We start from the raw sequence: 255,730 nt of genomic DNA, 5'->3' as shown, positions 1-255,730 counted from the left end.
TTGTAACATTATTGGGCAACACCAGGTGGCCCTATAACAGCTAGTCTTACAAGATCTGTTTAACTGACTATGTAGGCAGTTAGATCTTAGAGAAATACTTATTGTTTGGGGTACTTCTTTTCATCAGCTGGGTGTATCACCAGAAGAACTCTCTTAGGTGCACAGCTCCTGCTTACAAGATATACCCACACATGCAAACAAAAACGGTTACAGAGGGGCCCTTACCATCACCTAAGCTGCCCATGTGCTGGCCACACTCTGGAGACACCTTGGTGGATCACAAGAGGAGGAGAAATCATTAACAAGTCTTGTCCTGATATCGCCAGACAGGGGCAAACTTCCCACCAAGCCCTTGCTGCTATGGAGAGTGTGAGACTTTCCTTTAAACTCTCACTTTCCCTTTCTTTTGTATTTAGCCAACAGAGCAGATCCAGCTCAGGCTCATGTGAGCCAGTGAGAAACCAGGCAGAGATTCCGCATGCTGGAAAGTCAGCAAAGAGATTTCTGCATCAGAAAGAGGCTGCAACCAACCCTCTTCAAGGCCCTTGGGACAGCTGTAAGGCCAGATCCTTAACTGGTGTAAATCAAAGAGCCAATGGCTGCAATGGAGCTGGATTGATTAACACCAGCTGAGGAATTGTCCCACAGTTGTCCACCCACCCACCAGTGGAGATCCCCCAGGTTGGATGGGGGTAGTGCTTCCTGCTCCTCCATGGGATGCATCCCCCAATGGCAAGTGGGGTCAGACTGGCTGAGGAGGGGTGTAATTTACATGTTCCTGCACCAGCCACAATGAATCTGGCCTGACCTCCCCAAGCGCTGGCTACTCCTGCTCTTGCTGCAGGGCTCTGACTTTCAGCATGGCGCAGGCATAACATCTGCCAGAGGAAGCTCATGCCCTCCCGCTTGTGTGTATCTAGCCTCCCCCAGCTCAGACTCTCCCACACACACACACACTCCCGGCAGCAGTGGAGATGCACATCTTTGACATCCACTTTCCGCAGAAAGAACGTGGCTCGGAGACTTATTTTTCCACAATTCAGCCCATTCAAACATGCCAAGCGCTGGCCTGGCAATGGGCATCTGGCAAGGAGCCACTTGGTTGCCAAGGAATCCCGGATGCCTCCCAAACACAGAGGCTGTTACAAGGAGCTCAGCAGAGAACAAGGGCCTTAATTGGAGACTGCTGTTTTGACAGAGATCCAGGAGGAGACACAGAGCGACATGCTTCCCCCCTGGGCTCAGAGCAGCAGACAAGCCAGGCTACTGTGGCCATCAGTTTCCTCCGGAGCCACAATGCTAGTGACTGATCACGCTTTCCCCCATTGGGCTTTATGGGTATCCTGCACATGCCCTCTGGGCATCAGAAAGGCCTTTTTTTTTTTCCAGACACCCACCCCCTTTTTTAGATCCTGTGCCCCTGCTGGGGCTTTCTTAGGGCATTTTCATGGCAAAGGATGGTTTTGTCTTGAAAGATGGATGGCTGATCAGATAAAATGGTGTACCAAGTACAGGGCAAGTGTATGCTTTGTGTTTCACAAGCACACCCCCATACATGGGATGACTCGGGGGATTGGTAATAGAGCCTTCACCTAGCCCAGATTAGTAGTGACCAAAATTCACAGCCTAAAGGAAACGTGAATGGTCTTGGCCTAATTCATAATGGGCATCCAACCCACTGGCCCAGAGGGCTCCCTAGTTGACAGCCAAGGATCAAATAGGCCTGGAGACAACGTGCCCCTCACCCACAAAGCAGCAGTCCCTCTGTGATGGGGTGGAGCACTGCAGCATGGGAACAGCCAGCGCTGCTTCTGGAGACAGACGAAGAGCTCTTGTCTCCAGGAGTGTTCAGCCAGCGCCTTTCACCACCATTTATTTTAAATTGACTTTGAAAATATTGATCTGCTGATTTTTAAAGTCCACAGCAGCACAGTCTCTGCCCAGGCAGCTGGTATTGCAGACACTACTGCGGCTGCTCACTCGAGCACGGAGTGCCTTGAATCTTCCCTGTAGTTCCCATCTGCTAGGATTCAGATTAATGAGAGACAGGTGAGAATGGGAACCCCCTGTGTAAGGGCCAGCCCACAGAAAAACGAATGCCGGGGAGGAAGGCCAGGGTAAACCTCGGTTCCCCACAACCCCTAGGTCTCAGCAGATGTTTTGCTTCCTGCTGCATCCGTCCCCTCTGTACTCTGTATGATGAACTTTACCCTTGGTGGTGTCTGAACTCAGCTCCCTTTACCAAGGAGGGCTCCACCTCTCCTGGGTGAACATTGCTTAGCTAGCCCCTCTAACTCAGTGCTCTCTGACTCTACCAACTGCCTGTGAGCAGCCCAGGAACACTGGCAACACCTACCCAACTCCCAGCCTGCCCAGGAAACTGCAGCTGGAAGATATATCCCTTCTTTGCAGTGACAGGCAATCAATTACACATTGCCACATCTACGGTAAGGGTCGCTTACCATCCCCATCGGTTTGCACGGAGCTCAGCGCTGGGGCTGCCAACTCTCTGGATTTTGGCCCAGCAGTTCTGATTTTGATGAGGCCATTCAGCAAATTAGGCCAGCAAGACATTACAGGCCTGATTTTCAAGATTAGGTGCACGTAATTACTCATCCTACCCTGCCTGTCTAGCCTGTGTGCAAAATCACCGCAATTACCCAGCCCAATCTATACGCACTTTTCCGGTTACACAGCTGCCTGGCCACTTGCACACCTGCATATAAAAAGCTGGAGCGATTGGCTGAGTAGCTGTGTGCACCTCACTTTGATCGCCAGGCCCTAATACGTCCCTGGTTCCCTTTCAGCTCTGGCTCACCGTTAGCAGGGTAGGATGCCAAGTGGTCGCAACACTGCAATGTTGCTTGGTGACCTGGTGCCTTGTCGACAACCAGTCCCGCTGCTGAATCGCGATGCAATGACCCTGCATCATGACACAGCACACCGTGATGCTGCAATGGCAAGTGGTCACAATGCAGACGTCACGCTCACTCAGATTATTCCCCTGGAAGATTTCCCCTTGGCCTCTGTCCCTCTTTGCTGGAGGAGTCGTCTTGTGGCCTGTGCTAGTACATCTAAAATTGTCAGAGAGAGAGAGTACACACGCCTCCCCGGGCCCGCTCCAGGGGATTGCTTGCACTGTTGCATCTTGCATTATTGAGTGGAAACTGGAGCTATAACAGTCTCCTTGAAATTGCTCTGTCCTGGACACTGGGTTCATTATCAGTGACACTGAGTTATTCTACAGAACGCTCTCTCTGCCAGTTCCGCTCCAGATCCTAGCTGCCAGTAATGTGATTCTATCTCCTGCCTTCTTTCCCTCTGTCCCTGTACCCCCGCCCCTCCCGGCCTTTCACATACCCAGAGCTAGCAATGTCAGGATCATCAGGAGGTGCCCTTTCCTGGGGAGTTAATCACCCAGCGGGCAACAGACACGCATCCCAGGGGCAGTAAGCACTGCATGCCCCCATGCCTGATGAATGGCACAGTGTGATGATCTTTCCCATCAGAGGGATGTCTCCACTCTGCTAAATACCGCTACTGCTAGGAGTCCCTCTCAGCTGGGATTGATTAAGCCTCCCCAACAGCACTGATCTGATTTGGTCCTATAGGTAGAACCAAGTCATGCGAAGCAAACTGCTGTAGCCTTGGTAGTTTCAAGGGCACGGCTTGGTGACAACTGGATCCTGTCTACAGGGGCAAAACCAAACAGGACCATGACAACTGGGAGACTCCCAGCTGTACCATCGTAGCAGTAGTGTAGGTGGTTCCTTCTTCAGTGTGGGAAGTTGCATGGGTGAAGGCAGCTTGGTGCCCAAAAGGGGGCTCCAGAGGAGGCAGCAAAGGGAAGTCCCAAGGCAATGATCCTGAAGGGGTGTAGACCACAGAAAAGGAGAGGCAGGATGGTCCAGTGGTTAGAGCATTTGCTTGGGAGCAACTGCCAGCTTCAATTCCCTGCTTCGCCACAGACTGGCTGCGTGACCTTGGACAAGTCACTTAGACCCAGATTCTCCAATGAGAATCACCTTTGAGGATCTGAGCCTTAGCCTCTGAGCCTCAGTTCCCCATCTGGACAATGGGCATACTTGCACTACCCTACTTCCCTGGCGTGTGATGAGGATCACTCCATTGAAGAGTGCAATGTGCTCAGATCCGATGGGAGGAAAAGCAGTTCTCGTAGGTGTGGGTGAAGTGCCAGTCAGCACAGGGCTGGATCCTGAACTGGTGTAAGCCAGTGCAGTTCTGCTGATGGAGCTATGCTGATTTACACCAGCTGGGGATCTGGCCCTCAGTATCAAGACTAACTGGAGGTTATAAGATAAAGGTGTCCTCTCCCATCCTTAATATCAGCAGCCCAGTGAAACCCAGTGCCCAGCTACAAAGGAAAGCTTTGCTGTCAGACCAAACAGGGGAAATACATTTTAATTGTGATTAACTTAACGCCTTCTCACAATACCTAAGTACATGTCCATCTTTGGAAGCACTGTTTCACCCCATCATTGCCAGATACATTTAACATATACTGGCCCACTGCAAAAAGTCTACATAAAGAACACTGAGGTCACAGAGTTAAGCATTCAAACATCAGGAAATGCCAGAGCTACACAATTTTAACACTGCTCATTTGTGCACATCCTTATGATATAGCCTGTAATTAACATGATCATGTTATTTCCCAAATTCTTCCTGCGACCCCCGAGGGGAGCATGGTGTCTTGTAGTGGTTATTTTCCTCTTCTAGGCGTGCTCTAATGTCATTGTCATAATGGGCCAGTTTGTCTCTTTTGGTTTTATATGATAAATTGTCTCCCTGTAAGGACTATATTTCGGTAATGGATGGTGACCAAATTAACACTTATATTCAGTAGCATCCAGAGACCCCGATCAAGATCAGAGCCCCATTGTGTTAGGTGCTGCACATTCACGTGGTCCCGGACTTTCCAACAAATGGCAGAGCCTCTCTAATGGGCAGCAAAAGGGGTGTGCTGGTTAGCTATGGGCTAATTTATATGTTCACATCCCAGCATCCTTGCTTAGGTGCAATGACGAGGACAAGGCAGTTAACTGTGTAGCTAATTTAGCTGCTAACTTGGGTGACCTAGATCTGCCAGCGCATTTTTGCTCTCACTCTGTTGTCTATTAAATCCATAGGACATTGGGTAAGTACACTAGCTTTCCATGGAAAGGATTCAGACTCAGCACTGCAAGATACTCTCCACGGGGATCTAAGTTTGTAGACAACACAGAATCCCTCTCGCTCCCCCGCACTTTCCCTAATGGCAGGGTGGTCCAGGACCTTCCCCCCTCACATTTACCTCCATCCAAGGGCTTCTAATTGGCATGGTGGTGGGAGGGGCTGGGTCCCCTCTTTTGCCCCCTCTCCTTTTGACATCTGCCTGCTTCTCAACCAGCTCCTCTGCTGTGCTCCCACTTGGGGCAGCAGATGGGGTTTGCAACTCGGCATTGGAGCCAGCCAGGAGGGAGCTCATGCCAGCCCTTGCTCCATCCCAGCCTCTCCCCAGAAGCCACACGCATCAGACTTCACTAATTCCACCACCTTCCTGGGGCCCAACCCTCCCCTCACCGGCCCTCGGGGAAGCTCTGTGTCTCCAGCCTCCCAGCTCACTGCCATCACTCTCCTCTGAGCTCCTCCCGCTTTATCCCCATTGCCCCGATAGGATGGTGCCCAGGACCAAGTGTGGTGAGCGGCACCTGGTTCTGGGATGGGGCACCTGGGTGGAGCCAAACTGACTTCAGTGTTCCCCTGACAGCAGAGGCCCTAGTTGCCCTACACAGGCGATTAGAACCCACTAGGTTCCCTTCATGGTGCTTCCTGGATGATTTTCTGTTACAGGATAGAGGCCCAGTCCAGCATCCTCACAGCTCCAAAGCCTCCCGCTCCTGGTGGCAGCAATGACCATTTGGGCCAGGTTTCGGCTCCCTATGGATTTCAGCAGCAGGACTTTGCAGTGTGCAAGGAACGCGGGAGAGGGGCTAGAGTGGGAAAGGCAGCCGGAGCTCCCTGGGAGAGGTGGGGGAATGGGAAGAGAATAGGGTTGGAATATTCTAGTGTTTCCAGCACTCCCCCAGCAGCCTTGCCCGCCGGCCTTTCGCTGCTGCTTTTTAAAGCCAGCTTCCCCTGGGATGGCACAGCTAATTTAACCAGAGGTCAGTCTCTCTGGGTCAGGGCAGAGGAAGGATGCAAGTGGGACAATGTTCTATAAAAAGATCCTCGCTGCTGCTTTTTTGTAATTCCATATCGATTTTCCCTTGCATATCTGTACCGGTTCCGTGCAGTATGAGACGAGGGGGGATGGGAGATCTTGCCAGCACTGCCCCTGCTCCTGAAACACATCAAACCAGCCTTTGCCTCACCTGCATTACGCTAGCTAGTGAGAACTAGGATTTTACTAATCAGCTGAGCACACCCTCATTCAGATTGGCTGGGAGAAGAGCTGTGCGTGGAGGGTGAAGTCAGACTGTAGCAAGGCCCCTCCATACCCAGCATCAGATGCCGCCTCTGCCTCGGTTTCCCCTCTGTTTCAGTCATTCTCCTGCTGCAAGCACCCAGGACTGTCAAGTCACTGCAGTCACCCAGCCCACCAGCTAAATCCACTCCTTTGGGGATATAAGCCATAGAGTCCAGACACACGCAGGGCTTCTAATACTGTCCTTTCCCTGGGCTCAAGGCAGTCCCTTCAGCCACACCATGTTCCCACAGATGACAGCACCCCCGCACTAAGGGGCAGGATAGGGGGAGCCCATGCCCACCCATAGTGGTACACAGCCCTGAGCAACCAGGCAGTCAGTCCTCATAATACAAAATCACCCGGGCTTCTCCGCAGGGTCTCTGCCCCTGCACCTCCTAGCCCTGCTGCACTTGAGAGGGCACCAACTCTAAGACCTGCTCTCCTTAGAGTCTTCTAAATGCTCCCTCTAGGCTACGGGCTGCTCGTATTTTCCCAGCAGTCCTGGTCTTAGTCATCTGCCCTTATCTCCCTGGTCTCCCCTACCTGGCAGGTGGGCTAAGCCTGCCATAGGGGTAGCTGAGCCCCAACCCCCTTAGATGGCCAGCTCACCCTGTAACACCAACCTTACCCCAAAGGGCAGTGTCTTCTAGGAGACATTCGGGAGCCAAGCCCAAGGCAGCACTGGTCTTTGCTCTGTATTTTGGGATAACACTTGGTATTTTTAAATCCCTTGCCACTGAGCAACGCTGTTCACCAGGTGTCAGTTGCAGGCTCATTTATAGCTTGTAAGGGGGTCACAGGGTGGAGGGGCAGGGCAAGGAAAATGGAGGTGAGTGATGGGCAGACTGAAGCAAGGAACAGTATCGCAGAGGGCTAGCATACTGAAGGGATGATAGGTAAGGTGGCCCATGGCAGATGATCAATAATAATCCCTAGCACATTTTACCAGCAGATCTCAAAGTGCTCTACAAAGGAGGGCAGCATCATTATCCCCTATTTTACATATGGGGAAACTGAGGCACGGGGTTGTGAAGTGACTTGCCCATGGTCACTCAGCAGGCCAGTGGCAGAGCCAGCAACAGAACCTAGGTCTTCTGAGTCCCGCCCCACTGAGCTATCCACTAGACCACACTACCTCCAATGGGCAGAGAAAGGAAAATCAGCTTGGAATAACTGAAATAACAACTAAGGGGTGCTGCTTCCCTTCCTAGCCACACACCCCCCCCAATACTCCTTTGTCCATGTGTTCGCCCATTTAGATGATAAGCTTTTCATTCGGGGGTGGGAGGAGCCGCTCTTGTTCTACGCTTGTATGACCCACACTTACACGTGTGGCTCCCTGACCCACCCCAACCCCTGGTGGCTGGATATGGTTGCAGTTTAGGAGCCTGTTAACTGGCTTTGTGATAACACAGCTGGGTCTTTTAGCTCAGGCTGCAGTAAGGATTCTTGGCTGTAAATCCAGAGATGCACAGACCCACTCCAGGGCATTGTGTTAGGTTTGTAAATGCCTAGCCCGTTTTTGGACACTAGACTGTCTTGGCCGCGTAGGGCCATAAGGAGGAGTAAGTGCCCCCTTCCTTTGCCCCATGCTGGCCCCCTGGAAGCGGGTCTGGGCATGCAGAAGTAAGCAAGGTGAGTGGCCAGATTCATTGCGCTTTCAATATGTCATTCAACGAGCACTGATACAGCACGGAGCTACTCCACTGCGGGCCTCAATCAGCCTTGGGGCACTGAGAAGTCCAGTGATGGCCCATTAATGCACCCCCCTGGGGGCGGGGTAGCAGGACTGGAATCTAGCTCATTTGCCATGTCACCTTCAATTAAAAAAATATACTGAAAGCAGTGAAGCAATGTATCCTTCCACTCCAAAAAGCAATCCCTGCGAAAAGGTGAAGAGAAAACAGCAGGGAAAAGGCTCTGAGGCCCAGCTCCTCAAAAGGGCCTAACCAGTAGTGAGCTGGAGCCGGTTGTTAAATTTAGAAGCCCTTTCAGAACCGGTTGTTCCGCGAGGAAGAACCGGTTCTAAAAGGGCTTTTAAATTTAACAGCCGGACAAAAGTGGCGCCTTAGGCACCGACTCCGTGGGTGCTCCGGGGCTAGAGCACCCACGGGGAAAATTTGGTGGGTGCAGAGCCCCCACCGGCAGTTCCCCTCCCCGGCCTCAGCTCACCTCTGCTCTGCCTCCGCCCTTGAGTTACGCTCTGCCCCGCTCTGCTTCTCCGCCCCCCCGGCTTCCCGCAAATCAGCTGTTCACGCGGGAAGCCTGGGAGGGCTGAGAAGCAGGTGGCGGCTTCGTGCTCAGGCCCAGGGAGGCAGAGGTGCAGGTGAGCTCGGGGGGGGGGGGGGGTGAGGAGGGCCGCCCGTGCCGCAGCAGGTAACCCGGGGGTGCAGGGCAACCGATCCCAACCCCAGCTCACCTCCGCCTCCCTGGGCCTGAGCGCGAAGCTGCCGCTTGCTTCTCAGCCCTCCCTGGCTTCCCGCTGAACAGCTGATTCGCGGGAAACCGGGGGGCGGAGAAGCAGAGTAGGGTGGCGCGTTCAGGGGCAGAGGCGGAGGCGGAGCAGAGGTGAGCTGGGGCCGGGCGGGGAGCTGCCGGTGGGGGTTCTGCATCCACCAAATTTTCCCCGTGGGTGCTCCAGCCCCGGAGCACCCAGGGAGTCAGTGCCTAAGGCGCCACTTTTGATGTGATCAGGGTGGGGAGCAGTCGCTCCCCCTGCTCCCCCCCAAGCTACACTCCCCCACCCCTAGGAGCCAGAGGGACCTGCCGGATGCTTCCAGGGAGCCGCCCCAGGTAAGCGCCGCCGGGACTCCGCACTTCACCCCCTGGCAGGTCCCTCTGGCTCTTAGGGGCGGGGCGGACACCCACTATGGTGGCCCACGAGACCCTCCTGCCCGGTTCCAGGGTCAGTCAGGGGACAGGGGAGGAAGGTGGAGGGGGCAGGGGTCCTGGGGGGGAGGGGGAATCAAGGAACATGGGGGGTTGGATAGGGCAGGAGTCCCGGGGGGCAGGGCTGGGCAACGACCCCCTTTTGTGGTGAGGAGGGAATGGGTTGTTAAGATTTTAGCAGCTCATCACTGGGCCTAACTCCCACGGCAATCAGCAAATACCTAAACACCTTGGAGGCTCTGGCCCATAGATCCCCTCGCTCCACTGCTCATCTCTCTCTTTTAAGGTTCCCTGGACTATTTGACCTCTCGCTTGCTCCCCAAAAGCTCAGCCCCCTTTCAGCAGCAGCTTGGGACTCAAGAGCCCCATTCAATTCACTTCCTTTTGAGCAGCTCCCCAGCCAGCTTTTACACTCCCCCCCGGCTGAGGAGGCCCCACAATGGAGCTGAAAGCCCTCCTTGGGGAGGGGCCAGTTCAAGCTGCCCTGTGTCCTCCTTCTACCCATCCCACTCTGCCGTGGCACCTTCTGGTCCCCTCCCACGGAACATAATGGACCCAGGGGTCTCGGGATCTGTTGACCTCATCAGACAGGCCCAAGCAGGCAGTCGCAATGTGGCACTGAGCAACTGGTGGCTCTCCAGGGTTGGATGCTCTTGCAGAGCCAGGCCGGTGCTGAAGCAGTGTGGAAGGGGAGCATACTCACAGTGCCATCTCCTCCCCCACTTTTGGGGTGGCTTACATGAGGGCATAGTGCAATGATGCCTGTGTGAGCATTTTGCACCCTCCCCTCCCCAGGGGCATTCCTGCAGGGACTGACCACACTCTTTCTGGTCCTTGACCTGGCTGGGGAGGCAGCCCTGTCTCCCAGCTGTAGCAGGAGAAAAAGAGATTAATGATCCGACTCCTCCAGCCCCAGCCCCTGTCTTTAAAGCATTAAATGAGCAGCGACTGGTGTCTTTGGCGATCGTGGATCAGTGGGCAGGCTCCTGGACAAAGCACTGGGTGGGAATCAGGACAGATCTCCTAATGGAAAATGCAACATTCAGCACAGCCTGTACTGGGTCTGTCACTGCTCTGGTGTGCGGGGGGGAAGGGAGACAGCAGGATGGTTCTGATATGTAACAGAGCTCGGCCCTTGGGGCGCTAATTGTCCAATTTCAGATTTCCCCCCCTTTTTTAATAAGCTTTCACCAGTGAGAAGTGCTACCACCAGCAGAAGTGATTTTCCACTCACAGCTCCTGTCTCACACACACACCCACCGCATCCAACCAGCAACAGCGGCCTGAAATCATATTTCATGCATTAAGTTAATGTCTTACTGGAAGCAACCACAAATCTTACCCTGATGACGCAACACAGGCAGGGTTATTTTGGGGTGGATATCGGTTTGCTTATAAAATGGTCTGTCCTGGCAGGGCAGTCGCAGGAAGTGAACCTGTAGCTCTCGACATGTCCTCGATCAGATCCCGAGCAGCAGGGCAATTGGAAGTGTGAGAGGCTGCGCTCGTGGGCTGGCCGCTATCTTTGTTATTACCAGCACTCGCTGGCTGGTTCCATACACAGTGCTGGAGGTGGGTGCCTTGATGCATTGTGATAAACAGCATGTTCACAGTCACTGTAAGCACCCCAGCACCACAACCAGAGTTTCACAAGCAGTAAAGCCATCTGCAAAGTTTTGGTTTTGCCCACACGGCGGCACCGCGGGTTGAGGCGAGACCAAGTCTCTTTTCGCTGTGTAAGATCCTGCTGGCTGATCAGATTCTCTCTGGGCTGCCGCTGTCTGACACCAGAAACAGAAGGGCGCTGTCTTGGCTTGCGGCCATGTGCCTTTTCCGCCCTTGGGCGCTGAAGCTGTGGGGTGCTCACAATGGAGCGTTTTCCATTTCTTGTTTGACCTGAAGTGCATTTAGTGCCAGCAAGCGGTGTCTGACAGCCCCTAACCCTAGCACAGGGATGGCTTCCTCCCACGGCCCTGCCAGCTCTGCAATAGGCTGACCCCTGGTCACTCAGCCAGATCTGATCCCTGGTGAATTCCTCTACAGGCTGCTGGCAGCCAGGCGCCAGTTGGGGCAGCCCATGGACTGCTGTGATCAGGGCCGAGGGCCATACAGGTGCCTGGCAACCTGAAAATAGAGGAGATGCTTTGGTAGCAAAAACCCAGTGCTCTTTCTGTGCACCCCAAGGAGTTCAGCCCAGCTGTGGTGATGAATTCAGCCCAGTGGGCCTCCGCACTCCATGCAGGGGCCATCTCTAGGTCTGGCTGCGGAGTTCAGTCTCTATGGCCTATTCTGCCCTTGCTCTCTCTGCTGAGCCTGCCCAGTGAAAGGGTTCAGCTGGTGTCCATGGTGGCACCATTGCTCTGATGTCTCCCCGCTGCATGGTCCCAGTCGATGCAGCTCCTTGGATCACCCGCTCCCTCCAGCTGCCTCAAGTCACCACTGCTTCCTGGGACCTCACTGCGCTGGCTTCTAGGCTGCCTCCCATCCCTCCCACTGACTGATGCCAGTCCCCCAGAGCCCCTGATGGCAGTTCAAGCAAGCTGTGGGTACCCCAGGGAGACTACCAGTTCAGCTCTTAGAGGGGCAGTGGGAGTGGGGAAGAGATGGGTCTCAGCTTCTTATTCTGTCCCCTAGAATCCTGCCTGCTGGTTCTGTTACGAACTCTAAGAGCAGGGCAAGGTTACCCCGGCTTGGGGATGTGAGCATGTAATTAAAAGCTGTCTCATAATGCAGCCACACAAGGGGGCTGGATTAATGGCTGCGTGGGCAACCTGACTTTGGGCATTTCCTGACATCTGAGTGCTTGACTTTGCAACCAGTAACACTCTTTTCCCAGAGGTTGCTTTGGGTATTTGCCTTCCCCACAGGCCACACGCCAGCCAGGTGGCAATGACTCCTGGGCGCTGCAAAGCTGGGTTTACCAGTGCAGCCGACAGGGATTAACAGACTGAGCCTGTCAGTCTCCTGTTGCTTTTTCAGTGGCACCAGGCTGTGAAGGAGAGTTTGGCTCCTGCTCAGGAAGATTCCTGAGGCTGTTCTCAGTCGGGTGTGAGATATTTGTTTTCTTGTAATTTCTTGTTGGCTCTTCCCGTCCCCTTTCGGGGCTAGTCGTCCACTTGTTCCTTCACGGCCAGTCTAGTGGGAGGACCATCAGGGGACCATTGGCAACACCACACCTCCAGCATGGCAGTGCCCTGCACAAGCGACAGCTGGGTACTGGGCAATGCTCCTCCACCGGAGAGCGGTAGCTGGGCACCTCCTTTGCTAATGGGGCACCAGTGAGGTCCCAAGGAATTAGGGAGAAGGTCAGGGTGGCAACAGGGAGGGCCAGCGGTGGTGTAAATCGGCGTAGCTCCAAAGGAGTCAATAGAACTAAGGCGACTGGTGCCAGCTGGGATCCGGCCCTTCGAGCTCTGTATTGAAATGGTGGATCCCTTGCAGTTGGGTCAGTACGTCACACTGGGCCAGCTCTCACATCCTCCCGAGCCATCACGCGCTGGGTGCTCATTCACATCCCCCCTTCCCTCACCCAGCCCCCTCGCTCCCCCTTCTCATTTGTCTCAAACACCCACTGTTATCACTCCCGCCCCAACCCCCGACAGCACTAATGCCCCGCCACACCCACACCCCCAAGCAGGCAGGTGTGTGCACATCCAGAGCTGGGCCGAACAATGGCGCAAGGCAGCAGTGGGTGAGGGCTGCTTTAATCAGGTGCTTTTGGCATCGCCGTGCCCGGACCTCATTCAGCCACACTCCATGTGCGTCACATCGCATGGGATTATCTGCCATGCCACGCAGCGTGGGGACTGCCCTTCAAAACACAGGCCCTCTCTTTGCGGTCTGCCGTTCCCCTGGTGCCTCCGTTTCCTGCCTCAGCGCCGGACAATGAGCTTGGCCAAGCCAGGCAGAGCAGGAGCTACTGGGCCAGGGAGGGAGGGGCAGACAGAGAGATGACCCTCCGCGAGGGCCAGAGGCCGGCTCGATAGGACGTGACAGGGGATAACAACATCAAACCCCAGGTATCTCAGAGACATTCACAGTCCGTGCTGGGGCCAGGGCATCCCAGGCGGGAATGAGCCTGGAGAGTGGATCCCCCGCCATCACGCCAGCAGACGGACTCCTCCAGAGCAGGGCTTGGGCAGAACAGAGAGCAAGCAAGCAAGCGCTTGGGCCTGAATGGATGTGGAGTGGAAGCAGCCTGGCGGGGCAGAGCTGGGCAAGGAGTCTGAATCTGTCAGTGCCTTGTTTGGTCTCCCTGAAGGCTCTTTCTTTGCCCAAGGGCTCAGCCTCACTAGCTGGGATAACGAACCAGGATCTGGATCCTCCCACATTCTGCACCTCCCTTGACGGCTGTTAAGCTAGCAGAGACGCCCCCTCGCTTTCCTGCCAAGCCCCTGGGTCTTCCTTCCACTCCCCAGTGAGGCAGTGGGCTCCCTCACAAGTGAGACAGTCTGGACCAGCCCTCAGATGGCTGCAAACTGCACCCTGACCTGCCACACTGCCCTGCCTTGCTGGCCTCTCTGGCTGCTAGGTCATGATCCAAGGATCCTGCTCGAATCGGCCTCTGATCCCGTCGGTGGCAGCCAGAAGTTCCCTTATGTGCCCAGCAGGGGGAGCTTTCAGACTGTTCCTACCGTTTGGTTTAGTAGCCGATGTGCCCGCATAGCTGCGAGTGCTTTCTCGCCTGCTCCATCTCCAGGGGGGCGCTGGCTGTGCACTGCGCCTGGACTGCCTAATGAACACGGGGCCTCTTTAGTTCCCTTCAGTTGCAGGGAAGGGGCAAGCAGGGTTTCCAGGAGCAGAGGGGGTTACTCCTAGCAACGGGTGTGTGACAGACCTGCAAGACCTAGAGCTCTGGGCGAGGAGGTACTTCAGTCTCAGCCCCTATTTCCAGTTGCTCGCTCTAAAAACCTCTCCCTTGGCTAGCAAATTTCCATGTCCAGTCATCACACACAGGCCTCTTGAGATTTCCCAACCAGCACTATTACTTCCATGGCCATAGTGCCCACCAGCATTAACAGAGGTCAGGGCCGCATGGTGCCGGGCAAACCCAGAGTGAGAGACGCTCCTTGCCCCACAGCGCCCACAAGCCAAATAGACAAGAAGTGGGAAAACAGAAGGATTCTTATACCCATTTTACAGATGAGGCACTGAGGTCCTAAGGGATTAGGAGCTCAATTTTCAAGGGCTCAAACCCTGTCACAAAATAGCACACCTATATAGGTACCTATATGTAGCCAGCTTTCACTGAGAGACTCATGGGCAGCACCCACCATCCTAGGCACTTTTGAAAAGAACTTGCCCACACTCACAGAGAGGCTGTGGCAGAGCTGGGAATTGAACTCATAGCTTCTAAATCCCATCCCAGTTCTTCAGCCACAAAATCAGCCTCCCTCCCTGTGATAGGGGTTTACAGACCCCTCCCACCAAACCAGGGCAAGGAACAGAGCCATACTGGGCTAGGGAGGCCCACGTGCTCCCAGTGGAGGAACAGAATCACAGAAACGTAGGACTGGAAGAGACCTCGATAGGTCATCTAGTCCAATCCCCTGCACTGAGGCAGGACTAAGCACTATAGGCTAATAGTTTAAAACAGTGACTCTCAACATTTCCAGAATAGTGTACCCCTTTCAGGAATGGGATTTATCTTGCATACCCCCAAGTTTCACCTAACTTACACTACTTGCTTACAACATCAGACATAAAAATACAAAAGTGTCACAGGTTTCAGAGTAACAGCCGTGTTAGTCTGTATTCGCAAAAAGAAAAGGAGGACTTGTGGCACCTTAGAGACTAACCAATTTATTTGACCATGAGCTTTTGTGAGCTACAGCTCACTTCATCGGATGCATACCGTGGAAACTGCAGCAGACTTTATATACACACAGAGAATATGAAACAATCTGACTGACTTTCTCATTTTTACCATATAATTATAAAATAAATCAATTGGAATATAAATATTGTACTTACATTTCAGTGTATAGCAGATAGAGTAGTTATAAACGAGTCTTTGGGTGACATTTTAGTTTGCACTGACTTTGCTAGTGCTTTTTATGTAGCCTGTTGTAACACTAAGCAAATATCTAGAGGAGTTGATGTACCCCCGGAAGATCTCCAGGTACCCCTGGTTGAGAACCATTGGTTTAAAAGGACATTGGTAGCCCGAGAAAATGAAACATGGCTGAAGCTGGGATAGGAGGGGCTACAGAGTTGTTCAGGCTGCTGCAGCAGCAGGGAAGCAAATTTGCCCCCCACCTCCTTTGGGAGCAGAAAGCCCTAAATAGGCTGCTTTGAATGGGACCTTAACAGACCAAGTGGAGTTTTCTAAGCCAGCAACCACACCCCAAACAGAGAAGCTCCTGTCTGACTGGAAGTGACCCAGGGGAAAGTGTAACTTGGAGTAGATCAACAAAGTCTGGACCCTGTGACAAACCTCTAGAGCCCAGGTCAGACTCTGGATGGGCTCAGGTCCCCCTGTCTTGCTCCCATGTAGCAACAGAACCACAAGGGGAGCCCTCAGGAGGGACTGAAGCCTCCCGCATACAACTTGGCTGGGGCCCCCTCTGGGATGACTCGCCCAGCAGAAACTGAAAGGCCGCTGAAAGGCCACTGCATGATCGCGAGGCCAGCTGGGGGTGGGACTGTCCCGCTACACTCCCCGTTAAGAAGCCTCTTCACACTGCGTGTGTGCTCGGATAGCGATCGTGTCTGCTGGCATTCCTCCATGCTACTCTCATAACTTTACCATGAGATTTGCCATTGGTCTTTTTAAGCCCCAGCTCCTGGAGTCAGGTGACTCTATGAGAATCTCAGCTGCCCTCTTAAAAGGACATTTCTAGCCCTTGTGGTTGTGGAGGAAAGCTTGAAAATGTGACCCCTCAAGGCTCCAGCACCAGAAAGCCAATAAAAAGGCCCCAACATTTATGACACGATAAAAATCTGCCGATTTTGGGGCAGCTACCTCCTGACGTTCAAATAAGGGCAGCAGTTGGAGCACTGAATGCCAAAGGCAGCTAGTTTGAATGAAGACACTGAGTCTCATGCCAAGCACTCACCCCGTTCCACAGTAGAGTGGGACGTTCCCACCCACAGATGGAATACCCAGCGCATTCATTCCCACCCCGCCAGGGAGGTCCTTCTCAAGGCAGAGGCATCTTTGGGCACCCAACCATTACCTATGTATTTCAAAGATCCCTCGCTGCTCTCCGAGCTCCAGTTACCTATAGCTCTGGGCTAAGCAAAGGTTGGCTGGGTCCCTCGGGACTGTGCTAACGGCAGCTGCATGCAAGGGAGCTCCCAGGTTCAGTCCCTTGGGGCTCCCAAACTCACCATTCCACCACGGTGTGATCAGCCCAACTTGGGATGTTACAGACCCCGCTCAGCCAGCCCTGAGGGGGTGAGCATGGAGAGGAGGACACAGCCACCACTAGAGCGAGTGTGGGGTGGTTGCAGGACTGGAGGGGAAGTAGAGTATATGGAGACTAAGGAGTTATTTCCATGCATCCCACTCTGCTGCATTTCAGGGCAGCTGAATCTCTCTTCCCCACCCTCCACACACATAGTTATTGCCATCCTCCCCTCCTTACTCCCAACTCTCTCTGAATCTCTAAGGTACTGGAAGAGGGAAAGGCTAGTGGCCTGAACACAGGGCTGGTAGTCAGGTGTTCGAGTCACAGAGCCCCTCTGTGGCCAACTCACAGGGGCTCTGTGCCTCGGTTTCCTTTGTCTGTACAATGGGGACAGTGAGACTTACCTCCCTGGCCAGGGCTGGGGAGGAGAGGTAGCTGATCCTGCTGAAGTGCTTTGAAGGGCTATGCACCCTGATCCCCAGAGAAACCCTCCTCTCTCCTCTGTTCCTGCACAAGTAGAGGAGTGGAGATTCAGGGCTGGGAAGGAGCATCCCATGAGCCTCTTCCCTTTTCTCCCGGTCCCCACCGTCCCCACTCCCTGCTTCATGGCGCACCCTAAATCCCAGCAGTCAGAATGGCTGCCGCGCGGCTGTCTAACATTAGGAGCGTTAGCGAAGAAGCAGGCTAATGAAGTGCTGGTGGCTGAGTTTCCTGCTGCCTCATCTCTGAGGTGCCGTTAGGCACTGCCCAGGAGGAGAGGAGAAAGTAACACACTGAGGGAGAAGGCAGCAGGACAGAGACACTTATCACTGCCTCAGGAGGAACCCCGCTTCCCTCGCCCCATTCCAACAGGCCCTGGGTCCCATTCTACCAATGGCTCCTCAAGTCTCCAGGATGTTGCTCTCCATCCCAATGGGTCCTTGCAAGGCGTGAGGCCTGGGGGGCTCTGTTGCCCACCCTGGTGGGCCCCTGTGAGGTTGAGAAGCCCCCACAACTTCACTCCCTGTACTGAGGGGCCCCAGAAGACATGGGAAGGCTGACACAACCCTGCCTCTTCCTCAGGAGGCCCAGGGTCCTGTGCGCTGAAGGACACATAGGCTTGGACAGAAAGATGTTTCCTGTCGCCCTCAAGGTGTGTGTGAAGAGGGCCTTGGTGTCTCTCCGCCAGGCAGGCCAGAAGGGGAAGAAGCCATCTCCACCCCTCCTGCTCCAGCCCTGGCTGTTGGGGCCATGGCTGAGGTCTGGCAGTCCTGGGCAAGAGACAAGTCATTGCCATGGCAATCAGGGGCGTGTGCAGGTGGTGCAACCACCGAGGGACAGCCACCCTCCCGCGCTTCTTCCCAGTGACTTCTGGGAGACCACAGCTCAGCGCCAAGCCTGGCACCAGGAAGTTGATTGTTGTGGCCTTTGCTCTTTACACAACGTACATAACATGAAGGAATCAGATGGGCACCATGGGGGCCAAGTCACTATCTTTACTGAGCAGAGAGCACACACAAAGCCTAGCTACATGTGTACAGTACAGCACTGCAGAGCTCCTGGGGGCTTCTGGAACAAAGACAGTGAGGATCACGAGACGCCCCTCAGACCATTTATGAAGATACTACCCAACTCCTATATGATTGGAGCAGTGAACCCAGGTCGTTGGAACCAAGCCTGTCAGGAGTGAAAACACGCTATGGATATAGAGAATTAACGGCAAGTTCTATTGCCCATCCACCCAACACACAAAGAGCCAGTCCCTATATACAGCCAGTCCATCCAACCGCACATCCTTGCTCCTACCCAGCATGTCCATCTAGCTCCCAACTGCACCTCCCTCCTCCAGCCAGCCCACTTATCCTTGCCATCCCCCTTACAGCAGATCCCTCTGACTAGTGAGCACGTAGGAGAAACCCAGCTGGTGTTTATGCCTAACATCTGGGTAATTTTCCCCATAGTTCCCTGGACGCTCTGCTCCTGTGGCCTCACGTAACAGGTTCTCTTGGGACAAGAGCCTGTGCCCAGTGTCAAGCCTGAACCTTTCCTCTTACAGCCCCCGTTACTGACAGCGCTCTATACCCCTGCCGTGGCAGGCACACCTCGCACAGGCCTCCTTCTTAGCATGGCCTCAGCACATTGAGGTGGAAGGCCTGTGATTCTGGGTTATGAGTGTACCTGGCGAAAGAGGGTCAGGTCCCAGGAGGGATCTATATTGGTGGCTCACCAGTCACTCAGTAATGTAGGACCAGGGCTGGCAGCTGGGAGGCCAACAGCAGAGTCTCAGCACAGAGCCCTGGTCTCACAGCCTGTGAGCGAAGGCTCCAGTTGAAACAACGCCACCCGCTGTGCCATGCATGGCTAGTGAAAGTGGGTGCCCGGGCTCCTTGGGGACCAAAACCGTGAGCAATCCACTGTTTGCACGACCAGTCATAGAATATCAGGGTTGGAAGGGACCCCAGAAGGTCATCTAGTCCAACCCCCTGCTCAAAGCAGGACCAATTCCCAGTTAAATCATCCCAGCCAGGGCTTTGTCAAGCCTGACCTTAAAAACCTCTAAGGAAGGAGATTCTACCACCTCCCTAGGTAACGCATTCCAGTGTTTCACCACCCTCTTAGTGAAAAAGTTTTTCCTAATATCCAATCTAAACCTCCCCCACTGCAACTTGAGACCATTACTCCTCGTTCTGTCATCTGCTACCATTGAGAACAGTCTAGAGCCATCCTCTTTGGAACCCCCTTTCAGGTAGTTGAAAGCAGCTATCAAATCCCCCCTCATTCTTCTCTTCTGCAGGCTAAACAATCCCAGCTCCGTCAGCCTCTCCTTATAAGTCATGTGTTCTAGACCCCTAATCATTTTTGTTGCCCTTCGCTGGACTCTCTCCAATTTATCCACATCCTTCTTGTAGTGTGGGGCCCAAAACTGGACACAGTACTCCAGATGAGACCTCACCAATGTCAAATAGAGGGGAACGATCATGTCCCTCGATCTGCTCGCTATGCCCCTACTTATACATCCCAAAATGCCATTGGCCTTCTTGGCAACAAGGGCACACTGCTGACTCATATCCAGCTTCTCGTCCACTGTCACCCCTAGGTCCTTTTCCGCAGAACTGCTGCCTAGCCATTCGGTCCCTAGTCTGTAGCGGTGCATTGGGTTCTTCCGTCCTAAGTGCAGGACCCTGCACTTATCCTTATTGAACCTCATCAGATTTCTTTTGGCCCAATCCTCCAATTTGTCTAGGTCCTTCTGTATCCTATCCCTCCCCTCCAGCGTATCTACCACTCCTCCCAGTTTAGTATCATCCGCAAATTTGCTGAGAGTGCAATCCACACCATCCTCCAGATCATTTATGAAGATATTGAACAAAACCGGCCCCAGGACCGACCGTTTGGGCACTCCACTTGATACCGGCTGCCAACTAGACATGGAGCCATTGATCACTACCCGTTGAGTCCGACAATCTAGCCAGCTTTCTACCCACCTTATAGTGCATTCATCCAGCCCATACTTCCTTAACTTGCTGACAAGAATACTGTGGGAGACCATGTCAAAAGCTTTGCTAAAGTCAAGATACAATACATCCACTGCTTTCCCTTCATCCACAGAACCAGTAATCTCATCATAAAAGGCGATTAGATTAGTCAGGCATGACCTTCCCTTGGTGAATCCATGCTGGCTGTTCCTGATCACTTTCCTCTCATGCAAGTGCTTCAGGATTGATTCTTTGAGGACCTGCTCCATGATTTTTCCAGGGACTGAGGTGAGGCTGACTGGCCTGTAGTTCCCAGGATCCTCCTTCTTCCCTTTTTTAAAGATTGGCACTACATTAGCCTTTTTCCAGTCATCCGGGACTTCCCCGGTTCGCAACGAGTTTTCAAAGATAATGGCCAATGGCTCTGCAATCACAGCCGCCAATTCCTTCAGCACTCTCGGATGCAATGGATGTCGTGTCTCAGATCCTTGCACTTAGGCTTGGGAAAGCCAGTCTTAGCCTCCTCCTCATCCATCCTACCAAGTTAACTCCCTTTTGGCACACACACCCCTACCGTCTCTCTTCACCTTCTGGCTGGCCAATGGTTTCCTACCCATTTCCCTTCCCTTGCTAGCTAGCTGCTTGCTCCCCTGTCTGCATGGCAGGACTCTCCTCCCTGTTGTAAACTCTTTGCTGGTCTTGCCATCCTGGTTAAAAGGGAGGGCCTTGACTGGATTTCTCACCATTTCAAGTGGCACAACTGCCCGTGGTAGCTCTTCAGTCTCGTTTGCAAAAGATTGTGCTCACAGCCGTGAAATACCCATTTCTGCACAGAACACACAGCTCAGTCTGTGTCGAAACCCTGAGACCCATTGGATTGTTCCAGAGACAAACTGCCTTAAGAAACAGCGAAGACTGTAAAGATGTAGTAATTGCTTCTGCTCATTAAAAGCCTCATTAGAACACTGGGCTTATTAGAAAACCCAAATGCCTGAAAAGCCAAGAAATATCCAGCTAAGGGCCATTGCATAACATTGCTAAACCAAAGCTTGAAAAGTCTCGAAACTGAGAACTAAGTTTTCACAAACACCCTTAATCTGCCTGGCCCCTGCTATGCTCCAATCGCCCCTTTAGGGTGTGCTGCCCACATGATGTATACCAGTGCCTATGTCAGGTGTTTCAAATGTGTGTGTGCACTCTATCTGCCTAGCTTCTTACCAGCGCCCATCACCATGGGCTCTGAGCAAGTCCTCTGTGTGGGGCAGGTAAGGTGATTAGTGTGTTTTGGAGAAGGTGGTGCAGGCCTCTGTGGTCTGCAGCTAGAATCTGTACAATGGGTGGGATGATAGGGCTGGATCCAAAGACTATGCACTTCCGTGGGCTTTGGAGATCTGGCTAGATAGGGATGGGTTGGTCTCATGAACAGAGAAGGAAGGAGATTAAGGCCTTGTCTACACTACGGGGGTAAGCTGACCTAAGTTATGCAACTCCAGCTACGTAAACTGCGCTGGGTCGACAGGAGACACTCTCCTGTTGACTTACCTTATGCTTCTCGTTCCGGTAGAGTACTGGGGTCAATGGGAGAGTGATCTGCGGTTGATTTAGTGGGTCTTCACTAGATCGACCCCCCAGTGCAGCAGTCACTGCAGCTTCGATCCCCGGTAGGCGTAGACATGCCCTAAGTGTAACCCATGCTGGCAGAGCATGGCTCTTTGTCTTTCTCCCATGGCTGGTTTATGCATTTCCTGTTGCTTCCCCACTGATGAAGCCAATCCTTTCGCTGAAGCAATAGAAGTTCATTCTTTTAGTTCCAGAGGTCATAGAATATCAGGGTTGGAAGGGACCTCCGGAGGTCATCTAGTCCAACCCGCTGCTCAAAGCAGGGCCAATCCCCAATTTCTGCCCCGATCCCTAAATGGCCCCCTCAAGGATTGAACTCTCAACCCTGGGTTTAGCAGGCCAATGCTCAAACCACTGAGCTATCCTAGCTTGGAGCCCTGTGGCTAGCCCAGTGAGGCAGGAAGGAGCATTACATAAGCAAGCGGCTTCTACACACCACTTAGAGAGAGTAGGGACAGGTTGGGGATTGTGAAGAAAGGAGCCCACCCCACTCCTAAAATAGAAGGGGTTAAAAGCAGCCCTGGAAAGGGCTGTGGCTGGGGATGGCTGATTGGGGAAGCAGCCGCAGCTGGGCCATGCCCCAATCAGGCCCCAGCTGGCCTGTATAAAAAGGCTGTGAGCCAGCAGCCCAAGGAGTCTCTCTCTAGACAGACAGACAGACAGGGTACTGAGGGTGGTGCAGTGCTGGGGAAGAAGCAAGCTAAGCAGGGGCACTCCAGGCTGTAGGGTCTGGTCCAAGGCCCACAGAGGTACTGGGAGGCAAAAGAAGGCAGCAGGTCTGAACCTCCTTGCCTATGATGAGTGGCCTTTACACTGCAGCCTGCCCTAGGGAGTGGGGGCTTGGTGATGTCTGGCAGTAGCCCAGACTGAGGCAAGGTGGGGATAGTGGGTTGGGGGTTTCCCAGGAAGGGGAGACCCAGAGGCAGAGTGTGGGGGTACTGCCAGGGGGCAGAACCCCATAGAAAGGAGCACTGGGGTCTGTGAGGGACACAGGGCCCAGAGCTGTGGCAGATTCCCCAGCCTACAGAGGGACCTCTATGCTGGAAAAGAGCTAATCCCCAATGACCAGCAGGAGGCGCTGTAGGGGTGAGTTGCCATGCCTTTACAGGGATATATGCAGATAGGGAGATGTGAAAGTGTCGTCTGTTGGCAAGGCACATGGAGTTTTATAAGTGGTTTCATTGCACTGTGCTCATTTCCCTTGGGATTTACTGTGATGCACATATGGGGCACACATGAGAAGGGATGGCCCCAGCCCTGAGGAGCTCTCAGTCCAGGAACAGGAGAACAATCAGAGGGATTTTCTGTTCAGGTCTACTTAATTCACTAGAGGCAACAGGGCAGAAGTTGGTCTATTAGCGGGATTTCAAAGGGGAGAATGTAGGGGTCTCCCGAATGAGCTGGGGGAAGCGTCATAACATGCACATGGGGAAAAAGACAGAGGGCAATTGTGCTGAGAAGGGTCAAATAACCCACGCCTCAATCACAATTCAGTCCTGCTCTGGGATTCATGCTAGTTACTAAATTTCAGCAGGCTGGGGCAGGGACTTTCACTCCCCCTCTCCTCTGGGTGCAGTGCGACCCTGTGGGGAGGGGCCTCCTGGCTGCTAATCCAAGGAGCCAGCTCGGCTCTGCCACCTGCTTTTGTCCCCCAGGGAGGGTGGGAGCGAGAGCGTAGTGTGGGACAGCCTGGGGCCACATGTCTGTTGTCTGCTCTCTGATGCGTGGGAATCTCATTGCGGAGTAGTGCTTTCCAGCTCCACCGCGCGGCTTGGCAGGCAGAGGGAACAGGGCTAATTACCTTTGTCACCAGCTTCTCTCGCTATCTAAAGTGAGCAAGCAGCGTATAATCTGCCCTGTCAGACAGGAGCCCGTGTGGGGTGAGAAGCCTGCCTCCCCACACCCCCACATGCATCTATTCACCGGGCTGTCAGTGCCAAACGCCACTTGCTGACAACAAATATTATGCCAGGCAAGGAAGGGAAAAGCTGATTAGAGGAGGATGGGGCACTGTGATTCATGGGGGTAACTGGCAGCTGCAAGGCAGGACTGATAAAGAGCAGCTGGCTCCCTGTGGCAGCAGCCCATGCAGGGTGTGTATACACAGGGATCTCCCCTGGGTGCTGGCTCAGCACCCAGGGGATCCAGGCCTGCACATATAGGCACCTGACAGGGGCCCCTGAAAGCACAGAGAAAGGACTTCTGACCTCTCCCACTCCTTGGAAACCTATCTAGACAGTATCCCCCCAGCTCTTTGCACTGCTCATCAGCTGTCCCACCCTTCTGAAAAGCTGAGCTGTCTCTGCACTCCTTTATTGATCAGAGATGCAGTCTTGAATATTAGCTGCAACCAGGTGTCATTGCTTGCCTATTCCAAGACTCTTCTATCCAAGAGGGATGGGTAGATGGTTTCTTCCTCCTCATAAAAGAAGCTCAGACACCAAGAGCCTCAGATACCTACCCTCATAGCAGCTAGATAAAAAGATGGCAGGGGATAAACACCTGTAAAGGAAATGTGTTATGACTCCCAATGCTGTCCCCTACAGAGTATTATGCAGCACTGCGTAATTATCAAACGCTGTCTGTCTCTCCTCAACACCTCTCCTGCCAAGCGATCCCCGGCACTGCATCACAATGGCACACTCAGGAGATCAGGGTTACAATAAGAAAAGGAGTACTTGTGGCACCTTAGAGACTAACCAATTTATTGGAGCAGCAGTACCACCCCCTAGGGAGCCTTATGGAGCAGTCTCAACCCCACGAAGCACTGCCCAGCACACAGCACTGTCCCGTTGTGCTCTGTCTCCTCCCTGGCAGCCTGCCTGGGGAATTCTCCCCCTCCGGCGCTGGGTCTGGGACAGCTGTGTCTCCAGGAGGCCCACCCTTCACCAGTGTTAACTAGGGAATAGGGAGGGAGCTGCTGGAACAAGACAGCAGCCCGTCTCCCCGCATCTGGGGGCGTCTGATTTCTGACACCGTCACTTACGCCATTCTAAATCCGGCTCCTGGCTCTCATGGGGTGGGAGGATTTGCGTCAGTGGGTGACTGTTATAGCTGGGAGAGCGGCAAGGGGGGACTCCTGGAACGGGAACCAGCGGCTGCTTGAGTCACGCGTGGAGAAGGCTCCCGCTCAGGCCAGCAAGGAGTGTGCGCGATCAGTGCTGCCTGCAACATGATGGAAAGGGCAAGGGGCTCCATTCCCATTCACCCCAGCGGGTTTGCTCCATCCCCCACAAGGCCTGAGTTAGCTCCTTGTTCTCGAAGGGAGGCTGCCAGGCAGGAATGGGAAATGCTGCAGACTCTGCTTCGAGCTTCCATTCCCAGCTCACTCCTATGTCCCTCTCCTCCTGCTCACCTGGATCTCAGGCAGGCAACGTGAGGATGCAGCTCCTGGAAGTCCAGAGCTGCCTTAGAGAAGCATCGTTCTGGGTAGAGATTTCACCAATGTCCATCGGAATCCCTCTGATTGCAGAGCTCATGCTCACTGCTCTTAGGGACTGTCACAATTCGGGAGGAAGGGAATCCATTAGAAATAGCACTGAGAGCTCCCAAAATGGTCCCTTACAAAGGCTTCTGGGGATCCAGCTCACCTAAGCCTAGATCTGTCCCAGGGAGCCTCTTCAGGGGACTGTTCATGAATTCATCTTACTTTTCTGGGCATTGCCTTCAGTTCCATGTGGACACTTCAGACTCCCACTCTCCCATCACACCTCAGCTGGGGGTCCCCTCAGAACCTCATCCACGGCAATTGCAGCCAGATATCCACAAACCCAACTCAGCCCGGCCTCCTGCTTCCTGAAGAGCTTCCCACACAGAAGCACAGAAAGTTCAGGGCCCAGCAGGGACTTGACCTGGGGAGTCCTTGTGCTGCGTGTTGATCCCCAGATCCCGCATTCTGCAGGATTCAAGGTGAGGCACCACCCCTGCTGAGCTGGTTGAAACCATGGATTTAAAGGTGAGATGAGCTTGGAGAAGAACAGCATTGGCACTGGGGGAGGTTTGGGGCTTGGCTCAGTGTCTTTTTTTAACAGGGGCAGGCTAACTAAATGCCACTTGTCTGGTCATTGGGTATGGGGCCTAACAGTTTAAAATCCACATTCTAGCCTAGGTTGAGATGTGTGCCAGGATGCAGGCTGGCTCAGCCCTCTAGATCGAGTTAGCCTTGATCACATATAGCTTAACCCCATTGAGAACCTAGGTGTCCAGAACTCCAGATCACGTTAGCCTGGAACACACTCTGCTGAGGGTTTCAGTCAGGTGTCCTGTACCCGACTCCATTCAGTTGCTCCTGAAGACAATCCACACAGAGATATACACACTGGACTGGGAGTTGGAAAGCCTGGATTCTACCTGCCTGTACAACTGACTCTGTGAGTTTAGCCAAGTCACTTAATCTCTCTGTGCCTCCAGTTCCCACCTGTACAACAGGGATAATGAATCTGGAGTACTGTGTCCAGTTTTGGGCCCCACATTACAAGAAGGATGTGGATAAATTGGAGAGAGTCCAGCGAAGGGCAACAAAAATGATTAGGGGTCTGGAACACATGACTTATGAGGAGAGGCTGAGGGAGCTGGGATTGTTTAGCCTGCAGAAGAGAAGAATGAGGGGGGATTTGATAGCTGCTTTCAACTACCTGAAAGGGGGTTCCAAAGAGGATGGCTCTAGACTGTTCTCAATGGTAGCAGATGACAGAACGAGGAGTAATGGTCTCAAGTTGCAGTGGGGGAGGTTTAGATTGGATATTAGGAAAAACTTTTTCACTAAGAGGGTGGTGAAACACTGGAATGCGTTACCTAGGGAGGTGGTAGAATCTCCTTCCTTAGAGGTTTTTAAGGTCAGGCTTGACAAAGCCCTGGCTGGGATGATTTAACTGGGAATTGGTCCTGCTTCGAGCAGGGGGTTGGACTAGATGACCTTCAGGGGTCCTTTCCAACCCTGATATTCTATGATTCTATGATTCTATGATTCATACCCACCTTCCCGAAGTGCTAGTGAGAGCTAATCATTCGTATCAGAGCCCAGCTAACTCACAATGGAATAAGCAGAGTCTGTTCTAACCTCTGTCTTCAACCACTCAGAACTTTCTGAAACATTCACCTTTGGGCCTGACATTTTCCAGCCTGGGCTCTGTCCAAAGGTTACTTCTTTTTGGTGGGGGATGCAGGGAGAGGGAATGTTTTAGTAAAATTCTTTCAGCTGTTTTGTCTTAAGGGAAGGTTAGAGAAAGGAATTTGCTGTGGTGGTTGAAAATTCTGTCAATACTGTTTTTCAACAAAACATTATTCAAGAATAATCTTTGCTTTCCACCGAAAATTTTGATTTGTTTTGGGGGAAAAAAACCAAGGTCCCCAAAACCAAAATATTTTTATCTGAATATGTTTTCACAGTATCTCATGGGAGTTGTAGTTAGCTTGCTTCATGGCCTCATTCTCCTCTAGGGAGTGGGCTCCCTATTTGGACTACATCTCCTATGATGCACCAAGGCCAGGAATTCCCAGGATGCAACCACTTTTGGTCACCATAAGGGGAGACTGTAGTGCATCATGGGATATGTAGTGTGAGACCAGGGAGCTGGCCTCTTGAGGAGACTCAGAAGGCAGGAGGCATCTGAACTACAACTCCCATGAGGAGAGGCAGCACAGTTTCCAAATTGCTATTTTTCAGTTTTCGGTATAAGTATTTTGATATTTTAAATGTCATTTTCTGACCAGCTCTAGTCTTTTTCCATTGTAAAAAAACAAACAACCCCAAACCTTTTCATGGGTTTAATTTCAGAAAGGAAAGGGGAGAGCAAGATAGGGGAGCAGCTACATCTGGGGAAGTTACTGATAACCTACAGTAAATAAAATATCCTATTTTGTCCTCCTGTTTGCTTGCTTACCTCCGTCAGAATGCACTAGTCTCCTTGGCATATGTACACGTGTCAGTGGAACCCTCCCTCGTCTAATACATTTTGCCCTGAAAGTTAAGGTAGTAACAGATGTATCCTGCACGCTTGTCATTAGTTGTATTGGGCTTGTGCCTAGATGCCTCAGGCAGGCAGGGGCTGATTGTGCTAGGTGCTGTATCATCATAAGTGACAGTCCCTGACCCAAATAGTTTACAATCTAAAAGAGGCACAAGAGTTCTGAAATGGGTTACGACCTGTAGAGTTGGTGTATGAAAAACGCTACCAATCTATCAGTGGGATTTGCCCCATCACCTCACAATCTTCAACATATTTAGCCTCACAATGCCCCTATGTGGTAGGGATGCACGACTATCTCCATTCCACAGATAGGGATATCAAGATCCTGCAGGGATCCTATAGCAAAATCAGGAAGAACCGACGTCTCCTAAGTTATAGGCTAGCACCCTAATGACTGGAGTAGTCTTCTCTCTAAAGACCAAGCCCTTCAGAATCAACTTAGTTTTACATTAAGGGAAACAACCAAACACAAATAAAACTGCTGCGGCAGGTGTGTGGGTGTGCGTGTAACATGTCGCATCGGCTGTCTCGCAGAACAGCAGCTACCTCAGCGTCTTTGTCAGAAGTGTAACGGTGCAGAACAGAAAGCCAACCTGTAGCAGTTATGAAGCTATCCACAAACCGCAACCTATCTTAGGGGCAAATATGTACAATGGCACATTCGTGCACGCAGGAGATGTTGACACCATATTGTTTTCCCAATACCTATATACGGTTTATTGCATTTTCAATAAAGAAGTTATTATTGATATTACTAAGGCAAGTGGAGGTCTCACACAAGATCAGGGTTGCATTGTGCTGCCCAGACACATAGCAAGAAACAACCCCCAAAGTTTATGTTCTCATCCAGACAGACATCCCCCCCTTTTCCAGAGAGATGAAATCCCTACCCCAAAAAGCTTATACTCTAACTAGACAAAGGGAGCATTACTGTCCCCAGAGGGGGAACTGAGGCCCAGAGAGAATCAGTCACTTCCCCAAGATCACACAAGGAGGTGGTGAGAGATCCAGGTAATGAACTGCAGCTGAGTCCTACTCAGCTGTTGTAACCACCAGGCCATCTTTCCCTGCCAGTGAAGGGGTTGACAATCCAAGTGGTTGGGAGTCTTGGCATATTTTTTTCCTGCAGGCCTGTGCGAGCTCTTCAGAGCCACCAGGTCCTTTCTCAGGAGCTGTCACATGCTTATCCACCTCATTAATTTTACTGGACATGGTCTTAACTTTGTTTTCCAGCAGGACGGGAGCATTTGGCCAGAACAGAGTGCTTGCAGAAATAGGAGGGAGCCTATCCTAACCCGGCTAGCAGCCTCCTTTCCCCCCATCTAACAGGGCTTAGCTGGAGCCTCCGCATCTAATAGGGAAGATGATAATGAACACCAGGCAGATAGTGAGGTGCACTTTAAATGAGTCCAGTTTGGCCATTTTCTACTGTATTTTTCCTCATGCTATTTTGCCTCGTTGTGTTCCGCTCGAGAAAGGACGGAGAAGCAGATCTGCTCCCCACAGCTCCTCTAAACGCAGGATGCGGAGTGGTTAAGCCACTAGCTTAGAATTTAGGAGACCTGGGTTCAAATCCAACCTGTACCACGTGCCCTGTGTGACTTTGGCAAAGTCACTTGGCCTCCCTGGGCCTCAATTCCCCATCTGAGGATAATAAATCTGTCTTATCTATTTAGATTGTAAATTCTCTGGAGCAGGAACTGACTCGAATTATGAGCCTGTACAGCATCCAGTGCCACAGGGCAATGATTGAGGTTTGGCATTACCATACTATAACTAACTATGGACACAAACATTTAAAGAGCATTATTTAGGATGCAAAGTCAAGCACTGAAAGGTTTGAAAATGCCAGAATATACCATTGCCCATGCCACCTTAGTTCAGCCTCCCTTATGCATTATGATACAGTACTTAATTGCACGGTCACTTACTAGTTTTCATACAGGATCCCTGCCTCATTCAGTGCCCAGGGTGCAGCAGCTCTGAGGAAAGCTTGGCTGCTTTGAAGGTGGAAAGGAGACAACTGAGGAGATTGGAGATGGCTCCATCTTTCATGACTTACTCCAGATTCCACAAGGCACCAATTCCTGAATGGACTCAGATCCAAGCCCCATGTGAACGGATTCACCCCAGCTCAGGAGAACTTGTCTGAAGGAAGTCAGATGCTTTAATAAAATGGCAGGGTATGACCAACTCATCTGAGCGGCTAGTGCCCATCGGGGTCTTTTGTCTGGGAAGGGCAAGGGCGAATTTGTGTAGAAGAGAAAACAGAAGCAGAGTTAGAGGGCGGGGATCAGAAGTATTTACAAGAGCCAAAAGTTTAGATCTGGGAAACCCATCTTTAGGCATCTAAACACAAGGCCGGTCTTCAGACATACTGAGAACTCAACTCTAGTTGAGGCCAGCTGGAGCTCAGCACCCCAGAATGTTGGATGCTTGAACGTGGATGCAGGCAGGTAATTTCAGGTAGCCAGCAGAAACACGGGATGACACCTGCCTAAGTAAGACATTGTGTGCTGTGATGATTAATTGGTTGACAGAGGTTAAGGCCAGAAGGAACCATTAGATCATCTGGCCTGACCTCCTGTGTAACACAGCCCATACAATGTCACCCAGCCATTCCTGCAGTGGAGGGAATCGTTTTTCTCTGCTTTCTAAGAGCCTCTGTCAAGCCTGAAAGCTGATGGCCATATGGCGCTCCACATGTGCTAAGCAGCGAGACACAATAGAGATTGCTCGGGGAAAGGTAGGAGGAATTAAAACCAAGGGGGGAAAATTACCAGGCATCTGCTACAGGCCCTAGGGTCTGGAGAAGAGAGAGAATGACAGTGTCCAGATGCAGCTCTCAAGATACTTGAAACCAGTGTACCAAACACTCAAGCAGGATTTTAACCAGCCAGGTATCTGTTGGGTAACATGGGCAGCCAATCGTGCCTCGTGGGGGTCCTTATCTCACGAAGAGGACAACTTTATGATCCGGCAAGAGGCTCTGACAGAAAAGCATCCCTCCTGGACCGGCTGGTGGAAGATGGGAGACCCTCACGGCTCTAACAATAGCAGTTAAAGGCCCCTCTGCCATGCAACAAGCTCACATCATACAGCAGAGCAAGAGGATGCGTTTACTTGAAAGGCACTATAGCTCAGCGAATTAAGTGAGCAGGACATCATGGGAAGAGTGTCAGAATTAGACTCCATGAGTGTGGGACACTGATCCCTTAAAGGTGGCCACAGGTAACCGCATGCCTGAGCTTAGCTCCCCACAGGGAGCGGAGTTCATTCCTGCTGGGACATCTCTTGGGAGGGGGATGCCACTGCTGCACCAGAGCCAACCGGCCTTTGCACCACACAGAGCTCAGCACAAACAGATGGGCTCCCCGGCAGAGACCTTACTAAACATTCTCCTGCCTTCCTGGCGCTCTATCCAGTGATGAGCTGCCAAAATCTTAACAACGGGTTCCCTCCTCACCCCATGAGGGGGTCGTTGCCCACCCCCGCCCCCCGGGATTCCTGCCCCATCCAACCCCCCCGCGTTCCTTGATGCCCCCCCCAGGACCCCTGCCCCATCCACCCCTGTCCCCTGACTGCCCCCAGAAACGGGCAGGAGCGTCTCGTGGGCCACCATAGTGGGTGCCCAGCCCACCCCTAAGAGCCAGAGGCACTTGCCAGGGGGCGAGGTGGGGAGTCCTGGCGGTGCTTACCTAGGGCAGCTCCCAGGAAGCAGGCAGGTCCCTCCGGCTCCTAGGGGCGGGGGAGCGTAGCTGGGGGGGAGCAGGGGGAGCAGCCGCTCCCCACACTGATCACAGCAAAAAGTGGCACCTTAGGTGCCGACTCCCTTGATGCTCTGGGGCTAGAGCACCCACAGGGAAATTTGCTGAGTGCAGAGCCCCCACCAGCAGCTCCGCACCCTGTGCCCGGCCCCAGCTCACCTCCGCTCTGCTTCCCTGGGCCTGAGCGGGAAGCCGTGGCCTGCTTCTCAGCCTGCCCCAGCTTCCCATGCGAACAGCTGATTCACGTGAAGCCTGGGGGGGCGGAGAAGCAGAGCGGGGCGGCGCATTCAGGGGAGGAGGCAGAGGCAGAGCACAGGTGAGCTGGGGCCGGGGGTGGGGCAGGGAGCTGCCAGTGGGTGCTCTGCACCCACCAAATTTTCCCCTTGGGTGCTCCAGGGCTGGAGCACCCATGGAGTCGGCACCTAAGGCGCCACTTTTGTCCGGTTAAATTTAGAAGCCCTTTTTGAACCTGTTGTCCCTCGCGGAACAACCGGTTCTAAAAGGGCTTCTAAATTTAACAACCGGTTCTAGCGAACCGGCTCCAGCTCACCACTGGCTCTATCCCTGCATGGGGGAGAGCGGCCTGGAGTGATCCCTATGCCGCTACGAGCACCAGGACAGAGGCAATGCAGCTTGAGTCTCCCCTGTGGCAGGGGTTGCCCTACATCCCTGCTTGATGGAGCCCTTGGGGAGTTTTGAAGAATTGCCAGGGCACAGGAACACCCTGACCACACCCCTGACCTGCTGCCTTCCAAATTGGCCCTCTTCCAGCTCCACCCCCTGCCATAGGGGACTGTGACTGACAAAGGCAGCTGTGTGCTTGTGCCCAGAGATCCCTCACTCTGAGGTATCCCCCATGAGGGGGTTGTGGCCACAGAGCAACGCTGAACGGTGCCCAGAGCTGGGGTAGCAGCAGGGAGGAAGGTCACCAGGGAACACGGCTTGTACTGTACAACAGGAAGCGGAAGTGGCATTGTCCCATCAAAGCCCTTCCCTGCAAACACCCGCCAGGCATGAGATGATTAGGTGGCAGCTTTGCATTCCTAGGTGCTCAGCAAAACCTTTTCACAGCTCACTCACCAAACCGCTCATTGTAACAGAGCAGCTCTGAGCCTAGAGTCCTGTCCACCAAGGCGGGAACCCAAGAAAACCATGCTCCCCTTCTAGGTCTTCTTATGTGGCAGACAGAATTCCCAGAACTCCTTGGGATTTTAAAGGGGCATTGTCCAGTTTTCACCCAATACACGTTTACGATCAGCGAGACAGAGCTGTGCCTGCCGTAAGAACAGAGTGACTTAGCCCAGTGTCCTTAGCAGGGTCCCCCGTCAGCAACACAGTGAAGAAGCCCATTGTAAAAGGAAAGTTAGTTTGTAATGCCTCAAACGGGGAACTCTCCTGGCTCTATGGTGCTGTATTCTCCTTCCTCTGCCTGGCAGTCCATCCTGTCTGTTCTGCTTCACCTGCCTCGTCTTCCACACTACAGCGTCTGGAACAACGCACCAGGGCACTGTCCCCTCCAATGTCTCACACGCCCAGCCGCACTAGAGAAACCACAGGTGGCCGGCTGCCAGCTGGAGCAGCGCTCCTGAAACAGAGAGGGGCCACATGGGAGCAGCAGGGACTAGCGCAAACCTGAGGGCTCAAGGACAGGGAGGCAGATGGGCCTCCCCAAATTGATCCCCTGCCCCCAAATGCAATTGGGGGGCAGGGGCTAACACACACACACACACACACACACCAGGCAGCGAGTCCTTCTCCCTTAGGAAACCGAGACGGGGGAGCTCGGCAGTGTCCTGGGTAAATATCCTCCCCAGCCCCACTCTCTGGCAGAGCTAGAAAAAAAAAAAACATCAGGAAGGAGAAAAAGGCACTCCTGCCCTCACCTTACAGGGAGAACTTTTTCAGGGGTCCATGGCTCAGGGGAGTGGGAGAAATGGGCCAGATGGGTTGAGAGGCCTTCTCTGTGCCTAGGAGTCTGTGACTCCCGGACACCTGTCTGGGATAGCTCATGGCAGAGTCCTGGGAGGAGGGGGGCTGGGTTCCAAGACACTTCTTGCAGCTCCCCCCACTTGTGCCTGTCCCTCATCCCTGGCTGGGCTGTTGTTTCCAGCTGGCAACCTGCCCCATCTCCTGCTGTTCCAGGGCTCTGAGCCCTTCCTCTGTCTGCAGGGCCTTGGAGCTCCTGCAGCAGGGAGACTGGGCGACTGCATTTCCTGGCCTGAGAAATTCGCCTTTACCCCAGCGTGGGTGGACTGCAGACTCATCTTCTTCCCTTGCTCCAGCCCCAGGTCCTTCCCAGAGCCAGGAGGCAGGTGAAAGGGTGAGGCAGTGGAGGAAGAGGGGATGAGTCAGTGGCGAAAAGGAAGCAGGAGAGGCACAAAGAGCCTGAGGAAGGAGGGGAGTGGGAGAGTGATGGAGAAGAGAACCTGCTCCCTCCGGCCCACTCTTGGCTTCAATGACAGTCCCCTCTGGAGCCCGGGGGAACTCGGGAGCACGAGGCGTGATGCCTGCTACGCTGAGTGACAGGTCCCCTTGCCTTTCCCATCATGCTGCAGGCAGCACTGACTGCAAACCCTTCTGGCCAACCTGAGCGGGAGCCTTCTCCACGCATGACTCAAGCAGCAGCTGGTTCCCGTTCCAGGAGTCCCCCCTTGCCGCTCTCCCAGCTATAACAGTCACCCACTGACGCAAATCCTCCCACCCCATGAGAGCCAGGAGCCGGATTTAGAATGGCGTAAGTGACGGTGTCAGAAATCAGACGCCCCCAGATGCGGGGAGACGGGCTGCTGTCTCGCTCCGGCAGCTCCCTCCCCACTCCCTAGTTAACGCTGCGGGAGGGCGGCCCTCCTGGAGACACAGCCGTCCCGGACCCAGCGCCGGAGAGGGGAGAGTTCCCCAGGCAGGCTGCCAGGGAGGAGACTAGAGCATAACGGGACAGTGCTGTGTGCTGGGTGGTGCCAGGGGGTGCTTTGTGGGGTGGGAGACTGCTCCATAAGGCTCCCTAGGGGGCAGTACCGAGGCATGGTAACCCTGATCTCCTGGGTGCCACAGTGATGCAGCGCTAGGGAGCTGTACCTGTCCCCTGCGGGTGTGGCAGGGCTGGAGAGTGCTCTGCACATGGCACGGGCTGCGTTTTCCTTTCACACCTTTTTCTTTCAGTGCGTTTCCGGCGATCTGGAGAGGCCCATGCTGCAGAAGGCAGGATGATGTGAGTGAGGGTGCAGTGACCCCAGTCCCAAGCCCTCCTTTAAGAAGGTGTCTCACAGCCCCTTTCTCCCGCAGGGTTTTCCAGAACTACGGGCTGCTGGTCTGCACAGCCCAGCAGTCAGAGCAGCCGAGTGATAACAGGTTATTAAAGCTCTCTGAAGTGTCCCATTTCCCATTATTGTTCTGAGTGCAGAGTCATTACCATTTAATAACCACTAATCCCCTCATTACTAGTTATCTCCACTCACTAGCTACTCATTGCCAGTGCCCAACATTGTGCCCTCCCTCCTGCTGCTGGCAAACAGCTGTCCTGAGCCCCATGGAACAACTCCCTGGCTGAGCCAGCCGGGCTCAGTTCCCAGGCACAAGATCTGCAGAGCTATAGGACAGGGGGAAGAACCAAGTCTATGCACCAACCTCCCAGACTCGGTACTCCACCCCCACCGTTTCCTCCACCTACTGCTTCCCCCTCCTCCCAGTTTGTCTGTGTGCTGATCCCCAGCTGATGGCCTCAAATTTCCAGTTCTGATCTCTCCAGCTCCCTTGGCCATCGGCTCCCCACTCCCCTGCGTCTGATATTCCCAGATTGGGCATCCTCCACAAATCTGTGTGTGGTTGCATTTCACCTCCTCCTTGCACATCAAGGAACATATTAAGAGAAGGGTGTCATAGCACCCGACCCTAAGATTACCCCACCCAGCACTGCTTCCCTTCAAATGGTCTCCCCTTAATGGTCACTCCACTCCCTGCTCTTCAGCCAGTTGCCAGTACATGCAATGGTATTTTTATCTGCTTGGTATCGGTCCAATGTCCTAATGTTTATGATGTGGCACAAGAATGACTACCTGACTGAAATGCACATAGACTCTCTGCTCTGCATTCCCTTTATCTGCTCCATCAGTGATTACATTTAAGGAAGCTATTAGCCGGTTTGGCACAACCTCTTTCTAATAAACCCATGTTGCTCAGTGGCTATTAGAAACCTTTCTGCTAAATGTTTACATTATTGACTAGGCTTTTTTGGCTTGGGCTAGATGCTGGGCTAGTTGGCCCAGTTAATTTCCTAATATGGCCGCCTTCTGGCCTGGAAATTACATTGATCTCTTCCCTCTACCGCTCCCACCCCTTTCAATACCTCCTGCCCACATGATTTACTGCAGGTTATTTGCATTTCCATGCCAGAGGCTAGAGATTTCCTCCACTACATTCTTTAAAATCTCTCAGGTACCCGCTTCCAACCGGGCCTCCAGATTCACCGTGCTCCATCCAGATGTGCCCTGTCTCCTGCAGGTGTGGCAGTGACTGTTGTCTTTTCGTAACATGTGCTCAGTTACTGAAGTGATGAGGGCACCCGAGTACCTCGGTGAATGACATGTGGCATCGACAGTGCCTGTGAACTGTTGGCATGCAGAGCGAATAAAGGCTGTATCGCTGAAGATAGGTGTTCTCCTTTAGATCAGATTGCAGGGGCCTGTGTTACTGGAGCAGAGTTCTCATCCCATCTCCCCTTTGGGGTGTCAGTCACACAGTAACTTGTCAGTGACTTTTGCTCTGCCTGGGGACTCTCCATGCCCTGCCTCCTCCCCATGGTTATCTGAACTCCCTGGTTAGCCTTTTGAGCTGACAAGGGAATCCACTATCTATAAGGCTCCCTGCCCACTGCAGCCCTCCTCCTCTCCCATCTGCCACCTCCTCCCTCTTCCACTGCAGAATGTGTGTATCCAGCTTCCTTTGTTCTCTTTGTCTCACCGCCCCAGCATTGTCTCATTTGCCGTCCCCTGATTTTGTCTGCACCTTTGGTTGGCAGTGTCTCGCAGTTCCTTTCCATCCCCCCCACCCCCACCTCCCGCCTGTTTCCTACACAGTCCTTTCTTCCTTGCAGGCATGCGGGTTTTTTAATCTCCCTTGTATGTAACTTGTACTTAATTGTTAGGCTTCATGTATTGTCTTCTCAGAAACATTCTCCTCCTGGCACTTTGGCTTATTTTGTGCTGCCTATGCTTTTCTCCCTGATAACGAAGTTTGCTGGATGCAAACAGGTGTGTTCTGGGCCCGCTCTCTCAGCATTGAGTCATGGCAGTTGTTCCAAGGAAGTTATTGGGCCTGTTCTTAATCATTACAGTCCCCAGCGGAGATCAGACCACAATGTGGTAAGGACTGGACATACATACACTACATACCTAGACCCAAAGAGCTTCTAATCAAGATAGACAAGACAGGCACAGGGTAGGAGAAAGGGCAGTGTTGTTTCACTGATAGGGAGCTGAGCACAGAGAGACTCGGTGACTTGTCCAGGGGTCACACAGGGAGTCTGTGGTAGAGTCAGGAAGTGAACTCACATCTGCTGAGGGGCCACCCTGTGGTTTAGCTATAAGACAGGGCACAAGGGGCTTGTGAGGATCATCTGAGTAATCTTACTGTAATGGTTCCTCCCTCTCGGGTCCAGGGGGAGGCTGGATGTAGTCGGGGTGGCTTGACTTGCGGTCACAGAATGACCCACGCCAGGCTTCTAGCCTCCAATGGAGGACCCAGGATGAGGCCTGTCGGCTGGTGACTCCAGCCCCTAGTTGGAGTACCCAGCAAACGTCTGGGGTTTTAGGCCTCTTGTGTAATGGCACAGTCTCACCTACAGCCTCCTGGCTGGGCAAACAACAGTAATCTGTGGCTCCAGACCTCTGGGCAGGGCCGAGCAAGCAAACAGTCTACAGCCCTCAGCCTCCCAGCTGGGGCAAGCAACAACAGTCTGCTGCAGGCCTTCTGGCCTTGGGGGGGCACGGGGCCTAAGAGAAGCCCATGTCCCTGTCCCCCCCCCCCCCGGGGCTCCCCGCCCAGGTCAAGTGGAGGGTCTGGGGCTCCCCACAGCTGCCCAGGCTTCCGGCCTGGTCAGGGGGTGTGGCCTCAGGCGGAAGAGAAGGGGCAAGGGGCTGGGGCTTGTCCTGAAAAGTGGATGGGCCAGGCAGTCCGTAGCCCCCCCTCCAGTTCCGGCACCCCTGGCCTCAGAGAAATGTCTTGTCACATACACCTTGTGTATAGGTTGCAGAGCTGCTACTAGCAGGTCAGGCTTCTGTACCAGATATGGACTGGCCCCAGAGCTTCCTTCTCAAGGTAGATGCCCCAGATGTGTCTTCCATAAGACCCTTTAAAGGTCTAAATGAACTAGGTTTAGGATTTCTCCTCACATTTGGTTTGGAATGACAATGCAATCGCCTTTAATCATGAATCCATTTGACTTACTTAATTGTCCACGTACAGCAAAGTAACCTCTTGTCACTTCATCAGTGTCCTTTAGATTCTCTGTCTGAGAAGAAAGCTCCATAGCCAGTCCATACCTGGCACAGAAGCCTGGCCCGCAACCTACCATGTGCAAAGTGTATGTGACAGTTCTAGGATTCAGAAGTGGGACAAAGACAAAGTCCATGTGAGACAGCTTGGAGGAAAGCTGGGGGCAGGGGACAAGGTAGGAGGAAGAGTCTTATTTGTCACAGAATCCAGGCTCCATTCAGATGTAATCCACCCCCAGGGGAGAGTGAAACTCAGATTAGAGCAGTTTAGCACCACAGCAGAGAAAATCCTGTTACTGAACTGAGAAAAACTCACCAGCTTCCAGGGTTTTGAGCAAAACATCAAACTCAGGCCAAGTTTGTTGAGAATTTGTGACTCTTTGGAGGGAACTCGGGCCGAGTTCTGTGCAAAGTGCTCCCTACAGCTTCAGTGGGGAGGAGGTTTAGAGAAGAGCTTGAGCTAAAGTCTGGTTCAGGATCCAAACTTGGCTGAAACTTGTGGGGTGGGGTGGGACTAAGGTCGGGCGCATTGCTAATAGGCTGGTGTGAAATTAGGAATTTGGACTCTAACTCAGGCAAAGTTCAGTGGTTCCAGTAGAGTTTTGCATTGAGATTTGGATCGTTGGGAGGTGCCACATCCCCTGCCCAAAAACAAACATTTGACATCCCTCTACCCTGATGAACCAAAATCGCCAAGGCTGGCCCAAATCACACAAGTCCCTGGAAGAGCAGAAGCTTCTTCTGAACATCCCGAGTCTGCAGCAGGAAATCTAAGGAGAACAACAGGCCCTTGGGGTTTTCTGGCACTTTGTGCTTCTGCTTGGAAAACCTCTTTTCTTGGTGCATTCACCTTCCCATGGCTGGTCTTGGCTAAAGCCTGGAGGAAGGCACAGATTAAAACAGATGGGGAAAGAAGAACATGTTACCTAATGTTGGTAAAATGCACGGAGGCTTTGATTCAACTTCACACGGGGTAGGGCGTATGGCTACACTTGAATTATTAGTCATGTTTTAACAGGTGTGAACTCCATTATGACCTCTAATGTAGACTGGCCTTGACAGTTTATTCCTAGTCCTATTTAACCCTAGACCGCAGCAAAATGTGTGTCATGTAACAACTACCTGTGTAACTGCTACACTAGAATTTACAATCTGGTTAGTTAACACTTGACTAAAAATTCAAATGTAGACAAGCTGTTGGGCAAAGGTCAGGGCTGGCTCTTGTTTTATTCAAACCAACTGCCCGGCTTGAGTCCTAACATGACTCCTCATTTCTAACACTCTTCCTTGTGACACAAATAAGGGTGAGTAATGCCTGTTTATTCAGTAAATGTCCTCCTACCATTTGCTTTTTTTCAGTTCACATGAACTCCAGGGTCACACTTTTCTTTGTTGTTTCCCCCACCATTTGGATGAAGAAACTGTCTGCCACCAGGTCTAAGGGTATATCTACACTGCACTGTAAACCCAGACTCAGATTCAGGTTTGAACCCAACCCTCCCACACAACCATCCAGACACAAATCTGTCTGACTCAGGTCAGCAAGCACTCAGGACCTGGGTCCTAGGACAGATCCCTGGATATGGGTCTTCAACCAAGTCCTGCTGAGACTTGGGGTCCAAGCCCGGTCATTTTGCAGTGTGGATGCAGCACAATCTCCACACCCAAGTCAGCAGGTCTGTGTAATGCAGTATGGACATATTAGCATAGCTGTGCGACCCGGGTCCAGCAATTTTAAACCTAGGTTTACAATGAAGTATGGAGGCTCAAACCCAGGTTTAGGAATGCAGTCCACTAGCACAGGTTCCACAGACCCGGGTTTGCAGTGCAGTGGAGAAATAGCATAAGTGTTTCTGCAGTGTAAGGTTGTCATTTGTGTTTTCCCGCAGAACTCTAGCTACAATGATTGAAGTCATCTATTATTCTTTCATTTTTTGACATTCTTGATATTTGCTTCATAACTGCACAAGCTTCCCCTATTCCCTGCTTAGGGATTTGGAATAGTAATGTAATATCCCACACAAAATCTAGGCATTAATGTACTGTTGCAGATAAGAAATCAAGTGCTCAAAAGTCAGGAAATGCAAAGTTAAGGTTGAAAGCTCAAGATTAACTCAGGTCCTTGCTGCTAATGCCAGAAAAATAGATCTCTCTGTATGTCTCTGAAAATGATCTGTCAAGTAGCACAATACATAATGCAGCTTCCATCATCTTTATGCTGCACTTATCCCAGGACAAATTCTTCCCCAGTTCTTCATGGTGCATTAACGCTCCCAATATGCAACTGTGGTGATGCACAGGGGACAGAATATGCGCTGAAACGTGCTGGATATTTACATAGGCTGGCTGGGCAAAGGAAACACTTCATGAATTTTCAATAGGCTGTTCAACAGGGGGCTTGTTCCATCTGGACTCCCAAACATGAGAAGAGTTTGCTCTTCAGGGGTAGGCTGTCCTGTGGATGCATGCTACAGAGCAGTGACAGAACCTTGCAAAGCCCTTCTGCTCCCACGCTATTCCTGTGGGCACAGTATGGCACAGCGTTGGTGATAGCCAAGGGAATGAGGCTCTGCCCACAGTGGGGAGCCGAAGCAGCATGAAAGGATGATGCCACTCCCCAGGTTTGCACTGCTGGGTCGTGCTGGTGTCCAGCACTGCTGCGAATAGCAGGCAAGCTAATCTGACTCAGGCTGCCCTCTGCCAACTCTCTGCCAGCTCCATAGGAGGGGAGGCCAATGGTAATTGACAGCCTACTTGTTTTGATTGCTTCATCCGTTGTCAGGTCCCATAATAATGATTAAGGACCTTAACATTTAAAATGTGTGTGTGTTTAATGTTTATCCCTGTGTGTGAGAGAGATGGGAAAGCTCTTTACTAGTTCAAGTATTAAGTATAATAGAGATTTTTATCTCTGGTCCTGTTTTATTCTCTATTAGATTTCCTGCATCTCTCAAGCACCCAATAAAATGTTTGCTAAAGCGGTGCCGTGGTCTCTGCTCACTCAATAAACACAGCGCCCATACCATGCTCCTACTAAACCAAAACTGGCTCCAGAGGGACGGTGGCTTCCAGAGAGGGACAATCAGGGTCTGAGAGCACAGGGTATTCCTGGCAGTAGGACAATACTGGTGATCTTGGCTCAGGAGTAGGGGACAGGAGCTACGGAGGAGATGGCAGGAAGGAAGAGGACTGTGAGGAAGATACAGGACATGATTGGAGGCATCATTAGCGGCTGTGGGAGCCTTTCCATTGACTTCAGTGGGCTTTGGAGCTGGGCCTGAGTGAAGCTGGTGGGAGTCGATGCCAGGCCGCAGAAGCTGGCAGCACTCCTGGTGGGCAATTCCAAGCCAGGATTGCCTCATGCAGCAGGCCCAGGAACAGCGCATGCTTTGCTATCTTCATTTGCCTCAGAGGCTTCTCATGCTAAATATAATACCCTAAGGGGTTGGTTTTCCTTCTCCACCTGTAGCCTCAGCCTCTCAGCCTCCTCCTGCCAACCCTCCTCATCCCAATGTGTGTGTTGTTTCTGCATTTTCCACACATCCATGGAAACACTGGCACTCAGAGCCCCTCTTCATCTCCCACTGCAACTCAAGGAAGAACTCATTCTTTAGCATCCTCTTCTTTCTCAAGCTGCCCGGTGGCTGCTCTCTGCTGCCCTCCAGAGGCCTCTGTAGAGCTTGGGCAGCCATCTTGGGTATGGTCTTCCGAGAACCTCAGCATGCTTCTCCTCATTATCCAGCTTGGGGGGGCTGCCAGGCCTGGGAAAGAAAGAAAACAGCTGATGGGAAAGTATGTATGGGTGCCCCCTGTGTTCCAAACCTCACATGCATACCCCGTTCCCATCTACAGTACCTGCAGTAAGTAGGGGCATGCAACAGAACTAACATATCCACAGAGAGTATCTTCTCCCAGGGTAACAGAACTCTGTTGCAATTAGGAGTGGGAGGGAGGAGAAGGCAAAAATAATACTAGATAAAAAGATGGAGGATCATGGAGTCCAGGATTTGTGTGACACTATCATAATGTGTCACTGTCTGTGCGGGTAAACTGAGGCAGCTGTGGCCTCAACAGAGTCCAGCAGAGGCTTCCTCTGCTCCCCGGAACTGCTGTAAATCTACAGCGATCCTGTACTCCCAGGGCTTCTCCCTACCCGTAGTTCAGCATGCTGGCAGAGCTCTGAGTGTCCGCAGGCAGCTTCCCAGTTCTCTGGAGAGCCCACATTCAGCCTATGGTTTCAGCTGGTGCTTAAGGTCTGCAGTAGATCCTGTGCACTTCAGAAAGTCCACAGGGTGCAAAGCTGAGAAGAGGCAGCAGGAATTAAGATGTGGAGTGGGGGAGAATGTGGAACTGTGGGAAGCTGACTCACTGGGTGAGGAGTTGGGGACCATGTGGGACTCCCATGCCCCCGCAGTTCCCTGTTCCTGCAGGGGACTCCCATTACCCTGCAGAACTTAGGGGCATCACATGCCACCTCTTCCTTGCCTCTTATGTACATCAAAGGTTTCAAACTATAAAAAAAAAAAAAAAAAGGAAAATCCCATCCAGAAAACTTTACTGTGCTGGAGTCAAGCTTGAAAGCATGTATCAGTAACTGAAGGGTAAAAAAAAATACTTACAATGGGGTCATAAAAACCCAGAACAAAATCCAACATCCCTCAAACAAACCCAGGCAACAGAAATGCAGGAAGTTCAGAGTGAAAGTTAAACTTAAAAGAAAGCTTCATATTTAAAGGATGAAAAGGCACATTTAAAGCATGCAAACAACCTTAATTCTGCCCTTGCAGTATTACCCTGATTAAAGAGAACAGAAAGACATTCTGAGTCACCCTTATGAATCCATAATAAACAGTTTAAAGTAATCAGTGACTCCAGCCACTGGAATGATTTACTCTTAATTGTACAGTGGCTCTGCAAAACCCGACTGCCTTTATGTCCACAAAGATAAAAGAAGAAAAAAAGATGTAGTGTACAAATTCCCACTGAAACTAATAGCATACTGGAGGTCATCATTCATTAAGATTTCATGTACCAACCATTATACAAGCCTCAAGAAATGAAGCTATTTTTAATACGGATACTAAGCTCCTAGACCCAGATCACAATAGCTATAGCCCTTACAGAAAAAGAGCAAAGCGTGGTTATGAAACGCCACACTTACAGCTGATGCTATATGGCAGGTCTGCACAAGGGCAGCGTTTTCTTCACACTGAGTATTTCTGCAGCCGTCAACCACAAACTTCTTAATGCCCTTAGGAAAAAAGATGACTTGGGACCAGATCCAAAATAAACTGAAATCAATGGAAAAGCATTCAGTGATTTCAACAGGCTTTGGATGAGCTCCAAAAGGAAGATGGGAGGTTGCCAGGAGTAGAGTCCAATATACCTGCTTTTCCAAACTACATGCACCCGCTGGTGTAGAGCATCACAGCCCCATTGACTTCAGCTGAGCAACAAGTTAAAGCTCTTAGAAAATATCCTTGATCCAGAAATAGCAGTCTGACGCCACAGAGGCTTGAGCCTACCCAGCTGTATTTGTGTGAGTAATGGTTTGTAGAGCCGGGGTATGTCTACACAGCAAAGAAAAACCTGTGGGTGGCCTGTGCCAGTCAACTTGGGCTTGCGGGGTTGTTTCATTGCTGTGTAGAATTCTGGGCTAGGGTCTACACAGCAAAGAAACAGCCCCGCAGCCCGAGCCCTGCAAGCCTGAGTTAGCTGGCATGGGCCAGCCGCGGGTGTTTAGCTGCTGTGTAGACAGACCCTCATACTCTTTGTGTGAAACGAAGAAAGACCAACAGTTTGGAAACTGGTGCCACCCAAACAGCAGAATTAAACTTATCTGGGAGCGTTCACTGTGCAGCTTCATGCTTCCAAATGTTAGGGGCTCTCCAATGTAACCTCAGCTTTGAATTTCTAATGTATGAGGTATTTTTTTATAGAACTGTAACATTGCTTTAACACCCTTAACTTTTTAGTCACTGATGTGTGCTCTCGACCTGAACAAAGACTTATGCCTAGAGATATGATTACTAAGCAGTTATGCACCACTTTTTCATCCATAAGTCTCAAAGGACTTTATGAAGGAAGTCAGTCTCATTAGCTCCATTTTACAGAGGGGGAAACTGAGGCACTGCATGTGGCCTATGGGGTTTCCCTGGAGACTGACTACAAATTTAGGCTCTAGGCCATTGGTTTAGTTGCAGCTGTCGCTCTGCGGAAGGAACCAAAAAGCAGGGAGAAAGCGAGCAGAGGCAGTGTGAGTGTGGCCCTGGAAGGAAACCAAGAGAGACCTTCTTTTGGGCAGAGAACTCACTGAGAAGACAGGCTTGGATTTCTGACCAAGGAAATTGCCTCCTGTTTGTGTTTACTGTGTTCAGGGGAACAGGACTTTGTATACATTCATTGCAAATAAACAGGATTACACCAACAAAATGCCTGACTCACCTCATCCATTTCTCCTCCTAAAGGAAAGAACCCAGCAAGGCCCCGAACACGACTAACCACTTGGGCTTAAAGGGGTTAACAATGTTTTTGATACCACCAGTGACTTACAACCTCTTCCAGTCTTCCCTAAGAATGTCCTGATTAAACTGTACATTGGATCCTTCTCTATCAGCATTCTGGTCATGTGTCTTACCCTACCAGGTCCCTGCAATACCAACTAGGTAGTAATTGTCTTCATGCATGAGAAACTCGACTTCCTCCTGGTTATTTCCCTTGATTCTAGCATCAGCATCATCACATCTCAGACAGCTTTCACCCCCTTCTTTCTTAATCCTGGCTCAGCATTTCCTTTATTAGTCATAGGACTGCTCTTCCCTTTCACTTAGAGACCTAGTTCTATTCATTATATAATTGTATTCCCTTCTCACTGCTGAGTTTAAAGTCCTTCCAACCAGCCTTGCTAATCCCCCCCACCCAGCCACCCAAGGAGGATTGAAAGTGAAGAATCTATCAGTATAGTATGAAAACCAATGCTGCATGAATCCAAACCCTCCCATCTCCATGCCAGCTCCTAGAACACCATTTTATCACTAAGATCATCCCTCTTCCTTCTTCACTGGCCCTTGCTACAGGTGGGCTCATTGGAAAGATCACCTGGGACTTTCTTTCCTTCTGTTGCTGCCTAGACATTGTCCATGAGCCTTTGTTTTCTACATACTGGACTATGCTGCCATGGGAGCTTTACTGCACTGCCTTTCAGCTTTCCTTCATGGCCCTGCTCCGGGAGATCTGAACAGCAGTTGAATGCTCAATGACATTAGCACATTAGCATCCATTTCAAACAGAACCCAAGCTGCAAAGGAGGGGGATGATGGATCCATTAAATGCAGTATTTATTTCTTCACAGCCACAGCTGCAGATCCAAGAAAAAACTAAGCCAGCTCCGCCGCTAACGTCAATCAGCATAACTCCTCTGAAGGCAATGAAGCCATGCCGATTCACACCAGCCAAGGGTCTCAGGTGTGGAGTCTAAAATGTAATAGTCCTTCGGACACTGTCCACACCAGAACTTGTAACTGAGACTGGAGCCAGTTTGGCTGGTCTTACTCATTCCCAGCTCTCTGTGCAGTGAGACATCCGAGAATGCGCTGCTGCATGGGTTGTCGGTGCCACTCTCTGGGCTTGATCGATGGGAGATGGCTCAGGCCCTGTGGGCATGTTCTCTGGGCACTGTGTGCCTTGCTGAGGCAGGATGGAAAAGCAGCGCAGATTTTCCCACAATGCACTGACACAAAGGCAGAAGGGGAGGTGTGGATGCACTAACTCATCCACCGCATGGCTGGGCTGTGAAAAAGAAGCTGCTGTGTGGACATAACGCAGTGATGTTTAGCGGGGACAGGGGAGAGTGTTATGAATTGTTATAAAACCACAACTCTCCTTATTGTATAGACAGGGCCTGAAGTCAAGCCTCCAGCCCGGCAAGCAGAGATCGCATTGGCTGGCAGCTAGCATGAAAATGTCTTGCCTTTTCCAGAGCCTTTGTTCTACTTTAAGTGTATCCCAATGTTCCTTGTTTTCACGCACCGTCTCCTGTCTCCAGGCACAGCAGAGACGGAGCTGGAGGTGACGCTCGGGGCCACAGGAAAGGAATATTCCCAATGTCTCTCATTCTGGGTGCAGTGGAAAGCAACTGTCCTGCTACCTCCCAGCTCTAGTGCGAGCAGGGAGAGTGTTTCCTGAGCTCTGACGCTGTACTTACTGGAGGCAGTTTCATGGGGGCAAGGCACAAACCCAGAGAAAGATGGTACGTGCTGCCAAGGCATGAACGTGCAGGGAGATTTGCAAACCACGTGCTGCCCTTTTAGGATACCAGTTGCCTGCACTCATCCAGCACATGAGTCCAAATCAGAGACCCGATTGGGATTGTAGGGAAAATGGCACATGCCAATAATCTCCAGTTGCTACTGATCTTAGAGGAGCTCCAGGCTGCTCAGCCAGAACGTCGGGATGCCTCACTTGGGTACACAAGGCAGCAGGCTTGACTGCCATTTGGAAATGCAGCTGCACAAGGGAATAAGACTCTCCTAAGGCCCCGATGCAGACTAACTGGATCTTGGGCCCAGGATCATTGGGGCAAGTGGGACCAACTCATCCATTTGCACCTGGAGCAGATGGGCCAGGCCTTGGCTCCATGCCCCCTTACATGCTGGATGGAGCAGCTGAGACAGCATGCAGGGGTAATGATGTATTGTGATATAGCGAGGGGGATATAGAGGAGGAATTGGTGCCTCCCAGGAGCATCTTAGCATCCTGGGCAGGGCATTTTATGCAGCACCCCTTATTTGAGGCTGTGTCCGAAGGCACAACCTATCCCAGTTATTTTTTAAAGGCAACTACAGAAAGCCACAGCTAGACCTAATTCCATGCTAAAATTACTCCCAGAGGGACTAGAATGTTTGGACATAACAAGTATAAGGATATATGATGAGGCGGGCTATGTTGTTTGTTAGACTGGGAGCAAAGGTGTATAAACACTTAGAACAGGCAGTGAGCAAAGAGGAGAAGACATAGGAGGAGAAGACAGCAGATAAATAAGGCAGAAGGAAAGAGAGACAGGAAGGAGAATGGAAGCCTAGGGATGGGATAGACCAAAGTCTCCATCCCAGGAGCTGCTGAGCATCTGTGGCATCAGTGGACATTGAGGGTGCTCAGCTCATTGGATCAAGCCCAGGGGAGAGCCAGTCTCTGTCCATATTCAGGAGCAGAAATTATTTCAGACACCCCCACTCACTTAAATGGCAGCAACTGAGCAAGGCTCAGGGTCATCTTCTGGCTCGAGCCCTCTGCTAACAAATATCTGCCCCTGGGCTCCTGGGTTTAAGCTTGGCTTGGATGGGATCTTAGAGCGGGCTGTGTCTCCTAGGCAGGCTAGTGAGTGGGCAAGGGACAGGGCATCGATGGTGCAGACAGGCTGAGTGCAAAGCAGCTTTATGGCTCAGCACTTCCAGCACAGCCATCATTCAAACGACTGACCGTCTCCATGGGGAAGAACCATCAGGCTACATTCGGTGCACATGAAGGCATGTTGCTGAGAGAGAGGAAGCATTGCTGGATCAGAAGGGTTTAGTCTGAAGGCCTGTGGGGGACAACCTGGATTCTTCCCAGGGAGGCAGTAGCGAGACACAGCTTTGATCCCCCATCTCCGTCTCGGCTGGCTTGGTTTCGGGTCGGCGTGTGTCTGGCGATGGGAAATGGATCTTTGATTGACTGTAATTCCTCTCTCAGCTTCCGCTCCCCGTCTCCTGTTTTCATGTTAATTATAATTTTATGTTCCTGGTTCGGTTTCTTTTGTTCGTTTAATAACATTGGCTGCCCAGGAGAGGAGAAATAATGAATTTTTATAAAACACAGAACAGGGGCTGAGTGGGAACTCAGTTGAAAGGCCCTGGAGCTCTTACGCTAGCTTAATGCCCCACTCAACCTGGCTGAGCAGAGCATCCAACAAGCAGCAGAGGGGCTGGGTTCTTCAGGATACAGGGGAGGGGTGTTTGTGGGAGGTGTATCAGCTGCACGGGAGGAATATCAAAACCTTCCCTCTCCGGCTCAGGCTTGTTTGGCTTTGAAGATGGCTGTCAGCTTTCAAGGAATCTGAGATGGACCCACACCCAGCTGGACCCTGGTCTGAGGAGCGTTGCTCCTCCATGGCCAAGGAATCTAAACCTGGGGGTTTCTCCAAGGCCTAAAAGCTTCCTGGAACTGGGTGGGTCCTCTAATTTCAGGAGCCAGGGGAGTCCCCTCAGATGTTACCAGCTGCTGCTTCTGATTGTTGGCTTTTTCTCATGGTCATTTCTGAGCAGCACACTCTAAAGTGTCCTTAATTCTCCACACTGACCATCACTCCACAGCCTCTGTCCTGGTCCCAGGGCAGTTGTCAAGGGACAAAGGAGGGCATTGCTGGATTGGAAGTAGCTGATCATCCATCACTGTGGAGCAGACCCAGTGAGGGCAATCTACTGTCTGGAGGAGGAGTAGCATGGAGGACATTACTATTATTGTTGTTCAGCATAAGACGCATGAGAGGCCTCTAACATTCCCCACTCTCAGTCCTCCACCCTACTTCTTCTCCAGAAGGTAAGTTGCCCTCACTAGGTCTGCTCTTGTTTGCCCTGTCAAAGGGCTCTCTTTCTGTTTCTCGTTTTCCCTCCCTCTTGTCCCCTGAAGATCAGCTCTTAGAACAGAGAGATGGGCAGCTGAATGTTTAGTCCTGAGTTCAATGCAGAAGCTGGCGGTTGATGAGGACAATAGGGTGCGGGATGAGGACAGTGAAGTGCTGTCCTGCTGCAATGGAGGTGATTGTCCTATGAGGGATGGTGGAGGTGCTGGCAATGGGGTAATTACAGTAGAAGCGAATGTAAGCGAATTGTAAGTGAATGTGGTGACCAAAGAGAGCCAAAATGCTAGGGAAGATTACGATGATGTGATTTCTACTGCTCTGGTGAAGGTCACACAAGATGTGGGCTCTACTGCTGATAGACATCACTAGCAGACTATGAAGAGTGCGAATCAGACTGTCCTGATGAAAGTGGTTATAGTGATGGGGAAGCTAAGAATTAAGATGCCTGTGAATATTACAGAGGACAATATTGTGATGTCGTGAGGACAACCCCATCCTGATTCCAGGGCAGAACCACAAGAAAGTTCCACCCCAGAGACTCCATCACAGATTTTACACAGAGCACTGTCCAGACAGGACTCTGGAAGTTTAGTCAGTGCTATGTGGCTGTGCATGCAGTGTGGACACAATCAAAGCACTTCTACTTACATACCTCCCTACTGAGTTCTGGTGTCTTGATTTAAGGAATGGCCCAGTAACCTGGATGTGACCCTAAGAACCGCTCAGTGCCAACTGGCAGGGGGGTTACAAAAATATCCTGATCCTAGTATGTACCTTCTAGTTGACCAAAGATGTGAGGTCTTAAATGAAAACCAGGCTCATGCTGATCAGTAATAGCATTGTGAAGTGTATGTACAGATAAGTCAGGAGCTATACTGAAAATATGTTCCCAAAGTCTGTATCCAGGCAGAACTGACAAAAAGATGTGTATTCACCTGTCTCTTTGTTGACATGTAAATCAAGCATTGCAAGCCAACACAATGGAAGTCCCATTTATATAAAAACATAAGAATGGCCATATTAGGTCAGACCAAAAGTCCATCTAGCCCACTATCCTGTCTTGCAACAGTGGCCAATGCCAGGTGCTTCAGAGGGAATGAACAGAACAGGTAATCATCAAGTGATCCATCCCCTGCTTCTGGCAAACAAAGACTAGGGACACCATCCCTGCCCATCCTGGCTAATAGCCATTGATGGACGTATCCTCCATGAACTTATCTATTTCCTTTTTGAACCCTGTTATAGTCTTGGCCTTCACAACATCAAAGTCAACTGGAGGGTGGGAGGAGGAGTGAAATCAATAGAAAGGCAGCACACCAGAGAATAAGCCACAGAGGGTTATCCTATCTCTAGGTACAAAACATGAACTTTGTGGAATACAAGGATCTTTTATCCTGCACCTAAGAAGTGATGGGACAGTGCGGGATGACCACCTGCCCTGGCTGAAACATTGCAAAGGGCAAGTGAGGTTAGATAAACTTCTTTAGACAGAAAGTTAGTCTGTTCAGTTTAGTCTCTAGAAAATGTGCTATGACTTTGTTTTATATATATATCCCTCTTGTTCTCATTATCCTTACTCACTATCTCTTCAATCTCTGATAATAAACTTATCATTGTTTCCACTATAAATATAGCTCAGTGCTGTGGTATTAGACCAGGAGCTGAATCACTCAAGCTGGTGTGAGCTCTGGATCCGTGGGGACAGCAGAGCTGGTATTACTGTGGGTGTTCAGTGCAGAAGAGGCTGGATATCACAGGGGAAGCTTCGAAGGGGCCCGGGGACTGGGGTGCACCGAATGTTAACCTGCAAGGCAAAGTGAGGGCTGGCCTAGCCCAGTGGAGATGGTGTGGGTGGCTAACAGGCTGGTGGTGTCAGGGAGCTGACACCCAGTTAAGCATAAGCGAGGCTCCCTCTGGCTGGAGGCAGGGGTGACTCACAAGGTGAGATGGAGGTGAGGGTGGAAGTACAATATCAGGGCATTTTGATGAAGATTGTGACAAGTAACAATAACATCTCTCATACGCTATCAAGATATCAGCTCTTGCCTCTGCTCTGCCAGTGGGGCCAGCCTTCACCGCCCACTTGTTACATTTTCAAACAAGCACCTTCATGCTTTCTCCCAGGCTACCCCTCATGCTTGGGGGCAGCTCCCTGTAACCATCCACAAAGCCACCTTGTTGCCCTCCTTCAAATCCCTCCTCACAACTTTGCTTTGCTGTGATACCTACGAAAAACCTGACAACAGTTAGGCTGCTGGTGTGCTGAGACCACTGCCTGTCATCCTGACCGACGTTGCTTTATTGGTTTCTTGTGCTCCCTTAGCTGCCTGTATCTGTCTGTCATCTCTTGTAATAAACTCAGGTTGTAATCTTTTTGGGGCAGAGACTGTCTCCATGTTCTGTGTTTATACAGCATCTGGCAGAATGGGGTCCGGGCCCATAACTACGGCTCCTTGGTGCTGCTCCAATACAGACAATTAATAATAATTAGGGCCCTTTGATGAGTATGATTGTGATTGTGGTGATGAAGATGAGGCCCAGCTATGGAAATGATGGAAAGTGGAAGACTTATGATGAGGATGCCCCTAAGATCAGACTCAAATGCGCCACAATGCTGAAAAATTGGAGCAAGAGGCCAAAATCAATTACAGGAGATGCAGTGAGAACAAACATGACAGGCTTTATGTGGGGAGGAGTAAGATGCACACATAGAACAGGGGACTTAGCGGTGAGGCAGCTGGGCCGGCAGAAAACAGACAGGATGACAAATGGAAATGTCAAGAATGTGATGCTCTGCCAGAAAAGGCCAGGATGTTGGGGTGTCACAAGGAAGAGAAGCTCATTCCACTTAGCACTGGGCTCGCTGCCGTCAGGAGCCTGCGTTCAGTGGTTAGCTCCATGTTTGAGGAACTGGAAGCAGATCAGAGGAGAGTACGAAAAGTCAGAGAAGTGCATAGGAAATAGGTCTCCCGGGGCAAGGCTAAGAGAAAGTGGCACATTGAGCTGGCAAGAAACGAAGTGGAGCGGAGACATGAGAGCTGGCTACAAACACTTGAAAGGAATGATTGTCACCAGCTGAAGGCGGAACAAGACATAACCAGCTCAAAGGCCACTGGGAACGTTTAGGTTAAACAGCAAAAAAATCTTTCTGACTTTGAGATGAGTTCAGCCTGGAAACAATTTAAGTGGGGAGCCCACTCCAAAGGTGGCCCCAGCCTTGCAGTGGTACATGAGCAGAGGGAAGGGCAGTTGGCTCATCTGGATCTAGCATGGGGAGGTGCATTCAGCCAGCCCTGTGGGCCTGCACAGGATGTGAGGGACAGTGGTGGGAACATGTGCGGGACAGCGTGGGGACAGAGCTGGGTGATTTGGAGGGGTACAGGTGAAACATCCCCCAAACCACTGAAATTTAGGGAACATATAAGTATATGACCATCACTGCCCCTCAACAGGAACCCTCCAGGTCACAGTCACCCCCTTCACAGCCCCCAACAGTAACCTCCAGGTCACAGTCACCCCAGCGAGGTGACAAAACCAGGATTCCTATCACAGGGTGAGAGGCAGCGGTTGGTTTTGGCAGGATTCCTGGCTGTGGGTACAGGAAGGTTGAGGGACCAGGAAGGGAGAGAGCAAAGGGTGCGCCCATCCTTCCCAGTCCCGTCCTCAGCCAAGCAACAGCCCTTCCCTTTGCTCTCAAAATAAAACCAGGGCCTGAAACCTCAGCTGAGCCTCAGAGTTCTCCTTGTCCCTCCTAAGGGGGGAACAGGAACAAGTCCCTTCCTTCCCCCCATCCTGCACCCAATCACACCAGCTAGAGCAGCCCCAGAGCCTCAAATGGCTCCCTGGGGGCCATCATGCTGGCTGAACTCCAGCCAGACCCCCTCCTATCCTAGTAATACCCTGACATCAAGGAGCTGGAAGGGGGTGGCCAACTCCCTGGGGGAATCTTCAGTCACCCCCAGCAGCACAAAGGGGATTTAATGTCTGGGATTCATTATAATAAAGGGTGAAGTGGGAGCAAACAGCATTTACCCATCTGCTGTCTCCACTGCACCAGTCAGCACACCCCACATACCTGAAAGCCCCAGCTCCTTTCTCATCTATCTCCCATGGGCTGGATCCTACCTTATTTCTTTATTTTCCCTGTTCTTGTCTGCCATGCCCTCCTCCACCTGCTCTTACACCTTTCTCTGGCTTTTCTCCTTCTTTTCCGCTCTCCCCGCTCACCTCTCTCTGTGAAAGGGAAATGTAGCTCAAGGATTCCTGCCCAAGAGGCCTGATGCCTAGAGGGAAGGCAGGGTAGCAATGGGATAGGTCTGGGAGGGTGCAGGCCTGGTAGCACACTCAGCCAGTAGGGTTGTCAACCCTCAAGGATTGTCCTGGAGTCTCCATGTCAAGTGATGAAACCTCCAGGAATTCATCCAACCAGAATTGGTGACCTTATCAGCCAGTCTACCATCAATTCCACCAGCTCAGCCATTTTGTTGCAACTTAAAAAATTGAGGCAAATCTGTGTGTTTTGTAAAACCAGCAGGGGCTCTGGGATAGGTCCCCACACCAGGGATATTCCCAGCCACTCAGTCTCCCTACTCACATGGCATGCACAAATTACATAATGCCCTGATGCAGTCAACCCCAAGTGTTCAAAAATCATGAGATGCTTTAAATACAATACATCTGTGGGGAGGGGGTTGTTTATATTCTGAATCTTTAGGGTACACTTGGTTTATGTTTGTAGGCTTTTCTCTGCAACCATGAAGGCTGGAAACTTACTGCTCCGCGTGCCACAAAACCACCAGACAGTATGAGGAGCATAAGCAACCCACAGTGGTGTGGCTTATGGTTTTGTTTTAATATGGCTGGAATTGTCCAAAGCTGCATTCTAATTGGCTGGTTGGATCTTTCTTTGATGATGTCACAGCTGCGTGCCATCTCCCAATAATGTACAGCTGGGATCTCGTCAGTGGATGGCTGTACCTACATGTGAAATAAGAGGGGCAGGGCCGGGGGAGCTAAAGTATGTGGAGATAAAGATAGTACAGGCCTCCTAAGGCTTATTCCAAATTTCTCCTTTTACTAGGTACTATTTTTCACAGTGGAAGGGTATATATGTCGTTCCCCTACAAGCACATTCCCTGGCAGGACCAGGAGCCATTGGGTTTCCATCCTGGTGGTGGCTTCTGTTCTCCAAGCCTGTCCTAGGCCTGGTTTCCATGGGAACCCTGGCTGATAGCTGAGGAGCATACTGAGTTCCTTCCTTCTCTGTAGCCTGAGGAGACGCTGGGTTTTCATAGAGAGACTAAGGATGGAGGAGATAGGGGATGTGTTTCCCTTCACAGGGAGGAGGGTGTGAGAGCCCAGCTCTACAGGAGCTGCTGTTCTGCTGCTAAGGACTAAGGCAACAATCCTACAAGGGGGTCTGCATGCACAGATCCTTGTTCCCAGTGGGACTCTGTGTGGGCCCTTGTCAGACTGGGGCCACAGTGAGAAACAGAGAGTGATCATCCATGTCTCAGTGCTTGAGCCAACCTGGAGACTTTCACACTTTACGTCCTGTTTCCTGCTGGACAGAGGTGCATGGACATTTGTGTTGTTCTTATTGTAACAAATCCCAGGGCTTCCTGTTAGTTGCCCTACTGCCCCTTGTGTCTGCTCAGAACCTCACAATGACAGCAAGGGCAGGACTCAGATCCTCCTGCTCCCCAAGCTCCTATCACTTGAGTTAAAGGAGCATCTTCTTTCGGTGTTGAGCAGTATAGCGTGTAGGGTACACGGAGCAGTTCTGATTCCGTCCAGCACACGGCAGCCTGCGCAGGTGTGCACACTCACATAATTGGCAGCCGGCTCACTGTGGTATCATGAGAAAAGCCATTGTATCATGTCCCAGCACAACATCGCATAACAATGCTGACATAGTCATTTTATGGATGGGTCAGTGAGCTGAAGTTGGGGTGATCCTACTAAATTCAAAACAGGTGGCAACCTGCTGAGGCAAGAGGAAAGGAGAGAGACTAGATTTTGAGAGCATGTAAGTCAGTTGCCGGAGGAAATCCTCTTGGAGCTGAACTCTGGTGTTTGCTGCTGACCTGAGCAGGTTTGCAGAGATAACACTACTCCCAGAACAGAACTCCACAATCCTATCTCAGTGCTTTATTCCATGCTCCAGCCAGAGCTCAGGAATAATACAGACATTGGAGTTCCCTGCTCTCCCTGTCCCAGCCTGCCTGGGGGGCCTAGAAAGGCTACAAGCTGAATCTCTCCAGGGGATTGTTTCTTGGCCTATAGGTTCCCTTAGAAGCCATGCCCTGCAGCCACCCTGACACAGGGCCACCTAAAGGTCACAATTTGCTTTTCCCTTTAGTGGTAACTGACCCATCTTGGAGGTTCCCTTAGTGTGGGGCACTGTAATTCCACAGCTTGATAAACACACGGGGCCTGAGTCTGCTCTCACTGACAACCTTGTGAGCTCACAGGCCCCCAGGAGGAGAAGCAAGCCACTGAGCGAGGAGAGAGAAGTGAGTTTGGAAGTGGGCAGTGTGACCCAGTCATCCCCTCTCACACAGCCTCTGCTCCTTACTATTCCAGTTGGCCTGGTACGTAATGGCCTGAATCTGTTGTGCTGTAGCCCCTTTATGTGCTGTGTTGGCATAAAGGGGGTAGAAACGGCCGCTGGGGAATACTCCTATATAAGGGGGCTCCCTCGCCAGCAGTGGCATGACTCTAGGCTGTGCTGATATAGAGGCCAGGCCAGGGGTGGCTGGAGTGCATTGCACTCTGCCTCTTCCTGGCTTGCCACAGCTCCCAGGGGACCATGGGAAGAAGAGTGTACATTGGAACAGACCTGGGGCTACACTACTTTATACCAAGGGCCAGGCAAGCCCCCAGCTGGCCCCAGGGAGGTGCTAAGGACGCTTAAGGCTACCTTTGTTGTCACTTCCCACTCCACGGTTCCTGAGCTGAGTGTGGGAATGGTGCTGCATAGAGCCGGGCCTACGTCTTCCCCCAGTCTGTTTCCTCCAGCTCCTTTCTGGTGCTTGTCTCTTTTGCACTATTTACACCAAGGTTAGACTGGGGCTGTAGCCAGGGAGTGGGGGTGGGGAAGTGGCAGGACTCAAATCTCTGCCGATGATCCCCAACTCCATCCACAGCCTCTGAGCAGCTGGCTGTTTCTGTCAAAATTATCACTAGGGAACTAGCTAGCAACAATGAGTTTTAAATGGTCACCATTAGCCTTCAGAGTCAACATCCCATTGAGAAACAGAGGGTGGTGTACATCTTTGTGGGTCCATGGTTTCAGTCTCATTAAGAGAGTCCTGCGTCAGTTCAGGACAGAGGTTTGCTTTGAAACACTAAGGGCTAGAAATGTAATTACTTTTACATATAAACTTATATTCTGCAGAAACAGATGGAGGCGCCCCCAAGAGGGGCAGCACTACTGAATGCTGCCATGGCCCAGTTCCATCCTAGGTACTTACATTACATTACTGGGGTATTTAAGCACCTTGCAATGTTTTTATCCCCCTTGAGGTAGGGAATTGCTGGTAACCTCATTTTACAGCTGGGGAACTGAGGCACAGGGAGGCTAAGTGACTTGGCCAAGATCACCAAGGAAGCATGTGGCAGAGCAAGGACTTGAACTTAGATCTCCTAAAGCCGAAGCTAATGCCCTAACCACTGGCTCACCCTTCCTCTCTGAGCAGCCTGCTGTGCTTTGGTTCCCAGCAGCCTGCTATGCACTAGCTCTGGATCCAGAGCATATTGCTCTACACCAGCGTCATCCAGCCTCTACATTTATACTGACCTGTTCTCTTTTCCACCCTGTTCCAGCCATGTTCACAAGAGCGAAGAGACCTGAGAGCAGAATGCCTTGTGCAAACTCTGGCCGGGAAGATTTGATTAAAGCCAACAGCCGAGAGGCTCGGGGTAGAAATTGTTCCCATTTCCCCAGTAATCTGGAGGAGAGAAAGCAGCCTTGTTGAGCAGTCTGATTGCTGGGGCCTTTCAGTCACTCTGTCAGCCTAGAGCTGGGGGGAACTGAACTGACGTGTTCTTGCCTTCCGGAGGCCTGCAGTAAGGCTGTCAATCGTACTACTGGTGGCAAGCAAGGGAGAGGCGCCTTCAGCTCCAGTGGCAGACACAAGACTTCCCATAGGGGGAGGGGGGTGGTAGCCTTGAGTTCTGTCCCCCATGCTGCATATGCCTGGTATGGCTGGTGATCTTGGTGCCTATATAAGGCCAGGGACTCATTTACTACAATCAGTGTAAAGAAAGGTCAAAGTACTGCAGTGGTGAGCCCGTGCAGCAAAACAAACACAGGCAACATGGCAAGTAGCAGGTGTTTCCTGGCAGCCAGAAGGCACTATACAGGGTATAATGAAACACCTAGGTGCCTGATCCAAAGCCCAATGAAGTCACAGGAGGACTTTTCATGGAATTCAGCTCAGGGCTGAAAATAGTCCAATCAAATGGGTGGCTAGCAATAGAACAGTGACCTGTCAGGAGTGTAGCTTTGTTCTGCATCTGTACAACACTAAGCACAGCAGGGTTCTGGTCCATGACTGGGGTGCCCAGGAGGCACAATAATATAAATAATAATAGCAGCGTGGGGCTTCCTACCCCAGGGCACAGCTTCAAATGGCCAACCTAGGGCTTTCCTGACACTTCATTCTGTGGGATCCCCTCATCAGAGACCCATCTTCTAATGGAGCCACTGCACCTTGCAACACTCCACTCCTTGGTCCCCAATATCTCCCTGCCAATCCCATGTGAGCTCTATTGTCAGAGGCGGAAGGCACTGGCTAATGGTCCCATAAATCAGGGCATGGTCTCTTTGCTCAAGGCGAGCTCACAGGAAGGCGTGGCTGGCGTAACGGGACCCTGCTTTGTGGCAAAGCTGACGCAGGAGGGAGCAGGTAACTTATGTAAAGGGCGTAGGGTTAAAGCACAAGCCAATCAAAGCAAACAGCCCATGCAAACACTGTGAGCTGGAAGGAAACATCTGATCCAAATTCAAGCTAAAACGTTACAGACATATTCAGGTAAATATAGTGAAGAACAACTTGTGCCACAAGAATCGTGCCATACAAAGCATGATTGACACTTCCTCTGTAATGAAAATACATACAGGGTGTTCAATCACCCCCCGTCCAATCACTCCTATGTGGGATGCTGTAGTGAAGGCAAAGTCCCTCATTACTGGGTAGACACTGCAGGATGTTATCCCCACCATGTTCCTGGCCAGCACTTCAGAGCAACAGTAAGTGTGCTGTTCCCCCAGGCTTAATGTTAAGCCTGGTGCATGCTGGGGCAGCGAGGAGGGTGGCCATTGGTTAGCAGGCAGCATGGCATCATGTCCCATTGCTGAGGATTTATTTGCAGCCATAAAGGCTAGAATGTGTATGTGTTTTGCAGATGAAGGCTTAAAATTGCTGGAAGCATTGGGTCCACGCAAGAAGTGATAGGCCAGTGTATCGGCTCCAGTCTGACCCCATTCCCCAATGGCCGGTCCCCTCCGTGGCCAGGCCAGACCTCTGCTCTGTTGAAGGACAGGCATTATTTTGACCTGATCCCTGGGAAATGCTCAGAGAGGTCTGTGCATAGGGCCTGATCCAAAGCTCATGAGAGACTGCAGGACTCTGTCCGTTGACTTTAATGGGCTTTGGCTCAGGGTCTTGGTGCTTGTGTGAGTGACTGTCTCTGCACAAGAGTGTGGCTTTGAGGGTAATTCTGCCAGTGTCCCTGTCTGGAAATTGGAACATTTAGCAGTGTAACCTACTGCCTTCCATATCCGCCCCTCTGTGCCTGATCCACACAGGATAGGAATCTATTACAGCTCCTAGCTACAAGCCCTTCAATTCAAGGGGTATAGGCTTACGCCATTGAATCATAGAATCATAGCATCATAGAATATCAGGGTTGGAAGGGACCTCAGGAGGTCATCTAGTCCAACCCCCTGCTCAAAGCAGGACCAATCCCCAACTACATCATCCCAGCCAGGGCTTTGTCAAGCCTGACCTTAAAAATATCTAAGAAAGGAGATTCCACCACCTCCCTAGGTAACGCATTCCAGTGTTTCACCACCCTCCTAGTGAAAAAGTTTTTCCTAATATCCAACCTAAACCTCCCCCACTGCAACTTGAGACCATTACTCCTTGTTCTGTCATCTACCACTGAGAACAGTCTAGATCCAGTCTCGTGCTTGAGGGTTCTGGTTCACAGTTCACAAACAGCATGTGACAATCACTATAACTTTGGGTCCTGGTTACTTCAGAGTCTGTCTCCTCATGTGATGCCATGGCATTTGAGATCAACAATATCCTCCATCTAACAGCCCTCCCAGGACCAGATAGCCATGTGTTGGTGGCAGGGTGTTTTCAGAGCCTGGCCCTGGGCTCTGTAACTTGTTCTTTCTGCCTTGGCCTGACAAAGCCAGGATCTAATGATCTGCAGGGCTCACCTAGGATATAGGTAGAAGCTCTTGCCTGTGGGGATGTGTGGGTGAGTTTCCAGCTGCCCTTCTTCGTTAGCTAGGTTGCTTACTGGGACTAGGGCAGTATGTGTATGCTAGTGAAGTGATGTGGTTTTAATTACACATAGGTTGAGGGACTTGCTGATTGCAGAATTTTATACCCTGAAATAACTAATTGTATAGATGAGTGTGTTCCCGGAGGGAAGGGGGTGTGTGGAATACACCTGGCCTGTTCATTTTCCTGCACAAGCTTAAAATATCCTGAGCTACACAACCCACAGAATCTCCCAACACAGAATCCCAGCACCAGGGGCAGCCTTGGCTGTGCTCTGACCGGCCTCCACCCTCCCAGAACACACACACATACAGCTGCTCATACAAGTTAAATAACTCTTAATTCCATTTAGTTGCTTGACCGGTTCTATCCTCAGCATAATGTTTACACAGAAGGACAAACAAGATGCTGCATGGCCGGGCTACGATTCCACTCCAGTCAGCAGACGAGAGCTCTTCTGCAGGGCAGGGATGCTGCCGTTAAGAGCTGTAACCTAGCTAATCTCTCACTGCTTACATCCTGGGAAATGTTCCATTACACTGGACAGGGGGTCACAGAGACAAGGTAGGGATGAGGACAGGGAGTTGGGAATTGCCTGATCAGAACAGCTCATTGGGCCATCAGCCCTATAACCCTGGCTCTAATGCAGCCTTTGGGAAAGATAGTCTTGGGGTTAAAGCATTGGCACAGACCTTTGGAAAGCTGGGCTCAGCCCTGCCATAGACTCTCTGTGTTGATCCCAGGCAGGTCACTTAATCTCTCTGTCTCAGTACCCGCTCTGTGCAAGGGGGATAATAATGCTCCCTTTGCCTCTTTCCAGTCTAACTCTTCAGGGCCGGGAGCACTGTGTGCATGTACAGCACCCAATGTGCTGGGGCTCTGATCTTGGATGGCATCTCGGTGATGAACATGGGAATTTTCTGCAATCTTTTTATGGATGATATGCCTGGAAATGAATGACGTGACAGGATTGCTACTCTGTCAGTATAGAAGGGTTCAAATGCTGCTCTGGGGCAGACCAGGAGACATGAGGGACTGGTGTCATGGAACTGTCTGGAATGGTATGAATGGGGTGTTAAAGACTGGCTGAAAGCGACCCATATCAGTGAAGGATCCAGAAAGAGAAAGAGAACCCCAAGGACTGAACAACTGACACCTATAAATGGGAAATTCCCACAGGCTCAACGTGTGAACTGAGCCTGGGTCTGCAGGAGGGAGACAGTAGAGCAGAAGGTGACAGGAAGCTAGGATAAGCACTGGCCTTGACAGAGACACAGCCACTCTCACCTGGGACTGACACAGAGCGACAGAACGAAAATGGATTCTACAGCAGCTTGGCTGGGTGGAGTCCTGATGCTGGTGGCCAGTCTGAACTCTTACCCTTTGCTTCTCCATGCTCATGTAAGGACTTCCCGATGCTGGGTTCCAGTTGACTAATACACCCTATTCCATTGTGCAGTCTCTCATGAGCTGCCTGGTGTGCTGAAGCCCAGAGGCTCAGTCTCAGAGGTGTTGGACTCCTAACCTGAAGGAAGAGTGGGACCCCTGAAGAAGTACTGCAAAGAGACTGTTTAAAAGCTGGGGCGTAGCACAGATGCCTAGGCACTAATATAATACAAGTAAATAATATGACTACTACGCACTATAATTCTGTGCACCCCTGCAGTGCCTTTAGTTGGAGGATGTCAAAATGCTTCACAAACAACAAAGAATTCAGTGCTAAGTATTATCCCTGGTTTACAGACAAAGAGGTGAAGAGACTTATCCAGAACTTCACAGTCAATCTATGATGCCCCCAGTGCCTTGCACTAACCAGCAGTAATGCTCCCTTTATTTACAGTTTTGGTTCCCTTTTCCTTACGGCACTTTGCCTCCTCCTAAAGTGTACTTAATAACTATAATTAATAGGACTTATCACTCATGCAGCACTTTCATAGAATATCAGGGTTGGAAGGGATCTCAGGAGGTCATCTAGTCCAACCCCTGCTCAGAGCAGGACCAATCCCTAATATTTGCCCCAGCTCCCAAATAGCCCCCTCAAGCGTTGAACTCGCAACCCTGGGTTTAGCAGGCCAACACTCAAACCACTGAGCTATCCATCCTCCCCATCTCAAAATCACTGTACAAACATTTAGGTATACAATGTAAGAGTTATGAGCTACTTTTCAGCAGCCAGTGGGTCTTTATTCATGTATTTGACTGTCTTGGGTGAGTCCGGATGACTTGGAGGCTGTGATGGACTTGTCCTTTAGCCACTCAGGTATCATATAATGAAAGATCCAATATTTTGCCCCCCGCAACTCCCCGACTTTGTGGGTCTTGTGATAAACCAGTGGAGGCCAGAGAGCAATTGTGGCAGCTTTGTATTTGCACAGTCCAAGGGAGAGCCAATGTCTGGAACAAAGATCCAATGGATGGAAGTTGGAGCTTGATAAATTCAGACTGCAAATAAGGTCCACATTTTTAAAATTGAGGGTAATCAACCTCTGGGACAGATTGCCAAGGAATATGGCAGATGCTCCATCACTTGAAGTCTTTGAATCAAGGCTGGATAGCTCTTTACATGGTATGCTGTAGCTGAACCACAAGTTATTGACCTTGATACCAGGTGAAATTCTGTGGTCTGTGTAATGCAGGTCAGTCCACTACAGCCTTAAAATCCATGAAGTTATGGGACCAGAAAGAGAGACTGGGAAGTTAAGATGTTTGAAAGGGAAGGAACTCAGATTCTCAAGCAAAAGGGAAGGAACTCGGATTCTCAAGCAGACTTAATTGAAATGAAGAAACCTAGGCCTCACGTTGTTATCTTTAGTTTGTTAATATTTTACTTAGTCCATCCTAGCAAACGCCTGGTTACAACCTGCTCTTGTTAAAGTTGCAAAATAGTTTTCATTCTAACCCCCTATTTTAGTCACTTATGCTCTGAAAATTTCATTTTTTTTTTTTGGATTAAGTTTCTTTGAGCCCAAAGATTAATTGTTATCCAAGGCTTGAGCAAAAAATAAAAATAAAAATATAAATTCCACCACTTTTGAGTGTAAGGAGAATGAAACAAATTCACTTTCCCCCAAACTGTGCAAAAGTTTAATGATCATTTTTTTAACAGTACTAGAGCCAAAATGGCTGGGGATTGTGAATTGCAATTTGGCTGGGAAATAGACTTTATTGAAGAGCAGTGCACAGCTGCCTCCTGGAAGAAATTCATTTTGATTTGGTCAGCTTCTGGGTGTCTGGAAATCACATATTGAGCTTTCACGGTAGAGTTTTTTGACTGAACTCATTAAAGGCACAACAAAGAAAAGATGAGCTGTTGTGGTGAGGGATGATTAGACTATCAAATGTCTATTGCTGTGCAGCCCATCACAAGAAGTGAGGGTGAGGATGTTCTGTTTGGACTAACAGAGGGAAGATCCTCCTGGGGGAGATTGGAAAAGGAGATGTGTGTTTTGGCTTATTATTTATCGGACAATAGAACCAAGAAGCCCCATGGTGCTAGGTGGTGTGTAAGCCCAAAGTAATTCTGTCACAAAGAGTTTGCACTATGAATGGGCAAGACAGACACAGGGTGAGGGGGCAATAGAGCCCCAGAGACACTTCTCCAAGGTCAGACAGTAGGTTAGTGGTAGAGCTGGGAATCTGAACCCAGTGCTCTTTTCTACAAGGCCACAGCCACTAGGCCAGACCGACTCTCGCTTTGGGTAGGGAGTTAGGGTAATAGCGGATGGAAAGATCCTGCATAGGTGAGACATCTTGATTCCCCAGCTGGCTCAACCAGACCCAAGCTGCTCACCCTCCCTACCACAAAGCATAAGCTGTAAAGACCACACAGGAATTTCCACCTGGTGCGGGCACCCATGGTCCAGCCCCTCCAAGGCTGCAGGGTCAATGGCATGACATACAGCAATGCCTTAATTTTCCCTGTGCTAAGCACTCTTCCTGTGGGCAGAGACAGCAGGTACAGCAATCTCAGCCTGTTGCAAAGGAGACACCCACAAAACACTCTCACTCTGCTTCTTTCTTGTTATTTTTCCTTTGATCAAATCTAAATCTCTTTCGAGAGAGGTGTGAGGGCCACCATCTTGGCTGACACAGTGAGGAGTGAACCCGCGGCCGGGGAACCACTGGAGCTAAACGCATAAGTTGCTGTACTGGAGGAAAGGCTTTCCAGTCAGGGCTGTACCAGCCACTGCAGCTTGGGCACAGTGGGGACCAGGCACACGCTCCCCAGTGGTGTACAGAGCTCCAGGTTTTCCTTTGTGTATGGCAAACCGAATCAGCAGCATGTTTGAGGCAAACTTAGGCCAGCTCCACCTACTTTCAGGGCAGTTCCAAATACATTGCACAGATCTGCTTCCAACTTCCCCTGCTTAATTACCTCTCACTTGGAAACTCCTCCGCTTGCTCTCGCACAGGTAGGGAGGAGTTTGAGGCCCGTTGAAGGTCACTAGGGCAGCGACAGTACTTCAGAGTCATCTGCGCATGTCCCCTTCTCCTGCCATTAAAACTTGCCTCCCCCTCTGCCCCCGATCACAAGTAAGCAGTTTGGATTTAAGACCTTAAACATGGCCTGCGCATAGTCCCAGGCAGGAAGGTGGCTTTGCTGCGTTCACAAACAGTTGGCTGAGAAATAAAGGTTTGGGTGAGTGAAGCCTGCGTAGGGCTTGGGAGCAGCATGTGTGGTGTGTATTGCAGGTTTCAGAGCCGGTCCAGGGAACATGCTGGATGGTGGTGGGGAGGGAATGAGGGTTGTGTAGACGATTGGGGGTTGTGGAGGCGATCAGATAGCTATAAAGTGGAGATGCAAGGTGGTGGTATATCGTCAGCTGGAGAGCAGGCAGGTCTCTGGGTTGAGAGTGGGGTTGCACAACCCAGGTGGGGAGGAACGATGGTTAAGGTGCTTGAGTGGGACTCAGGTGCTCTGGGTTCAGTCCCCCACCCCACCTCTGACACAGACTCTCTGTGTGATCTTGGCCAAGTGACCTGAGGCTCGATTTCTATAAGTACCCAATCCACTTTAGGCCCCGAACCATGGGCCAGATTATCCAAAGCACTCAGCATCCTACAGCTCCTGTAGAGACACTCCTGGGCAGATTATCTCTGGAAAATCTGGCTGCCTCATTTGGTGCATAGATGGGAGCAGAACTCGTGGGGTTTCAGGTCCCCATCTGTGAAAGAGGAGTACAAATCCATTCTGTCTGTTTCCTTTATTTAGCTTGCAAAGTGTTCAGGACAGGGACTGTCTCTTATCATGTGTGTGCAGTGCTGAGCACACCCATGGACCTGAATCTCTACCTTGCAGCATTGTTGTAACCTGGGCATAGTGAGGGCATGACTCTGCTCTGAGTCAGCAGCATTTTACACTCACTTTTCACCAGTGAAAATGTCTGGGCAGGGTGCAAAGCAGTGGAGTGCATTTGTGTGGGAGTGAGGGGTTATGGAGCTGACAGGAGCTTCTGTGCATGGGGGGACTGGGATTTTCTAGCCTGCTGAAGAGCATGTGGGAAGTGTGTTTAGAAAGCGGAGTAGAGCAGCGATTTGCTGCCAAGAATTTAATTAGAGGCTCTCACAGAAAGGTCCCCCCCCTTTGTCTTCAATCAACCCCACATGCTAGGGGCATGTGAGCTCTCAGAGGAGCGGTCGAGGGACTTGTTTGCTTTCCCCATTTAAACCAAACCACTCTCTCATAGCCCCAGGGAAGTGGGTATGATCAGTTGGCAAACAAACTTCACTGAGTGCACTTACTGGAAATGTTTATATTTGGGTCCTGAAAAGTGGGCTGTTTACTGAGACTCCAGCCCAGTGTTTAACTTGTTATCGGAGATGGTGTGTGCATGGGGATGTGGAGGTGGGTAGAACAGCCCAGTTCCGTGGTCTTTCCTATTATCCTTTTCCGACACAGGAGAAAGAGGGCTGGTTATATAGGCCTGGTCTCAACACGCTTTTTGTCCCACTATAACTATTTCAGTTAGCGGGGTGATTTTTGTCACAGATATACAGTGTGGACAGTTCTACTGGTATAAGGGTGTCTGATCCTGGTACAATTTATTCCCCTTCCTCTGTAGGAATAAACTACACTGATACCAGGCTCCTCTATACATCTATAGCTGTCCACGCAAGGGGATCCGTCCTGATATTGCAATACTGGAATGGTTCAAGTACTACAGCTCTTTTATGGAGACAAGGCCTTAGTTAAGAGCCAGCATGAAGTCAAATTTCTTCAGAAAGAGAAATCTCCTGGTGCTTTAATCCAAGCCAGGCGTGCAGCACAAATAAGGAAACAAAGCAATAGGGGAATGGAGAGTAGTTTCCTCTACACAGCAGCAGCCCTGTCCATAGGAGATGGCTCTCTCTGTATCTGCTACTGAAAATGTTCCACCTCCTTCCCTGGAGGTCCAGAAAGCACTCCTCCAAGTACCAGCTACTAACCTCCAGGAGGGTGTTGCCTTATTTTGTTTGAGAAGCAGGGGAACTGAGACTGTTTTGGGTCCTGAAAGGAATGTACACTGTGCATATGACATGCATGTGTGCACCTGGGCTTGTACACGTTTGTGTCTCCAGGTGTGTTGTTGTTGGGGGGCGGGGGGGGCGCACCTGGGACTTCTGGTTCTAAAACGTGAGCCTTCGCTACTTGAGCTAAGAGACCCAGCTCAAGTCAAGGTTGGAATAGGTTCATCAACCTTGGTCCCAGTCAATGCTAGAGAGGGACGAACAGACATGCTGAGTGGCTGGGACACATGCGTGTACAGGTGGGTACCTGTGGGTTGATATGTGTATGTGCATGCATCTTATTAGCATGTGTATGTGGACCCTGTTAGGGCACCTTCCCCTCAGAACATTTTTATAGCACTTGGTGCCACCTCTGATGCATTCCAAAAGCAAAGATGAAATTTTGAGAGATACCGCACAAGCCACAAGGATGAGGCCTGTCTGGCAGGGCTGACGCAGAGCAGGGGTGAGCTCCAGCAGAGGCAGGCAACCACCCCAACCCACCTATCATGAGAGACCTCTGGCCACCACCGTTGGTCTGGGGAGCTGACTAGTGTGTGTGAAAGGATGACGGAGGCGTCAGTAGAGCAGGCTTCTACAGCGGGCTGGAGAATGTGTTTATGTGGGGTGTGTGTGTAACATTGACTGACCAAAGTGGGCAACTTCTCTACCTTTGCTCCTGCCCAAACTCTCTTGGCCCTCCCTCCTTAACCCTTGGACATGGGTTAAGGAGCATGATAGGCCGGGTTCATTTTCCCACTGGGGAGGAAAGGTTAGATCACTTCCTAGGGACAATTAGTCCCTCGGAGCTCTCATATAGGCTTGTGTGAGTGGGGATGGGGTGGGGGTTCTTGGCTCTCAGGGGCTGTTTCCTGTTGGCCTCAGTTTAGCCAGAGAGCTCCCCTCCCTGACACCCCCCTCCGTACCTATTTATCAACACACTGCAGAGCCAATTTACCAAACATATTTCCGTTAATTTGCTATGTGTGTTTTTCCATTGGATGCGTTCAGCAAATGTTAATGTGCAATAAAAGCAGGGGACGTGAATTGTGTTTACCTGCTCCGATGGAGTGGAAATGATATTGAGATCTTCCTCTGCCCCCTCACAGATGGCTCCAGAACTCATTCCAGCAGGGCACAGAAATCCACCCATGGCTTTACCAGTGACCATGTGGACTAAGAAAATCTGTGCTAGTGTCAAGACTAAGATGATGCCCTCTGTGAATTTATCAGCAGGAAAAAAACTGAACTGGATTTCTGTGCCCCCTGGAGTGGACTCTCGGTGTCCCTGGGAAGAAGAACCGGAGTTGGATTTCTATGCCCACGGGGTGGGTTCTGAGTGCCCCTGGGGAGAAAAACCGGAGTTGGATTTCTGTGCCCACGGGGTGGGCTCTGGGTGCCCGCGTGGAGAAGAACCAGAGTATGGTTTCTCTGCCCTCGGGGTGGGCACCGAATGCCCTCAGGAGAAGAACCAGAGTTGGATTTCTGTGCCAATGGGTTGGGTTCTGGGTGCCCCCGGGAAGAGGAACCGGAGCTGGATTTCTGTGCCCAGGGGGTGGGCTCTGGGTGCCCCCGGGAAGAGGAACCAGAGTTGGATTTCTATGCCCAGGGGGTGGGCTCTGGGTGCCCCTGGGGAGAGGAACCGGAGTTGGGTTTCTGTGCCCAGGGGGTGGGCTCTGGGTGCCCCTGGGGAGAGGAACCGGAGTTGGATTTCTATGCCCAGGGGGTGGGCTCTGGGTGCCCCTGGGGAGAAAACCCGGAGTTGGATTTCTGTGCCCAGGGGGTGGGTTCTGGGTGCCCCTGGGGAGAGGAACCAGAGTTGGATTTCTGTGCCCAGGGGGTGGGCTCTGGGTGCCCCTGGGGAGAGGAACTGGAGTTGGGTTTCTGTGCCCAGGGGTTTCAGAGGAACAGCCGTGTTAGTCTGTATTTGCAAAAAGAAAAGGAGTACTTGTAGCTCATGCTCAAATAAATTGGTTAGTCTCTAAGGTGCCACAAGTACTCCTTTTCTTTGTGCCCAGGGGGTGGGCTCTGGGTGCCCCTGGGGAGAGGAACCGGAGTTGGGTTTCTGTGCCCAGGGGGTGGGCTCTGGGTGCCCCTGGGGAGAGGAACCGGAGTTGGGTTTCTGTGCCCAGGGGGTGGGCTCTGGGTGCCCCTGGGGAGAGGACCCGGAGTTGGGTTTCTGTGCCCAGGGGGCGGGCACCGGGTCCATGCACGTCCGGCTCCGGCAGGCGGCTGCAATCCCCTCCGACGCCAGCAGCGAGCAGCAGCGGGCCGGGCGCCGCACGCGCGCACACACACACACACACACACAGGCGCGCGCGGCGGGGTGTGGGGAGCGCGCCGGAGCCTGGCATGCCCCAGTGTGGACGTGAGTCACTCCGCGGAGCCCCTCGCAGCAGCAGCAGCCGCCGCCGCCCGCCAGGCTCCCCCCACATGCCGGCTCCCCGCCGCTCCGGGGCTCAGTTGCCCGCCGCGCTTGCCCGGCTCCCCGCCGCCTGCGGCTGATGCTCGCTGCTCCCCAGCTGCTCCGAGCCTGCCCGTGTGGACCGTACAAAGCCCGCAGCCCGCGCCGCTGTCCGGGGGCTGCCTTGTCTGGGAGGAGCCCACGGCTACCAGGAAGGGACCATGTACGTAGACCCGGAGGCTGCCGGCAAAGGTAGGAGCCAGCCCGGCCCCTCCGGCGCGTCTGGGGCTGCCGCGGCCACCGGGCGTCTCCTGGGCCCGCCCGCGCTCTGCTCGCGCCCCTGAGCGCTGTACAGCGCCGAGCACCGGGACAGCGGCGCGACCCCCTGTTCGACCCCTGCTGCTGCTGCTGCCGCCCGAAGCGGGGCGACAGCTGCGCCCCCCTCTGTCTCCACGTTGGGCTTGACCGGGGGATGCCCCCCATCTTCCCTCGGGGTAGCCCTTTGGCTTTGGCAGGCAGCTGATTCTCGCCCCCAGCCGCGCTTGCCGCGCACCTGCTGCGCTCACCCAGGTGCTGCCCGCTGGGCGCTGCTGATGCTGCCCTTCCGGGACTGGGCGGGTGGGGACGGCGCGGCTGGGGGAGCGCAGGGCTCGGCTACTTAGTGGAACTTCGCTCCCCATTTCGGGGCACAGAGGAGAGCAGGGCACGGGCACAGAATGGGGCTCCAGCCGCCCCTCTCTCATGCCTTCTCCTCTTGGCTTCCTTCATTTCATCTCCTCTCTGCCCCTATTCCACCTCCTTCCCCTTCCCTCTCTGCCCCATCTCTCCTTCCTCCTCTGCCCCATCTCTCCTTCCTCCTCCTTCCCCTTCCCCCTCTGCCCCATTCCTCCTCCCCATTCCCCTCTGCCCCATCTCTCCTTCCTCTGCCCCTATTCCTCCTCTTCCTTCCTGTTCCCCCTCTGCTCCATCTCTACTTCCCCCTCTACCCCTATTCCTCCCCCTCCTTCCCTCTCTACCCCGATTCTGCATCCTTCCCCCATTCCTCCTCCGCCCCATGATCTCTCTCCTTCCTCCTTTGCCCCACTCCTTTTTACTGTTCCCCCTCTGCCCCATTCCGCTCCTTTCCCATTCCCTCTCTGCCCCATCTCTCCTTCCTCCTCTGCTCCTATTCCTCCTCCTCCTTCCCTCTCTGCCCCTATTCCACCTCTTCTGTTCCCTCTCTGCCCCATCTCTCCTTCCCCTCTTTGCCCCATTGCTTCCCATTCCCTTTGCCCCATCTCTCCTTCCCTCCATCATCCCATCTCCATCCCCTCTTTGCTCCCATCTTCTTCCCATTTCTCCTTTCCATTTCTTTCTTCTCTTTGAGGTTCTGCTCCCACTACCTCCTTCCTGTTCTCTGCTCACAATTTACTCTATCAGATCTCTACTCCTGTTCCTCTCTTTCCCCAGATCCCCTTTCTTTTCCTTTCCTTATTCTGCTTTTCCCTCTCTTCCACCCACGGAGTCGCCTACTTCTCCTTTCTCCGCTCCTTTCCTCTCCTTCCCCGCGGGGGTTGTGGGCTTTCTGGAGTTTCCCAGGCAGGAGTTACAGTAGTTTGGGGGGGAAGTCACCGCCGCTCATTTCAAATGAGTCATCACCCTGCAGAGCTGCCTGAGCAGTGGCACCTGCTATTCCTGGAAGAAATAAACACAACACAAGCAAAACATTCCCAAGTCCCGGAGCCAGTTTGAGAGCAGTCAGCCCACAGTGGGTGGGGGGGAGGAGAGCCTCTCCATCTGGCTGGCTCTGGGGGTCCTGCTTAGACACAGCTTCCTGGCCTCACCTGCTCCCTACCAGCCTCAGTCTTGCCCTCTGGGGATAGGGGCTTGGGGAGGCACTTTGGCTAGTGCTCTTTGCTGAGCTCATGCTTACAGGGAGCAGTTGGCCCACTATCCAGGAATCTGGGACACGCTGGTGTTGGGGGCAGGACTTACGGCTCTTGGCAGAAGGGTCTGTTGCCAATGCAAAAGAAGAGGGAAGGGGCATTGTCGAATGCAGTGTGGCTGACTGCGGCCTGGTGTTACCTGCAGGGTTTAGTTGCCAAGGTGGCTAGTAATGTTGGGTTCCCAGGGGCAGGAGGACAGGCTGTTTTCTTGAGATTTGGGGAGATCCAAGAGAGGGGTGGATTTGTCTTCAGGGGATTCTTCGGAACGTAGAGTCAAATTTTCAAGTAATCACGATTCTATTTGAAGTAGATACTCAGGCCTCAGCTAACTGGGCCTGTAGGAACTGGCAGACCCAGAACATGGGTCCATCTAGCCCAGTGTTCTGTATGTCAGTGGTTCTCAACCAGAGGTCTGGGGCCCCCTCGGTGGCCGGGAGCAGGTTTCAGGGTGTCCATCAAGCATGGCTGGCACTAGACTGTGTAGGGCCCAGGGCAGAAAGCTGAAGCCCCACCGTGCAGGACAATAGCCCTGGGCCCTGAGCTCTAGCACCCGGGGATAAAGCTGAAGCCTGAGCAGTTTATCTCCACGGTGACCCTTGTGGCGTGGGGCCCCAGGCACTTGCCCTGCTTCCTACTCCTTAATGCTTTTATATGGAGAAATCAGTTGTTGTCGCACAGGTGGACCCTGAAGTTTTTATAGCATGTTGGGGTGAGGGGGAAGCCTATCATTTTGAAATTTGCTGCCCTTCCGTTTTGTTGCCTGGCCACCAGTCTCATCCTGTGCAAGGATCAATGGGATATACCTAATCTACCTCTTCTGTGCCAGTCGTTATTTTCTATATCTTGATCATTCCCCTTCTTATTCAGCTCCTCTCCAAACTAAACAGTCCCAGTCTTTGCAATCTTCATGTGGAAGTTTCCTATGTCTCTGATCAGTCCTATCTCTGAAGCCCTATGTTTCTGCGCTGTCCCTTTGGAGACAGCGTCCCCAGCATGGCACACAGTATTCCATACGAGGATTCCATATTCTTTTGTTTTACACGCTGGCATTATAATAGTTTCAGTGTAAATCTCCATCACCTTCCTTGCGGACCCTAATGTGCTGTTTGCTTTTTCAACTCCCGCATACTAAGCAGAGGTCTCCATTGTACTGTCCGCAATGGTGTCCATGTCTTTCTCCTGAGCTGATAATTAAAGTCAAGCCCAGCAATGTGTGTGAGTAGTCCTTGCTGTGGGCCACTTCATTACTGCAGCCCCCTGTTCTGTCCTGGCCCCTTACCAGGAGATTGAGGCCCCAAATCTATTACATCCAGCACTCCACCTGCCTCTGCCCCACTGAGGAATCCCACTGATTGCCTCCAGATTAGGCAGCTTCAGCCTGAACTGCTCTACGTTTGACATCTGCCTTGCTGTGTGGGCAGCTCTCTCCCAGCCCCTGCGGTGAGCTGCCCTCACCACATTGTGTGGGTAACCCTCCCTGTACTCCTCCCCACACCACCAAATGTGTGTGACCCTAGTCCAACGCCCCCTTGCTGCACTAATGAGGCTCCCTCCCTGACCCCGTGGCATTTGGGTGTCCATGCACTAGTGCCCCCTAGTCCCAGCACACCCCTGCTCTGAGCCCCTCCTCCCAACATTCCGAACGGGCAAAGCCCCCTGTGCCCGACACAACCCCACCCTGAGACCCACTGTCACCATGATCCTGTCCCATTGCCTTCCACTGCACTAATGATCCTGCCTTGACCCCGGTTTTCCCCATGATTTATGGATGACTGTCTCATGCCCCACTGCTGGGCTAATGACTGCCTGAGCCCCATGTCATCCCAGTGTGCTCACCCGTACCTGCCTCTCCATGTCACAGGGACAGCCCCCTTGGTCCTTCTCCCATCCCCTCCTTGGGCTCTCACACGGAAGGGTGGATTTCTGGGATGTAAAGCTGCCACGCGGAATGGAATTGAATGTCTGCCTTAGAAAAGGGGGTTGGGGCGGGGGAGCCAGGTAGGGGCAATGATAAGGCAGCACAGATTTCCCCTCTCAGGCCCTGGACAAATATGGGTTATTTTGAGTGGGCTTGATCCTGCTAGGAGCAACTCCTGGGGGTGCTGAGCCCCCTCAGCTTCCACTGAAATCTGTGGGAGTTGAGGGCACCCAGCCCCTTGCAGGATCCAGCTCCGTGTGATGTCTGTTTCCATTGTGTGGCCTGGAAGCAGGCCAGACAGATACAGAAGCTATGACGGCAGGTGTGGCTTCCTCAGACACAAGTTCAGCCAGAGCGCCAAGAAACCTAGCTCTGCACGGGTTGGCAAGACAGGCCTTGCTGTATGGGGAGACCAGCATGAGCGGCAGTGGGTTGGTGGGGGACCTGGTTTAGTTTCTGTGCTGAAATCTCTAGTCTGAAAGCAATCACAAGGAGACTCCGTGAGCAGCCTTTGGAGGAGTGTGTCTTGAGGCAGGGACAACAGCAAGAACAGGAGCAGCAGCAGAGAAATAAATACTAATGCCTGCACAGAACCGTGGCCTCAGATCTCATTAGAGCTCACACATTACGCAAGGTGGGATTGGATTGGTATGTGGATGGGCCCCTCCCTGGACACTGGGTGTGAGTACTTGTATGGGAGATGTCCAGGAAACATAGAGGTGCTGCAGGAAATACTGTTGGTGACTCCGTAGATGCCACTTCCCCTCTGTTTGTACTTGTTCCAATGCCCCAGCATGGTGCTAGGGGGAACTTCGCTGCAGGTGGCATCATCTTCTGGCTGAAATATGATAAAACCAAGGTGCTGATCATGTGTGGTCATTAAAGATCCTATATCCTGATCACACTCCCCCGCAGGTTCTTACATCTTGCAAAAATCAATTCCTGTTCCGCTTTCAAATGGAAAGAGTATTACCCTTCATTTCCTGATGCAAAATTGTGTTATGTTGCTGTGTGCTGTTAAACTGCAGTTGCACCTCTCTCCAGAGGTGGCTGCATTTCAGTGGTGAAGGAAGCAATCAGCCTTGAGAGATTTGTGAAATGTAATTCATTATGACTTGTAAAATACTTTGGGACCTTTGGAGGAAAGGTGCTTTATAACCCAAGGTAGTGGTATTAATTATTACCTAACTGTAAACAATCCACAGTCTAGTTAAACAATGGGAGGAATTGGGAGCTGTTATTAAGGGAAATAGTCTAGGGTGAAAAGAGACATTACGGGTGTAATTCAAACCAAGAAAAAACTGAGGTGGTTTCCAAGGAGTTTTTCCAGAGGCCAAGAGTGGCAGAGAAGGCTCTTGCTCTGACTGATTGTGGCAAGGGATTGCGAGGAGGGAGCAGGGACATGGTCATGGTTTTGTGAGGTTTGGGGAATGGGTGATGCCACATATGACACCCAGCTGCCCAGGGGAGTTACACTTCCTGTAGCACATCTGAGGGCTTGATCTCTCTGAAAAAATGGATCAGCCTTAATGTCAAAGATGCTCTCCCTGCTACAGAGCAGGATTTCTTCCCCATGACCCTGTGAGTGAGATTTCTCCCCGCCCCCCGCCATCCATGTCCTCCCCTCCCATCTCTTCCTGCTCTGTCTCTTTCCATCTCAGCCCGTGGAGTGAGACTGCCCACCCCTGTCATGCCCTTCGGGTGTCTGGCAGCGTGAGAATGTCTGATGCCCCCAGCACTTCTGGGAGGGCAGGTGTGGGGGCAGTTTGATAGTGGCTGTCCCCCTTCACTGTGTGAGTAATGCCTGGGGGCCAGGGGATCAGCACCCCACATAGCAGAGCCTCCTGTGTTCCTGGGGCAGCCCTTTCCACTCTTCCTTTGGTGCCTCCGCTCCTCTGATCACCAGCTGCACTGACAGAGCCGAGCAGCCTGAGTGATGGCCCCTCACGATGTGGTGAATAAATAACCAAGCACCTGCTGTTTTCTCAGGGGAGCTCCTGGATCTGGGATAAAAAGGTCTGCGTGTTTGAGCAGCAGGTGTCGGGATGGCAGAGCAGGGGAGTGGAAGGGAAGGTGACTCCCGAGGGCTCGTGGTGCGGAGACAAAAGCGGGGCTGGTTAAAAATGAGATGAAATAACATCAGAAAGATTGTAGCCTGGGGCCCTGGTACAATAGCCCTGAACTTACATGAGCAGAACAGCTGGGAGGGGAGGGAAGGGGGGGCGCATGTATTGGGGAAAGTCACTGTCGGAGAAGCAGACACAGAGCGAGGAGCTCAACCAGCCCACAAGCCATTCTGCGCAGCACTCTCCATCCCCTCCTTGGGCTGGGGGGCTGGAGAGGCCAAAGAGCCATTTCCATGAAGAAGCCACCTTCGCTCCCCCCGGGCCTCCCTGTGCCACTCGGCTGACATGCGTCTGACCTCCTGCTACTCCGGGTTTGCCTCTCTGGCTCTGCTAGTGCCCCTCCATCCTGCCCCACATCACCACCCTGCTATTTCTGCCCCAGCTTTCCCCTCAGTCCTCTTGATCAAGGGCATCCTCTGTTATGTCAGGTCTGGCACTGCAGATACATTTACTTACATGTGCCTCTGCCAAAGCCCCAAAATCCAGCCCTACAGCATCCTCTGCTCTTCCGCTCCTGAGGTCCTTGCATCAGTTTGCCAATCCCCTCAATCCTGCCCTGTGTTATCCCTCTGCTGTTCCAGCTCTGGGCTCTCATATAGCTCTGCCAATGCCCCTCCATCCTGCCCTGGAGCACCACCCTGCTAGTCCAGTTCTGGGCCCCCTGCTTTGCCAGTGCCCCTCCATCCTGCCCTGGAGCACCACCCTGCTAGTCCAGTTCTGGGCCCCCTGCTTTGCCAATGCCCCTCCATCCTGCCCTGCAGCTCCCTCTTCATGCCACACCTGGGCCCCTCCAAAGCAGAGACCATACCACCTGTTGCCAGCTCCTGCAGCAGTGGTTTTCAGGCATATTAAATCAAGACCCTTGGTCTCATTTTTCTTGGGACCAAGGTCACATTTGAACCCAGATCTGCTGGGCTGAAAGGCCGATGTGTGAAACTGTTGCATCATGAGCTCCCTCCCTCCTCCCACTGGCCTCCTGCTGGCTTTTCTCTCTCTTCATCCCTCCCTTTCCCACCTACTAGCTGTAAAATTTCTCCTTTCCTGCTCTCAGGTGCTGGTGCCTCCCAGAATAGCTCCCATGCCAAGGGAGGGGTGGGGAGAGAGAGAGAGAGAGAGAGAGACCCACACACACACACACACCCCCTCACACACCCAGTGGTGAAGGTGAGATCAGGTTACTAAAATTAAACCTGCCTTGGCTGCAGCTGCAGGAAGTGGGGTTGGAGGCAAGGGGACCCTCAGACAGAAATACGCTCTAGCCAAGCCCAGTAACGGCACAGGCCAGCCCCAATTTTGTATCCAGTGAAAAATGGGGCAAGGTGGGAGGAGGGTGCCCCCTCCCCAGCCGGGAATGATAAGTGTGGAAGGAGCTTGGGGCTGATTTCCGTGATCTGATCTCGCAGTCTTCAGCCTGCCAGGGAGAGAGAGAAGGAAATGAAGACAGATGTAGATAATAATCACTGCCACCCCAAGCCCCCGGGGGCTCGGCTACAATATGTATTATGGATGAATTCAGCAGGGAGAAAGGCTTTCAAAGAGCAGACGGCAGGGCTGGCAATAAGGGACTGTGTTCAAAAGGCAGAGAGCTTGGGAAAGCATAGAGTGGGGTGGCTTGAAAAGCCACCAACTGGCTCAGCAGGGCATGGCCCGTTCCCGGAGGGGATGGGGGGGGCAGACTTAAAGCCGGTGCTGGGATACCTATGGGGTGGAAGCAAGCCCCTTCTGCCATTGGGGGTGGGGTCCTCACTTCCAAACAATGGGAGTCTCCAACACTCTCTTGACTTCCTCATAGGGCGAGTCCCTGCCCTGCCCAGCCTCCCCACTTCCCTCTTGGCTTCATAGATTTTAGGGCCAGAAGGGATCATTATGATCCCCTAATCTGACCTCCAGAATCAGTCAATTAAGTGTCACAGCTAAGGCTATAACCCACATGTCTGGCATTCACTTCCATGACAGATGTGGGGATAGAACCTAGGAGTCCTGATTTCTACTCGTGTGTGTGTGTGTGTGTGTGAGAGAGAGAGAGAAATGAGTGAGTGATATAAAGGAACTGGTGAGAAGATATGAACTTCCTGGAACCTACACACACACCTCCTCCAAGGGAGCTCTGGGTAGGGGCTGAACAGACTTTGGGACTAAAAGAGGCCATGTGCTGAGAGCAGCGGAGAGGATCAGTGGAGCGAAGGGGGCCTGGGAGAGTATTGCTGACTGGCTCCTTCCTTGACATCTCCAGTAATGCGAACTCACTCCTCCATGTTCAGCTCTCCTGGTCAGTCCGTTCTTCCTCTCTCTTCACGCCCATTGCCCAGACCTCCTTATCCATCTCTCCACCAGCCTCCCATGTCTTCTCTCCTTTCCTCTCATCCTGTCTCATCCACTTTTCCCCACCTATATCTGGTCCTTATGTCTCTCACTCCCCCCATCCTCCCTTCTGTCTTCCCCTTCCTACCTTTCCCCTTCCCCTGTCTATCCATCTTCCTACCACGCTCATCACCATGGTATCCAAGCACCTCTCTCCCCCTCTCTCATTCACGCCCCCTTCCCCCCAGTCCAATCTGTCATGTTTTCCTGGGACATCTGTGCGATTGGCTCGTTAGGGACATCAGGAAGCCAGACAGACCGGCACCCAGGTGAGATGGCCACTGATAATGCAGGATAAGAAGGAGGGAGACAGGAGGAGCGGGAGGGAGAGGTCACCTTGTGTGGAGTTAATGAGGTTTAAAAGGGAAGCGGCCAATCTCGCAAGAGGAGAGAAAGCGGGGGCGGCTGAGGTCGAGGGACTGAAACTGCCCTGCTTCTGCACCAGCTCAGGGATGGATGAATCTTTCCCTGAGGATATAGACAAGCTCTGAAGCTGTGGGGAAGTGTAGCAGGGTGGCTTGCCCTTTAAGGGCTGAAGGCCTGGGACCAGCCAGCCTTATTACTAAGGAGGCACACCTCAGCAGGGATCAGCTCATTCCCTATAAAGAGGATCAGGAAGCTACAAAGGGGGATGCGAAGGAAGGCCAGAGGTAAGTGACCTGATCTGTCTGGGAGCAATTAAGCTCTGGTGGAGGAACCTGGGGGACTTGGGGAGTGAAACCACAGGCAGGAAAGGCCTGGGAATGACCTGATGAGGTGATAAACGGAGGAACTTGGGAACTTCAGTTTGAGTGTTTGTTAATGTGATAAACCAGAACCTGAGAAGGGCTGTGAATGGATATAAAGGGTCTGTGAGTTATTGAAGAAGCCCCTTGAAGGGGGAAGCTGAAGCAGGGACCACTTACAGGGCTGCCCTGAGGCCACAAGGGGATACACAAGAGGTGGCCTGCCCAATAACAGGAGGACTGTAATAAAGGAGAGATGCTGGTAGTAGACCGGTCTTTATTTTACGTGATATGGGTCAGTAGCCACTGACTTCAGTAGCTACTGCTCCATGGTCCAAGGCTTCATTGTGGGTGGGCTGTGTGTTGCTGTCCATGCCCTTTAGCTGGGATTGGGCCCTGGGATGTTTGCCTAGATGTCCCATTAACCTCCTGCCCAGAGACTGCAGCTGGAAGTTGGTGCCTAAATTCTTTGACCATTGGCACCAGGTGATAGCAAGAAGCTGGTAGCTGGGTTTAGCAGATGCTTTATTCCTTTTGCCCTTGTCCATCTTTTCCTTCCCTGCCCGAAGCGGGTTCCTCTCTGGATCCTCCACACGTACCTTAGAGTGTATGTTTTATTCATAGCGCAGTCCCAGTTTCCCATTTGGCTGTCTGGGGACATTTCCCTTCCCCTCTCTGTGTCCTTGTGTCTGGGGGATTTTGGTGACATGCGTGACTGAGTGGTGGCAGTGTGGGAAAAGTGTCCCCCTCTTTCAAGTCCGCTTGTGCATGGCCAGTTTGGTCACATGTTGTCTTTCAGTGGTGTGGATGGAAGGTCGCTCCAGGTGGGCTGGTCCTGGGAGGAGTGAATTGGAATCATCAATGATTTAGATAATGGCATAGAGAGTACACTTAGAAAGTTTGCGGACAATACCAAGGTGGGAGGGGTTGCTTTGGAGGATAGGATTAAAATTCAAAATGATCTGGGCAAACTGGAGAAATGATCTGAAGTAAATAGAACGAAATTCAATAAGGACAAATGCAAAGTACTCCACTTAAAAGGAACAATCAGTTGCACACATACCAAATGGGAAATGACTGCCTAGGAAGGAGTACTGCGGAAAGGGATCTGGGGGTCATCGTGGACCATAAGCTAAATATGAGTCAACAGTGTAGCACTGTTGCAAAAATAGCGAACATCATTCTGGGATGTATTAGCAGGAGTGTTGTAAGCAAGACACGAGCAGTAATTCTTCTGCTCTACTCCACGCTGATTAGGCCTCAACTGGAGTATTGTGTCCAGCTCTGGGTGCCATGCTTCAGGAAAGATGTGGACAAATTGGAGAAAGTCCAGAGAAGGCAACAGAAATGATTAAAGGTCTAGAACACATGACCTATGAGGGAAGATTGAAAAAATTGGGTTTGTTTAGTCTGGAAAAGAGAAGACTGAGAGGGGACAAAACAGTTTTCAAGTACATAAAAGATTGTTATAAGGAGGAGGGAGAAGAATTGTTCTTAACCTCTGAGGATATGACAAGAAGCAATGGCCTTAAATTGCAGCAAGGGAGGTTTAGTTTGGACATGAGGAAAAACTTCCTAACTGTCAGGGCAGTTAAGCACTGGAATAAATTGTCTAGGGAGGTGGTGGAATCTCCATCATTGGAGATTTTTAAGAGCAGGTTAGACAAAACACCTGTCAGGGATGGTCTAGATAATACTTAGTCCTGCCATGAATGCAGGGGACTGGACTAGATAACCTCTAGAGAGCCCTTCCAGTCCTACGATTCTATGAGCAGGGGCAGGTTTGGAGATACCCATTAGGCTGGCTCTTTGCAGGGGAAGAAAGCCTCAAACATGGCACCAAGCCCTCCCTTTGGATGCCTTCAGTAGGTCTCCTGGCTTCCTATTGGCCAAGGTGGTGCAAGGGTTTGAGAGTCCCCTGTGGGAGATTTTGGTCAGCTTCTGCCAAACCTGTTGTGGAGAAAGCCAATGCTTTTCATGGCTCAGTGGGTGAGCGTCACCTGCCTCTGAGGAGTCCCTGAGACCCAGTTGGATGTTGCTGCTGATCCATTTGCTTCTGGCTGGGTCCTCAGGGATTCAGAACCTCATGCAGTGTCATTGTGACCTATTCATCATGAGTGAGATGGGCAACTGAGGAGTGAAGTTTATTTGAGCATCTGGCCTGGGCCAAGAACTAGCTGCAGGGTTCTCCCATAGCTGATCCAGCTCCCCAAGAGGTGGTAGCTATGTTGATGGAAGAATTCTCCTGTCGACCTAGTGCTGTCCAGCCTGGGGGTGAGGTTGGCATAGCCACGGCTCTCAGGGGTGTGGATTTTTCATGCCTCTGAGAGACGTTTCTATGGCAGTGTAAGCTCCCAGTGCAGACTAGCCCTGAGGTTATAACACCTCTGGGGAGGCTCGCATATGCTGGTTCAAATTGGACTCTCCAGAGGCCAACAGACAAAAGAAAGGACTTTTGGAAAAATAGCACAAGCTTTAACTCACTCGAGCCTTCGCTCTAGTTTCTGATCTACAGACTGATCCAAATGTGTAACCACAGGAAAAACCCAGCAGTGGGGTTTGAAGGACTGACCCATACCAGAGCCCTGGGTTGGAGCTAGGGGTGCCCTCTGGTAAGCTTTTTAGCATGTTTGTAGATTCTTTTATGGATGGTATGTGTTTTCTCTGTTATGCTTTTACCTTCAGAATAAATGTGCTTGCTTAGAAAGAGCTGTGTGGTCATTTAACTGCTGGCAATACACTGGCCATAGCTCATGTAGAGAGAGCAAAATGCAGATGCTTGCCTCTTTGGGCAGTCTGCCTTGCTGTGAACGTTACAGTGTAGGCAGGGAACTGTGCAGCCTTAACGCTCCTGGTCAGAAGGGAGTGCAACATGGATCTCTGCCCATGAGAGGTGACGGCTGGGAGCCAGAAACCTTTAAGTGCATTCCCTCAAGGGATGATGGAGGGGGAAAATACAGGTGCAGTTATCCTTAAAACTGTGACACACAGCAGCTCAGTCCTCTGCTGTTGGTGCTACTCTTGGATGCTCTCAAATGATTGTCATTGGGGATTTCAATAAGCATCTGCATATCAGCGCAGATGGGCTGGCACACACCTTCCTGGAAGCAATGGATTCTCTGGGCTTTACTCCAGGGTCTAGAAGAGCCGCTTGATCTCCAGCCGTGAGCTTGTATGGGTGAGTTCTGGATAGTTCAGATTCTCCGGTCATCTGAGTTGGGTGGTCCATCTATCCCCTCATCCATTCCAGTGCAGGGTCTGTTCCACACCCACGCCAGCACCACATCTAGTCTATTTCCCCGTGATCTTGGAGACTCCTGAGTGCGACAGGTTTCAGCTGGTGCTGGGGTAGATCTGACCCTCATCCCCTTCATGGTGGCACTGATAGATAGCCCTGGGTGGGGGTGCGTTCGACTCCTTGATTCATCCCTCTATCCTTGTTATTTCTTGGGCCTGGAAGCCACTGGGGCTAACTCCTGCCCTCCTGAAGATCACCCATATAAATAGTGTGTCGGGTGAATAAAATGCTTTTGAGATGAAACTCACCAGTGCCCACCTCCTTGCCTAGTCTAAGGGTCTATCTGCCATATTTAGCACCTCCAGCTCCCTGCTGCCTTGTACACCACTGGCCAGATGCTCTCCTCCATGGGTTTCCTGACTGTCTCTTTTCCTAGTTCCTCTCTTCTGTGTTACCATCGAAGGATCCTCTTCCTCCTCCCTCTCGGTACTGTTTCCCAGGAGTCTGCCATTCATCCACTTCCCTTTTCCCTTCAGCTCGCACCCCATCCTCTCTTGTCACCTCACAGACCACTCTCAGATTTATCTCTGCAGCCCTGTACTCTCTGCCTAGGCCACATCTCTCTGTCTCTCTCCATGGATGACCCACTAGTTCTTCAAACTAAAACTCTCCCATTTCTTCATCAGCACTGACCACTCCTCCCTCCTGCCCGTTGCTCAAGCCTGCACCCTCGGGAATATCGTTGACTCCTCCCTTTCTTTCTGTCCTCACATCCAGGCTTTCCCCAAACCATCTTCTGTCCGCACTGCACACTCCTCCTCTGTGTGCACCGCCCTCTGGAGGGGGTTGGTTTGGTGGGGGGGAGCCAGGTAGCAAGCGCCTTTATGTACCTGGTGACAGACTCACAGCTGTAGCATGTGCCCCTGGTGACTGCAGTTCCCTCTTATCAGGGCTCTCAGCGAGGCTCCCCCAGCCCCTGCTGCAGCCTCTTGGTTGTGAGCTATTATGAGTATTACTCCCACTCCAAACTCTTGACAAGGGCTGGCTCAGAGCGGTGGATTGATTAGAAGCTGCTACTGTTGGTTTTTAAAGGCCCTGGCTGTCCTCCTGACCTCCTGCTCTTGGAGTTTCAGTGACCATCCTGCTTTAAGAGATTCTGCCATCTTGTCTTGGGTCTTTTGTGGATTGTGCCCACGTGGGGGCGGGGCCTTGTGGGGAATAGGGGTGGGTATCTATACTGCATCTATGGGACCCGGGCTTGTGGGCTCAGTGTTTCCAAGCCTGTGCTTGAGCATCTGCACTGCACTATAAACCTGGGTTTGCAGTTGCTCGACCTGGGTCTCCCAACTGTGCTAACACATCCATACTGCCCTGTGAAGACTTTCTGACTCAGGCCTGTGGCTTGAGCTGCGTCCACACTGCAAAACGACAGAGCTTGCACCCGAGTCACAGTGGGACTCAAGCTCTGACTGACCCCATTAGCAGGGTCCTAGGACCTGGGTCTTGAGTGCTTGCTGACCCGTGTCAGGCTGGATGGATGGAAGTGGGGGTTTGGGCTCAAACCTGAGTAACAGCTTGGGTTTAGTGTTCAGTGTAGATAGGCCCAAGGTGTGCAACTTACTCCCCTGCCAGGGCTGCAGAGTGGGGACTGTGTGTCTTTTTCTGCGGTTGGGACATGGGGTAGGAGCTAGACTTTTATCTGAGGTAACGGGGTATGGATGGAGCCTATTTCTGGGACGGAGACCTGCGGCAGGGAGTGGGATATCAGGGTGAAAACTTGGCTTTTATCTGGATGGAGACACAGGCCCGGCCTCGATCTGAGTCGGAGCTGGACTCGGCCCTTTCCACAGGTGGGGCCATGGGGCACAGAGCAGGGTGGTCATTGGGGCTAGGAGAGGAGGGAAGCATGTGGCGTTGCTGGTGAGGGGTCACTGGTGGTGCACAGGGTGACCTGCTTGCTGTGTGTATAAGTCTGGGGGCCACTGAATTTGTGGGAGACTCGCCATGCGCAGGCCTCAGCCCTAGTTTTGTTGCTGTGAAATTTGTCACTGTTTGGGAAACTCCCTGCCAGTTTGGCGATCAGGACACTTAGCAGGTTCTGTAGAGAAAGAGAGCGACAGGAGATAAAGGGGCTGGGTGAGCTCATCAGAGCTAGCCCCCCTTCACCACGTCCTATTGCGCTTCCTGCTGGGAGAGGCTGAGACTAGGATACCTAGGAGCTCCCCATAGCGCAGTGTCCTAACCCCATTCCCTATAGCGCCCCCTGCTGGGAGAGGCCAGCACTGGGATTGGTTTCTCCCCTCATCTCCTCTCCTGTGACAGTCTGGAAGTGTGTCACTTTCTGCCCCTCTTTCCCTGTTACTCAGTCACCCTGGCTGTGTGTGAATAACGGAAGGCTCAGAAGAGAAGTGATTTCGGGTGGTGGTGCGGCTCTCTCCCCTCTCGAATGGCTCTAAACCGGAAGCAGCCCTGGGAGGCGTCCCGTTGCTGGAGGGCACTGGCTGCCCCTGAAACAGTGCTGAAATGGCAATGCCAGTGTGTGAAGCCATAATGCTGCCCAGTGGCATAAATGTGCTGCCCCCACAGCCAGCCGGGGCAGATGGAGGCTGCACCAAATGTTTAACGGCAGCTGGGCGAGCCAGCCAGGGAGCTGGGAGAATGATGGGTGGCAGGGGCCGCGCTTGCTGCATGGGTCACTGATTCCACACGCAGCTCCCCATGTCCACACTGGATCCGGCTCCCCCGCCAGGGCCGTACATGCTGCACCTGCAGGGGACAGAGAGAGTACAAGCCAAACAAGCTTCCCTGCTGGTTTCCAGCCTCCACGCTCGCCTGCATGCAGAGAGGGTAATAGCATACTGCAGCCAGGGAGAGATTCCATCCTGCACCCTGGCAGACCTCAGGGATTCCTCCCCCTTTGTTACTGGGGCATACCAACCTGGGGAGAGCACCCCTTCCTGCTTAGAGGGAGACAGAGTCCCTGCTGTCGGACCCGGGGAGCTCCTCTCCCCCCTGCACTAGCCATCGGGGTGGGGGCACCCCATGCTTGCTGTAGGGTCAGATCTCCTTGCACTCTTTCAGTAGAATATAGGTTCTCAAACTTTTGTACTGGTGACTTCTGTCACACAGCAAACCTCTGAGTGCAACTTCCCCCTTATAAATTAAAACCACATTTTTTATTGTTAACACTATTATAAATGCTGGAAGCAAAGCGGGGTTTGGGGGTGGAGGCTGATAGCCCACGACCCCCCCATGTAATAACTTTGTGAGCCCATGAAGGGTCACGACCCCCAGTTTGAGACCCTTGCAGTAGAGGGCATTGAGCCTTCAAGAGTCACACTGATTAGGTGAGGCCTTAAAGCCCAGCTGGATGTGCCCCCGCTCCCAGGCTGGTGGGTGGGTGAGAAAGGGAGTGAGCAGGGAGAGGGGTGAGTGGACAAATGTGTGTGAGCAAGCCGGTGGAATCCATTTGCACTGTTAGCTGTTTTCATCCAAGTCTGATCCTCTTTCTATTTAAGACCAAAGAAGCTATCACCCAGGGTAAGAGGAAAAGTCAGCAAAGATGATGTAGCTTCTGGCTTTCTCATTTACAGCTTAGCTGCTGGAAGAATCTCAGGTAAGCACCCAATACGCACCATCTTATTAGCCACACTGAGACTCTGGCTAGGATTGGACTAAAGTATTAAGTTTATCCAAGAAGAGGTTAAGTAGGAGGAATTGGTGGCCGGGGAATTCTCTGAGAGAACCAGCAGAATAGCCCTTCGCCACATACATTACAGATCCTAGCACAGAGAGTGTGGCAGGGAAAGAGGGGCCATGGCTGGGCTGTTTGTTGCATTCTGATTATTCTCGCTTGCAAGAATGGCCCCTTGTGGCCTGTTGTACCCAGGTGTAAATTTAGAGCAGTCCCAATGCTGCTCTAGCTTTTGTGGAGGGTAATGCAGGCTTGACCCCCCTCTGTTCCTGAGCGGAGCATAACTCATCTGGAAAGGAAAATCTAATGTCAAACCAGCATTTGGGGAATGGGAGGAGGCACAAATCCTGGACCTACAGGGCGGTAGGAAAGGGCCATAGCTCACAACTCAAGAGGGAAGGTGCCTCTAAAATATTGAAACAACTATCAGTCTAAATCTGAATTCAGAGCTGCCTTGTTCTTGGCCCTGCATATGCTGTTACAGGCACCGTTCTGGCTAACTGAACTGCACACACTCCTTGTTGCAAACAGATGGATCGTACAGCATTGGAAATCAGTGCCTGGGCTGCACAGACCTTGCTGGCACGGATGGTTAGAAGAGCTGGCCGGCCTCAGAAGAGCAACGCATCAAGTAGAGAGACTCTCGCGCTGTAGCAAGCTGATCCGGATCCAGGGTTCAGATCTCCCAAAGCTCAAGTGGGACTGGATTTTTGTTTGTTTTGCTTTGGGCCCAGTGCTCATAACCGTGCAGTCCTGGATTAGGTGAGCGCCGAGAGGTGTGGCCAGCTTCTGGATGTGCTCCACTGTCCCCTACTGCATGGAATCAGAACTGTTCCGTGTGTGACTCAGCCCTTATGTTATGCTGCAAACAACTATAGGAGAGTCTCCTTTAACTTGAGTGGGAGGGGCTTTGGGAGCAGGAGGGGCAGAGCTCTGTCTATGCTGTCATTGTGTGTACAATTCTAAGCCACCATGGAAGCGTAGTGAGAGCTGTGAAATCCTAGCTGGCCACAGCTTTTTTACAACAGTCTCAACTGTGTGTGTAACCCTTAAACCCTTGAGTCTGGCCATATTGTTACAGCCTTTAGTGACAGTGTAACCCATCCAACACAGCACTGACCCACAGAAAGGACTGTATATAACATTACCTAGCTCTTATCCAGCACATTTCATCGGTGGATCTCAAAGCACTTTACAAAGGACGGTCAGGATTGTTATCCCCATTTTACAGGGGGGGAAACTGAGGCACGGGGCAGGGAAAGTGGCATGCCCAAGGTCACCCAGCAGGCCAGTGGCAGAGCTGGGGATAGATCCAAGCTCACCTGAGTCCCAGTCCAGTGCTGCATGCTCTAGGCCAGTAGTTTTCAACCAGGGTCTGGTGCCCCCTGGGGGGCCATGAACAGGTTTCAGGGGGTCTGCCAAGCAGGGCCAGTGTTAGACTTGTTGGGACCCTGACCCCTGCCACCTGGGGCCGAAGTTGAAACCTGAGCAGCTTAGCTTTGCTGGTCCCACTGTGGTGTGGGGCCCTGGGCAATAGCCTTGCTTGCTGCTCCCTAACGCCGGCTCTGGCTTTTATATGCAGAAAGAAGCTGTGGCACAAGTTGGCCATGGAATTTTTATAACCTGTTGCAGCAGGGGGCTCAGAAAGAGAGAGGCTGAGAACCCCGGCTCTAGGCTGCACTGCCTGCACTTTATGTCCCAGGTGTATTGTACAGACAATATCAGACCTGGTGCAGTTATCTAGAACCAGATACATTAGTCAGGCGCTTATTTAAGTGCCTCGGTGAGAGCTGAGCTGTTTTGAAACCCTGGCCCCGCTTGTGGGTGCTGAGCCCTTGAAATCTGGCCTTGAGCTTTTGTGACTCTGGCGCCGTTGTCTGCAGAAGCTGCCTGCTTCCAAACCACACCTCTCACAGTCCTTGCACTCCTGAGTGTTAGGGATGGTGACATTGTTACCAGACAGTCTGTTACCTTCCTTCCCACTCTGTGCATGCTGCCTCAGGGTGTGTAAGGGAGTGGGGAGATTAAAGGGCAGCCCGTCCTTGGGGTGTGTGATCAAAGGGGAGGGGGAGCGACTGCCCTGCAAGGCCTAACGGGGAGAAGACCACCTGGCCTGGGATCTGTGAGTGAGGGGCTCCAGGGAGTTGGCCTGTGATCCAGGAAGGAGGGCAGAGGGCAGTGTGTGGTCAGTAGAGGCAGTTCCACACCTGGGAGTGGGTATAGGATGTCTGGGAGTGCAGTGGGGCAAGAGCCCTGCACAGAGTGAGCTCTGCTGATTGCAGACAGGGGTGGCTGGGATCCCGGGGGCGGGGGCCATGTCCATGTGGATGGGAAGGGCTCTGGGCATGTAGGGGGAGCATGTGTCTGGGCCGCATCGCCTCCTCTGGCTGCCCTTTAACGAGCACAGCAGTGCAGAATTGCTGCCTCTCTCCTGCAATCAGTGCTGCCCACTGCCAGCCCATCTGGGGGCTTGGCTGCCTGTTTGCCCCTGCTGCAAGGTACTTGCTCCTAGACCAGGCTCCTTCCTCATTTCCTCTGTGCCGCCCTTCCACCAATGCCCAGGTGCTTCTCCACAGGGGTGGAGAGTGAGGGCATCAATTCTTGACAGGTGGAAGCTGCTCATGGCCTCCTACCTTGGCTGAGCCCATCTCCTGGGGAGAGTAGCTATGGTAATCATGAGTCTACGCCAAGGCCCCTGCCAGCAGTGCTCTGAGTCCTGAGATCCCTTTGGCCCAGCAGAAACCGGAAGATACTGGATACTCATACCTAGGGATACTCATACCTGGATACTCATACCTAGGGCTAGTTCCCTCACTCCTCCCCAGGCACGCCTGTCTAACACCTGTGGGAGGTAGGGGGGTGGTGAGGAGAGTCCCTGGCTGGAGCACAGGAGTGGGCTTCTGCTCCTGCTTTGTCACTAAGTCAGTATGTGACCAGGACCTCCCTATGCCTCAGTTTCCCCATCCAGTTAAAGAGGGGTGCTACCACCGTAACAGAACGCCTGTCACCCAGCACTTCACAGTTGTCCCTGTGCTGCACCTTGTGTCCACCCGTTGTGTGGCTTCCCTGTGCCCGCGGGGGTACAGTGCTGCCCTTCCAAAAGCACAGGCGCCCGCACCGACCCCATCAAACGAGACTCTCCATTCTCTGGCAGCAGCATGGGGACTTGAACAGGTGGGGAATCAGTTCCACTTCCCTCCAGTAGGGGGTGGTGGTGCCAGCCAGCTTATTAGCCCATTTGCCTCTTTCCAAGGGTTGCTGTGAGGCTTAATCCACAATGCGCTTGGAGATCCCTGGTGGGAAGGTGCTACAGGCTAGCAAAGTGTTGCTGTACCCAAATAAAGGGGGTGCAGTGTGTGTGTTTGGGATCTACCCCCCGTGTCAGGTTGAGGGCAGCTGTCCCCATCCCAAGCCTTGCTACCCTGAAGAATTCATTCTGGGCAAAGCCTTGGGCAGCATGGCGTAGGAGACAATCCCATGCTGGTCTCTGGTTCTCTGCGGGCCTCTCTGAAGCCTAGCCCTCAGGTATTGCTGGGGCAGGTGCTCTCACCTCTCTCTCCCCCCCCAAGGACCTGGAGCTTTGGCTGAATCTGACTGAGTGTTTGCAATGGGGCCGTGCGCTAGGAACGAGGAGAGCGCTGTGGTAGGGCACAAACTGGGGGAGCTGGCTGCTTTCTCAGCTGTGGGCGGCTGTCATGCGGCTCACTTACTGCGTGGTGCTGGCTGTGGGAACGGCATTGGACACTGATTTTGCTGGGCTAGATGCTCCTCACCATTCCTGCCTGATTCTGGTGACGTCAAAGCTTCCTCCGGTGCCTCCAAGCGAAGGTGGCTGGGTCTGTTTCTCTGACTCAGCCCGGGCTCCCCAACCCCGCTAGCTGGCAGTGAAGGGACCAGGGCTGATCAGAGACTCAGCTGTGACCCCTGAGCCAGAGCAGCATTCTGAAAACCCTTCTGTGGTTTGCTTAAGTGAAAACTAAAAGGCACCACAGACCCGAGGAAGGGGGCTGGTTAGCGTGACGTCAGGCCTTCTCCTGATGGGTGGTGTGGCTGGATCACAAGGTGTCCTTGTGCTGTGCCGAGTATTCTCTCTGTGCCCTGTCCGCAGGAAAGGAGCATTGGCCCCAGCTGAAGCAGCTGGCCTGCATTATCTGAGCACCTCCCTGCTCCTCGCAGCTTGGCGAGTTCTGCAAGGGGGGTGGAGGGGGATCACAGGGCTGGTTTAACATGCCTGACTGGCTCATTAGCATCACTTGGGGGGTGCACACTCCTGAGGGGGAGGAGAGAGAGATGGGTGCGCATGGATGGAGAGGCAGATGCGTATGGGGTGGAGGGACAGGCAAATAGGGTGACAGCGCAGGATGCTTGTTGCAGAACAGTGGGGTGCAGAGGGGGGAGTGTTGATGGGAGCCCGGACGACAGAGCTGAGCCCTGGAGGTTTTGGGCAGCTGGGTGCAGGAGGTAGACAGAAAGGGCAGTCGCTGTTCCTTCTTCCTCCCCTCACCCCCACTTTTCTCCCAGTGCCCTTGACTGCTGTCCTGATCCTGTTTTCCTAGGCTCTGTCTATCACTTCTCTCTGCTCTCCCATGTCACTACACTGGTCCCTCCCTTGTTTGTTTTTCTCTTCCCTTCAATTTTCAAACCTGTCCTTCCTCCTCTGCTTGCTCCCTCTCATGATCCCTGTCATTCAGTCTTCACCTCCCGTCTGTCTGTCTGGGGTTTGATTCCACCCCCCACCCCAGGGAGGGCCCATTCTGGTGCTCCCGCCCTCTCCAGTCTACTTGATTGCGGGGTAAATGAGAAAGCCCTGTTCCAGCCCCAGGAGAACACCCCTCCTGGGCAGCCCCATGGGAAATCAGTCCCCTTGCGAGCCCCCCGCACACCCATTTGCTCGTAGGGCATGTGTGTGGTGCATCCCTGGTACAGCTGCCGTGTCCCCTTGGCTGCAAAACTGTGTTTGAAATTACCTGAGTGGGAAGGACAGACTGTCTGAAAGTGACACAAAGGGATGTGCAGGAGCTGATGCCAGGCTTCCTGTGGGCCTGCCAGTTGCCTCGTCATAGAATCATAGAATATCAGGGTGGGAAGGGACCTCAGGAGGTCATCTAGTCCAACCCCCTGCTCAAAGCAGGACCAATACCAATTTTTGCCCCAGTTCCCTAAATGGCCCCCTCAAGGATTGAACTCACAACCCTGGGTTTAGCAGGCCAGTGCTCAAACCACTGAGCTATCCCTCCCCCCCCAAGTCAGCTTGCCTCTCTTCCTGTTCCTTCCTCAACAGGCACAGGGGCCTTTGGGGTCACATGTGTTCCCTGCAAAATCCATTTCAGGGGCCAGCACCTGTGTTTGGGGTCACTGCCCTGCCTAGAATCCAAGGAGAGTCCTGCTGGGATTGGGCTGGGCTGGGCCAGCCTACTGCAGGGGTCATCACCCGGCCTGGCCTGGATCGCAGGGGCCTGGGGTGAGCCTCCCTTCAGTTCAGGCTCAAGGGAGTGCCAGTGCATAGCAGCTAATTAGCACAATGGCATGTGCTGTGGCTGCCAGCGGAAAGATCTCACTGCAGGCAAAATGGCCCAGGGGGTGGGTGGGGCCACCTTGTGTCCTGGGTGATGATTGCTCTGAGTGCGGCTGGTTAGAAATATTTCCTGATCTGGCTTGGCATATGTGTGTGTACATGAGTGTGTGTAAACTGCACTACTGCGTAGGTGTATTCCAGTGTACGTTGTGTGCATGCTATGTGTAGGGCTGGGTTAGGTGTGTCTATATGTGTTGCTTTGTGTAGGTGTAGGAGTTCACACTTACTCCTGGGGGAATTTTCTGCCACTGCGCATGCACAGAATTTATGTCCCCCGCAGATTTCTTTGCTTCCCCACAGAAAAATGACTTTCTGATGGGGAAGCAAAAGGAAGCCACAAGAGCAGTCATGCGACCCTCCCCAGCAGTATGTTTCAGGTGCCCAGGGAAGCCTGCAGAGAGGTAAATCACTGTGGGGCAGGGGGGTGGAACTGCGGAAGACCTGGCTGGTGTCTCCTCCCTGCGCTGGGATCAGCTGCTAGTCCAGGCTGGGCTGGAGAGGACAGGACTTCCCCCTCCCCTGCACGGCATCCAGGGCTGTGTCAGACCCACCCCCAGATTTATCCCCTGGCTGTAGGAAGCTCTGAAAACTCTCTCCTTCCCCCCCCCCCCCTCTTCCTGCACCCATAGCTCCTCAGCTGCAGGGGGAGGGATCCCTGTAGGAGGAGCTGCTCCCCCATCCGCCCAATCCCGTGTATCCAGACCCAATCTTATCCAGACTCTCCTGCTGAGCCTCACCCCCCTACAAAACCAGAACCCCCACCCCCAACAAGCCCCTATGCATCCGCACTAGGACCTCCCACTGAGCTGCCCGTACCCAGATTGCTCCACACACAACCCTCTCAACCCACACCTGGATTCCTCCTACACCAAGCCCCTCCACACTTGGATCCTGCCTCGCTGAGCCTGCCCACACCTGGTGCACCCCGTATGGAGGGGCAAAGCCCTGGGGTGTTTCTGGGGCAGGCGCTGTCCTTGAGCTGTGTCGGGGTTGGGTGGAGCCTCATCACTCAGTCCGTGTCCCAGTGGGGAGCTGCACAGTGATCTCCCACCTCTGTGCAGCCAGTGGCCTGTGCTCCCCAGTGCCATACTGGAGCCTCAAATGTTGTTTGTCAAAATTTGCAGAATTTTAAAATATTGTGCTCAGAATTTTTAATTTTGGGGGGCAATTTTTTTTTGCACAGAATGCCCTCAGGAGTAACACTGTATGGGTGTCTGTATGTACTGTGCCCAGCTGTGTGTATAGGTGAGTGTTGCTTTGGACAGCTGGAGATAGTGTAGCTTGCATGCTTGTGTGTGTTCATTGTGTGGGGGGATGTGGGTCTATATAGTGGTAGAAGAGCTTGTTCTGAGTGGGTGTGTACATATATAGGAATATGGAGGGGTGTTAGGTTGTGTAGCTACGTATATGTATCTCATAGATGTGTGTGAGGCTGTATATGAGTACTGTGTGTGTGTCTGTATTGTGTAAGATTGTGTTGCTTTAAGTGTGTATGTAAGGAGTGCCCTCTGTGTATAGGTGTACTATACTGGGGGGTGTAGGTTGTGTTGCGTGTCTGTTTATGGGTTTGTTTGGGTAGCTGCATGTGGGGCTGAGTGTCTTGTATGGGGGGGGTGTAATGACTCTGCTGTGCGTGGGTGTATTTGTGTTTTGGGGGGGCGTAAGGTTGTGTTGCTGTGTAATGAGTGTGCTGTGCTTGGGGGGCGTGTATTGGTTGGGGTGTTTATAAGCTGGCTATAAGTAAACACGGTGTGGCTGTGATCTCAGGGGACCTATGTGATCTGCAAACACCGTATTCTAATTTATTTATTTATTTTTTGGGTGGTTCACTAAAGTCAATAGACAGCGAGGGCAGGGTTGGCTCCCACTTCCCCAGGTGGATGGCAGTGTGTGGCAGCCGGGGACAAAGCCTGCTAGCAGCAGCTGTGTGTGTACAGAGTTTTGATCATCTTTTCAGAACCAGGTGCCCCACAGGAAGGGAATGTCTGGAAACCACCTGATGGCTGCCTTCTCTCACTCACGGGTCTTCCTCCTCTCCGCCTGCCCTGGTAACTCTTTGGAGGATGCAGACCTGAGGCCGGCTGGAGCCCAGCAGCAGCTGACCCAGCCTGCCATGGGTTGTCTCTAGGCAACACTCACTGGCTGAGAAGAAGGCAAGGCTGGAGGGGCCTCAGGTGCAGGGCACCACTGGGGTCACAAGGGCAGAAAGATCTCGCCTTGGACATCTGTGCTGCCAGGGCATGGACCGTTGCAGCCACCTTGGGATGTTGTGGGGAAACTTGTCCTCCCAGGGCTGTGAGCAGGATGCTGAGAGACCCCAGGACTGGCTTCTTCTTGAGCCAGTCGGGATTCGCTGCCCTGGAGTCAGTGGAGCTAAGCAGTGTTGCATCAGGAGAATCAGGCCTGGTGGCCTGTAAGGATTCAAAGACAGGGCGATGCACCAATCCCAGCATGTTAGCAGCTTGCCCTGTAGGTTCTCAATCAGGGGGTCACCAGCAGAGAGGGGGCAGGAGGAAGGCTCCTGTCGCCAGCCTTTTGGTAAAGGTGATTTGCTTAGTCACTTGTAATCCCATCTCACTTAGAACCCCGTCCCCCTGTGCCCCATAAGTCTCCACTGCACTGATTCCTAGGGCACCTTCTGCACAGCCCCCTGGACCCAACACTGCAGATAGCTGTCTGGCACCTCTCACCATGGTACCTAGGCCCACAGGATTCTGGGGCACACCAGCAGTGGATGGTGGCTGAGTAGATATATGATCAGGGTACTAAGAGCTGATGCACCTGAGCTCTGCCCTTCCAATATTTACTCTCTGTGGTGCTGCCTTGTTCCTCCAGCCTCACTGGCGAGACCTCACCAAAACGGTCCCCAGGCCTCCTGTGAACTAGTTGGAAACCTGCTCCCCGCTGAGCTTTCAGTAAGATTTCTCTGGAGCCGTCTGCGAGCCACTCTGCCTGCCAGTCCCCAAGCAGAGCTGAGCTGCGCTCGATCCATTTGCAGAACTGCTCCCCAGAAGCCCAGAGTTGGTGTGACCTCCATTTCAGCTTGCCTGACGCTAGCTCTTGCCTGCAGCTGCATCACCTTGGGCTGCGATCCTGTCATCTCTCATAAGCTTAGACAGGGTTAAGCCTGGTCAGTGCTTGGATGGGAGAGCCCCAGGGAAAACCCAAATGCGTGAGGAAGTGGTGCTGGTAATTCAGTAACTGGCATCCTTCCCCAGGAGTCAGCCCAGAGCCAGCGGTGCTGCTGTCTTTCCAATGAGATGTAACACTGAGGACTTAACCCTTTGTGGTCTTTAAAGAGTCCATGCCCTGCTGTAGTTTCACTCTGGCGTCTGGGCCGAATTCTGCAGAAGTTTCAGATCTGGAAGCTCTTCATTCTCTGTCTGAAAGATGGTTTTGTGCGATTATGTTCCACTCTGTAGGTGGCTGCATTCCGGCATTCCGTGAATGACCCCTGGATACAGGGTCTGTGAAATGTTTTGGGTGCTCTCAGGTGGTGATTGTTCCCTTCACCTTAGCAACAAACAGCTGGATAAGACAGCGAGGGGAAGATGCTGCCACCTCTGTGATGTTTTGTCTCCTTTCTCTGCAGGCAACTGGGATTTGTGAGTTGGGGTGAGGGAAGGAGACTTAATTCTTTGCATGATTTTGTGCATCTTTTCTACACACCCACCTCCTGAAGCCAGGCTCTGTTCCATAGGACAAATTGCTCATTAGCGACAAGGACCTGGAATTTGACAGGATGGCTCTGCAGATCATCTCTTTATCGATAGATTTGAGGTGGAGAGAACTGAAAACCCATCTCTGTGTGGGAGTATTTGCTGCACAAGGAGGCCTAGGAATAGGATCCCTTTGTGGCATCCCTGTGCACGACCAGTCCCAAGAGAACAGAGGCTGTCCAGGCTGCAGAGTGGCAGAGGCAGCCTAAGGATTTGAGGATCTGATGCACTTCTTGGAGACCCAAATGGAAGAGCCCCCAAGGAGGAGCAGGTCAATCCCTGCCTGTTGGGATATTAATTATCTGGGACACCCCTAAGATACTAACCAGAACGTCTGGCTTCAAATTCAGTTCCCTGGGAAAGGAATGAAGGGGCCAAGGTTCAATTCCTGCCTACTAACTGCCTCCATTCACCACCAAACATGAATCAGGGGTCCTGGCTCAGTCCCTGGCTGGGAGAGTCTGCAGCCAGGAAGTAGTGGTTGAGATAAGCCCCTGATGGGTAGCCTGCTTCCATACTCCTGGGGACAGGCACTCTGATTGGTGAATTCCCTGGGATAGTCACTGTGGGACGCAGATTCAATGCCCAGATGGTAAAGGACAGGAACCATCAGGCCTAGGTAAAGTCCCAAGACAGTAACCTAGGTGCAGTCTCCAGCGGGTAACTCTGCCCACACAGGGATAAAAACAGGGGCGCCTGGGATCAATCCTGGCGTGCAACCCCCATCTCCCTCAGCCTGCATGCTTCTGAACAGACACCTGACAGAACTTGGGGTACCTGGGGCAATGCCAGTGTGGAGAGCCCCCAGAATGCAAGCAGCACTGAGGGGATCTCAGCACTCAGCTAACCATTCCTTCTCTGCTCAGCAGGTGGAACTGGTATTTCAGAGCCAGGCTTGGTAACAGGAAGAGATCTGAGCACTGGAAATAGACAGGGTAGGGGAGGAAAGGGGTGGGGGAGACGGAAGCCCAGCAGCAAGGAGAGGAAAGAAGGAGAAGGGGGCCATGTGGGAGGCAGGAATAGGAAGCTTGTGTACACCCTGTGGGACGCGGTGTATTTGATGAAGAGAAATTCTCTCTAAAGGAAAGTGGGTGCATGTGTGTGCCTGGGGCGGGGGGGGAGGAGGGTGTCTGTCCCCAAGGGGTGGCAATGCAGTGGGGTAGGATCACCTACCTCTGAGCACCCGGAGAGCAGGGCAGAAGGACTGAGGGGAAGCTGCCAGGGGCGAGGTGCACTCAGAGCTGGGCTGAGTTACAAAGGAAAGCTTGCTGGCTTGTGGATGCGGGGCACTGCCTGAGCATACAGACACTGGGCAACTGGCGTGTGCCGTGGGGTTGTTAATATAGATATGGGGGGTGCCAGGGGGAGAGGGTCATAAGATTATTCGGTATGGAGAGCACCTAGAGGAGAGGGTGTTATAAGCCAGTCACTCTCATGCAGGGAGGTGACACGAGCAGGGGTGCTCAGATGGCAGGGATACATGAAGGGGGCTGGCCTGTTCTAGGCCCGGGGGTACAGAGGAGAAATAGGGGGGAAGAGATTTCCTTGTGCCCCTCAGGAAGGTGAGTGGAGAATCCACTGGCGGGCTGAGAGTCACTCGGGTGGGATGGGGGTAGAGACTCTTGGGGCAGGGGCAGGAGTGTGCAAGGAGTGTGTCCAGTGAAACCTTAATCCTGTTGTGCAACCCCCTGCTGCGTGGTCAGTCCCAGATAGGGTGACCAGATGTCCCGATTTTATAGCGACAGTCCTGATTTTTGAGGTTTTTTTCTTATATAGGCTCCTATTCCCCTGCACCCCCTGTCCCGGTTTTTCACATTTGCTGTCTGGTTACCCTAGTCCCAGCAGAGGGGAGACAAATGAGCTCCCACTGACAAACGTGCATCAGCAGAGGCAGCATGAGTGCTGGTTGCTCCGTCCAGCCCCGGCTTCGCTCGCCCGGCGTTTGACCGAGACGGCATAAACCATTCTGGCTTTCTCCCTCCGTCACCTTCAGGGCTTTCAAACATCAGGCAGGCTGGGGAGGAATGAAGACGTGAGCAGAGCTGCCTTGGCTTGCCCCGGGCTGATCTCTGGAGTGCTTCGGGCCTGAGCCCTTGCTGCTGTACATGGCCTTACGCTGATGAGCTGACACATGCCCTGATGTCCCTGTCACTCAAGCGCTCCTTGTACCTGCTGCCTCCTCTGGGACCTGCCATGGCTCAATGACCTGTAAATAGCTTCCAGCAAACTGCAGAGCCTGTGCAGTGGTAGGGAGAGGACAGCTGTCCCTTGTAAATGGATCTTAAGCGCTGCTCTCCCTGCAGTCGCCTCTCTCTGCTCCTTTAGGTGCCTGAGCAATGCATAGATATGGATGGATGGACAGACACATGCTTATGGAGGAGGGACGAATGGATAGTCATGGCCCCTCTGTGCCTCAGTTTCCCTTCTACCCTTTGTGCATCTGGTCTACCTAGTTCGTAAGCCCTGCGCGGTAGGGGCTGTCTCTTACTATGTGTTTATACAGCACCTAGAACCATGTGGCCCTGATCTCAGTTGGAGCCTAGACACTAGCATCATAAAAATAACTCTCAGCAGCACAGTGCCCCCTAGCCTCAGGTGGGTGCCTTGCTTCAGATCAGACTCATGCAGACGAGCGCCCCTTGCAGAATCGAACGCCCCCAATGCCTTAAGCCCGTGGGTTTTTGTCGGAGGTCTCCCATCCAAGCACTGACCAGGCCAAGCCCTGCATAGCATGAGGCTTGGCAAGCTGATCCTAATAATGAATAAATGAAAATAGTACTTAGGGCTTGGTAACACTTTGCCTCCACAGCTCTCCGTGCGCTATTAAATATTCTCTGGGCTGCATTTTGGAAACAGGCACTATGGATTCTGTGGCTTTTATTTTATATTAACCCCTCTGCCTTCTGACATGGTGGGATTTATGTGGGCAGATGTGGTGGTAAAAGCGGAACCAGTTTCACTGAGAGCTGCCCGGTTAGATGGTGGGTGCTAATTAGGGCTGAGGCAGGGGAAGCTAAGGGAGAGTACGCGAGGACAAGTGGCCTAGCACCTTGTCATGGGGAAGGGGTGTCATTGGTTTGGTTCTCTCTTGTTCTGGGGGACACGTGGATCAGATCTGCACAGATGGCAGCGTCTGTGTGGCGCCGCTCACACCTGGTGGCTTTGTGGAGGCTGAGGGGGAAGAGATAAGAGGCACCAGTGATCGCTCACTTCCTCCCGCATGCTGTGTTAAATAGGCTTAAATCACCTTTGTTAAATGCTATTACATGGTTTTAAAAGCAGATTTTATTGCCAAATCCAGGGCATTTGGATTCAAGGGAGGCAGCCCAGGACTCTTGCTCTAGGTTTATGACACTCTCTCTCTCGCTCTCTTGTCTCCATTTATCATAAAAGCCACTAGCCCTAATTAGCACCTTCCTCACACAGATGGGAAATCTGAGGCATGCAAAGTTACAGCCTGAGTGTTCCTATTCGCTGGGCTAAAGCCAGGCCCCTGATAAGTGGCCCAAAGACATTGAGCTCCCAATACCTTTCATTCAAATCAGAGTTGCAAGGGTTTCAGCACTTCTGAAAATCAGGTCATTTCTTTAGGAGACTAAACAGAGATTTAGGTGCATGACTTGAGCTGAAAAATGACACCTATAGGGCTCGTCCAAGGTCCCAGAGTGAGGCAGTGCCAGAGGCAGGATGAGAACCCAGGAATCCTGACTCCCTGCTATGCAATTGCTCCACTGTGTCACACTTCCAGTGGGGTTCTTGGCCCCCGTTCTACCGGACTGCACCGCATGTTAGCTGAGCCAGGGCTCTAGACCAGCGGTTCTCAAACTGTGGGTCAGGACCCCAAAGTGGGTCACGATCCTGTATTAATAGGGTTGCCAGGGTTCATGTTGCTGAGACCCGGGGCCCAAGTGCCCAAGCCTCAATGTCTGGGGCAGCAGAGCTTGGGCTTTGCCCCCCTCACACACCTGGGGTGGCAGGGCTCAGACTTCAGCTTCGACCCCACCCAGGGCAGCGGGGCTTGGTTGTGCTCAGGCTTCAGACTTTCTTTGTGGGGTCATGTAGTAATTTCTGTTGTCAGAAGGGAGTCGCGGTGCAATGAAATTTGAGAACCCCTGCTCTAGACTTATTCCAATCATCTTGAGACCCCGAGGTCCTTCCAGGTGCCAGACAACGCTGGTCCCGAGCGGCAGGCAGTGTCTAGCTCGGGTGGGCAAACTTTTTGGCCCAAGGGTCACATTGGGGTTGCAAAACGGTATAGATGGCCGGGTAGGGAAGGCTGTGTGTCCCCAAACAGCCTGGCCTCTGCCCCCTCCCACTTCCTGCCCCCTGACTGCCCCCCTCAGAACTCCCGACCCATCCAACCCCCTCTGCTTCTTGTCCACTAACCGGCCCCTGGGACCCCACCCCCATCCAACCCCCCTGCTCCCAGTGCCCTGACCTCTATACACATCCCTGCCTCCTGACAGGCCCCCCGGTACCCCACACCTATCCAACCCCCCCTGTTCCCTGTCCCCTGACCGCCCTCCCCCCGAACCTCCGCCCCATCCAACCGCCCCATGCTCCCTGTCCCCTGACTGCCCCTCGGGACCCTCCGCCCCTTATCCAACCCTCCGGCCCCGCCCTCGGTCCCCTTACCATGCCACTCGGAGCAGCATGTCTGGCAGCCGCGCCGCCCGGCCGGAGCGAGACACACTGCCGCGCTGCTTGGCAGGAGCTCGCAGCCCTGCCGCCCAGAGCGCTGCCCGCACGGCGGTGTGGCTGCAGGGGAGGGGCCAGGGGCTAGCCTCCCTGGCCGGGAGCTCAAGGGCCGGGCAGGACGGTCCCGCGGACCATAATTTGCCCATCTCTGGTCTAGCTGGTTTGGAATGTATACGTAGGGGCATTGCCAGCAGATCGAGGGACGTGATGGTTCCCCTCTATTCGACATTGGTGAGGCCTCATCTGGAGTACTGTGTCCAGTTTTGGGCCCCACACTACAAGAAGGATGTGGAAAAATTGGAAAACGTCCAGCGGAGGGCAACAAAAATGATTCGGGGACTGGAACGCATGACTTATGAGGAGAGGCTGAGGGAAGTGGGATTGTTTAGTCTGCGGAAGAGAAGAATGAGGGGGGATTTGATAGCTGCTTTCAACTACCTGAAAGGGGGTTCCAAAGAGGATGGCTCTAGACTGTTCTCCGTGGTAGCTGATGACAGAACGAGGAGTAATGGTCTCAAGTTGCAGTGGGGGAGGTTTAGGTTGGATATTAGGAAAAACGTTTTCACTAGGGGGGTGGTGAAACACTGGAATGCGTTGCCTAGGGAGGTGGTAGAATCTCCTTCCTCAGATATTTTTAAGGTCAGGCTTGACAAAGCCCTGGCTGGGATGATTTAACTGGCCCGCTTGCACCGCCGGCGCGTGCAGACGTGCAATGCACGCACACACCCCCACCTGTCCCGCTTGCACCACCGGCGCGTGCCGATGTGCAGTGCACGCGCCCACTCCCACCTGCCCCGCTTGCACCGCCGGTGCGTGCAGACGTGCAGTGCACGCGCCCACCCCCACCTGCCCCGCTTGCACCGCCGGTGCGTGCAGACGTGCAGTGCACGCGCACCCCCCCACCTGCCCCGCTTGCACCGCCGGTGCGTGCAGACGTGCAGTGCACGCGCCCACCCCCACCTGCCCCGCTTGCACCGCCGGTGCGTGCCGACGTGCAGTGCACGCGCCCACCCCCACCTGCCCCGCTTGCACCGCCGGTGCGTGCCGACGTGCAGTGCACGCGCCCACCCCCACCTGCCCCGCTTGCACCGCCGGTGCGTGCCGACGTGCAGTGCACACACCCACCCCCACCTGCCCCGCTTGCACCGCCGGTGCGTGCAGACGTGCAGTGCACGCGCACCCCCCCACCTGTCCCGCTTGCACCACCGGTGCGTGCAGACGTGCAGTGCACGCGCCCACCCCCACCTGCCCCGCTTGCACCGCCAGTGCGTGCCGACGTGCAGTGCACGCGCACCCCACACCTGCCCCGCTTGCACCGCCAGTGCGTGCAGACGTGCAGTGCACGCGCACCCCCCCACCTGCCCCGCTTGCACCGCCCGTGCGTGCAGACGTGCAGTGCACGCGCACGTGGGTACATGTCCCTGCAGCACAGCACAGCCATGCAGGGGCATTGCCTACAGGAACGTACGCACACACACACATGCACACACTCAAACATAAAACTACAGGCGCTTGTACGTGTTCACCCACACTTTGTCACAGACTCACGGACGCACCCGGCTATCTGAGTTCTGGCTTCTTGAGCACCTGTTCCCTGGCACCAAGATGGCAATTGAGATAAGGTCTTGTCTCCCCTCCCTAGATCTAAATGTCAGCAAAGGGCCTTCGGCTTTGAAATCTGCTTCCCCTGTTGATCTGACAGAGCTCAGGTCTGTTGACCTTCAAGGCACAGTGTAAAGACCATCTGTTTGTAGAGGTTTTTGCTGGAGGGGAGACGGTAGGGTGTAGCTGCCTAGAGCATGTTGCAGGGTGGCGTCTCTTTGGATTTAGTTTGACGTCGGGCAACTAATTTTGTATTGTTTAAGTAATGTATCTACATACATAAAAAAGTCCTTGTAAAGGGTAGAGTTTAATTCAACAAAAACAAGCACCTGTCCGCGCACACACCCGCATGCACAGTCATACACGCATGGGAAATGTTACTACAGGCAGCCACCCAGGCTCTTAGGCGTGCATTCACACATCCATACAAACAGTCACAGCCCTATACCTAGGGCCCTGCCAAATTCACAGCCATGAGAAACACATCATGGACCGTGAAATCTGGTCTCCCCCGGGAAATCTGGTCCTTTGTGAACTCTAACCTTATACTATACAGATTTCCCGGGGGAGACCAGTGTTTCTCAGACTGGGGGTCCTGACTCAAAAGGCAGTTGCGGGGAGTTGCAAGATTATTGTGGAGGCGGGGGGCACAGTACTGCCACCCTTACTTCAGCACTGACTTCACAGCTGGGTGGCTAGAGAGCAGCAGCTGCTGGCCAGCCACCCAGCTCTGAAGGCAGCCCCCCACCTGCAGCAGCGCAGAAGTAAGGGTGGCAATACTGTGACCCCCCTACAATAACCTTGCACCCCCCACAGCCCCTTTTTGGGTGAGGACCCCTACAGCTACATCATTGTGAAATTTCAGATTTAAATATCTGAAATCATGCAATTTATGATTTTTTAAAAATCTGATGACCCTGAAATTGACAAAAATAGACTGTGAATTTGGTAGGGCCCCAGCTACACCCAGGGTGGCATATGTGTATATTCGTGTTGTTTCAGCGTTGTCCCAGGCACTCTCACACCTGAGCCTGGTGCTGGGTGATATAATCCCCAAATCACTTGGTTACATCATCACCCCCACCACACATTTCTGTATTCCTCCAGCTCTCTAGCCTGGTGCATGCTGGATGAGTAAAGGCCGCTCTATGGGTGAGGAAGAGGAGGGACTCTGGGGACAGCGGGGGGTTGTGGAAGCACTGATGGGTGACGGGAAGAGCAGTGTCCCTCATTGTCTCTTGATTCCCCTTGCACAGTTCTATCTCTGCCTGTCTGAGCCCAGTGGCAGGGGACTGGCCAGGAATAGCCCTTCCCCAGGACATGAGCAGGTCAGAGGTGTGTGGAGTGGGACGGCAGTGAATAATGGTTCTATTCTGCGTCCAGGTGTGGCTGGAGGCCTGGGCAGGGGCTGTGGCCGCTCCAAATGCTTTTGTGCGGTGGGATTTATTTAGCAGAAGAGCTTTTCAAGTGTCTTTCGCACCCCACCCACTGGCTGATTCCTCAGGCACCTAATTTCAGCAGTTGTGACCCCCTCATTGGCTGTTGTGTCTGGGAAGGGAGAGCAGGGCTGTCAATCACAGGGGCCAGCTGGATTGAGAGGATGGAACATTCCACCACCCCTAGTGTGATCACCATGGAGACTAGCAGAAGAAGACTGTGCTTTGGGTGTAGCAAGTGGTTGACACTTCGTCACAGGTAGTGACCATAACCTTCAGCCCATGGTGTTCAGTGTGCATCAGTCATTGCTAAAGTTTGATTTAGTTGGGGATTGGTCCTGTTTTGAGCAGGGGATTGGACTAGATGACCTCCTGAGGTCCCTTCCAACCCTGATAGTCTATGATTCACCATCCAGGACTTCACCCAGGCCAAGGTACCCAGCATAGCTTCCAGCTCTAAGTCCTGGCTGGCCCCATGCTGCTCTGGCTTTCTCCAGCAGTTTGCTAGCTCCAGCAATGCACAAGGGAAGGCTGGGACAGAGGGTGTGGTTGTGCTTTCCACACCCAAGTTCAAGTGTAGGAAGCGTCTCACCCCCAAGGAGTGCATCAGCCCAGGGTGAAATTCATTCAGGGACCGTGAGGTCATATAGCGAGCCCTGGTCCTCCCTGCAGTGCCCACTTGCATCAGGTCAGTTGTCCGGCCTTGAGTTGCCATCGCGTAATCTCTTGCTCTAGGCAAATTGTGTTTCCATGGAGATGATGGCTCAGGATCTTAAGAACTCTGATAACTAGGCGATTGTCCCAGGTGGCTCCTGGCTTGAGATAGAGAAGGGGCATGACAGGGGGGTCAGCAGGATCCTGCAGCATTGAACTGCAACGACTGAAGGTGTGAGGAAGAAACCCATTGCCTGATTATTAACAACCCCAGAAAACACGGTAAAGGAGAACAAAAACCCAGGACACGCACCAGAGCTTAGGTTTCCTAAGTCAGTACCTTTAGTTCATGCAGCCAGAGAGTTTGCCATACTGAGCGCCTTCTCTGGACATTTTCCTTTATACTTTGGAGAGGGTTCCCATTATGCCCTACTCTTAAAGGAGCACTTGTTCCTTCGCAGGGCAAGCTCGTCTTGTCTTTCTCTGCAGGGTGGGCGGGTGGAATGGAAGTGCACCAAACAGCATTTAACAGCCCAAGAGAAGGAAAGGAAGGAGAACAGTGAATACTGTGATATGGGGTAAACTAAAAGGGATAGGCCCCTATTCCACATTTACTCTGTCTACACAAATGCATTAGATGTTCTGCATTAGTTTCCAGGAGGTGCCATTGAAGGGGCTGATGATTAGCTATAGATAATGGCATAGAACTTGGTTTCTCTTGGAGATACCATGTTGTATCATTACATCTTACAAAGCATTCCGAGTGCGGGGAAACCACGCAGACCCTGCTGATTTCCAAATGCCCACCCTCACAATGGCGCACAAATCCGGACCCTAGCTGCTGCTCTGTTAGTAGGGTTGCCAACCCCCCAGGACTGGCCTGGAGTCTCCCAGAATCGGCATCCATTTCCCAGTGACTATTGAAAGCAATCCGGGAGGTTTTAATAGGATATTTTAAGAAAATGACATTACGTCATGTTGGGGGGGGGAATCTCCCGGAATAGCTTCAGAGTTGGCAACCCTACCTGTTAGGTTCTTGCGGCTTCTGCAGTAGAAAGCAGGGAAGCCCAACGTATTTAATGGGTTCCTACCCAAGTCCTACACGCTGCTCTGTCCCAGCCCATGCTGCCCTAGCAGCTGCCGGGAGCGGAGGGACTCGTGTTGCCTGACCCCCAAGGCTGAACCCATGGGGGCCAGGGCATTCTCAGAGGAGGGCCCTAGCTTCCCAGGGGGACTGACAGAGTTCAGGACTGGCCAAGGTTGAGGCCCCTTGCAAGGAACAGCTCCCTGCTTTTCTGTTTGTAGAAAGGCGGGTGGACGGTCTAAGGCTTGTTCTGTCTCTTGAAGCAAACGAGGTGCAGGCTGTATTCGAAGGGCCCACAGCCCTGACTGCTCCTTAATGTCAGGCAGGGACGTGTCCCCTGCTCTGTGCTGTTGGAGTTTTGCAGTGCAGGATGATCTATGCAGCAGGCCTTTCTCCTGGGTCTGTCGTGGGCAGCATTAGGAGTTTTCTGTAGCGGGTGGCCCTCTCCTCGGCCCACCCCTTTCTCTCCTGTGCCTGGGAGATTCCTCTCCTCTTCTGCCCGTCCCCCATTGCTCGTTTGCACCAGGGGTGGCTTCTGAGGCCCTGGAGCTGCAAGGAGCCCCGAGGCAGCGCTTTGCGCATGTCCCGGCTGTGGTGGGCAGAGCCTGGCTGACACACTCTGTTACTCGCGAGTTTGCACAGGTGCGAAAGCTGCAAATTCACAGCTTTTCAACTGCAACCTAAAATATCAGAGTGGGGAGATGACTGGCAAATGAGGAGGAGGATTTAGAGGCCCAGTGCCAGGCAAACAGCATCTGTGAATCCCCCAGCGTTGAGACATAGCCCCACCCCCACTGCTGTATCCCAGCTCCTGAGGACCCCCAGCTCTGAAGCACAGCCCCAACCCCCAGGACCCCCCAGCGCTGAGACCTGTGAAGCTAAGTTGCTCAGGCTTCGTCTTCAGCCCCGGGTGCTGGAGCTCAGGGCCCCGGGCTGCAGTTCTGGGCCCTAGAGAGTCTAACGCCAGCCATGCTTGGTGGATCCCCTGAAATCTGCTTGCGTCCCCCCAGGAGACCCTGGACTCCTGGTTGAGAACCACTGCCTTGGGAGGTGTCAGACTCTTGGCTTCACAGAAATAGATACATTGCCTTCCTCTGCGGAAGGTCTCTCTGGTGGTAGCCATCCGCAGAGACTTTTAATTGCTAGACACTCCTAATGTTGGATTCCTTTGTCAGTAAGCAAGTATCTGCACTGATGGTCTTTGGGAGCGAGTGGGAACTGGGAACACTGGGGCTGATCATCCATCCATCCACAGTGTGAAGCAGCAGGATGTGGTGCACTGCAATTCAAGCCAATAAACGTTACTGGCAAGACAAAGGATCTGAGAATCACCAAATTTCTACACAGAGTTCAATATCAGCTCAAAATAGAGCCCTGCAGGGCTCCTGCGTCATATGTCCATTTGATATCGTCGTCCATTTCTAAGCCAGTGGCTGGTTGCCACACATTGGCAGTCTATTGCTGACGTCTCTTTGATGTCCCCCAGAATCAGACTCAGTTTTTCATCCTTGTGGCCTCGGGGAAGGTTGCTCCCTTTGTCCAGCAATCTTTCTGATATCTCTTTATCTTCGAAAAAGTGGAATAGAAAGTGCCATGCAGTTTCACTCTTCTCTGTCATAGCGATTACATATTTTCTTCCCTCGGTTTCCAGTGAATCATAGATCTCCTTGTTTCTAGTCCCACTTTGGGATTGCTGATTCTATAACCATGGAGGGCCCGCTGGTATTTTGCCCCTTTCTTTGTAGAAACTTAGTTGGCATAGAATGAAGTTTCCGGGTGTAGCTCTCTAACATTTTAGCTTCGTGAAGGCTTTGATCACTTCTTTCCCGGAACACAGTCTACATGTAGCATTCTGCGCATTTTAAATTCTCCCTGGGATTGTTTTTATTTGTGCGTCTTGCTGCCGGGATTATTTCAGATTGGGAGGCAGGCTACGTAGGTGTGGGGTGTGTTTGCTTGAGTTTCTGCATTTGATCGTCTACTGCTTTGTGATGGTAGGAGTGTGTGTTGCTTGGATTGGGATGGTAACAGAATACCAATCAGCTGAGGGGATTGCCCTAGTTCTGCTCTGTGCCGGTGTTGAGAGAGCGCCTGTATTTGCTCAGCACTGGCTGGTGAAACAGCAAAGGGCTGGGTTTCCTCCAGCTTTCTGCCCTGTTAGGGAAAGTCTGGACTCAGCCTTTGCCGCTGCAGGGCAGAATGAGTTAACATATACTGCCAAAGAGTTTCCAGGGTAGTCTTATCAGTGGGTTGTATTTACCTAGTGTTTTCTTTAGAGCGCAAAGCTTTTATAGCCAGACTGAAGCTCCCTGATGCATTCAGTATGAAGCCCAGAAATATATAATTTAGAATGTGCTCCATTTCCGTGGCTTTCAGATTAAATTGTAGCTTGTTTTGGATCTTTCTCTGAACAGTCAAGAGCTTGGCCCTCTTCTTGGTTGACCCAGAGAGCCCACGGGTTGTGGTAGGTTTGTACAAAGCAAGAGATTCTTTGGGAAGCCATCTGGGGAGGAGGAGAGTTTGACCAGGTCACTTGCTCAGAGCAGGCATGTCAGAGCAGATCCACAGCTGGAGGAAACGGATGTCAATGGAGCGATGATGATTTACACTAGCCAAGGATCGGGCCCTGAGTTAGTTAGTGAGAATCTGGGGACTGCTCCAGCTTGGTAGGTCGTTGATGTGTATCTTGAGAAAAGTAGGGCTGAGGTTCCATCCATTCCTTGCTCACCTTTATTGCTTGAAGGCCTCTGTCTGTAGCACTGATTCCCCTGGGGTAAAGGTGCCGGGCAGTGGGGAATGTCATCGCAGAATTCCCCTGTTCCAGTCGAGCGGTGCTTCATGCCCGCTCTGCGTATGCTCTCTCCCCTGGTCTCAGCGACAACACGTGGTGCTGGGCGACGGGGAATCAAATGTGGCGCCACATGTCTGTGTTTCCCCTCCGGCTGGTGGACTAGTGCAGAGATTGAACTCAGTCATTCGTTTTGTAGCAGTTTGCGGTTCAGTCCTGGGTGCCAAGGTGAACCAAAAGCCCATCAAGCAGATGACAAATATCTTTCTGCTTCTATATTTTCCTTCCATGATTGTTAATAAGTGTCTGCGAGGCAAAGATGAGTTTGAGGGCTCGTTTCTCAGGCAGGGCACCGGTTGGTCTCTCGTGTGTTAAGCTGTCACTGCTCAGTTGTTGCATTATTCTTTTATTGAGGAAGCAACACAGTAGCTTGCTGGTAACGCAGATGACCCCTTGGTTGTGGATCTTCCTGCTGTGTGTTTTATTATATATATTATTGTAATGCTCAGGGGCCCCACCTGAGATGAGGAACCCACAATGCTAGGGGTTCTACAAGCATGGAGTAAGAAGCAGGCCCTGTCGTGGAGAGCTCCTAGTATAAGCAGACAAAACAAGGTCTGTTGTCTCCATTTTACAGATGGGAATCTGAAGCCTGGAAGTGAATTGCTGGAGGTTGCACAGAGAATCTGTGGCACAGCCAGGAACTGAGCCTCATTTCCTGGTCTAGTGCTTTTAAATACAAGACCATTCTGGCCTCAGAACTTAGGGGAATGTCCCAGGGAAGCATTAGGTGAAACAACTTGAATGGGGTTTTCTGGGTGTTGGGTTTTAACAGCACGTGGAATACGTTCTCTCACAGTTGCCAAACCCCAAGTCAAACAATTATGAGTTGGCTCCCCCAAAAATCATGAAATAAAAAAAAAGTGGGGACCTTTTTCCTTTGCCTTCTGGGTTCTGAACTTTTAGGTCACACTTAGGTCATATCTTCAAGCTTTTCTCCACAACTACCAAGGCTAGAAACTTACTTATATTTTTAAACAGAAGCTGAGATTCTCACTTAATCACATGTCTCCAAGAGCTGGGGCTTTAAGAAAAACATCAAATACTGTGAGACTCTACAAAATTGTGAGTACAGGCAATGCTGCATAATCTAGGCCTCCTCTCTCCTTCAGCCTGAGTTTCTGAAGGTCCCTGGAGCGTTATGGGGCTCTCTGGGGGGTTGAATGACATTACTGTTTTCTCTGAGCTTGTTGTTTTGTTCTTGAGTAAGTTTGCCAGCCTGAATTCCTCTCCAGATCTGCCCAGCCTGCATGGTGAGGTTGCCTTCCTTTGCGCTGGGCATAGTCTCCCTAGGCCTGGCAGATGGAATTGGTGTCTACTGCCATTTGATTTTGTAACAGCTGCTCTGCCCTGTGCTGGTGGGAGCCTTGGTTTGCGGTTCCACGGGGAGTTGAGAGGTGCAGAGCACTTGCTGGGACCCAAGCGCATGCCATACTCGTGCACCTATGCAACATGTCCTGGTGCCCACCTCTGCAGAGCACACATACGGAAGCATGGGCGTTGAGAAGAAGATGCAAACAGAGACATGCTAGTACCTGTGGAGGAACACTGAATTGCCAAGAGAGGGCATGCGAGGGGGGAGGGGTGTCTGGAGGTGGATATGCAATTGTGTATGAGGACCTGGAGAGGGGGGTGCAAGTGTGCTTTGTGTAGACCTGTAACGATTACCTGCATTTGCATCATGCACCCACAGAAAAACATGTATGCCAGCACTTCATCATAGAATATCAGGGTTGGAAGGGACCCCAGGAGGTCACCTAGTCCAACCCCCTGCTCAAAGCAGGACCAATCCCCAATTTTTTTTGCCGAATTTCCCTAAATGGCCCCGTCAAGGATTGAACTCACAATCCTGGGTTTCGCAGGCCAGTGCTCAAACCACTGAGCAGAGCAGCGTGTGATTGTGCGTGCGTGTTTGTGTGTGCGTATGATTGTGTGCGGGCGCGGGATGCAGCGCGGGATTGTGCCTGGGTGTGTTTGTGCACGCATATGATTGTGTGTGGGCGCAGGATTGTGTGTGTGCGTATGGTTTTGTGTGTGTGCGGGTGTGGGATTGTGTGTGTGCGTATGGTTTTGTGTGTGTGTGGGTGCAGGATTGTGTGTGTGCGTATGGTTTTGTGTGTGTGTGGGCGCAGGATTGTGTGTGCGCGTATGGTTTTGTGTGTGTGCGGGTGTGGGATTGTGTGTGTGCGTATGGTTTTGTGTGTGTGCGGGTGTGGGATTGTGTGTGTGCGTATGGTTTTGTGTGTGTGCGGGTGTGGGATTGTGTGCATGTTCATGTGCACATGATTGTGTGTTTTGCTCCTCGAGAGAATGGGGAGGTTTACATGAAGGGAGACTCCAGGGCCCTCTGTGTGTGCATGCAAAGAGGTGTGCAGTGGTGCCAGGGTATGCAGGCAGGGGCATTGGAGCCATCCTTATAATGGGGGTGCTGAAAGCCATTGAACAAAACTGTAAACCGTGCATATGATGGAAACCCCATCTTCGGTTGTTATTACTGCTTCAAGCCAGGGGCTGCTGCCGTGCCCCCAGTACCCCTGTGCACAGGGCCGTGAGGGCGTGGAAGGGAGTCCCCGGTGGCAGAGCGACTCCCGAAGGGTGTCACCAGGTTGTGGGGCGCCTTGCGAAGCTGGTGCTGAGTCTTTGTGGTGCTAACGAGGCAGGTGATCCAGTCGTCAATAACAAACAGTCAAAATGGAATTATATTCCATCAGAAAACCAAATCACGTGGAATACTGATGAGAGAGCTACCGACCAATAATGGCTCCGCTCCCACTGCTCAGCTCCCGGCCGCTGCCCTCCCTCCTCCATGCCTTCCACTCGCTCTTCAGCGCTAGCTCCCTCTCCCTGCTTCTCGGGATGAAAGTGTGGCCTGCTAAGGGAGCTCCAGGAGGCTACCTGGTAGTCTGTGCTGCAGGGATCTGCGCATGGAGAAGGGGGCCTCTGGAGGAGGCCTGGGCACAAGGATCTCGACTGGAGGTGACGCCCCCAAATCCTGTTTAATTCCAGAGGCATGTGGGCACCTCATGCCTTTGGCTCCCCCTTGTTGAAAAGGGGAAGCCCAAGGTCCATTTCACGCTGAGCAGCGAGAGGCAGCTTCCCCTTCACTCTTACACTGCTCAGGCGTCACCTTGGGCCACCCCAAAGACGAGATCCCGGTTTCCCATTGAAAGGGGCTAGAGTGCTTTGGAACTGTGTGGGACAGCAGCCAGTGCAGGCTTCTGGGGAGCCACAGGGTCTGGAGTCTGGATGATGGGGCAGCTAACTCAGGCCTTGGGGGAACCAGGTCTGGAGCCTGAATGATGGAACCAGGTAGCTCAGGCCTTGGGAGAACCAGCAGGTCTGCGAGTGGGACAGGTGCTGCCCACTGCACCTCCGCCATTTGTGGCTAAAAATTGAGCCTACTTTCCTTAAAGGGCTAGGTGGGTTCTCATGAGTTCAGGTGACCCCCCTCGGCTCCCTGATGCATTGCAGATGCTCATTGTCCCAGTGCAAGGTTGCCGTGGAAGCTGGCATCCCCCCACTACCCTGTTCCACCCTGCTGTTTCCTGGGGCAGAGATGATGGAGTAGGAAGGAGGTTCGGACCGTGTACAGTGCGAGCATCCTAGTGAGTGACCAGCCGCTCATGGAAGGAGACGGAGGCCTCAGCCCTACTGCTCTTGTCATCTGTCAAGGTGGGTGTGGAGCCAGAGAGGGGCTGACATTATGATTCATTTCCCCTGATTGATCGGGCACAGGGCCCTGTCAGAGCCAACTAACCTAAATTACATCAGACGACCGCCACACAATCCGGTAGCCAGGCGAGTGGGGTCTCTCCGGGCCGCGGGACTCGCTGTCTCTCTCACGTGCACCCAGCGCTGTCTGCACCAGCAGATAAAAGAGATTTATGGCAGATTGGAGAAGGAAGGGGCAGGGAGAACAAACGAGCACTGTATATATCATGTGTACTCGTCTCTGTCCTCGCGCGTGCTGCCTCCAGCCAGAAGCAATTATCAGCCGCCAGAAAAAGCCCGGGCTGGTGAGAGGAGCAGCTTGGTAAATGAATCATGGCATCCATCGGAGGCGCAACTCCTGCTCTGCTAACAAACCTGGCTCTGGCAAGGGAGCCCCGGGATCTGGCAAAGGAAAAGGGACTGCAAGCTGTTGGAGAGGCACCTAGATATGTGCCCCATGGGAGAGCCACACGGACCTGCCCCCCATCTCCTACCTGCACCTCCTGGGAGAGCCACACGGACCTGCCCCCCATCTCCAGCCTGCACCTCCTGGGAGAGCCACACGGACCTGCCCCCCATCTCCAGCCTGCACCTCCTGGGAGAGCCACACGGACCTGCCCCCCATCTCCAGCCTGCACCTCCTGGGAGAGCCACACGGACCTGCCACCCATCTCCAGCCTGCACCTCCTGGGAGAGCCACACGGACCTGCCCCCCATCTCCTACCTGCACCTCCTGGGAGAGCCACACGGACCTGCCACCCATCTCCTACCTGCACCTCCTGGGAGAGCCACACGGACCTGCCACCCATCTCCTACCTGCACCTCCTGGGAGAGCCACACGGACCTGCCACCCATCTCCTACCTGCACCTCCTGGGAGAGCCACACGGACCTGCCACCCATCTCCAGCCTGCACCTCCTGGGAGAGCCACACGGACCTGCCACCTGCCCTTTACTCCCACCACCTTGCCATCCTTCCTCCTCTCTTAGTTTGATCCAGATTCAAAGAAATGATCAAGAGCTAGAGCTGACCCTGGGCTTCAAGGTTCAGATGTGGATGCACAGCCCTGCATAACAAACAAACAAACTGCCCCAGGTCTCTTAAGGGACCTGCAGATGTCAGCTGGGATTGACATTCACCTCTGGAAACCACAGTCTCTGGCTGGGCTTGACTGCTGGCTCGTCAGCACCCCGAGCACAGGCCTCGCCCACTAGAGGAGAGCTTCTTCGGCTGTGAGGACGACGTAGCTGCTGAGCCTGTCAACTAGAGTACTACGGGCAGTGTCCCTTTAACGTTTCCCTCTCCCGGTGGGGTTGTCCAACATATACATCTCTTCTCCCCCTCGCGTTCTGTCTCGGTCTCCTCACTCAGCCCCGCCGCCTCGCTCTCTCTTTGCTGTCTTCTCTGTCTCCGGCTGCCGTGGTGTTTTGTGGCCCTGTGCTTTAGGGCTGCAGTAGTTACAGTTTGTCTTGTCACAAGGCTGAGTGAGCAGCAGAGCCGGGGCGTCTTCCGTCTGCTAACAGTCGTCTTCTGGCTCACCACTCCGTGTCACCCTCGGCCCTCGCTCTTCCAGATGTTCCCCTCTCTCAACTCCCGCCACCACCTCTCGATGGCTTTGCTGACCGTCAGGGGTCCCAGTCGGTGCCTGTTCCCTGGCCATCCCTTTCGTGAGGGCTGCATCACCCAGGGACCAGCTGTTCCCAGTGCACCCGGCATGTCATGGCACGCGTAACTCTGATCACCACCAAGAGCTTTGCTCCATTTGCAGCCTGTGGCTCTATTTATGCCCAGAAGGGGGAGCACTCACCTGGCTGGGAGTGGGGGGCACTGACAGCATGGGGTTCAGCCCTGAGAGTAAGAAGGATGGGACTGTCTCCCCGGTACCATCGCGGGGAGCTCTCACCTGGGGAAAGTCGCGGGGTGGTCACGGTAATGGGCAGCCAGCGGGGCTTCACCCTGAAAAGCCATAGGGCTGAATTCAGTCCTAGAGTGAAGCAATGCTAATCCCATTGCAGCTGATGGGGCTGTGCCAGGGTGGAGGTTGCCCTGTAGCCTTTTCGAGTTTGTTTGGGTCTCTCCCTTTCACCTAGCCTGCCACCTGGTCCTCCCTCTGAGCCTGCCCCTGCGTTCCCCCTGCACCTTCCTTTGTCTCTCCATCGCCTCTCTCTGTCTCCTGCGTGCCCCCTTTTTCTGTGGCAGCCCCTCACCTCCCTTCTCCTACTCTGACCCCCACCCGCTCCAGCTGCTTGTGATGGGCTGGGGCAGCCCTGGAATTGCACTGGGGTGAGCAGTGGATGTTGAGAAGGGTGGGGAGATGCTGTAGGGTGATGGATCCATACCTGGCACCATTAGCCCCTGTCTCTCTCCCTGCTTAGCCTCGGGCCCCACCCCGCTCTCCCTAGATGGTGAGCGAGGTTCATTGGGCTGGGTTTCTGGCATGTGTGTTGCCTAGTGGCAGGCTCCGTCTCACTCCAGCTCTCTCCTGCTTTCCTCCCAATGGGAGCTGGGCCTCCTGCTAAGAGCCAGTGTCTGTGTTCTCGTGGGCCATCCTTGGAAGTGGCCTCTCAGTCTTGGTCACCTGGCCGGCAGCGGTGACTTGGTCCTGGTCACCTGGCCGGCCACTGCTCAGCCGTGGTGGTGGAGGGGGGCTCTGGCCACCTCCAAGTTGTCTGCAGTTTCCTCGGGGCTCCAGTTACCCCAGGCTGGCTCTAGTCCGGCCCCATGGCCCCTGTTGTTGCTCAGTGGAATGGTGTCCCTGCAGCTAGAAGGGAAGTAGTCTCAGCACAGGGGATGTGGCACCAGGAGCCACGAGCACAGCCTCTGCCCTACGTGGCCCTTTAGAGCCCCAACACCATGCAGGCCTGGGAGCCGTCAGAGTCTATAGGGTCGGGGGCCTTCCCAGGGGCAAGGGCAGGCAGGATTCTCCAGGGAGATGCTGCCCTGACTCCCTCCTGTCTGCCCATTTATCCCCAGTGTGTCCCTTCACCCTCCCCCCGCCCTGTGCCAGGCAGGGCTGAGCCGGCCCCTGGCACTTCCCAGCTTCCCCCTGCCCCGGGATCTGTTCTGTTCCCTTAGGGCAGAGTGGCCTGCAGGCTGCTGCCTGCCCCACAGGCTCCCTTGTCCTCCTGTGCTTTTATTCAGCCTCTCAGTGCTGCTACTCCTTTCTCCATTCGTTACACAGCTTCTCCCCTCCCCTCCGCCCCCCCAGGGAAACACAGACCAGGGCATCTCTCCCAGGTTGCACTGGGGGTCAGCCCCGTGGGCTGGGCACTGGCAGCCTCTCTGGCTAATTAACAAGTGCTAATTGCCTGGAAAAATTCATTTAGAACCAGCCTGAAAACTGCAGCTGAAACTTCGCCTCTGTCGAGTGCGATGAACATGTGAAAGTAGAACAGCGCTGAACGGGGGTGGGCTCTGGGCAGAGCTGCTGGGCTCAGCCTGGGGACCAGATGTGCCCACATTGGGGCCCAAGGGTTAGGTGGCAGGATGGCCAAGTGGTTAAGGCAGTTGGCTGGCATTTAGAAAACCCGGGTTCAATTCCCAGCTCAGCTACAGACTCCCTGTGCATGCTGCTGTATCGCGCTGTTCCTCAGTGGGAGTACTAGCCCTGCCTTACCTCACTGACATGGCCTTACTGTCTGAGGGCGCTAAGTGACCAGGGTAACGAGGGCCAGAGAAATGCCTGAAACTGGACTACTGCTGTTGGCTTGCCCTGCCGAGTAATCTGCCTTTGGGGGTGAGGGTGTGGTCTGGGGGCCCTCAGCTGTCCAAGGAAGGTGGGAGCTAGTGGCTGGATTATAGCACAGTGAGAAGGCACTCCTGAGCCACGTCCTCACTCAGTGCCTCAGTTTCCCCATCTGGGAAAGGGGGGTGGTAATGCTTTAGCAAGCCCATAGCCACTGCTGGTTTTACAGTGGTCACTGCAGCACGTACCAAACCCACTGAGAGCACTGTGCGGGAAGAACCCTGCCCCTCTAGCTCTTAAACACACAAGTTAAAGGAGAATCCCTGTTGGATGACAGCAGTCTAGAGTCTATGACACAAAGCTGAGCAGCTCCAATTGCACCGGCTTGCTTCGTACTCGCCACCTGGTTTGCCTTGGCTGGCGCCTGTAAAGTGCTAAGCAGGGATGTTAGTGAGAGGCTGAAGTCCACCAATGGAACGCTTAAGCCAGTGCTCTCAGTCTTCCCTTCCCGTAGTGCTCCCTGGGAGTGGTGTCCCGCGTGGATCAGGCGGGGTCTTTGTGGGCAGAAAGAGGTTGGCCTGATCCTGCTCCCGTGGGAATTCAGCTCTGGAAAGAGTGGGTCCTGCATTGGGGTGGACAGAACCCAGGTCCTTCCCCCACTCTTGGCTCTGATGACACCTTGGCCCCATCCCAGTCCTGGGCAGCCCTTGGCAAGGTCCTTGCTTTAGAACCTTCGTGTTCTTTGTGCCCGATTTGATTTCTCTGCTAATGAGCATCCTGCCGCAGCCTCCTTAACCCCGTTTGGAGCTGCCAGTGTGGTCAGGGGGTGAGGATGCAGAGGGGAGATGGGCTGGGACCAATAAGCAGGGCCAGCAAGCAGCCTGCTGCTCCTGCAGGTTGGGATGGTGAGGCACACACTCCTAATGCTAACAATGAATGCTAGGGGAACGCCAAGCAGCCTGCGGGGGAGAGGGCCCTGCCCAGGGTAGGCCACGATCATCCCAGGGCTGGCTGGGAGCGGACTCCAGTTGCGGCTCCCATTCCCTGTCACATGTGCTGGGGCTCGAGGTGGGGTCAGCCTTGTTGCTGGGGGAGCCTATGGGGTCCAAGGGTAAGGTGCCAATACCGGGCTGTGGGATCAGAGGCAGGCAATGCATCCAGGCCAAGTACCCTTAACAGTTCTCGGTCAGGAACGAATCGGGATGTGACACAGCACTGCTTGGGGGAGATCAGAAGCAGGTTCCTTGGGCAGGGAGAGCAGGAGCCCTGCTGTGGGGAGGGGAACTTAGCACACACCGATGTGATACTGAGCTGCGGGAGTGCCATCATACATGCCCCCCATACTGTGCAGGAGCAAGCCTGCTGTGCCCCGTCCCTCTGGCATGCGGGGCGGGGCCCATGCTCCCCTATCAGCACGGCCATGTGCATTGTGCCGATGGCAGGGGCGTCAGAGACTGATTTGAAATGTGTGGCATAGGGGAACGTTTGTGTTTCCCAGTGTGTGAGTGTGAGCACAGGCCGTGTGTTAGCATGAATGAATGTGGAGAGGGGGAGGAAGTTAATGTGGGGGAGCATTAAGGGGGGGGTGTATGTGTGAGGGAGAGAGCGAGAGAACATGAACACGTTCCCTTCCTTAGTCACTAGGGTATAAGAGCCATGAAATTAACAAGCCGAGAACAGCAATAATCTGTTCCATCATGCCAAACTAATTCCTGCCCCCCCCCCCCGAACTGTTAAACACATCACAGACAAGTGAAGGATCTGCTTGACACAACTCTTCCTGCCTGACAGCATGATTTCAGGGGTGTCGCATCTCTTCGTTCCAATCCGTGTCCTCAGCAAGGCAGCCCGGTCCCAGCCATGCTTTGTGTGTTGTATGTGGCGGCTGGCTGCGGAGGGAGGCAGGAGAGGAATTAATTTGCTACTTTGCGTCGTAATTTAGCACTTAGGATGTAAATCATGGTGCTTTGGCCTCTGGGGTCAGTTGCCTGAGTGTCATGTGTAAAGTGTTATGGAGCCATCTTGCCCTCGCCCCACCCTACCTCACCCGAGCTCTGTTCTGCCCATTCATCAGGAAACCAGTGTCGGTGCTCTCGCTACCCTGGCTGACTTCTGCCAGCGAATACCTGGCTGCTGCTGCTCCAAGTTCTCCAGTCCCCAGCCTAGGGGAATGAGCGGCTCCTCGCTCAATGGGAAGAGCTGGTGGCACCTCACCTGAGATCACGTCCCGTTGTGCTAGGCACTGTACAGACACACACTGAGACTCAGTCCCTGCCCCCAAGAATTCAGGCCCAAATCACAAGTATTTTGATTCCTAAATCCCATGGGAGTTAGGCAGCAAATACCTTTGAGGATCTGAGCCTCATAGTCTAAATAGGACCAAAGGAAATATAATTATCCCCAGGTTACAGATGGAGCACAGAGACATGAAGTGACTTGCCAAGACCTGAACCCACAGCTTCTGATCCCCAATGCCTTGTCCGTGAGGTCAGCCTTGCTCTGTACGCAGCTGAGCAGCTAGATTGGTTCACTCTTTGTGCTGAGGGGTAGAGGATAATTCCATCGGCTGGGGCACATCCACTTATGACCTGCTTTGCCTTTGTGTGCCTCAGTTTCCTTCTTCATAAAATGGGCGTAAGGATCCCTCCCTTGTAAAGTACTAATCAGAGCTGGAAACATCTATGGTGTGGAACAGAAATGCCAGGTGCTGTCCTTCCCCCACTGGCCAGTGACTGTGCGTCCAGCCATCAAGGGACTGGACTTCATCTATTTCAGCACCACGATCAGAGCCAAGGCCTTGAACCATTATTAAAGTCAATGGAAAGACTCCCTTTGACTTCAGTGAGCTTAGGATCAGGCCCCCGCTGAGTCATGCAGTCTGAACGGCCCTCAGAGCCATGAAGAGCTCTCCTGGGCAGTGAGGTTATTTAACCGTGGCCATAGTGTTGGGGGCGCTTTATGGACAAATAATTCGGGGAGGTCCCTGCCCAGAAGAGCTTGCAGTCGAAGTGAGGCAGGGATTTGGGTCTGAGTGGGTGAGGTAACCGGGGGCAGTAGGGAGGAGCCCCAGTTCCTCTAATCCCCAGAGTGAGGGCACTTGAGCCCCTGCTCCCTAGAGCCAGCCCCAGCTCAGAGACTCCTGGCGGCCCTGTGGGGGGCTAGCACCACTGGGGCTCCCCTATCCCAGCACCGCGGGAGGCACAAGCCCCAGCCCACCACCCCCATTCACTGCGGCTTCTTCAAGCCCATTCCCGAGCGCAGCTGGGCAGCCATGGAAGACGAAGTCCTGGAGGTCGTACAGAAGCCGCAGCTGCTCAGCCCGCCTGGCCCGTGCCACCTGGGCAAAGCGTGAGGCCAGTGGCTGCAGGGCTGAGTGCAGGTTCCATTCACCCACAGCTAAAGGAGCCCTTAGCTCAAGTGACAGGGGCACGTGTTTTCATTGCTGAAGAGACCAAGTCAATCCCCACCACTGGCCGGGGTGTGTATGGAGTGGGCTGCTGCTGGCTACATGCACAGGGGACCTCTCCTGGTGGTGGTGGTATTTACAGTGAGGTACTGACTGCAGATCTTAGCCATCTGGGCCCCACTGTGCTAGGCACTGGACCAGCGTACGGTCCATTTCTGAAGCCTGGTCCTGCAAATCTAGCTCAGACTAGCAGCTATTACAAGAAGGCCCATTGACTTCAGTGTGGCTCCACGCGGGAGCAAGGATTACTTATGTGAGCAAGGGTCTGTGGATCAGGGTTTTATAAGGTTCTCCTCAAAGTACCTTATAGCTGAAACGTGTCACGCTTGGTCTGAGCCTGGAGATCAGTGATTCTGGCAAATTTCAAGGAAAACTGTTCAGACAGCTGTGAGTTAGCAGCGTGCAGAAAACAAGCCCTTCTCAACAATCGCCCGGAATCTTTTCTGTGCTCGGGCGGTTTGGATTTCAGACGTCAAGTGTGGCGTGGCTGTCATCCAGGACGTGCTTTGCCTCCTCACATGAAGATATTTGATTTGAGTCCTGCGCGTGTTCATAACGCACGTTTGCTGTCCCTCTTTCTGTGTTAAGCGCTAGCCCAAGTGCGAAGCTCTGAACAGCTGCTGAGGTTGCGTTTGAGGTCGCAATTCGAGTTCAGCCTTGCAAAACTGGCAGGAAAAAGGACCGGCCCAGGCACACACCTACTAGCCAGGCTTTAAGGTAACTGTGTGGCCAACGCTGAGTCCAGAAGCCTGGGGCGCTCCCCGAGGGCTGGCCTGTAACTGGGCTGTGTCGTCCACTGAAGGGGCAGGGCAAGAATCCAACAAATTCTGAGCCACAGTCTGGGGCTTGTATCCCCTCGCTCCAGCGTGGATGTGTGCTAGGCCCTCTGCTGCCTCAGCTAACTTCTCTCCTGCCCTGGTTAGTGGGTTGGGTGGGGGTGGGTCCACCCACTCCCCTCCCCTCTCCGCCCACCTGAGTGGGAAGGAGAGCCGCTGTCCTGTGGTGGCTGTTCTGCCCCACTAGCCCATAGGCAGCCTCAATGCTGCTGGAAGCCCACCAAGGGGAGAAAGTGGTCACTGCAGGTGAGTGCAGCAGGGATCATGGTTTAACCTGAATCCATGTGTGCTTCTGATCCTGCCTGTGAAAGGGGGCTTATGATCTTTCCCTTCAGCCCCACCCTTTGTCTCTTGTCTGTTGAGATTGGATGCTCACTGTGTGTCTGTACAGCACCGAGCGCAGAAGAGCCCTGATCTTGTTTGGGACCCCTAGGACCTACCCTGTCACTGGGAGGAGGCAGATGCAGCCAGCCCAAATTATTAGACTGCTATAAAAATCAAGAGCTGGATTCCCAATTAACTCCATGGTTGGTTGGTTTGTCCTTTGCTTTTGGAGCTCTCCGGGGAAAGGGAGCACTCCACTCCCTCGAACCATGAGATTCACAGCCAAGCCTGCAGGGTCAGACCAGCTGCGCTGTCCCGTGGCATCAGCCCAGCTCACTGTGATTCATGACTCGCTTGAATTGTGAACAGCACAAAAATGTCCGCTGCAAAATTCACTCCACAGCCCTGTTAACTCCTGCCAGGCTGCTCCGGTCTCCCAGGATAACCAGGGGACACGGGTGACTTGTCTGTGGCAGGCTTTAAGGCTCGGAAAAGGAATCACATTGCCCATCTATATCCATGCTGAGGAGCTTGAACCTTTGATTCCCAAGCAAGCTCCTCTCCAGCGCCCTTTTACTGCAACTGGTAACCCTCCTTAATGTGTCACTTCCACAACAGTGGTGCCACATGAAAGTTGATGGTATGGCTTGTAGGGAAGGTGCTACTCTGGAAGTCAGGAGATCAGAGTTAATGCCCTGCTCTGCCACTGACTACTTGGGTCACCCTGGGCATGTTGCTTCATCTCTCTGGACCTCCGTTCCCCAGGTGTAAAACAAGGATAAGGCTTGTCTCATTAGACTGTAAACACTTTGGGGCAACAGCGCCTGGCACAACGGAGCCCTGCTCTCGGTTGGGAGCTTCTGGGTGCGCTGTAACACAAATAGTTATTCCAAAGATCTTGGCATGAATCAATCTCAGCACTCATAGAAAGTCCCAGGTTGTCACAGCCTGCTAGGAGCAAGCAGGCCCATTTGTGCTGGAAATGGCCCACCTTGATTATCATTCACATTGTAAGGAGAGTGATCACTTTAGATAAGCTATGGGGGGAGGAGAGAAAACCTTTTGTAGTGATAAACACCCATTTTTTCATGGTTTGTGTGTATAAAAACATCTTCTGTATTTTCCACTGAATGCATCCGATGAAGTGAGCTGTAGCTCACGAAAGCTTATGCTCAAATAAATTGGTTAGTCTCTAAGGTGCCACAAGTCCTCCTTTTCTTTTGAGACCAGGGCTGAGGTCAGGTAGCTGGTGGGCGTTGTCGATGCGCATGGTCGGGGAGCAGCTGGGCTCTGTCGGGAGGTCAGGGAGGGGTAGTTGTCTGAAGGGCAAGCCAGCTTTCGAAGTCCAGGGTGTAGACAAGTTCAGCAGCAGGGATCTCAGTCCGCCAGAGGATGACAATGGCTGGATAGGCAAGGTGCAGGGTCAGCGTAGGTAGTAGGCAGGGACAGGCTGACCCTGAATCCAGCCAGGGTATGGGCAAATCAGAAGCGTGGGTTGGGTAGCAGGAGCGTGTTCTCAGTGGGTCTGGGCAGCGACAGGCCTTGTTGTTCAGACAAGGGGTGGGGCCGGAACTGGAAGCTGTCGACTAAGTGGTGTCCAATCAGCAGTCTGCTGCTAGTCACCTGATCCCTCTGAGTAGGCGGGTGTAGTCTTTGGTGGTGGGGTATTAACGATGGTTCCCTTGTGTGACCTTGGGGCGCGGTGGCATGGAGGGTAAGGCTCTCGCTCGGCAACCCCGCAGGCCAGTGGTGCCTGATGCAAGAGAAGAGCCAATAACTGCTTGCTTGAAAGCACAGTGCTGCGCCTGCCTGATCTTAGCAGGCTGGGAGCGATCAGCGTGTTGTGGCTGGGGACCTAGGGGTGACCTATGACAGCATGTCACCGAAAACCTCAGGGAGGGCGGCTGACTGATGGAAAAAGCCAAGACTCCTTCACTTTGGTGGGTAGCCCATGAGATTTTGGATGGAAAGGATCTTGGCTTGATTTCTTCTTGGAACAGCTTCTTCCTAAGCAGGGACAATCCTTCATTTGAGCTTTGCTGCTTGGATCCCTTTCTGCAGTGAACAGATCTTGCCTTTTATTTTAATTTTCTCTTGCCAGAATGCACTTAGGGTGAAACTGGCCCATGCAAGGGCTAGACATCACTTAAATCCTGCTTAAACCCCCGAGCAGAAGGCTCAATGTCCCCTTCATTCCTCAGCTGAGTTGGGTTTGTAGTGTTGTTATTTATGTATTTATTATTAGTTTATTGTTATGGCTTTTGGCTGATCCAGCTCTTTGCTGTGGAGAAAGGCTCAGAAGCAAGCTGACAACTTTCCAAACCCTTTACCTCTCCAGTCCAGCTTCTCTCCTCTTCCTTCTCAACCCAGAGGTGACGTTATTATGTTTTGTTTGGAAAAGTGGGAAGAAATACCCAGCCTGACTGTTTAAGGAGGGGACATTCCAGTCCCCGCAGGTTCCTTTTCACGTTGGGGTCAGGATATTGCTCGAGATGCAGGATCTTTCCTCCTTCTCTTGCTCATGAAATATAAAGTGGGTCGAATTGATACAAGCAAGTGACATTGCGTTGAACAAAGCTGTGATTGCAGAAGACAGAGGGATGTTGGAGTTCAAGGGAGGAAATTGAGGCCCGATCGCTGGCTGGTGTAAATAGCCCGTTGCTTCAGTACTGATCTACCGTGGCTAAGGATCTGGCCTGTTGGCTCTCTTGAAATGACATTGAGTCCCTTTGTATTTTTTAATCTCTGGGGGGATTCTGCATCAAGTGTGCTCGATTGATGAGTCAAAAAATGATTTTTTTCTGCCTGCCAGCCCTGCAGAGCTCAGCCCGGCCTCTGAGCGTCTTTGTGTTTCTAACATCAGTCAGAAGGACTCTGCAGTCAGAACTTCGCTGACAAATGCCTGATGCTTTGATGCTGGGCAAATGCAAAACAGATTGCAGCTTGCTGCTCCGTGACCCTGCTGACTGCAAGCTGAGGCCCTTGGTCCCATGTGCCTTAGCATGAAGACAATGGGACGATTTCCGTGGCATACGCATAAAGGTTTGCAGGTTCAGCACCAAAGGGACTAATCTAGCACCGACTGAACTCAATGGGAGTCTCTCCAGTGCTGTCAGTGGGCTGCGGGTCAGGCCCTTACCGGTAGCAAAAGCTCCTTTGTGTCAGTAAAGAGATGCACCTGGGCGTAAATTCTGTCCTCCCTTACACTGGTGTAAATGAGGAGTCACTCCGCTGAAGTCTGTGGGACACCTCCTGACTCACATGGGGGTGAGTGAGGGCAGGCTTCGGTCCCCAAGCATATGGTGAGGCTGGGATTAGCTAGGTTCTGGTTCTGATCTGAAAAGTGACTCATGGGCTCCCTGTGTCTCAGTGGTTTCTAGCTGCAATGCCCTTAGTTATCATCAGTGCATTGTCATTGAGGGGCTTACTCAGGGGTAAGTGACTGGGAACTAGGCTGGTCCTGCAGTGAGCTCCACGCGGACAGAGCCCTGCACCCACACGGTGCCCCTTTGAACTCGGTGGGTCTCCATGCAGCTGCAGGGATCCATCCCTGCCAAGCTCACTGCAGAATCAGGACCTTCGTTATCAGTTCTGCTGCTGTTGCACAAGGCATAATAGACTCCAGCTCCCTCTCCCTTGGCTTCACTGGCTTGGCTGGGCTAACAAAGCAGTAAGGACGTATTATCAGCCCTGACCCTGAATCCAGCCAGGGTGTGCGTCTGCAGAGTACAAAGGAACCCAGCTGACAGTCACGTTTCAGAGCAGAATCCCACACTAGTTTCCCAGAGCAACCTTACTTCCTCTTTCTTGCCGCAGGTCGTTCATCCCATCATCACACAACTGTCTTCAGGTCCCTTCCAGCCCTGTGTGTCTGTGACTCTCTGATTAACCCTGAGCTGAGAAATGTGGCACACAAATATTTTACCTTTTTAAATGCACTGGTGACTGTATTACTCATCTCCCTCTTACACAACGGCCACTCTTCGCCTTGGATCCATTCTCCTTTTGTTTTGTGCTTGGGGCTGGATTTATTGTACTGTATTTGTATGGCAGGCTGAGCCCTGTGGAAGGGGGAAGGACAGATGCTATAGAAACTGTGTTCTATTGCTGTTATGTGGTGTATTTGTTTAGCTTCAAGGGTGCCCAGAATGACACAGTCACGTGGTCCCTGCTCCAAGGAGCTGTCAATTGAAGTAGACAAAGAAAGATCAGACAATACAAACCCGCCACAAAATTCAGTGGGTGGCCAGAGAACAGATTGAATATGGAGTCAGGCGAGTTGATTCGGGAGGTGGGGTGTGGGGGTAGTGGTTTGAATTTGTCAAAATCTTCTGGTTGCATAAATCACAAGTGACAGGCAGGACGGGCTCAGAGCCCTGGGCTGCGATGGAGGCAGTCTGGGCTCAGATTCCCATTTCGTGAAACCAATGCAGACCCCGGTGTGGCTGTGCGGAGTCCAGTTCAAGTGGCTCTGTTCACTTCAGATGACGTTAACTGGGGACAGGTTTAAGCTAAACCACAATAAGCCACCTTGAAACTGAAATAAAGCATCTCCACCAGCCTAGCTGGACCTGGTTACAAATCACTTTAAAGTGCAACTTTCCCACGTAGACAAGGCCTCCGTTCCCCATCTGCACCATTGGGATGATAATCCTTCCTCCCAGCTACCCTGTGTCTTGTCTATTGAGATGGTAAAAGCTGAAGGGCAGGGGCTGTCTCTCACTGTGTGTCTGGGCAGTGCTGGCACACTGATCTGAGCTGGGGCGGGGCCTGTCTCACTGTGTCTGGGCAGCATCCGGTGCAACAGGGCCCTGACCTGCCCTAGGGCAAGGACTGTCCCTCACTGTATGTTTGTACAGCACCAAGCACAATGGAGCCTGATCTAGGCACTACCTTAATACAGATATAACTAATCCTCCTCTGGCTGGTGGATGATGGTCTCAAGCTGCAGTGGGGGAGGTTTAGATTGGATATTAGGAAAAACTTTTTCACTATGAGGGTGGTGAAACACTGGAATGCGTTACCTAGGGAGGTGGTAGAATCTCCTTCCTTGGAGGTTTTTAAGGTCAGGCTTGACAAAGCCCTGGCTGGGATGATTTAACTGGGAATTGGTCCTGCTTTGAGCAGGGGGTTGGACTAGATGACCTTCTGGGGTCCCTTCCAACCCTTATATTCTATGATTCTATGATTCTATGAACTCTATCAGGCTACCTGGGAAAGGGTGTCTGAAGGAGGGATTAGTAGGGTAGGGAGTTCCCAGCCATGCAGTATAATTTTATGGACAGGACCTGCTGTCTTGGATTCTGCGCTGTTTTCCAGTGGGGCTGGGTATATCAGCTGGACCATGCTCTGCTCTCTGGTACAACTGCCCCATGGTCTAGCGGGCAGAGCACTGGAATGAGACCCAAGAGAGCTGGGTTCTGTTCCCACCTCTTCCTTTGACCTGAGACAAGTCCCTTTGCCTCTCTTTCCCACTCTTTGGATCGTGAACTCTTTGGGGAGGAACAATCTCTCACTCTGGGGCCCTGATCTCAGAGGGGACTTCTAGGTGCTACCATAGGGATTTTCTTCTCTGTATTAGCTCACGTACATCATGTGATCATGTAGTGGAAAGAAGCCACTGAGGTGTTGAATTTCCTGACATGAGTGCGGCTCCAACCTCCGCACAGTGCTGATGCAGCCATCCATCCATGAGCAGCAAGGTGGGGACAATGACAAATTCAGACTGGAAATAGGATAAGGGTAATTAACCATTGGAACAGTTGCCCAAGGATCGGGGTGGATTCTCCATTGCTGGCAATGTTTCAGTCAAGACCGGATGTTTTTCCAACAGCCCTGCTCTAGGAATGTGGGAGCAGGTCTCTGGCCTGTGCTGTACAGGAGGTCAGACTAGATGATACACAATTGCCCCTTCTGGCCTTGGACTCTATGATCTCTTGATCAAATGAGCAGCACGTTGCTAGGCCCAGTGCCGCGGTGAATGGAATCACTCAACTCGCCTAATCCTCAGCTTCAGCATCCCACTCCGAAATCACTCCCGCTCAGCAGCCAGCCACTGTATGCTCCACGTGCGCTCTGAGTCCACACCATGACTAGAGCTCAGAGCCCTGCTGGCTCCCCCTTGGTCCAGAGCTCAGCTCCATTGTGCAGTGCCCCAGAGGGACATCGCCTCAGATCAGCACCATGGAGAGCGGCCGCTTTCTTCCCCAGCCCCATGGGGGCTGATCTCAGGGCTGTGCTGGCAGGTTGAGTTTGCTGAACATCCTTCTCAGCAGCTTATCTGGTTTCAGGTTATAAATGTTTGAAATTAAGGGCTGCTCCCAATTCCCTTCTAGGCAACAGTTGCTAAGTGTGTTTTACACAAAGACTTGTTATTACTGATGCAATCGAGGCGTTTTCCCTTTTTGCTCTTTCCCTGGCACGTGCTGGTGAGAGAGATGGCTAGGAGGTGCACAGGCCTGGTGCATCACTCTCCTAAAGAGCCCGATAATCTACCTGGTGCGCGGGGGGTCCATCATTACCTTCCACCACTTTGAAAAAGAAAACCTCTGTCCAGCTGCATCTCCCAGCCCAAGCCGTGTCGCCGGGGCAGCTACATGCTTAATAAATTCTTTGTTTCTCTGCTCTGCCCTGCCTCCCTATCCTCTCTGACAGCTTATCCCTCGGACCTACAGACGATTACATCTTCTGCTTGTCAATGCTGTGCACATGCCCCACACACCGGCGGGCGAGGGGAACACATGGCTGCGTCCCCTACTCCCCTCCCTCTTTTATTCCAGGTGGTGGCTGTCTTTGTGGTGAGTTTTGATTTCCATTAGGCCCTGCATCTGACTTGTGGGATTGTCTGCGGCCAGAAAAAGCACCCACTGATTCCAGCCAGAAGCACCATCAAACGCCTGCTTTTTTGGCTTGCTCTGCACTCACCTCCCTTGCCTGCATCGAATCTCGGCACCGCTTTTCTATTAGCGATTACTGTGCTCTTCCAGCTCTTCCCCTCCAGCCTGACGGGGCTGACAGTTTCATTGACGGCCTCTCGTTAGTGCCATTAAAATGCTCTTCTTTTTTTTCCCCAATGATATGCAGCGTATTTTGGCTTCTGATTTATGCCAGGTTCTCCAAGGTGGTCGTTTTCCTGTCCATTGAAGAGTTAGTGATGCAGAGATGAATTATGGAACTGCACGGCTGAGAGAGCAGAGTGAAAAGCAGCCGGGCAGATTAGCCACCAATATCAGTCAGCCTGACTTGAAAAGGGAGGGGGGATTATCTGCACGGCCTAATATAGTTCTCTGGACACACCAATTAAAAAGCAGAGCCTTGGAATATGGATCTGCTGAAGGAGATTAAAAGATTGGTAATGAAAGAAGAGCACCTGAGCTTCCGCTTCCTAGAGCCCGGCCGACATGCACAAAAGCAAAGCCTCTTTATCATGGGGCAGTTGGGATGAAGAGCATGTGCTCCAGCCAGCCCCAGCGCCGATGCTGCCTTGTCCCAGAAAGACAGATGCTCCCTGCCAGCAGAGCCGCACTGCCGGCTCTTCGATTTTGTTCAAAAATAAATCACATTTGCCAAATAAAATACAAGGGAAGAATACTAGATTATATGGCCGGATGTGAGGCAAGGGCGCCGTCCTGGCAAAGACTCTGTTGATCATTGTGAAGCAGAGAGAGATGCCCACCCATTTCTCCCTCCCTCCCACCCACCGTTACTGGATCACACTGGCTTTTCATCTGAAAGATACCAACCCAGAGAGGGACGCCAAATTGACGGGACTGAGGTCCCAGTGCTCTGCAGTGCTGGGATCTCACCGCACTCAGCAGACACTGATGAAGGGAGATGGGCTAAATCCTATTGAGCTCAAGGAGTGTCCTTGTATGGGGAAACTGAGACATAGAATGTGGGAGTGATTCGCTTATGGTCACACAATGACTCAGTGGCAGAGACAGGCCTAAAACAAAGATCTGTTCCCTAGTCCTGTATCTTCATCAGCATATCATCTTCCTTTCAGGGTCATTGGCAGTCAGTCTCTCTCTGTTCTTGGGTTCCAGGTACTGCTCCCTCTGCGGTAGGGAGCTGGTCTCTGTCTGTGCTGGGTCCTATGGAACTGCCTTCCTGCTTCTTCGGGCCTACAGGGCTGGTCTGCTGCTGCTCTGGGTCCTGAGGAACACATCTCCTGCTGTGTCAGAGACCCAGAACAACAGACCAGCTCTCTAGGCTCAGAAAAGCAGGAGACCTGTTCCTCTGGACTTGGCACAGCTGGCGCAAGTCCCTCCACCTTAGGGCTGGCAGGAAAACAGGAATTCCAGTTTGTGAAAAATGTCAGGGTTTCATTCTCCCTCAGGGTGAAACCAGGGACCTTTCTGAATTTTTCATGGAAAAACAAGAGAGAGATAGACCCAGAATAGCCAAGAGGCTGGCATTTGGGCACACAGCTGTGACACGGGAGACCTTCGACTCAGGCAGAGTAGGGGAAAATAGGGCTCCCACCTCCCTGCTGAGTGGCCGGACTCTGGCCTAGTAACTGTTCTTTGGTTCCTCTCGTGTGCATGTGTGTGTGTGTACACACACCAGTAATTCCATTCTGGGCCCGAGAAATTCCATCGTGGACCCGAGAACCCTTCCTGGTGAAAGCATTATCAGACATGGCCATTTCTGTGACAAGTCTGGGTTTAAACAAATGGGTGTTTTCTGATGCAAAAAGTTTCATCGCAAACTTCCCCACTGGCTGCCTCAACCTTTGTGCCTGTCCCTCCACCTGTAAGAGGGGGTGCCCCATGGCACAAAGGGGTGTGGAAGCGAGCTGGCCCTTCTGCCTCTAGCCTGCAGCCGCCTTGCCATGCAGCACTGTCGCCCAGGGTCGCAGAGAGCTCTGTGCGCAGCTCCTGGAGCTCTCAGCTCTGCTCCTCCTGGAACTTCTCCCTAGATTGATCCTCTTTGCTCTCCTTCCCTAGTCAGTCGTCTGTGGTACTGTCAGGGCATGCTCCCTGCGCAGGTTTCCCAAGGACAGCACACATCCTGCTGGATCAGGGGAGGCAGTGCTTCCACCTGGAAGCCTCTTTTAAAAACCCCCTCCCCCGGTCTTCTTGACTTTTGTTTTGTTAGTGTGTCTCTTTTCAAATGTCACCACGACCTGTGCGACAATGGCAGGGAGGGGAGGCGGTGCAGCAGCTGCCAGCGGCAGTAGGGGAACAGACGGGAGCCATTGTCTCCATTTAGTACCATAATCTGAGCCGTGTTTCAAAATCTCACAGAGGAGCTTGGCTTTTTCTCTTCTTTCTCCTGTCTCTTTGCTTCCCTTTGTCCTCCCCTTAAAACGCAGGCGGAACAGACATTGGGAATCAATTTGGGGGCATTCTGCCTCTGCCAAGCACTGGGCTGCTCTGGGAAGAGGGTGTCAGAATTGGCTCTTTCTGCCAGAGCTCCCTACACAGCCTGTGACTGGGCAGGCTGCGGCATCTGGCACACGGGCTGCAGGCTCCGTTTCTGAGCCACTTGGCTTTCGCGACAGCAACCAGGCACCAGAGGGACAAATGCCATTCTATCCCCTGGCCTGGGGCATGTGATGAGGTATGGTGGGTTGGTGCCAGTAGGTGACACTCTTTCCGCTGTTGGCTTGGGTTTCTCTGCCAGTACGGCGGGACAGGGGGCTGCAACAGTGGCTAGAGGTTGGGAAACTTCCCTCTTGTGCCAGCTGGGGGGCACTCTGAGAGCTCTGGGGGAGAGGGGCCTCCCACCTGAAAGGCTGAGGACTGGAGCCGTGTTAGCAGCAGGGAGAGCTCTAGTGGGGTGGCCGTGAGTCTGGGCTGTAGTGCAAAAGGGAAAGCGTTTCTGCAGGACTGAGACTGGGGATTAATTCATCATGTTTATTATGGTAGGGCCTAAGGGCCAATCAAAAGTGGGGCCCTGTTGTGCTAGGTGCTGCACAAACCCAGAGTAGGAGAAGTACCCTGCCCTGAAAAGCTTAGAACACAATGTCTTTCTGGTACCTGCAGGGGACGCTCACAGTGGCTTTGGGAAGTTTGGGTTTGGGAAGTATCGCACAGCAGACCGCCACCGTGGTGGCCAACAGCAGGGATTGAACCAGCAATCTCCAGAGTTAAAAGCATGAGCTGGCCACGACTCCACGACTCCCTAGCAATGGCTGTAGCAGACTCGTATCCTCTGCAGATCAGGCACAGTGGGGGCCTGGAACACACACTGTGCGCTGGGTTATCCACTCAGCTGCTTGGGGTGAAGTCATCCCTTTGCCCACCTGTCGGGAATGGCAATGTCTCCATGGCACCAGCAGCGGGTGCCCTCAGCTGCTTGGGGTCATGGAGATGAGGGGACACAGCAAGGCCCAGGAGTTCCTGAGGCAGAACATGCCTTTCCTAACAGGCAGTTTGACATCTGTAGATACAAATTCTCTTCCCGGGGAAACGCAGGCTGAGAAATCTTTCTTCACAGCTCTGCAGCCTCTAATCAAAGCAGCCAAGCGTCTGTCTCTTCTTTATCCCATGGGGCCTGCGCTCATCCCTTCCCCTCACCCCATGGTTCATGAGAGTGGGGACAGATCCCTCGCTTGTGGCCTAAATGCAGCCTGTGTTGGAGGAGCTCCTTTAGCAGTTCAGTGCCTCGTGAGTAGCACCATGAATATCTGGTTGCCTCCTCCTCAGCTTTCATGTCTAGCACAGGCTTCGTGGAGGGCTGGGAGGGGGGGCTGGGCTGGGCTGGTGGAATAAAGAACCGCAGCCTCCCGTGAAGCAGGAGCAGAGGGGGAGGGCTCAGTACACAGTGGTGCTGGCAGCTGTGCAGGAGCCGGGCCGGTGTTGGGGAAGGAACACAATGTCTAGGTCCTGCACCCCAGGGAAGGCTGTGGTGGCTGTCACCCTCCAGGATGCAGGAAATCCCAGCCAGACCGTCCTCCTCATATGACGAGGGCAACAGCTCCAGGGGGAAGCACTTGCCATTGCTTTCTGAAGGCGCTGGATCAAGGGGCAGAGGTAGCACCTGAGGCTGGGATGGTCAAAGGAACCTAATGGATCCAGGCCTCTGACTCCTTAGGCTCCTCTGAGAATCCCAGCTCTGAAAGCAATGCCTTGTGAGCCGTGTGGTATCCTGCCCCAATGGCCCCCTGGAGCCCGTGCTCATCTCTTCCCCCAGCCCCCATGGGGCTGATCCTCTCCTGCAATAGTGCGAGTAGTGGGGCTACAGCAGATCCTTCGCCAGCCCATCCGTGGGCACAGTGGGCATCAAAGGGGACATCGGGTCCAGTTCTGCTCATACCAGAGAGAGACTTCAAGCCCCAGCTCCTGGAGTCAGGTGCACACATAAGAATCTCAGTCCCCAATGTGAGCCCTTGAAAATGTGCCCCATAATGGCATCAAATCCAGAATGCCAGTAAGGAGGGTCCCCCACCCCCACCTTCTTCTGTTTAAAGCTCAAATGGTTTTTAAGCTCATCTCTTGATTTTTGTGGGCCCGGCTCATGAGTTTAAAGCCCCAGGCAATGCTGGCTCGGCACCAGGCTTTTGTTGGCCAACCCCATCAACGATACAAACGCGTCTGCTCCTGACAATCCATGTCCCTTGCCCACTTCTGGTTAGATACCTTTAGTGTCCACCAGTTGGCGCTATGCCATACTGGCCCAGACAGTTTCTGTATCACCGTGCTGAGAGCCCCTGGGGGATAACCCTTCAATATGGGGTTGACTAGCTCCGTTGCCTCTAACTGGGCTGATGCACTAACCAGCTCCCAGGAGGCTAGAGTGGGTGCTAGAGCTGCATTAGCAAAACCTAACGGGGCTAGCGAGACCATGAAAGCAGCCGCTGAAGTGAGCTGTAGCTCTCAAAATCTCATGCTCAAATAAATTGGTTAGTCTCTAAGGTGCCACAGGTCCTCCTTTTCTTTTTGTTCTCTGCTAGCTACCCCCTGGAGACGGGAGTCCCCTCAGCAGGAGTGTGCAGTGGGGGGGTTGTCCCTCTCAGGGCAGGGGTTTCAGTTCCACAGGGGAAGCCAAGGACTGAAGGGCTGTGCTTGTGGCTCTCCCTGTCCCCATTAACCAGCGGCGTCTGCTGCAGTCATTCCTTGGGCTCCAGTCAAGCCATCAGCCTTTGTTACACTGTGTTCCGCCAGCTCTGGCAGCTACAGGGCTGCACCCGGTGCCAGGGATTTAGGAGCACGCTGCCAGCCCCACACAAGGGAGCACAAGGTCTCTGCTCCCCACCAGAAGGCTGAGACTGCTGTGGGCCATGGTCAGGGATCACCAGAAACCCCTCAGAGCATCCCCTCTCCCAGGGCACAGGGCTGGCAGTGGCTTAGGCGCTCTACTTGGTTACTTTTTCCTCTGGGATCTGTCCCTTAGAGATGGGCTCGTGCAATGGGATCTGGATTTGGAGCCAGGATCCGGATGTTCAGAGCCAGGGTGCGGGCTGGGCCCAGGGCAGGGTTCAGGGGAAGGCTCAGGGCACACCAGGGAGAGAAACTCAGCCCTCACTAGCTAAGCACATGCAGCAGTGGGATGGTCCAGGGCTCAAGGCACAGCAGGGAGTCAGGTTCGTGGTGAGCCAGGGCTGAGGGTGCAGAAGGTCTCAGATTCTGAGGCCTTCAGGGAGTCTGGGCTCAGAGCCCATCCGAGAGGGAGGCACAGAGGGAGTTGGGGCACACCCTGAAGTCCTGGCTAAGGGGAGTTGGGCCTAGGACCCTTCAAGGAGTCGGGCTCAGAGGGAGTCAGAGGCCAGGGAAGTGGGAGGGCTTTGGGCAGAGCAGGCAGTGCAGCGCTGAGAGGGGCGGCCAGGAGGGAGGCAGCTGCAGGCTGCCCCCAGGGCACAGTCCCTCTCGCTAAGCATTGCTGTTTTCCTTTTGACTGTTCAGCCCTGCTTGTGGGCTACTCGTTTATCTCAGTGATTTATTGTTCATTACCAAACCCCATTAAAAATTCAGGTTCCCCATGTGAGAGTATGAAAGAGCTTTTCTTCCCCATCCCTTCCCTCCCGCCTTCTGCCTTCCACTGTGCACCAGCCCAGCCAGGGGCTGCTTCTTCGTACAGCCCGGGGAGCAGAGCCTGCCTCCGAGAGTGCAAGAAATGGCATCCAGCTCCCCATGCGCTGCTCGAGGCCTGCACGCCCCATCTAGCCCTGCACGCCCTGCCCAACACCTGCACTCCTTTTCCAGCCCTGCATGGCCCATCCAGCCCCACAGGCCCTACCAGAGGCCCATGTGCCCCATCCAGCCCCGCAGGCCCTGCCTGAGACCTGCGTGCCCCATCCAGCCCCGCAGGCCCTGCTGGAGGCTCACACACGCCATCCAGCACCACACGCCCTGCCCAAGGCCTGCACGCCCCATCCAGCCCCACACACCCTGCCTGAGGCCCGTGAGCCCCATCTGGCCCGTGTGCCCCATCCAGCCCCCGCATTCCCTATCCAGCCCCGCAGGCCCTGCAAAAGACCTGCACGCCCCATCCAGTCCTGCATGCCCCATCCAGCCCTGCACGCCCCATCCAGCCCTGCACGCCATGCCTGAGGCCCACACGCCCCATCCAGCCCCCCACACCCTGCCCAAGGCCCCCACACCCAATCCAGCCCCACAGGCCCTGCCTAAGGCCCGCATGCTCTGTCTGAGGCCCACATGCCCCATCTAGCTTGGTCACAGGCTTACAGAGTGTTTGCAGAATATACAATCTTGGCCGGCTAAGCCAGACTGATTAGAAAGAGGGAAGGAGGAAAGGGATAGGAAAGAAGAAATAAGGTGGGGAAGGAAAAGGACCCATGGAGGGAAACAAAGTCTCATCCCACATGCGGTTTGGGATTCAGCCAGAGCTGGTGGAAGTGGTGATGTATTCTGTGTTGCTCCGTGTGGCCCGGTCTGGTCAGGACACGTCAGGATCAGGATGATGAAGGCCCAGGAGACAGTGGAGGTGGCAGCCAGGATGGTGCAGCTTGCTCCTGTTAGGCAATTTCCCCCTCAAACTCTCAGTCGCAGGGAGCGATGGATGGAGTGATCCATCCCCTCATTATTTTGTCCACTGCTTAGGCCTCGTTTCCGACACACCAGTGTCGCTTCATTGATTTCTGATTCCACACTTTTCTTGTTTACCAGACGCGATTTTCACACAGTCCTTGTTATGGCAGGGGGGCGTTTTGGACTCAGTCTGTCTATCTTTCCCCCCTTGCACCATTTCCCATCAATGATTGTGGTTACAGGTTATGGTGACATTTTATGAATTTTCACTCGCTTTTTACCGTGGAGCTCATAATTAGCATAAATGTATAAGCCCAACTGTCACCCCATTTAGCCCCACACACCCTGACCAAGGATGTGTCTTTATCCAACCCCTTCAGCACAATCAAACTGCAACCATACCCATTCCCCCCCCCCCCCCCCAGACCGCATCGTGTACAACTGGCCTATTACAGCCTGTCTGGCATCACCCTGTGGCCCCCACCCTCAGCATACCCTGCTCAGTGCCATCCCCCCATCCCCCTGTCCTGTCCTCTCAGGCCCACACCCTGCTTTCCCACCACGCCTTGGGTCCTTTCCTCCAGGCACATTGCCTCTTCTGAATTTGATTTCGGCTCTCCTCTACCGATAGTGTACTCCATGGACCAGTCTCAGCCCTGATCAAGCAGATTGCGTTCGCTTTAGTGGGTCACACCTGTTTATACAAGAGCTGCCCCTGGGTCCACACCAAATGAGATGTTTTACCTGCACTCCCTTCCTCCCTCGGGATGTAGGTGAGCATTACTGGATTGGCCTGGGGTTGGGAATAAAACTTGATGCTGCTAGAGACCATCTTCTCCAAAAGACTTGAGACAGCTTTGCAAAGGTTAGTAGATCTCAGTGTCTGTTTGCGCTCCAGATTGTCGCTCAATCATCTGCAGTTGGGAGGCTGTTGTCCTTTACGTGGGTGTGACTTCTCCTCCCATCTCCTGCCTCTGTCCAGAAGAGAGGAGGAGAGAAAGGATGAGATTAAACAGGACAGAAGGAGAAAGAAGCACCCAGAACATGATGGAAGGGGTGTGGGAGGTTGCTCTTCTGCAGAGGGTTATTAATAAAAGCTGCATCTGTGGTCTAGGAATAGCTCCTCTGTTGTGGTGACACAGCGACGGAGTCGTTAGTGTAATTCGCTGAGGTCCCAAGAGGCTGCCCCCTTGGGCCAGCACTGGAGAAGTGGTGACACATTGGCTTAGGGAGATCAGCACATACTAAAGGAAGCTCCAGGGAGAAGGCGGACGAGCTGTGGGCAGCTGTCCGTGTGTCATGGCCAATCCGGCACCGGGAGGGAGAATGAGATAACGTTGGGAGGGTGACAGCCAGCTCCCAGTGGAAGAATATTTACAAAGAGAAACATGCCAGCAGTCAACAGTGAATGCACTTCCGCCACCCAGCCGTGTGGGCCCAGGCTGCCCCAGCCCCCCTCCCGCCACCCAGCCGTGTGGGCCCAGGCTGCCCCAGGGCCCCTCCCGCCACCCAGCCGTGTGGGCCCAGGCTGCCCCAGCCCCGCTCCCGCCACCCAGCCGTGTGGGCCCAGGCTGCCCCAGAGCCCCTCCCGCCACCCAGCCGTGTGGGCCCAGGCTGCCCCAGCCCCGCTCCCGCCACCCAGCCGTGTGGGCCCAGGCTGCCCCAGCGCCACTCCCGCCACCCAGCCGTGTGGGCCCAGGCTGCCCCAGGGCCCCTCCCGCCACCCAGCCGTGTGGGCCCAGGCTGCCCCAGCGCCCCTCCCGCCACCCAGCCGTGTCGGCCCAGGCTGCCCCAGCCCCGCTCCTGCCACCCAGCCGTGTGGGCCCAGGCTGCCCCAGCCCCCCTCCCGCCACCCAGCCGTGTGGGCCCAGGCTGCCCCAGGGCCCCTCCCGCCACCCAGCCGTGTGGGCCCAGGCTGCCCCAGCGCCACTCCCGCCACCCAGCCGTGTGGGCCCAGGCTGCCCCAGCCCCGCTCCCGCCACCCAGCCGTGTGGGCCCAGGCTGCCCCAGGGCCCCTCCCGCCACCCAGCCGTGTGGGCCCAGGCTGCCCCAGCCCCGCTCCCGCCACCCAGCCGTGTGGGCCCAGGCTGCCCCAGCGCCACTCCCGCCACCCAGCCGTGTGGGCCCAGGCTGCCCCAGGGCCCCTCCCGCCACCCAGCCGTGTGGGCCCAGGCTGCCCCAGCGCCCCTCCCGCCACCCAGCCGTGTCGGCCCAGGCTGCCCCAGCCCCGCTCCTGCCACCCAGCCGTGTGGGCCTAGGCTGCCCCAGCCCCACTCCCGCCACCCAGCCGTGTGGGCCCAGGCTGCCCCAGCCCCGTCCCGCCACCCAGCCGTGTGGGCCCAGGCTGCCCCAGCCCCGCTCCCGCCACCCAGCCGTGTGGGCCCAGGCTGCCCCAGCCCCGCTCCCGCCACCCAGCCGTGTGGGCCCAGGCTGTCCCAGGGCCCTCCCGCCACCCAGCCGTGTGGGCCCAGGCTGCCCCAGCCCCGCTCCCGCCACCCAGCCGTGTGGGCCCAGGCTGCCCCAGCCCCGCTCCCGCCACCCAGCCGTGTGGGCCTAGGCTGTCCCAGGGCCCCTCCCGCCACCCAGCCGTGTGGGCCCAGGCTGCCCCAGCCCCGCTCCTGCCACCCAGCCGTGTGGGCCTAGGCTGTCCCAGCCCCGCTCCCGCCACCCAGCTGTGTGGGCCCAGGCTGCCCCAGCCCCGCTCCCGCCACCCAGCCGTTGGGCCCATTCCACGTGAGGTGACCTTACAGGGGAAGGCAGGAAGGACTGCGAGCCGAGGTCCTCCTGCGCCATGGGTTGGAGGCTGGCCATAGCCTGGCAGTTGACCTACGGATGTGCTGGGGCCGGGGGGAGTTCCCTGTACCCTGCCTGTAGCTGCAGGAGCTGATGAAAGGGAGAGATCTGGCATGGGTGCCCACTGAAAGTGGGACAGAGACGCAGCCAGGAGCTTCTCTTGCAGCCAGGAGTGACGAGAGCAAGAGACGCATCATTAGTCAGACAAAGAGCTGTAGCCTCCCCATGGGCCCCTGGAGCCTTTGGCAGCTCACGCAGTCTCAACAGCAACAAGCCAGGTGGGTTAGTGTTCCCGCCATGACAGCAGGGCAGCCCCTGGTGCACGGGGAATGAGCCTGTCTGGTGTCGGGCGGTGCTGCAGGGTGGGTGAACGCTTGGGTATGGGGGCATGGAGGGGCCACAGGGAGAGTTGGCCAGGCCGCACCAAGTGATCTCAGTTGCTGAGGCGGGTGTCAAGCCCTCAGAGCAGGCATTCCAGGCAGGTGCTGGGATCCTGCCAGTTCCACAGGAGCAGCTGTTTGTTTCACTGGGGCACCATCAGCAACCCCACTGCTGCATTCGCTTAGCTTGGCGAGTGCTGAACACGGCCCATGCGGTGGCTTCCCAGCGGGGAGCAGAGTTCTGGAGAGCAGCAGCTGGTGGACCTAGTGCCCTGCTTTCTCCCGTCCTCCGCGGGTTGAAGGCCAGAAGCATTTGGAAATCGTCTCGCCACCCTCTCCCCAGGTCTCCAAGCATGGTGCGGGTGGCAGGCATAGCTGGAGGCAGACTCGCTGCAGCAGTGCTGGGAGCTGGGGCTGGATGGTCTCTGCTGAACCATGTGCTCTGATGTACAGGTGCAGAAGCTGCGGGTGAGGGCAGACAGCCTGGTGGCCAGATGTTGTGTTCACCACTAGACAGCCGCTGAGCTGAGCTCAGACACGTCCTTACTGTATCTGCAGCCTCTGTGTGTGCTGGTCTCTAGGACAAAGACGGTTGCCCAAGCGTTTGAGGCCTCGCACTGTTGGAGACTTTAAACTAGCAGGAAACACAGTGATCCAGCTCTTTCTGCCCTGCCAGTCCTATCCCCACAGGGCTAACAGTGCTTGGCATAGCTGCCCAGCCTTCCCTGCTGGAGCTGGGCTTGCCGATGCCTCCACTTCCTAGAGTGACAGGTTCAAGCCCTGCCGGGGGTAATGCAGCTTTTCACTGGTCGATGAACTAATGACACCTAAGGTTGCTTCTGCTCTGCACTGAAGAGCCCATGGCCTGATTTTGCAAGAGTTGGGCCTCACCCTGGTATCCTTGGAGAAAGCCTCTCTCTGGCCCCTGTTCAAGTAGTGCTCTCTAGCTGTAGGGTCTGAGCACCTCATGACTTTCACTGGATTGATCCTCCCCGTCAGGCAGGGCTGTGCTATCATCCTCATTTCACAACTGGGAAACTGAGGCACAGCGAGGGGCAGAGACTTGCCTGTGGTCACGCAGGCAGCCTACAACATGGCAGGGAACTGACTCCAGGTCTCCCAAAGCAAAGGCTGGTGCTCTAACCACTGGGTCAGCCTTCCTCTCCTGTGCGGAGGAGTGGGTATACACCAGCACTGTTGGTGTCGACGCTGTAAACCAGGTGGGCCTGGAGCTGCTGAGAGCCGTTCCTTTGTCTCCAGGGGCTTTGTGCCAGGTCCTTTGTGGCGACTCTGTAGCCACGTAAAGCAGAAGAGCAGTGTTTATTTTCAGCGCCGCCCCACAAGACCCAGGCCCAGGCCTCTGCTTCTTGATGCTCTGCATCCCACTCCACAGAGGCATCCCTGCTGTGCTGGTGAGGCTGGAGGAGAAGGAATCAGGTGGAAGCCCGGGGGGTGTCTGTTGTGCTCCATCATAGCAGGGGGCACAGTTCGGGTGATCACAATTATGCTCTGGCACATGAGGGCTGATAACCCTTAACTTGTCATTGGCATGCAGGGGCAGCCCCAGTCACTGCCACAGCTGCTCTGAGACAGAGAAACGGCTGATCCCTGGGTGAATTTCATTAAACTATTTGCCTTGATAACAAGGGCAGCTGGTGAATGAATGATTAGTTATTATTTAATATTTATACTGCAATAGAGCCTAGAAACTGGGGGGAGGGGAGGAGGGGGTCTTGTTTGCCAGGCATTGTACAAACCCAGCATTATGATTGTGGTGCCAAGCAGTCCCGACCAAGATGGGGTCCTTGTTGTGCTAGGTGCTGTAGAAACACCTGCTGAAAGACAGTCAGTTCCTACCCCTCAGATCCTACAGTCTCAACAGAAAAAAAACAGGGCTAGAGAAACTGAAGCACAGTGACTCGTCCATGGTCACACAGCAGGTCCGGGGCAGAGCTGGGAATAAATTCGGCTCTCCTGACTCCCAGCCCCAGTGCCCTGTCAGCCAGGCCAGGGTGGCAACTGTCAGATCCGGCCCATAGGACGATTCCGTCCAGTCCCTGAATGCCTCTGCCCCCTCACCCCCTAGCAGATCTGCTCTACACCATGAGGGTCCTGCGCATGATGTGACCTCGCACACACCGTCCTCGTGAGGTCGCGCCGCATGGAGGACCCGGTGTATAGAGCACGTATTTCTGTGTGTGGCCTGCAAAGGTGCACGACGCAACTGCATCCAGCCCACGGCAGGGAAAATGTTTGAGCTCCCTGCATGCAGCTGCCCGTAGGAAGAGCCTGTCCCTGCTCCATAGCTCTGACGTGGACAAGCGAGTTCCACAAGCTGTTTCCAAGCTGTGTAAAGCAGGAGTGTTTCCTTCCACACCAATTGTATTCGTTCCCCCTGGGTTTCACAGCCTGCCCATCCGATGGGAGATGGTGCATGGGACCTTCTCATTGACGTTCTGAGCCCTCTCTCGCCCTTCCCCTTCCTCGTCTAAATAGCCCGAGGGAATCTGTCCTGCCTGGCTGGTGTGAGGGCTTTGCCCCAGCCCTGCTGCTAGCTTCCCCTGCCCCCAGCATAGGGGGCATGGCCAGAGTGCAGAGCTGTTCTCTGCTTCCCAGCGGCCCTCATACATTGAAGCAGCCTTGAGGTTGCTGTAATTTGCACTGGCAAGGGGCCAGCAGGGTCCTTGCACAGCCCCAGAATACAGGGAGCCAGATTCCCTGCTGGGGTAAACTGCCATATCTCCATGGACTCCAGTGGAGCTACACCAGTTTACGCCAGCTGAGGATCTTGGCCCAGCAGGAAAGTGGCTTAAAGCCATATTACATCCCCCCCAGCCCTGCCCCACTAAGCATCTGATCCTTAGCATTGGTGTTGTCTGTTCCTGTGAACCCCTCCTTGTGCCTGCACTCCCTCTCCCTGCCAGTCTCCTGCCCTCCCCTGTTCCTGCTCCCTGGTTCAGAGATGAGGTGCCCAGAACCAGGGGGACTCGCGCAGCTGCTTGCTGTAATGGCGTTCTCCTATTTGTGTATTTGCTCTCTTACGCCCTGGCCTCACGTTAACACTGCTCCTAGCACATTATTTGCTCCCCTACCCCCAACCGCCTCTGTGCATTCAGCAGCAGGCTCTACTGAGCCGTCTGCCGTGACACCTTGGGCTCTGTGCTGAGGGGTTATAACTAATTCCGAACCAGTCAGGGTGTGAGGAGTTTAAATCATTCCTTCCAAGGGGCATTTCTTTGCACTTGTCTAGCAGGAATTTGGCCGGCCGCACAGTTGTCCAATTACATTGTTCTGTTCATTCCCTTTGGATGGCCGTGCTGCCCTCCAAAGTCTGCTAACCGAAAGCATTCTGTGCCATCAGCAAGATTGGCTGCCTTAATATTCAACTCCTGTTCAAATCATTAATAAACCTCCTGGACACGGGTCCTCGTCCTGGTCCATGGGGCACCCTGCTCTGAATTCCTGCTCGCTATAGTGGTGGTGCATTGTGTGTGTGATGGCAGGGTAATACCATGACCTAGGTGGATCGTTAGCAGTGGGGATTGTCCCTGGGCTCTCTCCATCTTAAGGTGTGAGCCTCAACTGCTTGAGCTAAAACACCTGCCGACTGAGGCAGCTTAGCCTGCAGTGGGCTCATCAATCTCTGTGTCACAACCACTACCAGAAGAGGACAAAAGTGCCACACTTTGTGGGCCAGGGTAGGGCCTAGAGGGACCCCATTGTGCTAGCTGCTGCACAGACACAGAGTGAGAGACCATCCCTCTGAACAGAGGCATAGCGATGATCCCCATTGTACAGATGGGAAGCTTAGGCACAGAGAGATTGAGTGACTTGACCAAGGTCCCACAGGGAGTCTGTGGCAGAGCTGGGAAGTGAAAGCTGGTTTCCTGAGCCCTGTCTGGTGCCTTAACCACTAGACCAGCCTTCCTTGATGAGAACTGGCCATTTATTTTTCCTTTGGGGCCTGATCCACTGTGCAGTGACGTCAATGGGTGTCTTTCCATTAATGTAACAGGTCCTTATTTCTGACCTCAGCTTGCGTTAAATCCATGCTAGGTCTTTAAACTCTCACCCCTGGCCCCCTGAGCTTCCCAGCCATGTCCTGAACGTGAATGATGTTGCCACCTTCTCCTCCCTTCGGCACTGTCCTAGGAGGGTCCTGGCAGGTTACAGCTCCAGCAGCCAGGCTGCCTTGTCCGTAGCATACCACACTCAACTAGGTCCTTTACAATAATCACCAGTGCTTCCTGTTATCCCTGTGTGTTGTCCTTAGGCAGCGGAAAGTATATTCTTGGCCCCAGGAATTTCACCACAGACATTGATGAAAGGCCTGCAGATCTGTAATGTAATAATAACCTCCTCCCCCCTACCCCGAAGTAATAAATATCTCCCCGCCAGCTGAGCGCTAGGGGAGGGCGTCTGCCAGGGCTCAGCCACACCTGTGCAGAGGATGGGACTGATCCGTCCCTCCCCAGCCAGCAGCTGGAAGCTGAAGCTTGACAAACTCAGGTTAGACACATGCAGATTTTTAACCCGGGAGACTGGGGGTGGGTAGTGAATCATGGGAACAACTTGCCTTGGGACATGGGGCTCAAAGTCCTTAATGGAAAATGGGGGCATCTCTCTAGTTCAGCCAGGAGCTACGGGCTTGAGGTGGGAATTTCTGGTGAAACTCTCTGGCCTCTGTGATGCAGAGGTCAGATTCGATGGTCAGAACGAGCCCCAGAGGGAAGTGCACAGGTGCAGTGGAGGGCAGGTATGTGGGGCTGTAACAAGGCAGCCCACTCGTTTAAGTGCCAGGAGGCCCTGGGCCAGACAACACTGTTAATTAGCCCTGCCCTGCTACACCTGTGTTGGGTGTCGGACTCAGGAGGAAGCGGTAGAGAGTTGGCTGGAGAGGACAGCAGAGGCCTATGATGGGAAGCACAAGGCTGGCAGAGGATGGGAGACTCCAGGTCAGGATCTGGGAGTGGCTGCTCAGGAGAGGGCAGAGAATAACCCAGAGGAGCCCAGGAGGGGCTGAGGAGGGAGATGGAAAGGACCCAAGCAGAGTGAAAGCTGAACCCAGAGGGTGGGCAGAGGAGTGCCTGAATCACCGGAGAGAAGACAGACCCCTGGGGAAGCGGGGGCTGGGCTATGGTGGAGACTAAGGCAAAGACTTTGTGTTGTGTGTGTTGGGAAGTGATGCCCTGAGTGGGATGGACTTTTGTTCAGAGAAAAAAGACACCGCAGCAAGTCACCTCTGTGGCAAGAGGAGGCTGAAGATCACTGTGGGGAAACTGAGGCAGAGTGCAACAGTGCTGGGTCTTCCTGTGTGTGGGGCACTCCAGGATGGAGTCTTGGGACCGGGACATTGGTTGCAGTCAGGGGACAGGTGTAGCGAAGGGCAGGAATTTGTCCCTCTGCGGTTTTCAAACCTGGGTATCTCAGCAGGACTCCAGTCCAGCTCCTGCTTACACTCAGGCAACTCAGCCAGGCATCTGAGCCCCTAACAGACGCTGCTGATGGATGCTACCGATGCCCAGCTGTGGGATTCCAAGGCCACATTTGAAAATCAGCCCTGGCCCATCTGTACTAATTTTCCCCCTCTGTTTCCGGCACTGATGTGTAGGTCTCCAGTTGGTCCATGCCAGCATCACCCTTCACATCCTTATTTAGAGAGGGACCTGGGGCTGGCTGCTCTCCAGTGCACTGGGAGAGTGGCTGTTTTGAATGATAAATTACGCCTTTTTGTGAGCAGCTCAGTGACTTTGTTCCTCGGCTCCTTCCCAGCCCTGCAACAAACGCCAGCCGTCCCCGGTGATTTATGAATGGCACTCAGCTTATGGCTGTGGGGCGTTTCCCTTCGCAGGACCCACTTCTGAGTGCCAGGAAGAATGACCCCATTGGGCTGGAGTTTGTGCTGCTGTCCCTCTGCACAGCAGCGAGTCATTAAAGTGTCGCCTGGTGAACTCCCTGTGGCTGTTTTAAGAGACCCAAAAGTGTGGGGACAAAGCTGTCACCAGGGAAGATATTCGTCAGATTTTGTTTTAGGGCTCCAATCACTCAAAACCCAGCTTTACTTATAAACTCCAAGCCTTGCAGGAGGAAGACAGCTACTGACCTGACTTTCACTAGTGTCAAGTACCCCAGAGACCCTATTGGAGTCAATGCAGATAGATTAATAGATTTTACATCCAGAAAAGACCAGCTAGTCTGACTTCCTATGAGTCACAGACCATGGAACGTCCCCCAGTGATTCCAACTTCTGGCTCATAACCACTGGTTGAGCTGGAGTATGTCTTGTACCCAGTTTTGAGGTAAAGACTTTGAATAATGGAGAATCCCCCACCTCTCTCAGAAAGCTGAGCCAATGGTTCCCAACCCAGATTCCAGTGTGACTTAGTTTAGCCTCCGCGTCCACTGGCTTTGATGTCCAAATAAGGCCCAGAGCAATGAGATCTAGCTGTAACGCTGATGCTGCTGGTTTGGTGAGCCAGGGCAAGTCACTTCAATCTCTCTCTGCCTCTGGTTCCCCATCCGTAAAATGGGGAGAATAATTCTTGCCTGTGGGGCTGTGATGCTCATGTGGGATCTTTGGGGCGTGTTCTAGGAATGCAACGTCTGTTACTGGTCAGACGTTTCCTTCAGCTAAAGCTTCCCCCTCACCTTTGATGCGTTGGAAGAAACGTTTCTTGCAGAGGAAAGCTGGCAGCATTTGCAAAGCTGCGCAGCCCGTTGGCCCCCTGCCGTTTGCACCCGAGTCTCACCTGGGAGCGGAAAATACAACAGGGATACATATACAGAGAACATGAAAAAATGGGTGCCGCCACACCAACTCCAACAAAACCAATCAACCAAGGAGGGCTACCATCAGCAGGAGAAAAAAAAACAAAACTCCTGTAGTGACAATCAGGATGGCCAACTCCAAACAGTTGACAAGAAGGTGTGAGTAACAGTAGGGGGAAAGTTAGCATGGGGAAATAGTTTTTACTTTGTGTAATGACCCATCCACTCCCAGTCCTTATTCAAGCCTAATTTAATGGTGTCCAGTTTGCAAATTAATTCCAGTTCTGCAGTTTCCCACAGTTTTTGAAGTTTTTTTGTTGAAGAATTGCGACTTTTAGGTCTGTAATTGAGTGACCAGGGAGGTTGAAGTGTTCTCCGACTGGTTTTTGAATGTTATAATTCTTGACGTCTGATTTGTGTCCATTTATTCTTTTGCGTGGAGACTGTCCGGCTTGGCCAATGTACATGGCAGAGGGGCATTGCTGGCACATGATGGCATATATCACATTGGTAGATGTGCAGGTGAATGAGCCTCTGATAGTGTGACTGATGTGATTAGATCCTATGATGGTGTTCCTTGAATAGATATGTGGACAGAGTTGGCAATGGGCTTTGTGGCAAGGATTGGTTCCTGGGTTAGTGTTTTTGTTGTGTGGTGTGTGGTTGCTGGTGAGTATTTGCTTCAGGTTGAGGGGCTGTCTGTAAGTGAGACAGGATAGGCTCTAGATCCTTGACGATGTGCTGGAGACCTACTAACTGCTATACTTACCTACATTACACAAAGTAAAAACTATTTCCCCATGCTAACTTTCCCCCTACTGTTACTCACACCTTCTCGTCAACTGTTTGGAGTTGGCCATCCTGATTGTCACTACAGGAGTTTTTTTTTCTCCTGCTGATGGTAGCCCTCCTTGGTTGATTGGTTTTGTTGGAGTTGGTGTGGCGGCACCCATTTTTTCATGTTCTCTGTATATGTATCCCTGTTGTATTTTCCGCTGCATGCACCTGATGAAGTGGGCTTTAGCCCACGAAAGCTTATGCTCAAATAAATTGGTTAGTCTCTAAGGTGCCACAAGTACTCCTTTTCTTTTTGGTATGGAAAAGGTTGAGAATCTCTGTTCCAGGGGGTTGTAACTGCAAGGAAACAGAGTTCTCTTCTCTTCCCTGACAGGTTTCAGAGTAACAGCTGTGTTAGTCTGTATTCGCAAAAGGAAAAGGAGTACTTGTGGCACCTTAGAGACTAACCAATTTATTTGAGCATAAGCAGCTTATGCTCAAATAAATTGGTTAGTCTCTAAGGTGCCACAAGTATTCCTTCTCTTCCCTGAGGTTCCTATACCATGCTTATCGGCGTGTCCGAGGGAGTGCCTTCCAATCGGGCATTACCCAGCGTGACTAACCTGTCCCGTGTTTCTTCTCTCCCCGGGGCAGGAGTGTGCACAGGGGAGTGTCCTGTGTGGTGGGGTTTTTCCATGTGCTCGTTGCTCTGTATTTATGTCAGAGAAAGCAAAGGCAAAGAAACGCGCCTGGCACTTGGAGCAGAAGCTGCGGGAGGTTTGGGGTGGTCCTTAGTTCCTGGGGGAGTTCATTCCCTGGGCTGGGACTGGCCCCCAGGAAAGCTCTGTCTCCTGCACAGAGGAGCCCTACCTTGATTGGGGAGAGTTTGTTTGGCTTTGGAATTTGGCCAGGACCTGGAGGCTCTTCCCGGCATGTTTCTGTAGAGGAGCTTTAGTGACCGCAAGAGGCCGGGACACTGACCTTTACTCCTCCCGCCGATCTGATTTCACCATGGGGTAACTCCCCTGAGAAGTCCCTGTAGCTGCATCAATAATTGGTTTGGTCCAGTACCTCCAGCAACACAGATTCCCCTAGCACCGTGCTGGGACTTCAGCTCACAACAGACTCCAAGAGGAAAGTGTCACGTTCTGCATCGCCAGCCAGCAGCACTGCCTCCGGCAGCCCGCCACTGCTCCAGGGGCCTGTCTAGCCACACTCTGGCATCTGACTGTCTGAGGTGTCCTGATCAAGCATTGACCCAGCTCATCCCGGCTGTGCCTGGGAGAGCCAACCGGCCCGCCGTGCAAGATGTCATATCCCCTGGCTGTCTTTTCACCTGGCTGTGGAGGCGTGATGCAGCAGACAGACACAGGGGCGGGTGAGCGAACACCAGAGAGATGTGCGGTTGTGCAAGCGGAGAACACACTGAGATACAGCAGGAGCAGCCCGACTGCTCTGCATCCTCCTTGCAGACCTGCCTGGCGGGTGTCCTACCCCTGGTCCCTCCTCCATGAATGTGACTATCTGATTATGCGGCTCAGCCCTGGCCAGCTCTGGAATCTGGCATGCCCCTAGGAAACCTGCAGCATCCCAGGGTCTGACGACTTGCAGGGCGTCATGGCTCTGTTTTATTGAGATCATTCCCCTTTGTGTTCTCGCCATTGGGTCGGAGGAGGCAAGGTGACGTAAGGGCTAGTCTCAGGCTCTGTGTCTGATCTGAGGCTGGGAGGAATCTCTGTCCGTGTTCCTGCTGATCGTCCCCTATGGGAGCAGAGGGGGCTGTGCCAGTGACTGGCTCCCTCACCCCTGCCAAGCATGCTAAGCAAGCGCAGGCTTCCCCATCTTGCCACTGCCTTAGCAGACAAATTACACAGGGCGGCTCCTCTGCTGCCGGCAGCCCCGCTCCCTCTCGGGGCTGAGGAGTGTAGTTTGCAGCGTGGGTCTGCAGGTGGGTGGGAGCAGGGGAGCAGGAGCCTGGAGAATGGGGTGCTAGTGAGGGTGGAGCCCCCCACTCTGCGATGGCCCATGGGTGACCAACCCCATAGACACCCCCAGTCAGTGGGAGGCTCAGAGTCACCCTATATGACAAAGCCCGAGACAGAGCTCTGAGGTGGGTCTCATGGGATAGCCCGGAGCGGAGCTGATGTTTGGCTGGACCTCAAGAGCCAGCTCCTAAGAGTGGCATGCGTATGGCTCCCTGAATTATTGATAGACTATTATTACAGCGATTAATTATTCATGAGCATTGATTATTATTTAGACAGGACCCGACGTGTGCGTTACTAGGCCGCAGAATGACCTCCCTGAGAAAGTGCTCTGACCTCTCCCCTCTGTCACTCAGGGCGTCTGAACACAGGACAAGGCGTGGGCAAGGGGCTGCAGGGAGCAACCCTCAATGGGGGGGGGGGGTGAGGCTGGTATGTCTCCAGATGTGCTTGTGTGTCAAATCCTGTCTCCTGTAGTCAACCCAGAAGCCCAGCTCCTATCAACAGGAGCTTTCCTATATCGGCGCTCCGCGAGTCGGCCCTGCGAGGCTGGGACCGTCGGTTGGTATCATGGCCGGGGGGCTACACGTGTAACGCTCTCCGTTTCACACACCCGCACGCACAGAGATCTGTGGCCCCAGCCTGGCTCGCTAGCAGGCACCCAGCTGGGATTTGTGTGCGGTGCCACCTGGGTTTCTTGTTGTAGGACGTGGGCTCCCAGTTAGCGTGGATGCCCAGGTCTTTCTCGCTCTCTCTTGTCAGCATCGATCCTGTAGTGCTGGGGTGGCACCCTGCTGGGCCCAGGCAGCCTTTCCCCACGGTGGGAATGTCAATCACCCAATGCAGGAGGACCATCAAGAGGAGATCTGGAGTACAGGGCCCTTTGCTGTAAGGTCGCTGGCTCACACAGGCCCCCAGGTCTGGAGAGACTGAACAGCTCAGAGGATGTAGAATGGGGTGCAGAGCCTCCACCCCCAGGTCCCTGCTTCCAGTCAGGCCTACGCTTATAGCAGAGGGTCAGGGTTCCACTAAGGGCACTGTGGCAACTGGCCCTTCTGTTGGCAGAGACCCCCTCTGACATGGGTCAGGGATTCTGCCCTCCCCATCCCTGCTGGAGCTGGTCCTGCTCTGAGGCCAGGCTAGCTAGGGGGGCAGTCAGGGGCGTGTGCGTCGCTGGGGCCCATACTTGCCTGGGGGGAGAGAAATGTCTGACTTTGGGCCTGGGCGTCCTTCCAGCCTCTTCTCCCAGCCTCGCCTCCACTCGCAGACATTTCCTAAAGGGGAAGCAATAAGGGAGATAATAGAAGGGTTGAGGAGACAGGGAGAATCCGGCTTTCAGGCTTGAGTAAACAAAGGTGACTCATTCTCCAAAGCCAACGTTCAGGGAGAGCCCAGACAACACAGCCGAGTAATCAGGCCCATTTGCAATGAGACTGGAGTGATGCAGCGCAGATGCCGTGGCGGGCCTCCCCTGGGATGTATTGTCACTTAGGGGAATGCACCATGACCAGCAATGAAATTAATAGGACCGATTCCTGCCTGGTGTAAATCCACTGCACTAGAGGTGACTCACCTAGCAGCACAGGGTGTGCCAAATACCAGGCAGCAGAGCCTCTAGCCAGCTGTGCTGTGTCCAGCAGCGCTCAGTTCTACGTGCTTCCCCCCGAATGGACGGCTGCGCACTAACGTGCCCATAGCGGAGGGCTCTTCCTAGCACCAGGCCATTAGTGGAGAGCCTGGGTCTTGAAACATGAGGGATTGGGTTCCCAGCACTTGCTGTGGGGAGCTGGCTCTTCCTCCTCGTTTTCCAGCTGCTAAGTTACCATTTAAAAAGCTAACAATACATGAAATACTTCCTGAATGGGACTCTTCCATGTGAATAAGGGCAACAGTTGTATGATCATCAATGGGGGAAGGGAGGTGGAGCTAGGGGATGGCCAGTGGGAGGGGAGCAGGTTCGATTGATCTTTACTGGGTGGGGCAGTGCCCATGAGACTCGTTCAAGGATAGAATTTGACGTCTCTCACGATATATTTGTATCACAGTTGGTGTAACTGAGGAGATGCTTAATATTCATAAACATGTCTAATCCTTTTGGGAGTCTACTAAGCTCTTGTCCTTCCTGACATCTTGTGGCAAGGAGTTCCACAGGTTAATTACACTTTGTGTAGAAAGGTATTTACTTTTGTTAGCTTTAGATGTCTTGCCTTTTAACTGAATTGGATCTGCCCTTGTCAAGGCAAGTGAGAGCACCGACTTTATCTTGTCTGTATTCATCGTTTTATAGACCTCTGGCACGTCCTTTCTTATTCACCTCCTCTCTAAACCAAACAGTCCTAATCCTTGTAATCTCTATGCACATGGAAGTTTTTCTATGCATAGGATCATTTCCATTGTCCTTCTCTGGATCACTTCTATTTCTGCTATATCCTTTTTGAAGGGTCTAGATGCTGTATTGTTCGGTGATAGATGACTACGAATGAGGTGGGTAGATAGATCACCCAGAGCAGCACACAGTATTCCAGGTGAGGGCACATCACTGACCTACAGAACGGCATTAGAATAGCTGCATTTTCATACTCTATTTTTTCTTTATCCCTTTCCTGCCTAAAAATCTTGTTTGCAATTCTGCCTGCCTGCCACTGTGCACTGAGAGGTTCCTATTGAAACGGCTGTGATGGTACCTTTTTCCTGAGTGGTTATGGTTAATTTAGAGCTCATCATGGGGTAGGAGTAGTTCAGAATGTTCCTTCCAACATGCATTATCTTGCACTCATAGCCCGTTGCTTTGCCCTAATCTCCTAGATTCACTGAACCCTTCCTTCTGCTAGTATTCACTCAATTAAATCAGTGCCATGGCAGCTGCAAATTTTGCTGCTTCACTTTTCAGCCAGGCGTCCTACCAATGCATGGGACATTGAAGCACGACACCGTTAGCCATGTCAGAAAGGGAGCGTTGGTGCCTGACCTTTGCTTTCGGTCTTTAACCCAATTTCTAATCCAGGACAGTTTACCTCGCACCCTGTGATGACTTAATTTCCTTAAAACATCTCGTGATGTGCTTGGTCACAACTCTTTTGAAAGCCCATCAGCCATGCCTCCCTTATATACTAGTTCAGTTGTCCTCAACCTTTTCCACACTCTCCTTCTGTCTAGCCAGCCCCCTCCTGCTGTTTAGAAATATGGGAAGGGCAGGTTGACTACAACACCCTGTTACCTATTGATGACACACACACAGTCAGGCCCAGAATCTCTGCGTTAGTTAGTTGACTCCTTCAGAGAATTCCAGTAGATTGGAGAGGCACGTAATTCAAGCTGCCCAGGGATGAACTGCCCCATTGTACTTTGTCAGCCATGTCCCTGCAGGCTGGCACATTTTAGAAAATAAACAGATCAAATGACGGAGTGTTTCCTCACTATCATGCCTTGTATGCAATGCATGGTGTCTGGCTTGGAGATGGGCTATCCCACTTCAATGTGATCTACTCAGTGGACCGTACCTAGAGAGGAGGTTCGATATATCTTGTTACAATGTCTTGTGAGATCCACGAACAAGCAGGGCCCTTGGCTTGGCCTGACGCCTGACGCCTGACGTAGTCTGTGGTGCTGTATGTGGATGTGTGTAGCCGAGATTGGAAACTCTCTGGGCAGGGGCTGTTCTCAGGAAGTGTTTTTAGAGTGCCCATAACTCTGGGAGACTGATCTGGACTGGAATGCAGGTGCTGCCCAAATACACTAACTAATTGTGACCCGATGGCTCTGATATGCAAACTGCATTCTGTCTGGGTTAGGATGGACCAATTCTCATTGCTGGGCATTCCGTGTAGCACTGTGTCTGGGTGGCTCTTGCTGTTGGCTGTCCCATGCCGCTCCCTCTGTCTGGGCGAGGATGGGGGGATCTCGCTGTCGGGTGTCCTATGCTTCTGGATGCATGCCTGGGTAGGTGTTCGGTGTAACACCTTATTCCCTGAGGCCACAGCAGGATGGCCCTGAGGGTCTACCTTACCATCAGGTGTCAGAGTGGAATGGCCACCATACTGGGACATGGGCCAGGGTGCCAGATCAAGTGCTGCAAGGTGGGTGTGGGTCCATGTGCTCCCATGTGTGGCTGGTGACCTGTCCAGACTCTGATCAACCTCATGGCTGCTGCCATCCTCAGCACTCCGCCCGTGTTGCCTGTCCTTCTCCCCAAAGGCTGAGCTTTCTGCAGTAGCCGTGCCTGGGACCATCCTGCAGGGACTGTGCCGGGGGGGTTGGCTCAGGACAGACCAGCCCAGTGGGAGCTTTGTGTCCCTCCCTTGCCAGCCCTGTTCTGCCCGCTCTCCCCCTCGCCAAGGGGCCTGACCCTGTGCTTTCCTCTTGCCAGGAGTGCCCTCCCGCGATGTCCTCCTGGTCTCAGCCATCATCACCGTCAGCCTGAGCGTCACCATCGTCCTGTGCGGGATCTGCCAGTGGTGCCAGCACAAACTGGTAAGTGCCGTGACTCGGTGGCGGGGGCCCTGCTACCCTGCCTGGGTTAGGAACAGCTAGGGGGTAAGGCTGCCAGGTGGCACACAGTATACTCGCCGAGGTACGCCACTCGGGGCACGGCATGGGCAATCCACTCTGCAGCAGCGTCATCCACGACCGTGGGGAACGAGAGCAGTATGAGACACAGGGCAGGAAACCAGGGCAGTCAGGAGAGGAGCAGCCGCCCAGGGCCAGGGCTTGGCCAGAGAGGACCAGGGTCCGGCAGAGTCGCTGGTTTAAAGCAGAGAGGGAGTTTGAGGGAGCGTCTCCTGAATGAGGAGTGTCACGCCCCAGAGCAGAGACTCCACAGTCCCTGGCAATTCCTCACCTGTAATGGCGAGACCCCAACCCAGCCCCTCACCAGAGCACAAGGATTGGACCCCCCGGGTGGGACCCTCCCACCCCGGAGACCCCCTCTCCACCCGTGCTGACCAAAGGGCAATGTGGCTCTCCCCCAACCTCAGCTGCTGCAGCTTCCTTCACCTCTGAACCACATCTTAGAATATAGCACAGCCAGCAGGCCCCCTGCCCACCCCCCACAGAACGTGGGGCAGCCCCAAACTCAGAGCGGGCACCCCCAAATTCAGAGCAGTCACTAAGGGAGGGATCTCGCTGCTAGAAACCTGGGTACCGTGCAGTGCTGTTGCTGACATGGTTGGCTGGCTCGACCAAGTGCAACACCTGGCAGTTTCCTTTCTTTACATTTCTCTCTCTCTGTCCTTCTTCCCACCTTGGATCAAGCCATGGGTCTAGCAAGATCCTTCTCCCAGCTGTACCTGAATTCTTCAGAGGAAGGCCAGTCCTTCCCAGAATGCAGGGAGGAGGGATGGAAATACTTTCCTGGCCCATGCAATGGTGCGCTTGGGTTCTGAAACATGACAATGTGATCCCCTGCCTTAGCTGGTGTAGACATGTTCCCACTGATGGGAGTGATCATCTTCACACACACACACACATCCTGCAGAGAGGCCAGCAGTAGGGAAATCTACAGTCCCCCTGCCTGGAGGAGGCCAGAAGGGTCAGAGCACTGAGCAGGGACCAGCCCCGGCTCCTCTCAGGCCCCACTTTGCTCCACTGGGTTTTTCTTTAAAGACAGGGAAAGCAATTGAGACCAAAGGAAAGAGCCGAGCCTGGAGGTCAGGCTTCTCTGAGCCCCACACCACACTTACGTCCTGCACAAGGCCAGCGTGCGTGGGGGGTCGAAATTCCCCACCAGGCACACAGCTGATCAGGAGAAGATATTGGCCAGGCATCAGCGGAGCCCAGCTAGCCTGTCTTACGCTCCAGTGCAAACAGACTTTGGTCACACCTGCCGCACCCTGCGCTGGCTGGAGAGGCTAGGGTGACCAGGTGTCCGGTTTTCGACTGGAACACCTGGTCGAAAAGGGACCCGGCGGCTCTGGTCAGCACCTCTGGCCAGGCCGTTAAAAGTCTGGTTTGCGGTGCTGTGGCGCGAAGGCAGGCTAGTCCCTACCTGTCCTGGGGCACCGTGCTGCACCCCGGAAGCAGACAGGAGGTCTGGGTCCTGGGCCGGGGGTCACGGGGCTCCACGTGCTGCCCGAGCACCAGCTCTGCACTCCCATTGACCAGGAATCGCGGCCAATGGGAGCTGGGCGAGGGGGGCGGTGACTGCGAGCGAGAGCGGCATGTGGAGCCTCCTGCTCCCCACCCCACCCCCCGCCTAGGATCCAGACCTGCTGCCACTTCCAGGGCATGCACAGCCCCCTACGCTGCGCTGCTGACTGAGAGCCAACCAAGGTAAGCCTGCACCCCAACCCGGAGCCCCAACCCCCTGACCCATTCCTGAGCCGCCCCCAATCTGGAGCCCCCTCCTGCACCCCAGACAACTCATCCCTGGCCCCACCGCAGAGCCTGCGACCCCAGCCCAGACTTCTCACCTGCCCTGCACCACAACCCCCTGACCCAGCCCAGAGCTCCCTCCCACACCCTGAACCCCTCATCCCCGGCCCCACCCCAGAGCCCACACCCACTCCTGCACCCCAACCCCCTGCCTCAACCTGCAGCCCCCTCCCACACTCGAAATCCCTCCACCCCACCCCTCAGCCGGAGCCCCCTCCTCCACCCCAAACCCCTCATCGCCAGCCCCAGCCCAGAGTCTGCACCCCCAGCCAGAGCCCTCACCCCCTCCCAGAGCCCAACTCCCTGTCCCAGCCCAGAGCCCCCTCCCACACCCTGAACCCCTCATCCCCGGCTCCACCCCAGAGCCCGCACCCACTCCTGCACCCCAACCCCCTGCCTCAACCTGCAGCCCCCTCCCACACTCGAAATCCCTCAACCCCACCCCTCAGCCGGAGCCCCCTCCTCCACCCCAAACCCCTCATCGCCAGCCCCAGCCCAGAGTCTGCACCCCCAGCCAGAGCCCTCACCCCCTCCCAGAGCCCAACTCCCTGTCCCAGCCCAGAGCCCCCTCCCACACCCTGAACCCCTCATCCCCGGCCCCACCCCAGAGCCCACACCCACTCCTGCACCCCAACCCCCGCCTCAACCTGCAGCCCCCTCCCACACTCGAAATCCCTCAACCCCACCCCTCAGCCGGAGCCCCCTCCTCCACCCCAAACCCCTCATCGCCAGCCCCAGCCCAGAGTCTGCACCCCCAGCCAGAGCCCTCACCCCCTCCCAGAGCCCAACTCCCTGTCCCAGCCCAGAGCCCCCTCCCACACCCTGAACCCCTCATCCCCGGCCCCACCCCAGAGCCCACACCCACTCCTGCACCCCAACCCCCGCCTCAACCTGCAGCCCCCTCCCACACTCGAAATCCCTCAACCCCACCCCTCAGCCGGAGCCCCCTCCTCCACCCCAAACCCCTCATCGCCAGCCCCAGCCCAGAGTCTGCACCCCCAGCCAGAGCCCTCACCCCCTCCCAGAGCCCAACTCCCTGTCCCAGCCCAGAGCCCCCTCCCACACCCTGAACCCCTCATCCCCAGCCCCACCCCAGAGCCTGCACCCCCAGCCGGAGCCCTCACCCCCTCCCACACCCTAACCCTCTGCCCCAGCCCAGTGAAAGTGAGGAAGAGTGGGAGAAAGCGAGCCACCCGAGGAAGAGGGAATGTAGTGAGCGGGAATGAGGCCTCGGGGCAGTCTGGGGATGTATATATACCTGGGGTAGGGGGTGTCACCTCCTGAGTCCTGCAAAGTCTGATATGTGGCACCAGCAGCCAGCTGTTGGCTATGTGCTGCCTGCTGATGAAGTCAGGGCTCTCACCGGCTCAGGGCTTGGATCTGAAGAATCTAAGACTCTGCCCTCAGTTCACCCTAGCACTCACCTAATACCTCGCAGAGCCCCCTTCCCCTGAACAGTGTAGGAGGCGAGGTTGGGAGGTGCTATTTGGATAATTCGTACTCATGGGACTTTCTTCAGTTCCATGTGACAGCTGCTGAGAGCCACTGTGCCCCTGGTGGAGGATGGGCAGGTATCCTGGGGCAGAGTTAAGGTGATTGCCAGAAATGTAATCATGCAGTTCCTGAGTTTGGAAAGTTTTTAAAACACCTGTAACTTTCCCCTAATGTTATTTTACAGGGCACTTTATTCTCAGACTTAATTCTGGTCTAACAAAACTTAATCTCAGGGTATAAGATGTTTCATTTAGACACCAACCGATGCTGCTTTTTATGCCTCTTGAAACTGAAAACTATCAATGCTTGATTTTTCACCTTCCCATTTCTAAGAACACACTTGCCTGTCTGAGAAGTAGCAGCCTTTCCATTCACCAAGTAGCAGTTGTTTCCTTAATTTGGAATCTCAGCAAGATCCTTTACTTATTAATCCATTCAGATTGTTAATTCCATAGCAGAGAGACAAAATGTAACGGTCCGAACAGCAGCCCTCGCTTTCCCCAGCAGAAAGACAGTTGCTTGTTATGAAAATCAACCGCAGCCAAATAAATCTAATTGGGCTCATGGGGTGTTGGGGAACAGGAACAAACTGGGGTATGAGAGTGCGGGTTACAATGCTCCCTCTTCTGTAAACAAAACTGCACAAGCTTTGAATAAGGGGGGGTGCTGGGGGCACAGCATGAGGCACAAGAGGAGGAATTGGGGTACAGGGCAGAGGAGTTTAATTAGGGGTGCACAATGAGATGTAGACGGAGACACACTGGGGTATGCAGTGAGAGGCATAAAGGAAGTAATTTGGGGAGCACAGTGGGAGGTGTAAGGGGAGCCACTTAGGGCATTAGTTTAACAGGTAGAAGAGCAGTCAGTTGGGGTTCACAGGGGGAGGTGCCACCCCTGGGTGTGTGGGCAGGCTGGTGTCCAGGGCCCCTGGAGTCCCACCCCGCAGTGACAGTCGTGCAGCCCTGAGAGGCGTTTGCTGAGTAAGGCTCCGTGGTGGCGGCTGCAGTTTTTATTTTGCTCTTTTGGAGATGTGATAATTAAATGTTTGGGTGAAAATGTGTGTGCAGCATAAAGGGAAGTTTTCAAAATAAATATACATATTGGAGATGCACCGTAATGAGCTGGCCCCTCTCCTGCTCCGCCCTGGCTCTGCATTGGCATGAGCAGCCCGGGGGGAGGCAGGCTGCACGGCACTGCTGCATTATCCCCAAATGGTGGTAAAGAATGGACTTGCGGGCCCCCCCTCCCGCCCTGCATCCCCCACCCACCCCGGTCCCCCACAATGCCCTGTGGCCCCTTCCTACCCACAGTGCCCTGTGGCCCCCACCCACCCTAATTCCCCACAGTGCCCTTCTGGCCAGGATTCAGTAGCACGTTGTCTTTCGTTTCTTTCCTCCATGAAGCCTCTCTGTGCACGGCTGAGATTGGAAAGTGGGTCAAGTGCTCCGAAGGCGGCTATTTTTGATTCTTTTTCACTCTCCAAACAACAAACACTGCGCTAGAAATAATGTCACCTCCCCGTTCCGCCTGCCGGGGCCCGAGAGGGCGCGGCCGGGCACCGGGAACCATTAAAAAGCCATAGCACCTGTTCTTTAAAACTGGCGTTAAAAGGAGACAGCATCTGTCTTTCCAGAGGAATGTTCCTAGGAGCGTCTCCCTGCTGCACCTTCACACGCACAGACAGCTCTCCTTCCCCAGCCCTCCGGCAGGTATCAGCACGGCTCCTCCCCAGCTGCTATCTGCCAGCTTTCTGGCTCTGCCACCCCACTGCCCAGATCCAGGCTGTTTGGCTTCCTGTGATTTATGGCCGGGGGAAGCTGGCGTGTGGAATGTCGAGGAGGGCCGAGGATGTTTACATTCACAAACAAGGGAGTTAAGCAGCGATACTGCCATATTAATAAGTAAAGCCCTGTGGCCGGGAGCCAAATTAATAAACCAGGCAGCCTGGGAGGAAGTGAGATGAATCGAAGAGCTCCCCGTTCAGTGGTAACTGGGCCTGGGGCCAGGTTCAAAAACGCTTCAGCCAGCCGCACAAGAGAAACAAGGACTCGCTGGGAGGGGAAGGACAGCCCTGGCTGCTGCCTGGGCCCAGCTCTCCATGCTGCCTGAGGGTAACGAGAAGGGATAGAGAGCTAGCTGGCTGGCTCAGTGGGGTCAGGGAGCCGTGGAGTGCTCAGCTGCCTGGGGTGAAGGGTGGCTTCCTCCTCCTGAAGACTCTGCTGCTGTTCCCCCTCCCGACACCCTCCCTCCCTCAGAAGCGTCCTGTTCCCAGTACCCAGGCCAGCGCCCTGGAAGGTGACAGAGTTCTGTGACAGATCCGTGCCCAACCAGCACTGAGGACCGAGGGAGGAAACCTCGCCCAAGGTCACAGAGCCACAGCCCCTAGCCGGTGCCCTCGGTAGGCCGAAGATCCATGCCATGGTGAGGAGAGTCTCCTTGCACTCCCCAGCCGCCCACGTATCTACCTGTCTCTCATGAACCATTGTTACCCCCGTCTGCCAACCAGCCAGCCAGCCTCCTACCTGTCTGCCCTCCCTCACCCAGGCATCCAGCCCGCTCTGCTGAGAGAGCATTGCCTGGCCGGCAGCAAACAGAGCAGTGCCTCCCCTCCATCCAAGCCAGCGGAGATGCCAGAAGAGCTGGGCCAGCTCAGAAGTATCTCTGTGTTATAGCAGCAGCACCTGACCACTCGCTCTCCTCCCCTGCCTCGTCTACTCCAAGTCCTGTCTGGCGAAAGGGAAAGAGCCCTGGCAGGTCCACCAGCTTCTCCGGGGCTAAGGAAAGTTAATGCAGCCGCTGCTGCCATGTGCCACCTGTCGGGAGCCTCCCGTGGGGTCCAGGAGCAGCAGCTGATGAGGAGGGAAGGTCACAGCCGCCGCAGTCTGTCAGTCTGCACGCGCCGGGGAGCGCAGGCAGCACAGAATGCTAACAAGCGAGTCCGCTCTTCCAGCAGGCTAAATTTAGAAGCAAAAGCAAGAAGGTGAAACCCTCTCACCTCCTCCCCGAACGCAGCTGAAACATGCCCAGCCTGTCTGCAGCCAGCTGCCGGCTCACTCACTCCTGTAGTGCTGGCTTGTCAGGGAGGCTGGATCCAGAGACGCTGTGAGGGCCCCCCAGCCACTGGCTGTCTGGCTAGTCTAATCGCAGCATCAGGGCCAGGGGATCGCCCTCCTGGTTCATGGCATGGCCTATATTTTCATCCTGAGATTGTCTCAGGGACACTTGCCCTCCCAGGTGCAACAGCCCTGTGCAACGCCAGCCTTCCCGCCACAGAGCAGTGACCCGAGGAAATGTATTGAATGTGTTTCTAGCTTCATTTAATGCGACTGAATAAGGAGGACGAAGAGCAGCAGCATTACCCGATGGCCCATGCACAAATGCTCCCCAGATCGCAATTTTGGAACCTCTGGTATGACTTCTGTTCCATTTCCTGCAGCGCCCCCAGCTGGGAGAGGCTGGCACAGCAATAGCTGGGAGCTCCCCCACAGCCAGCACTCCGGTGTTGCTGTGTCCTCCAGGGGCTTGTGCCGGGTCTCCCTTTGCTCGCTGTGGCTGCTGAGCCAGTCCGAGCGCACCTGGCAGATACCCCAGGGTAGGGTAGCTAGCATGTGGTTGCCCTTCTGATTCAGCATGCCTTCAGGCTCCTCCATGCCCCAGAAGTGAAATCACAGCCCTCCACCCCCTGCCCAAGAGCTGGACACAGGTTGTGAGTTCCCTGCCTTCTTGAAGAGGCGCTGGGCGTGGAAAGGACTGGGCTCGGGGGCAGGACCTGAGGAAAGGGTTGGGATGAAGGGGAGGAAGGAGGCCCGGGAGGGTGGGGAATGGGGAGCCCTTCTCCCGTCCTGCTGGCCAAGTTTGGGAAATCAAATTCCAATCTTACCCTGTGACTTTGGCGGGACAGGTGCCAGGGAGCAGTGGCAGGAATTGGCCGTCACAGAGCGCCTCCGTTGCACTCCTGGCAAAGAACCCTCCACTTCACTTCCGCGTGGATTAGGCTGCTGACTCCTCCTGTTGGGCTTGTGGCAGCTGGGCACAAGGTGTGACCTGCCCATCTGGTAGTCAGCAGGCCAGGCCAGGATTACATGGGGATGCTAGCCAGAGAGAACCCCAGGGTCTGCCCCCGTCCAGCAGCCTGCCCAGAGCATCCCCTTTCAGTTCACTGCAGCCCAGTCCCACCTGCCCCTGTGGAGAGAGATGCTGGATGTTGCAGCAGAGCGTGCCCTTTGTGAGAGCCTGGGGTGTGAGCGCCCTCTCCCCCGCTGGTCAGTGCCCTGTCTGCAGCGTGCGGGCCTGCACTCCGGTAATGGGAGCCATTGCGCAAGGCTGCCTCGAGGGGAGGCATGAGGGTGGGGATCCAGGGGGGATTCCTGGGGATCCAGGCTCCTGACCTCAGAGATGCTCACCCCGCTCCACAATGCCCAGCTGCCCTCAGACCTTGGCAGATGGAGCAGTCACCTCTGTGGCCGAGGGAGCCAGGGGTTGGCCAGCTGGGCACTGTGTCTCCCCAGCCCAATGAGCCAGAGCCCCAGCGGACACATGGCAGTTGTTGGATCTGCACACGTTCGCACCAGCTGGGGGTGTGGCCCCGTCTCCCTGATACAGGGAGCAGGCTTGCCCAGCTCGAGTTTCCCAACAGAGCCAGCTATGTGGCTCGCCAGCACTGACCGGTGAGCACCTGTCCAGCTCCTGCCAGGGAGAAGCTACTGCTGCACAGACCAGCCTGTGCTGAAGCATTGGAGGAGTGAGCTGCTCCCCGCCCCTTACCGCAGCAGGTGGCTGACGGGGCCACCAGGCAGCTGCCTACTACCAGCCTGCCTGATGTGACAGGCCTGGCACTCTCACCCTCCCCATCGGTGCAAGCGGACCCTGCCGTGGCTGGCCTGATACTGCTGGCCTGGGAAAGGTAGACGGGGCCCTGCCTCACTCTGGCAGGGCAGGAAAGGCTCGGAGAACAGAGAGAGTTCAGAGAATGCAGGAGGAGGGGGAGAGGAGTGACACGGCTTCACCTCCAGCACAGGGATCTAGGTCCTTCATAGCCCGGCCTGTGGCCTGACATGACTGAAGGGCTGAGAAGGAGGAGGAGGGCATGGAACAAAGGGGCAGAGAATCGGACAAAGGGGAGACACCTCATTGCCTGGCCCTGGGGGAATGGTAGGCTCAGCCGAGCGATGTAATGGGTTGGGGAGATAACAAGTAGGCTCTAGGATTTGTTATTATCTCTGTGCTAGTAGCTCTTAGAGGCCCCCCACCAAGCTTGCTGGCCCATTGCCAGGCGCTGCACAGACACAGAGTCAGAGTCAGCCCCTGGCCTGAAGAGCTTACAGCCTGAATGGACCCTGGGAGCGTCACAATCACCTTTTACAGATGGGGCACTGAGGCCCAGACCCTCAAAGCTGTTTAGGCTTCTAACTCCCATGGGAGATGAAGTGACCTGCCCCACAGTCAGTCACACAGGGTGAAGAATTGAATCCAGATTTTCTGCTTCCCCATCCTGTGCCTTAAGCACAAGATCCAACTAGGTGGAGTCACAGCTGGTGAGCTGCAGCCGTCCCTGGGCCCAGCAGGGGGCACTCTGACTGTGGGCATTGACCATGCAGTGGGTGCAGGCCAGCCGTTCAGGTTCATCTCATCCCCATGCTGGTCTGCACTGGTGCCCTGCTCATCAGTGTCTGTGGAGGGGAGTTTTTTGCCCTTGACCAGGCACCGTGGCCCTGTGGTTATCCCACCCTTACTCAGTTTCCCTGTACCCTTGCCATTGAGGTGCCCACCCGTGATTGTCCCCAGCTGAACAGTTGCTTCACCCAGTCCCTGCTGTCTTATCTAAAAGCAGATGTGATGGGCAAAGGGGGGAGCAGGGCGAGGAAAGCGTGAAGGACAAAGTGGGTTAAGATAGAAAGGTGGCTAGATGCGTACTGAGGAAAGGGAAGCCAGCCCACAATGGCTGTCCCGCCATATCAGATAAAAGAGCTCCTCTCGGCCTGCCCATCAGCAGCAATGCTATGTGTCTCGCTCAGCTCAGGAAGTGTGCACGTCTGTCCTAGATTGGCACATAGGCCAGATTCAGCTGGAAGCAGATCCAGCTCCCATTGAATTCGGTGCAAGTTGCATCTCCTTTGACCTCCCCCAAAGACCCATCCCTTTGTAACCAAGGTAACCAGTTATCCCTTGTACCATCCACCCCAAATCACTTACATCTAACTCATGCTTCACTTCAGCTCTCAAGTATGAACAACAGCTAGACGTCTCTTGAAGTGCCCACTTCTAATCCTGCTGGGATGGTCATTAGGCTCCTTCATGGCTCTGTTCCCTTTTGCACCATCTCAGGGGCAGAGACCAGGATCTACCCCTATATTCTGCTACAGTCCTAAATGTGGTGTCAAGTTGGCACTGTACTTGGTTTTCAGCATTGCACTGGAAAGAACTGCTCCACTGGCTTGAGCTTGAAACCTCCTTGGATGGGAACATTTTGATGAATGGAGTTCACTGGAGGCCGTGCTGGCAGAGCCCCCACCCCCTTCACACCTGAGCAGTTCCGCTAATGGAGCCTGCGGACACTGCAGCCTGCTCTTGGCAGAGTCTGCGCCATTCTGGAACCTGTATCATTTAACGACAGAGCTTACGGGCGCCTGGAACGCAAGAGGTTCACAAAACAGTGTTTCCGCGTCCTGCAGGCCACTCCGGCTGTGTCTGTAACCTCCTCTAACCTGGACCTTTTGAACAATGGAGCTCAGAGATCTCATGAGCTGGGCCGGGGGTGTTTGCAGCCTTGTTGAACTGCAGCAGCTGGGCTGAGAGAGTGTGGCAGGCTTGGGAGCAGCTTAAACCCAAACTGGTTGGCTGATGAAGGTGACAAAGTCTCCAAGTTGTGCTGCTGGCAAAGACAGGAGCTCACCTGCTGAACCTTACGCTCTGCCAGCGGTTGTAGAGCTCTGGAGATGCTGAATTCAGCCTGATGTTGGCAAAAGTTATCAGCTCAGCTGGGTCTTGGCAAAGTTCTCCAAAGTTCAGACATTGGGGAAGTGCCCCAAGGGTCGGTCCTCGGGCCGGTTTTGTTCAGTATCTTCATAAATGATCTGGAGGATGGTGTGGATTGCACCCTCAGCAAGTTTGCAGGTGACACTAAACTGGGAGGAGAGGCAGATATGCTGGAGGGAAGGGATAGGATCCAGAGGGCCCTAGACAAATTAGAGGATTGGGCCAAAAGAAATCTGATGAGGTTCAACAAGGACAAGTGCAGAGTCCTGCACTTAGGACGGAAGACTCCCATGCACCGCTACAGACTAAGAACCGCATGGCTCGGCAGCAGTTCTGCAGAAAAGGACCTAGGGGTTACAGTGGACAAGAAGCTGGATATGTTGCCAAGAAGGCCAATGGCATTTTGGGCTGTATAAGTAGGGGCATTGCCAGCAGATCGAGGGACGTGATCGTTCCCCTCTATTCGACGTTGGTGAGGCCTCATCTGGAGTACTGTGTCCAGTTTTGGGCCCCACACTACAAGAAGGATGTGGAAAAATTGGAAAGAGTCCAGCGGAAGGCAACAAAAATGATTAGGGGACTGGAACACATGACTTATGAGGAGAGGCTGAGGGAACTGGGATTGTTTAGTCTGCGGAAGAGAAGAATGAGGGGGGATTTGATAGCTGCTTTCAACTACCTGAAAGGGGGTTCCAAAGAGGATGGCTCTAGACTGTTCTCAGTGGTAGCAGATGACAGAACAAGGAGTAATGGTCTCAAGTTTCAGTGGGGGAGGTTTAGGTTGGATATTAGGAAAAACTTTTTCACTAGGAGGGTGGTGAAACACTGGAATGCGTTACCTAGGGAGGTGGTGGAATCTCCTTCCTTAGAAGTTTTTAAGGTCAGGCTTGACAAAGCTCTGGCTGGGATGATTTAGTTGGGGATTCGTCCTGCTTTGAGCAGGGGGGTGGACTAGATGACCTCCTAAGGTCCCTTCTAACCCTGATATTCTGTGATTCTATGATTCTATGACATTTGCGGTGACTGGCTCCAAAGTTAACCACCTGGCCTTCTAAGGCATGTTCAAGGACATGTGCTGTTGTGGAGGGCTCTTGGAGTTTCTAGGCCAAGCCATTTCTGGGGAGGTGCCTTCCCAAAAGTAACTCAGGAGGAAAACATCTCCATTTGCACCTCTTATGGCTGTCTGAGTGACATCCAGAAATCTCTCCTCTGCCGGGAGACCACACAGGAGAAAGCAGAAGCAGAACTGCGGTGTTTCTGAGGGACACAGAGGGAGATCAAGGGCTGAGGCTTAGGATGGAGAAAGCAAACCACAACCTAGCTATGAAGTCCATAAATGAGCCCCTTTCCCCCCACCCCCCCACCCCCTGGGGCAGCATTTCTCATGGTGATTAACAGGCTGTTTGTGATCCTCCCCAGGCTTTTTCTTAATATGTGGGCAGATTACCCACAACTAACCGCAATGAACAATGCATGTGTGTGGCTGCCTGGAGAGCTCACAGGGACAGTGCAGGTGGGGTGAAAGGTCTAGGGGGAGTGAGCTGTCAGTCTGAGTCCATATTTCACATTGCTAGCCTACCCCTCCCCAGCCACAGAATCCCTTCCCCTACCCTGATCAGACTGGTCATTCTCCAACTCTCTGTTGTCCCCTCAATCCTGTCCTTCTTTCCAGATCCAAATTGCTGACTCCCCTGCCCACAAACACCCCAGCCTTATCCCACTGTCACCCCTGCCCTCAGTCCAGACCCAGATTCCTTCACACGCACATCTGCTGCTGTGCCACTCTCCATCGTCCCGCTCTGACCCAGATCCAAATTCTCTTCTACTGTTCGTCGCCACCTTGACCTAGATCCAAATTCTCTCCTGCCCCATCCTGCTCTATCTGTGTGCCTGGAGCCAGCTCCCTTCCTCCCCTCTCCCCCCGCTGCTGTCCTGTTTTCTCCCACCACTACATCCAGAGCTCCTGTTGGATCCAGAGCACCCCATATGTTTGTTGCTCTCTCTTGTCCCCTCTCCCCCTGCCCCCGGCCAAGCATATTTCATGCAGCTGAGGCTTAAAAATACCCCTGGTGGCCTCTCACTTTTCTTAGATGGCTTCCCCCTAGAGCTGTGAGGGGGGGCCCTTTACCTGCACCTGTGTGGGTTGGTGTCATCCACTAATTGTTTGCTAATCAGCATTAATTGTGCTCTTGTCTGCCCTGGAATCGCACAGCATGTTGTACCTGCCATCGGAAATCACTACCAAGTGGCCTTATTATCAAGCCCCAATTAGGAACAAATGCACATTTCATTATCTTGTGACATGGTTTTTTTTTTTCTGTGAACTTAATTAATTAAAGTTCAATTAATCCTAAAATTGCTGATCCTCCCCTGCTGCAGATGTGATGGGGCAGCGGAGAGGAAGGCCGGGTTTGGCTCTCTGTCTTGCGTTCATGAAGCAGAAGCAGTAGGGGGGCACAGGTCATCCAAACTAACTCCTTGGAAGTGCTCCATTGTGATGGCCAAGCAAGGAGCATTCTGGGGCATGCCTTTCCCATGATGCTTTCTGACTGTTTCAGATGTCTAGGGAAACACACCAGAAACGTTAAGAGTTTGACCAATTTCAGGATTTTTCCAAGCAAAACCAGGTGAGCAGCTGAAGTGAATGACAAACTGGAAGCCACAAAAGAGCAAAAACTAGGTCAGAACACACCTGACAATCTGGGACATGAGACTTAATCATGGCCTCATCCAACGAACGTCCCCCAAAATCCAGCACCCATCTTCAGCTGCACATTCCCCTCACCCTGCAGACAGTGGGCTGATAGAGATGGCAGCAGGGAAAGCTCTGGCTGGCCTCATGGGCAACCTGTTGGTTCAAGAATTAGTCACATTAAATAGACATTATTCAGGGTGGGGTGGGAGAGTTTGGGCACTTAAGTCACATGGTCTTGTTTCTTCTCCCTGATTAAATGACTGTTTTAAAACAGGTATCTGTCAGTGGGCGAGAGGATTGCTTTGTGTTTAGTGGACTTGACTAGGATGCTGGGGACCTGGGTTCAATTCTTGGCTCTAGCACAGATTCCTTGTGGGACCTTGGGAAAGTCACTTGGCTACCATCACATTAGCCAGGAAAGCGTTTATGTCATAACCAAAATGAGAGCCAGATGGATAGGGAGAAAACACTGATCTGCAGCAAATGAAACCTGTGAGTCTGATTACCGCTGGTACCTGTGGCTCACAGTGGGCAGACTGGCCTGAAAAAAATTAACAATCCCCAGACAATTCACAGGTTTTAGCACGAGCGAGCCTGTGTCCAAAAATTCAGTTGGAAACTTCTTGGCTCCGACCCCTTGACATATCTCCCTTCTTTTCCCATAGGGTAAACGTTATAAAAATTCCTTGGAGACGGTGGGGACCCCGGATTCCAGCCGAGGGCGCAGCGAAAAGAAAACCATCAAGTAGGTGCCACGGGACAGCGCGGGAAGGGATTAAAGCTTCAGGTGCTGCCCTGGAGCGTGGTGTCTGCTCCACGCAGCTTCCCAGAAGCTGGAAACTCCTGAACCCCAAACACCCCCACACACTGCCCCCTGTACACCCTGCCCCCACACAGCCATGACAATCCGCCAGCACCCGCAGGTCCCTACACACTGCCCCATTCACCCTGCCCCCACACAGCCTTAACACCCCACCAACACCCGCACATCCCCACACTCTGTGCTCCATAGACCCTACCGCCACACAGTATTGACAGTCCACCAACACCCACACATCCCCACAAACCGCGCCTGTACACACTGCCTCCACACAGCCACAACAATCCACCAACACCCGCACATCCCCACACACTGCACCCCATACACCGTGCCCCGACAGAGCTTTAACACCGCATCAACACCTGCACATCCCCACAGTCTATGCTCCGTACAAACTGTCCACACAGTCATGACAGTCCAATACGCGCACATCCCCACACCCTGCCCCCACACAGCCATGACAATCCACCAACACCTTCACATCCCCACACACTGCAACCCATACACCGTGCCCCGACAGAGCTTTAACACCTCATCAACACCTGCACATCCCCACAGTCTATGCTCCGTACAAACTGTCCCCACAGTCATGACAGTCCAATACGCGCACATCCCCACACCCTGCCCCCACACAGCCATGACAATCCACCAACACCCACACATCCCCGCACACTGTGCCCCATTCACCTTGCCCTCCCACAGCCTTAACACTCCACCAACACCCAAACATCCCCACACACTGTGCCCCATACACCCCACCCCCATACTGACTCCACACCCCTGCAACACCCACACATTCCCACACACTGTACCCCATACATCCTGCCCCTACACAGCCAAGACAATCCACCAACACCCACACCTCCCCATACTCCTTCAATGTCCACAAACACATCCATAGACCCGGAAACTCTGAACATCCCCACACCGTGATGCCTTCAAACATCCCCATGCCTCTGCACCCCACATTCCTGTTTCCCCAGACTACCCGATCACACCTCCCCCCACACTCCTGCACCCTCAGATACTCCCAAGCTCAGAGGCTCCACACACTTCTGCACCCCAAAATACTTCTTATAGCCCCACCCCCAAACACACCCCTGTGCCCCCAAACAAACCAGCTCACCACTGCACCCTCAAACTCTCTCACCCATTGCCCCCAGCACACACACCTCTCCAAAGGCACACAGCTGCCTAACCCCCAGATGCCCCCCCACCTCCTCCCCAGCTCAGACACCTCCCTGACACACACAGCCCCCCACACCAATCAGACACCAACCCCAGACTGCCCCACTGCCTCGTGTGCACCCGGCCACGACCTACAAACTGCTCTCCTCTGCCCCCAACACCACCCCCCATCTAAACATTCCAGTGCTGCACCTGCTCACCAGCCCTGAGCGAGAACAGAGCCTACCAAAGCCAGACCAAGGCTTCATGTCTCCCTGCCCTCCTCAGGCAGCAGGCAACCACCTCCTGGGAGCCCAGAGGACTGTCCCCAGGGCTGCGAGTCCTCAGAGCTGTCTCCTCAGGGTGGGCAAAGTCAGGGCCTCGGGTCCCTCATGCCAGGCTCGTAGCCATGGTGGCAGGGCTTGGCGAGGCTGTTAGGCCATCATGCTGCATCTTGCCCGCAGGGGATGCTGATCGCCAGCCGGGGTCTGCTATAAAAGACCAGGTCCTGCAGCAGCTAGTTCCCCTGGTTTTTCCTTCTTCCTGCATGGTCCATGCTCCCCAAAGGGCAGCCAGGGCACATGGAGGGGCAGGGATCCTAGCTGCTCTCCACATTGACAGCCATTGGGGTAACCAGTTGGATCTGGGCTCCCATGCCCACCCCATCCCGACCCCCCCGGACACCTCCTTCTGCAGCAGCCTGCTTGGCTTGGACCAATCACAATGAGATTTATCCTTCTCTATTCACATCTCAGCACACAGAAGTCCCCACTGCCCCACAGAGGGAGGGGAGACATCTCAGGGTCCCCTCTGCCCCACAGAGGAATGGGAAGGTGCCTCAGGGTCCCCTCTGACCCACAGAGGGGAGGGGAGGTGCCTCAGGGTCCCCTCTGCCCTACAGGGGTGGAGGACACCTCACGTTCTCTCTGTCTCATACCAAGCAGGGGCCCTGCTGTTCACTTGGCTGTCTCCATAATGTCTTGCCCCACTCTCAAGCTGAGGGTTTAAGCCCATGGTGCACTCTGGGGGGATATGGGCCACAGCCATGACCTTTCTCAGGGCTTCTCTTTGTTCAGAGGCCAAGGCAGCATCCAAAGACAGAGACGCCGATGGGGCAGTCCCTACACCCACTCCATAAAGGACGTGGGGCCGAGGGCTGTAATGTGTGACTGGGCTGTGCGGCAAGAGGGCTCCTAAGACGGGTGCACTTGGGTGGAGAAATGGTGTGAAGGGCTACTGATGGGCCTGGGGTGCTGTAACATCGTGCAATGGGGCAGTGCCCACCGGGGCAGTAAGATGGGCCTTCAGGGGAACTGGGCCCTGTGACTATGACTGGGCCCCAGGTGGCTCCTACCCACCCACGCCAGGACAGCGATATCGGTCAGCACTCTGCCTGTTCCCCCCATGCCCTGGAAACCTGGCGTCCCCTTCTGCGTGGCCTGCGCGGCTGGGGGGTGGTCAGCTGGCCGGGGTGGGGGCAGTCCTGGGAGGAGGGATGGGTGGATGACTGACCCATTTCAGCCTGGCGAGAGTCATTGTCGCGTCTATCGCTCTTCCAGGCTGAGCCTGTCGCCTTCCACTGCCTTCCTGAGGAGTGGCCACTTCCAGTGGGACTGTGGCTGCTCCCTCCTCTCACCAAGCCTATGTGGTGCCTTGTGGAGCTTACTCTCTTCACCCGCCGTGACCAGGGCTGCCCCTCCATGGACCGGCCAGTGGTGCAGTTATTGTGGCACTCTGGCTGGTGGATCAAGTGTGTGCGCACAAGGTCCCTGGGTGCATGGGATCTTCCCTACCATAGGCCCAAGGGTGGCAGCACCTGTCCTCATGTGGGCCAGGGGACCTTGGGCAACATGCCCCTTCACACAGTGCCCGCGTGGCGGCCCCATTGCGTGCTCCAGACCTGGCTGATGTCACCGACCCTGCTGATGAGTGAAGTGATGAGAGATGAGGTCCGTGGTGAGTCGCAGAGGAGTGGTGTGCGGGCTGCCCTCTGAGGAGAGGAGTCACTCAGGGGACAAAGAGCTAGCCTGAGACACGCCATCCTACACTGCAGACACTCACCCCATCCACTCCTCAGACACTCCACCCTCTCTCTCTGGGAGGGTCTGCCCACTCCCTAAGGGGTACGCCGCCCACTTGAGACTCTTCACCCTCTCTCCTCGGGACTCAAAAGCTGCCACTTCCCAGAAGCCTCGTGGGTCTCCCAGCACCAGTGACAAGAGACTCTCCAGACAGCTCAGCCTCCGATGCCCAACCAGCTGGCCCTGACTGAGGAAGAGAGCTGCAAATCAGAGGGCCTTTGTCTCTCCCTCTCTCCTCCATCCTCTCTTCTCTCTTTCTCTCCCCACCTCCCTCTTTTCCCTTCCCTGCCTCCCCTCCACTTTTTCTCTCCCTTTCCCCCTTCTTTCCACCGGGTTGTGAGCGAGCCTTGTGCTCTAAGGCAAAAGGCAGTGGCCCCTGGGGCACGTGCGGCCCCCTCTCCTCGGCCTTTCATCTCACTCTGTGTGTTCGGAGAGGCCGTTTCATGTCAGAACCGCAGGAGGACTGGAGGAATTAATGAGGGGAGGCGGGCTGAGTGCAGGCACGCAGCCTGTCGGGGACTTTTGAAGTCTCCGATGAATTTGCCGCAGTACCACTTGACTTCAAAGGTGCTGCTTGTTGGATCCCACGTACTCCAGGTCAAGCAACAGGAAGCCATTGGCGGCTCTCTGAAGTCAGGAGGCGATGGGTAGATACGGCTTGTCTCTGATCTGTCCGTGGCATGAAGTGACCTATTTAGAGTCTGAAATGTACAGCCAGACAGTCGCAGTGCACGCCCTGCTGAATCACGCTCCCTGGCTCCCGCTGCACCGTCAAGTGGGGACTGATCTTGTCCCGCAGGATGGGACAAGAGGGTTACCCTTAATATACGTTTTCTAGGAGAGGAGGGTCTCACATCTGGAGCAGAGTGTCATTAGCTCTGGATCCTGCAGGGAGGGATTACACATCTGGAGCAGGGTGTCAGTTGTGGATCCTGCAGGGAGAGGTCTCACATCTGGAGCAGGGTGTCATCTGTCCTGGATTCTTCAGGGAGGAGTTGCGCATCTGGAGCAGGTGTCAGTAGCTCTGGATTAGAGAGGGGCCCCACATCTGGAGCAGGGTGCTATTAGCTCTGGTTCTCCACCTCTGCTGTACTAAGATGAGTCCTGGTGATGGACAATGCCTATCTAGGTGGAAGACAAACAGGAAATAAGAACCCCCTGCTGGATTCATCTGCCATCCCTCTCAGGTTTTTAGTGGCTGGTTTCAAATATTAGTCCTGTGTGTCTCTCAAGTTGCTCCCCGGGTCCCTCTCCTCTCTCCAGCTGGAGTTTCTAGCAAATCTCGAAGTGATGGCAGAACAAGTCTGACTATATTCCTGGCCCATTGTCCCTCAGAGGCCAACCTCGGGAGATCCTGATGATCCTGATCCTGACCATCACCCTAGCTTGACTCCCAACTTTATCAAATGTTCTTAGAATCTTTCCATTCCCCAAATCCCACGTCCTCCCATGCCTCAGGAACTGGGCATTGAGTCCTGCCAGCTCATTTCCCCCTTGAATGAAGGTGACATTCCCCTCAGCATGCTGACCTCCAGTCTCTTGGAAGATGTCAGTCAGTCCCCAAGACTGTAGTGGATTCTGCCGCTGTCTCAATGCTAAGGGGACTACGTTTTGCACTGCCCCATTGCCAGTTCTAGTGATTATATTGTGAGTCTTGAGCAGCTGGGGTGTTTTCCTGATGACCCCAGCTCTCGGGCTCGCGAGTCTGTGAGCATCTCAGCTTCTGTGGTAACACCTGCAGTGCGTTCCCAGCCCAGTAATGGTTGCCAAGAAAGCTTGAGAGCGTGACTCCCTAACGCTCCCAAACCGCCTCCTTTTTAGGCCAATCGCATGCTTTTGGGGGCATGCCTCCTGATTTCTGAATGCCTGGAGCCATCAGTTCTGCCATCATCCGGGGGGCAGGGTGCTTGGGATGTAGTGAGAACTGCCCTGAAGCTGTTCCCAGGAACAGAGCAGGGAGCCTGGCGAGACATTACCAGGTTGCCGTGTCCAGCGGACTCTCCTTTAACCTGCACTCTGTCTCTCTCTCTCTCCTACCAGCTTCTGGAGGCTCCTGCTCCCGTCTTTCTGCTGCTCTTCCTCCCTTTGTCCCCAGTCCATCCTCCCTCCGTGTTTGCGTGGGTGTGTATGTGTGTGGCAGGCCAATGCCGCGACCGCTGTGGCTTTTTTTTCACAGGAGGAGATGGAGCTGCTCTCCTTTTTAACCTGGCTTCTTTCTGGTTTTGTGGGGGAGGGGGTTGATTTTTTTTTCTCCTTCCTCCCCTTGCAGGAATTCAGATTCTCTCTCTTGTATTTCCCTTTTCTTTCTCCCCTCTTCTCCGGCCGATGTAGTGATCTAGACAGAGACTTTTGGAATAACAATGACAACACAGTGCAGCAGAAATGGAGCTCCTACCCTCCCAAGGAGTTTATACTAAACATTTCACCTTACGCCCCATACGGTGATCCACGACTTTCCCTCAAGTGAGTCTCTCGTTACCTGGTTTGATCATGTGTAGTGAGTATATGCGCAACCCACCACCCACCCACCTACCCTCTCCTCCCCTTCACCCTCCTCCTCTTCCTCTTTGCTCCACCTCTTCTCCCCACACACTCCACCCCCATGGGCAGACAGCCATGGAGACGAGCAACCCCTCCTGCCCTTCCCGCCCCCCGCCTTTATCTCAGTGGTTCCCAACCACTGGCAAGGGCGCCAGTACTGGTATGCCAGGCCAGTTCCCTGGGCTCAGCCCCTCGCTCCCTTAGGCTCAAATCCAAGTCAGAGAGAGCGTTGCCAGGGACTTCAGTGGCCCTTCACAAGGCACCGCTGCATCAGGCTGCCCCCTTGTGGGGCTGGGCACAAGCTCCAGGGCGGGATAGAACACAGCCCACCAAATGGGAAGCAGCGGTGGGCACCGGCTGGCACAGCTGTGGCCTCGGGACCTCATCCAAAGCTCATGCCAGCCAATGGGAAGCTTGCCATTGACTTGGCGGAGGTTTGGCTCAGGCCCTTCGCCTGCTAGTCTGGAACAGCTGCCCCAATGGATTGGGAACCACTGCCCTAAGTGACTCGCTGAGAGAGGCTAGCGCCCCCACCCCGCTGCCCCAGGTCCCCTCTGCTCTCCCTCCCCCACCCCATGCCCCCTTCTCTGCAGCACAGGATGGGGTTGCGCGTTTGGGTCCCCCCTCAGCGTGTACTCTGCATTTGCACTGTGTGGTGGTGACTCTGGTGCTGGTAAGCTCTCACTAACATGGCTTTTCTCTCCCTCTGCCTGTACTGGTGCCTCTCCTAACAGTTTTCTCCATTGTTTAACCCCTCGTTGTCTATGGGATAACGTAACTTTGCTGCCATCACACACTCACACCGAGCCGGGGCCGCCTGTTGTTTTTTCTCTCCTCTCCCTGTTGCCGAAGGCTCCCCGTCAGCCCTTTCTTTTGCAGTGCTGATGTCTCTCTTTCTCTCTCTGTCTGTCTGTCTCTTGTCTGTCTGTCTGTCTCTCTCTTTCTTTCTCTCTCTCTTTCTCCCCCCACGTGTGGCCTCCTCCCCGCCACCCCCCCCGCGCCCATCCTGGTGGATCTGGCCCACCCCAGTGGCTCTCTGCTATCGGGCGCTAAGTTGGCCGCCTCTTCCGCTCCGGGGTTGGCGGGGGAGCGAGAAGGACGCCCGGGGGAGAAGCAGCAGCTCCGCGAGGACGGCATGAAGAGCAGCCTGTCTGCCCACAGCGAGCCCAGCAATGGGAAGGCGGGGAGAGGCCGATGGCACACGGTGCAGAGCCACCTAGCAGCAGGGAAGCTCAGCCTATCCAAGTGAGTGAGAGCGCTTCTCAGGCCCTTCCCGGCCCCATGAGGCACTGCAGCGTGGGGTCCAGCAGAGCATGGGGTTGGGTGAATATCCTGCTGTTTGAGTGGATTATCCCCCCCACTGGGGTCAGGCAGCGGGTACAGGAAAATTTGGGGTCATGTGAGAGGACTACCCCACCCCAGTGGAATCAGACAGGGCAGTCTGGAATGTCTGAGATGGCAGGAAACACTTGGCCACCCGATGGGGATTTAATGATGATGAGATGAGAATCCTCTTGATCCTTGGTGAAGTACTGTCATTATCTCCATTGCGGTAGCATCTGGGGGACCCCAGTCAGAACCCAGGGCCCCAGTGTGGAATCCCTGTCACTGGAGAACAGGTTTGACAACCACCTGTCAGCACTCACCTAGGTACACTTGGTCCTCCCTTAGCTAAGGAGGGATGGACTGGATGACCTCTCGAGGTCCCTTCCAGCCCTCTATTTCTGTGATTGTGCTAGGCACTGTGCGAACAGCAAAAGACAGTCTCTGCCCCAAAAAGCTTATAATCAAAGTAGAAGTCTAGAGACAACAGGTGGGTCTAGACAGGAGAGTCTGAAGGAGGACACCGAGGTGTCTTTGTGGATGACCACAGGGAGCTTCTCCCGTGCGTGAGGGAGAGAGCACGAAGGGGCCTGTCTGAACATTTAACAAGTGGGTGATGGAGGCTCTGGCAAAGCGGAAGGGGAGCCAACGGCTTGGCAGCATTGGATTGATGTTGGGTAGGATGGGGTAGGCCGGAGAGGACCTTGAAAGTGACAAGTCATTTGGGTTTGATGTGGTGGAGGAGGAGCCAGCAGAGCAGTGGAAAGAGAGGTGTGAGAACGTCAAAGCTACAAGCCTGGAAAATTATCTGTGTAGTGGTGTTTTGAACGGGAGATAAGTGGGGCAGGACTGCTTTTGTCAAGGCCAGAGAGGACAAGTTTGGTCAAGATGGGGTGGGCGTGGATGAGAGTATTAGAGGTGTGGATGGAAAAGGAAGGCTGGATCTTAGAGGTGATGTGCAGGAGAACGTGTAGACCCAGCCTAGATGTGAGGACCTACAGAAAGGGCTGAGGCAAAGATGACGCCTAGATTACAGACCTAGGCAACAGGAATGATGGTGGGGTTGTCCATAGCGATTGAGATAGGAGCGTGAGGAGAGGCCTTAGGGAGTGGGGTTTGGTGGCTGGGAATTAATTAATTTGATGTCCAAAAAGCAGGGCCCCGTCTCCATGTCACTATTGCTAGCTGACTGGTTCCCCCAGCTGGCAGAGCTGCATCCTCTGCGGTGGGGCAGCACCCCCTGAGCAGCCCTGTGGATGTGCTTGAGTCAGTTAATCTTGGGGATCCTGCCTGCTACATGGGCTTTCTATGGGTCTGGAAGGGAGATCGCCTGCCCAATGCTCAGTCTCTTGGAATCAAGGCTCTGCTGGGGATCAGTGCTAGAAGTGGGGGGAGACTTACAGGTACCAGGCAGGCCAGGGGTTATGCCTACATTTCTGCAAGTATCTGCGGGTAGGGGAAGTGAGCAAGGTAAGAGGCTGCTCAGCTGGCTTTCTACCCCTTCCATGCTTAGTACCAAGCCGGGGGGCTCTGGTAACTTACTAGTGGATTGCTCCAATGGGTGAACACTCCAATATGGAGTCATTGGTTTGTGTAGTGAAACAGCTAATGGATTGCCCCACTCTTGGGCCATCCCATTCCTACCCTTGGGGGCAGGACCATTCTTAGCCCCACCCCCATGGAGGGGGCTAACGGCAGTAGTGACTTCTTGGAGTCCATTCTATGTCCAGATTTGGCCTAACTTTTGCAATAAACTAAATTTTTGAGCCCCAAAATTTTGCTCCCTTAGTCTGATGTCAGAGGGGGACTTGGGGAAAATTTTGAAGTTTATCAGCGTTAGAAAAAAACAGTTTCTTTAGGACACTCGTAACTCAGTTTGGCTTAAAGGTCTTGGACCAGATTCTCAGCTGCTGTAAATTGGCATAACTCTGTTCATTTACATGGAGCTACACTGATTTACACCAGATTGAGGATCTGGCCCTAAATTTCTAATCTCTGTTGGTTAAATTGCCCGAGATCCAGGAAGGTACAGACTCCAATGGTGCAGTATTTAACTCAGATACTATGCTGTGCTGTAATTCACTGAATAACATGTATAATTCTACACCCTAACTAGAAATACAGCAAAGTAGTCTCTCGGAAGAACATATATAGATGTATGGCATGTTTTCACATATCATTGTGTTGAAATACATTCATTTAAAAAACACTAAGGAAATTCCCAGACAAAATGCTTTGTTAAGATGCCAGTAAGGTTTTAATAACATATTCAAATACGTCATTTAAAATTTTGTTAGAGTCTTATTGTTATAAAGAATAATTTGAAAGCCAGGAAACTGTAAGTTAATATTCAATTTACAAAAAAAGAAAAAAAAGAAAGAAACTGGAAATTCAGAGTTAAGGTTCCATAAATAACCTTAACTCTGTACCTGAACAACCTTCTGTATCCCCAAGACATCTTTCCAATGGCCCTTTCCATACATTTCCTATATGAGCTACATGCCCCTACTATAGAGACCCCTTTCTGATTTATGATATGCAAATTGCATTATCGCTGCATTGAAACAACATACCCAGCTACAATCCCTCCTCAAATCCATGCTCCTGGACTGTGTCAGGCAGAGCACCTGCCTTCTACCCATCTGATACAGAGTAAAGATCTCTCCTTCCCACCCACAAATGCCCACTGGAGCAAGACAGGACAACACTCACATCACACTTTCTATATATGGTCCCCAGACACATTACCTGTTCCAGAGAGGACTAGCTCAGGTGTTCAGATACCATGGGGGTGGGAGTAGTGATGGATGGGTGGATAGATGGAAGGATGGATATATGCATCTGAGGTGGGAATGATGTATGAGTGTGCATAAGGGTGGATAGATAGATAGATAGATAGATAGATTAGATAGATAGGGTGTAGCTAGCTAGCTAGCTAGCTTGATAGATAGATTAGATTAGATAGCAGGGTATAGCTAGCTAACTAGATAGATAGATTAGATTAGATAGCAGGGTGTACCTAGCTAACTAGATAGATAGATTAGATTAGATAGCAGGGTATAGCTAGCTAACTAGATAGATAGATTAGATTAGATAGCAGGGTGTAGCTAGCTAACTAGATAGATAGATTAGATTAGATAGCAGGGTGTAGCTAGCTAACTAGATAGATAGATAGATTTGACAAACTTTTGAAAATGACTTGAAGCACTTGGCACAGACACCAGTCTATGACATGTGGTTAGTGCATTTAAGAGTGGGAAATGAGGCAGAGTTAGGGTGTTTGAGAAAATTTAGCTCTGAATTTCTAGACTGTAATGCCTTTGCATTGTCATGAATTTCCCTTTGGCTTTGTCTTTACTGCTTTTTTAAATACGATGTCCCTGTTTTAAGAAGGTTTCTAGCAGAGGGAATTGATCTGCCTTACAGACCTGGTTGTATCTTAATGAAGTTCCTTTTGCTGGGGAGAAACACAGCCACTCCTGTAGCTGACACCTGCCCTTGTGATGGGGCTCTCCATTGCATTGTGTGTCTGGAGGAGGTCGACCTTCACTCGCTTGTGCCATAGGAATAGCTGTATCCAGGGGGCGGGAGTAGGTACTAGCAGACGCTAGAGTGCCAGGTGTGCTTGATGCCAGGTTCGTACAGTTCCCTCTGCATCAGAAGCGGCTACCATGTGTCAGTTACTGCTGATAGAAATTTATATATTCCACTGGCTCAGGGCCCAGAGCAGCCAATTTTAGTTTCCTGTGACTGAGAGGTTGTAAATTGGACTAATTTAGGATTTGATAGAAAACTGAAATGAGGTCACCGAGCATGGAAGCGAAGGCAGCGGCTGGGAAAGGCCCATCTCTGCGTCATACCAGGCAGCACAGGGGCCACGCTTGGGGACTCATCACCCAGATGGCATTGCTCCTTCCGAATCACGTTTGCCAAGGAACCCAAAAATATATGCCAAGCCAGAGGCAATGCCAGTTGGGTGACACACCTCTCCAGGGCACCTGGGTCTTTGAGGCGGGCTTTCTGCTTATTCAGGACTTCACTTTTTCTCTTTCCCTTTACTCTTTCTTGATCTCTCTCTTTCTCAATCTTTCTTTTTTCTCTCCCTCTCTCCTTTCTGCTCTCTGCGTGATGCACAAAGGCGCAGCTTCACCATTGTGTTTCAGCCATAATTACAGCCCAAACCCACATGGAAAGTAGACAAAGTTTTCCTGCTGCTGCCACGGTGGAAGCGATTCCCCCAGGGCCCGGCTGGTATGTGCCACGGAGGTGGCATCTGCCGCCACTGTGGCTGGGCTGTTCTTCCTTTGTACCCTTGGGAACCATGCAGGGTCTTAGGTTTGAAATGACCATCAGGGTGGATGGTGAATACCCTGGCCTCAGCCCAGCCGGCTGCTACAGGGACGTCTCAGCCGAAGGCATGACCTCATGGCAGCAGCAGAGCTGGGGGACAAAGAGGTTAGTTGGGTCCTGGCCACATGCTCCTCTGTTCAACCACAGGGTTAGCTACCTGCTTCATTGGCTGTCCAGCCGAGCGTCTAACTGGGTGCTCTGTATGCGTGCACAGCCATGTGCTCTGCCCTGTGCCCAGCCTTGTGCTCCAGGTGCATGCTCTCATGTGACAGCTGTACGCTCAGCGACGGGCTTTGTCAAATATCCAGGAACTGTGTGCTCAGCTGAAGGCTCCGACACGTCTTCAGCCAGGTGCGCCATTGCATTCCCAGTTGGAGCGCTAGCCACATGTTCCATTGTGTGCCCAGCTGTGTGCTCAGTTTTGTCTGCTCAGTTTTGTCTGGCTGTGCTCTACCATGTAGCTGGCTGTGTGTTTATCTGGGTGCTCTGCCATGTAGCTGGCCGTGTGTTTAATCTGGGTCTTCTGCTGTGTTTATCTGGGTGCTCTACCAGGAATCTGGCTGTGTTTATCTGAGTGCTCTACCATGTGCCTGGCTGCATGTTTAGCCGTGTGATCACCCATGGGTCTGGCTTCATGGTTAGTTAGTGTACATTGCATTGTCTTTCCACGTTCTCTGTCCTGGGTCAGCCCATGCGCTCCGTTTCTCATGCCCAGATGAGCCCCTGTCCCCACGTGGGCAGCTGGCTGTATTTTTCAGCCACCAGCCCTTTCCACCAGGGTTCAAACATTGCAAAGGCCAGATTGTGACCTGGCCGTTGTCCCTTTGGAGTCAGTGATGCAGCCCTGATTTACCCCGGCTGAGCATCTGACCCTTAAATGCAGAGCCATCCTGAAAGCTAAAAAACACAGATGCAAGAGACTAGCAGGCATCTTCCCCTTCTCTGCAGGGCAAAGGAAAGCTTGAGTCCAGGGGCTTTCACCTCATGGCTGGGCTTTGGGCTGTCTCCCGATTGGCACTGTGCCATAACCAGCATGTGGGGGCCGAGGAAGGGGCAGCCAGTCAGGAGAGAGAATACTGGGAAGTCATTGCCGCACGCATGCGCCAGGCCTGAGGTTGCCACTGTGCCCCAGGGAATGTGCACGGTACACTTGAAGGGCTTCTGTGGTTCTTGACCTCAGAATGTGGGTGGCTGGGAATGAGCCTTTTTCACGCCAGCTTGTCCTGAACTTCGCTGAGGAGCCTGGTCCTGGGACTTTGGAGAGCCCCCACCTCACAGTCCCTTTCAGGGACTAAGTGGCTGCCCAGTTGTAGCCAATGGGGAGAGGGGTGTTTCTCATGTGACAGGAAGCAACGCGGACACTGGGGGGTTCGCCTTCACGCAGCAGCCTAATTAGCTCAGAAAGGAGGTCGGCCAGCGTGCTGAGAAGGCGCAGGCTTCCTGCGAGCCGAGTGGGAAAGGAACGGGGACAGCAGTATCCCAAGCATCGGCTCATGGGCACGGACACGCCAAGCCCTCAAGGATCGGACAGAGTCTGGGCGACATGGCGTGGGGTGGACGGGAAGGCGAGATGGCCATGGGGCAGAGAGCTTGTGCCTCTGGGAAGGCAGAGACAGGGCCGAGACCTAGAGGGACAGCTTGCTGGTTCCGAAGGCCCCTGGCAGAGAGCGCACCACGCTGGGGCATCTTCTCTCTAACTCTCTTCTTTTGCTTCCTCCAATTTTGCCCCTTCACCTTCTTCTCCTTTCTTTCCTCTCCTTTGCCCTCCCCCTCCCTAAGTTTCGAGGACTCCACCATGTCCACAGCCACTACCCTTGAGTATATCCCCACCTCAGCAGGAGACCCGAAATGCCAGCGCCCACGCACACTGATGCGCCAGCAGAGCCTCCAGCAGCCGCTGAGCCAGCACCAGAAAAGCAACCACAGCCAGCCCACCACCAGCCAGAGCCTGGGGCACCTACAGTCTCACACCAGCTCCTCTTCCAGTGGCAGCAACCCCCGGGGCTACCGGAGCGGCCAGTCGCGGCAAGGAGTCTCGGCTGGCTCCAAGCACCGGACAGCTGGCGGCCGGAGCCGCTCCAACCCTGGGAGCTGGGACCACGTGGTGGGGCAGATTCGCAACCGAGGCTTGGATGTGAAGTCCTTCCTGTAAGTTCTCTCTCTTTTCTTCCCTCTCTCGTTTGTTTCACCTGCTCCTTCTTTGCCAGCCAGTGGCAGGAGCCCAATGCCATGCCAGCCACTGAATTGTCCTCTCTCGTGGGCAGCACCGCCAGCTCTTTCACTGCTCTGATCCTTATTTGCAAGTGGCAGAGGCATCCGTTACCCTGCGTAGATCTCTGTCCCCAATCCATGAGACACTGAGGAAGAGGGGGGCTCTCTCTCCTTCCTCTCCCTCCAAGTGTGTCTGGGGAAAGGTTCTCTCCCTCCCTCCCTCTCTGCTCCCATCAAATCTGGTCGCTTCCATTTAATGCCGTGGCTTTGCCCCACATATCCAGTAACATCTCAGACTAAAGCATCCTGTGAATTTGGCAGCCACAGCTGGAGAGGAACTCTTGGGGCCCAGCCCTCCTGGCTTAGGGAACCAGTAAGTCCCATCCACTTCCTTCTCCTGAAGCAGGAGAACAGGCCCGTTGAGTGTGTCTTAGCAGAGCTCCTCACTCCACAGCTGCCTCACTGTCTATAGAATGGGCTGAACCAAAATCCCGGATCAGACCCGGGAGAAAATGCCTGTGCGGTCCTGGATCCGTCCCTAGGTGCAGCTGCAGACAGCACACAGTCTTGCCTTTGGGAGAGGAGGGAGCCTGTCAGCTCAGGGACAGGAATTCTCTTCCTGCCATGGGGTGACTCTCTTGTACCAGTGGGAAACTGACATTCCCACCGCGAAGGAGGCAATTGCCTGTGCTTATCCTTGGGAGTGTCAGCCCGCAGATCCTCCACGGCCGTGATCCCTAAATGCAGTTGTGTGAGAGCAGCTAGAGGCGTTCGATCTCTCATCAGTTGTAAATGCATCTCCTATCAGTGATGGCTTTTACATTCCCAATGCCATGAACTAAGCTGAGTCCTTTGCTGTCATTATATCCCTGCTTATGACAATCGCACTTATCTTCTGGGCACGTGCCCCTCCCCTGCCAATACTTTCCCAAGGCACCCTGCTCTTTCGTTCACTCTTTACCCAGTGGGGCCCATATACAATGGGAACCACGTTGTAACTCCCACAGAATGTATTACATGTAGGGCCAGATCCTCAGCTGGCATAAACTGATGTAACGCCATTGAAGTGAATGGGCCAGATCCCCAGTTAGTGTAAGTCATGACTCAGTGATGGGTGGGAAGGATGGTCTGGTGGTTAAAACTCTGGACTGGGCTTCAGAAGACCTGGGCTCAACTCGGGTTCAGCTACAGGCTCCCTGCATGAGCACGGGCTGCTCACTTACTCTGCCCTGTGCCTCAGTTCCCCATCCGTGAAATGGGATGAAGCTTCCTGACCTCAGAGCAGTGTTCTGAGACTAAAACCCAGTAGTGAGTGGCGGTGTTCAGATGCCAGGTAACTACTTAGATGGGTAAGGAACCACTCTGACTGATGCCAGTTGAGGCTCTGACTCACGACAGGGAATCCATCCTGCCTAATCAAGGGCATGGAGTGTCAGGTGTAATTCACCCATGTAAAGCTCTTTCAGATCCTTGGATGGAAGATGCAAACTCACTACACCGGTGATGGTGATCAGCATCCTTGGGGTTAATTTGCTATTAATTCAGCCAATTTTGTGGCTGTTCACACCCAGCTCAGCACCAAGGCCCTTTTACCTCCTGGCCTTAGCCTTAAAGATTTTCATAGCAGGCTCCATTTGCCAGCTTCCTGATTTATAGATGAATCTCATTAGCCCTCCAGAGGATTATAGACCTCTCTGTTTGCACAGCTTCATTTGCTTATTCCAGCCTTAATTGGTTGAAAAAAGTACCCACAGAAAGAGAACGAGCTGAGCAGTTCTATTGCTTTTGCCCTTCGAGGAGTCACTGCCATTTAGTTCCATTACTTCCAAAAAACCATTAACTTTGTTTTTCATCTTGCTTACCATCAAACTCCCGCTCCTCAGCATTTTAATGCACATGCATTTATTAACCTCTGGAGGCCCACAGGAGGCTACACTAACGAGGCTGCATCATCCATGCAAAGCATCCTGGGATCTCAAGTGGGTGAAAACGCTCGCTCTTCTAGAGAGGGAGCTGAGCCTTTAAATAGCAAGGCAGGCATGCCAGTGCCCCCCCATCCCCCACACACACACGCATAAGCAGGAGGCTGGAGTTGAGTGGGTTATTCTGTAGATATGCAGAGCACAGAAATATCTGCCTAGTATTGCTTTTCCTTGCAAGCAGTTGCTGTGGTTGACATGGGGATGCGCTGCCCATGAGGGAAGCTGGTTGGTGTGATCAGGAATGGGAGAGGATGGAAGCTTGGGTAAATCGCTAGAAAGATGTGATCCAGGCTAGGAGAGCCCCAGCTTTACACCTTCAGGAAGGGGCGATCTCCAACTGCTTCCCAATGGGACCCAGCACTTCTAGCCCTCGAAGGGCCCAGAATAACAGACTTTAAATCTGTGGCATGTTCAGGTACATGAGTGCTAGTTTGGCTTCTTTCATGGCTCTCTCTGAGCCCTAAACAGTCAGGCTCATGACAGCTAAAGTACTTGGCTTTGCAGGCGGAGGAATACAAAATATAGTCCCAATAAAACAGTTTAAAAATCTCTAAAGCTTTCCTAAAACGTCCAGTATCTGTAGGAGACACAACAGCACGGTGTGCTGGGAAGGCTCTGCTGGAACTTGGTTGGGATGATGTGCGTGTCGCACCATGTGCAATGCAGCCGTCCCAGACTCACTGATAACATTTACATTCCACACCAGGCTAGCCTGCATTCCCTGTCTCTAGATGCAGAGATGAGTGTATGGTCAAGGTCTCTCTCTTTCTCTCTCACTCCATTTTGATCTGGGGAATCCTCACTCTCTCTCAGGGGTGCTGGAACAATTTGTGTAGAGGGGATGCTGAGAGCCATTGAACCAAACTGTAAACCCTGTGTATGATGGAAACCATGTCAAGTCAGGGGGTCTGGCAGCAGCCTTAGTTCCAGCACCTATGCATTCTCTCTCTGCTTCTTTTCTCTCTCATGTATGTCTGGAGCCAATTTCTCTCTCTCTCTAGTCCTTTCTCCTGTCAATTGCCGTGCATTTCTGAGATACAAATCACGCAGTAGAAGAAGCCCATTCAGACCTTCCCTAGCTTCTCCCCCTCTGTCTGAGCTCTGTCTCATCCCCTGCAACCATTCATAGCCCTACCCACTCAGTTTGGCCCCATGTGACCTCTCCTTCCCCCTCCCACCGTCTGGCCTTTGTCTCACCCCGTGACCTTTCTCAGTTCTTTCCTCCATTTGAGCTGCCTCCCATTCACCTAAGGAAACCTTTCTAGTTCAGTTAAGAAACAAAACACAGCAATGGCACTCAGGGAGTGTCACTCAGACAACAGGACCAGGGCCCAGGGGTATTTTTTGCCACTGTTTTCTGCACTCGGTGTCTCCTAATCCTCCCATAACAGACAATCATCTTTGCAGGGCCCTGCTCCACAGCTGCTGCCATGCTGTTGGCTGGTCCTGACTTCCGAGAAGCGCTTTGCCTAGGAAAGGAGTCAGATGGCACTAGGCCTCTGCCAATGCAAACCCACCCATGCTTCTGATGGCAGCAGCTGCAACAGGATCAGACCCCATTCATTCTGTCTAGTCCTCATTGCTTTGGCTGGTGCAGGCTCCCTGGCAGCTCAGCGTGCCACCCTTTGCATAGCTGGATAGACTTTAAGCCCATTCTAATCATCTAATCTGATCTCCTGCATAGCACAGGGCGGAGAACCTCACCTAGTGATTCCGGCATCCCAGCCCATAACCTGTGGTACAGCTAGAGCACAATCTAGCAATGTGGGGCTCCGTCCTGCCAGGTGCTGAACACCCTCAGTGCCTAATGACTTTGAGAGGGGAATTGAGGCCACCTGGTGAATCCCCTCAACCCCTTGTAGGACTGGGGCCGTAAGGTAACAGCAGTGATCCCTGGGCCATGGTCCCTCCCTCGTTTGGACATTCCACTTCCCCCAGAGTTTCAAAATGTCCCCTTTAAAGAGTTCCGCCCAGCTGGATCCCAGCAGATAGTGTCAGACTGAACCTGGGGGACAGCAGGCCGTTGGAGAGGGAAATGTTCTAAATGGAGATGGAGGAGTATCTGGGCTCCTTTTAGTCCAAACGAGGTGACACTGCCCTGGGGACCAAATGGACATTGTCCCAGCCTTGGGGAGGTTCCTGCATAGACCCTCTCTTCTACCTATTGCAGCAAGGAAGGGTGTACTCCCAGGACATTAATAATAATAACTCCATACACTTAGCATCTTCCAACCCACATTGTCAAAGTGCTCTACAGAAACCAGGCCTCCACTGATCAGATGGAAGACCCTTGGCATCGGTCAGTGAGGGAGCACAGGCTAGGGGTTAAAAGGAGGCAGGCGGACTGGGTTCTAACCCCAGCTCTGCTACTGACTCACACTGAGTATGGAACAAGAGGTGGCAGTTCCAGCTCGAGGAGACCTGTCCTTGCTAGCTCTGATCGAGCTAGTGCACTAAAAATGGACGTGTAGTGGTGGGAGGAGCTAGCTGCCCCAAGTACGAGTCCATGCAAGATGCTAGGCACACACGTGGCTGGCTAGTCCCTGCTACCGCGGCTACCCTCTATTTTTAGCACGCTAAGGCTAGTGGGGGTAGGTCTCCACGAGCCGGCATTTACGCCTCCAACTCCAGTGTAGACGTACCCAGTGTGACCTTGGGCACATGGCTGTGCTGTTCCATGCCTCAACGACCCGCTCTGTGAAGCAGGATGAAAACGCCTTTCTGTCCCGCTTTGCTGCTGGGAGGATTAAGGGCCGGGGTTGTCAAAGGAAGCGAAGGGAATTGAGCGACCAGCTTTCGGATCTTTGGGTTTTCTGAAAAGCCCAGCCTTATTCAAGCAGGCCAGTGTCATCCAAAGTGGGTGCCTAAAACTAGGCGCCAAAGCAGCCTGATTTTCAGAGGTACCGGTTCCTCTTGAAAACTGGTGGGATTTACAGGTGGTCGGCACGTCTGAAAATCAGGCTGCTTAGTGAGGGGACTAAAGGTGGATTCAGGTGTGTAGGGCCCCTAATTTGGGTCATTGTACCTGAATGAGATCATACTGCCAGCCACAGTGTGAGACAGAAATGTATGATGAGCCCCCTTTTGAGTGGGAAACTGAGGTGCCCAGAAGCTGAGGCCCAGATCCCCAGAGGTGTTTAGGTGCTTAACTCTCATGGGTTGCAGTGGGGATCTAGGCCTTAGCCACTTGCCCAAGGCCACCCTGGGACTTCAGATGGCCGGACTCCTACTCTATGCCTTAACCACAGCACAATGCTCCCTCGCCGATGAATAGCAAACCGTCTCTCGTGATCTGTAATACAGATGCATTTAGAATTGCGAGGAGAAAGAGGTGGCTGTTTCTACCTTGGCTCCTTCCCGAGTGTCGTGCTGTTTGTCCTGCTCTCTCCTGCTCCCATGCCCGGCCTTTCCTGCCTCGCACAATGATCATCTGATCTCAGACACAAGCCGTGCAGCGGCTTCAAATCCAATTACACAGCGCCCCTGCCCAGAGCGCCCCAGTACCTTTTGAAGCCAGCCGAGAGCGGTAAGTTCAGGGATGCGAAAGTGTCCGCAAGACTCTCTCGTCAGCCGTAATAAGTAGTGGCACGTGCGTGTCGGAGCGGCTGCATCACACTTCAGCATCAAAGGCACAGCTCTTGAACCCGGGTCATGACGCTATTTGTTGTCTCCACAACACATAGAATCATAGAATCATAGAATATCAGGGTTGGAAGGGACCCCAGAAGGTCATCTAGTCCAAACCCCTGCTCGAAGCAGGACCAATTCCCAGTTAAATCATCCCAGCCAGGGCTTTGTCAAGCCTGACCTTAAAAACCTCTAAGGAAGGAGATTCTACCACCTCCCTAGGTAACGCATTCCAGTGTTTCACCACCCTCTTAGTGAAAAAGTTTTTCCTAATATCCAATCTAAACCTCCCCCACTGCAGCTTGAGACCATTACTCCTCGTTCTGTCATCTGCTACCATTGAGAACAGTCTAGAGCCATCCTCTTTGGAACCCCCTTTCAGGTAGTTGAAAGCAGCTATCAAATCCCCCCTCATTCTTCTCTTCTGCAGGCTAAACAATCCCAGCTCCCTCAGCCTCTCCTCATAACTCATGTGTTCCAGCCCCCTAATCATTTTTGTTGCCCTTCGCTGGACTCTCTCCAATTTATCCACATCCTTCTTGAAGTGTGGGGCCCAAAACTGGACACAGTACTCCAGATGAGGCCTCACCAATGTCGAATAGAGGGGAACGATCACGTCCCTCGATCTGCTCGCTATGCCCCTACTTATACATCCCAAAATGCCATTGGCCTTCTTGGCAACAAGGGCACACTGCTGACTCATATCCAGCTTCTCGTCCACTGTCACCCCTAGGTCCTTTTCCGCAGAACTGCTGCCTAGCCATTCGGTCCCTAGTCTGAGCCCGGGGCCCGCAGAACCGCTGCCTGGCGATCAAGGTCAGAAAGACCTGCTCGCTCAGAATTGAAAAACCTTTGCGCTTCTACCAGGAGTGAGGTTTAATTTGGAGCTGACACTCTTTCCGAAGGTCCATGCTTCTGAGCAACCGGCTGTACTCTGCGGAGAACATTTCTATTCACTTAGCTCGGACTTCTTGAGCTGGGGAAACAACAGATCAATCCAGCCCTGGGAAATGCCTTCGACCACAGTAGAGCTAAAGCAGGGATGGCTTGGGCCCAATGTATGGCCCTTTCCCCTCACAGAAAACCTGCTCTTTAACACCTGCTCCCCAGAGGTTCCCCCATTTGGTACCAACTCTCCTTCAATTCTAGCTCCTACTACTCACTACCTCCCATGGCAATCTGCATACGACTAAGACCCTCCAGTATCCCCACCCTCTCACCCAACCTACCCATGCTACCAGGCCAATTTCTGTCCCAAGCATCCAGATCAGCTTGCATCGTAGTTAATTCTCCATACCTACCCTGATTCCACAGCAGCCTCCTATAATCATTCTCAAGTACCAGCTCCCCAATAGCTGCCTTATTCCAACTCCATCCATCTCCAGCACCAGCTCGCCCAGGGGCAGTAAAGCCAGCCTGCCTTCAGTAATCAACATTTCTGTGACCTTGTCTGCTAGAACCAACATCCCTGTACCCAACCACCCTGCATACCACTGTCCCCAATGGCAGCTCCCCAATGCAGAGCTGTCGTCAGGACCCATTCCTCACTACCATCTCTCCAGTACACACCTGCCTCAAATAGATTAGGTTAGATTAGATTAGATTACATTAGAGCTAGATAAGGGTAATTTCAAATACAGACAATGGGAATTTTCCCAAACTCTTCATTAAATAAATCTTCTCCTTTGGGCTGAGAAGTGAGAGAGAGAAATATCCCAGGACAGGGTAATTTTACAGAAAGCTGTCACCTGAAACGAATGTGCCTCACAAACCATATGACCATAGGCTTTACCATTCGGGATCAGACCATTGGGCTGTCTAGCGTGGTATCCTCCCTCTGCTGTGGCCAATATGTGATACTTCGGAAGAAGGTCCAAATCCAGGTGAAACTCCTCCTGAAGTCAATGGGAGATTTTCTGGAGTTGGCCAGGATGCATTTTGGCAAGTTGTGCAGTGGTTGCCAGTTCAACAGTAAAATACCAACTCACCTTCATCCACACACTAGCTGAGCTTTGGTCGTCAACAAGCCCCAGCTATCAAACCACCAAGGATTGCTCTCCACCGCATACCATTACTCCTCTCTTTCAGAACCAGGACACCTCCCATATCCATAGCAATCCTAGTTTAATGCCCATCCTTCCCATGTTACCCAGTCGCTCTTGCCTTCCACACCAACCTTCAGCCCCTATTCACCTGCCTTCACTTTCATCTTGTCTTCTCTGCTAACCTTCATTCCCTGCACAGTCACAACTCCCGGAAGAGAGGCCATCACCAATGGGAGGGGAACTGCCCCCAAGGCAGCCTGTCTGTTAAGATGCAGTCCACACTAGAAAGAGGTCTGAGACGCCCTGCATTAGATTGACAATCTTTTCTGGAGCTGATTCTCAAGTGTCCACTGGTGATGGATTCCCCACGAATAACGCAAGTGCCTCTTTCCTACTGAAAAGTGGCACCATGGCTGGTTGACTTTAGCCCTGGTCTCCATGGCCAGAAAGAAGTGCCAAGTGCATTTGCCACCTTACGGAGATTCTCTGTCCAACAATCTACTCTGTTATCTCCAACTGGGGAGCCTGTGGCTCTGTACTGCGGGTATCTATCCCAACCTTGAGTAGCCTCACACTCCGTCTCTAAGGTGCTGTTTTCCTCTGGGTTTTGTTTCTCATGCTTTGTTCTCCTCTCTCTTTCTCTTTCCTTTCTGCTTCCTGCTCTCCTCCTTTCCACGGCCGGCTCCCTCCTGTGCAGGGAAGGCCGGATGGTGGTGTTATCCCTGGTTCTGGGACTTTCGGAGCAGGACGACTTTGCCAATATACCTGATCTGCAAACCGCTGGGAACCAGCAGGCGCAGAACTCTCAGGGGGACAAGAGGTATGAGTAAGGGAGAGGGTGCTTCAGCAGGAGGAGAAGAGAGGGCACTGCCGAGGGTTGGAGGAGGCTGGTGGCAGCTCCCACTGCCAGGGAGAGCGGAAGGTTGGCGCAGCAGGAGGGGGGGAATGCCAAGTAGCCTGGGTGTTGGGCACAGTGCTGTTTCAAAGCCATGTGGCAGGCTCCCTCCTCTTTCCCTAGCACCTAGTCCTGGTGTTCGCGTCCCTGTTAGGGGGAGAGCTGGGGCTTGGGAATCACACCTTCCTCAGGCAGGAATGAATTGTCCTTGTCCTCCTTCCTCCCTTCCCTTCTGCCACCTCCCCTGCCCCATTCACCTCCATGTCTCATCCCCTTCCCTCTCTTCTGACAGGTGTCAGGGAGCAGGGTGGTGGCCACACCGATTCCCGCCTTTGAGCAGCCTCACCCTGCTTAGCTAAGGGCGATAGGAAGCAAAGACATGAAGAGAGGGGAGTTGAAAAGATCCAGGGGAGAGAGGGGAACAAGACCGATAGAATGGAGAGGGACAAGAGTGAGGACCTCAGGGAAATTTGTGGTCCACTGGGCTCATTAGTCAAGGCCATGGCAAGTCCCCCAGTCTCAGTTCCTTGGTGCATTATCAGGCAGTATTTGTTGTGGTCACTCAAGAAGAGCCATGTGCTTCAGCAGAGAGCTGGAGAATGACCTCCTGCCAGGAAGCTCCTGGTTTCATTCAATCCCCTGTACACCACATCCCGGAGAACCAAGACCTTCATGATTGGAATCCCAGCCCCATAAGTTAAGGAGAACTTTGCCATTGACTTCAGTGGGGCCAACATTCCACCCCGTGCATTTAACTTAACTCTGCAGTGTTGGCTGGCATAGGGCAGGGGGAGACAGTGAACTGCAGGGAGGGGAAAGAAGAGTCAGTGGAGAGGGACTCTACTACTCTCATGCTATTCTACGGAGAGACCCGACACAGTCACTGGTATTTGCACATTAAACCCAGGGAGGTAACAGCCGCCCGGTTGTTTGTTGCCAAATACAACTCCTGTGGTGGCACATGCCCCTGGGCTACTGTGCTGGCTGCTGAGCTGTGATCTGAGAAATACCTTTGTTTCCCAGGATCCCAGGGTTTCTTTCCGGCTACAGGGATGGCAGGATATTTTCTAGCATCTTTGGGGCTAAGGTTTCTCTTCCTCTCGCTGGCAGGCAGTTGCTTTCACCGCTCCTACTGCCACTCCCTGGCTTCCAGCAGCCTCTCCTCTCCTGGGCCCCCAGCTGGTTCCCGGGCAGTATGGAGACCGCTGGGGGGCCAGGACTGCAATGGGACAAAATGGAGGGCAGATTGGAGGCAGCCATCCCAGGCTCCCCCACAGACTCCAGGCTCCCACTTCCCCATCACCCCTTTCCTCAGGCTGTTCCAAGCCCTGTCCAATCCCCAGTAAGGCTCCAGGCTCTCTCCCCACAACCTCTCTCACTCCAGCCTCCTCCAGGTGAGCCCTGATTCCCTCCTGGTTCCCCTCCCCCAAGGCCCAGCTTCTGAAGTGGTGGGGCACTGCCCCATCTCCCCTCACTCCTGGGGAGGAGATTCCCCCCAATCAGTGCAAGAAACATCCCATGTGGGCAGATGTGCAAGCACCTTGGCAGCCATGAGTCAATGGTGGGGTGACTGGGTGTTTCAGGGCAGTGAGCTCCAGGGGGCTGAGTCTCTTTTTACTCTTAACCAGTGTAGCCCCCTGGACTGTTCCAGAGTCACCCCAGAGTCACCCCAGGGAAGGATGGGAAGCAGACCCTAGCCTTGGTCTGTGGGGAACTTTCATACCAGAGCTCTGTTTACACTGTCATCAGGGACTGATTACCGCTTGTGTAGACATAATCGCACTAACTCTGATCTAGCTAGCTCGGTATACATAGCAGTGAAGCTGCAGCAGCATGGACTGCAGCACTGGCTAGCCGTCTGCGCACATACCCACACTGGCTGGCCTTCAGGTGGCCAGCCCATGCTGCCGCAGCTTCACTGCTATTGGTAGCCCAGCTGGCTAGATCACAGCTAGCTCCGCTGTGTCTACGTGTGCTGCAGCTTAGATATACCCTGTGAGTTTTATGGATCATGCCTGTACTTCAGGGGCATCTGCACAGCCCTGCCTGAACTCCGCGAGTCCTGCCCTGGGACGCACAGGGCTCAGCAGTGAGTCTGGGGGTGGTGTCATGCTTTTTGGGCTGTTCCAAAGTCCTGGTCAGGAAAATGGGGAGAGACACTCTGCAGAATATATACCCTGATCTTTCCATTGCCAAAGCCACATGGCCAGCAAATCTGCCAGTGTCCTTTGGCCTTTCTGCTGTTGCCCAGCAGGGGCTGCTTCCCCTGCTAGCTGCCTGCTGTCCTCGCAGAGGCGAGGGTCGTGGGGGAGTGATGTGACAGCCACAAGCCCCCGTCTCTTGTGTGGTTTTGTGCCATCTCATTCCCCTGCTGGGATCAGGAGGGGAGGGGGCCTGGCTGACTGGAGGCAGAGGCCTCGAGCAGCTCCAAGTGCATGTTAAATTCCATCTCTAGCTGCGAGGAGGTGTGAAGAAAGAAGAAGCTGGTTCTACATGATCAGTGTGTTAATTAGCTGGCACCGTTCTCACCCGCACGCTATTTATACCTCGCTGTGGTTATATTTCAGTACATATTTTAGCACTTCCATTTTGATCATCTCATTGCACAGTCTGTCCCTATCTGATGCTGTAAGTGGGGGTGGGCTGAGCATGTTCAGCCGAGATCGCCTCAGCCCAGAGTGAGCATCCCCTGCTGGCACAGGTCCATTCTGTGCACACTGACCTAGGAGCTGATCTCCCACTGGGCACACAGCGTGCTCCAATCTGGAGAGAGCGCCCCCATTCTGTACCTTCCACCTTGGTCCTAGGAGAATCGCCCACCCTCCATGCTCCCCCTCCACGCCCTCCTAACCCCAGTCTCCTGTTCTCCCCATAACCCATCAGCCTGACATGGATCCTGGGCAAGATAATGGAGCAGCAGATACAGGACTAGAGTAATAAAGAATTAAAGGAGGGTAATATAATTAATGCCAGTCAACATAGGTTGATGGAAAATATAGCCTGATATCTTGATATCTTTATTTTAATGAGATTACAAGTTGGGTTGATAAAGGTAATAGTGTTGATGTAGTAGACTTAGAGTTCTGTAAGGCATTTGATTGGGTACCATATAACAGTTAGATTAAAAAACTGGAATGATATGAAATTAACATGGCACATATTCAGTGGATTAAAAGCTGGCTCACTAATAGGTCTCAAAATGTAACTGTTAATAACAAGCAAACAATATGCATTTTACTATGTAATGTAAATGTGTACAGCTAGGAAAAAAGGACATAGGCCACCCTTACAGGTTGTGGGATTCTATCCTGGGAAGCAGTGACTGTGAAAAAGATTTTGGGTCATGGTGAATAATCAGCTGAACATGAGCTCCCAGTGCGATGCTGTGCCCAGAAGGGCCCGTGTAATTCTTGGATGCATAAACAGGGGAATCTTGAGCAGAAGCAGAGAAGTTATTTGATCTCTACCTTTGGCACTCGCGTGGCTGCTGCTGGAATGCTGTGTCCAGTTCCGGTGGCCATAATTCAAGCAGGGTATTATCAATTAGAGAGGGTTCAGAGAAGAGCTATGAGAAAGATTAAAAGATTAGAAACTGTACCTTGCTTAACAAAGCGAAGGGTAAGGGGTGATTAGATCACAGTCTGTAAGTACCTATATGGGGAACAAATATTTAATAATGGGCTCTCCAGTCTAGCAGAGAAAAGTAGAACATGATCCAACAGCTGGAAGTTGAAGCTAGACAAATTGAGACTGGAACTAAGGCGTACATTTTTAAGAGTGAGGGTAATTAACCATTGGCATAATTTACCCAGGGTCATGGTGGATTCTCCAGCACTGACAATTTTTAAAGCAAGATGGGCTGTTTTTCTAAAAGCTCTAGGAATGGTTTGGGGGCAGTTCTAGGATCACACTGGCCTCTTCTGGCCTTGGAATTGATGACAATGATAGGCTCTATGTTCTCCCCACTTCCTTCCAGCCCCCAGCTCCTGCTCCCCCCACCCCTCACCTCTCTCCCTGTTCCCCCCATCCTTATCTCCTTTCCCCCTCACACTCCACCTTCCTCCCTGTTCCTCTACATCCTCCCAACCCCATCTATTGCTCTCCCCACAAGCTCCCCTGCCCCTCCAGTCTCGGTGGGATATAGGGGGATGTAGCTTGTGGGGGCCGGCGTGGTGGGAGGGGTGGGTGCTAAGGGCTCCTGAGGCTTGTGGGTCCACGGAAGACCCTGTCTCTCTTTCTCTCTTTGTTTCCCATTACCCCCCATCCCAGCACGCCTGTTCACAGTGGCCATGTGGTGTATCACATTGTAATGTCTCCTCCTTTCCCTTTTCTCTGCTTCTTCCTTCCAGCCCTGCTGCTGCTGCTGCTGCTCAGCCCTGTCCCCCCTGTCAGCCCTGGTGGCGCCAGTCCAGTGCCTAGTCCTGTCGGTGTGGTGGTTGCTTTTTGTTTACTAATCTCTCTGTGTGTCTCCTTCTCTCCCCTCACGCTTTCTTCCCATTTTCCCTTCCCTCAGGAGGCAGGCCAAGCCCTGTGGTGGAAGATGCTGCTCTTCCTTTGTCTCTCTCTCGCTCTCTCTCTTGCTGTCCTGTGAGCTCCGCCGGTGCTAACCGTTTCCCAGATAGCTTTGCAGCTGCGTCGATGCACTGGGGTTGACAAAATACCTCTGAATTGTTCACACCTCCAGCTATCAATCACACACTTTCGCTCTCTCTTTGTTTTTAACCTGACTTTACCTCTCCAGCTATTTCAGTCTCTTTCTTTATGTGTGTGTGTGTCACTCGGTCTGTGAGTGTATTGGCCTGTCTGGATCTCCGTGTGTGTCACTCTGCCTATGAGTGGATCACTGTATCTAGATCTGCCTGTCTTACGCTGTCTACGAGTGTATTGGTGCAGCTGGATCTTTGTGTGTGTCACTCAGTGTGTCAGTGCATCTAGATCTATGTGTGTGTGTCACTGTCTATGTCACTTTGTCTAGATCTGTGTATCTATCTGTGAGCTTATCAGTGTGCCTGGATCTAGGTATGTGAGAGAGACTGTGTGTGGATGCCACTGTCTAGAAGATTTAGGTGTGTGCTGCACTGTCTGTGAGTGTGTCAGTAGGTATCTGTGTCTGATTCTGTGTGTTTCTTTGAAGGTTTTGTTTGCTTTTGTTTTGTGTCTCTGCATGTGGGTCTGTGTGTATGTGTGTATCCCACGTGTCTCTGTGTGTATTTCCCTGCATGTTGGTGTCTCTACATGTCTCCCATTGCCTGTGTGTGTCTCTCTGTATGCCGGTGTCTCTCCTCTGTGCCTTTTCCAGTGTTCTGCCCCTGCGCCCTCATACCTTGGATCTCTCCTTCCTCCCAATCGTACGTGCATCATCTCCTCTTGCAGCATCTATGCTGGGGCTGCTGCCATCAAACCCCCCAGCACTGCTGTTCAGTGCACCTATCGACCCAGCTGCTGTCACAGAGAGGCCATTGAATTGCTAGACCAGGACGAGCATAGCCGGGACCTCCCATGTGTGTATGTGAATGAACACCAAGCCATGGGGGGCATGGATGTCCTGGGCCAGAGAGACGGCATCATCACCGTGGTCAGAACAATGGGGGAACCAGTGAAGGCCTCTCCTTAGTGTCTTAACAGGATAGGTTCATCCCTGCTAGGGTATCAGAGGAGGATCTGGCTTCCTGGATGTCTGGGGAAGATGTCCGGGCTGACCCAGCCCTGCTCCCTGTGCTATATGGTTCTACCCAGCTCACAAATAGGGACAAGAAAGGCCAGTGAACCCACATCTCCTGGGAAGGAGGAACAAGCCTCCAATTTGTGTGCTTTGTCCAGCTTCAGGGGCAGAAAATGGGAGAGCTGGGAATGGGGGTGGCCAGCAGGAGGAGAAACGTGGGGGAGATATTGGCAATCTAGCATCTTTACAGAGAGGTTCCTGCAGTAAGCACCTACTGAGATCAGACCTTTCCCAGGCATGGGCAGGGGAGGCATGGACAGGAGGGTGAGGCCCTGCTGACCTGCACTGAGCAAGGCCTGTCTGATGTGGGAGACGCTTCAGTCACTCTCCTAGTGGGGTGGTGAGTCCTGGCCATGCTGCTAAACTCCCATGGCAGGGTGCTGAGCAAAGGAGGCATAGCCAGGCAGCTTCCCCCAGCACTGTAAATGAGAGCCGCCAACACACCAGGAACTGCAATGGGATGTCACATGGGAGGCATGGGGCTGCCATGGCCTGGCTGCTGGGTTACAGGCCTTAGCGGGGCTGTCAGGATTTGTCTGGTGGGTTACAGGCCATAGCGGGGCTGCCAGGACTGGGCTGCCATGGAGTCACAGCTGCAGCGCGGTTGCCATGTTGCTGTCCTGCCCGCCCTGGGGGAGTTTGTCCCATCGCACTTGGCCTGCAGAGCTGACGTCCTGTAGCACCTGGCACTCGGGTTCCCCCAGGTGCTGTGCATGTGTCGGGGCTGGCAGACAACTCATCTGTCAGGAGAAAGCAAACAAAGGCAGCTGCCTCTCTGTGAGAGGGAGCGTGTGTGTTCACAGAGGTTAATGGGCCTGAGAGGCAGGGGAGGGTGTCAGTGGAAAGAAGCAGAAGCAATAGCTCTGCCTCCCTCCCAGTACAAGACAGGAGAGCCTGCAGTGCCAGTGGGTGATGCCCAGGCCCCCACTGAAGGGGTGGGAATTACTGGAGGCTGGGGAGACATGAGGGCCTCCATCTATAGGGCCAGAGCAAGATGGAGGCCAGGACAAAGGGGATCAGCACCAGGCTGAGGGCAATAGTGAACGAGATGGACGGGTGCCCATGTGAGGGGCATGCCTGGATCCATGGTTATGAGTCCAATGGGTGGGAGGTCTGAAGTGAACTCTCTTACGGCCAGGTGGGTGAGGAATCACCGAGGGGTGTGAGGGATACACAGGGATGTGTCAGGGGATCTTGGCATTAGGATACAGCTGTGATGGAGAGCAGCTCGGGCTGCATTGGCACGGCCTGACCCACGGCTCGGACATGGCACCCTGCCCCCTTCTCTTACATACTGCTCCTCTCTCCCAAGGTTGCCATCTGGAGGCAAGATGGTGAACACAGCCCCTATGCCCGGGCAGACCCAGCATGACGAGTCTGACCGCAAAACGGAGCCTCGCTCGTCCGTCTCGGACCTGGTGAACTCCCTGACCAGTGAGATGCTAATGGTGAGTGCAGGCCAGAACCCCTGTGCCTCTCACTTGGAGATACCCCGATCCTGTCTGAACTGCCCATGCCCAATGCTCCTGCTCCACTCCCTGTAGTGCCTCCTGCTGGGAGAAGCTGGGACTGGAGTAGCTGGGAGCTCCCCCACAGCCAGCGCTGCTACCTCATTTCTGCAGCCTAGCTACATCTCCACTCAAAACCAATCACTGTGGGTCCAGTGTGCCCTTGGCTGCAGGGCTCAGTGGGTGACACTGCAAAGAGCGCTCTGGGAACTTTAAGGCTCAGGGTTTGTTGTTGCCAGGTTGTTCTAGGTCCATGTCTCAGGGGCTGTTGCCAAGACATTGAAGGCTACCAAACCCTGCAGGGGTGATAGGCAGGTTGTTCTAGGCTCCTGCTTTGTTCTGAGCTGTTCTCAAAGTGTTCTAGACTTGCACTCTCTTTGGGGGCAAAGAGCAGGTTGTTCCAGATTCCTGCTTCATTCCGGGATCATGGAAATAGTTTAGACTCGTATTTTTTGGTGGGTGATGGGCAGATTGTTCTCAGCTCATGCTTCATCCAAGGGTCATTGCTGAGAAGTACTAGGCTCCCAGTTCCTTTGGGGGTGACGGGTAGGTCGTTCCAGGCTCACACTTGGTTGGGGGACCTCCACTGAGATGTGCCAAGCTGACGTTCCCTTCTGGGCTGGTGCTGGGCCACAGCTAAGCGGGGGTTCAGGCCAGCCTTTGTTCCCCAAACCCTGTGTATCCATTTCCCTGGAGTCAGCCCTGACAAGCCCTGCATTCAGGGAGCAGGCAGCACGGAGCTTGTCACTGGGCACCTCTGCCCAGCCACACGCCCAGTGATGGCAGGGGCGCCTGCAACAGGGTTGGCCAAGCTCATTCATCTCGTGGATAGCTCTCTGTTCCTTTACGAGGGCTGAGCAAACCCCAAATGGGGCCAGGGGCACCCCCTTGTCACAGAGTTGGGCAGTGTGTTGGATCAGTAACTGTGAAGCTCTCACTCTGCTCTTTGCTGACGGGAGGCCGGGATGCAGCTAAAGTGGCTGAGTGTGTTCTGGCACCTGCCCAGCGCAGATGAAATGAGTAAGAAAACCTCTGCCAGAGCTCTGTGCTGAATCCTTAAGGAGGCAGGACGGGAAAGAGAGAGCCACCAAGCCCAGGGTTCCCAAGCATCTCAGGGAGGCCAGGGGGAGCGCTGCACTAGAGCAAGCAGGAAGGGCAGAGGGTGCCCAGCCAAGAGAGGGAGGCACCACTCTGGATGGAGGATGATATATCTATTTATTGGGGCAGCAGTTGCTTTAGGGAGGGGTTTTATTTGCAGTCGCTATTGATGGAGCTAATGACATGCTGAGAACACTCAGTGTCAGGATTGCCCTTCCCATGCATTCAAAAATCATGAGACTGAGCCTATGCATTCAAAGATCATCCTCCCAGATCATGAGATTCGCTAAAGAAATCACAAGATTTCAAAAATACTGTATTTAGAGTTCTTTTCATTTCTTATCTGGCTTTGGAGTATTCAGGGGTCACGTTTTCAATCTTTTCTGTGCCATCAGGAGGGCAGGAAACTTGCTTTGTTTTTTAAATGAAAGATGAGAGTCTCATAGAAGCCCCTAATTCCAGGAACTGGGGCTTTGAGAAATATGACAAGAAACTCGCTAAAGTTTGCAACCTTGCGATTGGAGGAGTCACAAGCAACCCATGCGGACAGAGAAGTGAGACAAAGGGGCTGACCTTAGACATGTGGGCACAAAATAATGCCTCTTGGGAAGAGACCAACCGTTTGTGGGGGGAAGAATCTGGAGCAGGGATTTTCAGTGGGGAAGTTCCCTCTAAGCTGCACAGCCGGCTGATCACCCAGCAGGCTATCAAGTGCAGCGCACTTCAGGTGTCCCTCCCCTCACTGCCTCACTGCTCCTGCCCTCTGCCTTGGAGCCCCTAAACAGCTGCTCCCAGGAGCCTCTTGATTGCTGTGCAGAGTGGGGCGAGGAAAGGGGGCACTGATGTCAGGGTGTCACCCTCCCCCCACCACTGTATCCCGTCTCCACAGAGCGGGTGGGACACGACGGGGCTCCAGAGGGAGCTTGCTGGCAGCTGTTGCTGTGTCTGAACACGCAGGCTTCAGGCTGTTGAGTGCTGATCTACTTAAAGGGCAGCGGACGTAAAGGGGCAGCGTGTATCTCTCTTTGTCACACACACTGTGTGTTTCTCTGTCTCACACACACACACAGTGTCTCTGTCACAAATACACACTGTGTCTCTCTCTCTCTCATAGAATCATAGAATATCAGGGTTGGAAGGGACCTCAGGAGGTCATCTAGTCCAACCCCCTGCTCAAAGCAGGACCAATCCCTAACTAAATCATCCCAGCCAGGGCTTTGTCAAGCCTGACCTTAAAAACCTCTAAGGAAGGAGATTCCACCACCTCCCTAGGTAACCCATTCCAGTGTTTCACCACCCTCCTAGTGAAAAAGATTTTCCTAATATCCAACCTAAACCTCCCCCACTGCAACTTGAGACCATTACTCCTTGTTCTGTCATCTCCTACCACTGAGAACAGTCTAGATCCATCCTCTTTGGAACCCCCTTTCAGGTAGTTGAAAGCAGCTATCAAATCCCCCCTCATTCTTCTCTTCCACAGACTAAACAATCCCAGTTCCCTCAGCCTCTCCTCATAAGTCATGTGTTCCAGTCCCCTAATCATTTTTGTTGCCCTCCACTGGACTCTTTTCCACATCCTTCTTGTAGTGTGGGGTCCGAAACTGGACACAGTACTCCAGATGAGGCCTCACCAATGTCTAATAAAGGGGAACGATCACATCCCTCGATCTGCTGGCAATGCCCCTACTTATACATCCCAAAATGCCATTGGCCTTCTTGGCAACAAGGGCACACTGTTGACTCATATCCAGCTTCTCGTCCACTGTAACCCCTAGGTCCTTTTCTGCAGAACTGCTGCCTAGCCATGCGGTCCCTAGTCTGTAGCGGTGCATGGGATTCTTCCGTCCTAAGTGTAGGACTCTGCACTTGTCCTTGTTGAACCTCATCAGATTTCTTTTGGCCCAATCCTCTAATTTGTCTAGGGCCCTCTGTATCCTATCCCTCCCCTCCAGCGTATCTACCTCTCCTCCCAGTTTAGTGTCATCTGCAAACTTGCTGAGGGTGCAATCCACACCATCCTCCAGATCATTTATGAAGATACTGAACAAAACCAGCCCGAGGACCGACCCTTGGGGCACTCCACTTGATACCGGCTGCCAACTAGACATGGAACCATTGATCACTACCCGTTGAGCCCGACAATCTAGCCAACTTTCTATCCACCTTATAGTCCATTCATCCAGCCCATACTTCTTTAACTTGCTGGCAAGAATACCATGGGAGACCATGTCAAAAGCTTTGCTAAAGTCAAGGAACAACACGTCCACCGCTTTCCCCTCATCCACAGAGCCAGTTATCTTGTCATAGAAGGCAATTAGATTAGTCAAGCATGACTTGCCCTTGGTGAATCCATGCTGACTGTTCCTGATCACTTTCCTCTCCTCTGAGTGCTTCAGAATTGATTCCTTGAGGACCTGCTCCATGGTTTTTCCAGGGACTGAGGTGAGGCTGACTGGCCTGTAGTTCCCAGGATCCTCCTTCTTCCCTTTTTTAAAGATGGGCACTACATGAGCCTTTTTCCAGTCGTCCGGGACCTCCCCCAGTCCGCCATGAGTTTTCAAAGATAATGGGCAATGGCTCTGCAATCACATCCGCCAACTCCTTTAGCGCTCTCAGATGCAGTGCATTCGGCCCCATGGTCTTGTGCTCGTCCAGCTTTTCTAAATAGTCCCAAACCACTTCTTTCTCCACAGAGGGCTGGTCACCTCCTCCCCATGCTGTGCTGCCCAGTGCAGTAGTCTGGGACCTTGTTCGTGAAGACAGAGGCAAAAAAAGCATTGAGTACATTAGCTTTTTCCACATCCTCTGTCACTAGGTTGCCTCCCTCATTCAGTAAGGGGCCCACACTTTCCTTGACTTTCTTCTTGTTGCTAACATACCTGAAGAAACCCTTCTTGTTACTCTTAACATCTCTTGCTAGCTGCAACTCCAGGTGTGATTTGGCCTTCCTGATTTCACTCCTGCATGCCCAAGCAATATTTTTATACTCTTCCCTGGTCATTTGTCTAATCTTCCACTTCTTATAAGCTTCTTTTTTGTGTTTAAGATCAGCAAGGATTTCACTGTGAAGCCAAGCTGGTCGCCTGCCATATTTACTATTCTTTCTACACATGGGGATGGTTTGTCCCTGTAACCTCAATAAGGATTCTTGAAAATACAGCCAGCTCTCCTGGACTCCTTTCCCCTCATGTTATTCTCCCAGGGGATCCTGCCCATCAGTTCCCTGAGGTTGTCAAAGTCTGCTTTTCTAAAGTCCAGGGTCCATATTCTGCTGCTCTCCTTTCTTCCGTGTCAGGATCCTGAACTCGACCATCTCATGGTCACTGCCTCCCAGGTTCCCATCCACTTTTGCTTCCCCTACTAATTCTTCCCAGTTTGTGAGCAGCAGGTCAAGAAGAGCTCTGCCCCTAGTTGGTTCCTCCAGCACTTGCACCAGGAAATTGTCCCCTACCCTTTCCAAAAACTTCCTGGATTGTCTGTGCACCGCTGTATTGCTCTCCCAGCAGATATCAGGGTGATTGAAGTCTCCCATGAGAACCAGGGCCTGCGATCTAGTAACTTCCGTGAGTTGCCGGGAGAAAGCCTTATCCACCTCATCCCCCTGATCCGGTGGTCTATACAGACTCCCACCACGACATCACCCTTGTTGCTCACGCTTCTAAACTTTATCCAGAGACACTCAGGTTTTTCTGCAGTTTCATAGCGGAGCTCTGAGCAGTCATACTGCTCTCTTACATACAATGTAACTCCCCCACCTTTTCTGCCCTGCCTGTCCTTCCTGAACAGTTTATATCCATCCATGACAATACTCCAGTCATGTGAGTTATCCCACCAAGTCTCAGTTATTCCAGTCACATCATAATTCCTTGACTGTGCCAGGACTTCCAGTTCTCCCTGCTTGTTTCCAAGGCTTCTTGCATTTGCATATAGGCACTTGAGATAACTCGCTGACCGTCCTGCTTTCTTAGTATGAGGCAGGAGCCCTCCCCTTTCACGTTCTCCTGCTCGTGCTTCGTCCCGGTATCCCATGTCCCCACTTACCTCAGGGCTTTGGTCTCCTTCCCCCGGTGAACCTAGTTTAAAGCCCTCCTCACTAGGTTAGCCAGCCTGCTTGCGAAGATGCTCTTCCCTCTCTTCGTTAGGTGGAGCCCGTCTCTGCCTAGCACACCTTCTTCTTGGAACACCATCCCATGGTCAAAAAATCCAAAGTCTTCTCTCCGACACCACCTGCGTAGCCAGTCGTTGACTTCCACGATTCGACGGTCTCTACCCAGACCTTTTCCTTCTACGGGGAGGATGGACGAAAACACCACTTGCGCCTCAAATTCCTTTATCTTTCTTCCGAGTGCCACGTAGTCCGCAGTGATCCGCTCAAGGTCATTCTTGGCAGTATCATTGGTGCCCACGTGGAGAAGCAGGAAGGAGTAGTGATCCGAGGGCTTGATGAGGCTCGGCAGTCTCTCCGTCACATCTGTCACGGAGTGTGGGGGAGTCCAGGCCCTGCACCCCTCTTCCTGGGATCCACTGAGACTCTCAGCCAGCCAGTAAAACAGAAGGTTTATTGGACAACAGGAACACAGTCCACAACAGAGCTTGTGGGTACAACCAGGACCCCTCAATCACATCCTTCTGGGGGAGCAGGGAGCTTAGACCCCAGCCCTGGGGTTCCCTGTGTTCCTCCCCCCAGCCTCCAAACTGCCCACTCAACTCACCCCGCAGGTTCCCTGCTGCAGCCTCTGTTCACATTCCTGGGCAGAGGTGTCACCTCCCCCTCCCCCTCCTGGCTCAGGTGACAGGCTCTCAGGTCTCCCATCCCCAGGGCACATTCACAGGTCAACACTCCCCCCTCCCTGCTGAGTCACATCGTCACATCTCTCCCCCCTTCGAGACTGAACTGAGCGGGGTCACTGTGACCAGTGACCTGGGGAAGTTCGGGGCCCCCTCTCCGGGACAGCGCATCCGCTATCAGGTTGGCACTTCCCTTCACGTGGACCACGTCCATGTCGTAATCCTGCAGGAGCAGGCTCCATCTCAGGAGCTTGGCGTTGGCTCCTTTCATCTGGTGCAGCCAGGTCAGGGGCGAGTGGTCGGTGTACACGGTGAAGTGCCGCCCGAAGAGATAGGGCTCTAGTTTCTTGAGGGCCCACACCATGGCCAGGCACTCCTTCTCGATGGCCGCGTAGTGTTGCTCCCGGGGTAGCAACTTCTTGCTCAGGTACACGATGGGGTGTCTCTCCCCCTTTTCATCCTCCTGCATTAACACCGCCCCCAGTCCCGTGTCGGAGGCGTCGGTGAACACCACAAAGGCCTTGTCAAAGTCCGGGTTCGCCAGAACTGGGCCACTGACCAGAGCCTCCTTCAGCGCCCGGAAAGCCTCCTGGCACTGCTCGGTCCAGACCACCTTGTCTGGCTTCCCCTTCTTGCATAGCTCAGTGATGGGGGTGGCTATGGCGCTAAAGTGAGGCACAAATCTTCGGTAGTATCCTGCCATCCCAATAAAGGCTTGGACCTGCTTTTTGGTGTAGGGAGCGGGCCAGTCTCTGATCACCTCCACCTTGGCTGGTTCCGGCTTTAGGCGGCCGCTCCCCACCCGATGGCCCAGGTAAGACACTTCCGCCATCCCCACCTTGCACTTCTCCGCTTTTACAGTCAGCCCAGCCCCCTGGAGTCGGTCCAGCACTTGTCTAACCTGGGACACGTGGTCCTCCCAGGTCTGGCTAAAGACACAGATGTCATCAATATACGCCACGGCAAAACTCTCCATCCCCCTCAGGAGCTGGTCCACCAGGCGCTGGAAGGTGGCCGGCGCTCCCTTGAGGCCGAAAGGCAGGGTCAGGAACTCATAGAGCCCCAGAGGGGTGATAAAGGCCGATTTCAGCCGGGCCTCTGCATCCAGCGGCACTTGCCAGTAGCCCTTTGTAAGGTCCATGGTGGTAAGGTACCGAGCTCCTCCCAGCTTGTCTAGGAGCTCATCAGGCCTGGGCATGGGGTAGGCATCCGATACAGTGATGGCATTGAGCTTCCGATAGTCCACACAGAACCGGACCGACCCGTCCTTTTTGGGGACCAGCACCACCGGCGAGGCCCAAGGGCTGGCAGATGGCTGGATCACCCCCAAAGCCAGCATGTCCCGGACCTCTCTTTCCAGGTCCTGAGCAGTTTTCCCTGTGACTCGGAAGGGGGAGCATCTTATCGGCGGGTGCGACCCTGTCTGCACCCGGTGGACAGTCAGATTAGTGCGTCCAGGCTGGTTGGAAAATAGCTGTCGGTACGGATGCAGCACCTCCCTGACCTCAGCTTGCTGGGCAGGGGTTAGCTGATCCGAGAGGGGAATTGTTTCCAGGGGGGAACCAGCTCTGGTCCCAGGGAATAGATCTACTAAAGGGTCATCTCCCTGCTCTTCCCACTGTCCACACACGGCAAACACCACATTCCCCCTGGCATAATATGGCTTCATCATATTCACATGGTACACCCGGCGGTGGTGCGCCCGGTTCGACAGCTCCACCACATAGTTTACCTCATTGAGCTGCTTGACGACCTTGAAAGGGCCCTCCCAGGCGGCCTGTAGTTTGTTCTTTCTCACTGGGATGAGAACCATCACCGGATCCCCGGTGGCGTAGGCACGGGCCCTTGCCGTGCGGTCATACCAGACCTTCTGCTTCTTCTGGGCTCTGGCCAGATTCTCCCTGGCCAGGCCCATGAGTTCAGCAAGTCTCTCTCGGAAGATCAGGACATACTCCACCACTGACTCTCCATCGGGAGTGGCCTTCCCCTCCCACTCGTCTCTCATCAGGTCCAGGGGGCCCCTCACCCTCCTTCCATATAACAGTTCGAAAGGCGAAAATCCGGTAGACTCCTGTGGCACCTCCCTGTACGCGAACAGCAGGTGAGGTAAGTACTTGTCCCAATCCTGTGGGTGCTGGTTCATAAAGGTTTTCAGCATCATCTTTAGCGTCCCGTTAAACCTCTCCACCAGCCCGTTGGACTGGGGGTGATAAGCTGAGGCCCAGTCGTGCCGGACCCCACATTTCTCCCACAAGCACCGGAGCAGGGCCGACATGAAGTTGGAGCCTTGGTCTGTCAAGACTTCCTTGGGGAACCCCACTCGGCTGAAAATGGTCAGGAGCGCATCGGCCACGGTGTCTGCTTCAATGGAAGCTAAGGGCACTGCCTCGGGGTAGCGGGTGGCAAAATCTACCACCACCAGAATGTATTTCTTCCCCGACCGGGTCGTCCTGCTGAGAGGCCCCACGATGTCCATGGCCACCTTCTGGAAAGGCTCCTCTATGATGGGCAAAGGTCTCAAAGCCGCTTTCCCCTTGTCCCGGGCCTTCCCCACCCTCTGACAGGGGTCACAGGATCGGCAATACTGCCGGACCGTGGTAAAGACCCCGGGCCAGTAAAAGTTCTGTAGCAACCTCTGCCGGGTGCGCCGGATTCCCTGGTGCCCTGCGAGGGGGATGTCATGGGCCAGGGACAGGAGCTTGCGGCGATACTTCTGGGGGACCACCAGCTGCCTCCTGATCCCACAGGACTCCACTTCCCTTGTGGGAGCCCATTCTCGGTACAGGAACCCCTTCTCCCACAGGAACCTCTCCTGGCAGCCTCTCCTCATGGTCCGTACCACCCTGAGGTCGGCCAGGTCCCTGAGCTTCCGCAAGGAGGGATCTTTCCTCAACTCGGCCTGGAACTCAGCAGCTGGGGAAGGGATGGGGACCGGTTCCCCCTCAGTGGCCAGGTCTGAGGCCTCAGCCTCTCTGAGCCGTGCCCCTCGGCCCTCCCTTCCCACCAGGGTAGGGTCCTGCGCCTCCGGTGCGGTACCCTCCCCGAGGTCAGGGAGCAGTGGCCCTCGCCGGCTCTGGCTACGGGTCACAACCAGGGCGGTCTGGGGCTTGCTTGGCCAGTCCTCTAGGTCTCCCCCCATCAAAACTTCAGTGGGCAAATGGTGGTGTACCCCCACATCCTTGTGGCCCTCCTTGGCCCCCCATTTCAGGTGTACCCTTGCCACGGGCACCTTAAATGGGGTCCCACCCACCCCTGTCAGGGTCAGGTAGGTGTTGGGCACCACCCGATCTGGGGCCACCACCTCGGGCCGGGCCAGCGTCACCTCCGCACCCGTATCCCAGTATCCATTGACCTTCCTCCCATCCACCTCCAGGGGAACAAGGCACTCTCTCCGGAGGGACAGCCCCGCGCCCACCCTGTAAACTGAGCGCCCTGAGTCCAGAGCCTCCAGCCCTCTGGTGGAGCTGGCCTGGGGTACTCTTCCCTCCGGGGCAGGTGGTAAACTGGCAGCCCCCCTTGCCTGAGTCGTCTGCCCCTCGTCCAGCTGGGTCCCTACCCAGTTAACCCTGGGTAGGTTGGGTCTGCTCAGTTTGTCCCTGAGCCCAGGGCACTGGGACCGTACGTGGCCTCTCTGGCCACAGTGATAGCAGCTCAGGTCACGTTGGTCCCCTCGAGCGGGTCGGAGGGGCCCGACGCCAGGCGTTCCCCTTGGGAGGGGGTTCTCCCTATTTCCCCGCTGGGAGGCCCCCTGGTGACTCTCTCTCTGCATCGGGGGGGGCCTGTTCTTTTGGGACTCCTCCCGGCTACCCCCTGACCGACTGTTCACAAACTCGTCGGCCAGCTGCCCTGCGTGCTGGGGGTTCTCGAGCTTTTTGTCCACCAACCACAGCCTCAGGTCGGAAGGGCACTGTTCATACAGTTGCTCCAGTACGATTAGGTCAAGCAGGTCCTCTTTAGCTCGGGCCCCCGCTGTCCACTTGCGGGCATACCCCTGCATCCGGTTGGCCAGTTGTAGGTAGGTGACCTCAGGCGTTTTACGCTGACTCCGGAACCTTCTCCGGTACATCTCGGGGGTCAGCCCAAACTCACGGAGCAGGGCCTGTTTGAACAGTTCATAGTCCCCTGCCTCCGGCCCTGTCATCCGGCTGTACACCTCCACGGCTTTGGGGTCCAGTAAGGGGGTGAGAAACTGGAGCCTGTCTGCAGGGTCAACCCTGTGCAGCTCACAGGCATTCTCAAAGGCCGTCAGGAAGCTATCTATGTCCTCCCCCTCCTTACGCTGGGCCAGGAAGCACTTATCAAAGTTCCTTGCAGTCTTGGGTCCCCCCTCACTCACCACAGCCGGGGCCCCACTGCTCTTCAGCCTGGCCAGCTCCAGTTCGTGCTGTCTTTGTTTCTCCTTCTCCTCCTGCTCATGTTGACGTTGTTTCTCCTTCTCCTCCTGCTCATGTTGACGTTGTTTCTCCCTCTCCTCCTGCTCATGTTGACGTTGTTTCTCCTCATGTTGACGTTGTTTTTCATGATCCTCCAGCTCCCTCATTTTCATCTCCCTCTCCCATTCCAGCCGCCTCCGCTCCAGGGATGGGGAGCTCCGCCGGGAGGATCCCCTGCTGGGTGCTGGGGTCAGGGTGCCCTCGGTATTCGCTGGGCTTCCCCCAACCCCTCCCCCAGACATAGGTAGGAAGGGTCTCGGGATGTCCTCGGCAGCAGTCTGACCCCTCCCAGCCCGGTCAGGCCCCAGGGCCCACGCTGCGTCTGCCGGGCGGCTCCCCTCAGGGATAGGGATCGGGTCATCCAAGCGATCCCTCTCCTCCAACTGGGCAATCAGTTGTTCCTTGGTGGACCTCCCGATGCGCAGCCCCCTCTGCCTGCACAGCTCCACCAGGTCACTCTTAAGGCGTTTAGCGTACATCTCCCTGCTGGCCACTCGCAGGCCGGGCAGCTTCCCACGGTTTCCAGGAAAAGCCCTTAGTGTGCCAGTCCTTCTTGAGGTCATCACCTCTTTGCCAGGGTCGAGCTGCAGACTCCTCCGCCCCTGGGACTGCTCGCTGCAATCCCCCGGGGGACCCTGTTACTGCAAAAGTCTTTCTCTCTGGTCACACATTCCCAGGGGTTAACCGCCCCCCGAAACCGTCTCTGAATCTTCAGCACGCCTGGTCCCCGTCAATTCCCCTTCGTTTTACTGTTCCCCAGTCACTTACTGCAGGAAGCGCCGTTCACGGGGTGCAGTAGATCCCACCGCTGCCACCAGTTGTCACGGAGTGTGGGGGAGTCCAGGCCCTGCACCCCTCTTCCTGGGATCCACTGAGACTCTCAGCCAGCCAGTAAAACAGAAGGTTTATTGGACAACAGGAACACAGTCCACAACAGAGCTTGTGGGTACAACCAGGACCCCTCAATCACATCCTTCTGGGGGAGCAGGGAGCTTAGACCCCAGCCCTGGGGTTCCCTGTGTTCCTCCCCCCAGCCTCCAAACTGCCCACTCAACTCACCCCGCAGGTTCCCTGCTGCAGCCTCTGTTCACATTCCTGGGCAGAGGTGTCACCTCCCCCTCCCCCTCCTGGCTCAGGTGACAGGCTCTCAGGTCTCCCATCCCCAGGGCACATTCACAGGTCAACACTCCCCCCTCCCTGCTGAGTCACATCGTCACAACATCATAAATCCTAGCTCCTGGCAAGCAGCAGACTTCTCGGTTTTCTCGGTCGGGGCAGCAGATAGATGACTCAGTCCCCCTGAGGAGAGAGTCCCCAACCACCACCACCCGCATCCTTCTCTTGGGAGCGGCGGTCGTGGAACCCCCTTCCCGAGGACAGTGAATCTCATGCCTTCCAATCGGCGGAGTCTCCTTCTGTTTTCTTCCCTCAGATGTAATCATCTAGTCCACTCTCCGCATTAGTACCTGTGGAGAGAACACGAAAACGGTTGCTTACCTGTATCTGCGCTGCTGGTACATGGACGCTCCCCTTTCTTCTTCTGGGGGTCACATGCTGCCAAATTTCTTCACCGTCCTCCTGTCCCCGCTGCACAGCCTGCTCTGAATCTTCCGAACATTGTGCCCGTAGAAGCATAACCTGACGTCTGTCCAGGAAATCTTCAGTTTCTCTTATGCAACACAGGGTCGATACTTGTTTCTCCAGACCTTGAACCTTCTCTTCCAATATGGAGACCAGCTTGCACTTTGTATAGACAAAGTCGCTTCTGTCCTGTGGAAGAAAGGCAAACATGGAACATCCAGTGCAGGTCACAACAGCTGAACACTCCCCATCCAAATTACCTTCCTTCTACGAGCTTCCTCAGGAGTTGTAGAAACTACTCAGAGAAGCTGGCAAGATGTAAGCCTCAATGGCTCTCCCCGGGCGAACTCCCAGGCAAGCTCCCTCTGTTCGCCGCTCAGCTGGTTCGCAGCTGACAGGCTTTTTATAACAGTCAGGCCCACTCAAGGCTCACCTGGAACAAAGCACTCACACACACACAGTTTTCACACCCACCTCCCAACACATACTTGTATTATTGTTGTTGTAACTTGATACTTCTTTCAAAGCGTACTTGTGACACCTTAGAGACTAACAAATTTATCTGAGCATAAGCTTTTGTGAGCTACACGAAAGCTTATGCTCAAATAAATTAGTTAGTCTCTAAGGTGCCACAAGTCCTCCTTTTCTTTTTGCGGATACAGACTAACACGGCTGCTACTCTGAAACACTTTCAAAGTGTGTTGTTTTAGTGTTTTGACTGGTCTGTGCATTTCATAATTTTATTTCTCTTTTATGCTTAAATTTAATTCTTTGAGTACTAAGTTCTAAAATGCCTGACCTGTCCTGGCTAGAGTAATTATCCCTATGGTAACTTTTAAAATATATATATTATAGCTAGGTTTTTTGTTTCTACTGGTGGCGCGCATCTGCACATTACCTCGCTATGGTGCACATAACAAAATGCATTCCGCACATGGATGGAAAAAATTAGAGGGAACATTGGTGGGGAGCCTGGGGAGTGGCTGGGGATGGGGGGTGAGACAGGACACCTGCTTTAGGAGCTTGCAATGCCAAGTAGATTTCAGGGCATTCACGTCACTGAGCCAGCTGTGGGGAGACAACAGCTAGAACGCTGGGTGCTGCTCAGGGAACCTCCGTCCCGAGGCAGTGCTGAGCAGAGAGGAGCAATGGGGATTGCGGTGCAGGGCGAGAACAGGGCCTGATCCAAAAGCCACTGAAGTCACTCAGAGACTCAATGGAGTTTGGATCAGGCCCTAAGGGAGCTCAGGCCAACATTTCTCTATGCTGGCCCCTGATTTTGAGTGCCCAGTTAGAAACCTGGAGGCATCTAAAAATCAGTGACCATTTGTGAGAAATGGGGCCTAAATGATATAGCTTGGACACGAGTGGGCTAGAGGAGCGAGGCTCTGAATAGTCCATTGCAGAAGGGAAGGCAGCGTAACCAGAGAAAGGTAGGCTTGTGAGTAAGGCGCTGGCCTGGGTCTCCAGAGCTCTGCATTCAGTTCCTAGCTCTGCCAGAGACCTGGGTAACTCACTCAGTCTCTACGGGCCTCAGTTAAACATCTGCAAAACGGGGTGCGGGGTAGTGATCCTTCCTTTGTCTGTTGGGACTAGTTAGACTGTCAACAGTTTTGAGCCGGGACAGGGGGGTATATACAGCACCCGGCACAACGGGGCCCTGATCTCAGGCGGCACAAGGACTGTCTCTGGCTGTGTCCATGCAGCACCCGGCATAACGGGGCCCTGACCGCAGCCAGGCCAGGGTCTGTCTCTGGTTGTCTCTGTGCAGCACCTGGCATAACGGGGCCCTGATCGCAGCCATGGTTCAGTGGGGCTTTTCTGCCTTTGTTTAAGAGGGGAAAGGGTCAGAGAGAGGGGTCCACGCTGCCCTGCTCAGGAGGGAATTTGCACACAGTTGGCTCTTTCCCCCTGTGTGACCTTGGGCCGAGTGACCCTCTTGCTGGGGGCTAAAGAGAGATGGGCTCAAACCCAAGACCTGCCCTTGGGGGTGATCCTCACTGGGCCCTGATTCTGCACCATTCAAGCCCGTGGGAGCTTGGCCACGAGCATCAGTGGGCTCAGGATCAGGGCTGTAGTGATGGCACCAGCCCAGCGGGGCAGAGACGTTACCCCCACCGCACCCCCGGTGCCATCCCAAACTCACAAACTGTCTTGTCGATCCGGAGCTAGAAGAATGGCCTCTGCTTCTCCTCATGGACATTGTGGCATCATGTGGCGCCCCCTTGTGGCACATCTGGGAAGAGCGGTGTCAGTGACAAGCAGCTGCTCCCTGAACTGGGGCGCAGGGCAGAGATAAGAGCGGTGAGCCAGAAAGCAATCCTCATGCCCCTCCGCACTGCAGCATGAGAGTGAGACCCGCCCCACAGGCTGGGACCACCCATCCAGGGGATATGGGATGAGCATGCCTCTGCAGAGAGTGGGAAGGACAGACTGGCTGCTCCCCACCCCTAGCTGCATGGCCAGGGCTTGAGAGCCCAGGCTCCTTGGCCCAGGCAACCAGAACTGCTCCCTCCACTCTGCCGAGGAGACCCCAGCGCCTAGGCCTGGACCAGGCAGTGGGAGAGGAGGAGCTGGGAGCGTCCATCCTCCTGGATCAACGCACCACACCGTGAGGCTGAGACCCTGCTCCTTGCTTAGGTCCCGTGTGCGTGGAGTGAGGCCAGAGCTGCCCAGCTCAGAGCCAGGGGCCAATCCAGCACCCTTGTCTGGGCTATATTTGCCCTTTAAAACATCCCTGCTGAGATGTAAGCAGGTGGGGCACTCTGCTCGCCTGGGTCACTTAGCTGGGCCCACCGTGGGGTATGGCACATTACCACCTACTGCCGGGGGAGAGGCTCCAGCAGGCAGCCAGGGGCCTGGATCCCACCTCCCCCAAGCATGGGAGGCGCTAGGGAGGGTGCTTCCCACAGGCCAGTGCCACTGCTGGGGCCCTCAGTCACACAGTTCAGTCCAGCCACCGCTCCCGGGGCTCTGGGACCGGCAGCTCAGCTTCCGTGGCAGGCTTGGGCAGAGGGGGAGGAGCTCAGCTGCAGGGCAGGGAAGAGAGACCGTGTGGTCGAGGAAACGGATACGCTTCCCCTTAAAGGCTGGGGACCCTGGGGTGGGGACTGAACCCCGCAGGATGTGGGGGCATTACCTCCACACGCAGCAGAGACATGCAACTGGCCATAGCCCACAGACATACAGCAACGCACACACGCAAAGCACAGAGAGATACACACAGCACAGAGCCATGCTCTAGCCAGTCATCCGTCCCCCGCCACCCCCAAGCCAGGCTAATGCACACGGGGGCGCACATACACCCAGTGCAGGGACATTCACACCCAGAGCCTCCTGGCCTGGACACATACCCACAGGGTCACACGTGTCCTACCTGCCCACCCATACGCGCTGGCTGCCTACGTACCAGCCTGCCCGGGTGCACCAGTCCTGGGGGAGGCCTCTGGGCCCAGCAAGGAGCCCCTACTTGGTCCCCTAGTGTCTCCCCCTGCAGGAACTGGCTCACTCGTGTTAAACACACTGGTGGAGTCAGAGGCAGGAGCTAATGAACTGCTGGGCCACCGCCAAGCGCACCTGCCCTGTAGGAAGACGCACAGCCAGGCCATGGGCTGCCACCGAGTCACCCAAACCTCACAGGCTGTGGCAACCTGCATCTCCCACCCCCTACCCTGGCCCCACGCTCAGGCCAGCCCCTGCAGCATGGTACGGGGCAGGGCCCTCTGCCTGGGCACAGAGACACCTTGGACAATGTGTCCTGCTTTAGCAACCAGTGGCCTCTCTCCTCCTGTGCTCCCCATGCCCTGCCCTCCCCTGCCCCCCTCCACCGCACATGCCCTACTCCTCCTGTGCCTCCCTCCACTCCCCTACTTCTCCAGCCCCCTGCCCCTCCCCTCCCCTCCACGCCCTCCTGCCCTCCCCTCCTGCCCCTCAGCTCCCCTCCCCTACTCCTCCAGCCCTCTGCCCTTCCCCTCCACTCCCCTACTCCTCCAGCCCCCTGCCCCTCCACACTCTTCTGCCCCTCCCCTCCCCACGCTCCTGCCCTCCCCTACTCAGCCAGCCCCCTTCCCCTCCACGCCCTCCTTCCCTCCCACCCCGCTCCAGCCCCTCCCACGCTCCTCCTGCCCTCCCCTCCCGCTTCAGCCCCTCCCCTACTCAATTCCACTCCCTGCTCCTCCAGTCCCCTGCCCCTCCACACTCTCCTGCCCTTCCCCTCCCCCTCCCCTACTTCTCCAGCCCCCTGCCCCTCCACTCCTGCCCCTCTGCTCTCCTCCCCTACTCCTCCAGCCCTCTGCCCCTCCCCTCCACGTCCTCCTTCCATCCCCTCCCACTCCAGCCCCTTCCCCTCCACGCCCCTCCTGCCCCTCCCCTACTGACTTCCACTCCCCTACTCCTCCAGCCCCCTGCCCCGCCCCTCCACACTCTCCTGCCCCTCCCATCCCCACTCTTCCAGCCCCCTTCCCTTCCCTTCCCCTCCCCTCCCATCTTCCTCCAGCCCCCTTTCCCTCCCCTACTCCTCCTGCCCCTCCCTTCTACACCCTCCTGCTCCTCCCTTCCACTCCCCTATTCCTCCAGCCCCCCGCCCCTCTCCTCCCCTCCCCTCCCCTCCCATCTTCCTCTAGCCCCCTTTTCCTCCCCTCCCTTCATTCCCCTACTCCTCTTGCCCTGCTGCCCTTCCCCTGCTACCCTCTGCCTCCCGCTCCCTCTCAGGCAGTCTTCTTTCCCGCAGCAGGCAGCTCACTAACCCCTCTGAGTCTCTGACCCTCCAGCCCTGGCTCCTGCTCGGCAGCCCCTCTACCTTCCATTCACTGCTCCCCGACCCAGCCTCTCTGGATGGAGGAGAGAGAATCCCGCTGGGTGGCTGAGCCTGCCAGCCCTGCAACGGGGAGGGAAGCTGCTCTGTACGGGGCTGTAGGATGGTGGCACCCTGCTCTCTCAGCTCCCCAGCACCCTCAGGCTGTTCCTCAGGGGGCCCGGCCCACTCAGCAGCATTGCTTGCCTGAAGCCCACTGCTCAGTGTGGTATGCCTTCCTCCCACCGCCTGGCCAACACAGGGGAGGAGTTTAGCTCTTTAGCTCAAGCTGTGGAGACTCACACCTTGGCTCTGGAGGTCCTCCTATCCATTCCAGGTCATGAGCAAGACACATAGCGCCAACACTTGGCCTTCCAGACCCACAACAAACAGATTCCCATAGACCTACCAAGAGCCTGATCTGAGCCATCATTGACAAAGGCACTGCTCTGAGGCAGCTCACATGGCTGGCACCATACAGGAATAGACAGGGCACTGCTGAGGGGAAGCTCACAGCACTGAAGTCCATGCTGGCATAGACAGAGCACTGCTGAGGGGAAGCTCACAGCACTGGAGTCCATGCTGGCATAGACAAAGCACTGCTGAGGGGAAGCTCACAGCACTGAAGTCCATGCTGGCATAGACAGAGCACTGCTGAGGGGAAGCTCACAGCACTGGAGTCCATGCTGGCATAGACAAAGCACTGCTGAGGGGAAGCTCACAGCACTGGAGTCCATGCTGGCATAGACAGGGCACTGCTGAGGGGAAGCTTACAGCTCTGGAGTCCGTGCTGGCATAGACAGAGCACTGCTGAGCAGAAGCTCACAGCTCTGGAGACCATGCTGACATAGACAGGGCGCTGCTGAGCAGAAGCCCCACAGCTCTGGAGTCCGTGCTAAGATAGCCAGGGTACCGCTGAGGGGAAGCTTTGTAGAAATGAGAGATAAACAAGGCTTGTGAGGACCTGGCTGGAATACACCTACCCTGCCCCTCCCTGGACAACACACAGTCATTCCCTGCTTCCACCACTGCCTTTGGGGAGACTCTGCCACACCCTAACCCCTTGCCATTAGGAGACTATCACTGCTCATCAGTGTCACCCCATTGCTCCTACCTAGCCCCCTTTAAACACTCTCCTCCCCTGCTCGAAATTCACATTGCTCAGGTTCCCCTAGACAGTTGTATCCCTGCACCCCTGGCAGGGACATGTGCGGGGGAGACGGAATGTAATTACCGCAGCTGGAGCTAACAATACAGTGCCGTGTCTCATACACGCTCTATCCTTCCCCAAACACATTACCCAGCTACATAACAGGATTGCAGAGAGGGAGACCAGCAGAAGGACAGGAAAACAAAACTGTTTTGCCACTTAACTCCCTGCTTTGTCCCAAGGACGCAGGAGATGAGGGGCCAGATTCTCAGCTGGTCTCCATCGGCGTTGATATGCACCAGCTGAGAATTTGGCTCAATAGCTTTTAAGGGCAGGCTCAGGCTCAGTTCTTCCATATAGGCAGGGCAGCAAAACTCCCCAAGGCAATGCCTGGGTTTCTCCTTCTTCCTAATGCTCCATAGGTGTCTTTTTGTGCCCTCCTCAGCGGTTGGCTTGGGGAAGGGCAGAATGAGAGGGCCCTGTGGATTTGTCTCAGGCAGATCAGGGTAGCTGCTGCTGGGACCCCTGAATGAGTCTGTGCTAGATTCCTTACCCTGCACAACTAGCTTCCAAGGCTGATGGTGGAACATGAGCTAATGACCTGACACAGTGTCCTCCAAACGACCCCAGGAGGTCCCCAAGCAACCCAGCAAGCTGCCCTCTGAGTGACCCAGGGAGGGACCTACACGATGACCTGACTAGGCGTCCCAAGGGATCTGATGATGTGTCCTCAGAGGTGTATTTTGAGCAACACTCGAAAAAGCTAGAGCAGTCTCACTGGCTGCCTCCCTGCTCGGCTCCCGCTGGCTCCTGGAAAAGTGTGATGCTCGGGTGGATGGCAAGAAATGGGACACGTCCTGCGTTCTTTGCTTCTGAGCAGAGCTGGTCAGAAAAGGGAACTTCGGCTCCATCTGACATCTCAAGATTTCCATTCCTCCCGCTTCGGAGTGACAAGTCAGAATTCACCCCAGAACGAAGAGTCAGAGACCCTTCATGTGAGACACACTGAAAGAACTTTATGGAAATGTAGTTTCACTGGGACTTCAGTGTTACAATGTACCAGCTGAAATGATGCCATCAAAGTGAAAAGCTTTGATAATCTCCCCTCGTAAATTTCAACATAACAGAACGGTTTGGCTTCACTGGATCAGTGTTTTCTGAGGGAAAGCTTTCCACGGGCCGTGTTTTGACCAGCTCTGCTTCTGAGGGTATGTCTACACTTGGTTGCAGCCCATGTAACCCTAACCAGGGTAGTGGTGTGCGTCCTGGCACAGTGAAACAGCAGTAGCACGGGCTTCACCATGGGCCGTACCAGCCTGTCCAGACCCCTGGGTAATTACTCGCAGAGCTAGCCCAGGTTGCAACACGGGCTGCTGCACCTCTGCTGCTCCGGCACCCAGGCTAGCTGGATTAAACCTTGCTCGGGTACGTGTGCTTGAGCTGCAGTCACACTCTGGTGGCAATGCAGGTGTAACCTTGTATCTCTAATGCACTAGTGTGTGGTGGCAGGGAGGCGTGACCAGTGGGTCCCTAATGCACTGGGGGTGGGGGGCGTTCATCCATCCAACAGCTCTCTAAGCACTCGTGTGGGGGGAGGGATGCGGGGTGGGACATCCAGTGGAGGAGATGGTTGGACAGCTTCCTAAGGCAGCATCAGTCTGTGACAAATCTGAACCGACTGGCTCCTCGATAGCTCCTGTGCTGACCTGAGCCCCTGCTGGGACGCAGTCCCATTGCCCTGCAGGAGCACTGGTCCCGGCCGATGGTACCACAGGAGCCCCAGCAGAGAAGGGGTTGAGATCCAGTCCTCACAGGTGAGTGTCTGGGGAGGCAGTGTATGCCCCCCGGACTGACATGACCGAGCGAAACCACAAATGTGGAGCTGAGTCAGACAGACAGCAAGTGGGGCTGTCAAGGGGCGCTTGTCAAATGCTGCATCACAAGGGCCTGGTGGGTGTCAGGAGGTCCCATGTTTGGAGCATCTGGGGACTGTCAGTGGAGCACAGGAGAGACCTGGCCCTTCTGCCCTTCTCTCAACGGTTCTCACACATGAGGAACTCCACTAGCACCAGCCATTATCATCTCCCACCGCCCCATCATTTGCTCTTGAGCCTTTATTTAGGGATGTTGAAGAGCTTCATCCCAGCTGGGTTTGGGGGCCTTTAGTTGTCTCTTTCCAACTCCCTGATAGACAGTACAGCGTGGAAATCCCTCCCCATAGATAGCCGGGTATGTTACTCCTCTCTCTCCCCGCTCAGCCCCCTTCTGTCTCAGGCACTCACGCCATACGCCCTTGCCATTAGCCGCTGTATGCGTGAGGGTCCCGTCCTCTGCCAGGTCCCAGTACCTCCATTGTGTTGGGTCGAGGAGGCCAAGCTATCCCAGGGCTGCCCATGACGAGACGCAGTCTGGGCCGTCAGATTGGTTCTGGGGAGATGGCTGCAGTGATGTGACAGGCAGGCTGTCAGGAAGGATTTGGCTAATTGGAGCTCCCGACCCTAGGGAAGTGAGTGTGTGGAGCGGAGCCAGGAGATGCCGGTGACAGAGAGAGAGGCTGATCCCCTCTGACAGCTGCCTGGACAACAATGAAGCCACAGGCCTGGGAATCCATAAGATATTATCTAGTTGTCTAAACGTAGTGGGAAGAGTTCCACTCCCCAGTTCCTCGCAGAGGTGTCTCCGCTGACAGAGACAGGATTGCCATAGAGTGCTACAAGCACAGGGGGCTCCGGGTATGGGGACAAAGGGAAGAGCCCAGCTAGGTCCTGGCAAGATGCAGAGGGGATTGCTCCTTCATCGTGGATGTGGGTGTGCCCCTGATTCCATGCTGTGTATCCAGGAGAGTCAGCCAGGAGTGAAAGGCCAGCCCCTAACACCCCTCAAAGCCTGGAGGATGAAGGGATTTGTTCTTTGAGATCCGGGAGCCCATGCCTGCGACTAGACATGGATATCCTGTCCCAGGGCCATGCACACACCCACAGAGACATGAGGGCCACATGCAGAGGAGGGACCTCAGCATCAGCACTTGAGGTGACGGGGCCTGGAGTCTCTGTGCGTGGCGACGTGCTGATAAATTAACCAGAGCTGCTCCCGAGTCTTGCTTCAGTCAGAGCCATGGCCTGAGATTTTCCTCGTGCTCCGCTCACCGGCAGCTCCTCTACCTCTCCGCTGAGGTGGCTAGCTGAGCTGAGAGCTCTGCAGGAAGGAGAGCAGCCTGTCTCGAAGGGGCCTGCAATGCCTGTTTCTGGTGGCAGTGCTCAGGCTGTGCTCCACATTTCCCCTTGCTGACAAGATGCCGGGAAGGTTTCTCCTTGGGCATAGTATGGCACGAACAGCACACACATCTGCTCAGCTATGTGCCAATGCAGGCCTCCCTCTGCCCAGTCCCCAGGGACTTCCCAGGTAAGCCCTCCGCATCTGCTTTGGGCCAATGGCTCCAGCTTCCTCCAGGCTGCCCTTGTGCTGATGGAGTGGCTTGCAGCTGGCGGCGTCACTACCCATAATGGAGCAGAGGCATGTGCTGCCCTCCTTGTGTGTCTGCATCTCTTCTCTTATTTCTTCCCCCATTCCTCAAGGGGAGCCCCGGCCAGCCCTCCCAACAGTCCCTGGGCCGCAAGCCACAGCACCAAGCCTTCTGCTCTGTCTGAGTGACTCAGGCTCCCAGTGGATCCGGAGAAGCCAGAGGCGGAAAGGGGCTTTCATCATTAATGGAGGAGTGCAGAGCCACCAGCACCCGCAAGGCCTCTCGGTTCAGCAAGATCAGGAATCACAGCAATCTGGACAGAGTTACTACAGATCAGCTGGCTCATCTACACACACTCCCCCTACCCTCCCCGGTTCATCCCCACTAATGACTTCTCCATCCTGCATCTGCACAGCCATGGCACCTCCACCTCCTCCCTGGTTGGCCACATGGTTGCTCATACTTCCTAACAGTGAGGCCTGTCAGTGGGAGGATCCAAGGTCCTGAGTCCAGGCCTTCAGGCTGCGGCCACATCCACAACACCACTCAACAGCTCTACTAGTGACTGGAGAACTAGGAGCCTGAAAGGCATATGCTCCATTAAAGGTACCGCCCCCAGGGACCGGATTGGATGAGTTCTGGAGTCCCTGATTGAGCCACATACACTATTTAAGCCAGAAAGAGACCAAGGAAGTTGTCTATGCAAAAAGGTGGCTCCTGGCTTGCTGCTGCTACAGAGCCTGCCGTCTCCTACCTGCTGTCCCAGCCTCGTCCCCAATTCCATACTCTGACCCTGTCCTGTTCCCAGCTCCTGCCCTTAGCCTCCTTCCAGTCCCTGGACTCCGTTGCCCTGGTTTCTGACTGCTCAGGCTCCAACCATGGGCTATGACTCTTTGGCTTCTGACGCAACACTGGCCTTTGGCTTCAGCTCCTGTTTCCTGTCCCTGCTGACTTCAATTTTCAGCTCTAACACCTGGCTCCTGCCTTCAGACCTGCACATTGGCCTCTGGTTCCTGAGCACCATGTTGACCACCAGGCCAGCCCACCCCATACTGCTCCCAGGGCAGGGGTGGAAGTCTTATCTCTGGAGTCATCTAGAAACCAGCTAGTTCTTTAGAAACTAGTACAAAGCACTATTAGGTGCCCTGAAGGGAAGCTCCTGCACTGGCCAGAAGGAGATTTAATGGGTCTGTTCCCATTGTGGTTTCTACCCTACCCATTAAGAACCTTGCTTCCAACATCTCAGCCTGAACTTCTCCTTCCTTAGTACCAGGCCGTTGCTCTGAGGCCCACGTAGAAAGCTGTGGGATATTGGATGCAGAATGCGCAAGGCATCTGAGAGATGTGAGGGTTTAAGAACTACCGTCTTCCTCATTTCTTGGGGAGGCTTTTTGGGCTGACCAGGCCTGGCACCATTCAGAGCGCAGCCTGGGCCCCTCGCTTGTGAAATACCTCCCATCAACACCCAAAAGTGCCCATTCCTGCCATGAAGCACTAGGATGGGACAGGCTAAGAAATGTCTCAGTCTGCAGCATGATGATGGCAGCGTGAATGGAGGTCGCTGGCGTAACTCAAATGGTTCAAATAGTCCTCCCTTCAAACAGTCCCTCATGGCACCGTTGGCCTTGCAACATCTTCCAAAGGCCTCTGCTTTTGGGAACAGTGGGATAGATACCTAGAGGATAGTGTGGGTATGGGGAAAACTGTAACAAGTCTGCAGCATGGACACACTGAACCGACTGGGCTTAAACCTGATCTTTCCTGTGGCTTCAGTTAGAAGCAGCTCTGTGAGTGCAGATTCAGCCAAAGAGAGCTCGGTCTGGAAACTCCATGTTTGCTTTAGTCTGTGTTGGCCTTGGTGAGGACTGGTGCCTTTGGCTAAGTCAGAAGAGGCTGGTGGGATAATAAGTCATTAGATGCACAGTTCACAAGCATTTTCAGCTGGACTACTGCAGTGTTTCTAAGTGTGAGACCATGGAGAGGGGTCGGGTGGTGGGAGGGCAGCAGAACTGGAGTGTCCGTTAGTGGGGGGCAGGAGACCCAAGCATCTAAAACCCACTTGTATAGCTGGCCAAAATGTTCTGACCAAAAACTTTTCTTGCCAGGGATGCAATGAAAACATGTTTTGCAGGAAAATTTCGTTTTAGTCTAAATTTTTTGACAGGACATTTTGAAACAAAATTAACGTTTTTGTTTAATTTTTAATTGAAATTTTCATTTCATTTTATTTTTTGAGACCTGAAACAGATTGATAATTTTGAAAGATTTCTACATTTATATTGTATTAATTCCATTAATGAAACGTGACCTGGTTGAAATAACGTGTTTTGACAAGACTCAAAGGGGATACTTCCAAATATTTCGTTTTGCCGAAAATTCCAAGATTTTGACTCTTTGTGCCCCAATTGGGGGTGAAACCAAATTTCAAAATTTGAGAACTTTCAACGGGATGGAAATTCCATTTTCGGCCCACTCTAGTTAGAACCATTCAGGAAACTAACATTAAACCTGTGGTCCTCCAGCTTGAGAGAGCTCGGCCCTTTGTTATATCTGACTGGAGGCCCCCAAACTAGAATTTCTTTTAAATCCTAAATTCTTTTAAATCATTTAAAGAAATTATATGATTTGAGGCCAGGTGCTGAGGGGCAGGAGATCTGTAATTGGAAATTGTTGCCCTTGCCTGGGAGTCGGCAGAGACATGTAGCATCATAACCGTGCTGTGGATTTGTATCTCCCAAAGCCACTGTACCATTCATCGAGGGCTGAGGGAAACTCTGAACACACAGAACATTTCAGAATGTAAAACTCACCCTGCCAAAAGTCCTTATTAAAGAGTTTCCAGTTCCCAGGCCTTGTGCCAGAGCACTAGTGGCTGAGATTGGGCATAAGGGTTAGCAAGTGCTTTGAACTTGAACATAAGAACGGCCATACTGTGTCATACTGATGGCCCATCTAGCCCAGTATCCTGTCTTCTGAGACTGGCCAGTGCCAGATGCTACAGAAGGAATGAACAGAACAGAGTAATTATCGAGTGATCCATCCCATGTCGTCCAGTCCCAGCATCTGGCAGCCAGAGGCCTAAGGACACACAGGCACTGACTTTCTGAAGTGCCGGTGGGGGGTACTTGACCCCCAGCTCTGCCCCAGGCCCCCACTCCACCCCTTCCCCCAAGACTCCATCCCCTCCCCACCTCTTCCCACCCAGATCTGCCCCCTCCCCCGAGCATGCCGCGTCCTCGGTCCTCCCCTCTCCCTCCCAGAGCCTCCTGAATGCTGCGAAACAGCTGACCGCAGCAGGCAGGAGGCACGGGGAAGAAGGGGGAGGTGCTGATCCGCGGAGCCTGCTGGCGGTCGGGAGACACTGAGGGGGTGGGAGGGAGCTGATAGGGGGGCTGCCGGTGGGTGGAGCACCCACAGAGTCGGAGCCTATGTAAGGACACCCAGAGCATGGGGTGGCATCCCTGACCATCCTGGCTAATAGCCTTTGATGAACTTATTCTGCATGGATTTATCTAGTTCTTTTTTTTTTTTTAACTCCCCCGCCATTTCATCCCCTCCCCAAGGCCACGCCCTCGCTCCGCCTCTTCCCGCCCTCACTCCACTCCCCTCCCCCGAGGTCCCACCCGCTCGGTGCTCTCTGCTCTCCCTCAAGCCTCTACCCAGCCGCCAAACAGCTGATCGGTGGCACCGAAGAACAGCTGTGGCTGGTGGGTGCTGAACACCCACTGGTTTTTTTTCCATGGGTGCATGAGCCCCAGAGCACCCATGGAGTTGGCATCTATGCCCAGGGGGCATCAGAGTTCAGAGACACCCCTCTGTGTTACAGTCCCTCCCCTGCTTCCCCCTTGCTTTGCAAGGTAGTGATTAACTGCAGGCCTGGATCAGCGGCAAATTACAACACCCCGTGTACTGGCTAGGCTACTCTGGTCAGGGAATAGAGGGAAAACCCATTCCATGTACGCAGCAACTGCTCACTCCTGCCTGCCCAGACCCCAGCTCTGGGTAACATGCAGAGATGCAAGGAGAGTCGCTCCGCTGCACAGCTCTGTAGTCCAAACCACAATCTGGGCCACTCAGGATCAAAGATATTCCCAGCCTGTGTCAGCAAAATGTCCTCAGCAAAATAGGCGCGTTTGGTACAGCACATGCCCTGGGTGTGGAGGGACAGGTCGGTGTAAAGGCCATTTTGTTGACTGTTGACATTTTCAACCTTTCAGATGTTTGTTTGGATTTAGATTTTCCTGGCGTTCTAGGGATTTGTTTTGTTTTGTTTAAACCACAACATCCTTTTAAGACCATTTCCCTCGAAAAGATTGATGTGTACTTTCAACCTTAACTCCAACGTAAGGAAGCTTTTCGTCATGGAATATGGAGAGATCTGGGGAGCGATACAGTATCTTGTGAAAGCAGAGTGATGATAATTCCCCTGCACACCACCACGGGGAAGCCGTGGTGCAACTGAGATAGTCATTATTAATCGATGATTCGTTATTATGAGCAGTAAAACAGGGAGTACAAAGGGGAGCGTGGGAGCTGGGAGAGTTGGAAGGCCTCCCATCTAAGAGACCAACACAGGAGCTATGCATATGTGCCTTAAAGAAATGCAGGGAGCAGGGTGGGATAGGCCTCTGTGCCAGCAGCAGAGCAGAGATAATAGAAAGGAAGCTGGAGTTTAATAAGAAGCAAGGGCCCTGAGCACAGGAAGAGCACATTTAGATGAGACGCCTGCTGATGCTCTGACAATGGACCGAGGTTGGGGAAAATGCTCGCAGAGAGCCCAGATGAGGCAGGCAGAGCAAGCGGAGGGAGTTGAGCTGCGGTGCAGTGGCCTGTGAGCTCCGTTCCTGCTAGCGATTGGTACTGGAGAAGCAAGGGCATTTTGGAGAGGCCTATGAGAAGCAGGCAGTGCCGATTGCCAGGGCGGGTGAGCCGGGGGCTGAGGCCAAGCAGGGTAGATTGCTGGCTAGCGAGTTGGCGCCACACGTCACTGACAAGAAGCGGAGTAACCAAGTGCTCTGGAGGCTAAATCACAGAGCTTATGAATATGCCACTGCTGCTGGCTGGCTGGTTCAGTCTTTTATCTCAAATGGTATAACTGGCTCTGTGGATGAGGGGAAAGCAGTGGACGTGTTGTTCCTTGACTTTAGCAAAGCTTTTGACACGGTCTCCCACAGTATTCTTGCCAGCAAGTTAAAGAAGTATGGGCTGGATGAATGGACTGTAAGGTGGATAGAAAGCTGGCTAGATTGTCGGGCTCAACGGGTAGTGATCAATGGTTCCATGTCTAGTTGGCAGCCGGTATCAAGTGGAGTGCCCCAAGGGTCGGTCCTCGGGCCGGTTTTGTTCAATATCTTCATAAATGATCTGGACGATGGTGTGGATTGCACCCTCAGCAAGTTTGCAGATGACACTAAACTGGGAGGAGAGGTAGATACGCTGGAGGGTAGGGATAGGATCCAGAGGACCCTAGACAAATTGGAGGATTGGGCCAAAAGAAATCTGATGAGGTTCAACAAGGACAAGTGCAGAGTTCTGCACTTAGGACGGAAGAATCCCATGCACCGCTACAGACTAGGGACCGAATGGCTCGGCAGCAGTTCTGCAGAAAAGGACCTAGGGGTGACAGTGGACGAGAAGCTGGATATGAGTCAACAGTGTGCCCTTGTTGCCAAGAAGGCCAATGGCATTTTGGGATGTATAAGTAGGGGCACTGCCAGCAGATCGAGGGACGTGATCGTTCCCCTCTATTCGACATTGGTGAGGCCTCATCTGGAGTACTGTGTCCAGTTTTGGGCCCCACACTACAAGAAGGATGTGGAAAAGAGTCCAGTGGAGGGCAACAAAAATGATTAGGGGACTGGAACACATGACTTATGAGGAGAGGTTGAGGGAACTGGGATTGTTTAGTCTGCGGAAGAGAAGAATGAGGGGGGGATTTGATAGCTGCTTTCAACTACCTGAAAGGGGGTTCCAAAGAGGATGGCTCTAGACTGTTCTCAGTGGTAGCAGATGACAGAACGAGGAGTAATGGTCTCAAGTTGCAGTGGGGGAGGATATTTGGAAAAACTTTTTCACTAGGAGGGTGGTGAAACACTGGAATGGGTTACCTAGGGAGGTGGTGGAATCTCGTTCCTTAGAAGGTTTTAAGTTCAGGCTTGACAAAGCCCTGGCTGGGATGATTTAATTGGGGATTGGTCCTGCTTTGAGCAGGGGGTTGGACTAGATGACCTCCTGAGGTCCCTTCCAACCCTGATATTCTATGATTCTACGGTAGAAGCCTGTGCTTTTTGTCCAGACCGTCCTGGGTTCAAACCCACTGGCAGCCTGCAGAGACTCATTTGCTGTGTTGATGTAGCACCTGTCCCCAGCAGGCCCTGCCTGCCCACAGCTCTGTGCCAGTTCTTCCCCAGCCTGAGCAGACATGCCTGTGCTGGGTCCCAAGCTGAGAGGGTCAGTCGGGAGGTGACAGCAGGGGAGACAGGCTATGCAGCTAGTTGGCTGTCAGAAGCTCCTTCTCTGGTGCAAGCAGTGTGATGGGGCCTGTGCATAGCGTTTCCTGGGCTCCCGTGCCAGCTGCAGGCTGGCCTCACATTCCAGGGGGTGTGGTCTACCAGGCTAGCACACATGCTGGGTGGGTGGCCATCTCAGCCAGCTCTTGTGCCTGAGCCATGCATGGCAGCACTTGCCCTCTCTCAGGCAAGGTGGGATTTTGTCCACTGTTCTTTGAGGACACTGAGCTGGACGCTGGCGTGAAATACTAGCCCAGCTCTGCAGAGCTGTCCAGACACACAGAGGGCTCCAGAAGAAACTCACCTCCATTTCTGACCATAGACACCTTCTCTACTCCCAGACCAGAACCTGGCCCCACCAAAGCCCAGGGCGTTTTGCTGATTATCAGGAAGCAGGTTGATAATTGTCAGAGCCTTGCCTTGGAGAGCTTGACCCAGCACGCTTCATTCTCACCGACTGCACCTCTCTCCCTCTCCTTGGCTGGGTCAGCAGCTGATTGAACCTGGTCTAAAAGCATGAGCTTCTAGTGGTTGAGCTACAGGACCAGCTCCGCCATTTGGAAACAGCAGCTGCCGCCTAAGAAACCTCTTTATGGGGAACAGCCCCAGAGGTGCACCCAGCCCATGCTGTGTTTTGCGTTACACTCACATCACGGCTGCAGATTGGCCCTGACTATTTAAGCAATATTGTAACATTCCTCAGAGGCAGATGGAAATCAGCCTCATCCACCCAGTGACTGAGCTACCCATCCCACTGCTGTGATCTCCCCTCCCCAGGAGCCTCCAGCCCCCCTTCCTCACTGCAGATTTACACTGCCCCGACTAGAGATGCCTCTTGGGTCTGTAGAGTCCCGAGCTGCCTGATGGGGAGAAATCAGGCCAGTCTCCTCCTCTGGTCCCATCTTGGGGAAGGAGGGGGAGCGAGGGGGTGGGGCGAAGGGCAGCTATAGGAGGAGGAGCTCAAAGACTGAACATAAATCATAGATAGGCGGGTGAAGTGACAGGTAGATAGACAGATCTCTGGGTTTCTCCCTGGCAATAGTGCTCACCCCATGCTGAGTTCTCCAGGATGACTCTCCATTCTCTGTCCCCACTCAGCTCTCCCCAGGCTCTGAGGATGACGAGGGACACGACAGCTCCAGCAGGGAGAACCTAGGCCGAATCCAATTCAGCGTTGGCTACAACTTCCAGGAATCCACCCTGACTGTCAAGATCATGAAGGCTCAGGAGCTGCCGGCCAAGGACTTCAGCGGCACCAGTGACCCTTTTGTCAAGATCTACCTGCTGCCTGATAAAAAGAACAAGCTGGAGACCAAAGTGAAGAGGAAGAACTTGAACCCGCACTGGAATGAGACCTTCCTCTTTGAAGGTAGGCGGCAGGAGCCAGCAGACAGGGCGTGAGCCAGGAGCGAGTCCCAGCTCAGCCATTGACCCCCGGCTAACCCTGGGAAGTCACTGCCTCTCCCCTGTGCCTCTGGGCCCTGTCTTTAGCATGGGGTTAGCACTTCGTGCCTCCCAGCGCTCAGATACTGTGGTGACGAGGGCCATATGAACACCTAGAGAGACAGAAAGTGAGTCCAAGTCCCTGTAGGAAGCAGGATTTGCCAGACTGGAGCCCAAAGTGAGCCATCTAGAGCAGCAGTGTGCCTGCTCCTGCCAGGCTGATCTCTCCACACGACTGTTCTCTCCACCATGCTGGATCGCACCGTGGTCAGTCAGCACCAGTACACCCTTTCCTACCTCCCCACATTGAGCCACTGGCCTGTCTGGCCAAACGTCCTGCCTCCTGGTCCTTCCAGCATCGGATTCTGTGACCTACCCCCACAGCCACCCCAATGGACAATCAGCTCTGTGATCCCCTCTCCTGCCTCCCCGTACTGAACCACTGGTCACACTAGTCGTACGTCGCACCTTGTGTGCCACATCTCTGGCCTATCTGGCCACTATCTCTGCTTCTGCTAAACCATATCAGACTGTCCTGCCTCCGGCCCGATCAGACCACACCCTTGGGATCTGACCTCCTGCCGGATCAGATCACACCATTGATCTGGGTCCAACCTCTGGTGAACAGTCAATACCTGATCACTCACAGAAACACCTCCACAGTCAGTTGCGATGCACCCAGCCAATTGTGGAAGATGTTTGTGAAGGGTGGGATTCCAGTGGCCAGCTGGTGTCATGAAGCATGAGGGTTGATTACTCGTAACCACAGATATTAGTAGAGGCCATAAAATTACTGAAAAGTGTGTCTCCCTCCAACCAGTGCCCCTTCTCCACTGACTGTTCGATCCCAGCAACATACACCAGCCAGAACTGGCTAGAGAGATGCATGCCAGGGATGGTCTCTTTTGCATGAATGCCACCTGGGTTTAAGTAGGTGTATGGATCTGGAATGGCTCTGCCAGACTTGGCCGTGTTGCCACGTTCCTGGGTAGCCACCTCCCGCTCTGGTCTCCTTGGCAGGTTTCCCATACGAGAAGGTGGTGCAGCGGGTGCTGTATCTCCAGGTTCTGGACTATGACCGCTTCAGTCGCAATGACCCCATCGGAGAGGTGTCCATTCCACTCAACAAGTTGGACCTGACCCAGATGCAGACATTCTGGAAGGAGCTGAAACCCTGCAGCGATGGGAGCGTAAGGCCTTTGCTTTGTGTTCAGAGAGAGGCTTAGCCAGTGTGTAATGCCCTGGCTTAGTGTACGTGGCTATTAGCTGGCCTCAGTGACTATAACAGCCTAGTGCTCCCAGAGGACATCCTGGAGCTGCCACAGCAAGGGTCCCAGAGAGGACATCCCCGAACCCCCACCACTGTGAGATACCCAGAGGGATCTACCACTATCCCAGCAACACTCCTGGAGGCTGGGATGAGAGCCATGTCTCCGGCCTGTGCTATGCTGGAGGTCAGACACAATGAGCAGAGTGGTCCGAAGGCCTAGGGGTCTTACCCCCTGTCAGCTGAGAAGGGGTTTAAGGCCTTGTGCATCCTGTAGGAGACACTCTACTAGCAGAAAACAGTTCTCGGCCATGGTTTAGAGCCAACTGCAAACACGTGGGCTGGCACCAGCTGCGGGATACTTTCACTGATCCATGTGGATGTGAATTTATTTCCAATAACGGTGCTAGCTCAAGCCATGCTACAGATTCCTTCCCAGCCCTAGACAGCCAGCTTCTTCGTATGTGGTGGAGAAGCAAAGCATGTTACAGCCATAAATATGTTTGAAGGTGGTTTCTGTGGGGACAGGGCCGCCGAGGTGCTCTGGTTGAGCTAGGCTAGCTGGTGTCCCAGGGAGTTCTGCCAGTCTATAACAACCTCTCCTCTCTGCAGGGAAGTCGGGGAGAACTCCTCCTGTCCCTTTGCTACAACCCTTCCGGTAACTCCATCATTGTGAATATCATCAAAGCACGGAATCTGAAAGCCATGGACATCGGGGGGACTTCAGGTACTGGCAATCAGGGCCCTTCTTCTGTACTGAGCCAGGGGTACTGGCAGAGGCCATTCTCCACAGCGTAGTAAGGTGCAGGGTAACTGCAATCTATTCTTCCTCACCTTGGGGCCCTCTGCCTCTCCTCAGGGAGGAACTTGTCCAGAGTCCCTCTGTCCCACACCAGGGAGAGAGTCCTCCTTTGTCTTCCAGAGGGAACGGTCAGCTCTGAGTCCCTTCTGTCCCACAGTGGGAGGAACTCAAGAGTCCCCCTGGCCTGTTTCAGCTCCCTAATACATCCTGCAGCGAAAAGGGGAGCTGCCCCACAGATCCCTCTCTCCTGCACTGAACAGGAGGCTGCAGGCCACCAGCTGAAAGAGAGGGCCCTGGTGTGAGAGGCAGAAAACCTGAGGATAGGCCAAGTTAAGGAGCAGAAGCGGGAAGAGCCCTGCCCTGGCCTAACAGCACTGTGCCCTGCCCTGGCCTAAGAGCACTGTGTCTGACCTCTCCTCTCCATGGCAGACCCCTACGTCAAGGTGTGGCTGATGTACAAGGACAAGAGGGTGGAGAAGAAGAAGACGGTGGTAATGAAGCGGTGCCTGAACCCAGTCTTCAATGAGTCCTTCATCTTCGACATCCCCACCGAGAAGCTGCGAGAGACGACCATCATCATCACCGTCATGGACAAGGACAGGCTGAGCCGCAACGATGTCATTGGCAAGGTGTGTCCCCCCCCCAGACAGCCCCAGGGCCACAGCTCTCCTGGGCTTGCGTGATGGGGGAGCAGGTCACAGGGGTGGCAGGAAAGTGGGATCTGTTAGCACAGAGGGGAAGGGGCTATGGGAGGCCAAGGCGGGACCTTCACTAGCATCCCAGCGCAGCGCTCAGAGGGGCACACCACGGATATTTTGTATTCCCACCTCTGGGACAGGGAGAGGGCTTGAACACTTCCATTTAAAATGCCTGTTCCAGCACACAGCATTGCCATAGACCACAGCCTCACAGCATTGCCATAGGCCACAGCCTCACAGCATTGCCATAGGCCGTATGCACAGGTGCCACACATGCATGTAGGCCGTGGACATGCACTAAGGGCTTAGGCCACCAGCACATACCACTGGCAGAGGCCATAAGGGCAGCTGATCCACACATGTCACAGATATAGGTAATGGGCATTGTCAGCATTGGGAGGCTGTGTCAGGTGGGGTCCGGCTGGGGTCTGTTCTGGCTCCAGCACTGGCCAGTGTTTTCGCTAAGGACTCACAGAGTGGAGGAGAGACACAGCCAAAGCAAAGAGGGCTCACAGGAGCCTGGGGCACACTGTTAACCCCTGCTGGGCCACGCGGGGATGGTAATGCTTCACAGAGAGGGGCTTTGTCCCCCTGACTGCTCCCAAGTTAGTTCTTGCCAAGTGCATTCAATCACCCATCAGTACAAAGCTGCTAGGTCACTGAAGGGGCTGGAACTGTCCAGGGAGGTGTAAGAAGAGATTCATGCATGGTAGGGGCAGGGGAGGCTGGAATGGCTTGGCTGTTGTGATATTGACAAGGAGCTATAGAGCATAGCAGGCCGGACACACACCAGCGGTGGGACTCAGACCCAAAGGAGGTGATATTCCAGGCACTCCATTGTGTACGTACAAAAATGCATGTGCAGTTGCATGCCTAGTCTGTACACGCAGTTAACCAGGACTGTGTGCGCAAACGGCTGGTTGTATGTTAACCCTTCTTCCCCCTCACGTACACATACAGCTGCCTGACTCTGACCCCACAAGGGCGTAGTAGTAGCCTGCTCAAATTAGGCTTGCAGTGGCAATTGTGCCCCTCAGGGCTTTGACCCAGCTGGATTGTGTTAGCAGGAAGAGCCAGGACAAACAAGAAACAGCGTTATTTCCTCCCTATCTTTAATGTCACACGATCCCGATCCACCCAATCCTAGGCCGGCACTGACTCCTCTCACAATGGAGCCACTCAGCTGCTGTTCCTCCCTGGGTCTTTCCCAGCCTTGTTGCTCTGTAGATAACTGGTCCCTTCCCACATTTGTCTCTGTTCCACTTCTTCCTCTGCCAAGGCAGATGGCCTCACATGGCATTACTGAACCTCAGGCACCCGCAGCGCTGCTCTCCCCAGCTCCCTTTGCTGCTGGCTTCCCCTTCTCCTGCATTTGCTATGGCTGATTTGGGCATCAGAGGCAAAGCTCGTGAATTTCCCCTTCCCCTAGCCTGTCAAGGAGAATATTAAGTGATGGGAATCCTAGCACTGACTCCTGAGGTTCCCTCCCTTGATATTGCTCCCTGCTCAGAGGTCTCCCCCTTAACAGTTACTCTCTGCTCCCTGTTCATCAGCCAGCTGCTAATACAAGCAACAATCGTTTGATCTCCTGGGCCTTTTTCCAATGCCTGTGTCTTTTAGGTGGCTCTGCAAGGCATTTCTGGGGTTTGGCGATCCATTTTGCACCTTCCACAGGGATCACGGTGTCACACAACACCACAGCCAACAGAGCCAATTGGGGAATCCCAAAAGCTCTCTGCAGAGTTCACTGCAAACACCCCAAATATCGTGCCCCAGCAACATGGCGGCTCAGAGCCCCTCTGTCCTGCACTAGCTTGAGGCGAAGAAAAGGGAATCCTGCAGACCATTGGAACTGGTGCCACCAAAGCAACGTAGCCCCAGGCAAGGAGAGAGGGCAACTGTCCATTCGTAAGAAGGGACGTTAATGCCAACCATGTCTTGGGAGTATAACGGGGAAGTCAGGAAGTGGCTTAAACAGAAATAAGAGACTCGTGAACTCATCTCTCAGCACACAGAGGAGTCCCTCACACAGAGGGCATAATGTGGAAATGATGGTGCTGTAGGGGAGGAAAACTCATCAACAATACCCTGTCTAGAGTGTCAAGCTCATGGTGCTCAAGCCAGAAAGTGCCCCATGCCTCCATTGCCACCTAGAGAATTCTGGACTGTGAAGATCCTGGAATCAGGTGAAGCCTACAGGGATCGGGAATTGATTTACTGTGAGAAACTATGCATAAGTCAGGGAATCGCTATAGCATGGCCAGGACCATCTTCAGGGCACATGAGGATAGGGAGCCAAATGTCGGAAACAGGAGCAACATCTCAGCTTTGTCCATAAAAAAATGTTGATGTATCCAGTTAGGGAAACGGAGCCACATCCATCGCTAGGATAATCAGGCGCAGCTCCACTGGGATCAATGGATCACACCCATGGGGAATTTGGCGTCTTCCCGCGTGAGCAAAATGGCATGAAAAGGGAAGCCAGGTCCATCACCTAGATCACTGGGATGGAAATCTAGCCATTGTCCACATAAGAGGTGAAGCACAAAAGCCTATAGCTTTGTGACAGCACTGAGTGGATGTAGGTACAAGAAAGCCACAAGACAGCAGAATAGAATTCCGTGGTTCTCATGGCCACTGGGAGATCCAGAGAAGTTCCAGACTCCTTTCTAGCAGTGTGTGTGATACTGATTTGGACGGTGGAGAGTGAGCCCCACGGGTTGGGTTCAAATAGATACCTAACATTTTTTAAGCTTGTGCAGATGTCTCTCAGCCTCTTCTCCAGAAATTCCCAGCGTGCAGACACGACTGGTACCAGTCCAGTGCATTCCCAGTGTTGCTCCGCTAATCATCTAGGTGAGGCAGTAGCATCCAACTATCCACAGTATCCACATCTGCCCATAGATCTAATAACCCCATCAAGGACAGCTCTGTGTTTGCAAAGTGGTGAGTAAATCATCCCTGACGCTAGCAAGGGGATTCTTGGTGCTGTGTCCCCGACTGAATCTGGGCAGCTATTTCATTGCTGAACAGGACTGTCTAGATATTCCTCCAGCCCTGTACCACTACTGAGTCCAGAATCTTGTCCACAAGTGTCTTGTTAGACACCAGTCTGTCCTTCCCAGTGCAGTTAGGATTTCACTGGCAGAAGAGCCACCACTTCTTTTACACCGACTTGAGAACAGCTGCCTCGAACGAGAACAGCTGAGCTGCATCGGGACAGCGTGTCTCACCACTCCCAGATGCTCCAGAAGGAACACTGCTGGGCAAGGAATCAGCCTTCAGCTAGCAGCACGGAGCCCAGCTATTGCACTGCGCAGCTCTAACTGTAAAGATGGCCCGAAAGCCCGTGGGCAAGCCGAGGCAATTGAGAGGCCAACCCCTAGTAATAAGTGATCACATCGGGGAGCTCAGGTCAAGTGGTCTGTCTAAAGTCTTCTTCTCCCTGAGCCAGAAGAGGCTGCTCACCTTCCCCCTCCACCCCAGTTAACTATTTAAATGTTCATGTGAGGTTAGTGCTGGTGAAAGATGCTAGATTGACAGCCCTGGAGTGGGACATCTTCTGTTAATCCCCAGCATGCACAGTATGAGCAAGGCCCATCGCTGTCATCATCATCAAGGCAAATCCCAAAGGAATGTCGCTTCCTTGCAGATTGGGCACCACCCAGACTGATCTCTAGCTAGGTCCTTAAGGCGGTCAGGCTGGATAGTCAGTCTGTGTCCACCATCGGCAGTCCTATTGCACCACTGAAGCACTTGGTACCCATGACCTTGCCAGTTGTGTAGCAGCATTCCTTGATACACACACTTCATAATTCATTGATCTTCCCTCCTGATGATATGTCTGCACTTAGAAAGCCACCGAACCCAAACCTGTGCTGATGGGAGGCAGTTTCTGGGTTCAGCTATGAATATCCTCGTTGCTGACCTTGTCCTGCCACTTGATATGGAACAGCTGACAAAAACAGTGCTGTTCCTCATCTCTGACCTGGAAAGATCACCTTTATGGAAGGGTGGGAGTTCACGGTCCTTGCCCCATTCAAGCCTCAAGCTCTCTTTTGAGACTGCTGTCAAGAGGATATTGATTGGTTTCATGACGTAGATACATATCCACTGGGAAGTGGGCCAAGACCACTGAATTCATCCCACCCAAGCCACCAAACAGATGTCAGATGGGAACCTGCCTACCTAAATTCAAACCAGTGGCCTGGAGGCGAAAGGCCCCATAGCCCGGTAACCATTCACTGAGCCCCCCCACCCCCCTCCCCAGCCCTCCAGGTAACTCTATTAACTAAACAAAGGTTCATCCATCAATAAAAAAACAAGCTGAAACAACTTTGCTTGCAGTAGCCACACCTCAGTGTCTCGGTCTCCTCGCCTTTCCCACAGCCTCCTATTGCTCCATCACCCTATGCCGATGAGAGCCCATCCCAAAAGCCATGTGACTTTCCAACATGTCTTCCTGGCCCCGGAACGGCCATGGAATATGAACACTAGTCATTCATTGCATACGCACGGGGGGAGCCTCCCAAAGAACTACTCCATACTACAGCCAATCCTAGAAGAAACCCCAAGTCCCAAAAGGCACTGGAATTCTGGGAAAGTTCGGATCTGGCACTAAACTCTGCAACCAGCCCAGCCACAGTCTCGGCTCTGACTTGACATGATCCAAGAGTTGCTAATCCAGCCAACAACTGGGATACCAAGGAAATGAGCCATCCACTGTGTCTAATGGATCTCTCTGCCTAAGCTTTTCTGCTACACTTGTCTCTCCAGTGTACAGCAGAACCTGCTTTAGGGTGAACTTGAATCTAATGAAACTCTGTTTATAGGGAAATAAAATGAAAGGCTCAGTGCTCTGCAGTTCCAGGTAGAGTGTAATCTCCACCTACAACAAAGTTGTCCTGTGGAGGAAAAATATCTCATGCTGTGGGGAGTGATCCTGTGACTTTTACTCAGGAGAGTACATCCATTGGCTTTAATGGGGCTGCTTGTGTGAGTAACGGAGACAAGATCGGGCCCAGTAAGATGGGATCTATGCTTTGGATATAGCGCCTTCTGATCTTACAGCAAACACTCATTGCACATGTATTCCAAGGCTGAGTCGCCCCGAGTCCTAACCAAAGAACTAGTTAACCTTGAGTTAGACCCTCAGCAGGTCTAAATCAGCCAAGCTCCAAGGACTTCAGTGAAGCTACAGCCAATTTATACCAGCTGGGGATCTGGCCCATTGACTCAAGTGGAATGATGCTGATTTACGTCAGTTGGGGAAGAATCTAACCCATTGATTCCAATGGAGATACAGCCAGTTTACACCAGTTGGGGAGCTGGCCCCTTATTTGTAAAGACAAAATTACAGGCGGTACTTACAAAAAATAAATCTGTTGTAAATCTGATTTACACTAAGTATCTATAACTCTCCCCCCATTAGGGTAATGATGATACATTGACATGGTAATCTCATTATTATTACTGCATGCTGCAGGGAGTCAATTATTCCCTCATGCTGGGCTGCAATAAAACAAACACCATGTCTATTACATTAAAAGCAGAACATGAAGGTGGCATTAAGAAGCTGAGAGTTTAAGCACAGTCAGGCCACAAAGTGAGAGGATGGCTGGTGGCGTTGGCTTGGGCCTCAGCCACGGCTGTGTGTTCAATTCTTGATTCCACTGTAGCCCCCTGTGTGACTAAGGGCTGGTCACCTCACCTCTCTGGCCCTCAGTTCTTCATGTGTCCGACGGGGGGATGATCCTTCCCTTCTCCTGCCCTTTGTCTGTTTAGGGTGTAAGCTCTGTGGGGCACGGGCAGTCTCTCACTAAGTGTGAGCTTGATTGGAGCCTCAGGTGCTACCGTGATAGTGATACAAGTAGACAGCCCAAACTCTGTTCCCCTTTGTACCAATACAACCCATCGACCACCAGTGAGGATACACATGCATCACCGAGGCTGGATTCTGGTCCAAGGTCTGCAGCAACATTATTAACTCAGCTACGTTGCAAACACAGCGTCATCATAGGTAGGATTTTCCAAAGCGCCTATGTGACTTAAGAGCCATTTGAACAACTAGCCTTCAATCACCCAAGGCCCTCCCAGCCCCCTGCAGGGCTGCTTCATGTCTGTGGGTATGTCTACAGTTTGAGCTAGGGCGTAATTCCTAGCTCAAGTAAATATGCCCACACTAGCTCTGATGGAGCTAGTGTGCTAAAACCAGATCATTGGCATGGGTGGGGGGGCAAGCTGTGGGCGGGGCTAGCCGCAGCAAATATATACCTAGCATATCAGACAGGATCCTACCGGGGCAGCTAGCCCTTCCCACCACTCGTGCTTGCTGTGGCTACACTTCTATTTTTAGCATGCTAGTCAATCAGCACTAATGTGGGTATGACTCCTTAAGCTGGGAACTGCATTTCCCAGCTTCAGTGTCGACCCTCTTTTATGGAACAGGTGCCTCTATCCTATAAAATCGGGCAGGATCAGATTTGGTTATGCTACTCAAACCAGAAACACCAGGAGGCCAAAATGAGAGCGGGATGGGATTTTTCCATGCCTCGATTTTTCATAACAAAAATGCCAATATGCTGAAACTGAGGCTGTTCACATAGCAGGATTGGGGCCCACGCCTTTCCCAACTGGAAAAATGTCAAAGGAAAAAGTTTTGAAATTGTCGAAATAATTCACGTCAACGTTTCCAAAACAACAAATTCCAGTGTTGTGGTGTGAGACGACTTTTGAAATGTAAGCTAATCAGTCTGAAAGAAAGGTTTTTTTAAAAGTGGGAGAGAAGTCAAAATGGAAACCTGGTGTTTTGGTTGACCTGAAATGGGGAAAAAATTGGTTTTTGGGTTCACAAATATTTTCAAGATTTTGACTTTTTGTCCTGATTCAAGACAGGAAAAAGATTTGGAACACTTGAAAAATATTCGTGCCAGAACCCAGGTGTAAACTGACCAGGAGAGATGAGAGCAGAGGAGGCTGCAGGCTATGTGGGGAGACTGCATGCTGAGAAAGCATGGAGATCATAACCTGTTAGGATTCTCATGTCTCATTCCCACTGTCCTCACTGGAAGAGGAGATGTCCATGGGACAGTCTCTGTCTTTTGGAAATGCACTTGGCAATAGGGAGAAGCGGCCTCAGTGAAATCCACTGGCCTAACTGATTTCACTGCAGGCTCAGCAGTGGTTCTCTCCCATCCGTGCAGTGAGACCAGCGAGGAGAGCAGCATTTTCCTCCCCCATTTAACTACGCTGCTTCTCTTGCTTTAAATGGTGTCTCCCGCTGAGAAGGTTCAAACCCTTACAGTTCTCTGCAGGCCATGCACATTACATTAACATTGCAGGGCTCCGTATTGACTCTTAAGGATTGTACAGCCAGCATGCCCAGCTCTTGGTTCAGGAGCTGATTTGTCTAGCTGCTGGCAGTGTTGCAAGCCCCACCTGGTATCTGGAGACCCAACAGGGGCCTGACTGCCTCCAGCATCATTCCAGGGACATTTGGCCAATGCGGGAGGCAGAATGGAATCCAGCTCGCTCTCCTGTAGCTGGGAGGGGAGCAAGGTCTCTTGATCCAAACAAGCCATTTTCAGCAGTTTTTCTAACCATCGCCATCCTTGAGAGTCAGGGGGTCAGATCCCCTGCTGATGTAAATCAGCATCGCCTTGGTGAGCTCAGCACGGCTACACTGATGTACACCAGCTGAGTGTCTGACCCAGGATTGTTTAAAGGGGAAAAAAGAGGTTTTTTTCTCCTCTCTTCTAATTCAAAAATAGATGAACCAATTATGCACAAACTTTTCAGAAAAGCTTCCTAGACTTTGCTACAGTGACAGGCATGTAGATTAGATTAGATAGATTACACACAGTAGGTAGGTTCATGTGACACTTTTGGGGGTTACCCCAGGTGGCCAGGGTGAATCACTACCACCTACATACAGCATAAGAGAGGCTTTTCTGTGCCCACCAGAAGAAAGCCTCCCAATTCTATAGGCAACCCAAGTGCTCTGATCCAGGCTCCGCAAGCCTGCTACTCTTCCCCTCTGCAGGCTAGCAGTTAGCACACCCCACCTGCCGGGTGTAGCGTGCAGGTACTGGGTGGTGTTAGTGACCTGTGGAATGGAGGAGGTCAGACTGGATGCCCTGCTGGGCCCTTCTGGCCTTCAACTCTACAACTCTATGACCTTGTTACACTCTCATGTCCAGTCCCTGGTCTTCCAGACACCTGCAGTGTACACCAATCTGCTGCCTCTGTGGAAGCCATGTATTCTGTCCTGCAGCAATCTCCTCCTGGCCTTGGTTATACTGAGGGCTGCCCCTCATCCCCCTCCCCTGTGGACATCTTGCTGTTCTCTGCTGCTAAGGGTGTGGAGATCTCACCTCCCACGTCAGCTGCCTCCCCCTCTGCAGGGTGTGTGTCTGGGACCCCAGGGGGACACTCCCTCTTGCTGCAGGTCACAATATTAACAGCCCTAGGCAGTGAAATAATATCATTCCCCACTCGCACATCTACAGGTATATTCTGGAGAACCCCCGCCTTAAAGTTCCTTTTAAACCTTCCCCCACAAGCTCAGTGTGAGCCAGAGATCCCATGGCTCTATGGCTCTATGTGGCTCTAGGAAGAAGGATAAAGGAGTTGGAGGCGCAAGTGGTGTTCTCGTCCATCCTCCCCGTGGAAGGAAAAGGCCTAGGTAGGGAGCGTCGAATCGTGGAAGTCAACGAATGGCTACGCAGGTGGTGTCGGAGAGAAGGCTTTGGATTCTTCGACCATGGGATGGTGTTCCAAGAAGGAGTGCTAGGCAGAGACGGGCTCCACTTAACGAAGAGAGGGAAGAGCATCTTCGCGAGCAGGCTGGCTAACCTAGTGAGGAGGGCTTTAAACTAGGTTCACCGGGGGAAGGAGACCAAAGCCCTGAGGTAAGTGGGAAAGCGGGATACCGGGAGGAAGCACAGGCAGGAATGTCTGTGAGGGGAGGGCTCCTGCCTCATACTGGGAATGAGGGGCGATCAACAGGTTATCTCAAGTGCTTATATACAAATGCACAAAGCCTTGGAAACAAGCAGGGAGAACTGGAGGTCCTGGTGATGTCAAAGAACTATGACGTGATCGGAATAACAGAGACTTGGTGGGATAACTCACATGACTGGAGTACTGTCATGGATGGTTATAAACTGTTCAGGAAGGACAGGCAGGGCAGAAAAGGTGGGGGAGTAGCACTGTATGTAAGGGAGCAGTATGACTGCTCAGAGCTCCGGTACGAAACTGCAGAAAAACCTGAGTGTCTCTGGATTAAGTTTAGAAGTGTGTGCAACAAGAGTGATGTAGTGGTGGGAGTCTGCTATAGACCACCGGACCAGGGGGATGAGGTAGAAGAGGCTTTCTTCCGGCAGCTCACGGAAGCTACTGGATCGCATGCCCTGATTCTCATGGGTGACTTTAATTTTCCTGATATCTGCTGGGAGAGCAATACAGCGGTGCATAGACAATCCAGGAAGTTTTTGGAAAGCGTAGGGGACAATTTCCTGGCGCAAGTGCTAGAGGAGCCAACTAGGGGGGGCGCTTTTCTTGACCTGCTGCTCACAAACCGGGTAGAATTAGTGGGGGAAGCAAAAGTGGATGGGAATCTGGGAGGCAGTGACCATGAGTTGGTTGAGTTCAGGATCCTGACACAGGGAAGAAAGGTAAGCAGCACGATACGGACCCTGGACTTCAGGAAAGCAGACTTCGACTCCCTCAGGGAACGGATGGCCAGGATTCCCTGGGGGACTAACTTGAAGGGGAAAGGAGTCCAGGAGAGCTGGCTGTATTTCAAGGAATCCCTGTTGAGGTTACAGGGACAAACCATCCCAATGAGTCGAAAGAATAGTAAATATGGCAGGCGACCAGCTTGGCTTAATGGTGAAATCTTAGCGGATCTTAAACATAAAAAAGAAGCTTACAAGAAGTGGAAGGTTGGACATATGACCAGGGAAGAGTATAAAAATATTGCTCGGGCATGTAGGAATGTTATCAGGAGGGCCAAATCGCACCTGGAGCTGCAGCTAGCCAGAGATGTCAAGAGTAACAAGAAGGGTTTCTTCAGGTATGTTGGCAACAAGAAGAAAGCCAAGGAATGTGTGGGCCCCTTACTGAATGAGGGAGGCAAACTAGTGACAGAGGATGTGGAAAAAGCTAATGTACTCAATGCTTTTTTTTGCCTCTGTTTTCACTAACAAGGTCAGCTCCCAGACTGCTACGCTGGGCATCACAAAATGGGGAAGAGATGGACAGCCCTGTGTGGAGATAGAGGTGGTTAGGGACTATTTAGAAAAGCTGGACGTGCACAAGTCCATGGGGCCGGACGAGTTGCATCCGAGAGTGCTGAAGGAACTGGCGGCTGTGATTGCAGAGCCATTGGCCATTATCTTTGAAAACTCGTGGCGAACCGGGGAAGTCCCGGATGACTGGAAAAAGGCTAATGTAGTGCCAATCTTTAAAAAAGGGAAGAAGGAGGATCCTGGGAACTACAGGCCAGTCAGCCTCACTTCAGTCCCTGGAAAAATCATGGAGCAGGTCCTCAAAGAATCAATCCTGAAGCACTTGCATGAGAGGACAGTGATCAGGAACAGCCAGCATGGATTCACCAAGGGAAGGTCATGCCTGACTAATCTAATCGCCTTCTATGATGAGATTACTGGTTCTGTGGATGAAGGGAAAGCAGTGGATGTATTGTTTCTTGACTTTAGCAAAGCTTTTGACACGGTCTCCCACAGTATTCTTGTCAGCAAGTTAAGGAAGTATGGGCTGGATGAATGCACTACAAGGTGGGTAGAAAGCTGGCTAGATTGTCGGGCTCAACGGGTAGTTATCAATGGCTCCATGTCTAGTTGGCAGCCGGTATCAAGTGGAGTGCCCCAAGGGTCGGTCCTGGGGCCGGTTTTGTTCAATATCTTCATAAATGATCTGGAGGATGGTGTGGATTGCACTCTCAGCAAATTTGCGGATGATACTAAACTGGGAGGAGTGTGAGATACGCTGGAGGGGAGGGATAGGATACAGAAGGACCTAGACAAATTGGAGGATTGGGCCAAAAGAAATCTGATGAGGTTCAATAAGGATAAGTGCAGGGTCCTGCACTTAGGACGGAAGAACCCAATGCACAGCTACAGACTAGGGACCGAATGGCTAGGCAGCAGTTCTGCGGAAAAGGACCTAGGGGTGACAGTGGACGAGAAGCTGGATATGAGTCAGCAGTGTGCCCTTGTTGCCAAGAAGGCCAATGGCATTTTGGGATGTATAAGTAGGGGCATAGCGAGCAGATCGAGGGACGTGATCGTTCCCCTCTATTCGACATTGGTGAGGCCTCATCTGGAGTACTGTGTCCAGTTTTGGGCCCCACACTTCAAGAAGGATGTGGATAAATTGGAGAGAGTCCAGCGAAGGGCAACAAAAATGATTAGGGGTCTGGAACACATGAGTTATGAGGAGAGGCTGAGGGAGCTGGGATTGTTTAGCCTGCAGAAGAGAAGAATGAGGGGGGATTTGATAGCTGCTTTCAACTACCTGAAAGGGGGTTCCAAAGAGGATGGCTCTAGACTGTTCTCAATGGTATCAGATGACAGAACGAGGAGTAATGGTCTCAAGCTGCAGTGGGGGAGGTTTAGATTGGATATTAGGAAAAACTTTTTCACTAAGAGGGTGGTGAAACACTGGAATGCGTTACGTAGGGAGGTGGTAGAATCTCCTTCCTTAGAGGTTTTTAAGGTCAGGCTTGACAAAGCCCTGGCTGGGATGATTTAACTGGGAATTGGTCCTGCTTCGAGCAGGGGGTTGGACTAGATGACCTTCTGGGGTCCCTTCCAACCCTTATATTCTATGATTCTATGGTTTTGAATTACCCCAGGGCCAAGGGCTTTACCCTCTCTCCTGGGAGCACATCAGACTCCTTAATCATATCCTCCTTGACAAGTGGGTCATGGACCCCTGTGTCCCTCCAGCCTCGGCACATTCTGCTGTTTACCTTGGCATCTTTGTCCACCTCCAGTAGGTCAAACTGGACAAAATTAACTGGGACCCTCTCACGGACCCTGGGGGGCTCTGGACCGGGGATTCCTTAAACTGCCCAGTTCAGGGTTGGCATTGGGATTCCACGTAGGAAGCACATTGCTTCCTCATGCATTCACTAGACTCAAACAGGTAACAGCTTCTGGGACCATCCCACTGGACTGGGAACCTGTTATTGATGTTGCCAGGAGGGGACCATTTCTGGGGTGGTATGAATTTAGACCTACCTCTCCTGCCTTCTTCCCCAGGACAAATCAGGGACCTTCCTTTATGCCGGGATGTTGCCCATCCCTCTGTGGCATGCGCTCCACAAATGGTCTTGCACCTATAGATCAGCTCCATCTTTTACAGTCATTGGGGTTTTATCCCACACTGCAGCCCTTACTTCATCAGTGCTGCAGGCATCAAAGAATGGCTTGTGAACAAACATGTCGACCAGCTTTTCACAACCCTCTGCCCCTTTACCCCTTAGCCACTTGCTTAAATAATCCCATTTTATAAACATAGTTCCCGTGACTCATCTGATCATGTTTGCTGAGGTTTCTAAACTGTAGGCGATATGCCTCGGGGGATTTGAAACATTTTCAATAGTTTCCTTGCACCGATCATAAACCAGAGCCTCCCACAGATCCATATAATTAAACACGTGTAAGGCTTTATCAGAGAGTTTGAGAAGCAAGACAGTCATTTTTGTGCACCAGGAATCTGGTGTACTCTGTGAATCCTCTCAAAGGTAATCAGATGCTCCTCTATAGACTGCCTGTCCCTGCAGCTTGGGCATCGCTTCTCATAGCTGGTTGATCCCTGGGGAGCGGGGCACTACCCCTGGATTGAGGGCTCTTATTTTGTAATTCCAGCACTCTAAGATCCTGCTCACCTGTGTTCATGCTTTCAGCACCATCAGTCTCCAATGGGCAGCTTCCTGGACTGCTTTCTCTCTCTTGCAGCCTCTCTCCTCGATCCACCTCTGGTGCTCTCATTCCTTTTCCAATTTCACCAACTCCGATCTGGTCATCTGGGATGAAGTGGGAATGTTCTTAATGGTTTGTCAAAATACTCTGTGTGTGCCTCAGTTTCCCCCATGTGTTACTTAAGTGTCTACTTCTAGGTGGTGGGACAAGGGTGTGTAATCATTACAGAGACCCCCCAGGTGTGACTGCCTGGGCTCAGACAATGGCCAACACTCAGTATGCTGGCAGCTGATTGCCGGGGCCCATCCTCTGCAAGAGCAAGCCAGAGATGTTGGAGAACAAAGCGCCGGGTGGAGGCCAGGTGACCTGTTTGCCCAGGAAAGAGACAAAGGCCGGAGGAGGGGCAAACTGGGTGTGACAGAGGCTGGGCTGCTGGAAGCTGGTTAGTCTGTGGTTGGGGGATTGAAGAGGGGAAAGCTCTGGGCTCGGGATTACCCCCTGCCCTCCAGGATGGACTTTGCTGAAAGTTCCTAATTTCTGTGCTAACAAACTCTGTTCTATGCTGTGTTCCCGACGACAAATAAGCCCTTCTGTTTTCTACTGCTGACTGCAGAGTGGGGATGCACGGCCCCTTTTGGAGCGTATAGGGCTTCCCCAGGTGTCCCATCCAGGTGGACTCACTGCAGGAAGCTCACGGTGTGAACAGGGGCACTGAACGCTCCGAGGTCAGACCCAGGAGGCACTGGAGCCAAGGAGGTGTGCCCTGGTGAGAGTGTGCCCTCAGGGGAGACACGCTGCTCTAGAGTCTTGTCTGACTTCATTCAGAGCAGTTCCAGAGCACCCAGCCTGTGACTATGTGACACCATCTCCAGCCGAAAGGCTGCTTTGTTGAGGGCTGTGCCAGGCTGGCCCCTGTTGCTGGGAGTCGCACCCAGATCTGCATTCCCCACATTTTCATTCATTCCCGAGGGATCTAGCCGCTCTCCCTACAACTTGTTCCATGAGCGTAAACCTCGTTCCTGCAGCAGCTGATCCACATTGGGCACGCAGCTGCTCTGACTGCCGTGGAGTCCGTCTGCAATGTGTTTCATGGCCACTGTGCACTGGCCTTTGTTCTGTGGCCCTCTCCCGAAATAGACAGAAACCAACAAAATGTCTCCTTTTTCTCTCCTGTCTCTAACCATATTGCCTTCCAGCCTTTAGGATAGGTCTGTCAGTGTACGTTGTACATGCCTTGAGCCTGAACTTCTGCTGGCCCTTTTTCCTTCCCTTGTACAGCCACAGACATTTGTCTCAGTTCAGAATCGGGGCATTTCATTAACATCAGCTCAGTCCTGATGGTCCCCTACTCACAGTTTTTCCTTGGCGTTCTTTTGTCTGTCTCAGTGCTCAAGCCTGCATCTGCTGCAGGCTGCAAACCCAGAGCTGGGCTGGGTCGGTGGATGTCCGTTGTTCTCAGGGTTGATTGAGTCCGCTCTGGAGACCCATCCTGCCTCAGGCGACAAGTTTCACCTCCAATAACTTTGGAACCCAATATTCTACAAGTGATATAACGCTACAATTATTCCCCATACGGCTAGGAGGCCAGGTGTCCAGTTCTGAACCAGGCAGTTCTCTTTGTGGGCGGTTTGTCCCGCATCCAGTACTGAGACAAAACCGGATGTGGTTTTGTCCGTTATCAGACAGAGGACACCATTTTGAAGAGTGCGCCACTCCGCCCCTGCTGGTGGGACCTCGCATGCACCCTCACGCCGGCAGGTGTGGGGTCACACCAGCGGGATCAGGCCCATGCCATTCGCAAAATATCCAGTATTCAAGAAATGAATGAGTGGTCACCCTATGTACAAACATCCTGCAATAACCATGATAATTAGCTCATTCTTAGCTTTTAGAGTCCACAAGACCCCTTGGTTGAAATATCTGGAGGACAGTTGGACACAGATGTAATATACCTGCCTGGGCATGTCTGTGTCAAAAGGTAGGTAGGTAGATCAAGTGTGGTACAGCAGGCAGGGCAAGAGAGAGAGAGACATTTCATTACTAAAGGAAATTCGTTGAGAAAGTTCCAAGCAATAGAGCAAAGAACTTGAAAGAAACTTGCAAAGGAAAATTGTCAAGTATGTTCCAGGCAACTGCAGCCCGAGACTGAAAATAGATTGCCCTCTACAACCTCAACCACAGCTCTGCTGCTGGCAACATGATAATAACTTCTGATTGAATAATTACCAGTATATAGCATACCTTAAGTCAAGCTATGAAATCCTGTTACTTTGAGTGACAATCACAAGTCTCCATTAGTGCATCTGGAACACATGTCTCAGCTGTCAGCATGCAGGAGGGTTGACACGCACATTTTCAATGTGGCTGTATAGAAAATCGGCAGATAAAAATAACCCAGCCTGTGCGGAGGGGTTTTCACTCACTTGCATTGCCTTGTAGCTAATTCTGACGCCTCCATCAAATTTGCTTGGCAGAGGAGGGATGCAGCTGATGTTATCACCAGAGGTCCATGGAACGGGGCTGTGGATGAGAGGCCCAAGGAGGAGAAGGGTTGAGATTTAGTGGCCAGAGATGCATGCCCCAAAGAGGAACCTGGTGCCTAATTGCAGAGCTTCTCTGCACTGTGCCTAATTGCCTGGAACTGGCAGGTGGTAGGTGCTTTTCTCTGAACGGTGTTGCCAGTGGTTAGCAAAGTAGAGGTGTCGTGTTAGTGACACAGCCTCACGTCCGTAGGTGGCAAATTATATGGGCCCATGGTGCCCGTGCTCCACCAATATTTAGGAACGTGGACTCGGCTCCACCAATGTTTGGGCTTACTGCGCTTTGGGGGACCTGGCACTTCAGGGGGACATGGGATCTAGGGCAGCCTGTGTCGTTAGCAGGGGGCCTGGTGCCGGCAGCAGTAAGCAGCCTGCCCTGCCCTGCCGGCTACCAGTGTCGCTCGGGGGAGGGGGCGGAAGCCAGAAAGTGGCGGGGTGAGGCTTGGGGAAGGGGTTCTGGGCACCACCAAAAATTATACAAATCTGGCGCCCATGCTCACGTCCCGCTGAATATCTGTCTGCTTCAGAGCATGGGTCATCTCCAGAATGCCAGAACATCTCAAGGGCACCTCCCCGGCAGCTGCAACCCCTCCTGTTCACCAGTGGGCCTGCACAGCTAGCTGGTCCTCTTCTCCCCCAGACCCACCAGCCCACCACCTTGCTACCCTGGCCACGCCTCTCTTGCCGGTCCATCAGGCTAATTCCAACAAGGGCAGGGGGCTGGCTTGGGGGACAAGAGCTGGGAGGCAGGTCGAGGCGTGGGGCCACAGAACTTAGTGTACAAAGAGGGAGGGCAGCAATAGAATAGGAAGGAACATGCTGGGAGCAGGACAACGAGAAGAGAGATACGGTCATGGGCAAGGCTGCAAGGGTTTGGATGAGGAGCCAGAGCAGGACTTTACTTGTGTAAATGGTGGACCTTGAAGTCTTTAAATCAAGATTTGAGGACATCAGTAACTCAGCCAGAGGTTCGGGGTCTATTGCAGGATTGGGTGGGTGAAGTCCTATGGCCTGCAACGTGCAGCAGGTCAGACTTGATGATCATGATGCTCCCTTCTGGCTTTTAAAGTCTCTGAGCAGGAATCCAGTGAGCTAAAGGGAGGCCAATGGAGTCAGTGCAGCAGGAAGGAAGGTGACCCTAGCTGCAGTGTTGGAAGGGGGTGGTGCAGAGCTGAGCTGTGGCCCAGGCACACAAGGAGGAGGAGTCAGTGACTCTCGGGTTTCTCTCCCTGTAGATTTACCTGTCCTGGAAGAGTGGCCCCGGCGAGGTGAAGCACTGGAAGGATATGATCTCCCATCCCCGGCAGGCCGTGGCACAGTGGCACCAGCTGAAGGCCTGAGCGGCAGTGGCTGAGAATTCTTTCTGGCTTTCACCGCTCGGAGTCGACGTTTCTTGGCCATACTCTCACTACTTTATGCACAACGGAGGCACCTGGGGATCCCCCTAGGGGATGAGCTCGGGGCTGACAAGGAGCTGAGGGTGTGAAGTTGGCGACGTTTCCAAACTCTGGGAAGCAGCGTTGGCCGCCCGCTGTGTCCACGGAGCGCCCGGCACCAATGGGAGCATCTTTAGTGCCCGACTTCCTGCTTTAACCTTTCCTTCTGACTCGTTACGCCGAGAGAGAGACGCCAGCCCTCTAGGTGGGAAGAAGCCTCGGCGCTGGTTTGTTTTGGCCCTGGGGGGAGGGGAAGTGGTGTTGGCGCGACTGGCTCTGTGAGGTGGTGAGAGGAGGAGACGCCTCCGCCACACGAGACTTCCTACGAGTTCTTCCAGCCCAAGGCCCGTTGGGAGCGGTCCCCCGAGGAAGCCAGCTTCTCCTAGGGGGCGCGTGGGCCTAGGAGGGGGGCTGGCAAGGGGGACGCGCCTTTCGTCTCCTTGAGGTCATTTATTTTTAATTCAATAAAACTTGTAAGAGTAATAAGAATAATATAAGTAATAGCGGCTAGAATCCCATCCTGGCCAGGGCTGGGGGAAGCCGCGTCACTCCAACAGCCTCCTGTGCGTTTGCTGTGTGTGTGTATAAGCGTGTTGTAAGTGTCACATGTTTGCGTGCGGGCTGCTCACGTCTCTCTCGCTCTCTGCCCTGCCTGGGAAGCAACCCCTGATCCCACAGGACGGTGGTGGTTCCAGTGTGGGAGGTGGGGTTTTTTAATTGGCTGGTGCGTGGCGTTTGAAGGAACTGATGCCACAGGGGGAGTGGGGCCAGTCTCTGCTGCCAGTTGATGCTTGATAGGGAGGGAGGCGGAAGGAGCCGGCCACCAGACAGGGTCTCCCCTCGTGACCACTCTGTTGCATACGGGATTGGAAGCCATAACAGATGGATCGGTAGCCAAACTGGGCTCGGCTTTAGGGCTAATGAGAGCTTGACTGTAGACACCTCCCTCTGGCTGCTGAGGGCCTCATCCTGCTCAAACTGAGAGAATGTCCCAGCTCCCAAACACTGCCACGCTCCTAGGCATATGGACCCTGAAACAGCCCACCCCTCCAGCACTCATCCCCCAACAAGACCCCAGACACCCTCACCACAAACAGCCCACTCCTCCAGCACCCATCCCCCAACCCAACCCCAGACACCCCACACCCTCACCGTACACAGCCCACCCCTCCAGCACCCATCCCAACCCTAAACACCCTCACCATGCACAGCCCACCCCTCCAGCACCCATCCCCCAACCCGACTCCAGACACCCCACACCCTCACCATACACTGCCCACCCCTCCGGCACCCATCCCCCAACCCGACCCCAGACACCCCACACCCTCACCATGCACAGTCCACCCCTCCAGCACCCATCCCCCAACCCGACTCCAGACGCCCCACACCCTCACCATACACTGCCCACCCCTCCGGCACCCATCCCCCAACCCGACCCCAGACACCCCACACCCTCACCATGCACAGCCCACCCCTCCAGCACCCATCCCAACCCTAAACACCCTCACTATGCACAGCCCACCCCTCCAGCACCCATCCCCCAACCTGACCCCAGACGCCCCACACCCTCACCATGCACAGCCCGCCTCTTCAGCACCCATCCCCCAACCCGACTCCAGACGCTCCACACCCCCACCATACACAGCCCACCTCTCCAGCACCCATCCCCCAACCTGACCCCAGACGCCCCACACCCTCACCATACGCTGCCCACCCCTCCAGCACCCAATCTGCCCTAGGCCTCAGAGGTGCTGTCTGTGAAGGTTTCCCACTTGCTATCTGTCTCCCCCTAGCTGTGGGATTGGATATGGCCCCTCCTCCTCAATCCAAATGTGATGCCACCCCATGATGGGGTCTCCTGCATGGGCTGCGGTAGCAGGCGGCCATTTCCCGGTGGCCCATTTGAGCCCATACCAAGCGCCCCACTGGGCCACGTCCGCTGGAGCAGCTGACTGGGCACCTTGGGTGCTCTGTTCCCCACCCCCCACCGTTCTGGGCATTGCTGCTCATTTCCTGGCAGTACGACACTGGGGCAAAGGGGCTGCACCTCGCCTACGAACGGGCACAAAAGAACTAATGTCACCCAGATGCCCCTGCTAGGTGGTGAAGAACGCCAGAGCGCTGGGGCATGGGAACGCTGTGGACACATCCCACCCCCACATGCCCATCGCCCACCATTCCCCACAAGCAGGGGGCCAGACTGGCCTAGCTGTGAGCGCGCCAGGCCTGCTGCTACACCACTGCCTACACCGCCCCCTGCTGGGAGCGGCTGGCACCGGCCTAGCCAGGAGCAGCCCATGGCCCGCACTCCCCGCATGACCCTGCCTGCTGCCCAGCACGTCACGCAGCCCCAGGGCTCCGAGCTGCCCCGGCCCTTCCTCTGCCCCTTTGAAGGGCCTGTTACTCTCCATTCCCGCCAGGGCTGAGCCGGGGGGGGGGTTGTGGTGAATTAAGCATCGGCCTCGCTAGACCCTGCTAGAGAGCTAGCTGGAAACTGCCCGTCTGCTTTGGCGCCCAAGCCATGGGCCCGGCGAGAGCGCCCGCACAGCTGCAGAGCCTCCACCGGGTGGCACTGTAGGGCCATAGGCAGAGCAGCACCGGGGCTCTGGCTCCGGCTGATGGCCCTTGGAGTCACTGCCCAGGTTGCTGGCCAGGGAGCCCCGCAGAGACTAGGCGCTTCCAGAGTTGCCCTCCCGGCCCCCCATCTGCGCATGGGGCTGGTCCCTGATTCCCCCGCTGGCAGAAACACAGCGCTCAGGCCCTGAACTAGACTCAAGGCAGGCGGCTGGTACATGCCAGCCAGCTCTCCCCAATCCCTGGGCCAGTACAGCTGCCCCCTTGCTATGCATGGCCCTCTGGGACCCTCTTTCCAGGGCACCATGGCTGCTCCCCTGCTGAGGCCTGGGCTCCTCACCATTGTTCCCCAGCCCCATGTCGCTGGTTCCCCCCCCCCGCCACTCCTCTTACTGGGGCGCCATAAAATGGTTCACCTTTGCCACACAGCCCCCCCCCCTCGCAAAAAAAGTGTGTCCCCCCTCCAAGCCGGGCTCCTGTCACAAGTTCACTGTTCCCAGCCCACCCACACACCCCCCGTCACACACAGGGCTGCAGTGCCGAAAGCTGGCTGCTTGAAGGGACTCTGCCCCCCCCAACACACACACACACACCTTGCTCTGCCCACCGTGGGTGTGTTGAGTGCTGAGGCAGCTGGCTAGATGGTGGAATAGGTGCTGAGGCCATTGGGTGGGAGGATGGCTGCTCGGTAGGGCGAGTGGGGTAGTTGCAAGGGTGCTGTGGATGATAGATGGGAGGGTGAAGGTCCTTGGGGTGGGTGCCAAGACTGATAGATGGGGGGAAGGGTTAAGGGGTCCAGACCTGATTGAGGGAGAGGGTGTCAGGGCTGGGTACTGGGACTGATTGGTGCACGTGTGCCTGGGGTGGCTGCAGGGGCAGCTGGGTGGATGGCTGAGTTAGGTACTGAGACCACTGGGTAGGCTGGTGCCTGGGGTGGTGACTGGGTAGGTGAATGGCATGATAGGGTGAGTGCTGGGGTGTCTCGGTGCTAAGTGGATGGTTAGGTATCGGGTCGGGTACTAGGACGTGTAGGTGGGGGAATGCGAGGGGGGATACTAGGGTGAAACCAGGTAGAGGGTGTGCTCCCCTAGACCATGGGAGCTCTGCATTTAGTGATGTCTAGGCTGCCTTGCTGCACTCATGCCCGGCTGGGTGGTGGAGTCACATGGCACGTTGCCCTGGGTGATGACAACATCTATTCAGTTTCCCTTGTGATGTTCTGGAACCCTCAGAGCTGGGGTGGGGGGCAGGGAACACTGTGTCCATTGTTGGGTGAGATCATTAACGCCTACTGACGAGGCCAGCTGCCTCTCATTAGCGGTCCTCACTAGGTCCATGCACACGCCGTCCTCGCTTGACGCTGTCAGTCTCACTGGCCTTGCTCTAATCTACCCTTTTTTAGATGAGATCACTGAAGAGACTGTGGGAGGACACCTTGGGTGTCATGTAGAGTCCATAGGTTGCCTTGATTCCTTTCCATTTGTGGCATGGAGGCTGCACTAGTCTTGCTGCCTGATGAGTTCCTAGTGATGGACAAAGTTCAGGTGTCACCATGTTCCTTGTAGATCTGCCAGCAGCCTTTGGAGCTGAGGACCTTGAGGGTTGGTTGACTCTATTGAAGATCGTAGCTAGGGCTGATGAGATGGCTCTGGCGTAGGTCTGCTCAGGGCAGGTGATGCTGGGCAATTGCTTTATTGACGGAAGGACATGTTCATGTGTGGTACGCTGCAATTCCATTAGGTCCTGTTCAGTTTGTGCGTGAGGCCACCAGGGGCAGAGGAGACTGAGACATTACAGGCCACAGCAATGTCCTTGTTATGTCAGTGGCAGGTCGCGCGCCATCTCCATTTCCTGGCGCAATGATGCTGGTAGGTTGGGTACCAGTTAAAGTGTATGGCTGGGGGTTATTGAAAGGTTGTTCCCACCCTTTATTAGTGCAGGTCCAAACTGGAGGTGCTGTCAGAACTCCAGCCTCCCCCGCAATCTCAGGCATCACTGGCAGCTTTTATTCTTCTGCCTCTAGTCAGATGATTGTGACCATCTCACTTGGACCTTGATTGTTATTCAGGCATTGATGGCCTCCAGACTGGATTTCTGCCGTGCACTCTACACTGGCAGTCCCTTGGAGATCATCTGGGTTGTAGCACTGGTGCGAAACCTGGTAATGAGCTGTGTCCGGCCCAGTGAAAACGTTACACCTATTCTTCCAGAGGCTATAGTAGATTCCCATGAGCTTCCAGGTGTGATTCACGGTGTCACTACTAATCTATAAATCACAGGGTTGTTTTGGTCCTCACTACCGGTGCAACCACCTCCTTGGGTGCCACCTTGATAATTGATGTCACTCTCAGTCTTAGGTTATTCATGGTTTTAAAATCTATTGGGGCAGCCTCAGGGAAGGCTCTCAACGCACGCATTCACTTCTGCTTCCATCCAGCCAACAGAGCCCAAGGTTCGTAACCTGGTGGGCGTGATGTAAGGACCACCTACTCTCTCAGACCTTCCCTGATTGGGGTGACTGATAGGCTCTGTACAGTAGTTCACCTATTTTTTAGGGCATAAGAGTCTTTTCTTTGGTTGACATAGTTATTGTGTTATGGTGTTTTTTCTACATAACGTGCAGGTGCCTAGAGACATTTGTGATGGGCACATTTTTATAAAATTAACAATAAACCATGACGGGAGGACGGAAGAAGGCCTACAGGTGATGGGGAAAGGGTTGGGTGGACTTTTGGTTCTTTCTTGTTCCCCCATTTTGTGGCATCACTTCGCAGCTGAGCCAGTTCTTCAAAGCCCAGAGGAAGTGCTAATAGGTTTATTTATTGGTCTGTGGGGGAAGGGACCCTGGGGAAGAAAAGGCCACTTAAAAACGCAGAGAGAGCAAGAGAGACGGTGAGACGGCCCTTAGCGATCTGCACTCATTAGGTGAAATAGTTACCGGTTTACTACAGAAATAAAAACCAAACTCGTATTGATGTGGGAGGGGCGACAGCGTCTTTTTATTTTTGTGCCCCACCCGTGCAGCTCTCAGCCAATCAGATGCAAGGAAACATTCCAAAGGGATACTTTTCGCAAAGGGGGACTTTCGCGCCAAAGCAAACTTGAAAACACGCAGCTTTCCATGTCAGTATTTGAGCTGAGCTGTGTTGATGGGAACGGTTTCTCACCTGCAGCCCTTCCTCTGCCTCTTCCTGAGCCTCCGGCAAAGTCCGAGCTAGAGCTAGTCCAACTATGGGATGAATGATCGTCGTCCAGAGCCCCATTCCTTCTAATATACACTATTTGTTATTCGGCCATAGCTCGGGTGATACCGGTGGTTCACAACTGTTTGAAACTGCTGCTGTTTCTGCTCCACTGATTGCATGATGGAACCATTCACAACAGGAGGAAAAAAATTAACCAACTTTCTGGTATGAACTTTTGCACCAACCTGTGCTAATATTGTGACTAGGATCCTGTGTCGCTAGCCCCTGGCCAAACACTCCCAAATTACAAGTGTGACAACCCTCAGGCAGCAGAGTGAACAGAATTTGGCTCATTTGGGCACAAAACTATTCAGGACTCAAGGGGCAAGGGGCGTTTTACTAGTCCACCCACTCCTGTCAGAAGTCTGCCTCAGTGACAGCCCAGGCTGTGGCCATGGTTACAACTGTGATGTCTCAGCTTTGGCATGGTGGCTCTTGCTGGACAGTGGAAGAAACAGAAGGGGGACGTGTGCAACCCCACCGGGAAAGAGTAAACTCGTCACCTGTGGAGGTGTTAAGGTGAGGCCAGCCCTGGGGTCCTCCGTGTCTGTGACGTGGAGCTGCCCTCTGAACTCCTGCTCCCTGGTGGCCTTCCACCCCCCTCCAGGCTGGGGTTTGGCTCCACAACTTCCAAAATTCTCAGTGAAACTGATTCAGTTTTGACCATCACACTGGTCCCCGTGTGGCCTCAGGAAAACTGCTGCACCTCCGTGGGACTCTGATTCTTCTTTGGTACAACAGGGATATTCCTACTTCCAGCCCAGGCTGAATTCATGACATGCTGGGAGATCCGGGCTAGCAAAGGGGCAGGGGTAGCTAACATCCCAGAAGTCCTGGTACCCATTCCTGCATTGGCAGCCATGTGACCAATGTACGCAGCTAATGTCATGTGGAGATGTAAAGCCACAAAAGGAATGTATTTATGCATCAAACTAAAGTTTTGCCTGCGATGAAAGTCCCTCTTTAAAGTGCTGGACAATCTTGACAGAAATAATCATGTTAAGAATATTTGTATTTTTTTTCATATTCTCTCTCCTTCTTTTTGTAATCAAAGACACTTCCAAACCTGGCAGAGGAAGGGAAGAGGAGCTGAACGGGTTTCATGCTGCTGGCTAACAGCAATGGTGGCACTGACTGGCTGATAATAAGCAGGGTGGTGGCGTGGAGGGGCAATAGTTGCCATTCAACTGATGAGGAGGCAGCATGTCTAATGGTTAGTGCAGAGAGGACATGAAGCCAGGATTCCTGGGTTCTATCGCTGACTTTGCCACTGACTCACTGTGTGACTTTGGGCAAATCACTGAACCTCGCCGTGCCTCAGTTTCCACACTTGTAAAAAGGGGCTAATAATACTTCCCTCCCTCGCTGGAGGGTAGGTTGTGAGGCTTAATCTACAAGAACCAGTTTCGGATCCCCAAAGTCACATAGCGTCGTCCCCCAGTGCCACAAGAAACCCCATTGACTTCAGTGGCATTTTTTGTGGAGCAAGGTGCTTACTTAACACGAGTAACAGGAGACAAATCCGGCCTCTGAGTAAAGCACTTTGAGATCCTTCAATGAAAGGTGCTAGAGACATGCAAAGTACTATTTTCATTATTGACCAAGCGGCCTCTCTGCCCGTGTTCCCACTGGCTTAGCAGCCGGGGCTAACCCGTTCCCCTTCCTTTCCCCAGGAGAGGTTTCTTTTGTATGGCTGGATTTCCAGGAGTTGCGTGTTCCTTTTTAACTCTAGAGCTCTTTGCTGTATCTTGTTCGGGTAGCTCTTCTTCATGTGCTGATAACCATCGAACTGGTGTGTAAAATACAAGAAAACGAAAAAACATAATGACTAAACTGTAGACTTCTTTGCTAGCAGCAACGGCAGCAGCTGGGCTAGACACCGCTGCTGCCTCATTTCTATTGTGTTTGGGCTGAAGAGATGTTAAACTCATGGCGTTGCCGTAATTTTATAATAGAAACAGAGAAAACACACCAAAAAAATTATAACGGGAGACAAATAACCCAACTACTTACTACTAAGCCAGCGTGATTTCATCATCTCGAATGTTTACGAGGTAGGATCGTTTTCTTTGAAGAACCATATTTTTGGAGACCTGGCCCCTCGTTTTGTGGAGGCGGCCTCTCTTCTGAATAATAAAGGACAGCAAATAACTCGGGTTTCAGCATTCTCTCTGGTCACTTGCAGTAGGGTGCCGGGGATGCGGGAGGGGAGTGGCGGGGTGTGATTCACGCACAGCCCCACCAGGGGACGCAAGATGGGAGAATGGGATGGAAGGGGTGTTCCCACCACAGGGAGATCCAGGGATCAGCAGATCCTCTCCCTGCCCTCAACCTCTTGAGGCATTTTCATCTTCTCTGTGGTTTCAGCTTCCCAAACAGCCTCCCAAGACATGGCCTGGATGTGGCAGAGGGGTAGGGTGGGCTGGGCTGGGCTGTAAGGAGATCCAGAATGCTGTGCAAAATGCACTTCCTGCAGGCATGGGCTAAGAAAACTGGCCTGTTACAGGGCTACAAAGCTTAGCCAGACGTTGATGCTCTCCAAAAGCTGGGGAACGTCTAGTTGGAGTGGGTGACCCTGGCCTTCTGACCCATGTTTGTAACATGGATCGCTCCCATTTTCACTGGAACCCGGAGAGATCCAGCCCCTAGTGCTGGCCTGGCTGGCTCCCCTTTCCTCCTACCTTTCTGCCTGGCCTCCTGAACAGCAGTGCTGTGCCAGTCACCCTGCCTCTGGGAGCATGGCCTCCGCTCCCTGCCTGCAACATATCCGCTTGCCAGTGGGCTTCTAGGCCCCTCAACCCTGGCAGAAGGTGACTTTGTCAGACCTCCAAACCCCTTTGGAGCCATGGCGAGAAATATTTGGGGCCATGGAGCCAGAGGGAAAGTATTGGAGGACCCTGCGTAGAGGAGCAGGAGGCTTTTGAAGCACAGGAGAGGGGATTGGGGTGTGGGGACTGAGCGACTGGGGGAGGGGATGGATCGTACGGGTCTGCCAAGGGCTCAGTGTGCTCTTGGTGCTATAGCCAGCAGCACTGGCTTGGCAAAGAAAAGAAAGCAAGGAGCCGAGTGTGGAGCGAGAGGCTCCAAGAAATCCCAGCAGCAGAAAGGCCCAGACAAGAAGGAGACGAGTAAACCCATAGCAGGACTCTGAGCAGGGTGGAATACAGGGTAGTGAAGGGGCTGGAAGAGCACAGGCAGGAGATGCCAAAGGAGAAACACAGGTTCCCCCCCACCGGGTCCTTCACTATACTGAGTCCTTTGTTTAGACTGAAAGAGGACATGGGGCTGACTGGGATGGATAAAGGCAAGTGTGCCCCTGCCCCTGCCCCCTCTTTGGCAACTGCCCCAGGTTTTCACTTTAATAATTTAGGGCATCTACCCATGACGCTCTGCAAAGCCACACCCTGACCCGCTCAGCAAAGGGTTTGCCTGCTACAAGGATAAACACCTGGTGCTACAGGCCCACAATGAACGGCGCTGCCCGCCTCCTGCCCCTGACTGTGTGACAGAAAGGGCTCCTCTGGTCCGCCCAGCAATTATCAATTGTGTTCACACTTGACAACCTTCTGTCCGCGAGGAGCAGATGGAAATGGCAGCACACTGCTAACTGTGCCCTTTCCTAGGGCGCTTCAAACAGGCCCTTGCGTCAGCATCTGACTGGCTTCCCGCACCTACAATGGGCTGGAAATCTGGAGAGCAAGGAGTTAGTCACAGAGGCACCTGACCAGCATGGAAGTGAATGAAAGCGGTTATGGACAGCAGCTGCACAGACAGCGATGAAATGGTGCTACTGAAGAAAGCCGGGGCTTTCTCCAGACCTGCAGAAGTCACAAAATCCCAGGTAAAAGCAATGGCTGCCGGAATGGAAGGTGATTGAAGCACATTCAGGCAAGGAAGAGCCATGCAAAAACACTGGCAAGTCCCCATTGCTGAAGGGACTGAAGCAAGCCACAGAGTCTTCACCCTCCCTTCCTCCCACCATGGGCACAGAAAATGTGCAGGAAGAAAACCTGCTAATGCAGAAATTACGCCAAGTGTAATAAAAGCCGTTGCTTTGCACAAGTCTCAGCCCTGAGCCACACAGATCCAGGCCCATCATTAGACTGCAGGTGACAAGAACAGTGTTTCTGACAGCAGGGAGCTTTTGATTGATAGGCACTAACAATGCCTCAGAAACAAATAAGTCATGTTCAAGCCAAACACCTACTAATCTCCCGCTAGGCACAGATACTCAGACTGTGAGACAGACACTCAACACCCCTGCCCTGCACATTTCAAACCCCGGCCTCCACGTGCCAACAAACATGTGTCAGGCTGTGGAGGTGAACAGCTTATAGGTGATGGGCCCAGGATGAATCACTGGGGGGCTTGTGGCTTTTATTGATCCTTTGTGATGGATAAAGGGCTTTTTCGGCTTTTTTTTTTTTTTTACACTAGAAATTCAAGACTAAGCCTGGAAGACTCCCCAGTGATTAGAAATCTAGTAACATGGTGGCCGTCAGAGGAGCCCAGGGAGTGAAAGCTGAGCAAGTGCCTGAACCAAAGACCATTGGTGTTGTTCCACAGACCTCAAATAGGCTTTGTCTCAGGCCCCAAGGGAGAGGCGAAGGAGGGACTTCAAGTTAGACTGTTTCACATTCTTTCAGATTGGTTTGATTTTTATTAACTCCAATGTCTAATTATCACAGTGGAGAGGATGACTTTGGTAAAGCCTGAGCACCTTCTCCCCTTTAATTACGGCATAAGAATGAGGCTCCTGGCGTAAGAACACATCCTCCAAGATCCCCAAGAAGACCAGAGTTGGCATTCCTGGTATTTTATTTGTCCACCATGAAGAAGCAGAAAAGGGCATCAGCCCAATTTCCTGTAACTCCTTTGCAGGTCTGTTAAGCACAATGGTACAGAAGAACTAGAAAGCGGATTGAAAAATGCCACCTATAAGCCTGCTGTAAACACTCAGTCACATCCAGTTATGGGCCTGGAAGCATGTTTGGAGCAGAGCACAGTTGACATCTGCTCAGCATGGGGAGGCCCAGGGGAGCTGGTTACTGCTCCCTGATTTGCAGATTGCATCTGCACCACTCTTCGCCTGGGACAGGCTGCTGTAACCTATACCCACTGAGCACAGCCACAGCGCAGCACACCCTGGCCACTGCCCCTCCCCACCCCGACATGCCCCTTACACTGGGGCTGAGTGGTGGTGCAGGGGTTCTGTTCTGCCCTGCCGGAGGAATTCTCAGCTGATGAGATCTGGCTGCTTTCCAGTCCCTTGAATGTATTATATTGGGGTTCTTTGTAGCTCCAGCTGAGATTACAAAACCTGCTGTTCTCACAGAGCATGCCGACATTTTCAAGAACTGAATATTTTTTCAGGTAAACATTCCTCTCATCTTGATCCAGTAGCCACCCCTGCCATCAGCACACCAAGAAAAATACCACTTGCAAACTGAAATTGCCTCCAGCAGGAATTAGACCACGCAGTAAAAGCAGGGATTGTCACTAGCATGACAGGAGCTACAAACAGTCATTTACAAACTGCTATTTACCAGTTAGAGAAAAAGCCCCAAACAAGCAAACTCAGTCTGTCTGGACCTTCAGCAGCATAGGTGAGCAACATAATGTCCACATTACGCCAGACTTTGAAGACAATGGGCCAGATCCTCAGCTGGTGCAAATCAGCATGGCTGTGCTGAGCATTTGGCACATTACACGTACACTGACTGGCTCCTCCGGAGTGCAGGATGTAAGGCCAGAGTATTAAGCAATTCAACTGTCTGAAGAGTCATCGCGAGTCTATTTTTGACTGATTTTAACCAGGACAAATTCCTTTGTCCACCTTTTGGCATCAGTTCAGCATAAGAAAAATTCCAGTACCAGACTGATGAGACACATGAAAGACTCAACAGAGCTGCAGTCATTTGACATCATCCAAATATTTGGGGGAAACTCTAGAAATCACCTGACAAAGGGGCACATCTTAGGCCAAGGAAAAGTGTGATCTGCATCCGAGATGTAGCATTGCTGCAGGTGGGATCAAACTACCGTCACTACGATCAAGAACAAGGAATGACCACAGGACTATTGTTCCGAGCTAGAGTCAATACTTGGCCCATTTAGCCCAACCTGTCCAGGTCTGTGAAAATAGAAGAAACTCATGCTCAAAGGTATCAGAAAAGAAGCAGGTCCAGCATTTATCTATTTTGATCCAAAAGAACAGCTGATGCTACAAGCAGATGCATTTAAGAATGAACTTATTCTGCTCTTCCAGAAGGGCCACCCCTCTGTTATGCAACCAGTTCATTCACACCAACAGGGGAACATTATGCACAAACAGCAAAGGAGCTACAGGCACTGGTATTTGGCTACAAGCGCTTTCATCAATATAGGTATTGATCCCCACGTTAGAGTTAAATCCAGCCATGAATTATTTCCATCAATCCTGAAATAACCATTCACTGCAGGATTCTCCAATGGCAGATGCAACAGCCACGCTGTGTATCGTCCATGGAGAGAGAGGCCTGTTGACAAGCTGTTAAAAAATAACAAAAATCCATTACTGATAACACCAGCGAAAGAATGAACATGCAGGACCACATGGGAAATTCTGAAGTGCCAGGAAGTGATCGGAAAGTGACAGAGGCAACTAAAGGGGAAGAACAAAATACAACTTTGGAATTAGCAGTAGGGGGTAGACTGCTAGATATTGAAAAAGGAATGTCCCTGCTTCATTGCCAAATAATGGAAACAGAGAGAAGCAATCTCATTTTTGAATGGTGTAATCTTTAAAAGCAAGAAAAAATAAAATCATTTCCTAGCGGTTCTTGCTCTCTGAAGATGTAGGGGCAAATCCTCAGCTGGTGTAAACTGGCATAGCTTTACTGAAATCAATGACGCTATGCTGATTTGCACCAGCTGGGCATCTGGCCCATCAAAGTCAGTGGATTACTGATTTTAGGTGTATAAAACCAGCATAAGACCAGGAAGAAATTCTCCTAGCTGTGAAGTTCTGAGCAGTTAGGTACCCGTAAAGGGATGTCTCATGTCACACACGCACTTCCCCCTCTCTCAATGACTAGGTTGCTTTTCCTTGTTCCCTGGTCAGTTCCTTCCAAAGCAAGAGGCAAAAATAATCCCACCAGGCAATTAGCAAAACTAATAGGCAGAAACTCCAGAGCCCCAGGTCTGCGGGGAAGAGGGGAGAGCACTAATCCACTGGGAGGAGAACAAAAATTCAGACAAGTGATTTCATTGATTTCCAAAGATACTATCTCATTTGATTCTCTTCTTGAATACTAAACCACACTGTTATTAGTTCTTATTGCAGTATCTGGTACAGAGTAAAACAAGGGATATATGTGCCTTGAAAGGTAACAGATTTTTAACATGGAAGAATAAGGTATCTCCTAAAAATGCAACTACTGGACAATTTCAAGAGATATCCCAATTAAATAAAACTCCAGGGGGCAGCAGCATCATGGTGAGCCCAACCTTGAAGGCAGTTTAAGCACCGATAAATCAAGCCCGGATTGTTGCTGAAAAGCCAAGTCTAAACAGTGATGCTTGGTACATGAATGCAGCATAAACCAGGTGGCTGCATTGCAAATCTGAACAGAGACAGATTTGACAACGGTTGCCGAAACTGCTCTTCTGTGAACGGAAGGACCCTTGGCAGGTCGTAGCAGCAAATCCAAAGAGCCATTTAGCTACAGCTCTCTTGGGAACAGCAGAACCTACTGTACTGGTGTCAAAGCCAGCCTCTCCCTGGATTAGCCCCCCAATCAAAGCAGTGTCCTGGGGTATGGCCGTTGTCGCATACTAGCTGCTACTTGGAGCCACAGGGGAGAGTTGGGTGTAAAATGAAGACCAATGAAAAAGAACCTCTCAAGAGTGCAACTGTCTTGACTTTCAGAAGTACTACCTCTCCTTCTACACCCCATATTCCCCTACAAGGCAGCTATGCAGAGAAATGCCTATCGCCAGCATGCTAAGTCTTCTTTGGCGGACGAGACCTTCTGGTCCAATGGCTGGAAAGGCACTGAACCAGCATACTGTGGAATATGGAAGACTTGACCAGGCACAAAAGATGTCAACCTACCCACTACAGATAATGAAGTTCCCAGTCATTGAGACCTTTGGACCTTGGGTCTTTGACTTCAGCAGTCAAGAGAGTGAGACTTCTCTCTTAAAAAGCCTTACACACAGGCATTCCCACATCATTAAGAGCCCACAGCCACAAGAGAACGCACAAGAAGCTGTGGCATCAGCATCATGTACAACGGCCAGTCATATACATAATATATACTTCAAGTACATAAAAGGTTATTACAAAGAGGAGGAAGAAAAATTGTTCTCCTTAAGCTCTGAGGATAGGACAAGAAGCAATGGGCTTTAATTGCAGCAAGGGAGGTTTAGGTTGGATATTGGGAAAAACTTCCTAACTGTCAGAGTGGTTAAGCACTGGAATAAATTGCCTAGGGAGGTGGTGGAATCTCCATCGATGGAGATTTTTAAGAGCAGGTTAGACAAACACCTGTCGTGGATGGTCTAGGTAATACTGAGTCCTGCCATGAGTGCAGGGGGCTGGACTAGATGACCTCTTGAGGTCCCTTCCAGTCCTACGATTCTATATGCCTACTGATGTCAAGGGGTAAACTCCAGAGGAGAGGGAGCTCAGAGGCACAAAGCCCAAGCACATTAACAGGACAGTGTATTGCAGGACTAATCTCAGTGCCAAAGAGCTGCAATGAGTTCAGAGAAATGTCTCATTGCTGCACCCACAGAAGGATGCGCTGTGGAGGAGATAGGCCCAAGGCCCTGAGGGCACCAGTGGCCCAGGCAGCCAGTCAGTCTTTGCCTAG

General features: G+C 53.4%; 1 protein-coding gene across 13 annotated transcripts; it reads left to right on the top strand.

Annotated features, from left to right (window-relative positions):
• The first annotated feature begins 67,953 nt into the window (after positions 1-67,953).
• Positions 67,954-249,023, top strand: SYT7 (synaptotagmin 7). 13 transcript variants are annotated; one of them, XR_007357056.2, is made up of 14 exons: positions 67,955-68,292; positions 148,668-148,771; positions 162,500-162,579; positions 168,234-168,365; positions 169,473-169,688; positions 175,896-176,264; positions 184,679-184,801; positions 191,911-192,046; positions 221,019-221,289; positions 222,384-222,553; positions 223,243-223,357; positions 223,862-224,061; positions 239,517-239,728; positions 240,853-240,941. XR_007357056.2 is itself a non-coding variant. In XM_048852656.2 (13 exons), the coding sequence occupies exons 1-13, from the start codon at positions 68,262-68,264 to the stop codon at positions 232,751-232,753; spliced, it is 1,959 nt and encodes a 652-aa protein (XP_048708613.1). In that variant the 5' UTR covers positions 67,955-68,261; the 3' UTR covers positions 232,754-232,985. The 13 variants fall into 13 exon arrangements, 6 of the variants coding, with proteins under 6 accessions (XP_048708613.1, XP_048708612.1, XP_048708615.1 ...); XR_007357057.2 differs by lacking the exon at positions 67,955-68,292 and adding an exon at positions 76,816-77,020; XR_007357058.2 differs by lacking the exon at positions 184,679-184,801 and having other exon boundaries at positions 67,954-68,292.
• Positions 249,024-255,730: the final 6,707 nt, after the last annotated feature.

This window comes from Caretta caretta, chromosome 6 (genome assembly GCF_965140235.1).
Source record: "Caretta caretta isolate rCarCar2 chromosome 6, rCarCar1.hap1, whole genome shotgun sequence".
NCBI lineage: Eukaryota > Metazoa > Chordata > Testudines > Cheloniidae > Caretta > Caretta caretta.
Note: the sequence above shows the minus strand (reverse complement) of the source record. Positions and strands in the feature narration are given on the sequence as shown.

Coding starts and splice junctions, on each gene's coding strand:
- SYT7 (XM_048852655.2), top strand. CDS start 68,262: ATGTACGTAGACCCGGAGGCTGCCGGCAAAG. Junction 162,580..168,233: donor AGCGAAAAGAAAACCATCAA/GTAGGTGCCACG, acceptor CGGCCGATGTAG/TGATCTAGACAGAGACTTTT. Junction 168,366..169,472: donor GATCCACGACTTTCCCTCAA/GTGAGTCTCTCG, acceptor GGCCCACCCCAG/TGGCTCTCTGCTATCGGGCG.